Raw genomic sequence first — 288,358 nt, forward strand, 5'->3', positions numbered from 1 at the left:
GCCGGACAAAAGTATTGGCACCCTCAGCCTAATACTTGGTTGCACAACCTTTAGCCAAAATAACTGCGAACAACCGCTTCCGGTAACCAGCAATGAGTTTCTTACAATGCTCTGCTGGAATTGTACACCATTCTTCTTTGGCAAACTGCTCCAGGTCCCTGATATTTGAAGGGTGCCTTCTCCAAACTGCCATTTTGAGATCTCTCCACAGGTGTTCTATGGGATTCAGGTCTGGACTCATTGCTGGCCACCTTAGAAGTCTCCAGTGCTTTCTCTCAAACCATTTTATAGTGCTTTTGAAAGTGTGTTTTGGGTCATTGTCCTGCTGGAAGACCCATGACCTCTGAGGGAGAGCCAGCTTTCTCACACCGGGCCCTACATTATGCTGCAAAATTTGTTGGTAGTCTTCAGACTCCATAATGCCATGCACACGGTCAAGCAGTCCAGTGCCAGAGGCAGCAAAGCAACCCCAAAACATCAGGGAACCTCCGCCATGTTTGACTGTAGGGACCGTGTTCTTTTCCTTGAATGCCTCTTTTTTTTCCTGTACACTCTATGTTGATGCTTTTTCCCAAAAAGCTCTACTTTTGTCTCATCTGACCAGAGAACATCCTTCCAAAACGTTTTAGGCTTTCTCAGGTAAGTTTTGGCAAACTCCAGCCTGGCTTTTTTATGTCTTGGGGTAAGAAGTTTGGTCTTCCTGGGTATCCTACCATACAGTCCATTTTCATTCAGACGCCGACGGATAGTACGGGTTGACACTGTTGTACCCTCGGACTGCAGGGCAGCTTGAACTTGTTTGGATGTTAGTCGAGGTTCTTTATCCACCATCCGCACAATCTTGCGTTGAAATCTCTCGTCAATTTTTCTTTTCCGTCCACATCTAGGGAGGTTAGCCACAGTGCCATGGGCTTTAAACTTCTTCATGACACTGCGCACGGAAGACACAGGAACATTCAGGTCTTTGGAGATGGACTTGTAGCCTTGAGATTGCTCATGCTTCCACACAATTTGGTTTCTCAAGTCCTCAGACAGTTCTTTGGTCTTCTTTCTTTTCTCCATGCTCAATGTGGTACACACAAGGACACAGGACAGAGGTTGAGTCAACTTTAATCCATGTTAACTGGCTGCAAGACTGATTTAGTTATTGCCAACACCTGTTAGGTGCCACAGGTAAGTTACAGGTGCTGTTAATTACACAAATTAGAGAAGCATCACATGATTTTTCAAACAGTGCCAATACTTTTGTCCACCCCCTTTTTTAGGTTTGGTGTGGAATTGTATCCAATTTGGCTTTAGGACAATTCTTTTTGTTTTTTCATTGAAGACAAATTAAATGAAGATAATAATACCAAAGAATTTGTGATTGCAATTATTTGCAGGAAGAAACTGAGTATTACCTGACAGAATTTCAGGGGTGCCAATACTTTTGGCCACCACTGTGTATACAATAAAAGTACCTATAACCTTTGGCTCTATAAGGCACTTACCTTTACCACTTTGGCAGCAGGATGACAGCCGCAGTAGGGAACCACTAGCAGAAAGGTGACCGCCTCAGCCATACAATCCCCTCACACTCCCACTTCTCCATATGGCCCCCACTCACTCCAAATTCTCCACCCTGTTTCCCCATTTCTCAATATTGTACATCCACTTCTCCTTATGGTCCACTCATGCTCTCATTTCACCATACGGTCCTCCCATCTTTGCATAATGTCCTTCACTTCTCCATATGGTCCCTCCACTCCTCTATATTGTTCCCCACTTCTCCATACAATTTCCCCACAGTCTCACTTCTCTATATGTTCCTCAGACACTCCCAATTTTCCATCCTGTTCCCCCATATTGTCCCTTAAGCTTCCACCTCTCCATACTATCCCCCCACTTTTTCCTATTGAACACCGATTTCTCCATAATGTCCCCCACCTCTCCAAATAGTCCCCCCCACTCCTCCATATTGTCCCCCATGCTTCCTCCTCTCCATGCTGTCCCAACACTTCTCCATCTAGTCTTCCCACCCCCACGCTGCTCCCAAGTCACAATTTTCTACACTGCCACATATGCAGGCAAGATGCGTCCTTTGCTCCTCTGCGGCTCAGGGATCATAGCAGCAGAATGATGAGGTCAGCAGTGTGCAACCTCATCACTCCACTGCACATCGGGGAGGGGAGATAACGAGCGATCCCCTACCTCCTGGTGTTACAGTATTGATCAGATGTATTCATGTCTAAAAGACGTGAATACATCTGAGCAGTGGGCACAGGGAAGCTGTGCAGCCGTGACTTTGCTTTAGTATATCGGCATAGCATAGCTCCGGGTGGTAGGCCCCCCTGATATAGAGAGGCTCTTTTAGCTTGCACTTGTTCACACTTGTCTTTTCTTGTTTGGATGTGCCAGACAGTTTTTTGTCAATTACAGAGAGTCACCACAAACATCCTATTCCAAACAGTATGTGCTTCTTTACAATGTATCCCTATGGTGGACGAATGCCTAGGCTGCGTGACTGTGCCTCTGTCAGACCTATACTTTCTGAGAGTATGCGTCTGACTGTTGCCATAGATGTAGTATGTCGTAGACTTATCAGTATGTCTGTAGATTTATCATCAGGATCCTCTCCCTCCTGCTGGGCCTCTGCTCCACTAGGCAGCACCTCAGCTTTATATAACTAACAACTTAAAGCTGCGCTGTGAAACGCTATAATATGTAAACATTGGATATATGAAATTGGCACTACATTACTGCTGTAGAAAACATGTTAAAAAATGATGAAGGTACAGGATCTGAAATGAGTTGTTGCAGCTGAAGAGAAGACTGCTTTGACATTTGCTGGAGTCATTCGACTGGTGTAGACTTTCAGCAATTGAAGTACCTCTGGGAATTATAAGTGAAGAGTCAGATGGCCATATAACTCGGATGAGTATCGCAACACAATGCATGGACATGTTGTTGGCTCTCCCAACCCGAGCGTCACAGCATTTATTTCTATGCAGCGGTCACGCTCGGGTCGGGAGAGCCGACGGCCAGTCTGGGCATTGTATTGCGATCCTTGTAGGTGACAAAAAACTGCAAGGGTGACTTCAGTCTGTAAACGTAGCCCTTTAGGGGTTTTCCACTATATTTGTAAACTTTAAAGCTTGAAACCATCCTGGTAAAAGAAAACAATGAAAGCATAATCACCACTGGATTCTTCCCTCCACTCCAGAGCTGTGCATCGAGGCGTGGGGCTGTACCGTGGGTGAGGTACTCGTGTTCTACGCCCTGGCATGCTACGTGTTCTACGCCCTTGCAGAATGCAGGATGTTGGTGATTTCAGCTGGCCAAGACCAGTTGTTGTCAAGTTAAATGAGGGAGACTCCCACTCAAAAATCAACTGACTTTTACTGAACAAAAACGTGGGGAGGAATATGTACAGTGGATAGCGGGTGCAAATCTTCATGGATATTTCTCTTAACACAAAAAACATCTTCATACATATTCTTCCTTTCCTTCCTAAACTCACTCGGTTTTGCCTCAGTTAGCTCCTCTGCCTTCACCACAACCCAGCACAGTGCTTCGGGAGCTTCCCTTGTCCCAATAATGGCGCTACAGTCAGTAAGCGAGAGTCCTGTTTTTCAACCAGTGGTTCCACGTCCTTTTCCCCTTAGGGGAGCTACTTATGCCACTATGGCCATTATTAAACTTCACTGCTTGCCAACACCTTGGAAATGCCACACAGGGGGCACTCTCTTCATATTACAATCCCTGCTCTGATTTGTCCCTTGCGAACTTGGGATCATCCTGCTAGGCTTCCTGCCCCAGATCCCATCTCCAGAGAATCACTTACTTCTTCTATCACTTTTACTTGTCTCTACTCTGGATCTCGCTATCCGTTGCCTCGGTGTCCACTCACTTCAGGGACATCCACTTTATGTGGCTCTGCTCGCTGGTCAGGCCATAGGTCTACTTCTGCTGCACACTAGGCCCTATCTGCTTTCCTGACAGGAAACTCTCTCTGTCCCTTCACTTTAGCACCTCCCACTCTGGGCTAGTTCCAACCGTTAACCCTAACTGTCCCTAGTAACTGCCTGTGGCTGGGCAGAACACAATCTATCACTAATAATGTACATTACTAAACACACATAAAAATACATTGCAATAATACACGTGTCTTCAAAGGGAAATGTGGGCAGAACGTTCATCTTCTTACAGCTGCATCCAATGGTCTCTGCTGAATCGGAAGTGATGATATGAAGACCCCCAGTCACCTAAGCCTGCACCAATCAGTTGCCTCAGTAGTCTGGTCAGTGGTGACCATGGTGTCATGGTCATGGTGGTAAGTATGCCTCTCATCAGAGTGGCTTTCCACTTTAAGAAAGCACTAGAGGACTAAGGGCCATCCAGACATCAGTGATTTTTCTTGTACACTAAAAACAGTCTTTCATCAGTGTTTTTGTATCAGAGTTTGGTCAGTGTGTCAGTTTTTACCATCTGCGTTTCATCAGTTTTTCTCGAATGAAAAAAAAAAAATGATAGAGGTTTTTCAAGTTTCTCCTATCAAACAAGTCTATGAAAATTGGACAGCACAATAATGGCTTTCGTATGCTGTCAGATTTTTTTTTTTGTGGCCCCATAGACTTACATTGAACAGTTTGATCCAAGACTCAAAATCAGGCATGTCTCCGTGATTTTGTGCGGACCACTCAGTGTACAAGAATACACGGACATGTGTTTAGCTCTATAGACTATTATAGGTACTAGTGCAATCCTGAAAAACACTGATAGAACTCGTGTGAGAAAAACTTACGTCTGAATGAACCTTAAGAGTATAACTGAAAATTGGTTTTGTTATGGCTTGTGAATAAAAGTCTAATTACAGTTAAGCTAAATGCCTTGTTAGGACTCATTCACTTGTCAGTTTTTTTGCGATTAAAAACTAACCAAGTTTCATCCGTGATTTCGGTCAGAGTTTCATCACAGAGTTTTAACAGAGTTTGGTCTGAGTTTCATCAGTTTTTCTCATACGTGAAAAAAAAAAAGTTTCTCCACCTTCTCCTATCTAACAGTTCGTGAAAATCACACCCCACTTAGATGATTGCCAATTTTGATCCGACGCATGAATCAATATGGTACATGTCTGCACGATTTTGCATGGACCACTCAGTCTGCAAAAAATCATGGACATGTGAACAACTGGTATGAGTGCTCATGAGGAACATGGATACCACTCGTACGCAAAAAAACGGACGTTTGAATGGTCTCTTACAAGTCTGTATTGCAGTATTAAAATATTGGAGCCCTCCTGTGGAGTTAAACTGCGTGATAATGAAAGTTTCAAGTTTTTGCAACTTTAAACTTGTGCCCTTCTGCTTTTTTTTTCTTGCCATATGAGACATGAGACATTTTATTGCGTAAGTGTGATCTTATAAGCCGCGGTCAATCATCTATATTTGTTGTACATGTTCTACCTGTGTTTTTCGCTGATACCCATTATATTCTATGGGACTTCCCACATACGTGTTTTTCTTTGCATATCATCGACTGGCAAATAAAAAATGGAGACATGTCCTATTTTGATCCAATTTGTAGATCCAAATTGCTCATTCAAGTTGCTGAGATACTGGGCCCATGAAAAAAAAAATGGTCAGCACAAAAATGGCATTTGTGCTACATCCTAGCACTGTTGCCTTGTGCGGCTCGCGGCTGTCTGTCAGCTTGGTACATTAACTTACTAGCAAACACTTATGAAGAGAAGGTCTTCCGAAAGTGACTATTGTGATTTTTCCTGATCAGAAGAGCAGATCTGGATTAGCATATTCTGACCTTGTTACAGGATGATACTGCCAATCAGAGGAGGTGATAGTGTGGTGGGAGTGCTTGATATGAGAATACTTAAACTACGTATGGTGGGAACCCTTGGATTTAGATATACTGCCTTTGTGTGAATTGTATGGTGAAGCTTTACCTGTCAGAGTGGGGGCTCTAGATCTGACTTGTGACACTCTTGAATATAGTTCTCAAGTTAAGAAAGTTTGGGGACTTCTGGTCAAATGTGTAGGAGAGGCTTGGTAAACCTTCATCTTGTTTTATTTGCATAAGAAAAAAACAGATGCCACACTGATAATGAAAACAGACCCATGGTTCAAGAATGGAGGACAATCTGATCCAGCACACTAAAGGACAATGGTCTGTTTTATCTTGTACGCAAAAAAAAAACCCTGTGACGCCAGAATGAGGCCTTACTCACATCACTAAGCAAACACGTAAACACTTTAATAGTGAGTGGTTAATGGGCAGAATGCAATCAATGTAGTACTGTATTTCCCCAAAGAAGTTCTTAAAGTGGCTTCTTTGTGTGTATTGTAGTCAGTTGTGTTCTTTTATGTTCTTATGTTCTTCTTGGTGATGCATTGTAGTGACTAGAATGAATGCACTCTCCAGTAACTAATAAAATATTAATGATATGTACAGGACATAGCTGGGTAAGCCATCACTAGCTACAGAGTATAAATACGGCTTTGTAACGTAAGCTACGAATGTGGTGTAAAAAAGTTGCACTGGTCACATTCAAAGATGGGGTCGGGGTTCAGTCTTTCCTTATATGCCAACCTTCTATAATAACTTCCATATGTACATTATTTAGCTATGTAGTGTTTCTTTTCGTCTCACTTGCAGTGGTGAGAGGGTTAGAACCGTTGTACTTTGAAAAATTACTAACGTTTTTAATTAATTATGTTTTTTTTCTGCAAAGACACAGCACCATTTATATCCATTGGCTTTGAGTCTGGTATTGCAGCAGACACAGGGTCTCCCTAATGGGGATTGTTCTTGTTTTTTCCAGACCTCTATCCCAGGAAAAAGAGGAGAAATAAACCTACACTGAAAGGGTGTTGCTATAATGCAGATCTTAAAATGAAGCCTTAGCCATAGTGCAGCAGTCTGAAATGGGCCTAAAAGGTTTTTGTCGATGACAAATGAGGTTACATTTCCAAGACTGTGCTGATTGTCTGTTGACTTACATGCTCAAACTCTTTAGAAACTCAGTTCTCAAGGGTATATATTGGGCAACACGGCTTTAAAGGGGTTATCCGGGTCTATTTTTTGTTTTTCTTATGGGCCTAAGCAGTTACACACAGGTAGTTGCTAACTACCTGCCTGTTCTACCCAGCATCGATATTTGCCGGCGACTGCAGCTTCCTGTGGCATCACGTTAAATGAGCAGCTGCTTCTCTTCCACTCCGCTCTGTTAACTGGGGAGGGGACTGCTGATGTCATGCTGATTGACAGTCAGCTGCCTAACTGCATTGAGCCAGCTGTCAATCAGCATAACGTCAGCAGTGACGCCTAGCCAACAGAGTAGCCTGGAAGAGGTAGAGCTGCTCTGTTGACATGAGGTCAAATGAAGCAGCAGAGTATCCGGCAGGAGCAGTCTGTGATTGCTCGGAGGTATGTGAAGAAATTCACTCCTAGCCTCTTTTCCTTTTTATTATAAAAGTGAGCACATTCATTACTTAAGTCGCTGCTGATTTTTTTTTTTTTTACACCTCATCCCATCTTTCTGACGCGCCCCCTGGGACATATTCCTTTTTGAGGGGAATACCCGGCACCGGATCAGATGGGGGGTTGTAGTCTCCGAGCGGCTGTGACCCGGCCCCGTGCCCAGGGCGTCAAGCTCAGTGTTATGTGGCAGTCCTACAGATGTTATTAAGAGTTCTTTTGTGTCGACTACGCCACCCGTTGTGATGCGGTCACTGTGGCCGCCGCTGCAGCAGGGTCCGCTGAGGCTGATGGTGCAGGTGCAGCTTGTGATGATAACCCCCAACGGGAGGGGTATAGCCTCAGGGGGAACAGGTGCAGAGGATGGGGGTTGTGGTGGTGCAGTGCAGACGGCAGTGAAGACAGAGTCGGGTTATGCAGTTAAGGGTGTTTACTTACTGCAGATGTTGTACTGGTCACTCCAGCTCCGAGTGACCACCCGAGCCGTGCTGCGTCCACCAGGTCCTGGATCCAGCCAACCCCCAAACAAGTCCGGAGCATGGCCCTGAGCTCTCCTTCTGTCCCGTTCTCTGGCCGTCCCCACCAGTGATCCACCTAGGTCCAGCTCCCTCGGGCCTTCTGTTGGGACACCCTTGGCCTTGGGTTCCCTGACCCTTCGTGTGGTGTGCCTTCGGGGTGGATGTAGTGGGTGACCGTGGCAAACGCTGCCCACGGTCTCCGGTCTCTGGCTGGGGAATGTTTTTACCCCCACCAGCTTGGGTTCCGGTACCCTGATGCCGACTCTTCACCCGGGGTTTTAATTTGGGATCTTAGAGTCCTGTTCTTCTGTGCCTCTGGGTCTCTCTCTCTCCTCTCTCACTCTGGGTCTTTCCTTCTCCTCTGCTCCTGACTTGTTCTCTGCATCTGACCCTGTTCTTAGTTGGTGCCCTCCTTATATACACCCTCTATGTGTGAGCTCAGGTGACCAGCACCCAATGAGCTCCTAACTTTACCCAGGCTGCTCCCCCTATCTGCCCCTACACTACTTGGGATGTACCACCCCCCTCCCACTCCAGCCAGGAACAGACTCGGTCGTACCTGCACATTTCTAAGTGGGAGTACCGTCGGTCTGCTCCTCGGAAATGGGATGTGTGTAGTGCATGCAGCCTACCGAGCTCAGTTCCACACTCCATCCTTACCCGGGAGTGGAATATCACACCTCTGGATTGAGGTGCAATACCCCTGTAGCAGCCGAATCCTCAGGGTGCTACATTTCTGCACCCTGTGTTTAAGGCCTCCTTTAAAACATTCATTATTGTTTTAAATGTTACATCTTACATGTATTTTTAACAGATAGAACAAGTACTCATTATATTCTATGGGGATGCACGTTCTTTTTTTGCGACCATCGTCCGATTTAGATCTTAGTTGTGGATCAAACCACCCATTGAAGTTAATGGGCTTTTGAGAAAACGGAGAACAAAAGGATGCCATCAATTTTTCAATGTCATCCCTAAGGGCTCATTCATCATCAGTGTTTTGGGATCAATTTTTTATTTTGTGCACAAGAAGTTTTCTGAAGTTTATCCTATCAAACATTAAATTTGGACAGCACACGAATTGCACCCAAAAACTTTGAAACCTTAATCTTTTTGTTACACGCATGTAAAATGGATGATCAAAATCAATCAGTTTTTCTTGTATGCAAAAGTAAAAAATGCATGAATTTGTCCTGTGTGTACATGTAAAGTATGGTTTTACAAGTAAATTAAATACACTGTATATTTTATATATCTCCTGATACCTTGGTTTGTTAATTTGAAACTCCACAAATCATTGCAGTCTTTTACTACATCTCTTTACATTACGAGAATAAGAGAAGCCATTCTCTACAGCTGAGATCAAAGTCAACGCGTCTTAAAAATCAGCCTTAAAAAAAGCATCACAGGTAAAACACCACAGTCAGCCTTTGTGCTGCAGCGTCTCCTCCTCTTTTGCTCTGAATAACCTGTAAGCCAGTGCCACCACTAAACGCTACGCCCAGGGATAGGCTGTCTTCAGTGATATTCTGTGACCCTCCGGAGCACTTCACCTGCCAGCATCAACAGGTGCAAACACAAAGGAAAGCCCTACCTCTCCAGTACCTCTCCAGTACCTCTCCAGTTCATCCTAGACTCTGTGAGCTTGCACTAAACCACAGCCAACATGGTGAGTAGAGATAAAAGAAAAAAAAACAAATACATTTATATCTCATTATATGATTTGGATTGTTGATTTTTAATTTAATTCAATATTTTAAATTATGTAAACATGTATAATAGTAATTTAAACATATTGCTTAGTTTTTTTTATTTTATTTCAATGCTTGTATATAATAATTGTATGCTTTATTTGTTTATAGAATTAAAGAAATAGTTAAAAAAAGTAAAAAATTATAATGGCAGAATGTTAAATACTCACGTAAATGGAAAATGTGAGTGTTGGCCAGCTCTGATATAGTACGATGTGGACAATTAACCCAAAGTGTTTTATCTGTAGAAGTCATACAGCCCAAAAGACATTTTGAAAAACTGTGGCAATTCATAGTATATTACGAAGCTGGTTCTGCTCTATGGGACAAAAACCTATTACTTATTTATATTTGCATTAGATCATTATGCAGAATTTGTGTTTATGCAAATATACCTGCGTGTTGAGTTGCATGCATTCTGTAAGGACCAGTGACATTTAGTTACCTATGTCTTACCAATGAATACGTGAATTTTTTTTTTTCCTTAAAAGTGAAAGACTATACGTTAAAAATAATGTAAGATCTGTTTTCATTAAATATCTTATCTCTGAATTCAAAATTTTCAGTTACAAACAATTCTACCTATAAAAGAACCCAAAAATTAAAGCAGAAAGCAAGCAGCAGGTTGTTTCCTCAGACCCCAAGAACAAAAACCTTTTGGGTTTTGAAATGCGATTACGAAATGGTGCAACATACTCTAAATATATAATTTAAGTGCTTTATATTTGCTTTACTATAGACAGTTTTGTTATAAGGTATTTATACCTTTACATGAAACATATTCTTTACAGATCTGCAACAAAATCTGCAAGTGTTAAATGCAGCTTGTGTTGCAAATTTTGCCAGAATTTACAGCTGATTTTTGTTTTTTTTCCCTCTATGTGTGGATTGGTTTTTTGGAATACCCATCAATATGTATATTATTATGCATTTGCAACAAATCTACCATGTCTGAATATGCATCTAAAATGATAAAGGAACTGTACAAAAAGTCATGACTAGATGGTTTACCCATCTTCTAAATCGAAAGCACATCATTAGAGTGGCACTGGCTTCTCATCTATGATGGATGGGGCTCCAACCTCTGAGACTTCCATGAAAGCACCACTCCAGCGTTTTTTTTTTTAATTTTACCTCTGGAGTGGTGCCACTAATCTGCTTTCCATGCACCTATCATTCTTACCAGCTGCCATCTTTGTCTGTTACCGGCACTGCTCCGGTCATCTTCTGCAGGTTGTGACTTGCCAGATCGATGGGTGAGCTGGAAGCCACAACTCAATGTAAGTCTATGACAGCCAGAATAAGGTGAGAACAAGGCTCTCATAGACTTACACTCAGAACTTGTGACCATTACGCCTGACTTCCGGTCAGGCAGAAGTTGCTCTCCAAAGATTGTAGCGCAGAACCGGAGTGGTGCCTGGAAGAGTTGAAGATGGCAGGTAAATATATTACTTGGGTCCGGGAACTTACCAAAAGATTAATGGCACCACTTCAGAGCAGAAATAAAAAAAATGCTGGCGTGGTGATTGAAGGGAACGTTTTCTTCTGCACAGTAGTCTTTGGCCATCAGCTGTGCAGAGAACTGCAGCAGGCCCCATTTATTTGAATCAGGTTTGGCTCTTTGCACGGCAGGTGGAAAGGGTAGAGCTATACAGGAAAAAAAGGGTAAGGCCACGTGCACACGTTGAGTATTTGAATTTTTTTTAAATATTATTTCTAAGGCAAAACCAGGAGTGGGTGATAAATACAGAAGTGGTGACATGTTTCTATTATACTTTTTACTCTGATTCATCCATTCCTGATTTTGGCTTACAAATACTGATGTAAAATACCGACCAAATACTCAATGTGTGCACGTGTGCTAAATCATTTCTTTGTTCCCTTCATTCTTAGAATTGGTGGAGGTCCCAAATGTAGGACCCCCACTGATCATAAACTGACGGTATATGAGACGTCATCACTTTATAAGACATGAATATACCCCTTTTGCATTACTATTTTGTGCCTGCAGCCACTATACAGTATGTCCTGTATGCCTTAAAGGGAACAGATGACCTTACAAACCCCTTGTAGTCTGATCAGTGATACTCCTTTCCATCTATATTGTACTTCTTGTAGATTACAGAATTTATGGAAGGAAATCTGACTTTATAGTCAGACTTTGTTTGTAGTCTGTTACCATAGGTCTGTAAAGGAGCTGTATACAGTAAATCATTTTTTAGATCCTGTGTACAAGAAATAAAAGGTTGCAAGGGTGGGTGTAACTTTTAACAATGTGTTCCAGGAAGGCATTACAGGTCGGAGCCACAGATTCAGTGATCCTCACTGATAAGAATAATTGCATATTTCATTAAAAGATGTTCATATTATATATTATAATTTAACTTTTCTCCAACAATTTAATGCACTAAAATAGCGCTGTTCATCTGATCCTCCTGGATCATAAACAGTACAGTAAATCGATTATGAACATTAATAAATAGGTAAGGGTGCAGGTGGATAAAATCAAGTAGAACAAAGCAGCAAAATAGGGCATTGGAGAAATCTGTGTGATTGCCCCAGTGAGGCTCGTACTGATATATACCAGGGGTTGTTACCTGTACCACAGCCTGCTAGCAAAACTTCACACAAGGGGACAATTTAGAGACATTTATTTTGGTGCAATAATTGTACCAATATAATGAAGTTAAACATCTGAAGAACACAATTCACGTGATGGAAATATTTCCAATTAATTAATTAATCTGTGATTAAAATCTACTCTGGTAATACAACGCAAAGCAATGGCATCACCACAGGTTTCAGGCTTCAAGTACACTACTGCAGCGAAAAAATAAGAATTAACTTTGCAAAGCCTTGATAAAAAAAATTCTAGAATTTTGTGTATACAGCTCCTATGCAGACCTAAATATCTCCATGGTGACAGATCACAAACATACCATGTGCACAGTCTATACTACAATCCAAATTTCCTCCAAGTGTCTGACCACTTCATCTTTATTTTAACAAACGTGTAAGGTAAAATACATCATACTGGTTCTTCTCCAGCCCTTGTTAATGAGGCCTTCCTTTCAGTATACACAGCTCCTGTTCTTCTAATGGCTGCCGATGGAGGAGTGGTGTGGTCAGACCTGCCCATTATTCTCCTCCAATTATAAAACACTGCCTATGGGAAAGCTGTTTTTCAATTGGAGGAGACGGATGGACAGGTCTGGTCCCATTCTCCTCCACCAGCAGCGATTATGTGGTCAGGGACTGTGCAGACTGTACTGACAAGCACAGGAGCAGAAAGTGTAAAACATATATATTAGCCGGGGCGGATATCATTGGTGCCACCTGTGCGGCCGCACAGGGGCCCAAAAGATAAGGGTGCCCATATAAACATCCAAAGCAGGTGCAATTTTGCATTTTTAGGAACTCTTGGCTTGCAAAGGGCCCATATATTGTTCTTGCACATGGGCCCTTTTCTGTCTGTGTCCGCCAGTGAATATTAGTAAGTTCCACAACATCATGACTACAGCATCTGAATATAGTGTTTTACATTGTTTGCAGACATATAAATATGCACACAAGCTCTGTATGCAAAATAGTAGGATTTTTTCAAGACTTACAGAATTTTTTCACCTTATATTTTACACTCTTTGTAGGAAAGAGAAAGATTGGTGGCAAAAAATGTATATATCCTTTCATTACAAAATATATTCTTAACATACACTGTGGCATTAAAAGACCCCCGTTATTCAGTTACTTTTACATACCATTGCCTCATATGCCGTTATTTAGACTGAAGGTTAAATGAAAGAATTAAAAATATTTAAATTCATGGAGCATGTCACAGGGAGGGGAACAAACTAGAGTGAATAATTCATCACAACACCAGGTGCATCATCGTTGTGAAACAAAGAAAGCATCTGCATAATTTAGAAGGGAAAATATGTATAAACCATATAAACTCATTGTATATTCAAGAACAGCACCCCTAAATGTACTATAATTATGACCAGCATTTATTTCTACAGGGAACAAGTAAAGATGATGTAGAACCTAGATCCTGGGGTGTACTGCTTACAGAGTTTTTGCATAGTGCAGTGATATGGTTCTCACCCTCTCTGGTTATAATTAATGTTGAGCCACCCCCGCAGTGTTCGAGTTCGGTTCGTCGAACACCCGTATGTTCGCCGAACTGTTCGTCGAACTGTTCGACAAACACCTTCGAACACCGTTAAAACCAATGGCAGGCAAACAAAAACACATAGAAACACATAGAAAACACATAGAAAACACTTCAAAAGGTGTCCAAAAGCTGACAAACTGCTCAGAAGACACAACTAACACATGGAAAAGTGACAAGTACATATAGTCATGCGAAAATAAAAGAGGTGGGGGAGTAAAAGGAGGGGGAGACACAAATATAGGAATGTCATGCCCTTCTAAAACCAAAAAAGTGCGAAGCCGACACGGCCAGTCCGTTCCTGCCCGTGCGACCTCCGTGTCGCCGGGTTTGTGCCAGAGCCGCGGTGGACCCTGACGGCCAGCCCCCCTCTCCCAATATTGGTGCCTGTCCGCTGGTGGTTCAAACAAGCCCCGCTGCGGTGGAGGCAGGTGTAATCTTTTTAATTTAAATTGTCTCTCTAATTTGAATGAGTACACTTTAAATCCTTTCACAAGGATCTATTGGAGGGCAAGTCTCATGCCAGCAGCCGCGTAATTCCAGCTCCAGTAGCGTCCACTAAAGCTGCTGCAGTTAAAAAGCTTTTATAAAGATCGAGCTTGGCGGTCCACCGCAAGGCATCCTACCGCCAGTCACAGCCTCTGTGCCTTGGGGTGCCTCCCCGATGCTCTTCACTGAGTGTCCTGGGGGCCCGAACCATTTCCTTTGAAAAAATTAAGTGTCCAAACTACAGGTGGTGTAGCTTGCTTAACAGCTGGGATAATCCGCTGACTAGCAGACACTGCTACTATGCACAAAGTATTTCCTGGGTTAGATGCAGTTAAAAAATTGTAATTAGATACTCTCGTTGGATGCTGAGAAAGCATTCCATAGAGTCTCCTGGCATGCAATATATTATTCTCTTAAAAAGCTTGGGGTAGGGGTCTAGGGGACCCTTTTATAACCAAAATCATGGCCCTGTATCGCAATACGTCACCTAGGCTGAAGATAAATAGAACATTTTCATCACCTTTCATAATCACCAATGGGACAAGGAAGGGATGTCCTCTGTCCCCTCTCTTATACATCCTAGTGACGGAGCACCTGCTCTCATCAATTCGCAATAACCCCAATATTAGGTGGATTGAGGTGGGAGGCACCGAGTACAAGTGCTCTGCATTTGCTGATGATGTCCTAGTATATATCACTCAATCACATATATCCATCCCTGCTGTTATGGCTGAAATAGATCACTTTGTTACATGGTCAAATTTTAAAATCAGTGCAGCGAAGTCTGAGGCCCTCGATGTCTCCCTCCCCAAATCCATACAGGATTCCATCCAGTCCAACTTTCCCTTTGCCTGGCCCTCACAGGGTATCAAATACTTAGGAATTTGTATTCATAGAGACCTCTCCCGTCTATGTTATCTTAATTTTGGGCCCTTTATTGAACAACTCCATACAGACCACGGTTGGCAAGTTAGAACTGTAAGAGTCACTACGTGAGCCACTGGTGTTTTGTGGAAAAGCACATGTACACTGTGTTCCAAATTATTATGCAAAAAGTGTTTAGGAGTGATAAGGTAAGAATTTTTTTGTTTGTCAGTTAAACTCATTGATGGTGATGTATGTCAGGACTCTTTATATCACTGTAAGCAATTGCAGACACCTGTGCTAATTAGTTTGGCAGGTGTGTCCAATGAAAGGCAAGACTACTTAAGAAGGCTGTCCCACATTATTAAGCAGCCTACATTTTCTGCCAAAATGGGAAAGAAAAAGGATGTGTCGGCTGCTGAGAAGCAACAAATTGTGGAGTGTTTAGGTCAAGGCATGACCACAATCAACATTGCCAAGACACTTCATCCTGATCATCGCACAATCAAGAAGTATGTAGCTGATTCACAGTACACACGTGTGCGTGCTGATAAGGGAAAATTGAGGACTCTTTCCTACAGGCAATTACGTCAGGTTAAAAGAGCAGCGTCAAAAAAGCCTTGTCATAGCAGCAGACAAGTTTTTGAAGCTGCTGGTGCCTCCAACGTCCCCCAAACAACAAGATGCAGGGTCTTTCAGAGGTTTGCAGCTGTGCGTAAGCCATCCTGTCGACCTCCTCTATCCACTGTACACAAGCAGAAATGGCTCCAGTGGGCCAAACAATACATGAAGACTGACTTCAAAACTGTTTTGTTCACCGATGAGTGCCGTGCAACGCTCGATGGTCCAGATGGATGGAGTGGAGGATGGCTGGTTGATGGACACCCCATGCAAACACGGCTACAGCGCCAACAAGGAGGAGGTGGAGTAATGTTTTGGGCTGGAATCATGGGGAGAGAGATTGTTGGCCGCTTTAGGATCCCTGAAGGGGTAAAGATGAACTCCATAATGTATGTGGAGTTTCTCAAACAGCACTTCCTGCCATGGTTCAAGAAGAAGAACCGTGTATTCCGCAGCAAGATCATTTTCATTCATGATAATGCACCGTCTCATGCTGCACATAACACATCTGCATCTCTGGCTGATATGGGCATAAAGGGGACAAACTTATGGTGTGACCCCCATGCTCCCCTGACCTCAACCCCATTGAGAACCTCTGGAGCATCATCAAAAGGAGTGTCTATGATGGCGGGAGGCAGTTCACATCTAAGCAACAGCTCTGGGAGGGTATTCTGTCCTCATGCAAAACAATTGAAGCAGAAACCATCCAAAACCTGACAAATTCAATGGACGAGAGAGTTCAGAAGCTCCTTTCGAACAAGGGGTCCTATGTGTAAATGTAACATCACCTAGAATAAAGTTTTGAGTTGAAAACTGTTTGATTTCAGTTTCTAATAACCTGCTAATGCTTATAATTTAAAAAATGACCATTTTTTTGTTCTTTATTAAAGTGAAAAGGTTGATCGAAGAGTGTGGGGGGTCTAAGAGTGTGGTAACCCAGTAGTCAGGATTATTTCGAATTCTGACAATCTGAGGGTCATGTTGCAGGTAGTGCAGCAAGAAGGCACTCATGTGTCTTGCGCATCTAGGAGCCCCAAAATTATTTTCCGGGCTAGATGCAGCTAAAAATTATTATTAATTTGAAAGCTGGTAGAGCTTAGTATAGATGGCCTAATAGAATCAGTACTGCAAGCTGCTACAAGACCCAAATTATTTTCCAGCCAAGATACAGATAAACATGATTTGTAATTTTAAATCTGGTGGAGTTTAGTATAGATGGCCTAATAGAATCAGTACTGCACACTGCTACAAGGCCCAAATTATTTTCCAGCCAAGATACAGATAAACATGATTAATAATTTTAAATCTGGTGGAGTTTAGTATAGATGGCCTAATAGAATCAGTACTGCACACTGCTACAAGGCCCAAATTATTTTCCAGCCAAGATGCAGATAAACATGATTAGTAATTTGAAAGCTTAAAACAGTTGGTGAGGTGATTTTAACAAATCATCAAGCTTTTACTCTCCCCAGGATGACACAAGGGTAGAAAAGTCCTTTCGGATCCATGATTTGTTCATCTTTATGAACGTGAGTCTGTCTACATTATCAGTGGAGAGCCGCGTGCGCTTATCTGTCAGCACACCACCAGCAGCGCTGAACACACGTTCAGACAGAACGCTGGCTGCGGGGCATGACAAGATCTCCAAGGCGTAAGTGGCGAGCTCCGGCCATTTATCCAGATTGGAAGCCCAAAAAGAGCAAGGGTCCAGTGACACAGTCATGGCTTCAATGTTTACTTGGAGATACTCCTGTACCATCGTCTCTAGGCGTTGACTATGTGTCAGACTTCTTGTCTCCTGTGGCCTTGCAAAGGATAGGTTAAAAAGGTGGCTTGAAATGATTCCGCAAAATTGATGTTACCAGCAGATACTGTGTTTCTGTTACGTTTTGAGTGCTGAACACTCGACGGTCCCACGGTTAGCAAGTTGGAACTGTGAGATTCACTACGTGCACCACTGGTGTTTTGTGGAAAAGCACATGTAAGATTCTCCAACAGTCTCTGCTGATACTCCTGCATGCGTGCATCCCTTTCTATGGCAGGAATAATTTCTGCAAATTTACTTTTGTACCGGGGATCTAACAGTGTGGCAACCCAGTAGTCAGGATTATTTCTAATTCTCACAATTCGAGGGTCATGTTGCAGGTAGTGCAGCAAGAAGGCACTCATGTGTCTTGCGCATCCAGGAGCACCAAGTCCCTGTTGTGTTGGTGGCGAGGTAACAATCATGCTTCATTCCTCTGCCCTCTCTCCCCAACCTCGCACAACAGAAATGTGATCAAGGTCTCCCTCATCTGATGAGTCTTCCATCAGTTCGTCCTCCACTCCTTCATGGGCTCCTGCACCTTCCTCACTAGCTTGGCTGCTACCATGCGCCCTGGTAAAACCATCTCCCCCACCCTCACATGCCTGCCGCCTTGGTGCTGCCGACCGTCTGGACCTTGCAGATGTTAGCCCTTCCGCATACAACTCCTCCTCCTCTACTTCCTCCACCTCCTCTTGTGCCACCCTCTGACTCCGAATTCTGTTTAACATGTGCTCCAGCATGTAAATCACCGGAATAGTCATGCTGATAATGGCATCGTCAGCACTAAACATCTTCGTCGCCATTTCAAAACTGTGCAGAAGGGTGCATAGGTCCCTGATCTGAGACCACTCCTCCAGCGTGATTTGCCCCACCTCTGGATCACGTTGGCCCAATCTATACATCAGAACGTATTGCACCAGGGCTTGTCGGTGCTGCCACAGTCGCTGCAACATGTGCAGAGTTGAATTCCACCGGGTAGGCACATCGCATTTTAGCCGGTGAAGTGGCAGGCCCAACGACTTCTGTAGAGATGTAAGTTGCTGAGCTGCGGGATGCGAACGGCGGAAGTGAGCACACAGCGACCGTGCCCTCTGCAGAATGCCATCTAGTCTGGGATAGTGGGCTAAAAATTGCTGGACAACCAGGTTCAACACCACCTGAGCCATACAAGGCACATGTGTAACATTGCCCCGGCGAAGGGCCGCACCCAGGTTTGCAGCATTGTCGCACACGGCCTTCCCTGGTTTCAGGTCCAGTGGAGACAACCATTCATGAAACTGGTTCTCCAGAGTTGACCACAACTCCTCAGCTGTGTGACTCACATTTCCCAGACATTTCAAAGTAAAAACCGCCTGATGGCATTGAGCCCTGCTGCCAGCATAGTAAGGAGGTGTGCAGGATCCCTTCTGCGCAGTTAGAAAGCTTGTGGCATGACCAGACAGGCTTTGGGTGCAGGTGGAGGACCGAGAGGAGGTTGAGGAGGCAGAAGCAGTGGAGGAACTTCGAGATAAAGAGGATTGACGCACAACTCGTGGGGACGGCAAGACTTGGACAGCAGCCCCTTGTCCTGCTGTCACCATAGTTACCCAGTGCCCAGTCAGCGACATGTAACGCCCCTGTCCATGCCTACTCGTCCAAGTGTTTGGGGTGAAATGCACCCTGTCACACACAGAGTTTCTCAAAGAAGCGGTGATGTTGTGTGCGACATGCTGGTGGAGCGCAGGCACACCTTTCTTTGAGAAGTAGTGGCGACTGGGCATCTGGTACTGGGGCACTGCGACGGACATAAGGTCTCAAAAATCCTCTGTGTCCACCAGGCGGAAAGGCAGCATTTCTGTAGCCAAGAGCTTGCAGATGGTGAAATTCAACCTCTTAGCTTTCTCATGGCTAGGAGGAAATGGTCTTTTACTTGTCCACATCTGAGGGACCGAGAGCTGGGTGTTGTGCTTAGATGGGGTTGAGAAGGATGTCCCCGGCAAACTGCCGGTCTGTGAGGAAGATGCAGGCGGACATGTTAGGTTGCCTTGATCCAAAGGTGGTGCTATCGATGTCGGACAGCGCTGAACACCAGCTGGTGTTTCCACCTCCAAAGAAAATGATGACCTGCCAATCACGCTAGCTGTTGCAGGTAAAGAGGTGGCAGGTCTGCGTCCCAAAACAGGTGTGACTGCTGTCCCCCCAGTCACAGAAGATGAAGAGGCCGCGGATGCACAAGATGTGGCAGACGGTGGTTGGCCCGGCCGGCTAGGCCGCATTGTAGCACAGTGAGCTTCCCACTGCAACTTATGCTTCATATCCATGTGCCGGTTCATGCATGAAGTACTCAAACTATGTATTTTTTGGCCTCTACTTAGCTTTTGCTGACAAATGTTACAGATAACACGAGTTGGGTCATCCTTATCGATCTGAAAAAATGCCCAGGCTATGCAAGGCTTAGCACCCATGCGACCTGAAGATCCACCACGACTTGTGGTCAGAGGCAGAGCTGTGTTTGAGTATGCAGTTGTTGACGTGCTTCTAGTACTACGTCTCTGTCCAGGAAGGCGCAACCTGACCTCGTCGTCACTAGCATCCTCCTCCACCTCCTCTGCTGACCTCATCGACTGGCTGACTGTGAGTTGACAGTAAGTGGGATCTCCAACCTCGTCATCATCACCCTGTGTGTTATCACACCCATCGTCCTCAGAGCCAACCTCTTCCTGCCCTGACAAAAAACTCAAGTTGTCGCTCCAATCAGGTATTTGAGTCTCATCATCGTCTTCCTCATTGTCTCCACCAACAGGAGTTACAGTTTGGGAACGAGGGTCTATATTATGGTCAGAACCTTCTGCGTCTGGTCCTGGATCTGACTTATAAAGATTCTGGGCATCAGTGCAGATCATTTCCTCGTCTGGATTCACAGAAGCTCTGGAGCCGACCTCTGATTCCCAGGCTATAGTATGAGTAAACAGCTCTGCAGACTCAACCATCTGTTCTACCCCATACTCAGACGGGCAGCTGGAGACTTGGGAGCTGTGAGGAAGCAAGTGCGATTGGGGTGACACCTCTGAGGACTGGAGTATTTGTGATGTTGAAGTTGAGGTGGAGGAGAGCCCACTTAAAGGAGCACTTGATATCCATTGAAGCACCTGCTGTTTTTGTGCCTCATCTGGAACTTGTAGCGATTGGCGTGGCCGTAAGAAAGGGATCTTATCACATTGTCCTCTAAAAGAAGTAGACATCTTAGTTTGGCTGGAAGATGGTCTTTCTTCTGCAGATGTTACTGTTGATTTAACACCTACCTCACGGACACAACCTTTTTTTCCCTTCCCAACACGTCTATTCCCCTTTCCACCAGCAGCAGGCCTTTTTCCACTCATTTTGGTGGTTAACTAATTGACAACTCTGGAGTTGTTTGCACAAAAAATAATGGATGGGAACCGAGCAGAGCTGAGTGGCCAAACTGTGGTATTAGCCCAAAAGTATTGGCTGGGTTAGATGCAGATAAAAATAATTTTGAATTTGCAACCTGGTGGAGGTTAGTATAGATGGACTAATAGAACAAGTCCCACACACTGCTACAAGCCCAAGCCCAAATATTATTTCAGAGCTAGATGCAGATAAAAATTATTTTGAATTTGCAACCTGGTGGAGGTTAGTATAGATGGACTAATAGAACAAGTCCCACACACTGCTACAAGCCGAAACCCAAATATTTTTTCAGAGCTAGATGCAGATAAAAATTATTTTGAATTTGCAACCTGGTGGAGGTTAGTATAGATGGGCTAATAGAACAAATCCCACACACTGCTACAAGCAGAAGCACAAATATTTTTTCAGAGCTAGATGCAGATAAAAATTATTTTGAATTTGCAACCTGGTGGAGGTTAGTATAGATGGACTAATAGAACAAGTCCCACACACTGCTACAAGCCCAAGCCCAAATATTTTTTCAGAGCTAGATGCAGATAAAAATTATTTTGAATTTGCAACCTGGTGGAGGTTAGTATAGATAGACTAATAGAACAAGTCCCACACACTGCTACTAGCCCAAGCCCAAATATTTTTTCAGAGCTAGATGCAGATAAAAATTATTTTGAATTTGCAACCTGGTGGAGGTTAGTATAGATGGACTAATAGAACAAGTCCCACACACTGCTACAAGCCCAAGCCCAAATATTTTTGCAGAGCTAGATGCAGATAAAAATTATTTTGAATTTGCAACCTGGTGGAGGTTAGTATAGATGGACTAATAGAACAAGTCCCACACACTGCTACAAGCCCAAGCCCAAATATTTTTTCAGAGTTAGATGCAGATAAAAATTATTTTGAATTTGCAGCCTGGTGGAGGTTAGTATAGATGGACTAATAGAATGATGCTATGCCCAAAAGGTTTTACTTGGCTAGGTAAAAAAATTTGTATTCTATACACAGGTGGTGTAGCTTGCAACACAGATAGGCTACTCCACTGACTAACACACTGCAAGAGCTTAGCTAGATTTAGCCAAATGCTGTGAAAAAAACTTGCACAGCACTGGCACAGACCTGCCTGTCAAAAAGTGATAGGAACAGATGTAATCTAGCCCTCAAAAGGACTGCAATTACAATTAGTCTTTACTCCCAACCTATCTATTTAAGAGCACAGACCTGCCTGATAAAAGTGATAGGAACTGATGTAACCTAGCCCTCAAAAGGACTGCAATTACAATTAGTCTTTACTCCCAACCTATCTATTTAAGAGCACAGACCTGCCTGATAAAAGTGATAGTAACTGATGTAACCTAGCCCTCAAAAGGACTGCAATTACAATTAGTCTTTACTCCCAACCTATCTATTTAAGAGCACAGACCTGCCTGATAAAAGTGATAGGAACTGATGTAATCTAGCCCTCAAAAGGACTGCAATTACAATTAGTCTTTACTCCCAACCTATCTATTTAAGAGCACAGACCTGCCTGATAAAAGTCGTAGGAAATGATGTAACCTAGTCCTCAAAAGGACAGCAATCACAACTATTCTCTACTCCCAAGCTATCTGTAGATTTGTGCGAAAATTGGCTTGAAATTAACACTGAAAGTATAGCGCACACAGCAACAGCTGTGCAGTCTAACACGCAGCTGCAGCAGTGAGAAAATGGTGGCGACGGGGAAAATGGCTGGGTCTTATAGGGCAAGGACATGTGACATACACTGCCAATGACACATGCCCTTGCTTGTGTGAAAAAAGCAGTTCGCTCCGTATGTGCGCTGCTGATAGGCTGACAGATTGCACCTCCCCACTGTAAATGCGGGAAAGAGAAAAAAGATCTTCATCATTTATGCAGAGATCCATCCCCTGCCCCTCCCCCCGTCCCACTGTACACTCAAACTGCGTATTAACATTAATTTTCAGCATTACTGAGAAAAAATCCAGTTATGATTTTGGTGCACGAACAGTTATCGAACATAACCTCGAACAGCCGAATTTTTTTCAAATTGTTTGTGTTCGCTGAACGGCTAGAACACCGCCCAAAACAGCTAGAATTTGAGATTGGCGAACAGTTCGAGTCAAACACCGCTCATCTCTAGTTATAATAATTGAAACTATTTTCCATATAAATTGAATATATAGACCCTTTGTGTAATGTTGTGTACTCTACATAACCCGTGTGATGTAAGAAATGGTTACATGGTTATTTGTGATAGTTGTGTGTGCATATAAGGACAATAGAGATAACTTTATATTTATTTGCTCTACCACTTGATCCAGTGCCCCTTATTTCCACAGTTGAGGTAAGAGGCACTGCTAAATGACCTCAGGAATCAGTATGTGTTTCGTGCAGGAATTGCTATTAACTAGAATAGAAAAATGAGACCTGGAATGATGCAACAATGCCACATCAGCAGTGACTTCACCTGTCAATGCAGAAATTAGAGGCACTGGATAACTTAATTTAGTTATCCTCACTTTCGTGGTAACATCACTTAGAGAGACAAAATTTAAAACACAGGAAAGGAACTAGTGAACCTAACAACCTTTTCAAAAATCACATCCAGAAAATCAGATACTAAAAACATTTAAAAATGACAGTATATAGATTGCGGAAATGCGATTCACTCTGCTGCTCTCAGAGGTAGACACAGGAACAGTTCTTCTGCTGGTTTATTTAAACATGGCATAAACCAATGCAGGATTTAACAAAATAAACATGGCCTTTCTGGCATTACGGCAAAACAAAAGATAACTCATAGCACAGTCCATATGCCTGCAGGGGTTCACCCGCTCAGGATACAAAATTCTTCCGGTTCCACTAGAGCTCCAGACTTCCTTGTCTCCAAACGTACAGATAAAAAAAAACCTCAGTGGCTGGGCATTTAACTTGAGCAACCACACCTTTGAGGTGGAGATATGGTGAGTAACCGTCCCGCTCATCTCTTACAACTACTCACAAAAAACTGAACCCTGTCATGGCCGATTAACCCCTCTCAGCACATAACATGCTGGAAAAAAACTTCTGGGTTTTCGCATCATGGAAGATAGCAACCTTCGTGATACATATCCCCCCTCACATTGACAGTGACTCTGTAACAATATTTAAAACTTAGTGTGTGTGTATGTGTATATGTGTGTGTATATTTACATATATATCTATCTATATATAATATGTATATATATATATATATATATATATATATATATATAGTTTGGGGTAACACAGACAATTTTGTGTTTGACATGAAAACTCATACTTTTATTTATCAAATGAGTTGCAAAATGAATAGAAAATATAGTCCAGACATTGGCAAGGTTAGAAATAATGATTTTTATTAGAAAGAATAATTTTCTCCTTCAAACTTTGCTTTCGTCAAAGAATGCTCCCTTTGCAGCAATTACAGCATTGCAGACCTTTGGCATTCTAGCTGTTAATTTGCTCAGGTAATCTTGAGACATTTCCCCCCATGCTTCCAGAAGCCCCTCCCTCAAGTTGGATTGGCTTGATGGGCACGTTTTGCGTACCATACAGTCAAGCTGCTCCCACAACAGCTCAATGGGGTTGAGATCTGGTGTCGGCGCTGGCCACGCCATTACAGATAGAATACCAGCTGCCTGCTTCTTCCCTAAATAGTTCATGCATAATTTGGAGGTGTGCTTTGGGTCATTGTCCTGTTGTAGGATGAAATTGGCTCCAATCAAGCGCTGTCTACAGGGTATGGCATGGCGTTGCAAAATGGAGTGATAGCCTTCCTTATTCAAAATAAATCCCATTTACCTTGTACAAATCTCCCACTTTACCAGCACCAAAGCAACCCCAGACCATCACATTACCTTCACCATGCTTCACAGATGGCGTCAGGGACTCTTCCAGCATCTTTTCAGTTGTTTTGCGTCTCACAAATGTTCTTTTGTGTGATCCAAACACCTCAAACTTTGATTCGTCTTCCATAAAACTTTTTACAATCTTCCTCTGTCCAATGTCTGTGTTCTTTTGCCCATATTAATCTTTTCCTTTTATTAGCCAGTCTCAGATATGCCTTTTTCTTTGCCACTTTGCCTTGAAGGCCAGCATCCCGGAGTCGCCTCTTCACTGTAGACGTTGACACTGGCGTTTTGCGTGTACTATTTAATGAAACTGCCAGTTGAGGAGCTGTGTGGCATCGATTTCTCAAACTAGAGACTCTAATGTACTTGTCTTGTTGCTCAGTTGTGCAGTGGGGCCTCCCACTTCTCTTTCTACTCTGGTTAGAGCCTGTTTGTGCTCTCCTATGAAGGGAGTAGTACACACCGTTGTAGGAAATCTTCAGTTTCTTGGCAACTTCTCGCATGGAATAGCCTTAATTTCTAAGAACAAGAATAGACTGTCGAGTTTCACATGAAAGTTCTCTTTTTCTGGCCATTTTGAGAGTTTCATAGAAACAAACAAATGTAATGCCCCAGATTCTCAACTAGCTCAAAGGAAGGTCAATTTTATAGCTTTTCAAATCAGCCAAACCGTTTTCAGCTTGGCTAACATACTTGTGCAAGGGTTTTCTAGGGTTTTCTAAACGTACATTAGCCTTCTTACACGGTTAGCAAACACAATGTACCATTAAAACACTGGCGTGGTGGTTGTTGGAAATGGGCCTCTATACACCTATGTAGATATTGCAATAAAAACAAGATGTTTGCAGCTAGAATAGTCATTTACCACATTAACAACGGCAGTGTATATATATATATATATATATATATATATATATATATATGGCAAAAATTAAGAGACCACTGCACAGTTTTCTAAATATCACCATCTCTACATGTCTGACAGCCATTCCTTTCCAGTGTCAGTTGAATTCCAACCAAAGTACACCTCTTTCTACTTAATGTGCTTCTGATTGGGTGATCACCTGAACCAAATCTTATGTAATGAGGAAAAGTATAAAAAACAGTGCTGTGGTCTTCAGAATCCTCTTGCAATGGGACAATCTGGATGGCAAAACAAGTGCTAGGAATAGCCCAAAAGTAATTTGAATGAAAAAATAACTTTTAACCATGCCAATGGAGTTGAAAAGAAAAGTCTTGAGTGAGTAAAAGAGGGGCTCAATTCTGGGTTTACTAGCTGAGGGATATAGTAAGCGTCATGTTGCCTCCATCCTTAAAATTTCGAAGACGGTAGTCCATTACAACAAGGTCAAGCAGCAGACATTGGGGACAACAAAGCTACAGACCGGCAGAGGGTGAAAGCGACTCCCCACTGACTGGGATGACCGTCATCTAATTCGAATGTCACTCAGTAACCGCAGGATGACATCAAGTGACCTACAAAAGGAATGGCAAATGGCAGCTGGGGTGAATTGCACGGCAAGAACAGCTCGTAACAGGCTCCTAGAGTCAGGCCTCAAGTCATGTAAAGCTAGAAAAAAGCCTTTCATCAATGAGAAGCAAAGGAGAGCCAGTCTGAAGTTTGCCAAAGACCATAAGGATTGGACCATAGAGGACTGGAGTAAGGTAATCTTCTCTGATGAGTCTAATTTGCCCAACACCTGGTCATCTAATGGTTAGACGGAGACCTGGAGAGGCATACCAGCCACAGTGTCTTGCACCCACTGTGAAATTTGGTGGAGGATCGGTGATGATCTGGGGATGCTTCAGCAAGGCTAGAATTGGGCAGGTTAATCTTTGCGAAGGACGTATGAATCAAGTCGCATACAAGACTATCCTTAAAAAACACTTTCTTCCTTCTGCTCAGGCAATGTTCCCCAGCTCTGAGGACTGTTTTTTCCAGCAGGACAATGCCCCATGCCACAGCTAGGTCAATCAATGTGTCGATGAAGGAGCACCACATCAAGACCCTGTCATGGCCAGCCCAATCTCCAGACCTGAACCCCATTGAAAACCTCTGGAATGTAATCAAGAGGAAGATGGATAGTCACAAGCCATTAAACAAAGAAGAACTGCTTACATTTTTGTGCCAGGAGTGGCATAAGATCACCCAAAAGCAGTGTGAAAGACTGGTGGAAAGCATGCCAAGACGCATGAAAACTGTGATTAAAAATCATGGTTATTTCACCAAATATTGATTTCTGAACTCTTCCTGAATTAAAACATGAGTATTGTTGTTTCTAAATGAATAAGAACTTGTTTTCTTTGCATTATTTGAGGTCTGAAAGCGCTGTTTCTTTTTTATTATTCTGACGATTTCTCATTTGCTGAAAATAAAAACAATTTTTTTTACCTTTGAATTTCGGAGACATGTTATTAGTAGTTTATAGAATAAAACAACAATGTACATTTTACTCAAAAATATACCTATAAAGCGAAAAATCAGAGAAAATGAAAATTTTGCAGTGGTCTCTTAATTTTTGCCAGAGCTGTATATATACATATATACACTACTCACAAAAAGTTAGGGATCTTTGGCTTTTGGGCAAAATGTATAGAAAGCTTACGCTACAGTGATGTTCTCTCATGAAGGTATGGCATTTAAGTAGAAGCATGCAATGGTGATTTACTGATATCAAATGATTTATTGAAACAAAAGCCAACAACAGTGGTGGGAATACCCCCCCCCAAAATGTAAGTGTCTCAATAACTTATGTGGCCTTGAGCGTCAATTACAGCTTGAGAACGACATCTCATGTTGTTCACAAGTCAAGTTATTGTCTGCTGAGGCATGGCATCCCACTTTTCTTGAAGGGCGGCCCTCAGGTCATTGAGGTTCTGGGGTACAGTCCCCAGCAGCCATTCCCTAATGATACAACCTCGATGAGCTGGAGCATTGTTGACCATGAAGATGAAATCAAGACTGTGTTGTTCGTGCAGAGGCATAATGACTGGACTAATGATGTTATTCAAGTAATAGGGACTTGTCACAAAGTGTAGGGCAGTTATGTATTCACTAGACAAACCTGCCCAGACTGTAACACAAACACAACCACCACCAAAGGCTCGTCTGGTGACAACATAGCGCTCTCCTTGACGTCTTTAACATCGTTGGTGGCCATTATTTCCGCTAAGCATGAATCGACTTTCATCAGTGAATAGCAAAGATGCCCACTGGTCCCTTGTCCAACATAGATGCTCCTTGGCCCATGCAAGACGATGATGCCTGTGCCTGATGGTGCGGTCATGTACCCTTGCAGGTCGTGTAGCACACAGAACACCGTGATATAAATGGTTTCAAATGGTCTAACGTGACACTTGGGTGCTTCTCAATTCCTTAAATGTGCCTGTAGTTGTGTGGCATTGATCATCCGGTTCTAAAGGACATTGTTCACAATGAAGCGGTCATCAATGTGTGATGTGGCCAAAGGACATCCACTTCTCTGCCTGTCTGTGTGACTCTTCCACTCTCTCTGTATCTTTGTTGCAGCCTGCTGATGACACTCTGTGACGCTCTAAGCTCAGTGGTCACTTCCGTCTGAGAACATCCTGTTAATCAATTCTTAGGTGTCATCTTGGTCTCATGATGTGAAAATGTGAACAGCATAATGAGGAGGACTGTTTAGTACCTATTCTAATTGAACCCCAAAATGTATTTGCTGATTCATGGATCAAACATCTGTTGTGAATTTTGCCATTAAGCTCCTTTTTAGAGAACAGCAAGTACTGCAACACTGAACAGTTGAACATGTGTATTCAAAAGTTTAGAGGCAGTCACATTAAATTCATCTGAAAAGGTTAGATTGCATTTAAGGATCATCCTGAAATTTCACCCGAAAGCCAAATATCTCTAACTTATTGGGAGTAGTGTATATGTAGCACCCTGAGGATTCGGCTGCTACAGGGGTATTGCACCTCAACCCAGAGGTGTGGTATTTCACTCCCGGGTAAGGATGGAGTGTGAAACTGAGCCCAGAGAGCTGCATGCACTACACACATCCCATTTCCGGAGGGCAGACCAACGGTACTCCCACTTAGAAATGTGCAGGTACGACCGAGTCTGTCCTTGGCTGGAGTGGGAGGGGGGTGGAACATCCCAAGTAGTGTAGGGGCAGATAGGGGGAGCAGCCTGGGTAAGGTTAGGAGCTCATTGGGTGCTGGTCACCTGAGCTCACACATAGAGGGAGTATTTAAGGTGGGCACCATCTAAGATCAGGGTCAGTCAGCCAGTCTTTGCAGAGAAGCCAGAGGAAGAAAGCAGAGGAGCAGAGCAGCCCAAGGCCCAGAGAGAGAGAGAGGAGAAAGGAAGAAAGACCCAGAGGGGGTGAAAGAAAAGGACTCTGAGAACCCAAAGTCCATCACCGGGTGAAGAGTTGGCAACTGGGTACCGGATCCCAAACTGGTGGGGGCTAAAGCACACCCTAGCCAGAGACCGGAGGCCGTGGGCAGGATCTGCCACGGCCACCCACCACATCCACCCTGAAGGCAAACCACGTGTAGGGTCAGGGAACCCAAGGCCAAGGGTCTCCCAACAGAAGGCCCGAGGGAGCTGGACCTAGGTGGATCCCTGGTGGGGACGGCCAGAAGACAGGACAGGAAGGAGGGCTCAGGGTCACGCTCCGGACTTGCTTGGGGGTTGGCTGAATCCAGGACCTGGTGGACGCAGCACGGCTCGGGTGGTCACTTGAAGCTGGAGTGACCGGAACATCAGCAGTAAGTAAATACCCTAAACTGCGCAACCCGACTCTGTCTTTAATTACCATCTATGCTGCACCACCACAACCCCCATCCTCTGCACCTGACCCCCTGAGGCTATACCCCACCCGTTGGGGGTTATACTATCAAAAGCTGCACCAACACCATCAGCCTCAGCGGACCCTGCTGCAGCGGCGGCCGTAGTGACCGCAATACAACGGGTGGCGTAGTCGACATAAAGAACTTTATAACATCTGTAGGACTGCCACATACTCTGAGCTTGACACCCTGGGCACGGACCGGGTCACAGCCACTCGGAGACTACAACCCCCATCTGATCCGGCTCCGGGTATTCCCCTAAAGAATATGGCCCAGGGGGTGCGTCAACTTTGGCGTAGTCGGCAGGATTACGTGCCCACAACAACCGGGTACTGCGTGCCTGAAGAAAAGAACGAGTTTACCTCAAAAAGAAGTCTCCTGCCGGTTCCGGAGGGTCCCCGCCATCGGACTCCATCACAGGTCGATTCCCGCCGGTTGTCCGCCATTAACAGCTTTTTCCCGCCATCTGCAGAGTTTCCCGCCACTGGGAGACGATTCCCGCCATTTCCAAAGGTTTCCCGCCTTGGAAGAGCGGACGCCATTATGGGCGTGCCAGAGGGTGGCAAGAGGCCACCTCCCATCGTGGGCCAGGACCGAAAATGGCGCCAAAAGTGGAAACCGCCCCCACCAACAGAGACTGTGATGCTAGAGGTGTCTGTCAGCGTGAAAGAACTGCCCCTGGAGCTGACAATCACCAAGTGGCCCCGGGACCGCCCTCGAAGTGGGAGGACTGAGAAGAAGAGAGCAAAGATGGGTGTCGCTTGGAGCAGTCTGGAGAGAGCGCACCCGGAGACAAGAAGCCTAGAGCTGAGTCCAGAAGAAGCTTACCCGGAGATGGGAGAAGAGCAGAGCAGCACCGGCCCGCTGGCCAGGAGCCTGCCGGGAACAGCAGAAGGAGAGCAGAGCAGCACCGACCCGTTGGTCAGGAGCCTGCTAGAAGCAACGACCCCACTAGGCTTAGTGGAGGTCTTGGCACAGCTCCCCCGAGATCGGGAGTGTGCACAGACCGCGCTGGAGGGCCTCGCACGGAGGATGGCCCGGGTGCAACGAGAGACGTTGGCGGAGTGGAGCCGAGAGATGGCCCAGCGGACCGAGACTCGTCAGCGGAGCACGCCACCCGAGATGAGGAGACAGACCGCCTCTGAGGATGGCGCAGGAGGACTGAAGGCCGGAGACGGCGCCGAGAAGGGAGCCGAACGAAAGGAGGCAGGTAAAGGGGACGTCTCTACCCCAAGCCGGGAAACCGCGTGCCTGCCCCAGCTCCCCGTCGCAGAGCCCGAAGTACCCCCTGCCGTGCCCGTAACCGCAACGTCACCGCCACAGACTAGGCCTCAACTGGAAGCCGCAGCCGCGACCCCTGTGACGTCACACGCCTCGACCCCGAGCGTGACCAAGCAGGAAGTACCACCAGCCTGGTCGCAAGGCCTAGTACCCCCGGGCGCCGCAATACCAACAGCGCCCCCTACCTCCGCGGAGCCACCGGCCTGGTCGCAGGGCCAAGTAGCCCAGGGCGCCGCCGTCCTTACGGTGCCCTTCACTTTCCAGGTGCCCCAGGCCTGGCCGCAAGGCCTGGGCAACCCGGGCGCCGCCACCACCACCGCGCCCATAAAACCTAAAGTGCCGCATCTGGGAGAAGATCTGTTCGCCCAACACACATGGCCGGACGGGCAGCCCTTTGTCTGGCCCAGGGAGTACTACGAACAAGAGCTCCAAAAGAGGGCAAGGCCCATGTGTGAACCCCTGATCCCGGCTCCAAAGCCCGTTAAGAGGATCTCGCCCCCGCTAGCAGAAGCGCAGTTTGAGTGGGACCCCACCGGAGAAGATCTCATGGGGTTCACTCAAGAGACTCGGGCAGCCGCAGCGGAGCGTGCAGAGTGCTGCCGCCAGCAGCTCGAGGTCTTTGAGAGGGAGCGGAGAGAGAGGCGGGTCCGGGAACAACAAGCCCAGATAAGGAGCGCGGAGCAGAAGAGCCGGGCCAGGAGAGACCCCCGTGCAGCGCATAGTCCCCGCACCACCGGGACTGTGATCAAGTTTAACATGCAGCATGGGTGGGGCTTCATCCGAGACCACCGCACCCCAGGCGACGTCTTCGTGACCAGGAGAGACGTTGAGTCCCACCTACCGGAGGGACACAGAGGTCGTGACCTTTACATCGGGGACGAGGTCACCTTTACCCGGCACAAGTGTGCCAAAGGACCCTACGCCCTCCATGTGCATCGCCTGACGGAGGAAGAGCTGCGGTGTGAGGAGGAAGAACAAGAGGACCCGGACGGGTCTGAAGCTAAAGGTAACCACAAAGAAAGAGCAGGAGGACGTCGTCGTTGAGTACGGCAGAGTAGAAGCTGTATATAGTTACCCGTAGGGGTACCAAAGAAACTGTTGCTGATAATATAGTCCCCGTTGGGACCAGCAAGTGTGAACTGTTTACCCGTTTATCCCTTAAATACCTGGCCGAGGACTGAGAGCGGCCATATCCCTTGTAAATAGTTGCGCGTCCTAAAGCGCCCCCTACTGGTTTTATAGGAAAGCCACGAGTTCCAAAGACTGTCGCACTTTACCCGGTCACACGTTGCACAGTGACCGGAGGAGGAGCCAGAGGCGACGAGAATGTTATTAATATGAAAAGTTTTATGATGATGCTGATATATATATGATATTTTATATGTTTTTATTATGTTGTTTATATGAAAAAAAAAATGTATGTTTGTGGATGTTTATCTCTTGCAGCCCGAGGACGTGCTGTGGTTTACCAGGGGGGAATGTAGCACCCTGAGGATTCGGCTGCTACAGGGGTATTGCACCTCAACCCAGAGGTGTGGTATTTCACTCCCGGGTAAGGATGGAGTGTGAAACTGAGCCCAGAGAGCTGCATGCACTACACACATCCCATTTCCGGAGGGCAGACCAACGGTACTCCCACTTAGAAATGTGCAGGTACGACCGAGTCTGTCCTTGGCTGGAGTGGGAGGGGGGTGGAACATCCCAAGTAGTGTAGGGGCAGATAGGGGGAGCAGCCTGGGTAAGGTTAGGAGCTCATTGGGTGCTGGTCACCTGAGCTCACACATAGAGGGAGTATTTAAGGTGGGCACCATCTAAGATCAGGGTCAGTCAGCCAGTCTTTGCAGAGAAGCCAGAGGAAGAAAGCAGAGGAGCAGAGCAGCCCAAGGCCCAGAGAGAGAGAGAGGAGAAAGGAAGAAAGACCCAGAGGGGGTGAAAGAAAAGGACTCTGAGAACCCAAAGTCCATCACCGGGTGAAGAGTTGGCAACTGGGTACCGGATCCCAAACTGGTGGGGGCTAAAGCACACCCTAGCCAGAGACCGGAGGCCGTGGGCAGGATCTGCCACGGCCACCCACCACATCCACCCTGAAGGCAAACCACGTGTAGGGTCAGGGAACCCAAGGCCAAGGGTCTCCCAACAGAAGGCCCGAGGGAGCTGGACCTAGGTGGATCCCTGGTGGGGACGGCCAGAAGACAGGACAGGAAGGAGGGCTCAGGGTCACGCTCCGGACTTGCTTGGGGGTTGGCTGAATCCAGGACCTGGTGGACGCAGCACGGCTCGGGTGGTCACTTGAAGCTGGAGTGACCGGAACATCAGCAGTAAGTAAATACCCTAAACTGCGCAACCCGACTCTGTCTTTAATTACCATCTATGCTGCACCACCACAACCCCCATCCTCTGCACCTGACCCCCTGAGGCTATACCCCACCCGTTGGGGGTTATACTATCAAAAGCTGCACCAACACCATCAGCCTCAGCGGACCCTGCTGCAGCGGCGGCCGTAGTGACCGCAATACAACGGGTGGCGTAGTCGACATAAAGAACTTTATAACATCTGTAGGACTGCCACATACTCTGAGCTTGACACCCTGGGCACGGACCGGGTCACAGCCACTCGGAGACTACAACCCCCATCTGATCCGGCTCCGGGTATTCCCCTAAAGAATATGGCCCAGGGGGTGCGTCATATATAAAGCCGTAGCCAAAAGTTTTGACATAGACACAAAGTTTGCTGCTTTGGTGTTTTTTGATCTTGTAGTCAGATGTTTCTATGGTTACTGAAGTACAATTTTAAGAATTTCATATATAATGACAAATACATCAAGTTTATGCAAAGACTCAATATTTACAATGCTCTTCACCTAGGAGCGCTGGATATCAGTTTCGCGGCCAAATTCTGATTGATGGCAACACATTCTTGCCCAGTCAGTACTCAGAGTTTATCATCATTTCTGTGTTTACATTTGTTCATCTGCTTTTTGAAGATTGACCACAGGTTCACAATGGGATTGAAATCCGGGGAGTTTACTGGCCATTAACTCTACTTAGTTATACTGTATTATCACTTTTACCTTGTGTCACTGTAACGGGTCTGGGAGGCGGAACCTCTGAGCAACTATACAAGGGGGCGGTCCTTGTAAGGAAGCGGGTGGCGACCAGGGAAGACGGGCAGGCAGTCACAGCAGGTGACCGGGACAGTCTCTGGGTAAATGGGCAGGAGGTCACGGCAAGTGACCGGGACAGTCTCTGGGTGAACGGGCAGGGAGCCACAGCAAGTGACCGGGGCAGTCTCTGGGTAAAGGGTAGGTACGACCTGTGACGGCTGAGCCTCCAGGTAGGCTAGCAGGCAGATAGCAGATGTGTGCTCCCAGGTGAGCAGGCGAGAGTCTCTGGATAAGCAGGTGGTCACAACATGTGACGGCGGAGCCTCCAGGTAGGCTAGCAAGCAGGTAGCAGATGAGCGCTCCCAGGTGAGCGGGCAAGAGTCTCTGGAATGGCAGGTGGTCACAGCACGTGACGGCGGAGCCTCCAGGTAGGCCAACTGACAGGCAGCAGGTGAGCGGGCAAGAGTCTCTGGAATGGCAGGTGGTCACAGCACGTGACGGCGGAGCCTCCAGGTAGGCTAGCAGGCAGATAGCAGATGTGTGCTCCCAGGTGAGCAGGCGAGAGTCTCTGGATAAGCAGGTGGTCACAACATGTGACGGCGGAGCCTCCAGGTAGGCTAGCAGGCAGGTAGCAGATGAGCGCTCCCAGGTGAGCGGGCAAGCTGGTCCATAGACAGACTGACAGGTGTCGGAAGGCAGACCGTCGGACCTCAGGCTAGCAAGCAGGTAAGCGGATTATCAGGCAGGAATCAGACAGCAAACTGGCAGGAAACTGGCAGGTAACTGGCAGGTAACTGGCAACGGGACCTGAGGGCTGAAGCAGAGTAGTGAACAGTGCAACAACATTGCTCGGGCACCTCCATTTTGGAGGAGGTGCCTTATATATGGTGAAGTCCTCCGGCCATTGGCCGGGGACTCCTTAGGACGGCGCGCGCGGCCCCTTTAAGAGGGGGGGAGCGCGCGCGCCCTAAGCACTGTGGCCGGGAAGGAGCGCGCGCTGCCAGCAGAGCGGGAGGAGGACGCCGGGCTCGGAGCGGAGAGGTGAGGGGAACAGCGTCCCTGCCTAGCAGGAGGCAGGGACGCCGATGCTACAGTACCCCCTCCCTTTAGGCCCCCCTTTTTTAGGCCAGACAGAAATTTAGCAAGGATGAGAGGGGCATGGATGTTCTCCCGGGGCTCCCACGTTCTCTCTTCAGGACCAAACCCCTTCCAATCTACTAGAAAAAAGGTCTTTCCTCTTACCCTTTTGGTGGCCAGAATGTTCTCTACCTCAAACTCATTTTCAGCGGAGACCGGAGCAGGAGGCGTACCTGTAGACTTGGAGAAAGAGTTAAGTACCACGGGTTTGAGGAGAGATACATGGAAGGAGTTAGGGATCCGCAAGTTGGCCGGGAGTTTCAATTTATAGGCCACCGGGTTGATCTGACTGATGACCTCCAGAGGACCGATGAACCGAGGCCCTAACTTATAGGAAGGAATCTTGAGCCGGACATACTTGGACGAAAGCCAGACCTTATCCCCTGGACAGAATTGAGGAGGATCCAGACGTTTTTTGTCAGCATGTCTTTTCATACGCTCGGACGACTGAAGGAGTGCGGACCGGGTACTCTCCCACATGGAGGAAAATTTGTTAACAAGAGATTCCGCAGCCGGATTATCCACCGAGGTGGAGACGGGAAATGGGATCCGAGGATGCTGACCGAAGACTACAAAAAACGGGGATTTGGAGGAAGATTCGCTCTCGTGATTGTTGTAAGAGAATTCGGCCCATGGCAGGAGATCCACCCAGTCAGAATGGTGGGCATTAACGAAGTGCCGGAGGTAACTGGTCAGAATCTGATTGATCCGCTCCACTTGACCATTAGACTGTGGGTGGTAAGCGGAGAAGTCCAGGGTGACGTCTAGCAATTTACAAGTGGCTCTCCAGAAACGTGAGGTGAACTGTACCCCACGATCCGACACGATGTGGAGGGGAAGGCCATGAAGACGGAAGATGTGGCGGATAAAGTCTTTAGCCAGCTTGGGTGCAGACAGGAGGCCTGGCAGGGGAATGAAGTGCGCCATCTTGGAAAAGCGATCAGCGACCACCCAAATGACCGTACAACCGGCAGCAGGTACAGGAAGCGGAAGGAGGCGACCGGCTGGCAGGTGCCTCGGAACTTTGTTGCGGGCGCAGGACACACAGGCAGAAACAAAGTCTATTACGTCCTTGTGCAGGGTGCCGGGTAATAAGCTGGAGGGTCTTTTTCTGACCGGCGTGGCCAGCTAGTTTAGACGAATGACCCCAGTGTAGGATCTTCTCCCGATCAGGTACCGATACGAACGTCTTACCGGGAGGGAGACGATTTAGACTCACGGGAGACACCTGCATTACTCTGGCGGGATCGATGATATGTTTAGGTTCTTCCTCAAGATCAGACACCCGAAAGGATCGGGACAAGGCGTCCGCTTTGATGTTTTTGTCAGCCGGGCGAAAATGAAGAACAAAATCAAAGCGAGCAAAAAACAAGGACCACCGGGCTTGGCGCGGGTTAAGTCTCTGGGCATGCTGGAGGTAAGCCAAGTTCTTGTGGTCAGTGTAAATTATTACCGGGTGAAGAGCCCCCTCGAGTAGGTAACGCCACTCCTCCAATGCCAGCTTGATGGCCAATAACTCTCGGTCTCCTATGGAATAGTTGCGCTCAGAAGAGGAGAAGAGTTTGGAGAAGAAGCCACAAGTTACCATTCTCCCGGAAGACGATTTTTGGGTAAGTACCGCTCCGGCTCCAGAGGAGGAGGCGTCAACTTCCAGGAAGAACTGCTTGTTGCCGTCCTGGCGATGCAGCATCGGGGCAGAAGAGAAGGCCTGTTTTAAGGAAAGAAAGGCCTCCTCTGCTTCGGGCGGCCACTCTCTGGGATTAGTACCCGTACGGGTGAGCGCGGAAATTGGGGCAGTCCGGGAAGAGAAGTGCGGTATGAAGAGGCGGTAGTAGTTGGCGAAGCCCAGGAACCGCTGAATAGCCTTCAACCCCTCCGGTCGAGGCCATTTCTCGATGGCAGACAGTTTCTCTGGATCCATTCGTAGGCCGGTCTGAGAAATAATGTAGCCCAAAAACGGAAGCGAGGTCTGCTCAAAGAGGCACTTCTCATATTTAGCGAAGAGGTGATTCTGCCTGAGCCTGAGCAGGACCTGACGAACATCCCTCCGGTGAGTCTGGAGATCCGGAGAGAAGACCAAGATGTCGTCCAGGTACACCACTACGCAGGAGTAGAGAAGGTCCCGGAAGATGTCATTGACCAACTCTTGAAAGACGGCAGGAGCGTTACAGAGACCAAAAGGCATTACCAGATATTCATAGTGGCCGTCCCGGGTGTTGAATGCAGCCTTCCATTCATCCCCCTGACGGATACGGACCAGGTTGTACGCCCCACGGAGGTCCAGTTTGGTGAAGATTCTAGCCCCCCTCAGATGATCAAATAATTCCGGAATGAGCGGAAGGGGGTACTTATTCTTCACCGTGATCTGGTTAAGGCCTCTATAGTCTATACAGGGACGGAGAGAGCCGTCCTTCTTTTTAATGAAAAAGAAGCCTGCTCCCGCCGGGGAGGTAGATTTCCGGATGAATCCCCGGGCCAGATTCTCCTCAATATATTCGGACATCGACCGGGTCTCAGCAGCGGACAATGGGTAAATGCGCCCACGGGGAGGCGTAGTACCGGGTAACAGGTCGATAGGGCAGTCGTATGGTCTATGAGGGGGTAATGTCTCTGCCTCCTTTTTATTAAAGACATCAGCAAATGTCCACTAAGGAATCGGAAGTCCAGGTAGATTAGTTGGGGTAGGTGTTATGTTCTGCTACCAAAGCTAAGGAAAGAGAGGAGATCTGTTTCTACTATAAGACTCAGCTGAATCCCTACGATGTAACAGGGAACCTGATCCTGCGATCAGACCTGCTAAAGACCTAATCTAGTCTGTACGGAGACCTATAGATGAGAGGAGGGAATCCCTACAAGTACTAAGGACTGGGAGGAATATGGGACACCTCCTAACAGAAATAGTAGCAGACAGACGAACAAACAAAATAGATAGAACATAGAGGTCCGTAGACCAAGCAAACTAACAGAGTTAGATACAGAGCACAGGCTAGCTAGAAAGTAGATATACAATGAAGTCCAGCAAAGCCAGAAGGGCGGAGCAGGATTAAATAGGCCAACAAGGTCATGTGACCAGCAAAGGAAAAAAAAACCTAACAGCAAGGTTCTAACAGTACCCCCCCTTCTAAGAGGATCCTCCGGATCCCCTAGGACCAGGCTTATCAGGAAATCTCCTGTGAAATGCTCTGATAAGTCTGGACGCGGAAACATCATCTGACCTCACCCAAGAGTTATCCTCGGGTCCGAAACCTTTCCAGGCCACAAGATACTGCAAACTACCTCTATACCGTCTAGAGTCAAGGATGCGAGAAATTTCATATTCCCCGTCCTCCACCACCGGAGGAACAGAGGCAGAGGCGTCACCATCCGACACAACAGCTTTTTTTAACAGAGAGACATGAAAGACCGGATTAATTCTCCAGGAGGTAGGAACCTCCAACCTAACAGCAGATTGGTTGACAACCTGAAGCACCTTAAAGGGCCCTACAAACTTGGGACCCAATTTCTTAGAAGGAATCCTCAACCGCAGATTCCTAGAGGACAACCAAACCATGTCACCAACAGCGAACAAAACCTCCTGTCGTTTCCTATCAAAGTAGTCTTTAGATTTTCTGTTGGCCTCCTGAAGATTACCACGCACATCCGTCCAAACTCTTTCCAAATCACCGGAAAAATTCTCCTCCTCAGGCACGGCAGATCCCAACTTGGAGAACGACCCAAACGACGGATGTCTCCCAGAACAACAAAAAAAAGGCGAACAACCAGCAGAAGAAGATGTATGATTGTTCAGAGCAAATTCGGCAAGTGGCAGAAACTCAGACCACCCCTCTTGATTGTCTGCCACAAAACAACGCAAGAACTGCTCAACATCCTGGTTTTTCCTTTCTGTCTGGCCATTAGATTCAGGATGATATCCGGACGAAAACGACAAATGAATTCCCAACCTGTCACAAAAGGCACGCCAAAAACGAGCCACGAACTGAGGACCCCTATCAGAAACAATGTCAGTAGGAACGCCATGAAGTCTGACAATTTCCTTGACAAAGGCCTTAGCGAGAGTTTTAGCGCAGGGCAGTTTGACGAAGGGAACCAAGTGACACATCTTGCTAAAACGGTCCACGACCACCCAGATGACAGTAAAACCCTCAGAGGAGGGAAGGTTAGTTATAAAGTCCATAGCCAAATGTGTCCAAGGAGCACTGGGGACCTCCAAAGGACAAAGCAACCCCGCAGCAGGAGTATGTGAGGACTTAGATCTAGCACATATAGTACATTGGCGCACCCACTTAATGACTTCCTTCTGCCATCCAGGCCACCAAAAACTGCGACCCACCAGTCTCTTGGTCTCAGAGATTCCGGGATGACCTGCCAACCGAGATTCGTGACACTCAACAAACAAATCTCTCCTAAAGGTCCCAGGCACAAACAACCTCCCATGAGGAGTGTTAGATGGGGCACTCTCCTGAGCTTTAAGAATCTCATCTTTCAAAACGGAGTCTAAAGCAGCTATCACAACACCTTCTTGTAAAATGTTTTCCTCTTTCTCAGCACCGACTATGGGAGAAAAACTGCGAGACAAGGCATCCGCCTTAACATTCTTAGTACCAGGGATGTAAGTAACGGAGAAATTAAACCGCGAGAAAAACAGTGCCCACCTAGCCTGACGGGCATTCAGGCGCTTGGCAGCATCAAGATATATCAGATTTTTATGATCCGTAAGAACCTGAACAGGAAATTCCGCACCTTCCAAGAAGTGGCGCCAGTGTTCAAATGCGAGTTTAATAGCCAATAATTCCCGATTACCAATATCGTAATTCAGTTCAGTCTCCGAAAATTTTTTTGAAAAAAAGGCACAGGGATGTAATCCATCCCCGTTATCCTGAGACAATACTGCGCCAACCCCCACAGAGGAAGCATCAACCTCAACCAAAAACGGCCTAGTAACATCAGGCTGCATAAGGATGGGAGCAGAGGTGAACCTCTCCTTGAGATACACAAAAGCTTCAATGGCCTCAGAAGACCACTGAACCGCATCAGCACCTTTCCTGGTGAGATCAGTCAGAGGTTTGACAATACTAGAAAATTTTTTTATGAATTTTCTGTAGTAATTGGCGAAACCCAAAAACCTCTGTATCGATTTCAAACCAATAGGCCTAGGCCATTCCTGCACAGCCTGAACCTTAACCGGATCCATCTCAAAACCTTTGCTGGAGATAATGTAGCCCAAAAAACTAATTCTCTGTACAGCGAACTCACATTTCTCCAGCTTAGCAAAAAGCGAATTGTCCATTAATAACTGTAATACCTCACGCACGCTCCGCCAATGAGACTCCAGATCTGGCGAATAAATCAAAATGTCATCCAAATACACAACCACATTTTTACCGATCAAAGGTCTAAGGATGTCATTAATCAGATTCTGAAAAAATGCAGGAGCATTAGTAAGACCAAAAGGCATAACCAGATTCTCAAAATGACCCACAGGAGTGTTAAAAGCAGTCTTCCATTCATCACCCTCCTTCATGCGCAACAGATTGTATGCCCCCTTAAGGTCAATTTTAGAGAACCACTTGGCCCCCAATAACTGGTTAAACAGATCAGGAATCAATGGCAGTGGGTAAGGATTGCGTACCGTAATTTTGTTAATCTCACGAAAATCCAGACAAGGACGTAAACCGCCGTCCTTTTTTTTTACAAAAAAAAATCCAACCGCCACAGGAGACTTAGAGGGCCTAATGTGACCGGCGGCCAAACTTGTCTGTATGTATTCCTCCAAAGCCTTCCTCTCAGGAATGGTAAGGTTAAATAAACGACTTTTAGGAAGAGTCGCTCCAGGGACAAATTCAATAGAACAATCATAGTCTCTATGGGGAGGCAAAACCTGCGATTCCTTCTCAGAAAAAACTCTCCAAAAATCCTGAATAGGAACAGGCAATTCTCCCCTATCCAAAGCTGCAATACGCCCGTTACAACACTTGTCATAACATTTATGGCTCCAGGATTTAATTTCACTGGTAGACCAATCCAGTACAGGATTGTGAAATTTTAACCAGGGCAAACCCAATATTACTGGAGAAGGCAAGTTATTCAACACTACCAAATCCAATTTCTCATGGTGAACACCATTAATAGTGAGAGGAAATTCACTGACCTTGAGAGTAATATTCTTCAAAGGGGAGCCATCCACAGAAACCACAGCAATGGGGGATGATAAAGGTTCAGGTTTTAAATTGAGTTTTTCCACGAATCCCCCATCAATTACATTCAGTGTAGACCCGCAATCAACAAACACCCGAAATTCCATTAATTTTTCCTGAGCAATCGTGGAAGCAGCTAAAAATATACCCTTGGAATTTAAACAGGCAATACGGGCGTGACTGACCATTTTTTTTTCTTTCTTCATATGAAGCTCACAGCCTTTAATCAAATGACCAGATTTTCCGCAATAGAAACACAAGCCTTCTGAAAAACGACGGTCTTTTTCTTGAGAGCGAGGTGCCACCGATCCAATCTCCATCGGTTCACCACTGTTAGTACACACATTATCATAACCAGAAACTGACATAGCAGAGGATTTGCTCTCATTAACCCTAGCACGCAGTCTTCTATCCACCCGTATAGCTAATTGCATAGCCTGTTGCAAATCCTCAGGTGTAGGATAAGCAATTAGCAGGTCTTTAACCCTTTCACTGAGCCCAGCAAGAAATAGACTTTTCAGAGCAGAATCGTTCCACCCTGTTTGAGTGGACCAACGACGAAAATGAGTACAATATTTTTCGACATTACCTGATCCTTGTTTTAAACGTCTCAACTCAGTCTCAGCTGATGCCACACGGTCAGGATCATCATATAATAGTCCTAAAGCAGAAAAAAAACTATCCACTGATCTGAAGCATGTATCACTAGGTTGCAAAGAAAAGGCCCACTCCTGAGGCTCTTTGCGCAAAAGTGACATTATGAACCCTACGCGCTGGGATTCATCCCCAGAGGACTTGGGTCTCAAACGAAAATACAATAAGCAAGCATTTTTAAATGAAAAAAATTCTCGATGTTCACCAAAAAATAAATCCGGCAAACATACCTTAGGCTCCAAGAAATATGCTCCAGGACAGTTACTCACGTGCTGACGGAGCTCGGCCACTTCCAGAGAGAGTCCCTGCAGGTGTTTAGCCAAATCCTGAACCGACACCATGATGGAACAAAAAAAAAAAAAAAAAAAAAATCTTTCCTTAGAGAATTTGCAGGCTGGACTTACTGTTATGTTCTGCTACCAAAGCTAAGGAAAGAGAGGAGATCTGTCCCTACTATAAGACTCAGCTGAATCCCTACGATGTAACAGGGAACCTGATCCTGCGATCAGACCTGCTAAAGACCTAATCTAGTCTGTACGGAGACCTATAGATGAGAGGAGGGAATCCCTACAAGTACTAAGGACTGGGAGGAATATGGGACACCTCCTAACAGAAATAGTAGCAGACAGACGAACAAACAAAATAGATAGAACATAGAGGTCCGTAGACCAAGCAAACTAACAGAGTTAGATACAGAGCACAGGCTAGCTAGAAAGTAGATATACAATGAAGTCCAGCAAAGCCAGAAGGGCGGAGCAGGATTAAATAGGCCAACAAGGTCATGTGACCAGCAAAGGAAAAAAAAACCTAACAGCAAGGTTCTAACAGTAGGAGAAGGACGGACGAAATCAACGGGAACCAAACAAGTCTTATGGCAGTCCTGTCCCCAGCGAAGGACTTCTCCGGTCTGCCAGTCAAGCACGGGTGCATGTTTCTGGAGCCAAGGTAGGCCTAGTAAGAGGGCGTGAGAGAGTCCAGGCAGAACATGAAAAGAGATGCTCTCAGAATGCAGCATTCCCACCTGCAGAGTAATGGATTCGGTGATGAGTTGGATGGGACGTGGTAAGAGGCCCCCATCCACGGCAGCGACAGATAAGGGTACAGCCAGAGGTTTGGTGGGAATGCAGTATTTTTCTACCAGGGACTGTGAAATAAGATTCCCGGCTGCTCCAGAGTCAAGTTGGGCTAGTTCGAAATAACAGTTCTCCCCGCAGATAATTGAGACTGACAGCAGCAGAGATGGAGAGGATTTATTCTTGTCTAGGTCGACCTCTCTGAGCGAACCTAGACACAGGCGTTTCCCGACCTCTCCGGGCAGGTACGGATCCGGTGCTCCTTACTGCCACAGTAGAAGCAGCTCCCCTCGGCACGGCGTAAGTCCTGACGGGTTTTGACCATCTTGGTCTGGCCGACCTGCATAGGCTCAGGAGAGTGTACCTGGGGAGAAACGGAGGGAGTGACGGGTCTCTGGAAGGTAGCAGCTAGACGTGGAAACCTCCTCTCATGGGTGACCTCTTTGGCACGCTCCTGGAACCGTAGGTCAATCCGGGTGGCAAGAGTTATTAAGTCGTCGAGAGTGGTAGGAATGTCCCGACCGGCGAGTTCATCTTTAATACGGCCGGACAGACCCTCCCAGAAGACAGATACCAGAGCGTCGTTATCCCAGGCCAGCTCCGAGGCAAGGGTACGGAACCGTATGGCATATTGGCCCACGGTGAGACTTCCCTGACGGAGGCGTAGCAGAGACGATGCGGATGAGGTCTTCCGTCCGGGTTCGTCGAAGACTTTCCGGAAAGCCGTGAAGGCAGGCAAGTTGGACACCAGGGGGTCTCCTCTCTCCCATAGAGGATTTAGCCAAGCCAGAGCCTCCCCCGTGAGATGGGACATGATGAAGGCTACTTTGGCCCGGTCGGAGTTAAACTGGTGGGACAGGAGTTCAAAGTGCAGGGTGCACTGGTTTATGAAGCCCCGAGCCTCAGCGGAGTCGCCTCCGAAGCGAGGAGGTGCAGAAAGCCGGGGTCCGGAGTAGGATACCATGGTATTGGTGGGCAGCGGAGCTGCCGGGTTGCGAGTCATGACACTAGCGGTGGTTGCTGGTGGAGCAGTCAGAGTGTCCAGGCGAGAATTGACATTCCGCAGGTGACTCAGGATGGACTCCTGTTGGGACCTCTGACGGGACAGTTCATGACAAAGGTCCGAGAGCGAGGGAGCTTGGGTGCCACCGGGTTCCATGGCCCGAGCAAACTGTAACGGGTCTGGGAGGCGGAACCTCTGAGCAACTATACAAGGGGGCGGTCCTTGTAAGGAAGCGGGTGGCGACCAGGGAAGACGGGCAGGCAGTCACAGCAGGTGACCGGGACAGTCTCTGGGTAAACGGGCAGGAGGTCACGGCAAGTGACCGGGACAGTCTCTGGGTGAACGGGCAGGGAGCCACAGCAAGTGACCGGGGCAGTCTCTGGGTAAAGGGTAGGTACGACCTGTGACGGCTGAGCCTCCAGGTAGGCTAGCAGGCAGATAGCAGATGTGTGCTCCCAGGTGAGCAGGCAGGAGTCTCTGGATAAGCAGGTGGTCACAACATGTGACGGCGGAGCCTCCAGGTAGGCTAGCAAGCAGGTAGCAGATGAGCGCTCCCAGGTGAGCGGGCAAGAGTCTCTGGAATGGCAGGTGGTCACAGCACGTGACGGCGGAGCCTCCAGGTAGGCCAACTGACAGGCAGCAGGTGAGCGGGCAAGAGTCTCTGGAATGGCAGGTGGTAACAGCATGTGACGGCGGAGCCTCCAGGTAGGCTAGTAGGCAGATAGCAGATGTGTGCTCCCAGGTGAGCAGGCGAGAGTCTCTGGATAAGCAGGTGGTCACAACATGTGACGGCGGAGCCTCCAGGTAGGCTAGCAGGCAGGTAGCAGATGAGCGCTCCCAGGTGAGCGGGCAAGCTGGTCCATAGACAGACTGACAGGTGTCGGAAGGCAGACCGTCGGACCTCAGGCTAGCAAGCAGGTAAGCGGATTATCAGGCAGGAATCAGACAGCAAACTGGCAGGAAACTGGCAGGTAACTGGCAGGTAACTGGCAACGGGACCTGAAGGCTGAAGCAGAGTAGTGAACAGTGCAACAACATTGCTCGGGCACCTCCATTTTGAAGGAGGTGCCTTATATATGGTGAATAGTGTTGAGCCACCCCCGTAGTGTTCGGGTTCGGTTCGGTTCGTCGAACACCGGGATGTTCGAGGAACTGTTCGTCGAACACCTTAGAACACCGTCGAACACCGTTAAAACCAATGGCAGGCAAACAAAAACACATAGAAACACATAGAAAACACCTGCAAAGGTGTCCAAAAGCTGACAAACTGCTCAGAAGACACTCTCTTTAAAAAAGCCGGCCGGCAAATTCAGCAGCGGCATACACCGGTACCCGACAATTTAGACAAGAAGGAATAGAGCATCACACATAGATTAGATAGATAGAAACATGTCAGTCACATATATAATAAGTACAGTGAGAGTGTTGCTTACTGTACTTGTCATTTAGTGTAAAGGATTTATTTAAAAAAATAATAGTGTTTTCATGCACTGTCTCTTTAAAAAAGCCGGCCGGCAATTCAGCAGCGGTACCCGACAATTTAGAACAGAAAGATAGAGCATCACACATAGATTAGATAGATAGAAACATGTCAGTCACATATATATGAAGTACAGTGATAGTGTTGGTTACTGTACTTGTCATTTAGTATTAAAATAAAGGATTTATTATTAAAAAAATTGGCGTGGGGTTCCCCTTAATTTTAGGCTCTAGCGGAGGTTAAGCAGACGGCTGGGGCAGATGTTTGAAGCCTGGGAAGGGGGTAATACCCACGGAGCTTCCCAGGCTACTAATATCAGCCCCCAGCTGAATACATAGCCTTTACTAGCTATTAAAATGGGGGACCCCCCCAAAAAAAATGACGTGGGGTCATGTCCAATGAACTCGGCTCACCTCATGCACGTCACTGACAGCGTGGGAAAATTCTCACGCTGAAGCGCTGATTGCAGGAGAATTTTCCCACGCTGTCAGTGACGTGCAGGAGGTGAGCTGAGTTCATTGGACATGAGCTCACCTCATGCACATCACTGACAGCGTGGGAGAATTCTCCTGCACTCAGCACTTCAGCGTGAGAATTTTCCCACGCTGTCAGTGACGTGCATGAGGTGAGCCGAGTTCATTGGACATGACCTCAGCTCATCTGGATGCCGTCACAGCGAGACAGTGAGGAGCGCAAGCATGCCTGCGCTTCTCAGTGTCTGCGGGATGACAGACTGGATGGCAGCGTTCTGCTGCGGTCCAGCCAGTCATCTCGATGTAGCAGAGCTGAAGCTGTCGTGGGAACCATGGAAAGGTAAGGATGAGGTTGGTTTATTATTTTTCTTTTATTGCAGGAGATCGTTGGCTTCAGCTGGAATGGGTGTGATGGTAAGTATGGTTTAATTTAGAACAATAAAGAATTGTGTCTTTATTTCAATTAAAGGACTTTATTCTGGGTGTTGTGTTTTTTTTAAATACTTTACTAGAAATTCATGGCGGTCATGTCTAATACTGGCGTGACCCCATGAATTTTGGGCTTGGCGCCAGCTGATAATACCAAGCTGGCCCTAACCCCTTTATTACCCAGTGAGCCACCGCACCAGGGCCCTGGATGAGTTGGGTACAGCGCCAGAAGATGGCGCTTCTATGAACGCGCCATTTTCCGGGGTGGCTGCGGACTGCAATTTGTAGCGGGGGGGGCCCAGAAAGCATGGGCCTCCCTGCGCTGCAGATTCCAGCCCCCAGCTGCCTAGTTGTACCTGGCTGGACACAAAAATAGGGCGAAGCCCCACGTACTTTTTTTTTAATTATTTCATGAAATTCATGAAATAATTAAGAAAAAAAGGCCTTCCCTATATTGTTGTGTCCGGCCAGGTACAAATAGGCAGCTGGTGGTTGGGGGCAGCCCGTTCCTGCCTGCTGTACCTGGCTGGACACAAATATAGTGCGAAGCCCCACTTCAATTTTTTTTAATTATTTCATGAAATTCATGAAATAATTAAGAAAAAAAGGGCTTCCCTATATTGTTGTGTCCAGCCAGGTACAAATAGGCAGCTGGTGGTTGGGGGCAGCCCGTTCCTGCCTGCTGTACCTGGCTGGACACAAATATAGTGCGAAGCCCCACGTCAATTTTTTTTAAATTATTTCATGAATTTCCTGAAATAATTTAAAAAAATTGAAGTGGGGCTTCGCACTATATTTGTGTCCAGCCAGGTACAGCAGGCAGGAACGGGCTGCCCCCAACCACCAGCTGCCTATTTGTACCTGGCCGGACACAACAATATAGGGAAGCCCTTTTTTTCTTAATTATTTCATGAAATAATTTAAAGAAAATTGACGTGGGGCTTCGCCCTGTTTTTGTGTCCAGCCAGGTACAACTAGGCAGCTGGGGGCTGGAATCCGCAGCGCAGGGAGGCCCAAGCTTTCTGGGCCACCCCCGCTGCAAATTGCAGTCCGCAGCCACCCCGCAAAATGGCGCGTTCATAGAAGCGCCATCTTCTGGCGCTGTACCCAACTCATCCAGGGCCCTGATGCGGTGGCTCACTGGGTAATAAAGGGGTTAGGGCCAGCTTGGCATTATCAGCTGGCCCTAAGCCCGAAATTCATGGGGTCACGCCAATATTAGACATGACCACCATGAATTTCTAGTAAAGTATTTAAAAAAAACACAACACCCAGAAAAAAGTCCTTTAATTGAAATAAACACACAATTCTTTATTGTTCTAAATTAAACCATACTTACCATCACGCCCATTCCAGCTGAAGCCAACGATCTCCTGAAATAAAAGAAAAATAATAAAGCAACATCATCCTTACCTTTCCATGGTTCCCATGACAGCTTCAGCTCTGCTACATCGAGATGACAGGCTGGACCGCAGCAGAACGCTGCCATCCAGCCTGTCATCCCGCAGACACTGAGAAGCGCAGGCTTGCTTGCGCTCCACAGTGTCTCTCTGTGAGGGCATCCAGATGAGCCGAGTTAATGTCCAATGAACTCGGCTCACCTCATGCACGTCACTGACAGCGTGGGAAAATTCTCCTGCACTCAGCGCTTCAGCGTGGGAGAATTCTCACACTGAAGCGCTGAGTGCAGGAGAATTCTCCCACGCTGTCAGTGACGTGCAGGAGGTGAGCTGAGTTCATTGGAAATGAGCTCACCTTACGCACGTCACTGACAGCGTGGGAAAATTCTCCTGCACTCAGCGCTTCAGCGGGAGAATTCTCACGCTGAAGCGCTGAGTGCAGGAGCATTCTCCCACGCTGTCAGTGACGTGCAGGAGGTGAGCTGAGTTCATTGGACATGAGCTCACCTTATGCACGTCACTGACAGCGTGGGAGAATTCTCCTGCACTCACCGCTTCAGCTTGAGAATTTTCCCACGCTGTCAGTGACGTGCATGAGGTGAGCCGAGTTCATTGGACATGAACTCGGCTCATCTGGATGTCGTCACAGAGAGACGCTGAGCAGCGCAAGCAAGCCTGCGCTTCTCAGTGTCTGCGGGATGACAGGCTGGATGGCAGCGTTCTGCTGCGGTCCAGCCTGTCATCTCGATGTAGCAGAGCTGAAGCTGTCGTGGGAACCATGGAAAGGTAAGGATGAGGTTGCTTTAATATTTTTCTTTTATTGCAGGAGATCGTTGGCTTCAGCTGGAATGGGCGTGACGGTAAGTATGGTTTAATTTAGAACAATAAAGGATTGTGTCTTTATTTCAATTAAAGGACTTTATTCTGGGTGTTTGTGTTTTTTTTAACTTTGACTATGAGGTTAGTAATGGGGGTGTCTTATAGACGCCTCTCCATTACTAACCTGGGCTTGATGTCAGCTGGCATTATAAGCTGACATCAACCCCAACCCTATTACCCCCTGCCACCGCACCAGGGCAGCGTGGAAGAGCGAGGCTAAGTGCCAGAATTGGCGCATCCTATGAATGCGCCATTTCTGGGGCGGCTGACGGCTGGTGTTTCTAGCCTGGGAGGGGGCCAATATTCATGGCTCCCTTCCTGGGCTATTAATATCAGCCCCCAGCTGTCTGCCTAGCCTTTGCTAGCTATTAAATTAGGGGGGACCCCACGTCATTTTTTTTGGGGGGTCCCCCATTTTAATAGCTAGTAAAGGCTATGTATTCAGCTGGGGGCTGATATTAGTAGCCTGGGAAGCTCCGTGGGTATTACCCCCTTCCCAGGCTTCAAACATCTGCCCTAGCCGTCTGCTTAACCTCCGCTAGAGCCTAAAATTAAGGGGAACCCCACGCCAATTTTTTTAATAATAAATCCTTTATTTTAATACTAAATGACAAGTACAGTAACCAACACTATCACTGTACTTCATATATATGTGACTGACATGTTTCTATCTATCTAATCTATGTGTGAAGCTCTATTCTGTCTGTTATAAATTGTCGGGTACCGCTGCTGAATTGCCGGCCGGTTTTTTTAAAGAGACGGTGCATGAAAACACTATTATTTTTTTTGATAAATCCTTTACGCTAAATGACAAGTACAGTAAGCAACACTGTCACTGTACTTCGTATATATGTGGCTGACATGTTTCTATCTATCTAATCTATGTATGATGCTCTATTCTGTCTGTTATAAATTGTCGGGTACCGCTGCTGAATTGCCGGCCGGCTTTTTTAAAGAGACAGTGCATGAAAACACTATTATTTTTTTAAATAAATCCTTTACACTAAATGACAAGTACAGTAATCAACACTGTCACTGCACTTCTTATATATGTGACTGACATGTTTCTATCTATCTAATCTATGTGTGATTCTCTATTCCTTCTATTCTAAATTGTCGGGTACCGCTGCTGAATTGCCGGCCGGCTTTTTTAAAGAGACGGTGCATGAAAACACTATTATTTTTTTTGATAAATCCTTTACGCTAAATGACAAGTACAGTAAGCAGCACTTTCACTGTACTTCGTATATATGTGGCTGACATGTTTATATCTATCTAATCTATGTGTGAAGCTCTATTCTTTCGGTTCTAAATTGTCGGGTACAGGTGTATGCCGCTGCTGAATTGCCGGCTTTTCATGTTTCACTGTTGGCACTGTTCCCATCGATTTGGGCAATCACTGTAATGCCACAACCACCATGGCTGTGGCATTACAGTGAGTGGCAGACAATCCCTGCATGATTGGTGCTCTAAATAGCGCCAGACATGCAGGACACGCTTTTGGTGCACGAACAGTTATCGAACATAACCTCGAACAGCCGAATTTTTTGCAAATCGTTCAGGTTCGTCGAACAACTCGAACACCGCCCAAAACAGCTCGAATTTGAGATTGGCGAACAGTTCTAGTCGAACACCGCTCATCTCTAATGGTGAAGTCCTCCGGCCATTGGCCGGGGACTCCTTAGGACGGCGCGCGCGGCCCCTTTAAGAGGGGGGGAGCGCGCGCGCGCGCGACCTAAGCACCGTGGCCGGGAAGGAGCGCGCGCTGCCAGCAGAGCGGGAGGAGGACGCCGGGCTCGGAGCGGAGAGGCGAGGGGAACAGCGTCCCTGCCTAGCAGGAGGCAGGGACGCCGACGCTACAGTCATGGTGCTCCATCATGCTGGAAAAGACATTGTTAATAACCAAATTGCTCTTGGATTATTGGGTAAAGAGGTTTGTTGAGGATGTTTAAATATCATTCTATATTCATGGCAATGTTCTTCGGCAAAATTGTGAGTGAGCCCACTCTCTTAGATGAAAAGCAATCCCACACATGAAGGTCTCAGGATGCTTTACTGTTGGCATAACACAGGAGTCATGGTGCGGCGCCCACCTTTTCTTCTCCAGGCAACTATTCTTCCACATGCCCCAAACAGCCTGACAGGGGCTTCATGAGAGAAAACACTTTATCCCAGTTCTTTGCAGCGCAATCCCTATACAGCTTGCAGTGTATCAGTTTGTCCTTGATGCTTTTCTTGGAGAGAATTGGCTTCTTTGCTGCCCTTTCTGACACCAGGCAAGCCTCCAAAAGCCTTCACCTCTCTGTGCATACAGATTCAATGACACCTGCATGCTGCAATTCGGAAAGAAGATATGCACTGGTATTTATTTTTGTTTACGCGCTTATATAGTGCCATTAATTTCACAGCACTTTACAGACATGAGCATCAATGACCCCAGTGTGAGAGGAAACTGGAGCATCCAGAGGAAAACAACTGTGAGTGAAATCAACGCTCTTCTATGCTTTTTGAACTCCCAATAATAAGATGTTTAATGAGGGCTTGGGAAATCAAACAACACAGCCTTAGCATGGTGTACTAAGCAGGATTTCTGATTTTTAATAAGGCACTGCTCAAGTTTAAATAGTGTCATATAAAAAGAAAACTTCCCGCCGAAAGCTGTAGCAATTGGAATTTAGGGGTGTGACAAGAAATATGAAACTTTTCCACCCGTGTTATTTGATCACTATGAATCAAGAATTATGTGACAAAATGGATACAACAGAGTCAATGTTATGGGGCTTGTGGTGGTAGTCGTGGGCAAGAGACTCGTTTTCTGCGCCCCGGTCTGTTACAGAAAAACAGGGTCCAGTTTCAGTGTGTGTGTGCAATGTTTCACTTAAGAACACCTCCCAGCTCTGGTCAGCCCTGAGACCCCCCGCGACAAGAAGACCAGACTAGTTCAATATAAAAAAGTCCTTTTTACTAGCAATCAGGCTTGTGCCCACAGAGTAACAGGAAATATTGTTGTCTGTCTCTTCAGCCAACTTCCCTGGGAACTGAGTAATGATGTGCCACTTGCTGTCACCTTACTCAGCGTGCCCCCAGCCTTGTTAACTCTGTCTTCCTGACAGCAGCTCCCAAGACCTGGCCAACACTAGTATGTTCCCCAGAGTCCCTTAGGGATCTCCCCAAAGCTCCTGGTTGAATATTTCCCAGACTCTCTTGCTTATAGAATACCTCTGCCACTGTTTGGCTGTTCTTTTGGTGCTTCTTGAGCTTCCTGTTCTCTTCACCCACAGACACACAGGTTAAGATCATCTTTTCTGAGGGTGTCCTAACTTCTTTCTCTCCCTTTCCTAACTCACTACAGAAACTGGAACTAACACACAGATCCCCATTGCTCCTCCCCAACCCTGGGCTGGCCCTACAGTTAACCCTTGTCACACCTGACTTTGAGGGACTGCAAACTAACAGGAGGATGACCATAAAACACAGTACATTTTCACACATATAAAACATCAGGAGTTCTCTGAGAGGTGGAACGCCATCCTCTCCACCCTCACAACAATGTAGAGTCTGTTCTCTCACACCACGCAAACATGGGGAGAACATACATACTCCTTGCAGAAGATGTTGTCCTTGGTGGGATTGAATCGATACTGTACTTAAAGGGGTTTTCCCACGAACAAAAGTTAATATTAAGCAATAAATCTTGGAATAATAATAACTTCAACAATTGAATGAGTTTAAATAAAATGTTCCTGTGCTGAGAAAATCTTATAAATGTGCCCCTGCTGTGTACTGTGTAATGGCTGTGTCTGACCGTGTACAGAATATGGTCTGATCATACCACAGCTCCTAGTCAGGGAAAGAAGCAAAAGATAATACAGACATTACAGCATGGGATCGCAAATGATTCTTTCTTTAAGGTAAAACATTGTTTAAAAACAGGCAGGGAAATGTTTTGCTTCACAAAAAGTATCAGCGGTGATCCCATCCTGTTCTGTCTGTATACTCTTTTGCTTCTCCCCTGCCCAGGAGCTGTGGTATGATCAGACCATGTTCCTGTACGGTCAGACACAGCCATTACACAGTACACAGCAGGGGCACATTTATAAGATTATCTCAGCACAGGAACATTTTTTTTAAACTCATCCAATTGTGGAAGTTATTATTATTCCAAGATCTATTAATTAAAATCAACTTTTGTTCGCGGGAAACCCCTTTAAGTTCTCTTTAGCAGATGTTTGCTGCACTTGCTAACCTTTTTTGGGCTCCCTGAAGTTTTCTTCACAGCAATTGAACCCTCTAAAAATCTTGATGACCTGATAACCGTTTGATTTAGGGGCAATCTTACAACCAGAAATGATCTTGCATGCAAAGCCCTTTAGCTGCAAAGCAGTGATGACTGCATGCGTTTCTTTGGAGGTAACCATGATTTACAGAAGAAGACAATGATTTCAAGCCTTTAAAGCAACAAAGTCTGCTCTTATAATTCAATCAGCATGACAAAGTGATATCAGCTGCTTTGTCCTCATTAAGGGCAGTAGTCTTAACAAATCAGTCCGAGCAAGGATCACTAATGCATGGTCTGGTCGCGGGTCCCAGAACTGGAGCATGACAGCTTCATGTATTTTTATGAGGCAGTCATGCTTGGGTTGGTAGACCCGCAGCCAGTCTGTGCATTGCGGTCTGAGATCGGACCAAGATTCACGGACATCTGTATAAGCCCTAACACTTTCTCCTGAGCTAATGAGAAGGTCACTGAGGTAATGTAAGCAGGTAATTTTGAGGCAGAGCTAAAATTCAGCGGAAATGGTGTTTTTGTGACTTATTTAATTTTCATAGCAAGGAATGACTTTGCAATTTTTTGCAATTTATCTGATTACTTTTCATCAAAATCTTGAGTTAATGGGAATTACCACTGTAAAGTCTTAAATTCCTTCTTTCTGATAGCATGAAAGCAAGGATAGAGAAATATATAGTCAAATGTTTAAAAAAATCGATAGAGGTCTCACTTTAATTAAAAAAAAAAAAAGAACCTTCCAGTTCTGCAATTCCTGTTTGATTTCTATAGATCTTATTTCCAAGAATGTCTGAAGTAGCGCTGATACTCATTCTGAGACTGCATTGGGGTATGCAAATGATGAGTGTCGAGGACTTTATTTTGTGCCACCTATTAATATGTAAGTAATATAGATTCTTGTCCAGCACCTGTTAGTTTAGCCTTCCTCACAGAGTACACAGAACTTCTGTCCACATAATGGTTGCTGGTGGATGAGCGAGTGACTAAACCAGTTCATCACTGTTTTCCCATTTGAAATGTTTTCAGTTGGAGGAGGAATGGCCAGATGCGCAGCCATCAGCAGCCATTTTGTGTACAGGAGAGCTGTGCCGGCTGTGAGGCAAGCATATGAGGACCAGTAATTAGAAATAGGCAAATTTCTTTGAGTGGAATTGAATTCTCATCAAATTTCACAAAACTTCTTATTCTCCAGAATATAGAATCGTAAAGGGCCAGGCAAACAGTTAAATACCCCTGCAGCCCACCCAGTGTCGTAGCGCCAAAGGCGACAGGCCATGCCACTGCTATGGGGCCTGTGAGCCGGGAGCGCCTGGTGTCAGCTCCCGCACCGTGCCCCCCCCTCCACCCGTCAGCACCCACACAGAATGATGGGGGTGGAGGGCTGGAGGCGTCTGCTGACGCTCCCTCCTCAATGATCATTGCTCGCGCTGACAGCCGGAGACGCTGTCCAACTCATCTTTCTCCCCCTGTGTCTGATGTGTCAGAACAGCGGGCACGATGAGGTCAATTCAGTGCGCCAGCTGCTCTGAGTGAGATGTCCAGCGCTTCACACCTCACGCTGAGGAGACTGAAGCATCAAGTGGAGCGAGGAGGGGTGAGTATTGTATTTAATTTTTTTAAAATCAGTGACTGATGGCCATAATAGAGTATTGAGGTTGCATTATACAGTATGAAGGCCCATGGGGGTGCATTATACAGTATGGAGGACTATGGGGGTGCATTATACTGTATGGAGGACCATGTGGGTGCATTATTCTGTATGAAGGACCATGGGGGTTCATTATACTGTATGGAGGACCATGGGGAGTGCATTATAATCAAAGGAGGACCATGGGGGTGCATTACACTGTATGGAGGACCATGGGGGAGTGCATTATATTCTATGGAGGACCATGGTAAGAGCATTTTATTCTATGGAGGACCATGGGGAGTACATTATATTATGGGGGCGCATTATACTATATGGAAGGCTACGTGGGGCCATTATAATATGTGGGGGGCCATTATACTGTATACAAACAATTATACAGTGTGAAGGTTTGTGTGGGGTCCATCATACTGTGTGGAGGGCTGTGTGGGGCCCATTATACTGTTTGGAGGACTAGAGCAGGCCATTATACAGTGTGGGGCCATTATATTGTATGTAGGCCCATTATACTGCATGGAGGGCTGTGTGGGCGATCATACTGTGTTGGAGTCACCATACTTTGACTTGGGAGTTGAGGTGGGGTACAGTAGGGCTATTATACTGTGCATGTGGAGGCTAATGTTGAGGAATTCACCATGGGGCCATGATATTGTATTTGGGGGGCAATTTTGTTGCATTGTAGTTTATGGGGGCAGTGAAAGAGGAATCTAGGACTTCAACAGGAGGAAAATTACTATGTAAAGGATGGAACTTTTGTAAGATATGCTCTTCTGTGACCTCGAAAATTATTTAATTTTTTTTTTTTAGGGGTGGGGCTCAATTAGAATTTCTGCTATGGGGCCCCATGATTTCTCTGTATGCCCCTGAGCCCACCATCTGGTTCTCTGCACCTCTTCTTTTCCCCATACCTCATTGCGTACAATTTAGCTGCTTCACTCCAGGCTTCCAGTGTAATTAGGCCTCTGATGTCACTGTGCGCCATGCTGTTGCAGTTGATGTCATAACATTACTCCTGCCCTGACAGCAAGGTGCTAAGTGACGTCAGAGGCCTACATATATTATGCTCTGGGGTCCGGAGAGACTCCAAAGCATAATAAAGGATATTCAATTCTCTGAGCATAGAATTTTCCTGTAAAACTTTCGCAATTTGGCAAATCTCAATCTTGGAAGACTCAATCATCTCTACCTGTAATATGCATATATTAGTGCCACAAAATTGTGTGCTCAACACATTTGTTAAGTTAACCCCTTTCCGATGTGGTACGTAATAGTACACACCACGTCGGCACCCCCTGTTCAGAGCGGGCTCCGGCGCTGAGCCCTCACTGAACCGAGCACATGTCAGCTGATTTATACAGCTGAAATGTGCCCGCAACAGCTGCGGATAGACTCGCAATCCACCCGCGGCTATTAACTAGTTAAATGGCGCTGTCAATCTCTTGACAGCGGCATTTAACAGCGCCGCGCTGGAAGCCCGTCACTTACCCACCCATCGGTGACCCCGTCACGTGATCGCGGGTCACCGATGGGTGGGCATGACACCCCGGAGTCTGCAGCAGACCCCAGTGGTTGTCATGTAAAGATTGCTATGAGCGCCACCCAGTGGTCGGCGGTCTTAGCACAGGAGCATTTCTCCTACATAGAGGTGATCTGCTCATCGCCTCTATGTAGCAGAGGCGATCAGATAGTTGCTGCTTCTAGTCTCCTATGGAGACTATAGAAGCAAGCAAAAAGTGTAAAAAAATTTTTTTTTTTAAATATTTAAAAAATATAAAAGTTTAAATCACCCCCCTTTTGCCCTATTCAAAATAAAATAATAAAAAATAAGCCCACATACACATATTTGGTATCACCGCGCTCAGAATCGCCCGATCTATCAATATAAAAAAGAATTATTCCGATCGGTAAACGGCGTAAAGAGAAAAAAATTCCAAACGCCAGAATTACGTTTTTTTGGTCACCGGTACATTGTAATAAAATGCAATAACGGGCGATCAAAACATTGTATCTACCCCAAAATGGTATCAATAAAAATGTCAGCATGGTGCGTAAAAAATAAGCCCACACCCGGTCCCAGATCCCGAAAAATAGAGATGCTACGGGTCTTGGAAAATGGAGCCATTGTTTTATTTTATTTTTTTTAGCAAATTTTGGAATTTTTTTTCACCACTTAAATAAAAAAGAACCTATACACGTTTGGTGTCTAAGAACTTGTAATGACTTGGAGAATAATAATGGCAGGTCAGTTTTAGCATTCAGTGAACATGGTAAAAAAACAAAACAAAAAACAATTGTGGAATTTCCTTTTTTTTGCAATTTCACCGCACTTGGAATTTTTTTCCCGTTTTCCAGTACGCGATATGGTAAAACCAGTGATGGCGTTTAAAAGTACAACTCGTCCTGCAAAAAATAAGCCCTCACATGGCCATATTGACAGAAAATTAAAAAGTCTATGGCTCTGGGAAGAAGGGGAGCAAAAATCAAAAAATGCAAAAACGGAAAATTCGCTGGTCACGAAGGGGTTAAAGGTAAAATGGTCAACCCTTTAAACCTATTAACTTTTGGGTACTTTAAATTGTTACGATAAAATGGACAACAGTTATAGGGTAAAAAAATGGCTTTATTCCTGCTTCTTGCATGGAATTAGCTCCTAGAAGCAGCTAAACTGAGTTGTTTATCTGCTTCTACTCATAGGATTTCTTATGTTCAGGGAATTTGTTGTCCCATAGGAATTTTAAAAGCTGTGTCTTGGCAGGTACATCACAGATGTGAGTCGTTCTACACACACTACACATAGTAGAGACCTTTTGTCACACAACTGCTTTTATAAGGCCACGTCCACACATTGAGTATTTTGTGAGTATTTTACCTCAGTATTTGTAAGCCAAAACTAGGAGTGGAACAATCGGAGGAAAAGTAGAATAGAAACATGTGTGGTGTACCACGTCTGCATTTTTTACCCACTCCTAGTTTTCGCTTACAAATACTGAGGTAAAAAACTCACCAAATACTCAATGTGTGCACATGGCCTAAAACAGAATAATTAGAAGTGTTTTCCCATTTCAGACATCATGTGAATGATGCACGCCTCGCACATATTTTGAGAATTGGTCATGGTTTTGCACTGCTGTGAATGGAAAGGTAGCTGAGCATGCAACTGCACAGTTCTCTCCACCCACTTCTATAGGAGGTTCAAAAATAGCAATGGACACTTGCTACCTGTCCATTCACAGTTGCCCAATACGGGCTTCATTCTTGAGAAATTTGCAGGTCAAAATTTTGGGACCACGAATAAATAAATATCTGAGATGGGAATACTTGTTTAGGCCATGTTCCCACATAGCAAAAACACTGTTTTTACTCAGTTACATTTTATTGTGCGGAAAATTTACTGTATTTAACATTTTAACCAGATTGGATGTGATTTCATGAAATTTTATGCATACAGTGCGTTTAAAAAAGATCCTTTCACCAAATTTTTTATGTTGAACTGGACACATGATGTAGGAGGGCTGCAGAGCAGAATAAGAGCTGACAGTGTTGTGAGAGGAGGAGAGCTAATAGAAAGGTTTGCAATGTGATGCAACTAAACTCTGCTGGGCTTTCCTCCATCCCACATCGACCTCATCTGAAAGGTGTGGGTCATCTGTGCACTATACGTAATCTAATCATGCAGAAGGTTAGACTAGGAGATCAAAGCTGTAGCCTTATGACTCGCTCCCTGGGCCGTGGGGCACTCGGAACCGGGCAATAGGGAGACGATGGGGGTAGTAGTGGCAACCCGGTCCCGTGGCTCAGGGTGGTCAGACCAGTGGTAGTCCTTAGATGTTTTAAGTGATGTCTGACTACGCCACCCGTGGATTGCGGTTATTAGGAACCGCCGCTGCAAGGCAGTCCCCTGAGGTTGATGGTGTGTGCAGCTGAGATTGTATAACTCCCCACGGGAAGAGTGTAACCCCAGGGCAGTGCGGTGGATGGTGGGGATGATGGTGAAGAGAGTCCCAGTGCCGTTAGTGCTGGAGGAGCGAAACAGTACACAGACAACGTACTACAGTCCAATGCCTTGTACTCACAGTTCAGATTCTCCGGGTCACTTCTGTACAGGTAGTGACCGCCCAAGCTGTGCGGTGTCCACCAGGTGAGGGGCTCGGTCAACCCCCAGGCAGTTCAGGAGCATGGCCCAGGACCCCCTTCTATCCTTTCTCTGGCCTGCCTCACCAGTGACCCACTTTTGTCCAGCTGCCGCGAACTTGTGCGGGTAAACGTGGCTCCCGTTCCCCGCTGTTCTATATGGTGCCTTCCTAGCAGGTTTAATGAGGTGTCGCACCAATAAATGATCACGACCTCCGGTCTTTGGCTGAGGGTTGTTTCTCCTCCACCAACTTGGGATCCGGTACCCTTAATCTGCCTGACCCTTCATCCTGTATTCTCGTGGGTTCTTAGGGTCCCTTCTGCCTTCTTGTTCCTGAGCCCTTCTGTTCTTCTCTCTCTCTTTCCCTGCTGTCCCTTGCTGTTTCTGTTCTTTTCCGTTCTTGTTCCTTTCTGTTCTTGTTTCTTTCTGTTCCTGGCCTTCACCCTAGGCCTGCCTCATGGAGCTGGGCCCAGACTGAGCCACAGCTCCCTGTCAGCCATCTCTGGATGAACTCAACTTCTCTCCTTCTCTGAACTAACTTGAACTAAGATGGTGCCCACCTTATATACCTTCCCCTAGAACATGAGCCCAGGTGACCAGCAACCAATGGGCTCCTACCTACGCTCAGGCACCGTCCCCTCTCTGCTCCTACATCACTGGGTATTCCTCCCCCCTCCCCACTCCAGCCAGGGACATGGTCTGTCGTGCCTGCATTTCTGTCTAATGGGAGCACCGTTGAGCTGTCCCTCGGAAATGGGGTGAGTGTGCTGTATGCAGCTAACTGAGCCCTGGTCCATACTCCATCCTTACCTGGGCGTGGAATACCACACCTCTGGCAGAGGTGCAATACCCCTGTAGCGGCCGAACCCACAGCACGTCCTCGGGCTGGAACAGAGCAAAAACAATTAAATACAGGACATGCAAATTTTTTCAAAACTTTTCACATCAGGAAACAGGCAACACGGTTCAATTCCCTTTATGGGAAACACTTTTCTTGTCTTGTTACACTATTATAAAACGCGTACTAATACTTCTGGAACTCTTTTGACATATAAACATTATAAAAAACATTCACAACACTATTTATCAGCATATAAAACTCTTTCTACATAAAACATTTGCAAGAAAACATTTTCAAAAACACATTCTTGGATCCTGGCTGCGGTGCAACTTGCGACCAGGTGTGCATTCTTCTTTTAAGTGCAAGAACCTTGGCAAACTTGTAAACATGAGGGACTCGCTGTCCCGAGATAGACGTGGTAGTCTTTTTATAAAACCAGTAGGGGGCGCTTTAGGAAGCGCAACTATGTACAGGGACGGCCGCTCTCAGTCCTCGGCCAGTGTTGGGAAAGGGGATGGCTGCTCTCAGTCCTCAGCCAGGTAAGGGATGTAGGGGGTAACGTTCACACAGGAATCAGTTTCATAACAGTTTTTGTACCCCGGCGGGTAACTATTTACACATGTACTTTGCTACTCACTAGTAGTGGTGTCCTCCAGATGCTCCTTCCTCCTCCTCCTCATACGGTTCTTCAGACCCATCCGGGTCCTCTTGGCTTTCCTCATAGCCATAGTGCCGCAGTTCTTCTTCTGTGAGTCGATGGACATGGAGGGCGTACGGTCCTTTTGCGCCCTTGTGTCGGGTGAAGGTGACCACGTCACCAGGGTAGAGGTCACGTCCATGGTGTCCCTCCGGTAGGTGGCTTTCAACGTCTCTGCGGGTCACAAAGACGTTGCCTGCCGTTTCAGGGCCCCTGATGAAACCCCAGCCGTTTTCCATGGGGAATTTAATTATGGTCCTGGTGATTCGGAGACCGCGGGCGGCCCGGGGGTCCTGACAGGCTTTGCGCTTTTGCTCAGCACTTCGGGCCTGGAGCCGCTCCTCCCTGACGCCCCTCTCCCGCTGTTCCCGTTCGAAGGTCGCCAGTTGCTGCTGACAAGCCTCCAGACGACGGACCGCGTCCGCCCTGGTCTCCTGAGTGAACCCCATCAAGTTCTCGCCGGCGGGGTCCCACTCAAATTGGGCGTCTTCTAATGGGAGCGGGGTGACCTCTACGGGCTCCGGAGCCGGTATCAGAGGCTCGCGCGGGGGCTGGGTTTTCCATGGCTGACTGCGGGTCAGTTCAGCCAGCCACTCCAGCAGCAGTCCATCCGGGCCAGTATGATGAGAAAACAGGTCCACGCCCAGCGGTGGTATAGTGGGGGGACCCGGTTTGGGAGCAGTGCCCGGGGGCACTCGGCCTTGCGACCAGGCCGGGGGTCTTCTGGTCACGTCTGGTGGCGGCCCAGCCCGGGAAGGGGGCGCCGGTGGGGTAGCGGCGCCCAGGTTAACCAGGCCTTGCGACCGGGCCAATGACGCTTACTTCTTTACGGCGCCCGGGGTCAAGGGCCGTGGCGTCGGGCGGGGCGCGGCCGCGCCGCTCGCCGCTTGAGGTCTAGCTGGGAGCAGTGGTGGCGCGGCAACAGGTGCGTGAGTGGGGCTTCGGGTTCTGCGACGGGTGGCTGGGGCAGGCTTGCAGCTGCTGGGCCTGGGGTGGTTACGTCCCCTGTACCTGCCTCAATCCTCACGGTTCCCTCCGCGGCGTCGTCTCCGGCCCTCACTACTCCTGCGCCGTCCTCAGAGGCAGGCAGACTCCGGGTTGTGGTTGAGGCCTGCCGCTGGTGGATTCCAGCCTGCCGGGCCAGTTCCTCCCTCCACTCGCTGAGCGCACCCCGCTGAGCTCGGACCATCCTCCGCTCCAGGTCCTCCAGTGCAGCTTGCGCACGCTCCGGGTCTCTAGGGAGCTGCGCTAGGATCTCTGCCAGGCTGCAGGGTGGTTCAGCCTGCAGCAGGCTCCGGGCCAACAGGTTGGTGCTGTTGAATGCGTCCATTCCCGGGTGCGGTCTGTCTAGACTGATCCAGACCGCGCCCTGCCCCACAGTTTTCTTCTCTTCCCACCCCCATTGGGGGTGGTCCCGGGGCAACTTGGTAACAATCACTTTCAGGGGCAGCCCCCCCACCGTGATGGACATCTCCACAGCCGCACTCATGGCTGTTGGGGGTGGGCTCCTTCTTTGGCGCCATTCTGGGACCTGGCCCACGATGGGAGGCGGCCTCCTGTGGTCTTTTGGCGCGCACATTATGGCGCTCGTTCTTCTGGGGCGGGCGCCATTTTCAACACAGTCAATTTCAATAAAACAGTCTCTTTCTCTTCAGGTGCGCAGTACCCGCTGTTAGCGGGCACGAAATCCTGCCGACTACGCCAAAGCTGACTCGCCCCCTGGGCCGTGGGGCACTCGGAACCGGGCAATAGGGAGACGAAGGGGGTAGTAGTGGCAACCCGGTCCCGTGGCTCAGGGTGGTCAGACCAGTGGTAGTCCTTAGATGTTTTAAGTGATGTCCGACTACGCCACCCGTGGATTGCGGTTATTAGGAACCGCCGCTGCAAGGCAGTCCCCTGAAGTTGATGGTGTGAGCAGCTGAGATTGTATAACTCCCTATGGGAAGAGTGTAACCCCAGGGCAGTGCGGTGGATGGTGGGGATGATGGTGAAGAGAGTCCCAGTGCCGTTAGTGCTGGAGGAGCGAAAGACTACACAGACAACGTACTACAGTCCAATGCCTTGTACTCACAGTTCAGATTTTCCGGGTCACTTCTGTACAGGTAGTGACTGCCCAAGTCGTGCGGTGTCCACCAGGTGAGGGGCTCGGTCAACCCCCAGGCAGTTCAGGAGCATGGCCCAGGACCCCCTTCTATCCTTTCTCTGGCCTGCCTCACCAGTGACCCACTTTTGTCCAGCTGCCGCGAACTTGTACGGGTAAACGTGGATCCCCGTTCCCCGCTGTTCTATATGGTGCCTTCCTAGCAGGTTTAATGAGGTGTCGCACCAATAAATGATCACGACCTCCGGTCTTTGGCTGAGGGTTGTTTCTCCTCCACCAACTTGGGATCTGGTACCCTTAATCTGCCTGACCCTTCACCCTGTATTCTCGTGGGTTCTTAGGGTCCCTTCTGCCTTCTTGTTCCTGAGCCCTTCTGTTCTCTCTCTCTTTCCCTGCTGTCCCTTGCTGTTTCTGTACCTTTCTGTTCTTGTTCCTTTCTGTTCCGGGCCTTCACCCTAGGCCTGCCTCATGGAGCTGGGCCCAGACTGAGCCACAGCTCCCTGTCAGCCCTCTCTGGCTGAACTCAACTTCTCTCCTTCTTCTCTGAACTAAGATGGTGCCCACCTTATATACCTTCCCCTAGAACATGAGCCCAGGTGACCAGCAACCAATGGGCTCCTACCTACGCTCAGGAACCGTCCCCTCTCTGCTCCTACATCACTGGGTATTCCTCCCCCCTCCCCACTCCAGCCAGGGACATGGTCTGTCGTGCCTGCATTTCTGTCTAATGGGAGCACCGTTGAGCTGTCCCTCGGAAATGGGGTGAGTGTGCTGTATGCAGCTAACTGAGCCCTGGTCCATACTCCATCCTTACCTGGGCGTGGAATACCACACCTCTGGCAGAGATGCAATACCCCTGTAGCGGCCGAACCCTTGGGGAGCTACACTTACATCTCACACAGTGAAAAACCTGATATTATGGGGTGTGTTCTTTTTCTGATCTGTTTCTGCCTGCTTATGATTGGGCAACTTGTACAGGGGAAAAAAGTTTACGCCCCCCAGTAAAAACTAACTGATAACACCCATTTAAACTTAAAAAAAAAGTTAACTTATTAAGTACCAATACTTCAATTGCTAATTGGCAGCACGTTGGCTCAGTAGTTAACACTGCAGCCTTGAATCGCTGCGGTCCTGGGTTCAAATCCCATCAAGGACAACATCTGCAAGGAGTTTGTATGTTCTCCCCTTGTTTGCGTGGGTTTCCTCCCACACTCCAAAGACATATTGATAGGGAATTTAGATTGTGAGCCCCAATGGAGACAGTGCCCATAATGTCTGTAAAGCGCTGTGGAATTAATGGTGCTATATAAGTGAGAAAAATAAAAAAAATAAATAATATCTCTGTTACGCAGAGGCTAAATAAAAAATGTGTTTTATTCCACTCCATAGCCACTAGAGATGAGCAGATCGATCCGTGGATGATGGAGTTCGCGTCGAATTTCCTGAGATTCATAATTTCACGTTTTGCAAAAAAAACAGGGGGCCCAGCACTATTTCCCAGGCTGATGAGTCATCGGAGATCAGGCAAACGTCAATTTGTATTGCCTCGTGGGCTTTCCCATAATGCCCTGCAGCTATGACATCTTTTGGATTATTATACCTGTTATGCACACGCCCGGACTGACTAGCGTGTGCGTGTTTAGTGATCCCACTGGACCATGAACCGGAGAGTGCCTGGAGGGGCGTAACTAAGTATCTACCCGATCCGACCAAGGTCGAACGATGGCTAACGACGCCTGTGCACCAGGGAGGAACCGAGCAGAGGGACCAGGTGCGACTCCAGGTCAGACCCCGGACATGGCTGTTGACCCACACCGGGGTATACAGGAACAGGCAGGTTAGAGCACAGGCTGGGTAGGGTCCAGTACAGACTAGGAGACGGGTTCAGAGCTGCAGATGTGGTAATCAAGCAGAGCAGAGCGAAACCGCATGTGCGGTGGACAAGTCTGAGCAGAGCGAAACCGCAGGTGCGGTGGACAAGGCTGAGCAGAGCGAAACTGCAGGTGTGGTGGACAAGGCTGAGCAGAGCGAAACCGCAGGTGCAGTGGACAAGGCTGAGCAGAGCGAAACCGCAGGTGCGGTGGACAAGGCTGAGCAGAGCGAAACCGCAGGTGCGGTGGACAAGGCTGAGCAGAGCGAAACCGCAGATGCGGTGGACAAGGCTGAGCAGAGCGAAACCGCAGGTGCGGTGGACAAGGCTGAGCAGAGCGAAACCGCAGGTGCGGTGGACAAGGCTGAACAGTGCGAAACCGCAGGTGCGGTGGACAAGGCTGAGCACAGCGAAACCGCAGGTGCGGTGGACAAGGCTGAGCAGAGCGAAACCGCAGGTGCGGTGGACAAGGCTGAGCAGAGCGAAACCGCAAGTGCGGTGGACAGGGATGAGCAGAGTGAAACCGCAGGTGCGGTGGACAGGGCTGAGCAGAGCGAAACCGCAGGTGCGGTGGACAAGGCTGAGCAGAGCGAAACCGCAGGCGCGGTGGACAAGGCTGAGCAGAGCGAAACCGCAAGTGTGGTGGACAAAGCAGAGCAGGCAGAAACCGCCAGAGCGGTAAGTAAGGCAGAACAGAGATAAACCGCCAAAGCGGAGAGCAAAGACAGAGCAGAGGGGACAGGGCTCTGTTCACACGGAAAAGACTGGAAGGGAAAGGCAGAACCAGATACACACAAGGTACTTGCAAAAAAGTAGCGAGTGGGCTCCAAACTCACAAACAGAAGTACAGCGACAATGAGTAGGAGTTAGGTGCAGGTTCAGACTCTACAGAAAAAGAGAGGAAATGGACAAAGAGACAAAACAGGTAACATGTTAGGAGACAGTTCAGACAGGAACTGTACTGCAACGAAATACAGGAACGAGCCTAGGTATAGCCAAGAGCTGGTTCAGACACTGCAGCAAAAAGGAGGAAACGGACATAGAAACAAAACAAGTAACAGGTTAGGAGACAGTTCAGACAGGAACTGTTACTGCAGCAAAATACAGAAACGAGCCTGGGTATACGGCCCCCAGAGGCAGAAACGAACAGGCTAGCAGCGTGTTCAGACTGGCCTGGAAATACAGCCTCCAGGAAGGCGGACAGACAGGCAAGAAACACAGATAACAGATCTAGGTATGCGGCCCCTAGAAGGCGGGACGAACAGGCTAGAAGCGTGTTCAGAGAGGCCTGGAAATACAGCCTCCAGGAAGGCAGACAGGCAGGGGAAACAGAACAGGACCTGGCACATTCAGAGTCAAGGAGCACACTGAATAATAAAGTTGCTCAGGCATCAGCTTCCAGGTGAAGCTGGTTTAAATATCCAGTGACTGACAGCAATAGGCTGAGGATGCATTAGGGGTGTGCCCACAGCAGCTACAAGAAACGGGAAGTGACCGGGCCGCCGCCCTAAGCAGCCAGAACAGAGGCAAGCAGACAGCATAGAAATAAGCCAGGCTAGCAGACTGGACTGATGATCAAGTTTGCGATCTTGCATAGTGGGAGATGGTGCCCTATGCAAGAACGCCACCAGGTATGTTACAATACCATGTACAGTGGTGCTCAGTACCTGGGCCATTACAGGTAGGCAATTCCCAGTGGAGCTCAGTTTGTATGGCAGAGTTATTTTCCATTACCAGAGTCACTGGGTAAGTCTCTCCTGCAGAATGTAAGCTCTTATGGTCAGCGGGGTCTTCTCTCCTGTAATGTGTGAGCTCTTAGGTTCAGCAGGATCCTCTCTCCCTCTATGTCACCTGTAAATTGTAAGCTCTTGTGGCCAGTGAGCTTCTCTCCATTCCCCCATGTGTATTTTCCAAGTAATTGTAAACTCTGCAGTATTAAAATTTGCACAAATTTCTTCACCGCGAATCAAAGTATTTGGGAAAATTCAGCGAAGTCGGCGAATTGGAATTTCAAAAAATGTACTCCTCTCTAAAAGCCACTATTACATTGTGTGTCCAGCTCAACTTGAAAAATTTGGTGAAAGGTCCTCTTTCAAATTACTGTTGAAGTTTGCATTTTTTCCCTAGTTGCTTCTATGGGGAGTCATAAACAATGTATTAAAAAAAAGCAGCAAAAACCAAAGTGCAATAATCAGAGCAAATTGCTGATGTGCATTTAAGTGCAGATAAGAGTTGAGTGGATCAATCTGCAGAGGATCAAGTTGAATTTCCTGAATATTTCAACATTCGATTTGCTTTTGGCAAAAAGAAACCTTGCTTGCCACCATTTCCCACACTGCTGAAACATCAGAGAGCGAGCTAACTACATCGGCATTGCTGAGCAGGCTTCCACATAATGCCCTGCAGCTACGATACCTTACAGATTATCATACCTTGTATAGGGGGTGGGAGGGTCAGTACCTGGGCCATCACAGATCAGCAATGCCAAGTAACTGGGTAAATTTTTCTCTCCTGTATAGTGTAAGCTATTATGGTCAGCTGGGTTCTCTCACTCACTCCTCTACCTCACGTTTATTTTCTGAGCAATTGCAAACTTTCTTTATTGAGATTTGCTCAAATTTATTCACAGCAAATGGAGAATTCAGCGAAGTTGTCGAATTCAAAGTTCATAAGATCCACTCAACTCTAGTGCAGATACACTAAAAAACACAGTATTTTTTATGTAATCTGAGAGCAGCATGATGTAGGGGCAGAGACCCTAATTCCATCAATGTGCCACTTATTAGACTGCTCCTATGTCATGCAAGGTGAGGGAAGGAACAAGTGTACAACGACTGGAAGAGGGAGAAGGGAGTCTAACAACTAGGGAAAGGGGGAGTGGAGACCCCTAGGCAAATCTAGTATCACCCTGACTACCCTATCGTCCCTAGGAAACCTAATCCCTGAATGTCCCTAGAGATAGGCCCTAGGTAGGAAGAGCACAGGGTGAACACTAGTCAGGCCCCACTGTAACTAAAGACAACAAGGTAAACAAACAAAGGGGATACACTTAGCTTGAGAAGACACCAGAGACAAAATGCCAACTGTCCACCAAGGGAAGTCCAAGAAGAAACTAGCTGACTAGTGATAGAACTATCACTGGCAACTCTCTGAAGAAACTGAGAGTTTTTAACTACCAAGCAAGGGTATGTCAATTAGCAGCATGAGATGGAGGTCGCTGCTGGGTCCTAAAGGAAGAAGGATAACACTACACTACAGAGATGAGAGAATCAAGAAGGCATCTGCAATGCCAAGCGCCGTGATCTTCTATAGCCAGATCCATAGCGACTGTCTGTCACACTTGATACACCCGTGACATCCTGTAGCTTTGATAAAATCCGAGTTCTCTCCGCTGCAGATCTACCAGTTCTCTGAATGCTGAGCTGTGTATAACCCTGCCCATACCACTGATTGGCAGCTTTCTGTGTACAGTGTACATTGACAAAAGACTCTGGTGGGGGCGGGATACACAGAAAAGGCACAAGACAACTAGTCCTATAGTGATAATCTCCAGCTGATAAAACACTGATTTTATTGAAAGTGTACCAAGCACACCAATGAGTGACACATCATTGAAAACAGGGTCTCTGCCCCTAAATCATGCTACTCTCAGATGAAATAGACAAAACCTGCTTACAGATTCTCTTTAAAAGCTACTTTTGTTACATGCACGCCACTGGGTTCAGATAGGGGTGAGACAGGTTACATGAATTCTTTGAAATCCTGGGGGAACCGTTACTCAGGACAACCATAGACCATGTGCTGCAGCGTCTCTCAGGCACACAGGGATATTGAACCTCAGGCACACTTGACAAGAGTCTGCATAAATGGTAGAACAGTAGCATTTAATAAGAAGCCGCACAGCCAGTGCAAGTTAAGTCTTATGAGCAACAGGCTCCAGTGACAAACAGTACAGTTTCCTTAGCAGCACAGCAGTTCATAGTCTTCCCAGTAGTACAGGACAGCACAGTTCTAATGTAAAGGCACATTAATGAACACAGCATTCTTTACAGCACAGTGAGATGGAGGAGGGGGGAGGGTTTGCTGAGGGAAGAAATGATCCCTGTGACACCATTTCTTCTTATCTTTCTGCCTGACAATACTCTGCACTGCTAGTTCAGGAACTCTACCAAACCTGTGCTTAGCTTCACTCCAACTTGAATCCTTTTCACTTGCAAGAGCGCTTCTGTGAGATACAGAACACACACACCACCTTTCTCTTCGGCTCCAACCAGACAGTAAACAACTTCCCCACAATCCCCCTGGGGCTCTGCTAAAACACTCCCCTTCTCCTGTGACTGTGTTAACCCCTCTAGTTGCTGAATGCTTCTGGAGCACAACACTTTCTGTCTCATGTGCTTGTGTTACTTCTAATAGTTGCTGAATGCTTTTAAAGCAATAGCACTACTTCTGCATGTCACACTCTGCAAAAGCACTACTTCTGCATGTCACACTTTCTTTTCAAGTAAACTTCTTTGCCAGCTACAGTTTGCTGTAAAAAGCCCCAAACCATGCTGTATTCATCACATTCCCAGAATCCACCGGTAATTTTCCGCCGCTGCTCATGGTGTTTTATTGCTGTACTGTCAAGGTGATGGCAGCGCCGCAGCCAATGCCAATCAGTGAATTCCATGTAGACAAAACACCCCGTTAAGAGCCGTTGAAATCTGTAATTGGCTGCTGTGCTGTCAGCAAGACGTCAGAGCTGTATCCAATGCCAATCATCGGGAGCAGAAATGGAAAGTTAGTAGGTTAGTACAGCATGGTTTGTTTTTTTGATGGCAAACTACAGCCAAAGGAGAAATTTAATTGAAAGGAAACAACTCTTTTAAAGGGAATCTGTCACCCCCTACCAGACCTCTAATTTGGGTATGCAGGTTATAGAAATGTGAATCTATACTCACCTGTATGTCTCATATTAGCGGTCTGCTAGCTTTATTTCCATAGGCACCCCGCCACCCCTGCACGTCACAGGGCCCTGTGACGTGCAGTTCCCGGCCGGAACCTGCGCCTGTACTGTTTGCCCTGTATGGATGGCACTCTTCTTCCTGCCGTCTGTGTATCCTTGTGGAGCAAGGAACTTGTGCGCAGGTGCCAGGGAGTCACTCTGCCTTCCCAGCACCTGCGCACAAGTTTCCTGCTGCAGAACGCTACACAGACGGCATGAAGCAGAGCGCCATCCGGACCGGGTATACTAATGGGAAATTACGCACAGAAACCCCAGAGTACGCGCAAGAGAACTTGCCATGCAGCAGATTTGAAACATGCACCGTAGGTCAGTTTACGCTGCTTTAAAAAGAAGCACAGTGGGCATGAGATTTCTATAAATCCTATCCACTTTGCTGGAATTGTAAGACGCTGCGTTTTTGATGCAACAAAATTATGCAGAGTCAAAAGCGCACCAAAAGCTAGCTCATTGTGGGAACTTAGCTTTAGGCTGCGTGCACATGATGCGGTTTTCATGCGTTTCCGCTGCGGAATTTCCGCAGCGGAAACGCATCAAAAACGCATGGTAATCCGCACCCCATGGTCCCCAATGGCATTCCGCAATGTCAATGCACATGCTGCGGATTTTTCCGCAGCGTTTCTGCAGCGCTCATAAATCCGCAGCATGTTCATTAATTTTGCCGAAGCGCAGCGGAAGCGCCGCCATTGACTTGCATTGAGACGCATAGAATCCGTGTCTGTACATTTGTACAAGCGGATAATATGCGTTTCAATGTGCGGATGGTACCCAGGTCTGGAGGAGAGAAGACTCTCATCCAGACCAGGGTACCATTGTACCTGTAAAAAAAATAATAAAATAAAAAAATAAAGTTTATATTCACCTGTCCGGCGGCTTCTCCTTCCAGGACCTGAGATGACGTCGCGGTCATGTGACCGCAGGCTGTCTCGCGAGATGCCGGCGAGCCAGGAAGGAACCAGGAAGCAGCGCGACACACGCGGCGGGGCATCGGAAGTAAGTATAGCTTTATTTTTTTATTTTTACGGTCACACTGTATAAATCCATGCCGTTTGCATGGATTTATACAGTGTGACCTAGTTGTCAAGCACTTTCCAAGTGATGCTATCGCCTGGAAAGTGCTTGTCAGTCCGCATGCGGAAACACATGCATTAACGCATGTGGATACGCATGTGAATCCGCATGTATTCTGCAGGAAAAACGCATGCACAATCTGCATGCATTTTTTCTGCCAGGGAGATGCAGAAATGCTGCAGAAATTTTCTGCTTGATTTCTGCATCGTGGGCACATAGCCTTATACTCTTAATTTGCGCCCTTTTTTTAAATCTGTCTCATGTGTTTGCCTGTTTTCCTTGTTATGTTTCTATTATGGGCGGGGTTTGTGGTTTGCAGATGTTTTCAGCAGGTTAATAAACTGTGACTTTTCGAAAAGTCATAAAGTTTTTGTTCAAATGTATTTCAGTTATCCCAACTGATTTTGTGTACATCTAGATTTTTTTTTCTTTAGCAAATTTTCTGACATTTTGCGGAACATGCATGGTTGAAAACAAAAATAATTTTTGACTTTGCTTCAAAATAACGAACCTTATGCGCCATTTTGGAGAATTTGGTGCAAAAACGCCAATGAATACCACAAAACAAAAAAAAAGAAAATTGACTTAAAAAATGCAAATACTGAATTGGACCCATATCATTGCCGTTGTGCCAGTTTTTTATCTAGTTTTGTGTCTTTTTCATTTTTCTTTGTTTGCACCCAATTCATTATTGTATTTGTGCCTTTTCTTAAGTCTATTTTATATTTGCTTGCCTGTTTTTTTTCTGTTTTATGAGCGAAGTCTAGCAACTTCAGATATTTTAGCTTGACTCATCCATCAATTGCGACTCTTTAAATAGTCAAAAAATTTGGCACAACTTCACTCCTGTCCCCTTGATGTATTTTTGAGTATGTCAGGATTTTGCGCTAAAAAAAGTGACTTAAAAATGCAAATGATGAAAGGGGCTGAAGTGATTTTCCTTGGACTCACTGATACTGGCTTTTTGCTGCATGATACCATTCACTATGCAGCTCCCCTCTCCTGTAATGATCTCCACTTTGTTGGCATTATGATAATGGCACAAAGAGGGCATTTTTTAAGCACACAAAGCTCAGAGCATAAGTACAGCATGTGCAATCCAACCTTCAATAGGTGATCCTAGAGGAATATAAAACATTGGCCCAAAGCCTAGGAAACTATTCAGCCTATTCAAGGAGAGTGACCTAGTCAATTGGTTTTAAATTACTCTCTAGTCTTTATGAATAGGTTTCTCTGTCTTGAATTCTTTTTCAATGCTGTAAATAACAAAAAGTGATTTTTAGATCAGTTTCTATTGTAATTCTACTTTTGGCAAACAAAATATATTATTAGCTTATACAGTTTTAGGGTATGTGCACACGATGCAGAAATGAAGCAGAAAATTTCTGCATCATTTCTGCATCTCCCTGGCAGAAAAAACGCATGCAGATTGTGCATGCGTTTTTCCTGCAGAATACATGCGGATCCACATGCAGATTCACATGCGTTTCCGCATGCAGATTGACAAGCGCTTTCCAGGCGATGTTAGCATCACCTGGAAAGTGCTTGATAACTAGGTCACACTATATAAATCCATGCAAACAGCATGGATTTATACAGTGTGAACCGAGAGAGTGTATATACTTACCTCCGATGGCCCGCGCTGTCCTGCTCACTCCGTTCTCCCGGCTGCCGGCAACTTTGAATTGAAAGACCTGCCGACATCAGCGTCACGTGACCCGTCACATGACTCTGACGTCACCGCAGGTCCTACAACTCACTGCAAGTGCCGGGAACCAAGCGGGAGCGCTGCGCGGGCCGACAGAAGGTAAGAATACATTATTTTTTATTTTATTCTTCTTTTTACAGCTTTTTTAATGGTACCTGGGTGTGGATGAGACTCTCCTCTCCTCCACACCCGGGTACCATCCGCACATTAGAACGCACCAATTACGCAAGTACAGATGCAGTCTTGCGGAATTGGCGCGTTCTAATGCAAGTCAATGGCGGCGAAATCGCCGCGTTTCCGCAAAATTAATTGACATGCTGCGGATTTTTGACCGCAGCGTTAACGCTGCGGAAAAATCCGCATCATGGGCACAGCACATGCGGATTTCCATTGGGGAACATTGCTGCCCTTCTACCATGCGTTTTTCATGCGTTTCCGCGGCGTTTACGCAACTGCAAAAACGCCGCGGAAACGCATGAAATACGCATCGTGTGAACACAGCCTTAGTCTGAAAAAATTGCTTTTGTCAAGCAGTTGAGAGACATTTTGGGAGCTGTAGGCTTACTTTTAGGGTACAGTCAAATTGCACTGCAATGCTCAGACTGGCCAGAAGCTCTCCTGACCCGAACGTGACAACCTGTATTTCTATATAGCTGCCATGCTCGGGTTAGGAGAGCCACCGGTCAGTCCATGCACTGCGATGCAATCATCGTCTGTGCTATTGACGCGCCCCCTGGGCGGTGGGGTACTCGGTAGCCGGGTCGGTCGATGCTGGGGGATGTCACAGTGGCGGTGACCCGGTCCGTGACCCAGGGCGGTCAATAAAAGGGGTTTTAAAGAAAAGGGAATATAGTTTTTATATAATGTTCGTGACGCCACCTGTGGTATGCGGCTATATTGAGCCGCCGCTGCGGTGCAGATCCTCTGGAGCTGATGATGATGCAGCAGAGTTAGTTCAGCTCTCCACAGGCAGAGCTTAGCTCCAGGGCAGGAAATGGTGATGTTATAGATATTGCTGTGCAGTGTAGTGCAGGGGATGGTGCAGTTAATAATCAGTCCACAACTTAATGGCGGTTTCCTCTTATCTTTACTTGCAGTGGTTAGGCAGACCGGGGCACGGGTACTAGCTGGTAGTAGAGGTCTGGGCGGCCTGGAAGCAAGTTGGGAATCCACCTCGCAAGGTGGAGTTGTAGGCCTTCCATTTCCCCTAATCTCTTTGGCTCTGCTGCTTGTAGCTAGAGATGAGCGTTGTTCGACTCGAACTGTTCGCCAATCTCAAATTCGAGCTGTTTTGGGCGGTGTTCTAGCCGTTCGGCGAACACGAACGATTTGAGAAAAATTCGGCTGTTCGAGGTTATGTTCGATAACTGTTCGTGCACCAAAATCATAACTGGATTTTTTCTCAGTAATGATGAAAATTAATGTTAATACGCAGTTTGAGTGTACAGCGGGGTGGGGGGAGGGGCAGGGGATGGATCTCTGCAGGAATAATGAAGATCTCCATTTTTTTTTCTCTTTCCCGCATTTACAGTGGGGAGGTGCAATCTGTCAGCCTATCAGCAGCGCACACACGGAGCGAAGTGCTTTTTTTCACACAAGCAAGGGCATGTGTCATTGGCAGTGTATGTCACATGTCCTTGCCCTATAAGACCAAGCCATTTTCCCCGTCGCCACCATTTTCTCACTGCTGCAGCTGCGTGTTAGACGGCACCGCTGTTGCTGTGTGCGCTATACCTTGTTAATTTCAAGCCAATTTTGGCACAAATCTACAGATAGCTTGGGAGTAGGGAATAGTTGTGATTGCAGTCCTTTTAAGGACTAGGTTACAGCATTTCCTACGACTTTTATCAGGCAGGTCTGTGCTCTTAAATAGATAGATTGTGGGAGTAAAGACTAATTGTAATTGCAGTCCTTTTCAGGACTAGGTTACATCAGTTCCTATCAGTTTTTGCCAGGCAGGTCTGTGCCAGTGCTGTGCAAGTTTTTTTCACAGCATTTGGCTGAATCTAGCAAAGCTAATCCTTTTTGGCCTATTGCAGAGTGTGTTAGTCAGTGGAGTAGCCTATCTGTGTTGCAAGATATACCACCTGTGTATAGAATACCAATTTTTTTACTGCACCTAGTGAAGTAAAATCTTTTGGGCATAGCATCATTCTATTAGTCCATCTATACTGACCTCCATCAGGTTGCAAATTGAATATAATTTTTTTTTGCATCTAGCTCTGAAAAAATATTGGGCTTCTAGCTGTGTGTGGGACTTGTTCTATTAATCCATCTATACAGACCTCCATCAGGTAGCAAACTGAATATAATTTTTTTCTGCATCTACCTCTGAAAAAATATTTGGGCTTCTAGCTGTGTGTCGGACTTGTTCTATTAGTCCATCTATACTGACCTCCATCAGGTTGCAAACTGAATATATTTTTTTTCTGCATCTACCTCTGAAAAAATATTTGGGCTTCTAGCTGTGTGTGGGACTTGTTCTATTAGTCCATCTATACTGACCTCCATCAGGTTGCAAACTGAATATAATTTTTTTCTGCATCTACCTCTGAAAAAATATTTGGGCTTCTAGCTGTGTGTGGGACTTGTTCTATTAGTCCATCTATACTGACCTCCATCAGGTTGCAAACTGAATATAATTTTTTTCTGCATCTACCTCTGAAAAAATATTTGGGCTTCTAGCTGTGTGTAGGACTTGTTCTATTAGTCCATCTATACTGACCTCCATCAGGTTGCAAATTGAATATAATTTTTTTCTGCATCTAACCTAGCCAATAGTTTTGGCCTAATACTACAGTTTGGCCACTCAGCTCTGCTCGGTTCCCATCCATTGTTTTTTTGTGCAAACAACTCCAGAGTTGTGAATTAGTTAACCACCAAAATGAGTGGAAAAAGGCCTGCTGCTGGTGGAAAGGGGAATAGGCATGTTGGGAAGGGGAAAAAAGGTTGTGTCCGTGGGGTAGGTGTTAAAGCAACAGTAACATCTGCAGAAGAAAGACCATCTTCCAGCCAAACTAAAATGTCTACTTCTTTTAGCGGACAATGTGATAAGATCCCTTTCTTACGGCCACGCCAATCGCTACAAATTCCAGATGAGGCACAAAAACAGCAGGTGCTTCAACGGATATCAAGTGCTCCTTTAAGTGGGCTCTCCTCCACATCAACTTCAACATCACAAATACTCCAGTCCTCAAAGGTGTCACCCCAATCGCACTTGCTTCCTCACAGCTCCCAAATCTCCAGCTGCCCGTCTGAGTATGAGGTAGAACAGATGGTTGAGTCTGCAGAGCTGTTTACTCATACTATAGCCTGGGAATCAGAGGTCGACTCCAGCGCTTCTGTGAATCCAGACGAGGAAATGATCTGCACTGATGCCCAGAATCTTTATGAGTCGGATCCAGGACCACACGCAGAAGATTCTGACCATAATGTAGACCCTCATTCCCAAACTGTAACTCCTGTTGGTGGAGACAATGAGGAAGACGATGATGAGACTCAAATACCTGATTGGAGCGACAACTTTAGTTTTTTGTCAGGGCAGGAACAGGTTGGCTCTGAGGACGACGGGTGTGATAACGCACAGGGTGATGATGATGAGGTTGGAGATCCCACTTACTGTCAACCCACAGTCAGCCAAGAGATGAGGTAAGCAGAGGAGGTGGAGGAAGATGCTAGTGACGACGAGATCAGGTTGCGCCTTCCTGGACAGAGACGTAGTACTGGAAGCATGTCAACAACTGCATCCTCAAACACAACTCTGCCTCTCACCACAAGTCGTGGTGGCTCTTCAGGTCGCATGGGTGCTAAGCCTTGCATAGCCTGGGCATTTTTTCAGATCGATAAAGATGACCCAACTCGTGTTATCTGTAACATTTGTCAGCAAAAGCTAAGTAGAGGCCAAAAAATACATAGTTTGAGTACTTCATGCATGAACCGGCACATGGACATGAAGCATAAGTTGCAGTGGGAAGCTCAGTGTGCTACAATGCGGCCTAGCCGGCCGGGCCAACCACCGTCTGCCACATCTTGTGCATCCGCGGCCTCTTCATCCTCTGTGACTGGGGGGACAGCAGTCATACCTGTTTTGGGGCGCAGACCTGCCACCTCTTTACCCGCAACAGCCAGCGTGATTGGCAGGTCATCATTTTCTTTGGAGGTGGGAACACCAGCTGGTGTTGAGCGCTGTCCGACATCGATAGCACCACCTTTGGATCAAGGCAACCTAACACGTCCGCCTGCATCTTCCTCACAGACCGGCAGTTTGCCGGGGACACCCTTATCAACCCCGTCTAAGCACAATAGCCAGCCCTCGGTCCCTCAGATGTGGACAAGTAAAAGACCATTTCCTCCTAGCCATGAGAAAGCTAAGAGGTTGAATTTCACCATCTGCAAGCTCTTGGCTACAGAAATGCTGCCTTTCCGCCTGGTGGACACAGAGGATTTTCGAGACCTTATGTCCGTTGCAGTGCCCCAGTACCAGATGCCCAGTCGGCACTACTTCTCAAAGAAAGGTGTGCCTGCGCTCCACCAGCATGTCGCACACAACATCACTGCTTCTTTGAGAAACTCTGTGTGTGACAGGGTGCATTTCACCACAGACACTTGGACGAGAAGGCATGGACAGGGGCGTTACATGTCGCTGACTGGGCACTGGGTAACTATGGTGACAGCAGGACAAGGGGCTGCTGTCCAAGTCTTGCCGTCCCCACGAGTTGTGCGTCAATCCTCTTTATGTCAAAGTTCCTCCACTGCTTCTGCCTCCTCAACCTCCTCTCGGTCTTCCACCTGCACCCAAAGCCTGTCTGGTCATGCCACAAGCTTTCTAACTGCGCAGAAGGGATCCTGCACACCTCCTTACTATGCTGGTAGTAGGGCTCAACGTCATCAGGCGGTTTTTACTTTGAAATGTCTGGGAAATGTGAGTCACACAGCTGAGGAGTTGTGGTCAGCTCTGGAGAACCAATTTCATGAATGGTTGTCTCCACTGGACCTGAAACCATGGAAGGCCGTGTGCGACAATGCTGCAAACCTGGGTGCGGCCCTTCGCCGGGGCAATGTCACACACGTGCCTTGCATGGCTCACGTGTTGAACCTGGTTGTCCAGCAATTTTTAGCCCACTATCCCAGACTAGATGGCCTTCTGCAGAGGGCACGGTCGCTGTGTGCTCACTTCCGCCGTTCGCATCCCGGAGCTCAGCGACTTACATCTCTACAGAAGTCGTTGGGCCTGCCACTTCACCGGCTAAAATGCGATGTGCCTACCCGGTGGAATTCAACTCTGCACATGTTGCAGCGACTGTGGCAGCACCGACAAGCCCTGGTGCAATACGTTCTGACGTATAGCCTGGGCCAACGAGATCCAGAGGTGGGGCAAATCACGCTGGAGGAGTGATCTCAGATCAGGGACCTATGCACCCTTCTGCACAGTTTTGAAATGGCGACGAAGATGTTTAGTGCTGACGATGCCATTATCAGCATGACTATTCCGGTGATTTACATGCTGGAGCACATGTTAATCAGAATTCGGAGTCAGGTGGTGGCACAAGAGGAGGTGGAGGAAGTAGAGGAGGAGGAGTTGTATGCGGAAGGGCTAACATCTGCAAGGTCCAGACGGTCGGCAGCACCAAGGCGGCAGGCATGTGAGGGTGGGGGAGATGGTTTTACCAGGGCGCATGGTAGCAGCCAAACTAGTGAGGAAGGTGCAGGAGCCCAGGAAGAAGTGGAGGACGAACTGATGGAAGACTCATCAGATGAGGGAGACCTTGATCACATTTCTGTTGTGCGAGGTTGGGGGGAGAGGACAGAGGAAGGAAGCATGATTGTTACCTCGCCACCAACACAACAGGGACTTGGTGCTCCTGGATGCACAACACACATGAGTGCCTTCTTGCTGCACTACCTGCAACATGACCCTCGAATTGTGAGAATTAGAAATAATCCTGACTACTGGGTGGCCACACTGTTAGATCCCCGGTACAAAAGTAAATTTGCAGAAATTATTCCTGCCATAGAAAGGGATGCACGCATGCAGGAGTACCAGCAGAGACTGTTGCAGAATCTTACATGTGCTTTTCCACAAAACACCAGTGGTGCACGTAGTGAATCTCACAGTTCCAACTTGCCAACCGTGGGACCGTCAAGTGTTCAGCACTCAAACCGTAACAGAACCACAGTATCTGCTGGTAACATCAATTTTGCGGAATCATTTCACCACTTTTTTAGCCCATCCTTTGCAAGGCCACAGGAGACAAGAAGTCTGACACATAGTCAACGCCTAGAGACGATGGTACAGGAGTATCTCCAAGTAAACATTGAAGCCATGACTGTGTCACTGGACCCTTGCTCTTTTTGGGCTTCCAATCTGGATAAATGGCCGGAGCTAGCCACTTACGCCTTGGAGATCTTGTCATGCCCCGCAGCCAGCGTTCTGTCTGAACGTGTGTTCAGCGCTGCTGGTGGTGTGCTGACAGATAAGCGCACGCGGCTCTCCACTGATAATGTAGACAGACTCACGTTCATAAAGATGAACAAATCATGGATCCGAAATGACTTTTCTACCCCTGTGTCATCCTGGGGAGAGTAAAAGCTTGATGATTGGTTAAAATCACCCTACCAACCGTTTTAAGCTTTCAAATTACTAATCATGTTTATCTGTATCTTGGCTGGAAAATAATTTGGGCTTTGTAGCAGTGTGCAGCGCTGATTCTATTAGGCCATCTATAATAAGCTCCACCAGATTTAAAATTACTAATCATGTTTATCTGTATCTTGACTGGAAAATAATTTGGGCTTTGTAGCAGTGTGCAGCACTGATCCTATTAGGCCATCTATACTAAGCTCCACCAGATTTAAAATTAATAATAATTTTTAGCTGCATCTAGCCCGGAAAATAATTTTGGGGCTCCGAGATGCGCAAGACACATAAGTGCCTTCTTGCTGCACTACCTGCAACATGACCCTCATATTGTCAGAATTCGAAGTAATCATGACTACTGGGTTGCCACACTCTTAGATCCCCCAAACTTTTCGATCAACCTTTTCATTTTAATAAAGACCAAAAAATGGTCATTTTTGAAATTATAAGCATTAGCAGGTTATTAGAAACTGAAATCAAACAGTTTTCAACTCAAAACTTTATTCTATTTGATGTTACATTTTCACATAGGACCCCTTGTTCGAAAGGAGCTTCTGAACTCTCTCGTCCATTGAATTTGTCAGGTTTTGGATGGTTTCTGCTTCAATTGCTTTGCATGAGGACAGAATACCCTCCCAGAGCTGTTGCTTAGATGTGAACTGCCTCCCGCCATCATAGACACTCCTTTTGATGATGCTCCAGAGGTTCTGAATGGGGTAGAGGTCAGGGGAGCATGGGGGTCACACCATAAGTTTGTCCCCTTTTATGCCCATATCAGCCAGAGATGCAGATGTTTTATGTGCAGCATGAGATGGTGCATTATCATGCAAAAAATGATCTTGCTGTGAAATACACGGTTCTTCTTCTTGAACCATGGCAGGAAGTGCTGTTTGAGAAAATCCACATACATTATGGAGTTCATCTTTAGCGCCTTCATGGATCCTAAAGGGGCCGACAATCTCTCTCCCCATGATTCCAGCCCAAAATATTACTCCACCTCCTCCTTGTTGGCGCTGTAGCCGTGTTTGCGTGGGGTGTCCATCAACCAGCCATCCTCCACTCCATCCATCAGGACCATCGAGCGCTGCATGGCACTCATCCGTGAACAAAACAGTTTTGAAATCAGTCTTCATGTAATATTTGGCCCACTGGGGCCGTTTCTGCTTGTGTGAAGTGGATAGAGGAGGTCGACAGGATGGCGTATGCACAGCTGCAAACCTCTGAAGGACCCTGCATCTTGTTGTTCGGGGGACGTTGGAGGCACCAGCAGCTTCAAAAACTTGTCTGCTGCTATGACAAGGCTTTTTGCCGCTGCTCTTTTAACCTGACGTAATTGCCTGTAGGAAAGACTCCTCAATTTGCCCTTATCAGCACGCACACGTGTGTACTGTGAATCAGCTACATACTTCTTGATTGCCAAGACACTTCATCCTGATCATCGCACAATGTTGATTGTAGTCATGCCTTGACCTTAACACTCCACAATTTGTTGCTTCTCAGCAGCCGACACATCCTTTTTCTTTCCCATTTTGGCAGAAAATGTAGGCTGCTTAATAATGTGAGACAGCCTTCTTAAGTAGTCTTGCCTTTCATTGGACACACCTGCCAAACTAATTAGCACAGGTGTCTGCAATTGCTTACAGTGATATAAAGAGCCCCGACACACATCACCATCAATGAGTTTAACTGACAAACAAACAAATTCTTCCCTTATCACTCCTAAACACTTTTTGCATAATAATTTGGAACACAGTGTACATGTGCTTTTCCACAAAACACCAGTGGTTCACGTAGTGAATCTTACAGTTCTAACTTGCCAACCGTGGTCTGTATGGAGTTGTTCAATAAAGGGCCCAAAATTAAGATAACATAGATGGGAGAGGTCTCTATGAATAGGAATTCCTAAGTATTTGATACCCTGTGAGGGCCAGGCAAAGGGAAAGTTGAACTGGATGGAATCCTATATGGATTTGGGGAGGGAGACATCGAGGGCCTCAGACTTCGCTGCATTGATTTTAAAATTTGACCATGTAACAAAGTGATCTATTTCAGCCATAACAGCATGGATGGATATATGTGATTGAGTGATATATACTAGGACATCATCAGCAAATAGAGAGCACTTGTACTCGGTGCCTCCCACCTCAATCCACCTAATATTGGGGTTATGGCGAATTGATGAGAGCAGGTGCTCCGTCACTAGGATGTATAAGAGAGGGGACAGAGGACATCCCTGCCTTGTCCCATTGGTGATTGTGAAAGGTGATGAAAATGTTCTGATGCGCCCCCTGGGCCTTGGGACACCCGGAGCCGGACCCTTTTTGGTGGATGCTGGTGGTTGTAGTCTTCGTGGCGGCGACCCGGTTCCGTGGCTCAGGGTGGTCAAACCAGTGGCGGAACTATTTATGTGGTTTTGATGTTTAAATGTCCGACTACGCCACCCGTGGATTGCGGTCAGAGTGAACCGCCGCTGCAGGGCACACCGCTGAGGCTGGTGTTGTGGGTGCAGCAGAGCGTAGCATAACTCCCCACGGGAGGAGTATAGCCTCAGGGCAGTGTATGCGGAGGATGGGGGTGATGGTGCAGGGCAGCAGCAGTAACGACACGGTGTCAGTGATGCAGTCCAGGGCCTTTACTCACAGTTCTTATTATCCAGACCACGTCTGCAGGTAACGGCTGCCCACGTCGTACTGTGCTCACCAGGTGAGGGGCTCAGACAACTCCCAGATAACTTTGGAGCGCTTCACAGGACCCCCTTTGTGTGTCCTTTGTCTGGCCTTTCTTACCAACCCTTCTGTCCGGCTGCCTCGGGCCTCCTCTTGGTAAACTTGGCGCCAGTTTCCCTGACCCTATGTGGTGCCTTCCTAGCGGGTGTAGCGAGGGGCTACGCCACATAAAATGTCACAGCCTCCGGTTTCTAGCTGAGGGTCGTTTCCTGCCTTCACTAGTTTCGGGGACCGGTCTCCCCCTTTGGCCTGACCCCTCCACGCAGGTGGATTCGGGCGTGCGGTGGCGACTCACCCGTCCGCACCCCTGGGATCCCTCCATTCCTCGTTCCTGGAGCCTTCTCCGCTCCTCTTCCTTCCTTCTCCCTCTTCCAGGCCTGGGCCTCTGTTACTAGGCCCGCCTCCGGAGCAGAGCTCATGCAGAGCCCCTGCTCCCTGCCACTTCTGCTCAGACTTCTCTGCACTGAACTAAGATGGTGCCCACCTTTTATACTCCCTTCTCAATGCACCCAGGAACTGCTTCCTCCCTGCTCCTGCACTACAGGGTTCCCCTTCCTCAGTGTTCCCTCCCCCCACTCCAGCCAGGGACAGGGACTGTCGTGCCCATCTCAGAGGCATATTGGTCGCCCTGCCCCACGGCAATGTGGTGTAATGCATGCAGGTGTCGGGTCCTGATCCACACTCCATCCTTACCTGAGAGTGAGATATCACACCTCTGGGTGAGGTGCAATACCTCTGTAGCAACCGAGCCCTCAGGGTGCTACAGTTCCATTTATCTTCAGCCTAGGTGACGTATTGTGATACAGGGCCGTGATTTTGGCTATAAAAGGGTCTCCTAGACCCCTACCCCAAGCTTTTTAAGAGAATCATATATGGCGTGCCAGGAGACTCTATGGAATGCTTTCTCAGCATCCACCGAGAGTATCTAATTACAAATTTTTAACTGCATCTAGCCCAGGAAATACTTTGTGCCTAGTAGCAGTGTCTGCTAGTCAGCGGATTATCCCGGCTGTTAAGCAAGCTACACCACCTGTAGTTTGGACACTTAATTTTTTCAAAGGAAATGCTTCGGGACCACGGGATACTCAGTGAAGAGCATCAGGAGGCACCCCAAGGCATAGAGGCTGGGACTGGCAGTAGGATGCATTGCAGTGGACAGCCGAGCTCGATCCTTATAAAAGCTTTTTAACTGCAGCAGCTTTAGTGGACGCTACTGGAGCTGGAATTACGCGGCTGCTGGCGTGAGACTTGCCCTCCAATAGATCCTTGTAAATGGATTTAAAGTGTATTCATTCAAATTAGAGAGACAATTTAAATTAAAAGCTTAGAGCTGCCTCCACCACAGGGGGGCTCGCTCGACCCACCAGCGGACAGGCACCAGTATTGGGAGAGGGGGGCTGGCCGTCAGGGTTCACCGCGGCTCTGGCACAAACCCGGCGACACGGAGGTGGCACGGGCAGGAGCGGACTGAACGTGTCGGCTTCTAACTTTTTGGATTTTAGAAGGGCATGACATGCCTATATCTGTGTCTCCCCCTCCTTTTACTCCTCCACCTCTTTTCTTTTCGCATGACTATATGTACTTGTCACTTTTCCATGTGTTAGTTGTGTCTTCTGAGCAGTTTGTCAGCTTTTGGACACCTTTGAAGGTGTTTTCTATGTGTTTTTGTTTGCCTGCCATTGGTTTTAACGGTGTTCGAAGGTGTTCGACGAACAGTTCGACGAACAGTTCGGCGAACACACGGGTGTTCGACGAACCGAACCGAACTCGAACACTACGGGGGTGGCTCAACACTACTTGTAGCTATGCTGCGGCCCTCGTCCCTGAGTAAAACGTCTTTGTGCTCACCCATATAGAAGGCAGCTTGGGCCGTCCTGGAGTGTCGCTCCCACGTGGCAGTGCTGGACCCTATGTGCTGCTGAGCCTCCGGGTGTCTGATGGGGCCAGGAGACCTGCAGTCTTCTGCCCTCCGGTTTCTGCTGCTGCGCCATCAGTGCCCCACAACCTCGGACTCTGGTGTCCGGTTCTTATACGCTCTCTGGGGTGAGCTGCCGTGCAGCTCCACTCCCCAGGTCTTTCCTCTTCACTGTCCTGTCTTCAACTCCTCACTAACTCTAAATAACCCCGCCTCCAGATTCCAGTTGCTAAGGGGAGGAGCTCCCCTTGCTGGCCTGGAGCCAGTAAAGTGTTGCATGCTAGTATACCTGATTAGGGGACCCCTGCTTGCTTCCAGGCATGGCATCACCTCTTGCAAGGGAGGCAATGCCACTGTGGCAAACGGACCCCTGGGGTGCCACACTATACAGCTGTCTGACTGCGCCCTTAAAGCAATAAACTAATGCATAGTCACTTCTTACCACTGTGGAACCAGTGCAGGGTGCTCCGGTGGTTAGTGATGAAGTATTGTTCTTTGGTTGCATGGCTGTTGTACTTAGGTGACTGGAATGGTACATCATCAGATATCCATCCGATGATGTGCACTGCCAGACACCTGACCATTCCTGTCACTCACAAGCATCAGTGATTAGATGATTGAAGAATAGGACATCATCGTATCTGGTCACAGCGGAGCTGTCTGCGTTGGATCCACCAGGGTGAGAGTGTGTGAGTATGCCCTAGTTTTTTGCTATAAAACAGTGTTTCCCAATTCCAGCCCTCAAGAGCCACCAACAGATCAAGTTTTCAGGATTACCTTAATATTTTGCACAGGCAATAATTCCATCACCGATGCAATTCTAAGGAAATCCTGAAAACCTGATCTGTTAGTAGCTCTTAAGGACTGGAGTTTGTTACATACATGGTTTTGGAACCACTGTGCCACGATCCAGGTAGAGCCTGGCGGTCCTTAGCTAAGCAACCACCTGGTTCTTCACTAGAGCCTCTGATGGTGTGGTTAGACTTGAACATAGGAGGACACGCCAGGTGCTGCTCTAGGACAGACCCCGGAGCCTCGGGAGGTGACCCCCAAGAGGGCAGGGAAACAGGATCATCCAGGAACTGGATAACAGGAGAGATGCGGCTGAATGACAGATGCTGGATCAGGCACGAGCAGGATAGGTACAAGAACACGGGATGGACTTGGGTACAGGATCACCGGTGCAGGTTCAGTCTGGATAGATGAGGTTAGCAATATAAGTGCGGCAAGGCGGGTCAGGCTTAGGACTAGGTAGAGACAGGACTGGCTCAGGTACGGGATTCAGCATGATAGACAGGATCTCGTACAGACTGGAAGGACAGGGTCAAATTCAGGGAACACAAGAACAGGGGCCTTACAACTTGGTTACAGGATTATACTCTGACTCTTGATGTTGCTAAGGCACCTCCCATTTGGGGAGGGTCTCTTAGGTACCTAATGTCTCCCAGCTGGCTGGGGACAATTTCAGATGCGTGTGACGCGCCCCCTGGGCCGCGTGTACACGTGTGTGAGTTACCCGGAGCCGGGTCTCTGGGGATTGTAGTCTCCGTGGCGGCGACCCGGTCCCGTGGCTCAGGGTGGTCAAACCAGTGGCGGTCTTGTATAAGTTTTAGGTTAATTGTCCGACTACGCCACCCGTGGATCGCGGTCAAGGTGTACCGCCGCTGCGAGGCAGACCGCTGAGGCCGGTGTTTTGTGCGCAGCAGAGAATGGGATAACTCCCCACGGGAGGAGTATAGCCCCAGGGCAGTAAGTGTGGATGATGGGAGTGATGGTGCACGGGCGTCCCAGTACTAGTAGTGCTGTATGCGGTGAGAAAGTACAGAGACGAGGTGTTGCAGTTCAGGCTCTTTACTCACATTTCTCATCCAGGTCACTTGTGCACAGGTAGGACCGCTTGAGCCCTTGAGCCGTGCTGCACCCACCAGGCAGGGGGCTCGACAAACCCCCAGGTAATTCCAGAGTGTGGCACAGGACACCCTTCTATCCTTTCGTCAGCCGTGCCCCACCAGTGACACTACTCTTGTCCAGCTGCCTCAGATCTTCTCCTGGGAGGGCTGGGTGCCCACTCCCCTGACCCTATGTGGTGTGCCTTCCTAGTAGGTGTAGTGAGGGGGTCGCACCAGTCAATGATCACGACCACCGGTTCTTGGTTAAGGATTAGTCACCTCCACCAACTTGGGATCCGGTACCCTGTTCTGCCAACCTGTCACCCGTAATCTTCTGGGTCCTTAGGGTTCCTTCTGCCTTCGTGTCTCTGGGGCCCTCTACACTTTGGGTATTTCTCTTTCTTTGCTGTTCCTTTCTGTTTCTGTTCCTTTCTGTTTCTGTTCCTTTGTTCTGGCTCCGGCCTTCACCCTAGGCCTGCTTCGTGGAGCTGGGCCCAGACTGAGCCACAGCTCCCTGTCAGCCCTCTCTGGCTGAACTCCTTCTCTCCCTGAACCTCTCAGAACTAAGATCGTGCCCACCTCATATACCTCCCTCTCTGTGTATAAGCCGAGGTGACTTACAACCAATGGGCTCCTACCTATGCCCAGAAACCGTCCCCTCCTGCTCCTACATCACTGGGTTTTCCTCCCCCCTCCCCACTCCAGCCAGGGACATGATCTGTCGTGCCTGCATTACTGTACTAATGGGAGCACCGTCGAGCTGTCCCCCGGAAATGGGGTGTGTGTGTGATGCATGCAGCTAAGTGAGTCCCGGTCCACACTCTATCCTTACCCGGGAGTGGAATATCACACCTCTGGTTGAGGAGCAATACCCCTGTAGCGGCCGAACCCTCGGGGCGCTAACGCGCATGCGACCCCTTTAGGAAACAGGCAGCGCACGCACCCTAAGCATTCTCCCAGGAGACCTGCATGCCTTAGTCAGGTCCTAGCAGGAAATAGACACTGCAAGAGCGTGGGCAGGTAAGTGAACACGCCGGCGTCCCTGCTGGGAGGAGGAAGGTGACACGTGCAAAGGCGCCGGCACTGCTCTAAAAGTGTTATGGAACCCTGCTTTAAAGCATGCTAGTGTTTTTTACTTTTACATGTTGGACAACCCCTTTGACAATTAAAATTTTATTATAATGCTGCATGCCCACTTTAGTACCTGCAGGCATTGTATGCTTATTAACTTGTCAGGCCCCCATATACATCAGATGGCTGTCTTCTGAACGATTCAGTCACTTCGGTCATCCCTCCCATACACAGGAGAGCTCGTAAGGCCGAGCGCTCCTGTGTTCTCTCTATGCTTGACCATTGTGATTGGCATTCCGAAATTGGATATGCCCAATCAACATCTTCCCCAACAATCAGTTGGCCGGCATCCCCATGCACATTAGACCATTTTCCAAACCTGTTGACATCGGCACATTTAGCTGACATTAGCCTAATGTGTATGGGGTGTCTTTAAGCTTTAGGTTATTTTTTTTTTTTTTTAATAATCATTTTATGTATGTGTTCACTTACATGTACATTTCCTCTAAGCTCTATTTACTTCCACCAGTGCTGAAACACACAAGTAATTAGCTTGCGAATTTACTTCTTCTGGTCAATGGAGCTATATGGGTGAACAGGTTCTTTGTACAGTGTTATGGACCATTAGTAATTGTGTATTTTGCTTTTTATACAGGCATCAGGGGTCCAAGTTGATGACTCAGTCGTCTTTTTATTCCAAGAAATGAAGCTCAAAAAGTCTGGGAAGAAAGCTGTTTTCTTTGGCTTCAGTAGTGATGAGAAATACATCATTGTGCAAGAGGGGAAAGAAATTTTGTCGGATGACTCTGCTAATTTTTTCCCACGTTTAAAAGCATTATTCCCTGAAAACAAATGTTGTTATGCCTTGCTGGATATTCACTATATTACTGGAGAATCAAAAAAACAGGACCTGATTTTTGTTATGTGGTAAGTTGACGGTTCCAAGAATGGGGAGTACTACATAATTATTACTCTTGGAGGGACTATATAATGGTTATTCTCATAGTCTCTCCTTACATCAATGTTCTGGATAATTCTAGATATGAAATAGTGCTGTAACTATAAAGCATCAGTTAAATCTGGGCCCTATTTTCTGAGATACATCTAAGGCCACGGCCCCACTATCGGTATTTGGTCACTATTCGGTCAGTATTTTTTCTCAGGAGTGGGAGCCAAAACCAGGAGTGGGTGATAAATGCAGAATTGGTGACTTGTTTCTATTATACCTTTTCTCTGATTGTTCCTCACCTGGTTTTGCCTCCCACTCCTGAGAAAAAATACTGACCGAATACTGACCAAATACTGATAGTGAGGATGTGGCCTTAGGCTGGATTCATACGAGTATATTTCGTAGTTCGTATACAGACCGCAATGCCCGAACTGAAAGCGGATCTTGAACTTTCAATCTCATACGTGTCTATGAGGCTTTGAGTCCAGGTTGGGAGACCTCCAGTCAGTTCATGCTTTGCGGTCTGTATACAGGCTGTGAAATACACTCATGCGAACCTGCCTAAAGCTGGCAATGTATAGTGGGTACGGAAAGTATTCAGACCCCTTTAAATTTTTCACTCTTTGTTTCATTGCAGCCATTTGGTAAATTCTAAAAAGTTCATTTTTTTCTCATTAAAGTACACTCTGCACCCCATCTTGACTGAAAAAAAACAGAAATGTAGAAATTTTTGCAAATTTATTAAAAAAGAAAAACTGAAATATCACATGGTCATAAGTATTCAGACCCGTTGCTCAGTATTGAGTAGAAGCACCCTTTTGAGCTAGTACAGACATGAGTCTTCTTGGGAATGATGCAACAAGTTTTTCACACCTGGATTTGGGGACCCTCTGCCATTCTTCCTTGCAGATCCTCTCCAGTTCCGTCAGGTTGGATGGTGAATGTTGGTGGACAGTCATTTTCAGTTCTCTCCAGAGATGCTCAATTGGGTTTAGGTCAGGGCTCTGGCTGGGCCAGTCAAGAACAGTCACAGAGTTGTTCTGAAGCTACTCCTTTGTTATTTTAGCTGTGTGCTTAGGGTTATTGTCTTGTTGGAAGGTGAACCTTCAGTCAAGTCTGAGGTCCAGAGCACTCTGGAAGAGGTTTTCATCCAGGATATCTCTGTACTTGGCCGCATTCATGTTTCCTTCAATTGCAACCAGTCGTCCCGTCCCTGGAGCTGAAAAACACCCCCATAGCATGATGCTGCCACCACCATGTTTCACTGTTGGGATTGTATTTGGCAGGTGATGAGCAGTCCCTGGTTTTCTCCACACATACCGCTTAGAATTATCACCAAAAAGTTCTATCTTCGTCTCATCAGACCAGAGAATCTTATTTCTCATAGTCTGGGAGTCCTTCATGTGTTTTTGAGCAAACTCTATGCGGGCTTTCATATGTCTTGCACTGAGGAGAGGCTTCCGTCGGGCCACTCTGCCATAAAGGCCCGACTAGTGGAGGGCTGCAGTGATAGCTGAGTTTGTGGAACTTTCTCCCATCTGCATCTTTGGAGCTCAGTCACAGTGATCTTGGGGTTCTTTTATACCTCTCTCTCCAAGGCTCTTCTCCCACGATTGCTCAGTTTGGATGGGCTGCCAGGTCTAAGAAGACTTCTGGTGGTCCCAAACTTCTTCCATTTAAGGATTATGGAGGCCACTGTGCTCTTAGGAACCTAGAGTAATGCAGAAATTCTTTTGTAACTTTGGCCAGATCTGTGCCTTGCCACAATTCTGTCTCTGAGCTCCTTGGGCAGTTCCTTTGAGTTCATGATTCTCATTTGGTCTGACATGCACTGTGAGCTGTGAGATCTTATATAGACATATGTGTGCCTTTCCAAATCAAGTCCTATCAGTTTAATTAAACACAGCTGGACTCCAATGAAGGAGTAGAACCACCTCAAGGAGGATCACAAGGAAATAGACAGCATGCGACTTAAATATGAGTGTCTGAGCAAAGGGTCTGAATACTTATGTCCATGTGATATTTCAGTTTTTCTTTTTTAATAAATTTGCAAAAATGTCTTCATTTCTGTTTTTTTTCAGTCAAGATGGGGTGCAGAGTGTACTTTAATGAGAAAAAAATGAACTTTTTAAAATTTACCAAATGGCTGCAATAAAACAAAGAGTGAAAAATTTAAAGGGGTCTGAATACTTTCCGTACCCACTGTCTATTAGATAACGGTCAGTCAAATAGTGGTTTGGCTAACTGCTATTTCTCCTGAATCCTCCATATACAGAAACACTCAGCTCAGCCATTCTTGTTCATATGTTCTTTATGGGGAGAAGCAGAGGAAGCCAATGCCAGAGTGATCTGACAGTAGCTTATCTTCCCAAAAAAACAAAAGGATTGGATAGTTGAATTCAAAACCACCTGATTCTTAGGCCCCTTGACATAATATCTTCTGGGATAGTTGGTAGGTCTCCAAACATGTTAGATGGTCAGTCAATCCCTACGCGTACAAATCTCATGTTTCCTCCAGTGGCAGGAGTGTAAGGAGAGCATATTATAATTAATTCACTATGTACATACAAAGGCAGCATCTCATCATTATATAGTTATTATTATATAAATTTGTGATTGAGAGTAATATAATATTTGCCAGTAGCTGAACAGTGGGACCCCAGAGTCAAAATTACTGGTGGCCCTTGGCACCCCAATCTGACACTGGAGCCAGCGCGTTTTGGACAGTAAAGGGCCAAATGATCATTTGTGGGTTTTTTCAAGTCACATTTCTTTTTCTACCTTATGTTATTCGCTGGCACACCTAGTTAATAAATTTTGCACAAAGTAAAAAATGTTCCTTTTTTCTGTGTTTAACGATTTTATTAAGACTTTTAGAGCAAAGAGGTGCATTTTTTTCAAAATTTTGCAAAAATTGCAGGCATATATAAAATCACTCCAAGGGTGAACGGGAGTACATTTACAACAAATTTTGATTCTCTATTGGGTTAAGGTCAGGCGAGTTTGCTGGCCAATCAAGCACAGTGATACTGTTGTTTTTAAACCAGGTATTGGTACTTTTGGCAGTGTGGACAGGTGCCAAGTCCTGCTGGAGAATGAAATTTCCATCTCCAAAAAGCTTGTTGGCAGAGGGAAGCATGAAGTACTCTAAAATGTCCTGGTAGATGGCTACCCTGACTTTGGTCTTGATAAAACACAGTGGACATACACCAGCAGATGACATGGCTCCCCAAACCATCACTGATTGTGGAAACTTCACACTAGACCTCAAGCAGCTTGGATTGTGTGCCTCTCCACTCTTCCTCCAGACTCTGGGACCTTGATTTCAAAATGAAAATTGGAACTCTGGGACCTTGTGGAGCGTGTCAATGACTGCCTTCTGGACATCTGTCAAGTCAGCCTTCTTCCCCATGATTGTGGTGCCTACTGAAACAGACTAAGGGACCTTTTTAACCCCCTTAATAACATCTGACATACTAATACGCGTCTGTGCCCTGGGACTTAAGACCCAGACCCGTATTAGTACGTCATCGCGATCGCGCGCGCACACAGGCTGTGCGGGCGCGATCGCCGCCGGGTGTCAGCTGATTGTCACAGCTGACACCCGGTACTATGTGCAGGGAGCGGTCCTGCACCGCTCCCAGCACATTAACCCCCGCTATGCTGCGATCGAAGTCGATCGAAATCGATCGCGGCATTGCGGGGGCAAGGGGAGGTGATCGGCGATACTCACCTCCTCTTCCGGCTTCCAGCGCAGTCTGCAAAGGCTTCCCGGGTGTTGCCATGACGACCCGATGTCGTCATGACAACATCCGGGTCACCAGAGAGCAGGAAGATTGCTTGGACATGCGCAGTGCATCTCCAAGCAATCTTCACACTGTGCACTTCTGACAGCCTTCATGGCATAGGGATGGTGCTCCATTCCTGTGCCATGCAGGCGATCAGAAAAAAAAAAGTGAAAGTCCCAGAGTGGGACAAAGTAATAAAGTGTATAAACTGTGTGAAAGTGGAAAAAAAAAAAAAAATGTGCAAATATATTATAAAAAAATAAAAAAAATAATACACCAAAAATAAAAATATAATGTACCCATCAATAAATATTATTATAAAAAAAACAAAAAAAAAAACAATAAAAGTACACATATTTGGTATCGCCGCATCCGGAACAACCTGACCTATAAAACTGTCCCACTAGTTAACCCCTTCAGTGAACACGGTAAAAAAAAAAAAAAAAAACCGAAGCAAAAAACAATGCTTTATCACCATACCGCCAAACAAAAAGTGGAATAACACGTGATCAAAAAGACGCATATAAGTAAAAATGATACCGCTGAAAACGTCATCTCGTCCCGCAAAAAACAAGCCGCAATACAGCTCCATCAGCCGAAAAATAAAAGAGTTATAGCTCTCAGAATAAAGTGATGCTAAAAAATATTTTTTTCTATAAAATAGCTTTTATTGTGTATAAGCGCCAAAACATAGAAAAATGATACAAATGTGGTACCGCTGTAAACGTACTGACCCGAAGAATAGAGCTACCTCATCAATTTTACCACACGCAGAACAGAATAAAAAAAAAAAAAAAAACAATTCCTGAATTGTTGGTTTTTGTTTATTCTGAATCCCAAAAATCGGAATAGAAAGCGATCAAAAAATGTCACGTGCCTGAAAATGGCACCAATAACAACGTCAAGTCATCCCGCAAAAAACTAGCCGTCACATGACTGTCTGCCAAAATCTGGAAAAATTATAGCTCTCAAAATATGGCGATGCAAAAACTAGATTTTACAAAAAATGCGTCTTTAAGTGTGTGACAGCTGTCAGTCATAAAAACCCCATATGATTCTGGCATTGGTGTAATCACACCGACCCGAAGAATAAAGTCATCTAATCACTTATACCGCACAAGGAACGGCGTCAAAAATAAACTCTAGCGTTAGGGCTGGGTTTGGGGCTAGGGTTGTGCTGGGGCTAGGGTTGTGCTGGGGCTAGGGTTGTGCTGGGGCTAGGGTTGTGCTAGGGTTAGGGCTGGGGTTGGGATTTTTTTCAAAAGTAAGAAAAAAAGATGACGATATGGCGACTAGTGTTGAGAGCAAGTGCTCGCTACTTGAGTTTGCATCGGGTGCTCTGGTATGCATTGAGTATCGTGGGTATTTGAGTGACATGCTCGAGTCTCTGCCCCATATGCTTCGCGGCCAAAAAACTTTACGGGGATTGCCTGCCATGCACGAGCGATCCCCGCATGTTTTTTTTTGGGTGTCTAATAACCGTGAAACATGCGGAGCAGGGACTCGAGCATGTCACTCAAGCACACGCTGTACATGGTGTATACCTGAGTACCCGATGCAAACTCAAGTAGCGAGCACTTGCGCTCAAGAATAATGACAACTTATTCAATATGATGACCTAATGTAAACAAATTCTGTGCCATACCTCTGGGTTCAAAATGTTCACTATACACCTTAAAAAAATCCTTGAGGGGTATAGTTTCCAAAATGGGGTCACTTGTGGGGGAGCTCCAATGTTTGGGCACACAGGGACTCTCTAAATGCAACATGGTATCCGCTAACAAATTGAATGGAAAATCGGCTCAAATTGTTAGCGGACACCACATTGCGTTTGGAGAGCCCCTCTGTGCCCAAACTTTGGAGCTCCCCCACAAGTGACCCCATTTTGGAAACTAGACCCCCCAAGGCACCTTTCTAGATGCATAGTGAGCACTTGGAACCCCCAGGTGCTTCACAAATTGATTCGTAATAATGAAAAAGTGAAAAAAAAAACACTTTTTCATTTTTATGAATCAATTTGTGAAGCACCTGGGGTTCCAAGTGCTCACTATGAATCTAGATAGGTGCCTTGGGGGGTCTAGTTTCCAAAATGGGGTCACTTGTGGGGGAGCTCCAATGTTTCGGCACACAGGGACTCTCCAAATGCAACATGATATCCGCTAACAAATTGTCGGCTCAAATTGTTAGCGGATATCATGTTGCATTTGGAGAGTCCCTGTGTGCCCAAACATTGGAGCTCCCCCACAAGTGACCCCATTTTGTAAACTAGACCCCCCAAGGCACCTATCTAGATGCATAGTGAGCACTTGGAACCCCAGGTGCTTCACAAATTGATTCATAAAAATGAAAAAGTGTTTTTTTTTTCACTTTTTCATTATTACGAATCAATTTGTGAAGCACCTGGGGGTTCCAAGTGCTCACTATGCATCTAGAAAGGTGCCTTGGGGGGTCTAGTTTCCAAAATGGGGTCACTTGTGGGGGAGCTCCAAAGTTTGGGCACAGAGGGGCTCTCCAAACGCAATGTGGTGTCCGCTAACAATTTGAGCCGATTTTCCATTCAATTTGTTAGCGGATACCATGTTGCATTTAGAGAGTCCCTGTGTGCCCAAACATTGGAGCTCCCCCACAAGTGACCCCATTTTGGAAACTAGACTCCCCAAGGCACCTATCTAGATGCATAGTGAGCACTTGGAACCCCTAGGTGCTTCACAAATTGATGCGTAAAAATGAAAAAGTGTTTTTTTTTCACTTTTTCATTTTTACGAATCAATTTGTGAAGCACCTGGGGGTTCCAAGTGCTCACTATGCATCTAGAAAGGTGCCTTGGGGGGTCTAGTTTCCAAAATGGGGTCACTTGTGGGGGAGCTCCAAAGTTTGGGCACACAGGGGCTCTCCAAACACAACATGGCGTCCGCTAATTATTCAAGCAAATTTTACAATCAAAAAGTCAAATGGCGCTCCTTCCCTTCCGAGCCCTGCCGTGCGCCCAAACAGTGTTTCTTCCCCAAATATTGGGTATCTGCGTGCCCAGGGGAAATTGCACAACAAATTTTGGGGTCCATTTTTTCTTTTTACCCCTGTGAAAATAAAAAAAATTGGGTCTAAAGTAACATTTTTGTGAAAAAAGTTAAATGTTCATTTTTTTCTTCCACATTCAAAAAATTCCTGTGAAGCACCTGAAGGGTTAATAAAGTTCTTGAATGTGGTTTTGAGCACCTTGAGGGGTGTAGTTTTTATAATGGTGTCACTTTTGGGTATTTTCTGTCATAAAGACCTCTCCAAGTGACTTCAAATGTGATGTGGTCCCTAAAAAAATAGTTTTATAAATTTTGTTGGAAAAATGAGAAATCGCTGGTCAACTTTTAACCCTTATAGCTCCCTAACAAAAAAAAATTGTGGTTCCAAAATTGTGCTGATGTAAAGTAGACATGTGGGAAATGTTATTTATTAACTCTTTTGTGTGACATATCGCTCTGATTTCAGGGCTTAAAAATTCAAATTTTGAAAATTGCAAAATTTTCAAAATTTTCGCCAAATTTCCATTTTTTTCACAAATAAACGCAAGTGATATCGAAGAAATTTTTCCACAATCATGAAGTACAATATGTCACGAAAAAACAATCTCAGAATCAGGGGGATCCGTTGAAGCGTTCCAGAGTAATTACCTCATAAAGTGACAGTGGTCAGAATTGTAAAAATTGGCCCGGTCATTAACGTGCAAACCACCCGCGGGGCTTAAGGGGTTAAATGGTTAGGAAGCCTTTGCAGGTGTTTTTTGTTAATTATTCAAATCTGCTGAGATAATGACCTTTGTGTTTTAATTGGATGTAAGCCATAATCATCAGCATTAACAGGAATAAACACTTGAAATAGATCACTCTGTTTGTAATCACTCTGTAATATGAGTTTCACTTTTTGTATTGAAAAACTGACATAAATTAACTTTTTGATGACATTCTAATTTAGTGAGATGCACATATATATAATTATATATCTATATATATATATATATATATATATATATATATATATATATATATATATATATATATATACAGTACAGACCAAAAGTTTGGACACACCTTCTCATTTAAAGATTTTCCTGTATTTTCATGACTATGAAAATTGTACATTCACACTGAAGGCATCAAAACTATGAATTAACACATGTGGAATTATATACTTAACAAAAAAGTGTGAAACAACTGAAAATCTGTCTTATATTTTAGGTTCTTCAAAGTAGCCACATTTTGCTTTGATGACTGCTTTGCACTGTATCTTGTTGCAGTGTCAGTTCCTGTCTGAACACTCTCCTAGCCTGTTTGTCCGCCTCTCTGGGGGCCATATACCCAGACTCGCTCCTGTATCTTGTTGCTGTGTCAGTTCCTGTCTGAACACTCTCCTAGCCTGTTTGTCTCTGTGTCCGTACCTTCCCTTTTCCTGCAGTCTCTGAACCTGCACCTAACTTCTACTCGTTGTCTCTGTACTTCTGTTGTGAGTTTGGAGTCCACTCGCTACTTCATTGCAAGTACCTTGTGTGTATCTGGTTCTGCTTGTCCCTTCCAGTCTGTTCAGTGTGAACAGAGCCCTGTCCTCTCTGCTCTTCCTTGCTCACCGCTCCGGCGGTTCCTCTCTGCTCTGCCTTGCTCCCCGCTCCGGCGGTTCCTCTCTGCTCTGCCTTGCTCACCGCTCTGGCGGCTCCTCTCTGCTCTGCCTTGCTCACCGCTCCAGCGGTTTCGCCCTGCATTGCCTTGCTCACCGCTCCGGCGGTATCTCTCTGCTCTGCTTTGCTCACCACTCCGGAGGTTCCTCCTTCTCTGCCTTGCTCACCGCTCCGGCGGTTTCGCCCTGCTCTGCCTTGCTCACCGCTCCGACGGTATCTCTCTGCTCTGCTTTACCCACCCCTCCGGTGGTTCCTCTCTGCTCTGCTTGTCTACGGTTCTGTCCCTGAATCCCAGTCGGTACTGGACCCTATCCAGCCTGCGCTCCAACCTGCTAGTGCCTCCCTGTCGGCACTCCAGCAGTGCCTGCCAATACCCACCTGTCTGTGTGCCAGCCTAACCTGCCTGTTCCTGTATTCCCCGGTGTGGGTCAACAGCCGTGTCCAGGGTCTGACCTGGAGTAGCACCTGGTCCCTCTGTCCGATTCCTCCTTGGTGCACGGAGTCGATTGTGTCGCCGTGCGACCTTGGTTGGATCGGGTTGATACTTAGTTACGCCCCTCCAGGCAATCCTTGGTTCATGGTACAGTGGGATCACTAATCACATGCACGCCAGTCAGTCCAGGCGTGTGCATAACAGAATCCCAGTGACACACTGCAGCTAGTGTTTGGCTGAAGAGGTCACAGGCCCATCAAGCCAGAATCGGATATATGGAGATCGGTGAGAGGATCAGGGCAGCATTAGGGGTGCAGGGGTATATGTAAGCTTACAATACTTTTATTCTTTTTAGGCAATCTGTATAAGTTAAAAAAAAAAACTTCAGGAACAGACAACCCCTTAAAAACCTGAAACTCGTTAGCTGTAGTAAATCTTCAATCTGATGCATATCTTGACAGCTTGCACCTCTCGGGGCTCATTCAGATATCAGTTATTTTTCTCACACGCAAAAAAACATTCTGAGTTTCATCCGAGTTATTGATCGGATTTTCAGTTATTGTGTCATTTTTTTTAAAAAGAAAAAACAAAACTGGAGGTTTTTCCAGTTTTACTTAACAAACAGGTCATGAAAAACGGACAGCAGATGGTTGGCACCCGAGTGCTGTTCTATTTTTTCACAGACTCATAGACTTGCATTGGCGACTTTGATCCAAAACTCTGCTCAATATCGGACATAACTCCACTATTTTGTGTGAACCACTTGGTTCAAAAATACTCGGACATGTGAACACCTCCATAGATCACAATAGGTACAAATGCTAATTGTGGAAAACACGGATGGAACTCGTAAGAGAAAAACAAACATCTGAATGAGCACTTAGTCTATGCCAGGAGTTGTAATTACCAAACTCAGCAAGCAAGGGTCCAATCATAACAATTCCCTTAAATTTACAGAAGTGATTCAGTATATTTACGTAAATAATTACTTTTTCTGAGGTCCACACTGTCAGATTGAACATTTCCTAGGTCTACAATAAAACTTAGATGGGTATCACCATTTGAAGAATTAACCACATGAACTGCCCACTGTATAAAGTCTGTAGCTAGCACCAAAGAAAATGAAGCTGTAAACGCAAAACGTGCAGTGGGTGAAGGTGGCTGACTGCATAATAGGGATCTTTGCGGTCATGTTGTTTTGTCTTCCTTGATGTCGGTCACATTTGCGCTATATACTGTATTGGGGATACTCAGAGGTCCATTACTATTTTGTGACTTGTTCATCTGACACCTAGGTACTTTAATAGAATCTGTACAATATTCTCTGCATGCAGGTAGCCTACATTCTCTAATTTTTCTCTTTTATATATATATATATATATATATATTTTTTTTTTTATTTTGTTTGTGATATTTATTTTATCATTTAATATCACATCTTTTTAAATTGATCAATAAAATTATTAGATTATTTTCATCATTCTAAGTCTTGCACTCATTCTATTTTCTTTGGAACATTGATGCCATATATAAAGTTTATGCCATAAAATGTATGATATATGCTGGTCCCACCTCCAGAACTTACATCTAATCAAATAATGGGGGGGAAGTGGGAAGATTTCACCTTTTGCCTTATTTGTGCTCTAGAAATAGAACAAAAGATGATGCTCGCATATGGCTATCGCACTTGTAGACTCAAGGGCTGGAACTGCTCAGTATTTCCCTACTGTCATAAAATTAAAAAGAAGATAGTCGAACACACGCAGGGCTACCTCTCTCCCCAAGGCCGCAGGTTGTAGTCCCCAGTAGTGATGAGTGAGAGTGCTCGTTTAACCCTTCAAATGAGCACACTTGGGTACTCGCCGAGTAGTTTTGGTGTGCTTGGCTTCTATGTTTGATCCGCCGCGGCTGCATGTGACACGCCCCCTGGGCTGTGTGGTACTCAGTAGCTGGGCCGGTCGGTGCTGGGGGATGTCACGGTGGCAGTGACCCAGTCTGTGACCCAGGGCGGTCAATTAAAGGGAAAAGTAAAAGGGGAATAAAGTTTTTAGAGATAATGTTCGTGACGCCACCTGTGGTATGCAGCTATATGGGGCTGCTGCTGCGGTGCAGATCCACTGGAGCTGATGGTGACGCAGCAGAGTTGGTTCAGCTCTCCACAGGCAGAGCTAAGCTCGAGGGCAGGAAATGATAAATTGTATGAGGTAGATGTTGCTGGTGCTGTGTAGTGCTGGGCTGGTGATGGCGCAGCAATTATTCAAGGACACAGTGGGGTGCAGTCTTCAGATTTTACTCACAGTTAATAAGTTCCTCAGGTTACACTTTCCGGATTATAACCGCCCACGTCATCCTGTGTCCTCGGGGTAGTGATCCAGCAAACTCTCAGGTATTTCAGGAGCACTTGCATGGGACCCCGTTCTATGTACCTTTCTCGGTCGTCTCACTACGCTGGCACTCACCCTCCTGCCCTGCGCCTTACAATCAGTGTCCCAAGCCAGTGACCTCGGGCCTTGTTGGGCGACTTGCAATCCCCTGGACCCTCTGTGGCCACCTTTTCGGTGATTTAATTGTGGCTGTTGGCTGCGGCACCTTGAAAATGCAGCAGCCTCCGGTTGTCTAGCTGAGCCTGGTTGTTCTCCTCTAGTTTAGGGGCCGGTCCCCTCTCTGCAGCCTGATCCCTCCACATTAGAATGAATTTGGCGCACGGGTGGCCTCTGCACTCACCGTGCCTCTGGGATCCCCTCTGTTTTTCCTGGAGCCCTTCTCACTGCTCCTCTCTTCTCTATTTCCTTCTCCTGGGCCTCTCTCACTGGGCCCTGCTCCTTTCTCCACTCCTTCTGAGCAGAGCTCCTCCTGAGCTCCTGCTCCCAGCTCACTCTGCACTCCTACTCCAAGCATTGGAGCAGGAGACTGGCTGAACTGCTGCCCTTGCTCCCCTGAGCAGGACTCTCTCTAGAACCTTCCACCCTCCTTTTTATACTCCTACCCTCTCTGCTCCACTGAACCTCTTCCTCCACCCACCTCCTCTACCTAGTTCCACCCTTCAGCTGGGACCAGGGACTGTGCTCTCCCTTAGAAGCAATCTCGCCCTTCCCTACTGAAGTGGAGTGTATTGGATGTGGGTGTGTGGGTCCTGGGTAGTACCCCCTCCTTACCTGAGAGTGGGGTACCACACCTCTGGGTGAGATGCAGTACCTCTGTGGCGACTGGACCCGCAGGGGCGCCACACATGTGTCGCGGCTGTTAGACAGCTGTGACACATGCATGGATTGCCTGTTTTTTTTAGGCAATCCATGCATGTGTCACAGCTGTCTAACAACTGCGACACATGCAGCCACGGCAGATCAAACAGAGAAGCCGAGCACGCCGAAACTACTCGGCGAGTACCCAAGCATGCTCATTTAAAGGGTTAAACGAGCATGCTCGCTCATCACTAGTCCCCAGCTCTACACAAAATCTTGAAAACATCATGGCCAGTTTGGGTTCCTTTAGGACAGATGTTGAAAACATTGATCTAGGCTCACAATGTCTTACATCTTTTCTGATTTTTTTGCTTTAGATAACAAATGATAAACATGTTATTATATTAATTTTTTTTTTTTTACATAGGGCTCCAGAGGATGCACCTATCAAAGAGAAGCTATTGTTTGCAAGCTCAAAACCGTACTTAAAGCAAGCATTTTCAGGTATGCCCATTGTCATTGGGTTAAAAGTTCTGTATGAAAAGAAAATGCACTATACTAAAATATAAAAATTATACTACTCGCAGATGGATGAATGTCTTAAAATGAATGGGTGGTGCATATGATTCCGCAAGTCACAGGATTTCAAATAATAGAAAAGAAGAGTGCCTGATTCTTGAAGGTGTTTTCGCAAGTTTTCTGGTGTAAAACACTTTCAAATGTTGCAAAATGTCGCTTCATGCACAATATGAAGATTCACAAAATGTTGTGACTTTTAGCATTTACATTTCTGGTGGAGGTGCACATCAGTTGTAAGATGCGCTTAATTAATTTAGTAATTAGTAAATAGGAAAAATTCAGCACATTAAGTAGTAATCAGACATACACGCAGATCTCATAGTACTGCAAGTCCCAGAAGGAGTAGGTAAAGTAAGTAAACCCAGTATCCAGATTCTTTCAAACAAACATTTATTGAGGATATAAAAAAGCCACGAAATCCAACACTAACAAAATTGGCGAACGAGTTTCTGTCTTTTAGTCATTGCAATGACTAAAAACTTTGAAACGCGTTTGCCAATTTCACTAGTATTTGTTTCTGTGGTTTCAATAAATACCTGTTTTAGAGGATCCGGATGCTGGATTTGCTTTATGATTAGGCGCATCTTACTCCCACATGCCCATCATTAAGATTGAATGTACAACGCCAGTTTTAATGAATCGACTGTGGATTCCTATGTAATTCTCAGGTACTGCACTAGGCATAACACCGTTTATCAGTTCTACTTCAAGTCTTACTTTTTTTTATATTACATTCACTTAAATAATAACTAAACATTTTTTTGCTAATTCTATCCAGTATTGAAAGTTATTTAACTTTGCAAATCACTTTATAAGTGATTTGGCTTTGGTCCTATAAAAAACTTTCATCTAAGTGGCCTCCAAACCATTGCTTATTTTTTAGTTTATTTGTCTGGCTTTTTTACGCTTCGTTACTATGCACTGGGAGTACAAAGTCTGGCAGTGAATGGGGAGGCCCCTAAGAGTGTGCTCGTTCCCCTGCAAGGTATTAAATACAGGAAGCTTCTTCTCATTGCTCAGGAGGATCGTACTGTGTCTCCTACATAAGTAGACTTGGACTGGCCCAAAGGGGAACTAGTGATTTCCCTGGTGGGCCCCTCTGCAGGATTGGGTCCTCCGCCCCACTATATAAAGAGTAGTTGGCACAATACTCTTGATTTGCTATATACAGACCAAGCCAGCATTCAAACTATCTACTTTATAATTTTATTGAATCAAAGTTAAATTTGTGAATTTAGGATAATCCAATATTTGCATGTGGCTGAACAGATGACCCCCAGGGTCAATATTACTTTTGGGCCTTTGGCAGCCCAGTCTAACACTGTACATATCATGTGTTTCCTGCACTGTGCCATCACCAGTAACTCCTCCAGCACAGTTGTTCCAAGTGCTAGTCAGATTAGTCAGCACTGCTGCCATTGCGGATTTATGGGTTTGAAGAACTGTCATGGCAATGCTGCCTAAACTCACTAGTGCTACGTACAACTGTGCTGGAGATATTGTTGATGGCACTGTGCAGGACACACAAGATGACGTAGTGCTTATGCAGGACACACTGCAAATTAACAAAACCTAATTTAATACTTTAGTTACTCTACCACCATCCGCATATTTATATTAAACAAAAAGGAATTTTTGCATAGTAATGTCAAATCTTTTCCTTCTTTTTTTTTTAGGAGTCAATAAACAGTGGGAACTTCACTGTCAAGATGACCTGACTGTTGATCAGCTGGCGCAGAAACTCACTAGTGGCAAAATTAAATCTTTGGAGGGACATATTTTATAGATAATTAGTGCCAGTAACACACTCGCTGCTTAAAGTGGATCAAGTCCCATTGAGAAAAAAATAATAAATAATAGTCTCAAGTTTTTTTTTTCCAATAAATATCAAAATACTTAATGGTTTAAATTCCATTCCACATCCATAGATAAAGAGGTTGTCCACTACTTTAAAATTGACGAGCTATGTTTGGGTAGGTTACCAATGTCTGATCGGTGGGGGTGCGATACCCGGCATCCTACCGATTAGCTCTTCCCGATGGCGGCGAGAAGTACTCAGTTACAAAGCTGCTCCATAAATTCATAGTGGCCACTCCTGGGTACTGCACATCTGCCCCCTATTGATTGCTCCATCAATCAGACATTGATGACCTATCCTAAGGCTAGGTCATCAATGTTAAAGTAGTGGACAACCTCTTTAAAGAATTTTCCTGGGGAATTGGTAGTAGTGCTTTTCTAACTGATATGAGCGAGTGGGCTGCAATTTCTGTAAAAATGTGTCAACTATGCTGCCTTGCAGATGTTGTTATAGTTGGAATTGCACACTGTATGCCATGGGTTTAGGGTAATGTGGGCACAGGACCTTATATCCGAACACCAAGGCCTTTTTTTATTGTTTAGGCCATGGCCCCACTGTAACAGCTAGGACTGATGCCATGCTTTGTCCCAGGCTGTTTAGCGCTCTATGGCCACGACCCCACTATCAGTATTCGGTCAGTATTTATTCTCAGGAGTGGGAGCCAAAACCAGGAGTGGGTGATAAATGCAGAATTGGAGACTTGTTTCTATTATACCTTTTCTCTGATTGTTCCCCTCCTGGTTTTGGCTCCCACTCCTGAGAAAAAATACTGACCGAATACTGACCAAATACTGATGGGGGGGCGTGGCCTTAGAGTAAGACTTTCATGCAAACTGGGTCTACAAAAATATCATTTTATTGACTACTTCAGCTTCCATAGCTCAGTGGAATTTGGCATGATATACTATGCAATAAAGCCAGGAGATTGGTACCATAAAGTACTCAGGCAATATTTAAACATACTGCCAAGTTTTAATACTGTTTTAGGATAGCTATATATTATATACATAAACATTTACAAGGGACCACACAAGACAATGCTAGTGGCCTCCGAAGATGAAGCGTGATGCAGTAGCACAGCTTGAGAATTTATGTGATAAATCATGGTAGCCCATAGATTGTGAAAATGATAAGTGCACCTTTGGTGTGGCTGAACAGTTCCGTGCACTTTTCCACCCATTTGCCTAAGCCCTGCTTTGGTTCCTGTAAAGCCAGATCTGTCAATCAAGGAAGAGGAGGGTGGAGATTAATGTAAAACAACTATGTGAGAAGGTGAACTGAACTGTTTGGCCCCATCTGGTACACAGACCCTATGCTTGGTTTTAAGTGTTATTTTCTGCTGACGGCTTCCCTAACCTATGACCTTTATTTGATGAAGGAAAAACTGCTGCAAGTCCCTAATATAAACCACATTAATATTTGGTCCCTAACCTGAGATCTCATGATTAGTTTACACATGCATGGCCATATAGTGATAATCTATGCATGTGCTGCGGACATACATATCACAGGCAGACGGTGAATGAATCTTATTATTTAGTCCATATATAACAATTTTTAGGGTTTAGGTCCACATTAGGCCTTGTGTATTATAGGCTGATTCAAATATTTTCCTATAAATCTTACAGATTTTTATATTTTACAATTGTTAGTAATACAAGTAAACAATGGATGCAAACTAAATTCTTATGGTAATGTGTAGCCACAGATATGAATGTATAATTATTTGGTCATACTATATCAAGAATGATTAATAATCACCATCTGTAATGGATAGCTAGGAGATGTGCATTGACGATGGGAAAAATTCTGCTTCATTATTCTTCTATGACTGCTGTCTGGTCATTGACTGTAACATTGGTAATAAAGAGGTTTAATGCTACACAAGCATACATCATTTCAGACAGACAGAACTAGCAAGGTTTACCTTCATGCTCTACATATATGGCTCTTTAATCTAAGCCACATTCTAGATCAAAAGTAAAGTCTTCATATTCAAACTTCTGTATTTGGGTTTCCCAATTATGACTGAAGAAGTGACACAATAGTGAATGATTTTCTTTCCACTGCATTTTCCCAAAGAAGAAAAATTGAATACTCAACTCACAACAATTGGTCCATTATTCAACTGGGACTTAAAGAGAAATTTTCTTGTTATTAAATTGCTTTAATCAGACAGCATTCAAAATAAGCTAATTTGCAATTACATTTTTCTATCTGCTGTCATTCTCCTGCAGTGAGAGCTTTTATCTTACATAGTGTATAGCTTGTTTCCATGGAGCTTAGCCACCAGAGCCTGCTCAAGTGCTCAGAAGTTACATCCCTGAAGAGGAGTTAACTCTTAGCATCCCAGACAGCTCTCTCCAGCCTATTGCTTTCTATACAGCTCACCTCCCTGCTCCTCCATTTCAGCTTCTAAGCTGTTATCAATCTTGTAGAATCCCAATCTTCAGGCCCTAACCATTGACATCTTCCAGAGTAGATCTCCCTATCATGGCTCTCACTTTCCTGAGCCATATACTTGTTCTCAGGCCCTGTTATTTGTATACGTAAATATAGAAATATTAGCGTAGACTGAAAACAATCACTGACAGACTGTTAATGTGCTTTAGTCGGACAGAGCTCCTGATAAAAATGGTAACTTGAGGGGCACCCACTCCCAAGCAACCAGGAATTGTGGAGACTACATAGCTCTGTGCTGCTCAAGAGACAGCTTGAGAAAACCCCTTTAAGTGATTAATTTGCAAAAAACTCGCTTTGTGGTTCCTTCATCTGTAGATGTGTTGTAGTGTAGACAATCTGGAAAGTTATTTACACTTGAACTAATGAATGTCAAACAAAGGAGGTAAAAAAGTAGAAATTGTGTAATTATTGGATATGGTTGGATATTGATCTTTGATAAGCGTTTCTACCTTTAACAATGTCCGCTATTGGAATTTTCTAGCTTGACATTTTCATCTAAGGGTCTTCTAAATCAATCCTGGAGGGAACAGTTTTACTAGTCAGTCTTTACTTTATTCTTGTAATTTCTTATTTATAATGTAAAATATTACCATTTACAGCCTCCATATGAGCATGTACAATACTGACAATAGTCAAAAGATGAAAGATTGTAAGTAGAATAAAAGACAGAATAAAATATTGAATTTTAGATTTCTGTTATATTACAAATGCGTTGGTGTGTTAATCTTAATAGGTCAATGAAACAAAAAATCCTATAACACAGGAAGACTGAGGCAAACACGTCACATTATTTGGTAATGTCTATTCATCTACTGAGAAATATCCCTCTTATTTCTAGTTACATATTTTATTTAGTCCAAACCACACAATCTAGTAACAAAGAAAAACACTCCATGAGAATAGAAATGTAGTAAATTCCCCAAACCCTCAGTAGCATAAACCCAAAAAGTGCGAGATTTAGTTATTCAGTAGAACATTATAAAAAGATGACGCCAGAGGAGCAGATATCATAGAATCATATATTTTGGGAAAGTGAAGCGAGATTCTGCTAGTGGTAGACTTTTAGAGATTACAAGCGTACAGTGAAACCCCTCAACAAAAAAAAAAAGCCAAACATTTGATACATAACCTCAAATCGAAAAAGAAGGACGGAGTAGGTAATAATATCATAGTTATTAGATAATGTTAAAGATTGATCTTTGATTTCATTTTGTATCTTACAACAATGTCCATTTTCTGAATGTTCTTGCTTCCCAGACTTTTATCTTTAATAGTTTAACAAAACATTATATACTATATCCATGTTGGTTTTTTTTCTTCTGCATAAAATACATCTATGTATAACCTTCACATAAGCATTAACGACAATGGACAAGAGAGGAAATCAAATACTGCTTAAGATTTAATTTTGGATTTCTGTTCATTGAAAAGGTGCTGAAGTGAATGGTAATACCTCAGTAAATAAGCTAATTCAGTAGTAGACTTTTTTTTCCATGTTTATTCGTATATTTCTATAGCAGTGACCCATTTTAAATAGCAGTAGACAAAGTCATTTGCAATAACCTCAGTAACATAAACTCAAAGTATAGTGTAATATTTTGTTTTTCTGCGGAGTATTAAGAAAGAGGAGCCGGTGTCACTGTATTGCGTATTTAAGGGTTACAGGAAAAATTAGTGAGACTGAATGTTTCAGGTGGTAGGCTTCTGAAAACTGTAAATGAACATTGCTTTACCTGCAAAACAAACAAAAAAACATGTTAGATACAGCCTCAAAAAACAAAAAAGTATGCAGTGAATGTACTTATTTTATAATTAGACAGAAACCAAGGGAAAAAAACTTCGAATACAGGTCCAATATAGATGAAGCAAATTTGATTTGTTCAAAATACTGACATGATGTCACACTGTCACAGAATACTGGAGGTAGGGGGCCTAAGCTGACCCTAAGCTGGGGCCCTGACTAATCCCTCAACCTGGAGGTACTGTTAAAGGTACAGAGGTCCAGGCCGCCAGCGTAACCCCTACCTCCTGAGGATCCCTGCACCTCAGTAATCTAGTCCTGAGAAGGACCCCGATCACAACAATTGGGAACCAGAAATAATATGCCCACACACAGTATTTAGACGAACGAGACAGTACAAGGGAAAAACCAAAACCACCTTGCATACAACTTCTACACAACTACAACAGAGGGAACACCAACGGGAAAGGAGATAAATGATAAAGCAAGGAAAGGGAAAATACACTTCCAAATACACTTATCTCAGCAACTCCAAACACCACGATCCGCTCTGTAAGTCTGAATGAAAAGCTTTCACCGACACCTCCCAAACAGACCTGCAGGAATATGAAGGAGTCTCACTAAAGAAGCATTGATTGCAGCTGGGCAAGGCTGGACCTCAGCTAGCCCAGAGAGAGAGAGAATTAACTCCTTCACTGCCGAAAAAACACAAAGCACCAACAAGTCAGCTGCGAGAAGTCAGGCTGTGTACTCGTGACGGTCTTCGTGGCAACACACCCGTGACAGTACCCCCCCTTCTACGAGGGGCCTCCGGACCCTCAGCGCCAGGTTTATTCGGGTGAGTCGTGTGGAAGGCCCGAACTAATCAGTCTGCGTTAATATCCGACGCAGGAACCCACATCCTCTCCTCAGGACCATACCCCTTCCAATGAACCAAGTACTGAAGGGACCGGCGATTAAAGCGTGAATCAATGACCCTCGATACCTGGAACTCCAAGTTACCATTGACAACCACAGGAGGGGGAGGTAAAGGTGACGGTACCACCGGCGCCACATACCTCTTAAGCAATGATCTGTGAAACACGTTGTGAATTTTAAACGTAGGGGGGAGGTCAAGACGGAATGCCACCGGATTAATAACAGAACTGATTCTGTACGGCCCGATGAACCTGGGACCCAGTTTCCAGGAGGGAACCTTAAGTTTAATATTCCTGGTAGACAACCATACCTGATCGTTCACACTTAGGTCCGGACCAGACACTCTCCTCCTATCAGCCATACGTTTGTATCGGTTCCCCATAGTATTCAGATTCTTCAGCACCCCTCTCCATACTGAAGCGAGAGATGAGGAAAATCGTTCCTCCTCCGGAACCCCCGAAGAGCCCCCCCTACTGAAAGTACAAAACTGGGGGTGAAAACCATATGCCCCAAAAAACGGGGACTTACCAGTGGACTCGCTCCGCCTATTATTGAGAGCAAACTCTGCCAGAGGTAGGAAAGAAGCCCAGTCCTCCTGGTTCTCTGACACAAAACACCGAAGATATGTCTCCAAGCTCTGGTTCATACGTTCCGTCTGACCATTGGTCTGAGGATGAAAAGCCGACGAGAATGACAAATGCATCCCCCGCCGTGCACAAAACGCCTTCCAGAACTTGGACACAAACTGAGACCCCCGATCAGACACCACCTCGGAGGGTACCCCGTGAAGCCTCACAATCTCCCCAATGAACACCTGCGCAAGAGTTTTAGCATTAGGGAGAGCCGGAAGAGCGATAAAATGTGCCATCTTGCTGAACCTGTCCACTACAACGAGTATGACCGTTTTACCCGAAGACGGAGGGAGGTCCGTAATAAAGTCCATAGACAGATGAGTCCAAGGACGCTCCGGGATCTTCAAAGGTAAAAGGGCCCCAGACGGACGGGTATGTGAGGTCTTAGAGCGCGCACAAACCCCACAGGACGCGACAAAAGTTACCACCTCTTTATGTAAGTTAGGCCACCAAAACCGACGCGAGAGGAGATCCACAGTTGCTTTACTCCCCGGGTGTCCTGCAAAAACTGAGTTATGGTGTGCCTCGATCACCTTTTGTCGCAACTGATCTGGAACGAACAGTCTCCCCGGAGGTCCAACAGGGGCGTCCCCCTGAGCCTCCAATATCTCCTCCTCCAGCTCAGAGCATACTGCCGAAACCACCACCCCCTCCTGAAGAATAGGAATCGGGTCGTCCGTATTCCCGGCCCCAGGGAAACTACGAGATAAGGCATCCGCCTTTACATTTTTAGACCCAGGACGATAAGTAACGACGAAATTAAACCTGGTAAAAAACAATGACCACCTAGCTTGTCTGGGATTCAGACGTTTAGCGGACTCCAGATATAGCAGGTTCTTGTGATCGGTGATGACGGTGACCGGATGAACTGCCCCCTCCAAAAAATGGCGCCACTCCTCAAAAGCTAACTTAATGGCCAAGAGTTCCCTATTGCCGACATCGTAATTCCTCTCAGCGGACGACAATTTTTTAGAGAAAAAGGCGCACGGATGCCACTTACCAGGGGACGAACCCTGTGACAATACTGCTCCCACCCCTACCTCGGAAGCGTCTACCTCTACAAAGAATGGCTGAGACGCATCAGGTTGAATGAGTATGGGTGCCGAGGCAAAACATTTTTTCAAGGAGGAGAATGCTTGACAAGCCTTGTCAGACCACCTAGAAAAATCCGTCCCCTTTTTAGTCATGTCTGTGAGAGGCTTAACCATGGACGAGAAATTACGAATGAACTTCCGGTAATAGTTAGCAAACCCCAGGAAACGTTGTAGTGCCTTAAGATTCTCCGGCCGATCCCACTCAAGAACTGCCCGCACTTTCCCAGGGTCCATACGAAAACCGGACGCTGAAACCAGGAAGCCTAAAAACTGGAGTTCCTGTACGGCGAACACACACTTTTCCCACTTGGCATACAGTTTATTATCCCGCAAGATCTGTAACACCTGTCTAACGTGCTCCTGATGAGACACCAGATCCGGCGAGTAAATTAAGATATCATCCAGATATATGACAACAAACTGTCCCACCAGGTGGCGAAAAATATCATTAACAAAGTGTTGAAACACCGCCGGGGCATTAGTCAGACCGAATGGCATGACAAGGTTCTCATAATGCCCCTCCGGAGTGTTAAAAGCCGTCTTCCACTCATCCCCCTCCTTCATCCTAATCAGATTGTACGCCCCCCTGAGATCCAACTTAGAGAACCATTTGGCGCCCACGATCTGATTAAAGAGATCGGGAATAAGTGGGAGCGGATACGGATCTCGGACCGTAATCCGATTAAGTTCACGGAAATCCAGGCAAGGGCGTAGGCCTCCATCTTTCTTCTTAACAAAGAAGAACCCCGCGGCCACCGGTGAAGATGAAGGTCTATTATGCCCCTTAGCCAGACTTTCAGAAATATAATCCTTCATGGCCTGCCTCTCAGGACCAGAAAGGTTATACAACCTAGCTTTAGGTAACTTGGCCTCAGGGAGCAGTTTTACAGAACAGTCATACTCGCGATGAGGAGGTAGTTCCTGACACCCATTCTCCGAGAATACATCCTCAAAGTCCGCCAGAAATGGAGGTAAGACCCAAGGAGTAACCGCACCGATGACCGTGTTCATGCAGTTTTTATTACAGAATTTACTCCATTGGCTTATCTCTCTGGTTTGCCAATTAATAACCGGGTTATGCTTAGCTAACCAAGGAAGGCCCAACACTATAGGAGTGGGAAGACCCTCCAACACGTAGCAAGACAACAGTTCTTTATGTATTGCCCCCACTTGAAGTTTTACGCCATGCACAGCTTGCAAAAAACTTCCCTGACCGAGAGGCCTGGCATCGATCGAGAATATGGGGATGGGTTTAGCCAACTCCCTCAATCGCATACCTTGAACCCGGGCAAACCGAGCATCAACCAGATTAGCCCCGGCCCCACTATCCAGAAGAACAGATATCCTCTCAGTTCTCGCACCCACCACCACCTCCGCCGGTACGAGAAACTGAGACGAACCTAGGGACGAAATACCTACTCCCAGATTGCCGTCCACCACACAACCTGGGATCAACAGTTTTTTCGACGACTCTTTACTCTGCAAGGGACGGGATGGACACCCCCCAATAAAATGTCCCTTTTTCCCGCAGAGGAAACACCTTCCTGTCTTATGGCGCTCCACCGGTCCCCTTCCCCGAAATGATGTCCCTCCTAATTGCATAGGCTCCTCCGGACTGACCAGGGGAACCACCATATGAGGGGACCTTGTAGGAGGTGGAGACATTACAGAGGGTAGAGTTATCCCGCACCTCTCCCGAAGCCGTCTGTCAACGCGAATGGCAAGGGCCATAGCGGCTTCCAGTGACGCGGGAGAGTCATACTGTGCCAACACATCCTGTAATTTGTCGGATAAACCATGACAAAACTGGCTCCTAAGAGCCGGGTCATTCCACTGGGTGTCCGTGGCCCACCTACGGAACTCCGAACAGAATTCCTCCGCCGGACGATCTCCCTGCTGAATCCTACGTAACTTAGACTCAGCAAGGGAGATCCGATCTGGGTCATCATATACGAGTCCCAGAGCCGCGAAAAACCTATCCACTGACTGGAGAACCGGGGAGCTTGGGGGAAGAGAGAACGCCCAAGATTGTGGGTCCCCTTGTAGGAGCGAGATGACAATTCCCACCCTTTGTTCTTCGCTGCCCGATAACCGAGGCCGCAGCCGAAAGTACAATTTGCATGCCTCCCGGAAAACAAAAAACTTGTCCCGCCCCCCAGTGAACCTGTCAGGGAGAGCTACTTTAGGTTCTGGTCCGGCTTGCTCCAGAGGATGCAAAACCTTGGACCTAACGTCCGCCAGCCCCATGGACAAACTCTGCAACTGCCGAGCTAGACCGGCTACTGGATCCATGGTAGCTGGAGAAAAACTAAGCTGGTCGGTGAAAATGTCACACTGTCACAGAATACTGGAGGTAGGGGGCCTAAGCTGACCCTAAGCTGGGGCCCTGACTAATCCCTCAACCTGGAGGTACTGTTAAAGGTACAGAGGTCCAGGCCGCCAGCGTAACCCCTACCTCCTGAGGATCCCTGCACCTCAGTAATCTAGTCCTGAGAAGGACCCCGATCACAACAATTGGGAACCAGAAATAATATGCCCACACACAGTATTTAGACGAACGAGACAGTACAAGGGAAAAACCAAAACCACCTTGCATACAACTTCTACACAACTACAACAGAGGGAACACCAACGGGAAAGGAGATAAATGATAAAGCAAGGAAAGGGAAAATACACTTCCAAATACACTTATCTCAGCAACTCCAAACACCACGATCCGCTCTGTAAGTCTGAATGAAAAGCTTTCACCGACACCTCCCAAACAGACCTGCAGGAATATGAAGGAGTCTCACTAAAGAAGCATTGATTGCAGCTGGGCGAGGCTGGACCTCAGCTAGCCCAGAGAGAGAGAGAATTAACTCCTTCACTGCCGAAAAAACACAAAGCACCAACAAGTCAGCTGCGAGAAGTCAGGCTGTGTACTCGTGACGATCTTCGTGGCAACACACCCGTGACACATGAACGACAAAGTGTAGTACGCGACAAGGGAATAAAAACAACATGCAAAAAGAGGGCGCCACAGCAGACCTATCCATGTGTGGTGAACAATCAAATATTTGTTTAGCATATCTGGCCTGTATAATGGCATAAAGCGACATTGCGCTTCCCTGGATGAGGATACATGATAAGTTGAAAGATTGTAATGTGCCCTATTCACTAAATGTATATACACATATAACCACCCTACATCAGCATAATATATACATTAATCTTTGTTATTTAACAGTGCTAAATGCTCCATTTTGTACAGAAAACAGTGCTAGATGCTCAATTTTGTACAGTATATCAAAGAAACAAATACGCACATATAATCTCAAAATAAAACAATAACAGGGAATTTGGAAAAAAACAAGAGAAAAGAAAAGGGGAGGGGGAACAAAATGAAAAAGAAATCAATACAAAAACCAGGGAGTGCTCTGGAGCCAAAAATAAGTAAAATATCCGGAATTTTTTGTGGTTGTAGTTTTCTCAGATGTCACAATCCACGAATCTTATGTCCGAAGTTGGACTCGCTGTTTGATATAAGGACAGTTATGGGAATCATCAAGGTAGAAAAATAAAAGATTAAAATAAAGACACACAAGCCTAAAATCCAATCCATGCGGTCCGGCGGGACCCATGGATTAGTGCACTAAAATGGTGGGGACACAAAAGATGGTTAGAGAAAAGGGGCATAGCTGATATTTTCATTTGAACCAAGGGGTTGGACAGTTTTAAGTGTCCATATCCTCCGGGTTTCATGTTGTGCTAGTTGTTGGTTGATCTTTGCTCCTCTTATATTTACAGTAATTTTATTAATACCTCTTACTAAAAATCCAGAAGCATTGCAATTGTGGTGTATCTTGAAATGCTTGGGGATGGTTTTGAGGACCGTGATGTCTGATTCATCTCGAGCTGCCTCAATACCTAAGACGTGTTCACGTACTCTTACTTTAAGTTGTCTTGAGGTGAGTCCAATGTATATTTTTGAACAGGGACAGGTAGCGTAATATATTACGGCTTTAGTTGTGCATGTTATGGGTTTGAGTATATTGAAGGTTTTAATTCCTTTAGAGTCCGTGAAATTAGTGGCTTGTATCACATTTGGGCATGCCACGCATCTGCCACATGGCGAACATCCATTCGCCAAGCGTGACTGATCAAGGAAGGTATGAACTCTTTAAAACCTTCAATATACTCAAACCCATAACATGCACAACTATACTGTACTGTACAAAATTGATCATCTAGCACGGTTTTCTGTACAAAATGGAGCATTTAGCACTGTTAAATAACAAAGATTAATGTATATATTATGCTGATGTAGGGTGGTTATATGCGTATATACATTTAATGAATAGGGCACATTACAATCTTTCAACTTATCATGTATCCTCATCCAGGGAAGCGCAATGTCGCTTTATGCCTCTGCTTGTTTGATGGGTGGTGCGCATGACGGTTGCGCCTCCCCTGGGCGCGCCTCGCCGGCCGTGTCTCAGCTTGGTCTGGGGCGTCGGACCGCGTGACCAGTCATGTGACTGGTTGCGTGCTCACGGCGCTCCTGGTCAGGTGACGCGGTCGCCGTGGCGGCCTGCGGACGCTGCGGCAAATCATGCGCCATGCCACACCTCTCAAAACTCATTGGCTGTTGTGGGACATACCTCTGCTCTTCTATTGGGCCACGCTCATTTCTAATCATGGACACAATGCAATGACGCCACCCCCAGAAGAAGGCTTCAGCCAAAACGCACGTCGGGGTGGGCGCCATCGCAGAGCAGTAGTCCATCATCCACGTGTGAGTATGCTTACCTCCTCAGCATCATGTTAGTTCCAGACATTGCATGGGACTTGTTTTTCTATGTACTATTAGTGCCCCACTGACAAGCATGTTCAGTTTTGTGAGTGTTTTTAGCTCATTCTAGGTTGCTTAGAACCATGTTCACATCTATCTATGTACATCTCTCAGAAACAGTAATGTGAACATTTTTTCACACCAGCACTGAGCTGCTTATTCTCTTTTTTAGGCACATTGTACATTTCTGGCTATTATACAAGCCAGATACGCTAAACAGACATTGCATGGGACTTGGTTTTCTATGTACTATTAGTGCCCCACTGATAGGCTATGTGCCCACGTTGCATTTATGAAGCAGAAAATTTCTGCTGCATAAATGCAAGTCCTCTCCCGGAAAAACGCATGCGGAATTCCGCACTCGTTTATCGCGCATTTTTCGCGCGTTTATCACGCGTTTTCCACATGCGGAATTGCCTTGCGTTTTTTAAGCATTGGACAAAGGCAATTCCGCTTGCGGAAACGCAAAATTAAATGACATGCTGCGGATTTTTGAACGCGGCATAAACGCTGCGGAAAAATCCGCAGCATGTGCATAGAACTTGCGGAATCCCATTGGGGACCATGGGGTGCGGATATACATGCGCTTTTCAAGCGTTTACGCTGCGGAAATTCCGCAGCATATACGCTTGAAAAATGCTACGTGGGCACACAGCCATAAGCTTGTTCAGTTTTGTGAGTGTTCTTAGCTTATTTCAGGTTGCTTAGAACCATGTTCACATTTATCTATGTACATCTCTCAGAAACAAAAATGTGAACATCTTTTTACACCAGCACTGTGCGGCTTATTCTCTTTTTTAGGCACATTGTACATTTCTGGTCATTATACAGGCCAGAAATGCTAAACAAACATTTGATTGTTCACTACACATGGATGGGTCTGCTGTGGCGCCCTCTTTTTGCAGTTGTTTGTATTCCCTTGTCCGCGTACTACACTTTGTCGTTCATGTCAGTATTTTGAACAAATAAAATTTGCTTCATCTATATTGGACGTGTATTCAAAGTTTTTTTCCCTTGGTTTCTGTCAATTTATCTTATTCGATGGTCCGTTTTTTACATGAGTCCATACCTGGGTTACATAACAAATGGTACACAAATAGGTACCTGCAACGATATTTACTTACCTTTGTATATCTCTTGTTTATATGTTTTTTTCTTATTTTATAATTAATATCTTCACTTGAAAAAATTTTGAGAGATTCTTCTGGAATGAAGTGTTAGTATCGGGTCAATGACCACTTCATCTCTGATTGCAACCAGGTATATTTTAAGTAGCTCATCATACCCAAGATTGGAGATATATTGACTTCAGGAACATATAGTCAGAGCTCAATTGATCTTGGTAGAGATTAGTAATGGGCGAGCACTAAAATGATCGGGTGCTCGATGCTCGGGTCGAGCAAATTGGAATGCTCGGTTGCTCGACCCGAGCAACGAGCCCAATGTAAGTCTATGAGAAACTCGAGCATTTTTCAGGCGGCTCCCCCCGGCGGTCTGCAGAGGGCCTAAAAATTGCCCAAATCGATCGGAACAGTGATCAAATGACATGGGAACAGCATGAGGAAGACCGCTGGAAGTATTTCTGACTCCCAGGTCACTGCTGTCAACAACGTTGTCAGAGGTATTATGCCACTTTTACGGATTCACAATAAAACATACAAAAACTAAACCAAAATGGATTTTCCTGGGAAATATGTTAAGGAACATCCTTTCCAGGGAAATGACTTGTATATAAGCAAAATAAATAGGCAAAAACAAAAATACTCCTCCAAACCTTGGGCTATATTCACACGTAGCATTTTTGATGCATTTTTGCACTTTTGCATTGCTTTCAACCGTGACAAATGCATTCACCGGGAAATGTCATTTTAACATTTTTCAACTTTATCTGGCCATGTGGTGTGTGAGACATGATCAGACACATCCTGTTTCATTTATGAAGGAGGAACTCTGAAAGTCACAAAGCCTATTTTTATAGGGCCATCAGGCGGCCTTTACTATTCTTAAAGGGCCAGGAGTCGGCCCTCATTATTGTTAGAGAGCCATCAGCCGGCTATGCTTTGTTGTTCCCATTACTAAAGAGTGGGTCTCCTATACTGTTATTGCGTATGCAGTGAGTAGCAGGGCTGGCCAAAATTTGGAGGCACCCCAATACCCCTTTGAAAATTTGGACACACTCCAATACCCCTTTGAAGAGACTTAGAGGAGGGCCTCCTGAAAACAATGTTCTCATTATTAGGAAGTGGGTCTCCCATACTGTTTGCCTATGCAGTGAATGCAAGGGCTGCCAAAAATTTGGACCTACTCCAATGCCACTTGGAAGAGACCCAGAGAAGGGCCTCCTGAAAAAAATGTTCCCATTATTAGGAAGTGGGTCTCCCATTGTGTTTGCCTATGCAGTGAATGCAAGGGTTGCCAAAAATTTGGAGGCACTCCAATGCCTCTTTAAAGAGACGGGGAGATCAGAGGGCCTCCTGAAAACAATGTTCCCATTATTAGGAAGTGTGTCTCCCATTATGTTTGCCTACGCAGTGAATGCAAGAATTGTCAAAAATTTGGAGGCACTCCAATGCCCCTTGGAAGAGACGTGGAGGTCAGAGGGCTACCTGAAAACAATGTTCCCATTATTAGGAAGTGGGTCTCCCATTGTGTTTGCCTACACAGTGAATGCAGGGATTGGCAAAAATTTGGAGGTACTCCAATGCCCCTTGGAAGAGACGTAGAGGGCCTCATGAAAAAATGTTCAAATTATTAAGAAGTGGGTCTCCCATAGTGTTGGCCTATGCAGTGAGTGCAAGGGCTGCCAAAAATTGGGAGGCACTCCAATGCACCATGGATAAGACGTGGAGGAGGGCCTCATAAAAAATGCTCCCATTAGAAAGGAACGGGTCTGCTATACTTGTAATGCCCATGCACTAAGTGTATGGGCTGACAAACATTTACCCCTGGGGGGTATACATGAACATACTGTATAATTTTTTTTTTTACGGGCATTATAAACACCCTTAAAAAAATTCTGTGGGTGTTGCATCACGGACCATGGTCACCCTGGTGATGTGGTGGTGGAGGATGAGGATGAGAAGGAGTAGGACAAGAGCAAATAGTCAAAATCAGGAAACGTATACCCATGTGTGGGTGTAAAAAGGTGCATGGGAATACACCTCCCAAAAAAAGACACTGGATTTGAATTCATGCTGATATCATTCGGTGGTGTTGAGAAGTCTGGCCCAATCCAGCCCTTGTTCATTTTTATAAGAGTCAGCCTGTCAACATTTTCAGTTGACAGGCGGATGCACTTATCAGATATAATTCCACCGGCAGCACTAAAAACCCACTCTGATAAAACGCTGGCGGCAGGGCAGGCCAGGACCTCCAAGGCATGGAGAGCCAGTTCATTCCACGTGTCCAGCTTGGATACCCAATAATTATAAGGCACAGAGGAATCACGGAGGACGTTGGTACAGTCGACAAGGTACTCCCTCAGCATCTTCCCAAACTTTGCACTCCTTGTGAGAGTACCCCACGCCTCAGGGCCTGTGCGATAGGAGGGGCTGAGAAAACTCTCCCAGAACTTTGACAGTGTTCCCCTGCCTCTGCTGGATTGGAGTTGTGTCTCTCTCGGCTGTACTCCTTGGTTGTCCAATGAACTGTGACCTCTGCAGCCAGCGTTTTCAGATGGGAATTTTTTTAATCGTTCCGCAACAAGGGCCTTCTGGTATGGTTCCATTTTTGTAGACCTGTCCGCCTCAGAAATAAGAGATATAAAGTTCTCCTTGTAGCGTGGGTCTAGAAGTGTCACCAACCAGTAATGACCAAAAATTTTGAGAATGCGAAGGTCACGGGAAAGGCAGCGTAACATAAACTCAGCCATGCGTGCCAGACTTCTAACAGGCAAGACTTCCATGTCCTTACCAAGAGGACGACTGACCATGCTCTCCTCCTCCTCCCTATCCTCAGGCCATCCACGTTGAACAGACGGTATGACAGTTGTGCAGGTAGTACTGTCTATAGCGCATGAAACTAGCTCCTGTTCTTCCTCCTCCTCCTCTTACTCATTTTCACCCAATCCACGTTGGGATGAGATGAGGCTGGGCTGAGTGTAATCACCCTGTATGGTTCCTTGCTCCATCTCATCATGCTCTGCCTGCAATGCATCCTCTTTGATTGCGAGCAGAGAGCATTTCAGAAGACAGAGAAGCGGGATGGTGACGCTAATTATGGTGTCATCGTCGCTCACCATCTTGGTGGAGTCCTCAAAGTTTTGGAGGATGGTACATATGTCTGACATCCATGTCCACTCCTGAGGTCTTATGTGTGGAGTCTGAACTGGCCTTGTTGATGCTGGTACTCAACAACTGCCCTCTTCTGCTCACAAATCCTTCCCAACATCTGCAGTGTAGAGTTCCAATGCATGGGGACATCACACACCAGCCGGTGAGCCAGAATCTGCAAATACTGCTGAGGCACGGCAAGGGTGGCAGAAGCGGTAGCTGACTTTCTAAAATGGGCACACTGGTGGCGTACTTTGACAAGCAGATCCGGCAGCTCCGGGTAGCTTTTGAGAAACCGCTGAACCACGAGGTTAAGCACATGGGCCATGCATGGTACATGTGTGAGCTCGCCTCAGAGCCACCACCAGGTTCCGGCCATTATCACACACGACCATGCCTGGCTGTAGGTTCAGCGGTGTCAGCCACAGAACTGCCTGCTCTTTCAGAGCTGTCCACAACTCTTCAGCATTGTGCGGTTTGTCACCTAAGCATATTAGCTTCAGCACAGCCTGTTGCTGCTTGGCTGAAGCAGTGCTGCAGTGCTTCCAGCTTGTGACTGATGTGGTCATTTCGAAGATGGAGGCTGAAGAGGAGTAGGAGGCTGAGGTGCAGGAGCTGTGGACTGTGGGGACAACCCTGATTGACCTAGGGCCCGCAATCCTTGGCGTCGGGAGGATGTGTTCCGTCCCAAGGTCCGACTGGGTCCCGGCTTCCACTATATTAACCCAGTGTGCCATCAGCAAGATGTACCATCCCTGCCACAAGTACTTGTACACGTGTCCGTGGTTAGGTGGACTTTCCCTGTAACTGCATTGTTGAGGGAACAGCTAATGTTGTGGGACACGTGCTTGTGTAATGCGGGGACGGCACACTGGGAGAAATAGTGGCGGCTGGGGACCGAGTACCGAGGGACGGCCGCCGTCATCAGGTTGCGGAAAGCGTCTGTCTCCACGAGCCTAAAAGGCAACATTTCGAGAGCAAGCAGTCACGAAATGTTGAAATTTAGTAGTGTGGCCTGTGGGGCGTTGGCTGCGTATTTGCGTTTGCATTCCAAGGACTGGGGTATGGACAACTGAACGCTGCGCTGGGACACGGACGTGCTTGCTGATGGTGCTAGTTGAGAGTGTACAATGACAGGTGCAGGGCAGGAGGCATATTTGCATGCACTATGGACAGAGGATTGGCTTGCATGCACAACAGCGGAAGAAGCAGTGATGTCACCCACAGACACTGTTCATGGACCCTGGGGTTCGGCCCACAAAGTCGGGTGCTTTGCTGCCTGATCATGCTGGTGGTAGTCTGGCTGGTAGTTTTTCTACCCCTGCTGATGCTGGCCTGGCAGCTTGTGCAAATGGCCTTTTTGGGGTTATCGGCAGAGTCTTTAAAAAACAACCAGACTCGGGAAGACCTAACAGTTATACTGGCAACTTCCGTCGTGTTGGTGCTACGGGGAACGGATGCCCGCCTTCTGTCTGCGGCCACCACACTGCTTCTTCCTGCCTGTTGGGGTGCTCTGCCTCCCTCCTCCTGTGTGCTGCTTTCCTTGCTCTGCATGTCCTCCTGCCAGGTTGGGTCAGTTACTATATCATCCACCACCTTCTCTTCCATTTCTGCAACCTCGTCCTGCTCCTGACTTTCTGGCAATTGTGCCTCATTATCCACCTCTTTTGACACTTTCTCACCGTCGCCTTGGTATGACCGTGGCTGCTCAAATATTTGGGCATCGCTACATGCGATCTCCTCTTGCCCAGCTTCAAGTGGACCAGGCGAGAGGCCCGAATCTATAAATGGAAAAGTGAACAGCTCTTTGGAGTGTCCAAGTGTGGGATCAGTTGTCTCTGGGCACTCGGCATGGTGGGAGGAAGGAGGATCAGGGTGAGGAATATGCAGTCCAGACTCACGGCTACTGAGACTTGACCGTGTGGAAGACAGGGTGGTGGTGGTGGTGGTGGCAAAGTGACTGGAAGCTTTATCGGCTATCCAACCAATAACCTTTTCACACTGCTCTGTGTTCAATAGTGGTGTTCTGTGGTCCCTTATTAATTGGGACAGGAAGGTCGAATGAGAAGATGTGGGTGTTTGTTGTGGCACAATTTCAGCTTGCCCATGGCCTCAGCCTCTGCATGCACCATTACCATCACGTCCAGTTCCCCGTCCCTTGCCACATGCCTTGCCCATTTTAAATGGAGGACAATATCTTCCACGCTCACTACAAATGGCTGAATTTGGAGCACACTTATATGTGATCCGTGTGACGGCAAACGATAGTTTTAAATAGCTGGCCTGTAGGTAACTATTTTTAACAGCGCCGACCTCGTGTCAATAAGTTCACTGACACACTGCAACAAAATTTAAATGGAGGCCAGAAATGACAATATTTTCAGCGCAATTATATGTGATCCGTGTGACGGACAAACCACAGTTTTAAATAGCTGGCCTGTAGGTAACTATTTTTAACAGCGCCGACCTCGTGTCATTAAGTTCACTGACACACTGTAACAAAATTTCAATGGAGGCCAGAAATGGCAATATTTTCAGCGCAATTATATGTGATCCGTGTGATGGACAAACTACAGTTTTAAATAGCTGGATTTTTAGCGCTGTAATATGGAAAGGACCTGGCTGTATTCTGCAGTGCCAACAAGCAAATGGCGCAGAAAAAGGGTGTTCTCTGGATTGCTTTTTAAGCAAATAATCAGGATTAAGATAAAAAAAAAATATTCCTGGCCCCTGATACTTGGGACTATTTATACAAATATCTGTAAAAGCACCATCAGACAGAACTGGAATTGACCCTCTTGCTATGTGCACTGCAGTCTGCTATATACCCTGCCTGCCTAGCACTGATATCTCTGCAGCTGGTTTAGTCCTCAGAAGGACTGTTAGTTGAGATGGATATGTGTCTCTAATATAGTCTGGTACACCTACACTAACTAGAAACAAGAAAATCTCTCCCTAGTTCAGCAACAGCTCTCCCTACACTGTCTAATTCCGGAGTGACTGTGACGAGCATGGCGGTGCCAGGTCTGATATAGACCTGATGAGGCTGTGCTGCCAGCCAATCACTGTAATGCCACAACCAACATGGCTGCGGCATTACAATGTGTGGCAGACAATCCCTGCATGCTGATTGGCGCTCTAAAGAGCGCCAAACATGCAGGGAGGGGACCCTAGCTCCCGCCAAGCAACCCCGGAAATACTCGGCGAGCGCCGAGCATCTTGAGCAGTGAGATGTTCGGGCGAGCACCGAGCAGTAGCGAGCATGCTCGCTCATCACTAGTAGAGATCCTATATCTTTATAGCTCATCATAGCCAAGAAAAATGACCCATTAACTTTGTAGGGAGCGCTGATCCTAAATATTTGGGGTCTTAGTGTGGTCAAAGTTATGATTAGCCCCCTGTTTTTTAGATTTGTATAGCTCATTATGGCTATGTAAGATCAGCTTTAAGTTCTGACCTTATGTGAGTAGTCTTTGTGAGGGTTCTAGCTCAGATTGTCCCTCCCCCTTGTTGATTTCTATATTAAAAAAGCAAACAAACACTATAAAACTTCTCCACACCTCCTGGCATTAAAGGGAATCTCTCTCCAGGTTTTTGCTACCTCAATTGAGAGCAGTATAATGTAGGGAAAGAGACCCTGGTTCCAGCGATGTGTCACTTACTTTACTGTGTGCAGCAGTAATGATACAATCAGAGTTTTCTCTGCTGTAGATAAAGCAGTGCTCAGAAAGCTAACCCCCACCACCGATTAACAACTTTCTATGCACATTGTACATTGACAGTAAGCTGCTAATCAGTGTTGAGGGCGTGGTTGGATCAGGAGGCACGCAAACAGCTAGTTCAGCAATGATAATCTCCTGGTAATAAAGCACTAATTGTATTGAAACTACAGCACACAGTCTAATAAGTGACATAACTGAAATTGGTGTCTTAGCCCCTACCTCATGCTGCCCTTAGAATACATAACAAAAATATGCTAACAGATTCCCTTTAACTCCTTAATAACATCTGACGTACTAATACGCGTCTGTGCCCTGGGACTTAAGAGCCAGACCCGTATTAGTACGTCATGGCGATCGCGCGCGCACACAGGCTGTGCGGGCGCGATCGCCGCCGGGTGTCAGCTGATTGTCACAGCTGACACCCGGTACTATGTGCAGGGAGCGGTCCTGCACCGCTCCCAGCACATTAACCCCTGCGATGCTGCGATCGAAGTCGATCGCGGCATTGCAGGGGCAAGGGGAGGTGATCGGCGATACTCGCCTCCTCTTCCGGCTTCCAGCGCAGTCTGCAAAGGCTTCCCGGGTGTTGCCATGACGACCCGATGTCGTCATGACAACATCCGGGTCACCAGAGAGCAGGAAGATTGCTTGGGCATGCGCAGTGCATCTCCAAGCAATCTTCACACTGTGCACTTCTGACAGCCTTCATGGCATAGGGATGGTGCTTCATTCCTGTGCCATGCAGGCGATCAGAAAAAAAAAAGTGAAAGTCCCAGAGTGGGACAAAGTAATAAAGTGTATAAACTGTGTGAAAGTGGAAAAAAAAAATAAAAATGTGCAAAAATATTATAAAAAAATAAAAAAAATAATACACCAAAAATAAAAATATAATGTACCCATCAATAAATATTATTATAAAAAAAAAAAAAAAAAACAATAAAAGTACACATATTTGGTATCGCCGCATCCGGAACAACCTGACCTATAAAACTGTCCCACTAGTTAACCCCTTCAGTGAACACGGTAAAAAAAAAAAAAAAAAAAAAACGAAGCAAAAAACAATGCTTTATCACCATACTGCCAAACAAAAAGTGGAATAACACGCGATCAAAAAGACGCATATAAATAAAAATGATACCGCTAAAAACGTCATCTCGTCCCGCAAAAAACAAGCCACCATACAGCTCCATCAGCCGAAAAATAAAAAAGTTATAGCTCTCAGAATAAAGCGATGCTAAAAAATATTTTTTTCTATAAAATAGCTTTTATTGTGTATAAGCACCAAAACATAGAAAAATGATACAAATGTGGTACCGCTGTAAACGTACTGACCCGAAGAATAAAGCTACCTCATCAATTTTACCACACGCGGAACAGAATAAAAAAAAAACAAAAAAAAACAATTCCTGAATTGTTGTTTTTTGTTTATTCTGCCTCCCAAAAATCGGAATAGAAAGCGATCAAAAAATGTCACGTGCCTGAAAATGGCACCAATAACAACGTCAAGTCATCCCGCAAAAAACGAGCCGTCACATGACTGTCTGCCAAAATCTGGAAAAATTATAGCTCTCAAAATATGGCGATGCAAAAACTAGATTTTACAAAAAATGCGTCTTTTAGTGTGTGACAGCTGTCAGTCATAAAAACCCCATATGATTCTGGCATTGGTGTAATCACACCGACCCGAAGAATAAAGTCGTCTAATCACTTATACCGCACAAGGAACGGCGTCAAAAATAAACTCTTGGGTTAGGATTGGGCTAGGGTTAGGGCTGGGTTTGGGGCTAGGGTTGTGCTGGGGCTAGGGTTGTGCTGGGCCTAGGGTTGTGCTGGGGCTAGGCTTGTGCTAGGGCTAGGGTTGTGCTAGGGCTAGGGTTGTGCTAGGGCTAGGGTTGTGCTAGGGCTAGGGCTAGGGTTGTGCTAGGGTTAGGGCTGGGGTTGGGATTTTTTTCAAAAGTAAGAAAAAAAGATGACGATATGGCGACTAGTGTTGAGAGCAAGTGCTTGCTACTTGAGTTTGCATCGGGTGCTCTGGTATGCATTGAGTATCGTGGGTATTTGAGTGACATGCTCGAGTCTCTGCCCCATATGCTTCGCGGCCAAAAAACTTTACGGGGATTGCCTGCCATGCACGAGCGATCCCCGCATGTTTTTTTTTGGGTGTCTAATAACCGTGAAACATGCGGAGCAGGGACTCGAGGATGTCACTCGAGCACACGCTGTACATGGTGCATACCTGAGTACCCGATGCAAACTCAAGTAGCGAGCACTTGCGCTCAAGAATAATGACAACTTATTCAATATGATGACCTAATGTAAACAAATTCTGTGTCGTACCTCTGGGTTCAAAATGTTCACTATACACCTTAATAAAATCCTTGAGGGGTATAGTTTCCAAAATGGGGACACTTGTGGGGGAGCTCCACTGTTTAGGCACATCACAGGCTCTCCAAACGCGACATGGTGTCCGCTAACAAATTGAATGGAAAATCGGCTCAAATTGTTAGAGGACGCCATGTTACGTTTGGAGAGCCCCTGTGTGCCCAAACATTGGAGCTCCCCCACAAGTGACCCCATTTTGGAAACTAGACCCCCCAAGGCACCTATCTAGATGCATAGTGAGCACTTGGAACCCCCAGGTGCTTCACAAATTGATTCGTAAAAATGAAAAAGTGAAAAAAAAAACACTTTTTCATTTTTATGAATCAATTTGTGAAGCACCTGGGGTTCCAAGTGCTCACTATGAATTGTCGGCTCAATTTGTTAGCGGATATCATGTTGCATTTGGAGAGTCCCTGTGTGCCCAAACATTGGAGCTCCCCCACAAGTGACCCCATTTTGGAAACTAGACCCCCCAAGGCACCTATCTAGATGCATAGTGAGCACTTGGAACCCCAGGTGTTTCACAAATTGATTCATAAAAATGAAAAAGTGTTTTTTTTTTCACTTTTTCATTTTTACGAATCAATTTGTGAAGCACCTGGGGGTTCCAAGTGCTCACTATGCATCTAGAAAGGTGCCTTGGGGGGTCTAGTTTCCAAAATGGGGTCACTTGTGGGGGAGCTCCAAAGTTTGGGCACAGAGGGGCTCTCCAAACGCAATGTGGTGTCCGCTAACAATTTGAGCCGATTTTCCATTCAATTTGTTAGCGGATACCATGTTGCATTTAGAGAGTCCCTGTGTGCCCAAACATTGGAGCTCCCCCACAAGTGACCCCATTTTGGAAACTAGACCCCCCAAGGCACCTATCTAGATGCATAGTGAGCACTTGGAACCCCTAGGTGCTTCACAAATTGATTCGTAAAAATGAAAAAGTGTTTTTTTTTTCACTTTTTCATTTTTACGAATCAATTTGTGAAGCACCTGGGGGTTTCAAGTGCTCACTATGCATCTATAAAGGTGCCTTGGGGGGTCTAGTTTCCAAAATGGGGTCACTTGTGGGGGAGCTCCAAAGTTTGGGCACACAGGGGCCCTCCAAACACAACATGGCGTCCGCTAATTATTCAAGCAAATTTTACAATCAAAAAGTCAAATGGCGCTCCTTCCCTTCCGAGCCCTGCCGTGCGCCCAAACAGTGTTTTTTCCCCAAATATTGGGTATCTGCGTGCCCAGGGGAAATTGCACAACAAATTTTGGGGTCCATTTTTTCTTGTTACCCCTGTGAAAATAAAAAAATTGGGTCTAAAGTAACATTTTTGTGAAAAAAGTTAAATGTTCATTTTTTTCTTCCACATTCAAAAAATTCCTGTGAAGCACCTGAAGGGTTAATAAAGTTCTTGAATGTGGTTTTGAGCACCTTGAGGGGTGCAGTTTTTAGAATGGTGTCACTTTTGGGTATTTTCTGTCAAAAAGACCTCTCCAAGTGACTTCAAATGTGATGTGGTCCCTAAAAAAATGGTTTTGTAAATTTTGTTGGAAAAATGAGAAATCACTGGTCAACTTTTAACCCTTATAGCTCCCTAACAAAAAAAAATTTTGGTTCCAAAATTGTGCTGATGTAAAGTAGACATGTGGGAAATGTTATTTATTAACTCTTTTGTGTGACATATCGCTCTGATTTCAGGGCTTAAAAATTCAAATTTTGAAATTGCAAAATTTTCAAAATTTTCGCCAAATTTCCGTTTTTTTCACAAATAAACGCAAGTGACATCGAAGAAATTTTTCCACAATCATTAAGTACAATATGTCACGAAAAAACAATCTCAGAATCAGGGGGATCCGTTGAAGCGTTCCAGAGTAATTACCTCATAAAGTGACAGGGGTCACAATTGTAAAAATTGGCCCGGTCATTAACGTGCAAACCACCCGCGGGGCTTAAGGGGTTAATATCAGAGATAGCCAATCACTAGCCAATGTTGTAGCCTTCAGATTCCATACTGCTAGTTTCTTCCTGTTTGGAACCAAGGGGTAATGTTTCTCCTTGTGGAGAGTGATATGTCAAGCCTTTTTGCAAATTTATTAAAAAAGAAAAACTGAAATATCACATGGTCAGACCCTTTGCTCAGTATTGAGTAGAAGCACCCTTTTGAGCTAGTACAGACATGAGTCTTCTTGGGAATGATGCAACAAGTTTTTCACACCTGGATTTGGGGATCCTCTGCCATTCTTCCTTGCAGATCCTCTCCAGTTCCGTCAGGTTGGATGGTGAATGTTGGTGGACAGCCATTTTTAGGTCTCTCCAGAGATGCTCAGTTGGGCTTAGGTTAGGGCTCTGGCTGGGCCAGTCAAGAATGGTCATAGAGTTGTTCTGAAGCCACTCAATTGTTATTTTAGCTGTGTGCTTAGGGTCATTGTCTTGTTGGAAGGTGAACCTTCGGCCAAGTCTGAGGTCCAGAGCACTCTGGAAGAGGTTTTCATCCAGGATATCTCTGTACTCGGCCACATTCATGTTTCCTTTAATTGCAACCAGTCGTCCCGTCCCTGCAGCTGAAAAACACCCCCATAGCATGATGCTGCCATCACCATGTTTCAATGTTTTCTCCATATATACCGCTTAGAATTATCACCAAAAAGTTCTATCTTCATCTCATCAGACCAGAGAATCTTATTTCTCATAGTCTGGGAGTCCTTCATGTGTTTTTGGTCAAACTGTATGCGGGCTTTCATATGTCTTGCACGGAGGAGAGGCTTCTGTCGGGCCACTCTGCCATAAAGGCCCGACTGGTGGAGGGCTGCAGTGATAGTTGACTTTGTGGAACTTTCTCCCATCTCTCTACTGCATCTCTGGAACTCAGCCACAGTGATCTTGGGGTTCTTCTTTACCTCTCTCACCAAGGCTCTTCTCCCACGATTTCTCAGTTTGGCGGAAGGGTCAGGTCTAGGAATTCTGGTGGTCCCAAACTTTTCCCATTTAAAGATTATGGAGGCCACTGTGCTCTTAGGAACCTTGAGTAATGCAGAAATTCTTTTGTAACCTTGGCCAGATCTGTGCCTTGCCACAATTCTGTCTCTGAGCTCCTTGGGCAGTTCCTTTGAGCTCATGATTCTCATTTGGTCTGACATGCACTGTGAGATCTTATATAGACAGGTGTGTGCCTTTCCAAATCAAGTCCTATCAGTTTAATTAAACACAGCTGGACTCCAATGAAGGAGTAGAACCACCTCAAGGAGGATCACAAGGAAATAGACAGCATGTGACTTAAATATGAGTGTCTGTGCAAAGGGTCTGAATACTTATGACCATGTGATATTTCAGTTTTTCTTTTTTAATAAATTTGCAGAAATTTCTACATTTCTGTTTTTTTTCAGTCAAGATGGGTTGCAGAGTGTACTTTAATGAGAAAAAAAATTAACTTTTTAGAATTTACCAAATGGCTGCAATGAAACAAAGAGTGTAAAACTTAAAGGGGTCTGAATACTTTCCGTACCCACTGTATATCTACAGGAGACTGGTACAGCGATGGGAAGTAAAATGGCTCCACAGTACGCAAATCTTTTCATGGCCAAGCTTGAAAGTGACTTTTTGTCCTCATGTCCTATCAGGCCTCTGGCCTACTATCGTTACATTGACGATATTTTAATCAACTGGATGGAGTCTGAGCAACAGCTGAAGAACTTCCATGAACACTTTAATCAATTTCATCCTACCATCAACCTAACACTCAACTACTCCTGTACTGAAATTAACTTTTTGCACACCGTCATTAAGCTACATAACAATGAAATAGAGACATTCCTCTACTGGAAGCCAATCGACCGTCCAACATACCTTAAATGGGACAGTTTCCATCCAAAACACATAAAAAACTCTATTGTCTACACCAAGCCATCATATACAATCGGATATGTTCCAACTCTATGGATTGAGACAAACACTTTGGTGGCCTCAGAAAGAGCTTTTTGAATTAGGGCTACCATCCAAGAACAATTGAGAACCAGAATAGAGGGGCCACCACAATATCAAGGAATCACCTTCTACATTACAAAACAAAACAAGAAAGCAACCGGGTGCCTCTAGTAGTCACCTAGAATCCAAATCTGGAGAAGCTAAGGGGAGCTGCATGGAAACTACAACCTTTACTACAAAAAGATGCCCGATTACAATCCATATTTCCAGATCCCCCACTTCTGTGTTTCAGGCAGCTCCCAAATGTAAGAAACATCATTGTCAGAAGCTCCCTGTCATCTCCACCAGCTACAGGAACCTGCAACCAGAAAAAATGTAAAACCTGTCCATTTATAATGACCACAGACAAGATGAAGATACCCAACTCATATCAGGACTACGAGATCCCAGGTACTTTCAGCTGCATCACATCTAATGTGGTGTACTTAATTATATGTACCAAATATCCATCTGGGGGTCTGTATGTAGGGGAGACAGGGCAAAAACTTAGAACAAGGATGAATTCTCATTGTTCCACAATAAAAGAAAAAAGAATAGATTTACCTGTGGCCAAACATTTTTGTTTCCCTGATCACAGCAGTGCGGACATGAAATTACTGGTATTGAAAGGTAATTTCGAATCTCAGAGAGACAGAAAAGTTTGGGAACATAAACTCATGATGACCTTTGACACCTTCAGAGTAGGAATGAATGTGTCGCATGGATTTATGTCATTCTACATCAACTAAGGAATGTGCTCCTAAAATCTGTAGGGTCATCACAACCCTGGACCAGAACTCAATCACCGGATAATAAAATTTTCACACTCCTTATCTATGAATCTTATCAATATTTACGGCCACAACTGTCTCTCTCATAGTAATACTTCTGCTTTACGTCACTTGTCTCATCTATTGCATTATTTCTTTGTCTTGCTGTATATAAATATGTGACTCTTCAGATTTTGTGTTATACTATGCCTGATGAAGAGATCTGAGTAATTTTGAAAGCTTGCAATTTGTTACCATCTTTTCAGTTAGCCATTAAAAGGTATCAACCATTGAGGACACTCAAATCTAAAAGAAATCTCGTCACCATGAAAATGCAGCCCAAACCGAAGGCAGCTTGTTATAGAGCATGGGGTACGGAGTAGATTGATATACAGTTTTGTGGGAAACAATTCAGTATAATCTGTATTTTTTTAGTTAAGTATGTGGTTATACTCTGGGATTGACCGGCTCCCCGGTATAATGCAGAAATCGCTCTCATCCCTTGACTGAAAAGCTCATAATGAAAAGTGATTTTAATGAATTTTATATCGCAGGATATACTGATTCTTTCCCTACTAAACTATATATCACACTACTCAGCTCCTCCCGCTCTATAGCATATTGGCTACAGATCAGACTGCATTTTCATGGTGACAGGTTACTTTAAGGCTACTGTATGATGAGAATTTGGTGAGTTTTTATTAGCTAAATTACGTTACTTGCGTTTTTTAGTACGTTTTTTACTTGTGTCTTTTTAAAGCTATTTTTTTCTCTTTGGTATGTCATGTTTTATCTATCAGTGGGAAAAACAAAATAATAATAAGAGGTGGAGGTAGCCAACACTGTTTTTGTGTTATGTTTTTTTTTATTTATTTTTTGGGGGGTATTCTGAAAACAGGCTCTGTGGGGGCACTCTGCTACGCGCAGTGTAATAATCTGCTGGTCACTCTCTCTCTGTATACAGGTCGTGCAGTAATCTGCACTTTTTTGGGGTGCAAAGAATGAGGAGAGCATCAAATAGGAGAGGTGACCGTGTTGCTGATGGTGGTGGTTCAGCGGCTGCAAAGATAGACAGGACATGGTCGATCTGTGCCTCCTATGCGCCCAAATGAAACACCTTCCTCGCAGGACATTTTGGGTAATTTTGTAGTCCCGGTTACCCCTGGACGATTGGTGAGGCCAGAACAAGTAGAGGTGGCTTTAGATTGGATGGCTGATAGTGCCTTCAGTTTCTTTGCTTTGTCTTCCACCTGGTCCACCGCTGAAAGCGCAGAGTTTGCACCTGCGGCCCATGGGCATCGGTCTTCTACCTCACCCCCTTGCAAATCAGGCAAGCAGTCTGAGCCCCAAGTCATGCAACAGTCACTTCTGCTTTTTGATGACTCCACTGGCTATGGTTCCGTGGGCCATCCACCTGGCCCTGCCCCACAAGTGGAAGAGATTGAGTGCACTGATGCCTAACCACTTGTTCTGTTTGAGGATAAGTACATGGGAGGGGTAGTGCAAAGGGTCATTGGACCACCGCAGCACATCTCAGATGATTATGACGAAACACAGGTGACAACTGCTGCGGCTTTCTGGTGTGTGCAGGCCAGCAAGGAGGGCAGGAGTGAGGACTGGGTAGAACATCATTAATAGTGACAGACAGGTACAGAGGGGAGAGGACCCTACCCTTGAGGCCTTATATTATACAGGATAAAGAGAAAGGAAGGAAACAGTAGGTTCAGGGGTTGCAGCAGCTCCGCTGTTGGTGAAGTGTCAACTCTGGTAGTGGTGAGGTGGCAGCGAGGTCATTGCAAGCTGTAAGCTGCTCTGAAGAGATGGGTTTCTAAGTTCAGCTTGAAAGTTCCGAATGTAGGGGATAATTGTACGTGTTGAGCCAAAGAATTCTAGAGGATGAGGGACACTTCGGAGAAGTCTTGCAGGCGATTGGATGAGGAAAGTACGATAGTGGAGAAGAGAAGGAGGTCTTGGGAGGAGCAGAAATTACGTGGTGGGAGATATCGGGAGATTCGTTCAGAGATATATGGGGGAAGACAGAGTTTGCACAGCTTTGTAGGTCAGTGTTAGCAGATTGAAGTGAATACGTTGTGGAATTGGGAGCCAATGAAGGGATTTGCAGAGGGAGAAGTGGAGCAGAAACGAGGACAGAAATAGATTAGTTGGACTGCAGAGTAAAGGACAGACTATAGAAGTGCGATGGGGGGATGTTGAGGTCCTAGACCCCACATGGAGTCAAGGCTCTCCGAGTGAAGTGGGCAGTTCAGAGGAAGAGGTGGTGGTCACGATTCCCCAGCTGAACAGCAAAAGAGGGAGCAATAGCACTGCGGGCGGTCCCTAGCCAGTACGTCAGCTGCTACTGCCCACTGCGCCAACAAACTGAGCACACCAAAGCCAGCTCAAAGGAGCTCCCTGACAAGACACGGGTGGTTTGCATGCTATGCTAAAGAGACTGAAGCGAGGCATAAATGTTCTTAACCTGAGTACTACCTGCATGATGAGGCATCTGAATGCAAAGCATGAGCTGCAGGGGAGTACACACTTGAAAAAACAGGAAAGATCTGAGCCTTCTCCTGCTCCCTCTTCTGCTGCAATCTGAACCTCTGCCTCCCACTTCTGAGCAACAGGGTCACCTGGCTCCCCGCAAAGAGAGGATGTGACAGCACCACCACCAGCAGTGTCACCAATTATCTCCACACCATCCAAGCTGTACAACCCCCAAACACTGGATCCCATATTCTACACGTGGCCTCACAAGTGATTTCTAAAGGGCTAGCAATATGTTGGGATCACGGGAACCACAGTACGTGGTTCCCAACCGCTACTACTTTTCCAGGCGGGCCATCCCTGCACTGCACGAATATGTTGCGGACAAAATCAGACGAGCACTGCACAACGGCATCAATGTAAAGGTCCACTTAATCACCAATACACGGACCAGTAAGCACAGGCCGGGACATTATATCTCATTAACTGCCCACTGGGTAAATGTTGTAGCAGCTGTTCCTGAGGCAAAAAGCGTTTTGGCGCATGTCCTATCACCACCAAGGATTGGTGGATGTATCTCTCTCTATGTTGCTGCCTCCTCCTCCTACTCTGCTTTCTCCATCGCTTCCTCATCCAGTCAGCGTAACACCTGCAGAACCAACTTCGTCATAGCCAGGAGAAAATGACAGCAGGCTGTTCTGAAACTCATCTGTTGGGGAAAAAATCCCACACTGCGCAGGAGCTGTGGACGGGGATCAAACAAGAGACCGATGAGTGGTTGGTGCTGCTGAACCTCAAGCGCGGCATTGTGGTGTGCGATAATCGGTGAAATCTTGTAGCAGCTCTGGGCCTAGCCGGTTTGATGCACATCCCTTGCCAGCTGCATGTGCTGAATTTGGTGATGCAGAGCTTCCTGAAAAATACCCCGAGACGTCAGACCTGCTGCACAAAGTGCGGGCCATCTGTGAATGCTTTGTGTTCTCACCCTGCTGCTTGCCTGTCTGCGCTGCAGTGTCACTTCTGCCTTCCCGCTAATCGCCTCATATGCGACGTACCCACAAGATGGAATTCCACCTTGTATATGCTGGAGAGACTGTGAGAGCAGCAGCAGGAGATACTGGAGTTTCAGCTGCAGCATGCATGGGTGAGTTGCTGTGCGGAACAGCACCACTTCACCACTAGCGAGTGGGCCTCCATGCGGGAAGTGTGTGCCGTGTTATGCTGCTTCGATTACTCCACCAACATGGCCAACGCTGATGACGCCATCATCAGCGTTAGGGCTCGCTCCCACTTGCAGTTAAATCGGATGAATGCAATCTGATTGAAAATTGGATTGTAATCGTACCAATTTAATCCTATGCTTGTTTTCTCAATTATATCTTTTTTCCTCCTCTGATCGGATCGTGATCGGACAGAAAAAAAAGAAAAAGAAAGCATGCTGCGATTGCATTCGGAATTCGGATCACACGCACCTATATAAGTCTATGGGTGCGTATGAAACATTGTACTGCACTCGGTTATTACCTGAATGCAGTGCGATTCCTGCAGACGCCAGCAACAGAGGAGATGGAGAAATTAATTTCTCTGTCTACTCCGCAGCTGGGGGACAGAATATAAAGCTGCACACAAAGGTGATAGGCAGACAAATGAAAACAGCTGTGTTAAGCTAGACAGACATCAGCTAGAAAACAGAACACAAACACCCAAGAAAAGGTGTGTCTCCTGTTGCTTGGGAGAAAGAGAAGCCGATCACAGAACATAAGCTCAAGGGATCATAACCAGGAGCATGACAGCTTCAACAACATGGGGGAAGAGTATGTGTCTACACGTCTCCAAGTACTGAGTGATGGATCTGCCCCATTTAACATTTTAAACCTTGGAGGTGCTGGCTTACCCTGTGGCAAGTATACTGTTGGAATGTGTGTTTAGCATGGGAGTGGGTGTGATTTGTGGACAGGCGCATACTTCTGTCTATAGCCAACGTGGGCAAGCTCACATTCATTAAAATGAACCAGGCGTGGATCCCACAGAACTTGTCCGTAGCTTTGGCTGAATAGAGAAGTATGCCAACCACACCTAGGCATTGTTATTCTCCACAGCAGTTTGTTCATTCTTTTTGCCATTCCCAATGTTTTGGGGCCTCCCTAAATTAAAAAAGAGCAAAACCACAAGGAAGTTTTGCAGAGTACACCCACACAGGCTGTTTTCAGAGTACTCCCACAGAGAGTCGTGCAGAGTACACACACAGGCTTTTTGGCACTGTACTCCCACAGAGACACATGCAGAGTACACACACACACACTTTTTTGGCAGAGTACCCGCACAGAAGCCTTTTTCAGAGTACTCCCACAGAGGCTTTTTTCAGAGCACTCCCACAGAGACGCGTGCAGACTACACACACCAGGATTTTTTGCAGAGTACCCCCACATAGGCTTTTTTGTAGATTACTCCCAGAGAGGCTTTTTTACAGAGTACCTCCACTGAGGCTTTTTTGCAGAGTACCCGCACATAGGATTTTTTCAGTGTACTCCAACAGAAACATGTGTAGAGTACATACAAAGGCTTTTTTGCCACTGTACTCCCACAGACAGGAGTGCAGAGTACACAGAGGCTTTTTTGGCACAGTACTACCACAGACACGGTTGCAGAGCATACAGAGGCTTTTTGGCACAGTACTCTCACTGAGATATGTGCAGAGTACACACAGAGGCTTCTTTTGCAGAGTGCCCCCAAAAAGGCATTTTTGTAAAGTACCCCCACAGAGATTTTTTTCAGAGTACTCCCACAGAGACACGTGCAGCATACACACAGAGGCATTTTGGCACAGTACTTCTATAGAGAAGCGTGCAGAGTACACACACACACAAACACTTTTTTGCAGAGTACCCCCACAGAAGCCTTTTTCAGAGTACTCCCACAGAGGTTTTTTTGCATTGTACCCCACAGAGGCTTTTTTAAAGAGTACCTTCACCGAGGCATTTTTGCAGAGTACCCCCACTTAGGCTTTTTTCAGTGTACTCCAACAGAAACACGTGTAGAGTACATACACTGGCTTTTTTGGCACTGCACTCCCACAGACAAGGGTGCAGAGTACACAGAGGCTTTTTTGGCACAGTACTCCCACAGACACGATGCAGAGTATACAGAGGCTCTTTGGCACAGTACTCCCACTGAGATGTGTGCAGAGTACAAATACAGAAGCTTTTTTTGCAGCGTGCGCACACACACAACCTAACACTGTCCCTCACTCAAGCTGCGTTATAGTCCCTACGCTAATCAGAGCAGAATGGCGGCGACATCCGTGATCTGGAACTTATACAGGCCGGGTCACGTGTTGCACCGGCTAATCACAGCCATGTCAATACCCAGACAGCAAAACAGACTTCCGCTAAAAAATCAGTGTTCGGAATTCAGTACCGGACACTAGGAGTCTGGTACGAACTCTGAACTTTACAGTTCGTGTTCGCACATCCCTAGTTAAAAGTTTGGCAGCAATTTAAATTTTTTTTCAATAAAATTTACAAAACCTATATTTTTAGGGACCACTTCACTTTTGAAGTAACTTTGAGGGGCCTATATATCATAAAATCAACAAACATGACTTCATTTTAAAATCTGCACCCCTCAGCATATTCAAAACCTTATTCAGGAAGTTAATTAAACCTTTAATTGCTTCACATGAATTACAATTTTGCTTTAGACCTAAATTTTTAATTTTGACATGGGTAAAAAGAGAAAATGGACAACAATTTGGTCAGAAACTTCTGCTTGGGGACATGACAGGGCTCAGAATGGAAGGTGACCCCATCTTGAACCTACATGTGCTTCACAGAATTTTAGAATATTGGATTGTGAATATTAAATATTACATTTTTTTTCAATGAAAATGTCGCTTTAGCCCCAAATTCATCCTTTTCTCAGGTGTAACAAGAGAAATTTCATAATAGATTGAGGGGTCCATTTTCTATTGTATCTGTATGGTTGGAAACTACTATTTGTATACAAGACAGGGCTTGGAAAGAGATGAGCTCCATTAGACTTTTGGAGTCCAGTTTTTGCTGGAACAGATTGCAGATGCCATGTCACATTTGGAAAGTCCTTGAAGTGACAAAAAAGCAGAAACTCTCCGCAAGTGACCCCATTTAGCTACCTACACCCCTCTAAAAATGTATCTAGGGAGGTGTTGAACATTTTAAACCCACAGTTGATTCACATAAATTCTCCAGAATATGCCAATACCCTATATGTGGTCAAAAACTACTTTTCAGTCACAATGCAAAACTCAGAAAGGAAGGAGCGCCATATTGGAGTGCAGATTTTGTTGGAATGGTTTCAGGGTGCCATGTCACATTGGCAGAGCTCCTGAGGTGCCAGAACCACATGTCTCCCCATAAGTTACCCCATTTTACATACTACACTCTCAATGAATTCATCTAGCGGTGCAGTGATCATATTAACACTAGTGTTGAGCGAATTTGTTCGGCATTTCAAATTCGGGTTCGTGTTCAAACGGGTTCTCCACTACTTTATATTTCCTCCCCATGTATCCCCCCGGGGCCCCTAAGACTTCTTGTAATTACCTCCTGGTGCTGTTTCTGCCTGTGAGCGGCGCTATCACTGGCCGCTCACAGGCACCACGTGACCCCCGGCTGCAGCCGGCTCTGACATCCGCTGATGTCACGACAAGTGCTGGCAGCAGCCGGGGGTCACGATCATCCTTGTTCCACGGTGGATGCCAGGCAGTGGGCGGGGTTACCCCCCGCGTCACACCCAGCGTCACACCCAGCATCCACCGCGCGCTCTGCCTCTCCCCATTCATTGGGAAAGCACGCGGTGGATGCTGGGTGTGACGCGGGGGGTAACCCCGCCCACAACTCAGCAGCCACAACGGGGACCCCAGCGCTGAGTCATGCCTCACTTGTCGTGACGTCAGCGCAGGGTCACGTGATGCCTGTGAGTGGCCACTGATAGCGCCGCTCACAGGCATAATCAGCAACAGAAGGTATTTACAATATGTCTTAGGGGCCCCGGGGGGATACATTGGGGGGGGGGGGGATAAAGTAGTGGACAACTTCTTTAACACCACGGGTGTGTCACAGAAATTTATACTATTAGGCAGTGAAGAAAATATAACTAGATTTTTAACATTAAAATGTTATTTTAGCCCCAGATTTTACATTTTCATGAGGGGAAATAGGTAGGAATGGCCCCATAATTTGTTACACAATTTCTCCTGAGAACGCCAATACTCCATAGGTGACTGCACAGTACCGTTTGACCATATGGCTGAACTTGAGAGGGAATGAGCACTGTTTGACTTTTAAAGCTCAGATTTTCCTAAAATAGTCTGGGGCTCTATTTTCAAAGCTCCTAAGTGCAAGAACAGCAGAAGCCCCTCAAGTTAGCCCTTATTGGAATTTACACCCCTGAAGGAACTGAGAGGGGGCTTATTTTTTGAGGGACTAGATGTTTTCAGGGATCTTTTACATATGACTTTTTGATCTTGTTTTATTCCATTGGCTACATGATGAAAAAGCATAATTTTTGCCTTGTGTTTTTTTTTTTTAAGAAGTTCACTGTAGGGGTTAAATGATGTAGCAATTTTATAGGTTAAGTCATTTCTGATGCAGTAAGTGTACTTTTGTTTTTACATAAATATACATATTTATAGTCCCTATAGAGGGACTAACTTATTTCTTTTATCGCTTCTTTGAACTGCCAGTCTGACACTGTGAGAACGCCTGTTAGACCCTGCTGTTAGCCGGGCTTAACAAGCCACCTTACTTGACACACCCAGGTCATTATTTGACCTCCGCCTGCCATGACAGCCATCATCTCCCATGATCACATTATGGGGGTGCAGATGGTGTGAGAGAGGAAGCCCTCTCACAACCTTGTAAATACTGTGATTGCTATTGATTCTGGTGAGGCGCCCCTGCTGCGCATGAGTGCCACAGATCCTAGAGGGGTGCATGAATGGATTTCTCCACAAGAGGCCCCCACAGCATACACTCACCTCCACCTTCCACCTCAGACCACCAGAGGGAGCCCGATAGGGATACAAATAGGGAAGGTGGAGCTAGGCAGTTCAGTCTAGTCTAGAGAACACAGCTAATAGTTCAGCAGTGGAGCACGAGGCTCCTGCAAGCTAGACTCAGGGAGCTCAGTTAGAGCCCAAGGCGTGCCGATGCCATAAGAGCGGTGAAGCGCGGCAGGCTGCCGCTAGTGTGTATAGCCTAGTGAGGGCCTCGAGGCTAGAGGAGTGAGTACCATTTGGGGCAGAATGTGCCTGGAATTCCATCAGTAAAAGGTACTGAAGTGAACTGTGTGTTGGCCTATCCTTCTTCAGTCCCGGCTGGGTTTCCCCTGTCCTGCATCCCTACATCCACGCTGCCCTGAGGCCTAGCTCCACCTGTGGGGAGCTATACCACCCAAGCTGCCTTAACACCGGCCTCAGTGGGTTGCCGCAGCGCTGGTGATCCTCACCAGACACCACAGGTGGCGTCACGAACTTTCACATATTTATCCACCCTTTTAAAGAGGGGCCCAGGGTACGGGCCCGGGAGCCAACTACCGTGACATCCCCAAGACCAGGCAACAAGGCCCGGTCGCTGAGTCCTCCCCATCCCCTGGGCGCGTCATCTCTTTCCTGGCGTCACAAACAGGATTCTGTGCCCGCTGCAACGACGGAGTTATTCCCGTTGCCACCGGGTACTGTGCGCCTTTATTCTGAACTGTGTATTTGACTGTGGCGAAGATTGCCGCCATTGTTGGGCAGCCGAGCGGGAAGAAGGGCGTAACCGCGGGAAATTGAGGGGCGTACCTGCAAAAAGCGCGCGAAGCCCCGGACACGCCCCACGCCTCGACGTCAAACCAGGAAGCGCCAGGTCCTGGAAGGAGCGTTGCAGAACGCTCTGACGTAGGATGCAAGCGACGCAAGGTCCTGAAGAAGACCCTCACTTGCGGAGCTGCGGCCTACCGGAAGAAAAGAAAAGAAGGTAGGCCACGGTTCACTAGGGGAGCGCCAGGATGTCCGAGGAACAGCACAACGCCGGAATACCGGTTAACCGCCCTGATGCTCAACCCGCGCCCGACGCCGAGCTGGCCGAAGCAGCCGCTCCACCAGCAGGGCCTGTAACCCCTGTCATACCCATGGCCCTACCGTACATCCCTGGAGTGAAGTGGCTCCCCCAGTACAGCGGCAAACCAGATACCCTGTCTGGATTGAAATGGAAAATATGCAGTATACTGGACATGTACTCTATGACAGGCAAACAAAGAGCCGCTGTTCTATTGGGACAATTGACTGGTGCTGCGGAGCGGGAAGTAGAAACCTGGTCGGCCGCAGACCAGGAGTCAGTGTCCGCAATCTTTAAAAAATTACAGACTGTCTTTGAGAATCGTACTGAGACAGACCTCCGGATGAGGTTCTACAACTGCTCTCAGCAACCTGGAGGACAGTGTTCCGGACTATGCCTGGCGTTTACAAGGGGCCCTGCGGGCTCTGAAACAGGTTAGTCCAACCAGCATCAACGAAATAAAAATGCTGAAGGAACAGTTTATCCGGGGACTAAGGTCCCAAGAGGAGAGCAGGACTGTGCGTTGGTGGTCGCTGGATCATCCAGATGCCACCTTTGACATCCTTAAGGACATGGCTATAAAAGGACTGAAGCCCCTGGAAACAACTGCTATCCAATGTTACCAGGGTGGGGCCACCCCAGTGCCTGCAGCATCCACCTTTTCCCTGGTGACTGCTGAAGCCAAGGTGCAAGCAACGTCCCCTAGTGAGCTGGACAGCCTGCGCTCTGAAGTGCATCAGCTGAGCAAAACCCTGAACACTGTACTGAGTGCCCTGCAGCTGCGGAATTAAAAAAGAGCAAAACCACAAGGAAGTTTTGCAGAGTACACCCACACAGGCTGTTTTCAGAGTACTCCCACAGAGAGTCGTGCAGAGTACACACACAGGCTTTTTGGCACTGTACTCCCACAGAGACACATGCAGAGTACACACACACACACACACTTTTTTGGCAGAGTACCCGCACAGAAGCCTTTTTCAGAGTACTCCCACAGAGGCTTTTTTCAGAGCACTCCCACAGAGACGCGTGCAGACTACACACACCAGGATTTTTTGCAGAGTACCCCCACATAGGCTTTTTTGTAGATTACTCCCAGAGAGGCTTTTTTACAGAGTACCTCCACTGAGGCTTTTTTGCAGAGTACCCGCACATAGGATTTTTTCAGTGTACTCCAACAGAAACATGTGTAGAGTACATACAAAGGCTTTTTTGCCACTGTACTCCCACAGACAGGAGTGCAGAGTACACAGAGGCTTTTTTGGCACAGTACTACCACAGACACGGTTGCAGAGCATACAGAGGCTTTTTGGCACAGTACTCTCACTGAGATATGTGCAGAGTACACACAGAGGCTTCTTTTGCAGAGTGCCCCCAAAAAGGCATTTTTGTAAAGTACCCCCACAGAGATTTTTTTCAGAGTACTCCCACAGAGACACGTGCAGCATACACACAGAGGCATTTTGGCACAGTACTTCTATAGAGAAGCGTGCAGAGTACACACACACACAAACACTTTTTTGCAGAGTACCCCCACAGAAGCCTTTTTCAGAGTACTCCCACAGAGGTTTTTTTGCATTGTACCCCACAGAGGCTTTTTTAAAGAGTACCTTCACCGAGGCATTTTTGCAGAGTACCCCCACTTAGGCTTTTTTCAGTGTACTCCAACAGAAACACGTGTAGAGTACATACACTGGCTTTTTTGGCACTGCACTCCCACAGACAAGGGTGCAGAGTACACAGAGGCTTTTTTGGCACAGTACTCCCACAGACACGATGCAGAGTATACAGAGGCTCTTTGGCACAGTACTCCCACTGAGATGTGTGCAGAGTACAAATACAGAAGCTTTTTTTGCAGCGTGCGCACACACACAACCTAACACTGTCCCTCACTCAAGCTGCGTTATAGTCCCTACGCTAATCAGAGCAGAATGGCGGCGACATCCGTGATCTGGAACTTATACAGGCCGGGTCACGTGTTGCACCGGCTAATCACCGCCATGTCAATACCCAGACAGCAAAACAGACTTCCGCTAAAAAATCAGTGTTCGGAATTCAGTACCGGACACTAGGAGTCTGGTACGAACTCTGAACTTTACAGTTCGTGTTCGCACATCCCTAGTTAAAAGTTTGGCAGCAATTTAAATTTTTTTTCAATAAAATTTACAAAACCTATATTTTTAGGGATCACTTCACTTTTGAAGTAACTTTGAGGGGCCTATATATCATAAAATCAACAAACATGACTTCATTTTAAAATCTGCACCCCTCAGCATATTCAAAACCTTATTCAGGAAGTTAATTAAACCTTTAATTGCTTCACATGAATTACAATTTTGCTTTAGACCTAAATTTTTAATTTTGACATGGGTAAAAAGAGAAAATGGACAACAATTTGGTCAGAAACTTCTGCTTGGGGACATGACAGGGCTCAGAATGGAAGGTGACCCCATCTTGAACCTACATGTGCTTCACAGAATTTTAGAATATTGGATTGTGAATATTAAATATTACATTTTTTTTCAATGAAAATGTCGCTTTAGCCCCAAATTCATCCTTTTCTCAGGTGTAACAAGAGAAATTTCATAATAGATTGAGGGGTCCATTTTCTATTGTATCTGTATGGTTGGAAACTACTATTTGTATACAAGACAGGGCTTGGAAAGAGATGAGCTCCATTAGACTTTTGGAGTCCAGTTTTTGCTGGAACAGATTGCAGATGCCATGTCACATTTGGAAAGTCCTTGAAGTGACAAAAAAGCAGAAACTCTCCGCAAGTGACCCCATTTAGCTACCTACACCCCTCTAAAAATGTATCTAGGGAGGTGTTGAACATTTTAAACCCACAGTTGATTCACATAAATTCTCCAGAATATGCCAATACCCTATATGTGGTCAAAAACTACTTTTCAGTCACAATGCAAAACTCAGAAAGGAAGGAGCGCCATATTGGAGTGCAGATTTTGTTGGAATGGTTTCAGGGTGCCATGTCACATTGGCAGAGCTCCTGAGGTGCCAGAACCACATGTCTCCCCATAAGTTACCCCATTTTACATACTACACTCTCAATGAATTCATCTAGCGGTGCAGTGATCATATTAACACTAGTGTTGAGCGAATTTGTTCGGCATTTCAAATTCGGGTTCGTGTTCAAACGGGTTCTCCACTACTTTATATTTCCTCCCCATGTATCCCCCCGGGGCCCCTAAGACTTCTTGTAATTACCTCCTGGTGCTGTTTCTGCCTGTGAGCGGCGCTATCACTGGCCGCTCACAGGCACCACGTGACCCCCGGCTGCAGCCGGCTCTGACATCCGCTGATGTCACGACAAGTGCTGGCAGCAGCCGGGGGTCACGATCATCCTTGTTCCACGGTGGATGCCAGGCAGTGGGCGGGGTTACCCCCCGCGTCACACCCAGCGTCACACCCAGCATCCACCGCGCGCTCTGCCTCTCCCCATTCATTGGGAAAGCACGCGGTGGATGCTGGGTGTGACGCGGGGGGTAACCCCGCCCACAACTCAGCAGCCACAACGGGGACCCCAGCGCTGAGTCATGCCTCACTTGTCGTGACGTCAGCGCAGGGTCACGTGATGCCTGTGAGTGGCCACTGATAGCGCCGCTCACAGGCATAATCAGCAACAGAAGGTATTTACAATATGTCTTAGGGGCCCCGGGGGGATACATTGGGGGGGGGGGGATAAAGTAGTGGACAACTTCTTTAACACCACGGGTGTGTCACAGAAATTTATACTATTAGGCAGTGAAGAAAATATAACTAGATTTTTAACATTAAAATGTTATTTTAGCCCCAGATTTTACATTTTCATGAGGGGAAATAGGTAGGAATGGCCCCATAATTTGTTACACAATTTCTCCTGAGAACGCCAATACTCCATAGGTGACTGCACAGTACCGTTTGACCATATGGCTGAACTTGAGAGGGAATGAGCACTGTTTGACTTTTAAAGCTCAGATTTTCCTAAAATAGTCTGGGGCTCTATTTTCAAAGCTCCTAAGTGCAAGAACAGCAGAAGCCCCTCAAGTTAGCCCTTATTGGAATTTACACCCCTGAAGGAACTGAGAGGGGGCTTATTTTTTGAGGGACTAGATGTTTTCAGGGATCTTTTACATATGACTTTTTGATCTTGTTTTATTCCATTGGCTACATGATGAAAAAGCATAATTTTTGCCTTGTGTTTTTTTTTTTTAAGAAGTTCACTGTAGGGGTTAAATGATGTAGCAATTTTATAGGTTAAGTCATTTCTGATGCAGTAAGTGTACTTTTGTTTTTACATAAATATACATATTTATAGTCCCTATAGAGGGACTAACTTATTTCTTTTATCGCTTCTTTGAACTGCCAGTCTGACACTGTGAGAGCGCCTGTTAGACCCTGCTGTTAGCCGGGCTTAACAAGCCACCTTACTTGACACACCCAGGTCATTATTTGACCTCCGCCTGCCATGACAGCCATCATCTCCCATGATCACATTATGGGGGTGCTGATGGTGTGAGAGAGGAAGCCCTCTCACAACCTTGTAAATACTGTGATTGCTATTGATTCTGGTGAGGCGCCCCTGCTGCGCATGAGTGCCACAGATCCTAGAGGGGTGCATGAATGGATTTCTCCACAAGAGGCCCCCACAGCATACACTCACCTCCACCTTCCACCTCAGACCACCAGAGGGAGCCCGATAGGGATACAAATAGGGAAGGTGGAGCTAGGCAGTTCAGTCTAGTCTAGAGAACACAGCTAATAGTTCAGCAGTGGAGCACGAGGCTCCTGCAAGCTAGACTCAGGGAGCTCAGTTAGAGCCCAAGGCGTGCCGATGCCATAAGAGCGGTGAAGCGCGGCAGGCTGCCGCTAGTGTGTATAGCCTAGTGAGGGCCTCGAGGCTAGAGGAGTGAGTACCATTTGGGGCAGAGGAGCTGTACAAGCTCACCCCAGAAAACATATACCGGACACCGGGTCCGCGTCTACAGGGCCATATATCCCCCTGTAGAGACAACCGGAGACCCCTGGAAGACTTCAGGTCCCAGGATCAACCAAGAGCTGATACGTACCAGAGCCAGGAGTCACAGAGGCCCCACAAGCTGGGAGTGTGTACTCCAAGAGAGGGCCCTACCACAAAGTCAGCCGGTGCAGGACAGAGACAAAGTTAGGCCTAGCTCCAGGCAGGTTAGAAACTTACTACACAAAGGCAAGAAACAGGAGGCCCTATACCCGCTCACTGGGGAGGATCCTGATATGCACCCTTCACCCTACAGTGCTCTGGAATGTGCCTGGAATTCCATCAGTAAAAGGTACTGAAGTGAACTGTGTGTTGGCCTATCCTTCTTCAGTCCCGGCTGGGTTTCCCCTGTCCTGCATCCCTACATCCACGCTGCCCTGAGGCCTAGCTCCACCTGTGGGGAGCTATACCACCCAAGCTGCCTTAACACCGGCCTCAGTGGGTTGCCGCAGCGCTGGTGATCCTCACCAGACACCACAGGTGGCGTCACGAACTTTCACATATTTATCCACCCTTTTAAAGAGGGGCCCAGGGTACGGGCCCGGGAGCCAACTACCGTGACATCCCCAAGACCAGGCAACAAGGCCCGGTCGCTGAGTCCTCCCCATCCCCTGGGCGCGTCATCTCTTTCCTGGCGTCACAAACAGGATTCCGTGCCCGCTGCAACGACGGAGTTATTCCCGTTGCCACCGGGTACTGTGCGTCTTTATTCTGAACTGTGTATTTGACTGTGGCGAAGATTGCCGCCATTGTTGGGCAGCCGAGCGGGAAGAAGGGCGTAACCGCGGGAAATTGAGGGGCGTACCTGCAAAAAGCGCGCGAAGCCCCGGACACGCCCCACGCCTCGACGTCAAACCAGGAAGCGCCAGGTCCTGGAAGGAGCGTTGCAGAACGCTCTGACGTAGGATGCAAGCGACGCAAGGTCCTGAAGAAGACCCTCACTTGCGGAGCTGCGGCCTACCGGAAGAAAAGAAAAGAAGGTAGGCCACGGTTCACTAGGGGAGCGCCAGGATGTCCGAGGAACAGCACAACGCCGGAATACCGGTTAACCGCCCTGATGCTCAACTCGCGCCCGACGCCGAGCTGGCCGAAGCAGCCGCTCCACCAGCAGGGCCTGTAACCCCTGTCATACCCATGGCCCTACCGTACATCCCTGGAGTGAAGTGGCTCCCCCAGTACAGCGGCAAACCAGATACCCTGTCTGGATTGAAATGGAAAATATGCAGTATACTGGACATGTACTCTATGACAGGCAAACAAAGAGCCGCTGTTCTATTGGGACAATTGACTGGTGCTGCGGAGCGGGAAGTAGAAACCTGGTCGGCCGCAGACCAGGAGTCAGTGTCCGCAATCTTTAAAAAATTACAGACTGTCTTTGAGAATCGTACTGAGACAGACCTCCGGATGAGGTTCTACAACTGCTCTCAGCAACCTGGAGGACAGTGTTCCGGACTATGCCTGGCGTTTACAAGGGGCCCTGCGGGCTCTGAAACAGGTTAGTCCAACCAGCATCAACGAAATAAAAATGCTGAAGGAACAGTTTATCCGGGGACTAAGGTCCCAAGAGGAGAGCAGGACTGTGCGTTGGTGGTCGCTGGATCATCCAGATGCCACCTTTGACATCCTTAAGGACATGGCTATAAAAGGACTGAAGCCCCTGGAAACAACTGCTATCCAATGTTACCAGGGTGGGGCCACCCCAGTGCCTGCAGCATCCACCTTTTCCCTGGTGACTGCTGAAGCCAAGGTGCAAGCAACGTCCCCTAGTGAGCTGGACAGCCTGCGCTCTGAAGTGCATCAGCTGAGCAAAACCCTGAACACTGTACTGAGTGCCCTGCAGCTGCGGACGGAGCCCGAGGAGGAAGAAAGGATCCTGCTAGCCGATAGCCCTGAGGATGTCCCCTGGATGAGAAGGAGGAAGAGGACAACACCACATCCTGGGAGGATCAGCGACCAACGCCGTCCACCGAGGGACCCTGTCTGCCACTGCTGTCACAAGTCAGGACACACCATCCAGAGCTGTCCTTTAAGCGAGAAAACCCTGGGTCCAAGGGCCAACACCCAGGAATAGACTCAGCAGGCCCCTCAGACTGGCACAGCAGGTACATGGGAGGAAGACCTTTCCTGTCCATAATCCTGGACGGCATTGCGATACCTGCCCTGCTGGACACTGGAGCTCAGGTAACATTTATGCCTGATGTCCTTTACAAGAGGTACTGGTCCATGGACAGTCTCCAACCCCCGAACCCAGATTTTTCAGTATATGCCTCTAACGGCCTACCTCTTAACCTAGTTGGGGTAAAGGATGTGATGGTAAAGGAGGGAGAATGGAGCTGAAGGACCAGGGACTCATTGTGGTAGAGACTGTCTCTGAGGACTCAGGACTGAATATGGTACTAGGCACTAACATTGTGGGTAACTATTTGGAGGAAGTGGTGTTTTTGCTCCAACAGCTTGCTAACGCCACCAGACCAGACAGAGAAGAGCGATCCAGAAGGAGATCCGAGCCCTGATGTACCAGCAGCAAGTAAAGCTATCCGGTGGTGAGATTGGTAATGTGCGGGTAACAGACCCCATACCCATTGTGATCCCCCCAATGAGTGAAATGCTTATCTGGTGTAGACCAGCAATAGGTCTTAAAGGACAGAGCTACCAGGCAGTAGTAGAACCCCTTAGCTCAGAGCACAGACCTACACTCTTAACCGCCAGAGGGGTAGTGGATGTATGCAATGGGAAGGTGCCCGTCCGTCTTCTCAACTATGTGGAAGATGAGGTCAGATTACCATGCTATGCCACTGTTGCCAAGTTACACGCTGTAAATAACAACTCTATACACACGGTGGAGTCCTTAACCTCACCAGACGAAGCGGAGGATAATGACCCGGCAACCCAGGTGGAGGATTGGTGTCAACAGCTCCATGTTGGGACAGACACCACTCCTGCCCACCAAAAGCAGGGTATACACCGGGTGGTTCAGGAATACGCGCAGGTATTCAGCCAGCACCCACTTGACTTTGGGAGGATTAAGGGGGTACAACATCACATCCCCACAGGTGACCATCCACCCATCAAAGAACGTTACTGGCCTATACCACCAGCACACTACCAGAAAGCCAAGGAGATGTTGCATGACATGAAGAAGGCAGGGGTAGTAAGGGATAGTTGTAGTCCCTGGGCAGCTCCCCTAGTGATAGTCAGGAAAAAGGATGGAAGCATGAGAATGTGTGTAGATTACAGACAAGTAAATCGCATTACACATAAAGATGCATACCCTTTACCACGTATTGAGGAATCCCTGGCTGCCTTAAAGTCTGCAAATTACTTTTTCCACCCTTGACCTCACTAGTGGGTACTGGCAAGTAGCTGTGGCTGAGGAGGATCGGGAGAAGACGGCCTTCACCACCCCGATGGGACTCTGCGAGTTCAAAAGTATGCCGTTTGGACTCGGCAATGCCCCCGAAACGTTCCAGAGATTGATAGAGTGCTGCCTGGGACACCGCAACTTCGAGACTGTGTTACTATACCTGGATGACGTGATAGTGTACTCCAAGACGTATGAGGACCACTTGAAGCACCTGGCAGAGGTATTTGAGTCACTATCCCGGTATTGGATGAAGCTGAAGCCCTCAAAGTGCCACCTACTCAAGAGAAAGGTATAGTACCTGGGGCATATTGTCAGTCCAGAAGGGGTAGCACCATACCCAGAGAAGGTCATTGCCATCCAGAAATGGCCGGAGCCGAAGAACCTCAAGGAGGTACGTCAGTTCCTGGGACTAGTAGTTTACTACCGGAGGTTTGTAAAAGACTACACTAAGAAAGCAGCCCCTCTGCAAGACCTCTTGGTAGGACAGTCCCCAAAGGCAGAAATCCCCCATTCCTGGGGTAAGGAGCAAGCCGAGTCATTTCAGGAGATGAAGGAGATCCTGACAGGCAACGAGATCCTAGCCTACCCTGATTACAGCCAACCGTTCCTGCTGTATACTGATGCCAGCAACGAAGGACTGGGAGCTGTCCTAAGTCAGAAGCAGAATGGCCAAGAGAAAGTGATCGCATACGCAAGCAAGAAGCTCCGCCCGACTGAGAGAAACCCAGAGAACTATAGCAGCTTTAAGTTAGAGTTCCTGGCCTAGGTCTGGGCCATCACTGGAAGGTTCAAGCACTACCTAACCTCCAGTAAGGTCACTGCCTTCACTGATAACAACCCCTTGACTCATCTAGAAACAGCCAAGCTAGGAGCCATGGAACAACGATGGATGGCTCGGCTGTCAAACTACCAATTCACTATTAAGTATCGGGTGGGCTGCAAGAACGCCAACGCCGATGCCCTGTCCAGGATGCCTCACCAGTTGGACACTGAAGAAGAAGTGGATGACCTGGAGGAGATTGAACTACCTGCCTTTCATCGGAATGGGATGGTCCACGAGCAACGAGCCTCCAGGAGGCCTCGCGGTAAGACGTTAAACCCCCTGCCTCACCACAGCTGGAAGGAGACCCAGGACAGCGACCCGGTTGTCAGCCGTATCAAGGAAATGATAACCCAAGAAGGTTCGTCCCTGGAGAAGGAAGCGTCTCTGCGAGCAAAGCAGCTGTGGAATGAGAGAAGCCGGCTGTTTATCTACCGTGAGAAGCTGTGCCGGAGGTACGTCAATCCTAAAACCCATGAGATGGTATGGCAGATAGTGGTCCCCAAGACAGACATCCAAATGGTGTTGGAGGTCCACCACGATCAGGCGGGGCACTTTGGCTGGAAGAAGCTAGAGACCCTGCTGAAGTGTCGATTCTACTGGGTAGGAATGCGCAGCTCCACTGAGAGGTGGTGCCGAAACTGTGGACCCTGTAGTCTCAGAAGAAAAGACCACAGCAGCCAGAAGGCACCCCTGCAACCCATCAAGATGACTCGACCCCTGGAGATCGTGGCCCTGGACCATGTCAAGCTATCACCCAGCAGGTCAGGGTACTCCTATGCCCTGACCATGGTGGATCACTACTCTAGGTTCCTGGTGGTCGCCCCCATCAAAGACCTGACAGCAGAGACAGCAGCAAAAATGTTCCAGGCGTGTTTCTGCAGACCCCATGGATACCCTGAGCAGGTGCTGGTGGACCAAGGCCCGGCCTTTGAGGCTGAGTTGTTCAAAGAGTTCTGCCATCTCTATGGGTGTAAGAAAATAAGAACTACACCGTACCACCCACACAGCAATGGTCTCTGTGAAAAGATGAACAACATCATCATCGACCTGCTGAAGACTTTACCACTTGAGGAGAGAAACCAGTGGCCAGACCTACTACCTGACCTGGTAGATCTGTACAATCACATACCTGTAAGTTCCACCAATTGCACTCCAGCATATCTCATGCGAGCAAGACCAAGAAAGTTGCCCATGGACCTGGAGCTTGGTGTAGTAGAACCAGAAGCAGATATGTCCACTGAGGACTGGGACACGACCAGACAGGAGCAGTACAGAAGAGTACAAGCCTGTGTCGAAGACAGTCTCACTCTCGTGAGGGACAAGCAGGAAGCTCAATACAACAGAGGTGCCCCAGCAGAACCCTTCACACCTGGTGCAATAGTGTTAAAAAGGAAGAGAAGAAACCACAAACTTGATGACCAGTGGGAGAGAGAACCCTACACTGTGTTGAATTCAAGATTTGATAATAAGAAAACCTGCCTAATTAGTAAAGACGGAGGAATAACGACTGCAACGGTATCTAGAGACCACCAGAAGTTGTGTCCAGATCTGCTAAAGCCCCAAGGAGAAGTGCCTCTCACCGTACCGGAGGAACCTAAAGAAGCAGTAATCCATACTGACTTAGGAGATTTCCCGGCAGATTGGCCTCAACTAGTAGGAGCAGTAATAATACCTGTGATCCACTTCTTTCAACAGCCAGAGGACCCTCCACAGCAAGTAGAACCTGTAAGTGCTTCAGAAGAGCCTGCTCAAGAAGAATTCCCGGAAGAAGGAACCCCGGTGGGAGCAGAGCAAGAAGGCCCAGCCAATGGTATACTTGCCAGTCCTGTATAGAGGCTAAGGCAACCCTGCAGTTCCCCAACACTTAAAACTGACAGAATGGGAGATAGTGCAAATACTAGTGCCTCACGCATCCCAGTACCAGTACCACGTAGGTCTACACGTAGTACACTAGGTCAACCCCCTGTTTACACTGAGTAAAATAGTTAAACGTCTGACAAGTGTAAATAGTTACCCCTGGGGTATTATATAGCATTGTATTGTATCTTACTGTATTATCTTTTATATTGCCATGTATTCATTGCCTTTTATATGCATTTAATTTATATTTTTGCCTTCATTAATGGACAATTCAAGTGATATGGACACTTTACCAATTTACTTCTCATTACCCGTATGGGTACCTAAGAACTCTGTGGCTGAGGACTATGTGCAGCCCAAAGACTGTTCTTTGTAAATATTTGCACTCCTTGGAGTGCCCCATTGAGCAACCTCTCCGGAAGAGACTTGGACTTCTAGGTTGCTTATTCCAATACATATATCTATTTATTACTTATTAATGTTATATGCAACGTTTAAGAATGTGCCTCCCATAAAGGGAAGATTGTTATTGTTCATGTTATATTGTTGTTTCAAAATGTACTTCAGCCCGGGAGTGCTGAGCTTTGCTAGGGGGGAATGTGGCGCCCCTGCTGCGCATGAGTGCCACAGATCCTAGAGGGGTGCATGAATGGATTTCTCCACAAGAGGCCCCCACAGCATACACACACCTCCACCTTCCACCTCAGACCACCAGAGGGAGCCCGATAGGGATATAAATAGGGAAGGTGGAGCTAGGCAGTTCAGTCTAGTCTAGAGAACACAGCTAATAGTTCAGCAGTGAAGCATGAGGCTCCTGCAAGCTAGACTCAGGGAGCTCAGTTAGAGCCCAAGGCGTGCCCACGCCATAAGAGCGCGGCAAGCTGCCGCTAGTGTGTATAGCCATGTGAGGGCCTCAAGCGATGCCGAAGGCTAGAGGAGTGAGTAACATTGGGGGCAGAGGAGCTGTACAAGCTCACCCCAGAAAACATATACCGGACACCGGGTCCGCGTCTACAGGGCCGTATATTCCCCTGTAGAGACAACCGGAGACCCCTGGAAGACTTCAGGTCCCAGGATCACCCAAGAGCTGATACGTACCAGAGCCAGGAGTCACAGAGGCCCCACAAGCTGGGAGCGTGTACTCCAAGAGAAGGCCCTACCACAAAGTCAGCCGGTGCAGGACAGAGACAAAAAGTTAGGCCTAGCTCCAGGCAGGTCAGAAACTTACTACACAAAGGCAAGAAACAGGAGGCCCAATACCCGCTCACTGAGGAGGATCCTGATATGCACCCTTCACCCTACAGTGCTCCGGAATGTGCCTGGAATTCCATCAGTAAAAGGTACTGAAGTGAACTGTGTGTTGGCCTATCCTTCTTCAGTCCCGGCAGGGTTTCCCTTGTCCTGCATCCCTACATCCACGCTGCCCTGAGGTCTAGCTCCACCTGTGGAGAGCTATACCACCCAAGCTGCCTTAACACCGGCCTCAGTGGGCTGCCGCAGCGCTGGTGGTCCTCACCAGACACCACAGGTGGCGTCGCAAACTTTCACATATTTATCCACCCTTTTAAAGAGAGGCCCAGGGTACGGGCCCGGGAGCCGACTACCGCGACATCCCCAAGACCAGGCAACAAGGCCCGGATGCCGAGTCCTCCCCATCCCCTGGGCGCGTCACTGGCATTTAGGTCGCGGCCCCACTATCAGTATTTGGTCAGTATTTGGTCAGTATTTTTTCTCAGGAGTGGGAGACAAAACCAGGTGAGGAACAATCAGATAAAAGGTGTAATAGAAAGAAGTCACCAATTCTGCATGTATCACCCACTCCTTTGTTTTGACCCCCACTCCTGAGAAAAAATACTGTCGAATACTTATATGTTCGTGGCCTTAGAGGGGTAAACAGCCTGGGGCGGCGATGGCACCGGTCCTGGCTGTTACAGCATGAGCTCGGCTGTCAGTGAAGCTCCTTGAGGAGATTGTGCTGGCACAGCTCATGTATACATGCACACTCGCCATGACGTCCCAGTACATCCATCTGCAGGAAGTACCCACAAAATATGACGTACCAGTACATCATATATCGGGAAGGGGTTAAGGTAAGCTTCTTTGTTTTTGATAATTTCTGGTATCTGGCTTTGGGAACACTTTATTTATACAGCCATGTGTGGATTACATGCATTTTTACTATGTTTCCTCTGTGGAATCACTCTAAAGACACATATGCGTTTTTTACCTGCACATTTTCTGCATCTAGTGTAAGTCCACTTATAAAACTCAGCGTACCCACAACAGAAACTGACAAGTTGTGGATTTCCAAAACGCATCGCAAGTCAGTTTACGCGGAGTCAAAAAAATACAAAAAAACCCCACAGTGGACATGAGATTTCTATAAATCCCATCCACTTTAATGGAACTGTAAAGTGCTGCGTTTTTTTGCACAGAGACAATATGAAATGTTAAAACCTCACCAAAAGCCTTAGGGCTGGCTACACCAACTTCTACTCATTGATTTTAACCATTTAACTACAGCTGCAGTCCAAGGCATTGCATTGAATTGTATGCAATTGGGTGGACTACAGCTGCCACTTAATAGTTAAAATCAATCAGTAGCTCTAAAAAAGTCACACTTAATAATAAATTCATCTCTGATGGGACCCCAAGTCAATCTAATAGGATTAAACAATGAAAGTACTGAATATAGGCTCCTGGTTATAATAGATTTTACCTCTGTCACTTCTGAATTGGCCAAATCACATTCAGCAGCATGATTTTTTCTACATGACGTTCTCCCAATCTTTGAAACAATTTTGTAATTTGTTCCAGCAACAACCTACATAAAAAAATAATTACAATTACAACAACTTACAAGTAATTACATGTATACAGCTGGTGCACATGATGTGAAACCCAAGAACTGTATTAGTAATAAATACATTATATCATGTATGGTAGTGGAGTCAGAATAAACTTAAAGGGAACCTGACAGCCGATACATGCTGCTTGATCCACAGGCAGCATGTATCCAGACATTGGTTGCAAGATTTGAACCATGTATGTTTTACTCTGAAAGGCTGAAGTGTTTAGGAGACAAAACCATTTAAAAGCCGCAGGTGACTTCTCCCCGCCCATTGCCAGTGATTGACAGGTCTCTCCCTGCATGTGCGCACCATTGAACTAGCGGATGGACACCGCGTTCGCACCGCCTGCCACTTTTTCCCACAAGACTGCGCCATTGGCAACGCAGATGCTGGACTCTGCACCCCATTAAAGAACATAGATTCTACTTTAAGCAAGTACACTGATGAAGATCTTACCATACCGAAACGTTTGTTTCTCTGTACTATTTTCACATCATTAAAATATTCAAGATTTACAAAATCCATTTGAGTGCCAAATTCTTCTTCACATACATGTAGGGAGAGACCTGTCACACCAGGGGAGTGGGCGGAAGAAGCCAACAGGGACCCCCCTTTTCGACTAATGTCTTATGCGGCTTGGTCTTATTCTCTGTGTTTTTCAACTATTTTTCAATTGCGCATTTTATAACTTTATATTATATACAGCTCTGGCAAAAATTAAGAGACCACTGCAAAATTTTCATTTTCTCTGATTTTTCTCTTTATAGGTATATTTTTGAGTAAAATGTACATTGTTGTTTTAGTCTATAAACTACTGACAACATGTCTCCGAAATTCAAAGCTAAAAAAATTGTATTTATTTGCAGCAAATGATAAAGCGTCAAAATACTAAAAAAGAAACAGTGCTTTCAGACCTCAAATTACTCATGTTTTAACTCAGGAACTGTTCAAAAATCAATATTTGGTGGAATAACCATGATTTTTAATCACAGCTTTCATGCATCTTGGCATGCTTTCCACCAGTCTTTCTGTGCTTTCCAGAGGAAAACTGTTCAGAGGTCTCTTAATTTTTGCCAGAGCTGTATGTGTTTGTGCATTTTTTTAATTTTTCTTTTCTGTTAGTCATTGTTGATGAGGTTTGGAATTTCCAGATGTTTTCTGCTGATTCATCAATTGAGAGTTTTTAAAAAGTTGCAAAATCTATTTCCGTCTCTCCTATCTCTGGAGTGATTTTACATCCCTCTGAGTTTCTTGGGTCCAAGTTTTGCGACGTTTTAGTGGAACATATGACTTTTTGTGCTAAAAAGCTGCAAAAAAAAATTAAAAGACAAAAAATAAAGAGCATTGTCCATTTTGCACAAACATTCATCAACAGTGTGCGCCATTTTGAAGAATTTTGAAGAATTTTGTTGCTAAAAACAGGAACTAATACCACAAGACAAAAAAAGAAAAGCGATTTAAAAAATAGAAATGATGAATAGAGCCCAAAGAGTTATTGCTATTTTAGTCTTTCATGGATAAAATGGGAATACTCCATCAAACTCCAACCACTGTCTTTGCAGCTAGGGAAAAAGCTGATGGCGTTTTGAGCTATTCTGGTTGAATAAATCCCATAGAATTAAACAGAAGTTACAGAAACACAAGTGCAGCCCTGCAAGTTAGTCCGATCCTGTGGCTCCAATTCCAGCGGTTGGAGCTGTATGGAAGAAATCCAGTCTCAGCTATGAAAGGCTGACATGGTATTATCCCTTTAAGGGATACTTGTCTTGGTTTCTTCAAGGTTTCCAGATATTGCTAGCTATTTAACAGGTAACCTTTGAATCTGGCAATAGACTCCTTTCAGACAATCAAATAAAGTCATAGCACGAAGACCTCTAGTGACATAATTATAGGGAGTGCAGGATTCATAATCACCACTGAGCCTCACAGAACAGACCCCTGTTTTATTATGGCACATGAAAATTATAAGGGGGATCCTGTAGAAATATTTAGGACTCAGGAGCCTCAATACATGCTTCTGCAGTCACCCTATAGTTATATTAGGCTGAACTTAAGCCGGCCACACATTCTCTATGAGAAAACAGTCACCAGAGGTGTCTTCTGTGCTAGACCACAAAGCTATCGGCAGTGTGAAATCGGACATGCTCAATCAACATCTTCCCTGACGATCAGTTGTCTGGCGCTCCCCCATAGACAAAACAGCAAGGGGTGATATACACCCAGTAATCTCTAACCCACTAATTTTACAGAACGAGCAGTAAGGGTATATTTTGAAACATAACTTTTAATCTAATTACTTAATAAATACACAACACTTGATAAAAGCAATAAGACCTGTAAGGTCGGTGGAACAGTACAACAACATCCAGAAGACGTGTATGATACCACAAAGGGATGTACTATTGCATACAAACAGGACAGGTATAAAGCTCTACACAAAAAAGAGTTAGTATTGTGGAATTATAGACCTGTCCAGAAAAAATTGTATGGACAATAAATGGAACAAACGGCAAAAAATGGCAGTGCCGTCAACAATCAATATGCATCACAACTGTAGAGCATGGCGTGCACTGTATTGTTAGGTAACCAATGCACAATAGACATCATCCATATGCATATCAATTATAGAACGAATATACTGTGTACTAGACTGTTAGGTAACAAGTGCACAATACAAATCACCCCAATGGTGAATTAGACATATTAAAAACATTTATAAATAGGAACGTCCTCACCCGTTGTTGAGTTGTCAGTAGTAAGTTGTCATGGAGTATTCTATTGGAAAGGAGCAGATATCAGGGAGGAGAGTCCCAGCAACATATCAAAATTGGCATCTGGTTCTGCCGCTATTCAACCCTCAAAGGGGTGCTGCACTGCCCTGATACCCCTTTGCTCCCGCCCTGACAAGGGCAGTCCACAGCAACCACTTCAATAATCAGGCCCTGCACTTGCCCTTTAAATGCCTCTCATGCATCCCGATGCATTTCTTCTTCCTCAAGATTCCTCAGGAGAGATAGTTACATGATGAAACAGGGTTCTATGCTAGGAAAAAATACAAAATAATCCAGCGGGAACTGCTAAAACGTTAGTAAAACTTAGCTTATATTTAGCAGTTAAAACATAATACTCCACCATATGCTGGTATTAGTGCACAATAAGAGTTATGACCTACGTGTTTCGACGTTAGTCTTAATCATGGTATGTTCACAGCAGGGAATGTAGTGGAGTAGATGATGGCTCTTATTATAGCACTATAGCATAGAACCTGGTTTCATCATGTAGCTATGTCCCCTGAGGAATCTTGAGGAAAAAAAAATGCGTCGGGATGCATGAGAGGCATTTAAAGGGCAAGTGCAGGGCCTGATTATTGCAGTGGTAGCTGTGGACTCCCCTTGTCAGGGGAACCAGGGCAGTGCAGTACCCCATGAGGGTTTAATAGGGGCAGAACCAGATGCCAATGCTGATATGCAGCTGGGACTCTCCTTCCTGATATCTGCTGCTTTCCAGTAGGATACTCCATGACAACTTACTACTGACAACTCAACAACGGGTAAGGACGTTCCTATTTATATATGTTTTTAATATGTCTAATTCACCATTGGGGTGATTTGTATTGTGCACTTGTTACCTAACAGTCTAGTACACAGTATATTCGTTCTATAATTGATATGCATATGGATGATGTCTATTGTGCATTGATTACCTAACAATACAGTGCACGCCATGCTCTACAGTTGTGATGCATATTGATTGTTGACGGCACTGCCATTTTTTGCCTTTTGTTCCATTTATTGTCCATAATTTTTTTCTGGACAGGTTTATAATTCCACAATACTAACTCTATTTTTTTTCGTGTAGAGCTTTATACCTGTCCTGTTTGTATGCAATACCACATCCCTTTGTGGCATCATACACGTCTTCTGGATGTTGTTGTACTGTTCCACTGACCCTACAGGTCTTTTTGCTTTTATCAAGTGTTGCATATTTATAAGTAATTAGATTAAAAGTTATGTTTTAAAATATACCCTTGCTGCTCGTTCTGGAGCCCCCATACACAATAGACTGTTGGCTGAACTTGTTAATATTAGCGGGTTTAGCAGACATTATTCTAATGTGTATATGGGGCTCTAGACTAATATTGGGCTCTAGGGTGATCGGCGTCTGGATTCACTTGAACTGCAGGGGACTATTCAGATCTTGCATGGAGAAGGAAAATACATTGCTTTGTATGGGGAATGAAGAGAATGTATTCTATACAAAGTCACAATCTATTGGTGGTAAGTTAATAATGAATTCATTCACATTATTCTCGTAGTGTTATTTGCACAATTTACATGCATCACTCATTGTAATATTGACTCCTTGGAATGGAATTACCTGACTTTCAGCTGACTCAACTTGGTTTAGTTTGTAGATGTTGGCATCATTCGTTATTTCATTGTACTTCGTAACAGCAAAGTTTGCAGCCTTTTGAACATCGTCCCTATTGGGATCAATAGGCACATAACCTCCCACTAACATACCGCCACCAGTGACAGTAAGCGTAAGGCACAAGGTGACAATAAGGCACATGTACAAGTATACAGCCATGATTTTACCTGAAAGAAAGAGTAAATCTATAAACGTCAACTCATAGACAGAAGTATACATTTAAAGGCTCATTTGAATTGAAGAAATTCTTACAGATAAAATATTCCATAAACTACCTGCTGCTGCTATTGACAAAGTGTGCCACGGGGGTCTAAGCTATTTGACAAGGCGTTCCAATACAAAGTATACAAACAGCCACAATCAGCAAAGACGATAGGTTAGGCATGTAGAAAGACTTGGACTGGCCCACAGAAGAATCCTCCGGTGGGCCCCTGTGCAAGAGTGGACCCCACCCTCTTACATGAGCAGCACAATATACTTGAATCACTATATACAGACAAAGGCGGCATCTTATTCATTTACAATCTACCCAGATCATTGTTATACAAATTTGTGATTGTGGATAATGTCACATTTGCAAGTAGTTGAAAAGTGGGGCCCTGGAGTTGGTTACTGGTGGGCCCTTGGCACCCCAGTCCGATACTGAGGAGCTCTTCAAGCATTGCTGGATCAGTCTAACCAAAATTACTGAAAAGCAGAATTCAATTTATTGTTGGTTCACACTTACTTGTAGCAATCGTCCAGCCTACTCTCAAAGATGGAAACTACAAACTCATTTTTCAACTTGTTAATACCCTGGTTTTACTTATTAGCTCCTCCTTGAAAGAATGGTGTATTATTATTTTTTTTAAGATATAACCAGTGAATAATTATGACGCGCCCCCTGGGCCATATTCTTTAGGGGAATACCCGGAGCCGGATCAGATGGGGGTTGTAGTCTTCCGAGTGGCTGTGACCCGGTCCGTGCCCAGGGTGTCAAACTCAGTTGTATGTGGCAGTCCTACAGATGTTATTAAGTTCTTAATGTCGACTACGCCACCCGTTGTGTTGCGGTCACTATGGCCGCCGCTGCAGCAGGGTCCGCTGAGGCTGATGGTATTGGTGCAGCTGTTGGTGGTATAACCCCCAACGGGTGGGGTATAGCCTCAGGGGGTCAGGTGCAGAGGATGGGGGTTGTGGTGGTGCAGCATAGATGGTAATGAAGACAGAGTCGGGTTGTGCAGTTTAGGGTATTTACTCACTGCTGATGTTCCGGTCACTCCAGCTTCAAGTGACCACCCGAGCCGTGCTGCGTCCACCAGGTCCTGGATCCAGCAAACCCCCAAACAAGTCCGGAGCGTGGCCCTGAGCTCTCCTTCTGTCCTTTCCTCTGGCCGTCCCCACTAGTGATCCACCTAGGTCCAGCTCCCTCGGGCCTTCTGTTGGGAGACCCTTGGCCTTGGGTTCCCTGACCCTCCACGTGGTATGCCTTCGGGGTGGATGTGGTGGGTGGCCGTGGCAGACGCTGCCCACGGCCTCCGGTCTCTGGCTAGGGTGTGCTTTTGCCCCCACCAGCTTGGGATCCGGTACCCAATTGCCGACTCTTCACCCGGTGATTGAATTTGGGTTCTTAGAGTCCTTTCTTTTTACCCCCTCTGGGTCTCTCTTTCTTCTCCTCTCTCACTCTGGCTCAGGCTTCTCTGCTCTGCTCTTCTGCTCTCCAACAGACTCTTTGCAAAAGGCTGACTCACTCCTCCTCTACAGCAGACTGACCCTGATCTTTGATGGTGCCCACCTTAAATACTCCCTCTATGTGTGAGCTCAGGTGACCAGCACCCAATGAGCTCCTATCTTTACCCAGGCTGCTCCCCCTATCTGCCCCTACACTACTTGGGATGTACCACCCCCCTCCCACTCCAGCCAGGAACAGACTCGGTCGTACCTGCACATTTCTAAGTGGGAGTACCGTTGGTCTGTTCCCCGGAAATGGGATGTGTGTAGTGCATGCAGCCTACCGAGCTCAGTTCCACTCTCCATCCTTATCCGGGAGTGGAATATCACACCTCTGGGTTGAGGTGCAATACCCCTGTAGCAGCCGAATCCTCAGGGTGCTACAATTATATATTACAAAACCAGTTATACTACCATATGGCATTCCCAGCCATCATTAAATGCGAAATATAATTACTTTAATGTTGAATGTCACTATTATACAAGTAGTTGAGAACTCATGTGTGGCCCTGACACTAAACAAGGAGCCACAATAGAAGGAGCAAAGATCACCTTACCTTTTACCATCATATAGTTACTGAACAAAACCCACTATAGCAAGACCAACATTACACTATATACCACTACACATTAACTGAATCATCATACTCAAAAAAAAAAATCACACTTTACAAAAGACCAATATTACGACCATACAGTGATACATACCAGATCTATACAGGCACTCTTCATATATAGTACGAGTGAATACAGGTTACATCTACTGACTCAAGTTGAGATTGGAGCTGTTAAAGTTTTGTCCCCTTTCAGAAACTCTTTATCCTAGACTGCAGTTACAAAATAACAAACAGCACTGTAATCATGTTCCCGGGTCCAGCGTTGAGTCTTTGGTGCTGCTGCCGGTGTTGGCTGCGAAGTCGAAGACACTTCAATACCCAATCAGTGAGCTCAGTGGCTCTGCCTTTGTATACAGAACACCACTTTCAGAGCCGCTGAGCTCACACTTGATGTCATTGCCGCAGCCAATACCAAATACTGGGAGCAGCATCAGAGAATTGTTTTATAATAAACTGCAACCGGTGCCAAACATTTTCTGAAGGGGGACAACCCCTTTAACTTCTTCCAGCACTCATTTGTGCCTGTAGAATTTTTGTTTCTAGTCGTCTTCAACCAAAATTCTCCCTCTCAAGAAATGCTAGGTATACATCCAACAAAACAGCAGCAGGTATGCTTTGGTATATGGATGTCTAATTTGACAAATTTAATGGTTGTGCAAAAAAAAAAGTTTGAGATAGGCACGCTTTGTGGTTTAGACAGTCACAATTAATGTCTGTATTTTTATGATTATGTTTTGCATCTTTCATACAGTTATTCCCTCATTCTCAAAATGAATAAACAAGATATGCTAGTTTCATGTCTAAAATCAGAACTGTATTTATGTACAGTTGTTTGTGACACGCACACTTTGTCTGGCACTTTGTCTTCTGCATGAAAAAAATTTATGTTATAGAAATGCAGCAGCTGCACTATAATATAATCAATCCCTGCTGTTGTCACCAGCTCACATGTATGGCTCCCTCTTCCTCTCTATCAATTGAGTCTCTTTATTATCTTTCTTCACAGATTACACTAATCATTTTTACTACTGCTGTTGCACAACACACACTATTTGCAGAACTTGTCGACTGTTTTATGGCTTTAGCTCCCTATTTGTAAGCAGGTGACCGAATACAAAGCACAGATGGCGCGAGGCGGGAACAAATATTGAAATATTTATTTCTTCCGATATGGTGGGAAGATACAGTGGTCCAGGAACAGTTAACAATATGAAATAGTGTAAACAACAGTAAATCATATGAGAGTAAACATACAATATAACTTAGAATACAATTTGAACAACAGAGAAGTCTGTCAGGAATTATACTTGTGTCCTTATTACAAGGGTGGCACACCTATTCCTGGGGAGCTACTATGTTAGCCCCTCCTGTAGCAATAGCCCTAGCGGAGGTCACTGGGTTTTCCCGCTAGGCTGCAAGTTCTTCTAACAAAGTCTATCAAGGAACGTTGAGCTTCCTGTGCTCCAACCATCCCCCACCCCACCTGTTGTCTTAACCAGGCCGACCCCTGTACCATATGTTATTGCTGGAAGTGACGGCCCAGCTCACTCGTGTCGTCCCTCTATAACCGCAGGCGTCCTCCTTCTCTGGTCGAAGTCTCCTCACAGATCTTTGGTGCTTGACCAACGACAGGTATCTCCTAGGCCTGAGGAAAAGAGGGCTGGGCCATGGCTCTCGACGGGCATCGCCTGGGCTCTAGATCTTGAACAGTGTAGGGCGAAGATTCTGACATTGACCGGCACACTCTAGGCTCTGGGTCTTAACTGGCAAAGGGCGGGTCCTCGGTCTTGACCAGTGTAGTCGGATCTTTGGATGTCACTGGGTATCATCCGGGCTCTGTCGGTCGGCAACCAGCACCCTGCTGGCATACGCTCTCCGTTGAGGCCTGTCATGCTGGCTTCAGCGTCATCTCCGGCCCTCATCAGCACCACTCTTCTTCTTAGCACCAAATCCTCCCGCAGTTTGGGGCCCAGGACTTTTATATCTGGGAACTCAGGCACCTGACTGGGTCCCACACATGAACTCATTCCCCCTGCATCTCTTCCGTTGCCGGTTGGTTCTATATGGTTTCATCTAGCCAGTAGATAGCAGCCTTTCCTCACTAATGCCACATCACGCAGGGGCTCTTCAAGAGTACCACTGCCTCCTCTTACATATTGCTAAGTAGTGACATCCTCTCACTATCCAGATTCACCTCAAATTGAATGCTGCATTTCCCAGTCTTGTCTTTTATTCCAACTATGATAGCCCCTTCTGCTATATTATGTGATGTGATAAATGCAAAGAAAAAAAAAAAGAGGAAGAAAGAGACAATGTAATATGGAAATGCATACCTATGAGTCAATAGTGTTAAATCAAAAAATTCCAAAATTTATTAATGTGCACTGACACAAACATGCTAAAACCAATTAAAAACAGAAACCATACAGAAAGACCATGTCCACAAGTAATCAATAACCTGAAGGTACAGATAATGACATAGATCAATTGCTAGGTACACTCTCCCATAAGAACATGTTACAAATAACCACCATACATCAAATACTGCAGTTTGGTTGGATAAAATGGCAGGTATAGAGGATCATATAGGCAGAAACATATAGGTATATAGTATAATAAAGATATAGAACTCAAAACCAGGCATCCCTGGAGAAAATATTTAACCTCAGTATAGCACCTATATAATGGCTCTCATATAACACATATATAACTATACAAATCCAGTGTGCGAGCAAAGAACCTGAAATGCAGACTAGTGTAGCCACTCCAACCTGTCAAAGGCAGTGTTACTCATATAGACCCCCATGTGGTGGGATGAAGAGGAATGCATGTTGATGTAGTGGGGAAAATGGGAGAGGGACCATAGGAGTGAGCAAAGCCCACGCGTATCGCCATCAATATGGCTTCATCAGGGCAGGTCCTGATGCTTGAGGGTCAATGCACATATATATACACAATGTGATTACCTGGTTCCACAATCTGGTGTGTGGGGTGCACTATCTCCTGAGCAGGGAGAGGAAGTAAGTGAAAGAACAAGTCACATGAGAGGTATCACATGACACCTACCCATAAGGCAAAGAGCTGTCAGCGCCTGCACAGACCAATGGAAAAAGAAGTGTGGGCAAAAACGCCCACACATAATATGGAGCGTCGGTGAACAAGGGACTGAATGCATATGTCAATGCGAGCGTGGATTCTCCTGCAGGATGGTAAAGGTTAAATGCAAATCAACAGATGTGAAAGTATGCATAATGAGTAAAGGAGGAAAAGGAAGGGGAAGAAAGAACGATCAGAGATAACTAATATATAGCCCAATAAGATATGGGAATTTAACCCAAATAGTCATAATTGAAGATCCATATATTGAAGGGGGCGGGGGAAAGGGGAATATTGAATATAAAGAGAAAGATGTGCGCATCCAGGTGCATATGGACGTGCACATCAGAGAATGTAATATGCAAAGATTATAAATGCAAAGAATCATGACGAAACCCGTCTGGCTGCACCCAATGCCATGCAAATCTTCTCTGGTTGATTCACACTTCTACATTGTATAAAATTGGAACTGGCATTTTAGGCTTTGTGCATAATGAGTCGTAAATTATTTGAATTTGTCAGGTTCATTCGAAATCCCCAAAATTTGACACAAATTGAATTCACATCTAATTGTTTTGCTAATCTGTACATACAATTCATAGAATCATAGAATGGTAGAGTTGGAAGGGACCTCCTGGGTCATCTGGTCCAACCCCCTGCTCAAAGCAGGATTCACTAAACCATCTCAGACAGATGTCTGTCCAGCCTCTGTTTGAAGACGTCCATTGAAGGAGAACTTACCACCTCTCGTGGCAGCCTGTTCCACTCATTGATCACCCTAAAAATTGATGACCCTTATTATACGCCATACACGGTTTACTCCACTCAGTCTAGTTTAGTTCAGGACAGCACCATCAGGATGAAGCACAGGCTTCTAAGGCACCCAGACTTTATTGTAGCCATCTACTGACCCGCAGCTGTATTGACTACTTTTCTGACATGGAGCAATATCACTCTTTGCTTCTTGGAAACCTTTTGTGAGTGTAAATGTTAATATGACATATAATTTTTATAGAAGGTTGATTAAGCAGTAATCCACATAACACAAGAGAATGCCATCCAGTGATTGCTTAAAGACTTTTCGTAATTGCTTAATCACATTTCTCCGCAAATAGTTTCCAAACCTTGATAATTATACACTCCCTGTGTAACGTGGTGGTGGTGGTGGAGGGGCGGTATCTATTGCCGAAGTACTCAAGCTTCACGCCCCAGCACGCTACATTAAAATAGGGGTCATGGCTGGGTGTGTAGATTTTAAATGTGATAGTGATATGACCTTGCAGACTGAATGATGACGCTGTATTCGGCCGGCCAGGACCAGATGTTATAGAGTTCAGTCAGGGAGACCATAGTATTTTTATGAGCTATGTACAGCAGAAAGCAGGCATTCATCTTCATGGACATTTCTGTTTGGACATGGAACATTATCACGCACTTTCGCTTCTCTTTCCTGGAGTAGTCACTCTCGCTTTCTACTTCGCTTAGCTCTTCTGCCTCACAGACCAGCACAATATTACAGGAGCTTCCTCATCCTCAATAACGGCACTACAGTCCAGCAAGCAAGAGTCCTATACTTTCACTCACAGTTCCATGTCCTTTTCCCCTTAGTCGAGTTTTCTCTGGGAATATAGCCGCTACTTAGGTTTTCGCTTTATTGACACCTCTGGACTACAATGAGGGACATTTCCTTTTTGTCTTGTTTATCCTTCCTTCTCTGTTGCGTTACCTGACTGACAGACTCCGTACCGTCCAATAGGCTTCCTTCCCCAGGCACGATACTTCTTCCTTTCCTCTCTTTTGCTCTGGACCGACTCCGGATACTACTCACTTCCTTCTCGTTGTTGCTTCTCTTGTAGGAGCTTACTACCTGCCTCAGTCATCCCCCACTTGTCACAAAAGCACTCATTGCATGAGATTATGCTACTCAGCCAAAAATTACTTTGATATTGACAATTAAAAAGTTCAAAAAGTGTAATGTAAAAAAGTGTAAATGTAAAAAAAAGCCCCAATATGGCTCATTCGGCAAAAAAATAAAAAAGTTACAGCTTTCAGAATATGGCGATGCAAAAAAAAGTAAATTTTTTGTAAAATATCGTTTTAGTCTGTAAAAGTAGCAAATCATAAAAAAATATATAAATCCGGTATTGCTGTAATCGTACTGACCTGAAGAATAAATTGGCCTAATCATTTTTGCCGCATGGTAAACAGCGCAAAAAAAAAATTCTTGACCTGCTGTTGATTTGTTTATTGTACCACTCAAAATTCGCAGTAAGGCTCTGCTTACATAAGTGGATAGCTGATTTTTGTTCATTTTGAGTTTGAAAAAAATGTTATTTGCCCCAAAATGGTACCAAAAAATCTCCAACTCATTGCGCAAAAATTAAGCCCTAATACTGCTTTGTTTGCCAAAAAATAACGTTACAGCTTTCAGAATATGGCGACAAAAAAACTTTTTTACAAAAAAGCATTTTTAGTTTGTGATAGTAGCAAAGCATAAATAAAAAAAACAATCTAAATCTGGTATCGCTGTAATCGCACCGACCCAAAGAATAAAGTCATCTTATCACTTAGAGTGCACGGTGAACAACACAAAATTAATAAGAACTATCTTTGTGCTGCTGTGTATTTGTTCATTCTACCTCCCAAAAATCAGAAGCACTGAGAGCTTGGGGTTTCTGTGTGAATCCCCAAATCCCCTGATAGAATCACTCACTATAATGAAGTAGATGGAGTCACTTCGGAATCCGTGTGGTCTCTGTTTCGGTGGTGTCAAGTTATGTTAGGCATCTTTTTAACACACAAATGTGGCTGACCACAGTTCTGTGAACGTCTAAAAAGATGGATACCACCGGAACAGATGCCAAACTAGGTCCTGAGTGTCTCCATCTGCCTCATGATAGTGAGTGGTTCTTTCTGGGGTTTCATCTGAATCACATTTGTGTGGGATTTACACAGAAACCTCGATGAAAGTGCTCAGCGTAGAACACAAGAATGTCATACCAACCTTATGCTAGAAGAGATCAAAAAATGTTATGTACCCAAAAATGTTACCAATAAAAACCTTAACTTGTCCCAAAACCAGCCCCCATTCAGCTGCGTAATCTGTCACTGGAAACATAGGTCATTCCCACGTTACTAGTAGAACAAAGACCCTGGAAAAATCTACCTGATTACACCCCCTCATATAAGATCCAGTGAAATCTGCACTCCAAAATCTAAATGCCCCCTCCTTTTGAGACCCACTGTGCCTAAATCGCAGTAAACGGCTACTTGCTTGGCATTATTGTAATGGGGAAAGCCAGTGGCGTAATATATATCCTCCATCCTGGTATATACAGTGGGGAAAATAAATATTTGATACAAAGAATGGAGAGGTCTGTAAATTTTATCATAGGTACTCTTCAACTGTGAGAGACAGAATCTAAAAATAAAAAACAGAAAATCACATTGCATGATTTTTAAACAATTAAATTGCATTTAATTGCATTAAATAAATATTTGATCACCTACCAAACAGCAAGAATTCTGTCTCTCACAGACCGGTTAGTTTTTCTTTAAGAAGCCCTCCTACTCTGTACTCATTATCTGTATTAATTGCACCTGTTTGAACTCAATACCTATATAAAAGACACCTGCTCACACTCAATCAATCACACTCCAACCTCTTCACCATGGCCAAGACCGAAGGGCTGTCTAAGGACACCAGAGACAAAAGTGTAGACCTGCACAAGGCTAGGATGGGCTGCAGTACAATAGGCAAGCAGTTTGTTGAGAAGGCAACAACTGTTGGCACAATTGTTAGAAAATGGAAGAAACACAAGATGACTGTCAATCTTCCTCTGTCTGGGGCTCCATGCAAGATCTCGCCTCGTGGGGTAAGGATGTTTCTGAGACAGCTCAGGAATCAGCCAAGAACTACACGCGAGGACCTGGTCAATGACCTGAAGAAAGCTGGGACCACAGTCTCAAACATTACCGTTAGTAACACACTATGTAGCACCCTGAGGATTCGGCTGCTACAGGGGTATTACACCTCAAGCCAGAGGTGTGGTATTCCACTCCCGGGTAAGGATGGAGTGTGGAACTGAGCTCAGTAGGCTGCATGCACTACATACATCCCATTTCCGGGGGACAGACCAATGGTACTCCCACTAGAGAAATGTGCAGGTACGACAGTGTCTGTCCCTGGCTGGAGTGGGAGGGGGGTGGAACATCCCAGTAGTGTAGGGGCAGATAGGGGGAGCAGTCTGGGTAAAGCTAGGAGCTCATTGGGTGCTGGTCACCTGAGCTCACACATAGAGGGAGTATATAAGGTGGGAACCATCTTAGATCAGGGTCAGTCTGTCAGAGTTGAGTCAGAGAAGCAGAGCAGCTCAGCCAGCTCCAAGGCCAAGAGAGAGAGAGAGAGGAGAAAGAAGGACCCAGAGGGGGAGAAGAGGGAACTCCAAGAACCCAAAATTAGACCAGAGGGTGAAGAGTTGGCACAAGGGTACCGGATCCCAAGCTGGTGGAGGGCACTAATCCTTAGCCAGAGACCGGAGGTCGTGGGCAGGATCTGCCACGACCACCCACTAAATCCACCCGGAAGGCAAACCAAGAATAGGGTCAGGGAACCCAGAGACAAGGGTTTTACCAACAAGAGGCCCGAGGGAGCCGGACTTAGGTGGATCCCTGGTGGGGAAGGCCAGAGAGAAGGACAAGTCAGAAAGGGAGCTCAGGAACACGCTCCAGAATCACCTGGGGGTTGGCCGAGTCCAGGACCTGGTGGACGCAGCACGGCTCGGGTGGTCACTCAAGGCCGGAGTGACGAACACAAAAGCAGTAAGTAAAAACCCTGAACTGCACAGCCCGACTCTGAGTTTCATTACCATCCTCACTGCACCTCCACAACCACCATCCTCTGCAACTGACCCCCTGAGGCTATACCCCTCCCGTTGGGGGTTATACTACCTGAGCTGCACACACACCACCAGCCTCAGCGGACCCTGCTGCAGCGGCGGCCGTAGTGACCGCAAATCAACGGGTGGCGTAGTCGACACTAAAGAACATCCAGTAACATCTGTAGGACTGCCACACACTGAGCTTGACACCCTGGGCACGGACCGGGTCACCGCCACTCGGAGACTACAACCCCCATCTGATCTGGCTCCGGGTATCCCCCAAACAACACTGGCCCAGGGGGCGCGTCAACTTTGGCGTAGTCGGCAGGATAACGTGCCCGCAACAACCGGGTACTGCGTGCCTGAAGAGAAGTTCACCGTTACCTTAAAAAGAAGTCTCCCACCGGTTCCGGAGGGTCCCCGCCAACGGACCCCATCACAGGTCGTTTCCCGCCGGTTGTCCGCCATTTACAGCTTTTTCCCGCCATCCATGGAGTTTCCCGCCACTGGGAGACGATTCCCGCCATTTCCAAAGATTTCCCGCCTTGGAAGAGCGGACGCCATTATGGGCGTGCCAGAGGGTGGCAAGAGGCCACCTCCCATCGTGGGCCAGGTCGAAGAATGGCGCCAAAAGCGGAAACCGCGCCCACCAACAGAGACTGTGATGCTGGAAGTGTCCATCAGCGTGAGAGAACTGCCCCTGGAACTGACAATCACAAAGTTGCCCCGGGACCACCCTCAATGTGGGCGGAGACAGAACAAGAGAGCAAAGATGGGTGTCGCCTGGAGCAGTCTGGAGAGAGCGCACCCGGAGACAAGAAGTCTGGAGAGAGCGCACCCGGAGACAAGAAGTCTGGAGAGGAGTCCAGAGAAAGCCTACCCGGAGATGGAGGGAGAGTCAGGCAGCACCGACCCAGTGGTCAGGAGCCTGCTACAAGCCACAACCCCACTAGGCCTAGTGGAGGTCCTGGCACAGCTCCCCCGAGACCGGGAGTGTGCACAGACTGCGCTGGAGGGCCTCGCACGGAGGATGGCCCGGGTGCAGCGAGAGACGTTGGCGGAGTGGAGCCGAGAGATGGCTCAGCGGACCGAAACCCGTCAGCGGAGCACGCCACCCGAGACGAGGAGACAGACCGCCTCTGAGGATGGTGCAAGAGGACTCAAGGCCGGAGACGGCGCCGAGAAGGGAGCTGAACGAATGGAGGCAGGTAAAGGGGACGTCTCTACCCCGAGCCGGGAAACCGCGTGCCTGCCCCAGCTCCCCGTCGCAGAGCCCGAAATTCCCCCTGCCGTGCCCGTCGCTGCATCGTCACCGCCGCAGACTAGGCCTCAACCGGAAACCGCGGCCGCGACCCCTGTGACGTCACGCGCTTCGACCCTGAGCGCGGCAAAGCAGGAAATACCATCGGCCTGGTCGCAAGGCCTAGTACACCCGGGCGCCGCCATTCCAACAGCGCCCCCTACCTCCGCGGAGCCACCAGCCTGGTCGCAGGGCCGAGTAACCACGGGCGCCGCCGTTCTTACGGTGCCCTTTTCCTTTAGCGTGCCCCAAGCCTGGTCGCAAGGCCTGGTCAACCCGGGCGCCGCTACCACCACAGCGCCCATAACACCTAAAGTACCGCACCTGGGTGAGGACCTGTTCGCCCAGCATACGTGCCCGGATGGGCAGCCCTTTGTGTGGCCACCGGAGTTTCACCATCCCCGACTCCGGAAAGAAAGACCCCTAGATGAGCCCCTGATTCCGGTTCCGAAGCCCGTCAGGAGGACCCAGCCCCCGCTAGAGGAGGCACAGTTTGAGTGGGACCCCACCGGAGGAGACCTCATGGGGTTCACTCAGGAGACTCGGGCGGCCGCAGCGGAACGTGCAGAGTGCTGCCGCCAGCAGCTCGAGGTCTTCGAGAAGGAGCGGAGAGAGAGGCGGGTCTGGGAACAGCAAGCACAGATAAGGAGCGTGGAGCAGAAGAGCCGGACCAGGAGAGATCCCCGTGCAGCTCATGGTCCCCGTACCACCGGGACTGTGATTAAATTCAACCTGCAGCATGGGTGGGGCTTCATAAGAGACTATCATACCCCCGGCGACGTCTTTGTCACCCGCAGAGACGTAGAAAGCCATCTGCCGGAGGGACACAGAGGTCGTGACCTGTATGTAGGGGACGAGGTCACCTTCACCCGGCACAAGTGTGCCAAAGGACCCTACGCCCTCCATGTACATCGCCTGACGGAGGAGGAGCTGCGGTGTGAGGAGGAGCAGGAGGACCCGGACGGGTCTGAATCCAAAGAAGGAGCAGGAGGACGCCGTCGTTAAAGTACGGTAAAGAGACTGTAAATAGTTACCCATCGGGGTACAGTGAACTGTTGCTGCTTTAAATATGTCCCCGTTGGGACAAGAGTGAACTGTTAACCAGTGTGTCCCTATTCCCATTACCTGGCCGAGGACTGAGAGCGGCCATATTCCCCCTGTATATAGTTGCGCTTTCTAAGGCGCCCCCTACCGGTTTTATAGGAAACTGTTGTTTTGCTTAAAGAGACTGTCGCACTTTACCCGGTCACAAGTTGCACCGTGGCCGGAGGAACAAGAATGTTATTTATATGAAAAGTTTTATTGCTGATAATATATGTGATGTTTTATATGTTTATGTTTATGAAAAAAAATTGTATGTTTTGGATGTTTTTTATATCTTACAGCCCGAGGACGTGCTGTGATTTATCAGGGGGGAATGTAGCACCCTGAGGATTCGGCTGCTACAGGGGTATTACACCTCAAGCCAGAGGTGTGGTATTCCACTCCCGGGTAAGGATGGAGTGTGGAACTGAGCTCAGTAGGCTGCATGCACTACATACATCCCATTTCCGGGGGACAGACCAATGGTACTCCCACTAGAGAAATGTGCAGGTACGACAGTGTCTGTCCCTGGCTGGAGTGGGAGGGGGGTGGAACATCCCAGTAGTGTAGGGGCAGATAGGGGGAGCAGTCTGGGTAAAGCTAGGAGCTCATTGGGTGCTGGTCACCTGAGCTCACACATAGAGGGAGTATATAAGGTGGGAACCATCTTAGATCAGGGTCAGTCTGTCAGAGTTGAGTCAGAGAAGCAGAGCAGCTCAGCCAGCTCCAAGGCCAAGAGAGAGAGAGAGAGGAGAAAGAAGGACCCAGAGGGGGAGAAGAGGGAACTCCAAAAACCCAAAATTAGACCAGAGGGTGAAGAGTTGGCACAAGGGTACCGGATCCCAAGCTGGTGGAGGGCACTAATCCTTAGCCAGAGACCGGAGGTCGTGGGCAGGATCTGCCACGACCACCCACTAAATCCACCCGGAAGGCAAACCAAGAATAGGGTCAGGGAACCCAGAGACAAGGGTTTTACCAACAAGAGGCCCGAGGGAGCCGGACTTAGGTGGATCCCTGGTGGGGAAGGCCAGAGAGAAGGACAAGTCAGAAAGGGAGCTCAGGAACACGCTCCAGAATCACCTGGGGGTTGGCCGAGTCCAGGACCTGGTGGACGCAGCACGGCTCGGGTGGTCACTCAAGGCCGGAGTGACCAACACAAAAGCAGTAAGTAAAAACCCTGAACTGCACAGCCCGACTCTGAGTTTCATTACCATCCTCACTGCACCTCCACAACCACCATCCTCTGCAACTGACCCCCTGAGGCTATACCCCTCCCGTTGGGGGTTATACTACCTGAGCTGCACACACACCACCAGCCTCAGCGGACCCTGCTGCAGCGGCGGCCGTAGTGACCGCAAATCAACGGGTGGCGTAGTCGACACTAAAGAACATCCAGTAACATCTGTAGGACTGCCACACACTGAGCTTGACACCCTGGGCACGGACCGGGTCACCGCCACTCGGAGACTACAACCCCCATCTGATCCGGCTCCGGGTATCCCCCAAACAACACTGGCCCAGGGGGCGCGTCAACTACACCGTCATGGATTAAAATCCTGCAAAGCAAGCAAGGTCTCCCTGCTCACACCATTTGAAGATCACCAATGACCATCTGGATGATCCAGAGGAGACATGGGAGAAGGTCATGTGGTCAAATGAGACCAAAATAGAACTTTTTGGTATCAACTCCAATCGCCGTGTTTGGAGGAAGAAGAAGGATGAGCACAACCTCAAGAACACTGTCGCAACAGTGAAGCATGGTGGGGGAAACATCATACTTTGGGGGTGCTTGTCTGCAAAGGGGACAGAATGAATGAATTAAAGAGAGGATGGAAGGGGTCACGTATCGCAAGATCTTGGCCAACAATCTCCTTCCCTCAGTAAGCGCATTGAAGATGGACTGGAGCTTCCAGCATGACAATGACCCAAAACACAAAGCCAGGGCAACTAAGGAGTGGCTCCGTAAGAAGCATTTGAAGGTCCTGGAGTCACCAAGCCAGTCTCTACAGACCTGAACCCACTAGAACATCTTTAGAGGGAGCTGAAACTCAATGTTGCCCAGCGACAGCCCCAAAACCTGAAATATATGGAGGAATGGGAAAAAATCCCTGCGGCACTTTGCGCAAACTTGGTCAAGAACTACAGAAAACATCTAACCTCTATAATTGCAAACGTAGGTTTCTGTATCAAATATTAAGTTCTGTTTTTCTATTGTATCAAATACTTATTTCATGAAATAAAATGTGAATTTATTATGTAAAAATCATACAATGTGATTTTCTGTTTTTTTCTTTTTAGATTCTGTCTCTCACAGGTGAAGTGTACCTGCGATAAAAATGACAGACTTCTCCATTCTTTGTAGGTGGGAAAAACATGCAAAATCGGCAGTGTATCAAATGCTTATTTTCCCCACTGTACGAGTCCATCCGACCCAAGTTTTGAAAATGTAACCACACAGAAAGATTAATTAAAAAACAGACTGATCTCCTATTCACAACAAATGCCAAAGGCCAAATACGTTCTGATTTTTTTTCTATAAAGCAGATCACAACACAAGCAATACTTTGACATGAACATCCAATATAGAACAATAGGATCAGTCAATGAGACCATTATTATGTGCAAATGTGGGTCTATTCTCCACAGAAAACTAATGCATTGTCATTATAGTGTTGTGTGATCAAGAAGACCCATTAACAGGTGTATTCTTACTCTACTGGGGGGCACACAAAATTCAATCTGCTGCTGTCCCATTTTGATTACTATGTGTGATATCACCCGCAGTTTGGGCCTACATGGAAATTTTTGCTTCAGTTGAAAATTATGGATATAAATTGTTACCTACAGATCGCACGTCAACAGCCACCGCTTCTAATGTCACCGGGGTTTGTTTCCAAACTTCAGGTAGCTGTATGTGAATCAGCTGCTCAGTGTGCAAATGGAACAGGTTAGTCAAGAATCAGCAGCTTATAGCCACGCCTCAGACGAGAAAAACATTGCCACATACCTCATCTCCCAGCAATCCAGGAAGAAGTGAAAGAGAAGAGAAGCAGCTGGGCACTGACTCCGAACTCGGGCTGGGCAAGCTTGTTAATAAAAACAGATACAAAGACACACAAAAGTAATGCAGGGCAAAAAAGGCCATCTGTGCTGTGAAGACAGTGACATCACGCACAAAAAACTGTCCCAAAAATGTTACTTTTTTGTTTATAAGTCAAACAAAGACAAGAAGAGACTATAGTATTTTTAATCTCTTCAGCACCTATAGTATATAAAGGGCACCGTCTTCTATTCTTTTGTAACGTTTTCCTTATAGCAACTTCTGGTCCATTTAGAAAAGACAATAATCACGAACAAACGTTTGAAGGAACACTTTAAATAATCCGGCAATCATCTGAAAGACGAGCAAAGTGCTGTTCAAGTATGTGGATGGCGGTATTAGAATCAAATAAAGTCGGCAGCACACCGTACTGTGCCGCGATGGACACTGACAGCTTGGGGTCTCCTGTGCAAGAAATGTGTCTGGGCCCCCCTCCTTTTATGGCTACTAAGATACAGATTATAAATACTGTGTGTGTCTATATACGGTGTGTCTCCTCTCTTAGGTATACTACCGCCCCTTACTACATAGTGCCCTCTTTTGTTATGTACAGCACCGTACCTTGCATATCAGCTGATGGACTGGTCTTCTGGTCAGATGTTGCTCCATCAGCAGTCATTTTATTTTATATCCAACAAGAGAAGATCATGTAATAAAAAAAGGGCGCTGTGAATAACAAAAATAATGAGAATACGCTATGTAATGCCCCCTTTACATGTCCTGATTTTACTGGTACTGGAAAAACCAGTACCGGTGTTATCAGGGGTTGCGTGCCTGTGTGAAATACTTGTGGTACATGTGAATCAGTCATGTGCCATCTGTGTGTATTTGTACGTCATCTGTGGGCACATGTGCGTCATCTATGTGCCATCCATGTGCTGTCCATGTGACATATACCAGAATAGAAATTACAGATCTTTAGGTGTTAAAGATGTGCAAGGATGTAGATAGATATAGGGTAAATAGAACATAGATAGAGAGATAGATAGATAGATAGATAGATAGATAGATAGATAGACAGACAGATACTGTGGTGTGAAAAAGTGCTTACTCCCCTCTTGATTTCTTATTATTTTACATGTTTGTCACATTTAAATATTTCAGATCACGAAACAAATTAAAATATTAGACAAAGATAACACAAGTAAACACAAAATGCAGTTTTTAAATGAAGGTCTTTATTATTATGGGAAAAAGAAATTCAAACCTACAGGGCCTTGTGTGAAGAAGTGATTCCCGCTCCTGAGCTGAGTTCAATTTCCCAAGCCACACACAGGCCTGATTACTTCCATACCTGTTCTCAATCAAGAAATCACTTAAATGGGACCTGCCTGACAAAGTGAAGCAGACAAAAAGATCCTCAATAGCTAGACATCATGCTGCGATCCAAAGAAATTCAGGAAAAAATTAGAAACAAAGTAATGGAGATCTATTAGTCTAGAAAAGGTAATAAAACCATACATAAAGCTTTGGGACTCCAGCGAACTACAGTGAGAGCCATTATCCACAAATTACAAAAACATGGAACAGTGGTGAACCTTCCCAGGAGTGGCCAGCCGACCAAAATTACACCAAGAGCGCAGCGACGACTCATCCAAGAGGTCGCAAAACACCCCACAACAACATCCAAAGAACTGCAGGCCTCACTTACCTCATTTAAGATCAGTAAAGTGTTCATGACTCCACCATAGGAAAGAGACTGGGCAAAAATGCCATGCATGGCAGAGTTCCTAGACGAAAACCACTGCTGAGCGAAAAGAACATAAATGTTCGTCTCAGTTTTGCCAGAAAACATCTTGATGATCGCCAAGACTTTTAGGAGAATACTCTGTGGACTGATGGGACAAAAGTAGAACTTTTTGGAAGGTGTATGTCCTATTACATCTGGTGTAGGAGTATCACAGCATTTCATAAAATGAACATCATACCAACAGTAAAATATGGTGGTGGTAGTGTTGTTGCTTAAGGACCTGGAAGACTTGCTGTGGTAAATGGAACCATGAATTCTGCTGTCTACCAAAAAATCTTGAAGGAGAATGTCCGGCCATCTGACTGTGACCTCAAGCTGAAGCGCACTAGGGTTATGCAGCAGGACAATGATCCAAAACACACCAGCAAGTCCACCTCTGAATGGCTTAAGAAAAAATAAATTAAGACTTTGGAGTGGCCTAATCAAAGTCCTGACCTTAATCCGATTGAGATGCTGTGGCTTGACCTTAAAAAGGTGGTTCATGCTCAGAAACCCTCCAATGTGGTTGAATTAAATCAATTTTGCAAAGATTAGTGGGCCAAAATTCCTCCAGATCGTTGTAAAAACTCATTGCCAGTTATTGCAAACTCTTGGCTGCAGTTGTTACTGCTAAGGGTGGCCCAACCAGTTATTAGGTTTAGGGAGCAATCAGTTTTTCAAACAGGGCCCTGTAGGTTTGGATTTCTTTTTCCCTTAATAATAAAGACCTTCATTTAAAAACTGCTTTTTGTGTTATCTTTGTCTAATATTTAAATTTGTTTTGTGAACTGAAACATTTAAGTGTGACAAACATGCAAAAGAATAAGAAATCAGGAAGGGAGCAAACACTTTTTCACACCACTGATCTACAAAAATGTTTTTTTTTCAGGAGCCAAGGTTTTTGAAAGGATTTAAAGGTTGTTGTCCGGACTTTCTGTATAATTTGTGTGTGTATCTAGACTGTAGAATGATGACAGTTTGTCATATAATCCCAGTCAGCATTCTGCATGGTGTCCTAGATAGCACACCTAGTCATGTGATGTGAGCAGCTCTCTCCTGATTCTGGAGGATCTGCTCACTCCCCGACTAAAGTTTTCCTGTCTGGCAGAGACTAGTTGGTGATGTCACAACAGACACCATCCCCAGTCTCTGCCAGACCCTCCCCTCCTCATGCTCCATCCTCCTGTGCAGCAGGGGAATGACTCAGCTAATTGGAGAAACCTGTCCAATCAGCTGTTACCAGAGACAGACTGCCTGAATTGAATGGTGGAGAAAGAGTAACCACTGTCCAGTCTCAAGAAAGTCTGAAGTGCCTGCCAGGACCTTTGGGTCACATCACAGTCTCATGTGACTAGTTGCTGAACACCCAGTGCTCTCCTGAAAATCCAGGAAGCAAAAGGCTTCTTCATAGGTGAGTATAATGTGCTGTCTGTCTATTATCTATCTATTTATCCATCCTATTATCTATCTGTCATCTATTTATCTATCCTACTATCTATCTTCATCTCTATCTATCTATTACCTATCCATTAATTATGTATCTATCTATTACTGTATCTATATATCTATTGTCTATCATCTATCTATCCTATTAGCTGTCATCTATTATCTATCTATTATCTATGCATATATCTATCCTATTATCTATCATCTATCTATTTACCTATCTATGATCTATCTATTTATCCATCTATGATCTTTCTATTTCTCCATCCATCCATTTATGATCTATCTAGTGTAGAGTTGCCTAGTCACGCTCAGCGCAGCCTGACCCTGAAGTGACTGCTGGCAAAATCTGTGGAGCGTCAGAACGAGGCTCCATAGACTTTTTGTCGGATTCGCTGGACTACTTCAGATTTGGTGGACTATGTCAGACCTGCATGGGTTTTTTTTATTTTTTTTAAATAAAGTGGTAAACGAGGGAAAGTGTGGGTAAGTGTTTATTTCAATATTTTTGTGGGGGTTTTTCCTTTTTATTTCTGTGCTAGTAATGGGGGTGTCTAATAGACGCTTCTCCATTACTAGCTCCAGGGTTTGATGCTAGCTGACAATACACAGCTGACATCAACCCCACAAATATTACCCAATTGCTTGAGCACCAGGGCAATCGAGAAGAGCCGGGTAAAGTGCGAAAATTGGATCATCTCTTGTGATGCGCGACTTCTGGGGCTGCTGCGGGCTGGTATTTTTAAGCTGGGAAGGGCCCAATAACCAGAGACCTTTCCAGCCTGATAATATCAGCTCACAGCTGTCTGCTTTACCTTGGCTGGTTATCAAAAATAGGGGGGCCCTACGCCATTTTTTCTATTTATTTATTTGATTAATACAAAACTGGATAATTAGCTCCACATGCCAATTTTATAATATCTTTTTATGTTTCCCTGCCTTTGTATCTGCAGCACTTCATGGCACAGTGAGGTGGCCACTCCGTGTGCCCATGCAGCGCTGCACCATGCATAATAGCTTGGATCCGTACAGTTTATCTTTGCGCACACCCCCTCTCATGATTACTCACCGCTCTGACATGAACTTCCACCCCAGTGATGTTCAAGGCAGGACGCGTCGCCGCAGCAACAGAGAGGATTCCCTCTCATCAGCTGTGTACAGCGTGCGTGCCCAGCCGTGTCATCACTGGGGGCGGGGCTTCTATGACGCAAGCGACTCTGGTTGACCAGCTCTCATATAAAGGATGTCCCCTCACTTCACGACAGCCACACCTCCTGACGAAGCCACTCCCAGGGCGAAACGCGCGTCGAGGCTGTTCCACATCCCCCCCAGATCTCCAGGACACGCTGCTTTATCATTTTTCATATGGCACAAGGCAATTGATCTCTCATAGAGCCGTTGCTCTAGACTAGACAATAATACCATCTTAGTAGCGCTATCGATCCATTAATGTTTATGTATTACTGTTGTACATTCTAATGTTACTTGTCTAATACTGTCTGTTTGGTGCTATTGCTCATGTGCTGCTGCTAAATGATCTGATGCATGCTGTCATATGTCCACATATCAATACTATTATCTTGCATACTATGCTTTATACTTTATTGCTATTATTAGTGTGGACATAGACTGGCATGATCCTTATCTATCCTTATTCCATTACTTATCTTTATTCCATTATCCTTTAAATAGCAGCCAGTTTGTGTACCTGGTTTACTTTCCATGCTGAGTTAGGGATGTTAGTCTCCTGGCAGGATTTGATTCTTTTAAACCTGCCCCTATAGTTGACCTACTATCTCTTTTTCTTCCCTTCTCTTATATTGTGAATTGTGATGTAATTTTTACATTTTCTAATAAAATTGATACTTTTTGAATAAAATCCCTTTTTTGTCCTTTTGGGGTCTACTAACACGTGGATTGAGACATAGACTACAATGGGGATTATTCCCTCCCATACAATATCTCCTGTCCCCAAAAAAGGCTTTTCATCAGTTTTTCTAGTTTTCTAGGGATCATTTACCATATATATATATATATATATATATATATATATATATATATATATATATCTTATGGCCAGCTTGTAGGTTTTCAATTTATAATATCTTGTTTGGTTTTGAAGTTATATAGCTGCCAGATATCTATTATCTATCTATCTATCTATCTATCTATCTATCTATCTATCTATCTATCTATCTATCCATCTATCTATCTCTCTATGTATCATTATCTTTGCACATTTTTAAAGGGAACCTATCACCAGAAAAGATATTAACCTGCAGATATGGGGTTAATCAGCAGGTTAACAGTATTATTATGCTGCCCTGCCCGGCGCCTGCATGCAGCTGAACGCTGTGAGGAGAAAATTAACTTTATTCCTCTCTCAGCATTCTGGTTTCAGTCACACGGGCGGAACTGGTTCAGTCACTACTCTGAGAATACAGAACGACGGCTGTAACTCCGTCCCCAGTCCTGACGGACAGCCGGGCGAAATGAAAAGCGAGTGTCAGTCAACACGGGTCACGGATACAGCCGCTGTTCTGTATACACAGAGTGGTGACTGAACCAGTGCTGGTGCCGCCCCTGTGGCTGAAACTAGAACACTGCCGGGGGGGAATAAAGTTCATTTTCTCCCCGCCGCTTTCAGCTACGTGCAGGTGCTGGGCAGGTTAATAACTGTTAACCTGCAGATTAACCCCATATCTGCAAGAGTTAATAGTGTTTTTTCTGGTGACAGGTTCCCTTTAACACATAAAAATCTGTAATTTCTTGAATGCATTTTATTCCTGTATATGTCACACGGACGGCACACACGTACACACAGATGGTAAAAATGGACTGGGCCACCCTTTAAGGCGTACATGTGAAGGAGGCCTAAGATGTATTGTGAGGTTCTGCAGCAGCTGAGGTGTATTATGAGGTTCTGCGCAGCTGAGGTGTGTACTCAGTCCTGTCTAGGGCCGTTACCGTCAGGAGTTTTAAACTCTCGGCATTATTGCTAGGCGTCCCCTTCCAAAACTAATTTCTGGAGAAATACTGTTGTAAAGGACATATTAATATTCATGCTATCCAAGTGCAAAGACATATTGATACTCATGCTAGAGCAACTCCATTTTGTCTGCTTGCTTTAAAATCATGTTATTATCACTCCTTGCATAACATACTTCTTTCTTTCTCTTCCCATGGATCTTTCCCACAAACTTTTTCTCACCAGAACATTTTGTATTTTGTCAGACAATCCGCTCCTGTTATCTAACTAGTTTAGGCCAGGATTGATCTTGTAAAATTTCCATAGTGCTTCGAACTAACAATGATAATATGACCATATATGTGTTTCTGTAATAATTGTACTAACATTGGTTAGCCTATAGTACTGTAGTATTGCTGCAGAGTTGATTGGCTATTAAAATACTCAAAACAATATAAAATGCTAAGCAAAATAAACGGGATCAGAGATTCTTTGAATCCTCCCATAGAGAGCACGCATTGCCTCCGTTTGGTTTTCTGTGGATTGCGCAATCAACATAATAATTTGACACTCACTTGGTCAACCGTGAAGGGTTATTGCCCTCCCTTAACAGCTGGTGCCGTGACTCGGATCCCTAACCAGGGACGCCCCTCCACCTCTGGACGTCCACAAAGAGAGACTTGCCTTCAGCCTCCCCCACTGGAATTGGGACTGATCATCCCCCACAAAAAGCCACGGTAAGTGCACAAGTTCTTTACTAGTGACACTGACCATTTGGCGTGGTTTCCACGTGATGTGTGGTTGTTTGCAGTATCTCCGGACGTCTTGATTGGATATAGTCAAAGGTGAGACTATAAGGGGTGTAGTCCCATTAGTGGTCTGATATTATTTACTTTTAAAACAGTATCACCTCGGATTGACAAGTGAATATTGTGTGAATCTTTCTCAACTTCTGACAAAAATCCTTAGGAGACTGAACACTGTTAAGTTCAGTCTCGGCAGGTGATCGAAGATTGGGTAGGACACGCACCCAGATATAACCATATCTAGTGTCCGGAGAGCTGCAGGCAAGAGCTCTCCTCCTTTCACCTAAACTGTTTCAGGGTAAACCCGTTCGGGGCGGGTGATCGAAGATTGGGTAGGACACACACACAGATATACATATATCTAGTGTGCGGATGAGAGTTCTCCTCCTTTCATCTGGCCGTTCGAGACTCCCCGACGGGAAAGGGTGAAATAAAGTCAGTGAAACAGCAGCTGAGGTCCGGACTCATGCTGTGCACAAATTAAGGATCTTTTTGTCAGTTGTAGTGATTAATCAATGTTTCCGTGGAGTAGAAAGAATTTGTCTCCCCTGGAGGAGGTGAGAGAGAGAGAAAGAGAGACAGGAGGGAAGAGAGAGAGACAGGAGGGAGAGGATGTGATGAATATCATGATCAGTGGAGAGGGGAACAGATCATTTAAGAATGCACTGAAAGTGTTTAAGGTGTTAAACTTTCCCGTGCAGGGCAGACTTAACCCTGCATTGTGGGATGAAGGAATTCGCCACAATAGAGGAAAATTAGTTGATTGTGGACTGTTGGAAGATGCTGAAAACTTTAGGAAAGTGACACATGAGATTTGTGATGAAGGATATGTTGAAATAGAGGAGGAGATGAAGCCTGGTTATTTCATTTACTTTTATGTCAAGAAATGCAAATTATCTAACACTGTGACAAAAACTGGTTGTTTTGTGCTACAAAATGAAGCAGATGGGGAAAAAGTACAGGAGGAAGTAGGTCCCCCTTCCCAAATTATGTGTCCACAACCCGAATCTAAAGCCCCTAAAGAAGCATCCCCTACCCCCACAAATGTAGCAGTACCCCAGCCTCTGAATCCGGAAATTGAGCAATTTATACCTTATGAGATTAAATACCCTGCACTTCCAACTGAGAGCCAGCCACCATCATATAACCCAGATGGTTGGCTCTGTAATGTGTGTTGGGTCACTAATCCAGAATGGCGCAAGACATGCTATAATTGTGGAGCACGCAAACCCAGTGTTGTAGCACCAACCTGCCCATTACTTAACGCTGACGGCGGATATTATAAATCACTACCCCCACCTGCTCCTGCCATGGTCCATACTCCATTCAGAGAGACCCAGGGTCCACTGAACTCTTCCCTATTCACCCTCTCCCAAACTGGGGAAATAGAACATGGACACGAGTATCAGGAGGTGGCATTTGTTTTACTGAATGGTCCTTCGGAATTCTCCACTATACTGAGAATAGGCATGGGGAGTATACCACAACAGCAGATTGGGATCATTGTAAACGCAGCAAATGCAAAACTGCAGCATGGGTGGGGGCTAGCTGCAGAGATATGTCGTATTAGGGGACCTACAATACAAGCTGCATCTAATGATTACATCCGTGACCATGGTCCGTTAAGAGAAGGAGAGGTGATGGCTACAAGAGCCGGACAGCTATCATGTCAGTTTGTTATACATGTAGAGAAAACCAAAAGAGTAATGTCATTGTGTAAGATTACAGTACAAGATGTTAAATGCAGCAAGGAAGATAATGGAATGTTGAAATGTTGAAAAGTGAATGAATGTGAGAAAAGATTGCGCTCAGTTTGTTGACAGAAGGAAAAAGTATGTGGATATGTGGAGGAACTTAAATGGTTAACTGAAATATGCGCGTTGCCAGATAAGCGCCCAGTTACAGCTGCTAGCATAGCAAAACGGTCTTGGCTTGATACAGAGCAGAAAAAAAAAAGAGTGAATGGAGGAAGAAAATACCGACAATAAGGGAAAGACGCTATGTTATGTGTATTACAAAGATACTGCTCTCCGATAATGGCGGCGTAATGAATTGTTGGGAATGTTCTAATTGTGGCCAGCAGAATCCATTGTCAGCAGATTATTGTGTTGCATGTCACCCACCCCGTCCAGGGTCCAGAAGGGCCACCCCTCGCTACTACCCAAGCAGCCACTCCTAGTGCCCCATCCTCATCTGTTATACCTATGTCCGCCCAAAGTTCCAACCCTTCCTGCAGCGGCCATGTTGCTACACCCATTGCATCACCTCCGGCCTCTGACCAGATGTCCCTTTGGTGGTGGCCATCTTGGTGCACCCTTCCTGTAGTATGCTTCCTTCTGGTGGCGGCCATCTTGGCACACCCGGAATACAGGCAGCAATACACACTACACCCGGAATGTGTATGAGGCAGATCATCATGATCAGTGTGTGACAGAGCATTAGACGCCAATACATATGAGAGTGGGGTTGACTTCTGTCAAGCCCTTAAAATATGGGCTCAGGATAAGTTGGCTAATCAATCCACTACCCTCAACAGCACATATTTATGTCCACTTTGACATTAGGGCTAAAATATGGTGATGTAAACTAATTTTCTAGATGGTCATATATCCTTAAGTTTCTAATAGATGCACATACACGTTGTCTGGTTTACAGTAATTGATTTAGCAAACGTTTTTGTTTTTTTTATCAGCATTCCACTACACAAAGACTGTCAGTTTCTGTTTGCATTTACATATCAGGGCAGGCAAATGACTTGGACGGTGCGGTGATGCCGCAGAGTTCGCAGAATAGCCCTAATCAGTTTGCAAAGAACATGTCTAGCTGTCTGCTGCCGTGGCAGCTGGACAACCCTGAGGTAGTACTTTTACAATACGTGGATGATCTTCTTTTGTGTGCCCCCACGGAGCAAATGTCCATCAGGGCCAGTGTTAGCCTCCTCAAGCATCTAGCAAAACTGAATTGTCGAGTCTCAGCCTCGAAGCTTCAGTTTTGCCTTGGTCAAGTGGTCTTCTTAGGCCACTGCCTTACTCAGGGTGCCAGACATCTCACAGAAGAAAGGAAGACGGCCATCTACCTGCTACCATTCCCAAAAGATCCCATAGAGCTGCAACAGTTCCTCGGACTATGTAAATATTGCAGACAATGGATCCCAGACGCCTCACGTCTGATGCAGCCCCGATATGACGCATTAAAAGAAGACACTCTGGCTGATGTAAACAACAAGGACCACCAAGAACTGTTGCACCAAGCCTTTGAGCAACTAAAGTCAAGGATAATGACAGCCCCTGCCCTTGGAAATCCGGACTATGCTCAACCTTTCCATTTGTATGTCTCTGAGATGGGAGGGCATGCAGCCGGAGTACTCACGCAGAGACACTGTACAAAGCAGCGCCCAGTCGGTTATTACTCAGCGCATCTGGACCCGATTGCCAGGGCCTCCCCCAGCTGTCTACGAGCGGTTCACGCCACACAGCAACCTAAACATCTGTCTACACAGAGACACCTGCGGCTGCAGTGTTCATTGATTTTGCCATAAAATGTGAAATTACACCGGTGCACCACCATCAACCCAGCCACCCTGCTACCAGCACGTGAAGGAGTGGGGAAAGAGGCTCCACCGCATGATTGTTCGGAACAAATTACTGCGGAGTCAACTCCACTTGTTCTAGTGGGGGAAGTACCCTTGGATGACCCAGAACTTACATTATATACGGATGGATCCAGATATGCTGACACCTCTGGCAGGTTTCATACTGGATATGCTGTCACAACTGAAGATACATTGGTAGAGGCTGCAGTCTTACCTCCCAGTATGTCAGCACAGGAAGCAGAGCTCAAAGCTCTGACTGCAGGTTCTCCTGTGAAAAATGCAGAAAGCGTCACACAATTGATGGAAGCGGTGCAACTACCAAGACAGTTGGCTGTTGTAAAGGTAAAAGCTCATACCCGACCAGACGCCCCTGAAGCAAGAGGTAATGCACTTGCTGATCTCCATGCTAAGCGAGCAGCTCTTCTTCCAACATCCATGTCCATGGCTGTTACGTGGCAACAGGCCAAACAGCTAAATTCCGTGCCAACCCATGATCAACCTGCAGAAGAGCATCAACCGGTCCCTCCAATCACAAAGCTACGCTCCACACAGCAAAAAGTCTCTAAAGAAGAATGCCAGTCGTGGAAGGAGGCGGGTGCTAAGTTGATAGATGGGCTATGGGAGAAGGAACAACTGTATTGTTTGCCTCGACTTCTATATCCAGTCATTGCGGCCTGGGCACATGGACTGGTACATCGAGGGAAGAATCAAGCTTTGCTACTGGTACAAAAACTCTATTGGGCTCCAGGACTTTCCACCGTGTTGAGTGCACAGAACAAAGGTTGCACAATATGCCAAACCTGCAACCCAGGTAGATTACAGAATGTACCGACAAAACACCTTGCCAAACCAGAGTATCCTTTCCAACGATTGCAAGTTGATCACATCACTCTCCCTAAAGAAGGACAATATGAATACTGCTTAGTGGTAGTGGATATGTTTTCCAGTTAGCCAGAAGCGTTCGCCGTTCCAAACATGACTGCCAAGACCCCCGCCAAGAAGCTGGTCTCTGAAGTTGTTTGCCGGTATGGAGTCCCAGAACTTATCGAAAGTGATCAAGGACCAGCCTTTTCCTCATGCGTGTATCAAGAAATACAATGATCAGATCAACAGTGTCGTTACATACTCTTTACCATCCACAGTCAAGTGGCAAGGTGGAGAGATTGAATGGCACACTGAAAAAGCAGTTGACCAAAATGATGCAGGAGACTACGGCCCAGTGGCCTGAGCTCCTTCCCATTGCACTATATCACATACGCACCACCCCCATAGGGAAACACAAACTGTCACACTATGAGATACTATTTTGGTCACAACCAGCCATAGCTAGATTTACCCCACAACAATTATCAGAAGAAACAGATCATGTTGTGTAATATGTGATTCAGCTTGCCAAAGCACTAACTAACACCCATGCATTAGTATAATCTTCTATTCCAGATCCAGCTGATGCAGAAGGTTGTCATACCCTCAAGCCTGGAGATTATGCGTATGTGAAGAAGCATGTTCGGAAACACGGACTAGAACCATTGTATGACGGACCATGCCAAGTGCTCCTGGCAACCCCAACAGCTGAGATGTTTTATGATAACATGTATGGTAGGACTAGTCAATACCTGGAATAGCCTACAAGAGAGTACTGACCCTTTTAATAACAAGTACATTAACACCGTTTTTATCGATTTGGTACATAAATTAGTATTACAGCACTCTGTTTTATGGAACCTACCATCAGCCCCATATTGGGTCTGTGGGAATAATGCATATAAATGGCTTCCAGTTGGAGTAGGGGGGACTTGTACGTTGGCCCGGCTAACTCCAGCCACTTATCTTATTCCCCATAGTAAAGTAGATATGAGAGCCATCCCTCTTCATACCATTTATAAACATGCCAAATACAACACCCCACGCCCATCAGGAAGACCTCATTTAGTATAAATGAGTATACCCAATAAGATAGCCAGTACTGTCTTCCTCTACCCTATGGTAACACAAATGTGGGATAAATTAGTGGAGGTCACTGATTACTTAGATGACCAGATTTGGAATATTTTGGAAGTAATTAATACTACTGTTGCGGTGCAGAATCAGCTTACCATAGTGGCCAATCAAAATACTTTAGTGCTGGACTATTTGACAGCGGCTCAAGGAGGGATGTGTCAGGTTATAGGCCCAGCCTGTTGTCACTATATTGACCCCGACTCTACCATACGGTTAAAGACTAAAATAGAAGACATTAGGAAACTCAGGGAATAATATAACAAACATAATTAATTGACCAAAGACAGTTGGTGGTCTGATACGTTCTCCTTTTTAAATCCTGCTAATTGGTTTAAAGGGATTGGTGGATGGATTGCTGGAATATTGCAAGGAATGTTGCATATTGTTGCTTGCATCTTGGTAATATATGTTTTTCTAAAACTAGTCTTTTATTGTATCCCATTTTGCATGAGGAAAGCCTGCCAGTCATCAGAGAGCAAGGAGGACGCTGTTAACAAACATCCAGTGCTACTATACACGGACCTCCCAGATGTAACCAGCATTGAGGACCTGGACGACAAGGGAATGATGACCTTTACCCGCATGCCCCAACCAACCTCACGTCTGAAGATCAGAGCTTTATGATTATATCAACAAACAAGGGGGGGTGGACATGCCACGACAGCCTCAATTGGTAACAAGGGCACTAATTGGGTGAAGACCAATGTCCCTCAGGCTCAAAACATGACCCTGGGAAAGCACCTCTATTGTTGATAATAACATAATTTTTAGGGGGGGAATGTAAACGACATATTAATATTTATGCTATCCAAGTGTAAAGGACATATTAATACTCATGCTAGAGCAACTCCATTTTGTCTGCTTGCTTTAAAATCATGTTATTATCACTCCTTGCAAAACATACTTCTTTCTTTCTCTTCCCATGGATCTTTCCCACAAACTTTTTCTCACAAGGACATTTTGTATTTTGTCAGACACTCCGCTCCTGTTATCTAACTAGTTTAGGCCAGGATTGACCTTGTAAAATTTCCATAGTACTGCGAACTAACAATGATAATATGACCATATATGTGTTTCCGTAATAATTGTACTAACATTGGTTAGCCTATAGTACTGTAGTATGGCTGCAGAGTTGATTGGCTATTAAAATACAATATAAAATGCTAAGCAAAATAAACGGGATCAGAGATTCTTTGAATCCTCCCATACAGAGCACGCATTGCCTCCGTTTGGTTTTCTGTGGATTGCGCAATCAACATAATAATTTGACACTCACTTGGTCAACCGTGAAGGGTTATTGCCCTCCCTTAACACTGTCTCTCAGTCACTTTTCCTCTTTACTGCTCCAAATCGCCCTAGCTCTTTCCTTCGGTCTCCTATCACTTTTGGGACACCCCAGAATGCTCACATTGGACCTTAGGGCCTTTCTCTATATACTCCGGGCCTTGTCTGACTCTGACAGGAAATAGTCACTCTACCTTCATCCTGACCTCTTCCACTCTGGGCTAATCCCAACTATTAACTCTTGTGTTCCCTACTGTCAAACAACACACATTATCAACTCCATTAACGCATAGCACAAATTACATTATACATTCACAACACTATACTTGTTTCTTCAAGAGGGAACGTGGACAGCATGTCCATCTTCTTACAGTATCACAGACCAAGGGATATTTTTAAGAACAAGCATCATGAGCGGCAGCACCCTCTTTTTTAGCAAGTACCTTTCAGTTCTGCCAGGGCAGTGGTAGGCACTAGTGTTGAGCGAGCATGCTCGACCCTGCTCGGTACTCGCCCGAGCATCACGCTACTCGGGATGTTCGGCGAGCACCGAGCATTTCCGGGTTACTTGGGCGGGAGCTCGGGTCTCCGCCCTGCATGTTTGGCGCTCTTTACAGAGCCAATGAACATGCAGGGATTGCCAGCCAGTCACTGTAATGCCGCAGCCATGTTGTTTGTGGGCATTACAGTGATTGGCTGGCCGCATAGCATCACCTCGAGTATTTAAAACCGGGCGCCGCCATCTTGGACACAGTCGCTCCGGATTAGACAGTGTAGGGACAGCACGGCTGAGCTAGGGAGAGATTTTTGCTGCGAAACAGTTAGTGTAGGGTCTGTAAAGGCTGCCAGATCAAACAAAAAGTCCTTCTCAGGACTAATATCCATCCCAGATATCAGGCAGGCAGGCAGACTGTATAGGAGATGCAGTGGTTATACCAGCAAACGCTGCATTACAGTCCTGTGTGCTCCTGTTTCTGAAATTGCTGGACTTAGCTCCAGGTCTCGGGGGCCAGTAAAAATCCTTTCTTTTCATCTAAATCCTCTTTTTTTTCCTCCTTCACACTGTACAAATACCCGTCTTATTAACCTATTGGTGTCCCCCCCTCCCGCCCCAAAAAAAGCGTGTCTCTGATTTTTCAGACACAAATATATCTGTTGAAAAGAGTCTGGTATAGGCCACAGAAACAGAAGTGTGGTTTTGCAGTTCCACGGATCAAATCTCTGTATTATCCAGTTTTGGGCCTTTTGTATGTTTGAGTGTTTCTCTCACTGTTCAGCCGCAAATCTATATTTTTAAAAAAGTCTAGTATATAATAGTCTGCTGTAGGCCCGACAAATCCAAGTGTCGTTTTGCAGTTCCACGGGTCAAATCTCTGTAGTATCCAGTTTTGGGCCTTTTGTATCTAAAAAAAAACAGTTTGAGTGTGTCACTCACTGTTCAGCCGCAAATCTATATTTTTAAAAAAGTCTGGTATACACCAGTAAATTAAAACTGTGTTTTTGCTGTTCCACGGTAAAAAATCTCTGTAACGGGTCAGGGAGGCGGAACCTCTGAGCAACTTATACAAGGGGGCGGTCCTTGTAAGGAAGCGGGTGGCGACCAGGGAAGACAGGCAGGCAGTCACAGCAGGTGACCGGGACAGTCTCTGGGTAAACGGGCAGGAGGTCACGGCAAGTGACCGGGACAGTCTCTGGGTAAACGGGCAGGAGGTCACAGCAAGTGACCGGGACAGTCTCTGGGTAAACGGGCAGGAGGTCACAGCAAGTGACCGGGACAGTCTCTGGGTAAACGGGCAGGTACGACCTGTGACGGCTGAGCCTCCAGGTAGGCTAGCAGGCAGATGGCAGATGAGTGCTCCCAGGTGAGCAGGCGAGAGTCTCTGGATAAGCAGGTGGTCACAGCATGTGACGGCGGAGCCTCCAGGTAGGCTAACAGGCAGGTAGCAGATGAGCGCTCCCAGGTGAGCGGGCAAGAGTCTCTGGACTGGCAGGTGGTCACAGCACGTGACGGCGGAGCCTCCAGGTAGGCTAACAGGCAGGTAGCAGATGAGCACTCCCAGGCGAGCGGGCAAGAGTCTCTGGACTGGCAGGTGGTCACAGCACGTGACGGCGGAGCCTCCAGGTAGGCTAACAGGCAGGTAGCAGGTGAGCGCTCCCAGGTGAGCGGGCAAGCTGGTCCATAGACAGACTGACAGGTGTCGGAAGGCAGACCGTCGGACCTCAGGCTAGCAAGCAGGAAAGCGGATGACAGGCAGGAATCAGGCAGCAAGCTGGCAGGAGACTGGCAGGTAACTGGCAGGTAACAGGCAGGTAACAGGCAGGTAGCAGGCAACGGGACCTGAGGGCTGAAGCAGAGTAGTGAACAGTGCAACAACATTGCTCGGGCACCTCCATTTTGGAGGAGGTGCCTTATATATGGAGGGATCCTCCAGCCATTGGCCGGGGACTCCTTAGGGCGACGCGCGCGGCCCCTTTAAGAGAGGGGGAGTGCGCGCGTGCGCGCCCTAAGCACAGTGGCCGGGGGAGAGCGGGCGCTGCAAGCAGAGCGGGAGGAATCCGCCGGGCACGGAGCAGAGAGGTGAGGGGAACAGCGTCCCTGCCTAGCAGGAGGCAGGGACGCCGACGCTACAGTACCCCCCCCCTTTAGGCCCCCCCTTTTTTAGGCCAGACAGAAATTTAGCAAGGATGAGAGGGGCATGGATGTTCTCCCGGGGCTCCCATGTTCTCTCCTCAGGACCAAACCCCTTCCAATCCACTAGAAAAAAGGTCTTTCCTCTTACCCTTTTGGTGGCCAGAATGTTCTCTACCTCAAACTCGTCTTCAGCAGAAACCGGAGCAGGAGGCGTACCTGTAGACTTGGAAAAGGAGTTAAGTACCACGGGTTTGAGAAGAGATACATGGAAGGAGTTAGGGATCCGTAAGTTGGCCGGGAGTTTCAGTTTATAGGCCACCGGGTTGATCTGTTTGATAACCTCCAGTGGGCCGATGAACCGAGGCCCTAACTTATAGGAAGGAATCTTGAGCCGGACATATTTGGATGAGAGCCAGACTTTATCTCCGGGACGAAATTGTGGGGAATCCAGGCGTTTTTTGTCGGCGTGTCTCTTCATCCCCTCGGACGACTGAAGGAGTGCGGATCGGGTACTCTCCCAAATGGAGGAAAATTTGCTAACGAGAGATTCCGCGGCCGGGTTGTCCACAGAGGTGGAGACAGGAAAAGGGATCCGAGGATGCTAACCGAAGACTACAAAAAACGAGGATTTAGAAGAAGATTCGCTCTCGTGATTGTTGTAAGAGAACTCGGCCCATGGTAGGAGATCCACCCAGTCTGAATGGTGGGCATTAACGAGGTGCCGGAGGTAACTGGTCAAATTCTGATTGATCCGCTCCACTTGACCATTGGACTGTGGGTGGTAAGTGGAGGAGAAGTCCAGGGTGACGTCGAGCAGTTTACATGTGGCTCTCCAGAAGCGTGAGGTGAACTGAACCCCACGATCCGACACGATGTGGAGAGGCAGACCATGGAGACGGAAGATGTGGCGGATAAAGTCTTTAGCTAGCTCGGGAGCAGACGGGAGGCCTGGCAGGGGAATAAAATGAGCCATTTTGGAAAAGCGGTCAGCGACCACCCAAATGACCGTACAACCGGCAGAGACGGGGAGATCTGTTATGAAGTCCATAGCTATATGTTGCCACAGGGCAGCAGGCACAGGCAGAGGAAGGAGGCGGCCGGCAGGCAGGTGTCTCGGAACTTTGTTGCGGGCGCAGGACACACAGGCAGAAACAAAGTCAATTACATCCTTGTGCAGGGTAGGCCACCAGTAGTGCCAGGTAATAAGCTGGACGGTCTTTTTCTGACCGGCGTGCCCAGCTAGCTTAGACGAGTGACCCCAGTGTAGAATCTATTCCCGATCGGACTCCGTTACGAACGTCTTACCGGGAGGGAGACGATTTAGGCCCACGGGGGCTACCTGCATTACTCTGGCGGGATCGATGATGTGTTTAGGCTCCTCCTCAAGATCAGACACCAGAAAGGATCGGGACAGGGCGTCAGCTTTGATGTTTTTGTCAGCCGGACGAAAATGAAGAATGAAATCAAAGCGGGCAAAAAACAAAGACCACCAGGCTTGGCGCGGGTTAAGTCTCTGGGCGCTCTGGAGATATGCCAAGTTCTTGTGGTCAGTGTAAATTATTACCGGGTGGAGAGCCCCCTCGAGCAGGTAACGCCACTCCTCCAGTGCCATCTTAATGGCCAACAATTCTCGGTCTCCTATAGAATAATTGCGCTCAGAAGAGGAGAAAAGTTTGGAGAAAAAGCCGCAGGTTACCTTTCTTCCGGAAGAAGATTTTTGGGTAAGTACCGCCCCAGCTCCGGAGGAGGAGGCGTCAACTTCTAGGAAGAATTGTTTGTTGCCGTCCGGACGATGCAGCACCGAGGCGGAGAGGAAGGCCTGTTTTAAGGAAAGAAATGCCTCCTCTGCTTCGGGCGGCCATTCTCTGGGGTTCGTACCTTTACGGGTGAGAGCAGAGATAGGGGCGGTCCGGGAAGAGAAGTGCGGTATGAACAGGCGGTAATAGTTGGCGAAGCCCAGGAACCGCTGAATAGCCTTCAACCCCTCTGGTCGGGGCCACTTCTGGATGGCAGACAGTTTCTCAGGATCCATTTGTAGACCTGTCTGAGAGATTATGTAGCCCAGAAATGGAAGAGAGGTCTGCTCAATGATGCACTTCTCATATTTAGCGTAGAGGTGGTTCTGCCTGAGCCTGAGCAGGACCTGACGAACGTCCCTCCGGTGAGTAGGAAGATCCGGAGAGAAGACCAAGATATCGTCCAGGTACACCACCACGCAGGAGTAGAGAAGATCACGGAAGATGTCATTGACCAACTCTTGAAAGACGGCAGGAGCGTTACAGAGACCGAAGGGCATCACAAGGTACTCATAGTGGCCGTCCCGGGTATTGAATGCCGTCTTCCACTCATCCCCCTGACGGATACGGACCAGGTTATACGCCCCACGGAGATCCAGTTTGGTGAAGATTCTAGCCCCCCTCAGACGGTCAAATAATTCAGGAATAAGCGGAAGGGGGTATTTATTCTTCACAGTAATCTGGTTTAGGCCTCTATAGTCTATACATGGACGGAGTGAGCCGCCCTTCTTTTTGACAAAGAAGAAGCCTGCTCCCGCCGGGGAGGTAGATTTCCGGATAAATCCCCGGGCCAGGTTCTCCTCAATATATTCAGACATGGACCGGGTTTCAGCAGCGGACAAAGGGTAGATTCGCCCACGGGGAGGAGTAGAGCCGGGCATCAGGTCGATTGGGCAGTCATATGGTCTATGAGGAGGTATAGTCTCTGCCTCTTTTTTATTGAAGACATCCACATAAGACCAATAGGGAACCGGAAGACCGGGCAGATTGGCTGGGGTAGGAGAAGGATGGGCAGGACGAACGGGAACTAGACAAGTCTTATGGCAGTCCTGTCCCCAGCGAAGGACCTCTCCGGTCTGCCAGTCAAGCACGGGTGCATGTCTCTGGAGCCAAGGCAGGCCAAGCAATAGTGCGTGAGAGAGTCCAGGCAGAACATGAAAGGAGATGCTCTCAGAATGCAGCATTCCCACCTGTAGAGTCAGAGATTCGGTGATGAGTTGGATGGGATGTGGTAAGAGACCCCCATCCACGGCGGCGACAGATAAAGGTACGGCCAGAGGTTTGGTGGGAATGTGGTATTTTTCTACCAGGGATTGAGAGATGAGATTTCCAGCAGCTCCAGAGTCAAGTTGAGCCAGTTCAAAATAGCGGTTCTCTCCGCAGAAGATAGAAACAGACAGCATCAGGGATGGAGGGGGTTTACTTTTGTCTAGGGCGACCTCTCTGAGCGATCCTAGACACAGGCGTTTCCCGACCTCTCAGGGCAGGAACGGATCCGGTGCTCCTTACTGCCACAGTAGAAACAGCTCCCCTCGGCACGACGTAAGTCTTGACGGGTCTTGACCATCTTGGTCTTGTCGACCTGTATAGGCTCAGGTGAGTGTGCCTGGGGAGTAACAGAGGGAGTGACGGGTCTCTGGAAGGTAGGGACTAGACGTGGAATCCTCCTCTCACGGGTGACCTCCCTAGCGCGCTCCTGGAACCGGATGTCAATCCGGGTGGCAAGTGTAATCAAGTCGTCGAGAGTGGTAGGAATGTCCCGACCGGCGAGTTCATCTTTAATACGGCCGGACAGACCCTCCCAGAAGACGGACACCAGGGCGTCGTTATCCCAGGCCAGCTCCGAAGCAAGGGTACGGAACCGTATGGCATATTGGCCCACGGTGAGACTCCCTTGACGGAGGCGTAGCAGAGATGAGGCGGATGAGGTCTTCCGTCCGGGTTCGTCGAAGACCTTCCGGAAAGCCGTGAGAAAGGCTGGCAGGTCGGACACCAGAGGGTCTCCTCTCTCCCATAGAGGATTTAGCCAAGCCAGTGCCTCTCCCGTGAGATGAGACATGATGAAGGCTACTTTGGCCCGGTCGGAATTAAACTGGTGGGACTGGTGTTCAAAGTGCAGGGTGCACTGGTTAATGAAGCCCCGAGCTTGAGCGGAGTCGCCTCCGAAGCGAGGAGGTGCAGAAAGCCGGATTCCAGAGCAGGATACTATGGTATTGGTGGGCAGCGGAGCAGCCGGGCTGCGAGTCATGACACTAGCGGTGGTTGCTGGTGGGGCAGTCAAAGTGTCCAAGCGAGTATTGACATTCCGCAGGTGACCCAGGATGGACTCCTGTTGGGACCTCTGTTGGGACAGTTCATGACAAAGGTCCGAGAGCAAGGGAGCTTGGGTGCCACCGGGTTCCATGGCCCGAGCAAACTGTAACGGGTCAGGGAGGCGGAACCTCTGAGCAACTTATACAAGGGGGCGGTCCTTGTAAGGAAGCGGGTGGCGAGCAGGGAAGACAGGCAGGCAGTCACAGCAGGTGACCGGGACAGTCTCTGGGTAAACGGGCAGGAGGTCACGGCAAGTGACCGGGACAGTCTCTGGGTAAACGGGCAGGAGATCACGGCAAGTGACCGGGACAGTCTCTGGGTAAACGGGCAGGAGGTCACGGCAAGTGACCGGGACAGTCTCTGGGTAAACGGGCAGGAGGTCACAGCAAGTGACCGGGACAGTCTCTGGGTAAACGGGCAGGAGGTCACAGCAAGTGACCGGGACAGTCTCTGGGTAAACGGGCAGGTACGACCTGTGACGGCTGAGCCTCCAGGTAGGCTAGCAGGCAGATGGCAGATGAGTGCTCCCAGGTGAGCAGGCGAGAGTCTCTGGATAAGCAGGTGGTCACAGCATGTGACGGCGGAGCCTCCAGGTAGGCTAACAGGCAGGTAGCAGATGAGCGCTCCCAGGTGAGCGGGCAAGAGTCTCTGGACTGACAGGTGGTCACGGCACGTGACGGCGGAGCCTCTAGGTAGGCTAACAGGCAGGTAGCAGATGAGCGCTCCCAGGTGAGCGGGCAAGAGTCTCTGGACTGGCAGGTGGTCACAGCACGTGACGGCGGAGCCTCCAGGTAGGCTAACAGGCAGGTAGCAGATGAGCACTCCCAGGCGAGTGGGCAAGAGTCTCTGGACTGGCAGGTGGTCACAGCACGTGACGGCGGAGCCTCCAGGTAGGCTAACAGGCAGGTAGCAGGTGAGCGCTCCCAGGTGAGCGGGCAAGCTGGTCCATAGACAGACTGACAGGTGTCGGAAGGCAGACCGTCGGACCTCAGGCTAGCAAGCAGGAAAGCGGATGACAGGCAGGAATCAGGCAACAAGCTGGCAGGAGACTGGCAGGTAACTGGCAGGTAACTGGCAGGTAACAGGCAGGTAACAGGCAGGTAACAGGCAACGGGACCTGAGGGCTGAAGCAGAGTAGTGAACAGTGCAACAACATTGCTCGGGCACCTCCATTTTGGAGGAGGTGCCTTATATATGGAGGGATCCTCCGGCCGTTGGCCGGGGACTCCTTAGGGCGACGCGCGCGGCCCCTTTAAGAGAGGGGGAGCGCGCGCGCGCCCTAAGCACAGTGACCGGGGGAGAGCGGGCGCTGCAAGCAGAGCGGGAGGAAGCCGCCGGGCACGGAGCAGAGAGGTGAGGGGAACAGCGTCCCTGCCTAGCAGGAGGCAGGGACGCCGACGCTACAATCTCTATTATCCTGTTTTTCGATTTTTTTGCCTTAAAAAAAAACAGTAATGTCTCCTGACTGTTCAGACACAAAAATATATCTGTTGAAAATATTCTGTTGTAGGCCCGACAAATCTCAGTGTGGTTTTGCAGTTCCACGGGTCAAATCTCTGTATTATCCACTTTTGGGCCGTTTGTATCTAAAAAAAAAACAGTTTGAGTGTGTCGCTCACTGTTCAGCCGCAAATATATATATTTAAAATTTTATGGTATACCCCAGTAAATAATAACTGTGGTTTTGCCATTCCACGGTAAAAAATCTCTATTATTCAGGTTTTGGTATTTTTTCCGTAAAGAAAAACAGTAATGGTTTCTCCCTGATTGTTCTGATTGTTTAAAAGAGTCGGGTGTAGGCCAGAGAAATAGAACTGTGGTTTTCCTCTTCCACGGTTCTAATCTACTTTTTATTACCCTTTTTCCATTGATAGTGCGAGTGTTAGCTATTTTACTTCCTTTACAATGGGCAAGGTGCGTGGCAAGGGACGTGGAAGTGGACGTTCTCGTGATGGTGCGTGCAGAGGACGGGGCCGTGGCCAAGGTGAAAATGTGCCACAACCAACAGCCACATCTTCTCGCTCCCACTTCTTGACCGAATTACTAGGGAAGCACAGAACAACACCAGTATTGTGAACTGATCAGTGTGAACAGGTTATTAATTGGATAGCAGATAATACTTCCAGTTACCTGGGCAGCACCACCTCCGGCCTGTCTTCCACACAGTCGACTCTTAGTAGTCTCGACCGCATACTCCTCCTCACCCTGATGCTCCTTCCTCCCACCATGCCGAGTGTCGTCAGACAGCAACTGATACCACACTTGGACACTCTGAAGAGCTGTTCACTGGTCCATTTCCAGATTTGTGCCCCTCGCCTGCTCCGCTTGAAGTGGTGGAAGAGGAGATCCCATGTAGCGATGCCCAAATATTTGAACAGCCACGGCCACAGGAAGTCGACACTGGCAATTTGTCACAAGAGGTGGACGATGACGAGACACAATTGCCAGGAAGTGAGGAGGAGCATCGTGGTGCGCAGTGGAAGAGCAGGAGGTGGTGGATGATCTAGTAACTGACCCAACGTGGCAGGAGGACATGCAGAGTGAGGCCAGCAGCACACAGGGGGAGGGAGGCAGAGTACCCCAACAGGCAGGAAGAAGCAGTGTGGTGGCCGCAGACAGAAGGCGGGCAACCGTTCCCCGTAACACCAACACGAGGGACGTTGCCAGTACAAGCGGTAGGTCTTCCAGAGTCTGGAATTTTTTTAAAGACTCTGCTGATAGCCCCAAAAAGGCCATTTATACCACCTGCCATGCCAGCATCAGCAGGGGTGACAAAACTACCAGCCTGACCACCACCAGGCTCATGGCAGCAAAGCACCCGACTTTGTGGGGCGAACCCCAGGGTCCACGACCAGTGTCAGCGGGTGTCACCACTGCTTCTTCCGCTGTTGTGCGTGCAATAGAACCCCCTGTTGTGTGTGCAAGGCAATCCCCTGTCCATACTGCATGCAAAGATGCCCCCTCCTCTCAGTCTTCACTTGTTATGGCAGTTTCTCAAGAAACAGCATCAACGTCCACGTCCCACCGCAGAGTTCAATTGTCCATATCCCAGACCTTTGAACGAAAGCGGAAATTCGCAGCTAGCGCCCCACAGGCCACAGTCCTAAATGCGCACATTTCACGACTGCTTGTGTTGGAAATGCTGCCTTTTAGGCTGGTGGAGATGGAATCCTTCCGCAACCTTATGGCGGTGGCCATCCCTCGGTACTCGGTTCCCAGCCGACACTATTTTGCCCGGTGTGCCTTCCCCGCACTACACAAGCATGTGTCCCAAAACATCTGCCGTGCCCTCAACAACGCAGTTACTGGGAGAGTCCACCTGACAACGGACACGTGGACAAGTGCTTGTGGCCAGGGACGGTACATCTCCCTGACGGCACACTGGGTAAACATAGTGGAAGCCGGGACCCAGTCGGACCTTGGGACGGAACACATCCTCCCCACACCGAGGATTGCGGGCCCTATGTCAGTCAGAGTTGCCCCCACAGTGTACAGCTCCTGCGCATCATCCTCCTTCTCCTCTTCATGTTCAGCCTCCATCTCAGATATCACCACATCAGTTACAAGCTGGAAGCACTGCAGTACTGCCTCCGCCAAGCGGCAACAGGCTGTACTGAAACTCATAAGCTTAGGTGATAAACCTCACACTGCTTGTGAGTTGTGGACAGCTGTGAAAGAGCAGGCAGTTCTGTGGCTGAGACCGCAGAACCTACATCCAGGCATGGTCGTGTGTAACAATGGCCGTAACCTGGTGGCGGCTCTGAGGCGAGGCGAGATCACACACGTACCATGCCTGGCTCATGAGCTTAACCTCGTGGTTCAGCAGTTTCTTAAATCATACCCCGAGTTGCCAAATCTGCTCGTGAAAGTACACCGCCTGTCAGCTCATTTTTGCAAGTCGGCTACAGCTTCCGCCGCCCTGGCTGTGTTGCAGCTGCGTTTGCAGCTTCCGGCACACCGACTGGTGTGTGATGTCCCCACACGTTGGAACTCTACTCTCCACATGTTGCTAAGGATTTGTGAGCAGAATAGAGCAGTTGTGGAGTACCAGCTGCAACAAGGCCATCGATATTCAGGTCAGACTCCACACATAAGACCTCAGGAGTGGACCTGGATGTCTGACATATGTACCATCCTGACAAACTTTGAGGAGGCCACCAAGATGGTGAGTGGCGATGACGCCATCATTAGTGTCAGCATCCCACTTGTCTGTCTTTTGCAATGCTCTCTGCAGAGAATTAAAAAGGAGGCATTGCAGCCAGAGTATGATGAGATGGATCAAGAAGCCGTAGTGGGCGATTACACACAGTCCAGCCTCATCTCATCCCAACGTGCATTGGGGGACAATGAGGGAGAGGAGGAGGAGGAGGAGGAAGAACAGGAGCTGTTATCATGCGCTGTAGACAGTAGTATCTGTACAACTGTCATACCGTTGGTTCAGCGTGGGTGGCCTGAGGACAGGGGGGTAGGAGGAGAAGGAGGAGGAGGAGAGCATGGTCAGTCGTCATCTTGGTGAGGACACGGAAATCTTGCGCGTTACCAGTCTGGCACACATGGCTGACTTTATGTTACGCTGCCTTAACCGTGACCCTCACGTTTTCAAAATGTTGGGTGACAGTCATTACTGGTTGGTGACACTTGTAGACCCCCGCTACAAGGAGAACTTTCACTCTCTTATTCCTGCGGTGGAGAGGCCTACAAAAATGGGGCAGTACCAGAAGGCCCTTGCTGCAGAACTGTTAAAAAAATTCCCATCTGAACACGCTAGCGGCAGAGGTCACAGTTCGTTGCCCAACAAGGCGTACATGCGAGAGAGACGCAACTCCAATCCAGCAGAGGCAGGGGAACACTGTCAACATTCTGGGACAGTTTTCTCAGACCCTCCCTGCGGATAGACCCTGAGGCGCGGGGTACTCTCACAAGGAGTGGAAAGTTTCAAAGGATGGTGAGGGAGTACCTTGCCAACCGTACCAGCATCCTCCGTGACTCCTCTGAGCCATTTAATTATTGGGTATCCAAGCTGGACATTTGGAATGAACTCGCTCTGTACGCCTTGGAGGTCCTGGCCTGCCCTGCCGCTAGCAAGTTATCGGAGCGTGTTTTAAGTGCCGCTGGGGGAATTATAACTGATAAGCGCACTCGCCTGTCAACTGACAATGCTGACAAGCTGACCCTTTTCAAAATGAACAAGGGCTGGATTGGGCCAGACTTCTCATCACGACCAAATGACAGCAGAGTAACATAAAGTCAAATCCACTGTGTTATTTTGGGAGGTGTATTCACATGCACCGCTTCACACCCACACATGGGTACACGCTTCCTCATTTCGGCTGTTTTATGTTCTTCTCCTTATCCTCAGCCTCCACCACCACTATACCACCAGAGTGGCCGTGGTCCATGTTGCCATCATTGAAAGTTCCTCCATCCTGATTTTTGTCAGCTTTTGCTTGGAAGGCATAAGCAAAGACTGTGGGAGACCCACTCCCCAATAATGGGAATAATATTTTAAAGATGCTATTCTGTATGGCTCTTCCAAGGGGCATTAAAAGTGTCTTGTTATACCACTCTGACCTCCACGTCTCTTCTGAGGGGCATTAAAACCATCTTGTTATACCACTCTGACCTCCACGTCTCTTCTAAGGGGCATTAAAAGCGTCTTGTTATACCACTCTGACCTCCACGTCTCTTCTGAGGGGCATTAAAACCGTCTTGTTATACCACTCTGACCTCCACGTTTCTCCTGAGGGGCATTAAAAGCGTCTTGTTGTACCACTCTGACCTCCACGTCTTTCGTAAGGGGCATTAAAACCGTCTTGTTATACCACTCTGACCTCCATGTCTCTTCTGAGGGGCATTAAAAGCGTCTTGTTATACCACTCTGACCTCCACGTCTCTTCCAAGGGGCATTAAAACTGTCTTGTTATACCACTCTGACCTCCACGTCTCTTCTGAGGGGCATTAAAAGCGTCTTGTAATACCACTCTGACCTCCACGTCTCTTCTGAGGGGCATTAAAAGCGTCTTGTTATACCACTCTGACCTCCCCGTCTCTTCTGAGGGGCATTAAAAGCGTCTTGTTATACCACTCTGACCTCCACGTCTCTTGTAAGGGGCATTAAAAGCGTCTTGTTATACCACTTTGACCTCCACGTCTCTTCTGACGGGCATTAAAAGTTTCTTGTTTTACCACTCTGACCTCCACGTCTCTTCCAAGGGGCATTAAAACCGTCTTGTTATACCACTCTGACCTCCACGTTTCTTCTGAGGGGCATTAAAACCGTCTTGTTATACCACTCTGACCTCCACGTCTCTTTCAAGGGGCATTAAAACCGTCTTGTTATACCACTCTGACCTCCACGTGTCTTCTGAGGGGCATTAAAAGCATCTTGTTATACCACTCTGACCTCCACGTCTTTTGTAAGGGGCATTAAAGCCGTCTTGTTATACCACTCTGACCTCCACGTCTCTTCTGAGGGGCATTAAAAGCGTCTTGTTATACCACTCTGACCTCCACGTCTCTTCCAAGGGGCATTAAAAGTGTCTTGTTATACCACTCTGACCTCCACGTCTCTTCTGAGGGGCATTAAAAGCGTCTGGTTATACCACTCTGACCTCCACGTCTCTTCCAAGGGGCATTAAAAGCGTCTTGTTAAGCTACTGGGACCTCCATGACGTTTCGAACGGGCATTGCATTTCCTCATAATTTTTGGAAGCTTTTGCTTGGAAGGCATAAGCAAATACTATGGGAGACCCACTCCCCAATAATGGGAATAATGTTTGTAATATGCTGTACTGCATGGCTCTTGTAAGGGACATTGCAAGTTGCTCCGTCCTAATTTTTGGAAGCTTTTGCTTGGAAGGCATAAGCAAATACTATGGGAGACCCACTCCCCAATAATGGGAATCATGTTTGTAATATGCTGTACTGCATGGCTCTTGTAAGAGGCATTGTAAGTTGCTCCGTCCTAATTTTTGGAAGCTTGTGCTTGGAAGGCATAAGCGAATACTATTGGAGACCCACTCCCCAATAATGGGACTAATGTTTGTAATATGCTGTACTGCATGGCTCTTGTAAGGGGAATTGCAAGTTGCCCCATTCTAATTTTCGGAAGCTTTTGCTTGGAAGGCATAATCAAATACTATGGGAGACCCACTTCCCAATAATGGGAATAATGTTTGTAATATGCTGTACTGCATGGCTCTTGTAAGAGGCATTGCAAGTTGCTCCGTCCTAATTTTTGGAAGCTTGTGCTTGGAAGTCATAAGCAAATACTATGGGAGACCCACTCCCCAATAATGGGAATAATGTTTTTAAGATGCTGTACTGTATGGCTCTTGTAAGAGGCATTAAAACCGTCTTGTTAAGCTACTGTGACCTCCACGTCTTTTCCAAGGGGCATTAAAACCGTCTTGTTAAACCACTCTGAACTCCACAGCTCTTCCAATGGGCATTAAAGCCATCTTGTTAAGCTACTGTGACCCCCACGTCTCTTCCACGGGGCATTGATATTGTCTTTTTATTCCACTGTGAACTCCACCACTGTTCCAAGGGGCATTAAAACTGTCTTGTTAAGCTACTGTGACCTTCATGTCTCTTCCAAGGGGCATTAAAACCGTCTTGTTAAACCACTCTGAATTCCACAGCTCTTCCAAGGGGCATTAAAACCGTCTTGTTAAGCTACTGTGACCTCCACGTCTCTTCCAAGGGGCATTGATGTTGTCTTTTTATTCCACTGCGACCTCCACCACTCTTCCAAGGGGCATTAAAACCGTCTTGTTAAGCTACTGTGACCTCCATGTCTCTTCCACGGGGCATTGATATTGTCTTTTTATTCCACTGCGACCTCCACCACTCCTCCAAGGGGCATTAAAACCGTCTTGTTAAGCTACTGTGACCTTCACGTCTCTTCCAAGGGGCATTAAAACCATCTTGTTAAACCACTCTGAACTCCACAGCTCTTCCAAGGGGCATTAAAACCGTCTTGTTAAGCACTGTGACCTCCACGTCTCTTCCACGGGGCATTGATATTGTCTTTTTATTCCACTGCGACCTCCACCACTCTACCAAGGGGCATTAAAACCATCTTGTTAAGCTACCGTGACCTCCACGTCTCTTCCAAGGTGCATTAACACCGTCTTGTTAAACCACTCTGAACTCCACAGCTCTTCCAAGGGGCATTAAAACCGTCTTGTTAAGCTACTGTGACCTCCACGTCTCTTCCAAGGGGCATTGATGTTGTCTTTTCATTCCACTGCGACCTCCACCACTCTTCCAAAGGGCATTAAAACCGTCTTGTTAAGCTACTGTGACCTCCATGTCTCTTCCACGGGGCATTGATATTGTCTTTTTATTCCACTGCGACCTCCACCACTCCTCCAAGGGGCATTAAAACCGTCTTGTTAAGCTAATGTGACCTTCACGTCTCTTCCAAGGGGCATTAAAACCATCTTGTTAAACCACTCTGAACTCCACAGCTCTTCCAAGGGGCATTTAAACCGTCTTGTTAAGCACTGTGACCTCCACGTCTCTTCCACGGGGCATTGATATTGTCTTTTTATTCCACTGCGACCTCCACCACTCTACCAAGGGGCATTAAAACCATCTTGTTAAGCTACCGTGACCTCCACGTCTCTTCCAAGGTGCATTAACACCGTCTTGTTAAACCACTCTGAACTCCACAGCTCTTCCAAGGGGCATTAAAACATCTTGTTAAGCTACTGTAACCTCCACGTCTCTTCCAAGGGGCATTAAAACCGTCTTATTAAACCACTCTGAACTCCACAGCTCTTCCAAGGGGCATTAAAACCGTCTTGTTAAGCTACTGTGACCTCCACATTTCTTCCACGGGACATTGATATTGTCTTTTTATTCCACTGCGACCTCCATCACTCTACCAAGGGGCATTAAAACCGTCTTGTTAAGCTACCGTGACCTTCACGTCTCTTCCAAGGGGAATTAACACCGTCTTGTTAAACCACTCTGAACTCCACAGCTCTTCCAATGGGGCATTGAAATGTTGTTTTTAATTACCTGTAATATCCACGACTCTTCCAACGGGCATTGCATTTCCTCCTAATTTTAGTCAGCTTTTGCTTTTCAATGCAAAGGCGAAAACTAAGGGAGACACACTCCCCAATAATGGGTAGAAGGTTTTTAGTACGCTGTAATCCACGTCTGTTTCAAGGGACATTGCAGTTCCTCATAATTTTTGGAAAGCCTTCCATTCACTGCTTAGGCCAACAGTGCACAGCAGACCCAGGAGCTATAAATGGAAAAAAAGGTTTAATTAAGGCCCTCTGACCTCCATGTCATTTCCAAGGGGCATTGGAGTGCCTCAAAATTTTTGGCAGGCATTGCACTCACTGTATGCCCTATAACTGTGTAGCCGAACTGCTCCTTTTGTTACAGAAACATATCCTACAAGACATATGTGGTTGACCGGCCTGATATTGATGTGAATGGTCCCTGTTCCTCCTGCTCTTTCTCCTTTGCCACTACCTCATCCATCATTTATCACCTGAAGCTTTGTTTTAACGGGAGTCATAGAATTTGGATAGTAGCAGGAAAACATCCAGCAATCCTCGGAGGAGGTAGGATATGCGCCAAAACGCTGACCACCTCAGGCCTAGCCGCTACTGCATACATGCGCTTGCATTCCTTGAAAACAAAGCAGATGCTAACTTCTATCATCCTCATCATGCTCCTCACCTTGGCACTCTCATCTCCCCTGATGGAGAAGCCAGGGCCCACCGGAGGAGTCTGGTTCTCTGGTGGGCTCGTCCAATGCTGCCCTAAAGCAGGCCGTGCTGAGAAAAGTGTCTGGGCTGCCCCCAGGTGGCTGGGGACCGTGTGTGGACAGCCGGCCGCGGGGCGGCTGGGGACTGAGTATGGATTCCAGGCTGCCAACGCTCGTCCAATGCTGCCCTAAAGCAGGCTGGGCTAAGAAAAGTGTGTGGGGGGATGTTCCAAGGAGAAATAGGGGCGGCTGGGGACCGTTTATGGACACCCGGCTGCCCCCAGGTGGCTGGGGACCGAGTATGGAGGACACCCGGCCACCCCCTGGTGGCTGCAGACCGAGTGTGGACACCCGGCCGCCGGGCGGCTGGGGACTGAGTATGGATTCCAGGCCGCCAACGCAGCCATGACATGGTGGCCAGATTCCGCCTCCACATGCCTAAAAGGCCCAATTTCAAGTGCAAGCAAGCAAGCAGCATGGTATTGCAGCCTGGGGGTGGGTGGGTGGCAGGCTGCACACTTACGCTTGCATTCCAAGAAAACAAAGCAGATGCTAACTTGTATCATCATCATCATGGTCCTCACCTTGGCACTCTCAACTCCCCTGATGGAGAAGCCAGGGCCCACCGGAGTAGTCTGGTTCTCTGGTGGGCTCGTCCAATGCTGCCCTAAAGCAGGCCGGGCTAAGAAAAGTGTGTGGGGGGATGTTCCAAGGAGAAATAGGGGCGGCTGGGGACCGTGTGTGGACACCCGGCCGCAAGGCAGCTGGGGACTGAGTATGGATTCCAGGCCGCCAACGCAGCCATGACGTGGTGGCCAGATTCCGCCTCCACATGCCTAAAAGGCCCAATTTCAAGTGCAAGCAAGCAGTATGGTATTGCAGCCTGGGGGTGGGTGGGTGGTTGGCTGCATATTTGTGCTTGCATTGCAAGGAATGGAGGAGGTACAATTGAACACTGCCCTGGGACAAGAACTTGCACGGGGATAGTTGCAAGTCTGCATCTTTTGATGCGGCAAGGATGACTTCTGATGGGCACACGTTTAGGCAGTGACCTGGGTGTCAGAGATGCATCCAGGGGTCTTTCCCATGCTGTTCCCATGTCTTTTCAGCACTGTATGCATGTGTCACACAGCACATGGCCAGATAAGGTTGTAAAATGTTAAAATGACATTTCCCAGTGAATGCATTTGTCACGGTTGAAAGCAATACAAAAGTGCAAAAACGCATAAATAATGCTACTTGTGAACATAACCCAAGGTGTGGAGGAGTATTTTTCTTTTTGTGTTATTTATTGTACCTTATACACAAGTCTTTACCCTGGAAAGGAACTTCCTTAACATATTTCACAGGAAAGCATTTTCAGTCTCGTTTTTGAACGTTTTATTGTGAGCCCTTAAAAGTGGCTTAATACCTCTGACCACGTTGTTGACAGCAGTGACCTGGGGGTCAGAAATGCTTCCTGGGGCAATCCCCATGCTGTCCCCATGTCATTTGAGCACTGTCACTATCGTTTTGGGCACTTGTTAGGCTTTTAAAAGACTGCCGGGCTTCGAGCACCCGAGCATTTTAGTGCTCGCTCAACACTAGTAGACACTTATGAGGAACTCACAAGCATTTTTCTTGGCTCCTTTCACATATACAGTTGTTGGTTGAATTTTTTGAGTCAATGCCAGAAGTGGATTCAACAGGATTAGTAAACATGAAAGAAAGGCTATTTCTCAATCCTGCTGGGTTCACTTTTTGCTTTGGATCAAGAAACTGCATCAAGATCTGGCACTAAAACATGTTGTTCCAGCTTTGCAGCTCCACTTAGTAGTTCAGTTCTGTTATACATTGTTAATAGAAATCCAGTATCTCTGTGTACCTCTGATTTTGCAATGAGAAATACATTTTTTTATCATATAACCCTTGACAATCTTAAAAAAAAATAAAAATGTGGTATGGATCAGCACATGGTATCTATTATATACTAGCTCACAGCGGCACGATCGATGGGCACAGTGTGTGTATACTCTATATACTGCCATACTAACCTGATATGGACTTATTTGGAAGTTTTTAATCTCTTTTGCTTTGCAGTGAAAATTGCAATTTAAGTAATTACATAAATATGTACCATAACTCACAAATTCACCCCCTGGCTTTACAGAGCAAAGCTGACAGGAGATATCACGAGGCATATACAGTGTATCTGCAGAAGTAAAACTGGTGCAAAGTAATCAACAACCTCTTTAAACACCACCACTTTAGGCCAGGATTAGATGAATTTCAGCAAAGTTTGGGAGCAGGAACTGCCTGAATAACATTCATTATTCTCATCCATAAAGCTACATTCACGTGTGTGTTACCATCTGAGAGAATTGGAAGGATTTTTTTTTCTAAGGTGTCATTCTAGTTGCATCTGTTTTTTTTCTCTTCCCTTTTATTTCACTGCAGCATTGTGGTCTGTCTGAACTTATTTATTCATTAATACTGATGAGCGAATATGTTCAAAATCCGAATATGGATTTTGAATATGTTGAACACGAATATGGCACATTCGGATTTGTGATCGGAAACGCAAACATTTTTACTTAAATTTGGGAAAATCGGTAACATTCGGCGAAGAAGTGTGGGAAAATTATTGCAGTGCAGCTACAGTGTTTTTAACAGTTTGGCTAGCATACTGCTTGTGTATTATGAGCAGGGGATGTGTTTGAAGAGTGGAGGGGCTGAAGAGAGAGCCCAGAAGAGCTCAGAGGAGCGGCGCACTTGTAATCTTTTTTTTTTCTCCTGTACCTTTAAGTGTGCAAAGTTATATAGTGTGAACAAGTTGTCAAGCACTTTTCCAAGTGATGCTAAAATCGCTTGGAAAAGCGCTTGATAACCCGCATGCAGAAATACATGCAAAAAAAACTTGACAAATGCTTCTACCTGGCGGGAAAAACGCATGCAAAAAACGCATGTGTTTTTCCTGCCGGGGAGAAGCGTAAAAAATATGCAGCATTTGTGCATCGTGGGCACATAGCCTGACTCACATAACCTGGGAACCTTGGGATTGTCACATTGATTTCAGCTTTTGCTGAGTGTGTGTAACTATTAGAGATAGTGTCCTAGGGAGAACCTGAGACTGATTCATTCAATACTGAATCGTAGTCTAACCCCTGTTTCAGTAAAGAAAGTGTTATTTATTTCTGTCTCTGTCTCAGTTTGTGACTCACTGGATCTCTCTCGGACCTCCGCTCATTACACAAACACAAGGGCTTCTGCCACTGACTGCTGAAATCACATGTCCTCTCTATATAAAGAGCGGCCATGTTCCCTCAGTGCCTTTTTATGAATGTCACTGCTCACAGACGCTGCTGCTGACTGTGCTTCTGTGTAAAGAGCGATTTTAGCTAGATAGATAGGCGGTTGTTTGGAAGTTAGATAGTTTAGATAAGTAGTCTGCTGTGTGACTCTGAAATCGACCTTGCATCACTTTTTTATTTTTTCTTGTGCAATTACTGAGGTTCAGACAAAAACAGCAGGGCCCATGGCATAGAACTGTGCTGTGCACTGCTTGTATAATGCTCTATGCAATAGTATCCCTTCAATCTATTTTTTTCACTTGCTAATGTGATACATCAAGCAAGTAAACAAGCCCTAGTAGCCCACCTTTTCATTTTGTGGGGTTGAAATTCAGCTGTATGCAGACTCTGCAGAGCTCCTGAGTGCAGAGCACAAAACTCTTTTTTTTCATTTGCTAATGTGATATCGCAATCTATAGTAGCCCACCTTGTCATTTTTTGTGGGTGAAATTGAGCTGTATGCACAGTAAAAAAATATTTTTTTTCTGTTGCGAGCCAGACTACAAAAAATATTTTTTTCTGTCACAAATGTCATACACTCTGCTATAAGCCACCTAGTCCTTTTGTGGTGGCGAAAGTCAGCTGTATGCAGAGCTTATGCTGAGTAAAAAAATCTATTTTTTGCTGTTACTAATATGATACAGCAGGCTACATGTGAGTTTGAAATATCTTGGAGCATATATTTTATGTTATACAGACCTCATCCACACTAAAAAAATACTTTATTCTGTTCCTAACGTTATACAGCAGGGGACATCTCAGTTTGAAATAGTTTGGAGAATATCTTGTATGTTATACAGGCCTCATCCACACTAAAAAAAAAATTTCTTCTGTTCCTAACGTGATACAATAGGGGATATCTCAGTTTGAAATTGTTTGTAGCATATCTCCTATGTTATACAGGCCTCATCCACACTTTGGCATTCATGTTGTATTTCGCTTCTTGTCTCTGACTTTCATCCTCTCTTACACAATAGCATTTGCTTCAGCTAGTCTTCGCTGATGCTCTGTGACCCAATCAGTTTGTGGTAGAGGGTTGACTGTTTCTGGAACTTGCACTTCCAAGGAAACATCGGCTAGTAGTCTTCCTTGTCTACCAAGCATCAGGTAATAAAGTGTGTACCCAGTGGAACAATGGACATTGTTGTTGTATAGATAGACCAATTTTGGCAGTAGATCTGGCCAATCAGTTCTCTGCTGCGCAGGTATTGTGCATAGCATGTCAATTAGAGTCTGATTCTGTCACGGGTGTGTCAGAGGTGACAGACAGTCTCCCTGCAGTGGTTTGCAGGAGGTCTCCATGTTTGGCAATGCACACAGCTGCCTAGATAGGAGGCTGTCTTTAGGACCCAGCGACTACCGCCCTCTGGCCTGGGTGTATATATACCTGATCTCTCCAGGTGGGTGTCGCCGGTTATACTCATTTCTACTTGGCACTTGGCTGAAGCAGCATCACGTCCTCTTTGGAGTCTTGAGGCCGTGTGCCCTTGTGGAGTTCTTCTAAAGCTAAGTTATTATTTCCCTGTGTTGTCTTCCCCTTTTGTCTTTAGAGTGCTAGCGGAGGTTGACTAATGCTCATCTCCTTCCACCCCAGCTTTAGCCTTACGCCAGGGATAGTAGGGTGAGGAACGTGATCGGCGACAGCTGCGGAGGCTGTATAGGGACGTTAGGGGGAGACAGGGTGACGCTAGTCCAGATTAGGAGGTCACCTCTTCCCCCTTTCCCTAGTGTCTGGGCTCCCTTTCCCCTCTGTGTTGCACTCACACCTGGCATGACAGATTCATCCGCTCACACAAACCGTTACACTGTGGATTATATGCAATTGTTCTTAACTTCTTACAGCGATAGAGGGTACACAGTTCTTGGAAAAGTTCAGATTCAAATGCAGCACCTCTATCAGTTAGGATATTTTCTGGATATCCATTTTGGATATCCATAAAGTTGTACAAAAGTCTTCCTGAAGATTTTGGCTGTCGTTTTCGCTGTAAGATCTTTTACTGGCACTGCCACAGCAAATTTGGTATAGTAGTCGATAATAGTCAAGGCGTAGGAGACTCCAGTTGCACTAGGATGAAGTTTCACATGATTCAATGCAACCAACTCCAATGGCTTGTGAGTGACAATTGGATGCAAAGGTGCTTTTTGGTGAGAGTTTTCTCCACATCTCAAGGTACAAGCCGTACATTCAAGACACCATTTTTCTATGTCACTTCTCATTCCGACCCAATAGAATCTCTTTCGGATGTTAGTCTCAGTCTTGTGGCAACCAAAATGTCCAGATTGGTTATGGCAGGCTTCTAAGACAATGCTGGCATCTTGCCTTGGTACGACAATCTGGATTACTCGCTCATGGGTAGCTGGATCAATGGTTCTTTGAACCAGCAGGCTTTTTTTCTGTGAATAGCCATTTCACTGTTTCAAAAGTCTGTTCAACTCAAGGTCTCTGGAGTTGTAGCTGCCGGGTTACCTATAGAGTCCGCTCCTGGTACTGAGGATGTCTTTTAGAGTATTCAGCACTCTACTTTCTTCCTGGATTTGGATCCATTGGACTCATGGGGAAGACCCCTGGAAGCATTATTGACTCCCAGGTCACTGCTGTTAACAACGTTGTCAGAGTATTACGCCACTTTTACGGACTCACAATAAAACATACAAAAGTGAAACCAAAATGGATTTTCCTGGGAAATATGTTAAGGAACATCCTTTCCAGGGTAATGACTTGTATAGAAGGCAAAATAAATAACCAAAACCAAAAATACTCCTCCACACCTTGGGCTATGTTCACACATAGCGTTTTTGATGCGTTTTTGCATTTTTGCATTGCTTTCAACCAAGACAAATGCATTCACCAGGAAATGTAATTTTAACATTTTACAACCTTATCTGGCCATGTGGTGTGTGACAAATCATCAGCCACATGCATATAGTCCTGAAAAGACATGGGAATAGCATGGAGAAGACCTCTGGAAGCATCTCTGACTTCCAGGTCACTGCCTAAAAGTGTGCCCATCATAAGTGATCCTTGGCGCATGCGAAGATGCCTCCCGCCATGCACCTGTTGTTTCAGACTTACAACAATCACCGTCCATGTCCTTGTCTCACTGCAGCGCTCAGTTGTCCCTACCCCATTCCTTGGAATGCAAGCCCCAGTATGCAGGCAGCCAGCCATCCACCAACCCACAGGCTGCAATACTACACTGCCAAATTTTTGACAGCTGCTTGCACTTGAAATGTGGCCTATGAAGCTCATGGAGGCGGATGCTTTTCACAACCTCATGCCGGCGGCCGCCGGGTGTCCATACTCGGTCCCCAGCCGCCACTATATTTCCCGGTATCGCCTCCGCCTTCCACAAGCACGGGTCCCACAACATTACCCGCGCCCTACCCAGTGCACTTACTGGGAAGGACCGCCTAATCACAAACACGTGGACAGGTGAATGTGGCCAGGGACGGTATGGAGCCAGTCCACAGCTTTTTTTTTGCTGACAGTTGTATTTAGCTCGGTGAAAGGACTGGCATAGAGGGAAACCCTATCTACCCTGCATGTCATTTCTCACAGGAAGTCCAGTAATGCAGCTTGTTGCAGAAGCAATGGCAGCCCGTCCAACATCAACTCGCCCTTGTCGATGGTGCTTTGACACACACACACATCTTTCTTTGCGCATTTAATTTCTTGAATACAGAGTTGGACAATGGCCTGTAATGTGGTTTGAGAAATAACATGCATAAGCATGGCCGATCCACATTAAAAAAGCAGCCATAGAGTGTCCGGTAACCTTTCCACACACTTTTCTTAGCCAGGACTGCTTCTCGGCAGGGTTGGACGGTCCCACCAGAGAATCCTCTGGTGTGTCTTGGCTTCTACCTCAGGAAAGTTCAGGATAGCTCTAACTTTGCTGCTGCTAAGGGGCTCTTGAGCAAGGGAGAAAGGTTAGCCCTCAGAATCAAATCCTCTGGTGGGCACAATGTTTTTCAATCTGAAACAGCTTCTCAGTGGGAGTTGTATTTCACCACAGCCATGTTCTTTAGCTCGGTGAAAGGACTGGCATAGAGGGAAACCGTATCTACCCCGGCTGTCATTTCTCCGTCATCAGGTTCCGCCCATTGTCACACACGACCATACCTGACTGTATGTTCAGCGGTGAGAGCCACAGATCAGGCTGCTGTGTTACAGCTTTCAACAACTCTGCTGCAGTGCTGGGCGGTTTGTCAATTAATCATTAAGCATGTTATCTTCAGTACAGTCTGTTGCCGCTTGGCCAAGCCAGTGCTGCAGTGCTGTCAGCTTGTGACTGATGTGGTCATTTCGGAGATGGAGGAGGAGGTGCATGAGCTGAACAATGTGATTACATTGTTGTTAAATTGGTGATCCTGTTTTTTATACTAAAGAAAGATCCTATTGTTTTGTTTTTTTTTACGTTTTTTTTAAAGACAAATGCATTCACCGGGAAATGTAATTTTAACATTTTACAACCTTATCCGGCAATGTGGTGTGTGACACATCATCAGACATATCCTGTTTTATTTATGATGGAGGGACTCTGAACGTCATAAAGCCTATTTTTATAGGGACATCAGACGGCCCTTACTATTCTTAAAAGGCCAGCAGTCGGCCGTAACTATTGTTAGAGAGCCATCAGCCGGCTATGCTTTGTTATTCCCATTATTAACAAGTGGGTCTCCTATACTGTTATTGCGTATCCAGTGACTGCAAGGGCTGCCAAAAATTTGGACGCAACCCAATACCCCTTTGAAGAGACATAGAGGAGGGCCTCATTTAAAAAATGTTCCCATTATAAAGGAGCGGGTCTCCTATAGTGGTAATGCCCATGCTGTGACTGCAAGGGCTGCCAAAATTTGGGAAAAGCCCCACTAAGAATTTAAAGACACATAGAGCAGGGCCACAGTAACAATGTACGACATGTTCCCATTAGAAAGTGGAGAGTCTGCTATTCAGTTACAGGGTATGCAGTGAGTCCAACGGCTGACAATTTTAGGAAAAACACCACTAAGAATTTAAAGACACACGGAGCAGGGCCACAGTAGCAAGGTACGACATGTTCCCATTAGAAAGGAGAGGGTCTGCTATACAGTTATAGGGTATGCAGTGAGTCCAAATGACGCGCCCCCTGGGCCGCGTGTGTGGGAATACCCAGAACCGGACCCGTTGTGGATGCTGGGGGTTGTAGTCCTTGCGTGGCGGGGACCCGGTCAGGGTGGTCAACCCAAATGGCGTTCTATTTATAGGGTTTTGTGATTAAATGTCTGACTATGCCACCCGTGGATTGCGGTCAGAGTGAACCGCCACTGCAGGGCAGACTGCTGAGGCTAGTGTTGCGAGTGCAGCAGAGGATAGTATAACTCCCCACGGGAGGAGTATAGCCTCAGGGCAGCAAGTGTGGATGTTGGGGGTGCTGGTGCGCGGGAGCAGCAGTAACAACACAGAGTCCTGAAATGTGTAGCGCCCCGAGGGTTCGGCCGCTACAGGGGTATTGCACCTCTGCCAGAGGTGTGGTATTCCACTCCCAGGTAAGGATGGAGTATGGACCAGGGCTCAGTTAGCTGCATACAGCACACTCACCCCATTTCCGAGGGACAGTTCAACGGTGCTCCCATTAGACAGAAATGCAGGCACGACAAACCATGTCCCTGGCTGGAGTGGGGAGGGGGGGAGGAAAACCCGGTGATGTAGGAGCAGGAGGGGACGGTTCCTGAGCGTAGGTAGGAGCTCATTGATTGCTGGTCACCTGGGCTCATGTTTTAGAGGGAAGTATAAAAGGTGGGCACCATCTTAGATCTGGGTTCAGTGAGTTCCGTACAGTCAGTGAGAGGAGAGGACTGGGAGTGGAGGCTCTGTAGGAGCTCCGCTCAGAGGTGGGCCTAGAGAAGAGGCCGAGGAAGGAGGAGAAGAAGGAACAGGAGAAGAAGGAACAGAAAAGGAGGAGGAGAGATAGAGAAACAGAAGGGCTCAGGAACAAGAAGGTGGAAGGGACCTAAGAACCCACGAGAATATCGGGTGAAGGGTCAGGCAGATTAAGGGTCCCGGATCCCAAGTTGGTGGAGGAGAAACTACCCTCAGCCAAAGACCGGAGGTCGTGATCATTTATTGGTGTGACACCTCATCAAACCTGCTAGGAAGGCACCATATAGGACAGCGGGGAACGGGGCCCACGTTTACCCACGCAGATCCGTGGCAGCTGGATAAAAGTGGGCCACTGGTGAGGCAGGCCAGAGAAAGAACAGAAGGGGGTCCTGAGCCATACTTCTGAACTGCCTGGGAGTTGACCGAGGCCCACACCCGGTGGACGCAGCACGGCTCGGGCGGTCACTACCTGTACAGAAGTGACCCGGAGCACATGAACTGTGAGTAAAAGACATTGGATTGCAGTACGTTGTCTGTGTACTTTTTCGCTCCTCCAGCACTAACGGTACTGGGACTCTTCACCATCACCCCCACCATCCACTGCACAGCCCTGGGGCTATACTCTTCCCGTGGGGAGTTAAACAACCTCAGCTGCGCACACCATCAGCCTCAGGGGATTACCTTGCAGCGGCGGTTCATAATAACCGCAATCCACGGGTGGCGTAGTCGGACATTATCAACAGTACGTAGCAGACTACCATTGGTCTGACCACCCTGAGCCACGGAGCTGGGTTGCCACCGCTACCCCCATCGTTTCCCTATTGCCCGGATCCGCGTGCCCCACGGCCCAGGGGGCGAGTCAAATGCAGTCCAGGGTATTTACTCACAGTTCTTTATCCACGTTACTACAGCTGGTGATAACATCCCACGTCGCACTGTGTTCACCAGGTGAGGGGCTCGGCCTACTCCCAGATAACTTTGGAGCGTTTCACAGGACCCCCTTTGTGTGTCCTTTCTCTGGCCTGTCATACCCCACCAGTGACCTTGCTTCTGTCCAGCTGCCTCGGGCCTTCTCGGGCAAACATTGGTGCCGTTTCCCTGACCCTATGTGGTGCCTTCCTAGCGGGTGTAGCGAGGGGCTGCGCCACATAAAATGTCACAGCCTTTGGTTTCTAGCTGAGGGTAGTTCCCCGCCTCCACTAGTTTCGGGGACCGGTCTGCCCCTTTGGCCTGACCCCCCTACGCAGGTAGATTCGGGCGTGCGGTGGCGACTCGCCGGTCCACACCCCTGGGGTCCCTTCGTTCCTTGTTCCTGGAGCCTCCTCCGCTCCTCTTCCTTCCTTCTCCTTCCTCCAGGCCCCGGCCTCTCTCTCCGGCCTGCCTGCGGAGCAGAGCCCATGCAGAGCCTTTGCTGCCAGCTTCCTCCTCTCCCAACTACTGAGTTGACTGACTTCTTTATGAACTAAGATGATGCCCAGCTTTTATACCTCCCTCTAAGTGCACCCAGGAACTGCCCTCTCCCTCCTATGCACTACAGGGTCCCCCCTTCCTCGGTTTTCTCTCCCCCCACTCCAGCCAGGGACAGGGACTGTCATGCTCTACTTGGAGCATATCGGTCGCCCTGCCCTCCGGAAATGTGGTGTAATGCATGCAGGTGTCAGGGTCCTGATCCACACTCCATCCTGACCTGGAAGTGAGGTATCGCACATCTGGTTGAGATGCAATACCTCTGTAGCGACTGAACCCTCGGGGCGCTACACAAAAGCTGACTAATTTTAGTTAAAACACCGCTAAGAATTTAAAGACACATGGAGCAGGGCCACAGTAACAAGGTATGACATGTTCCCATAAGAAAGGAGAGGGTCTGCTATACAGTTATAGGGTATGCAGTGAGTCCAATGGCTGACAAGTTTAGGAAAAACACCACTAAGAATTTAAAGACACATGGACAGGGCCACAGTAACAAGTGCGACATGTTCCCATTAGAAAGGAGAGGGTCTGCTATACAGTTATAGGGTATGCAGTGAGTCCAACGGCAGACAATTTTAGGAAAAACCCCACTAAAAATTTAAAGGCACATGGAGCCGGGCCACAGTAACAAGTACGACATGTTCCCATTAGAAAGGAGAGGGTCTGCTATACAGTTATAGGGTATGCAGTGAGTCCAACGGCTGACAATTTTAGGAGAAACACCACTAAGAATTTAAAGACACATGGAGCAGGGCCACAGTAACAAGGTACGACATGTTCCCATTAGAAAGGAGAGGGTCTGCTATACAGTTATAGGGTATGCAGTGAGGCCAACGGCTGACCAATTTTAGTAAAAGCACCACTAAGAATTTAAAGATACATAGAGCAGGGCCACAGTAACAAGTACGATAAGTTCCCATTCGAAAGGAGAGAGTCTGCTATACAGTTATAGGGTATGCAGTGAGTCCAACGGCTGACAATTTTAGGAAAAACCCCACTAAGAATTTAAAGACACACAAAGCAGGGCCACAGTAATGACAAAATCCCATTATAAAGGAGAGAGTCTCCCATAGTGTTGGCCTATGCAGTGAATGCAAGGGCTGCCAAAAATTTGGAGGCACTTCAATGCCCCTTGGAAGAGACGTGGAGGAGGGCCTCATAAAAAAATGTTCCCATTAGAGAGGAGCAGGCCTCCTACACTTGTAATGCCCATTCACTAAGTGTATGGGCTGACAAACATTTACCCCTTGGGGGTATACATGAACATACTGTATAAAAAAAATTTTTTAAGGGCAACATAAACACCCTTTAAAAAAATTATGTGGGTGTTGCATCACGGACCACGGTCACCCTGGTGATATGGTGGTGGAGGATGAGGAGAAGGAGGAGGACAAGAGAAAATAGCCAAAATCAGGAAGCATATACCCATGTGTGGGTGTGAAAAGGTGCATGGTAATACACCTCCAAAGAAAAGACACTGGATTGGAGTTTATGTTACACTGCTATCATTTGGTGGTGTTGAGAAGTCTGGCCCAATCCAGCCCTTGTTCATTTTTATAAGAGACAGCCTGTCAGCATTTTCAGTTGACAGGCAGATGCGCTTATCAGTTATAATTCCACCAGCGGCACTAAAAACCCGCTCTGATAAAACGCTGGCGGCAGGGCAGGCCAGGACCTCCAAGGCATAGAGAGCCAGTTCATTCCACGTATCCAGCTTGGATACCCAATAAGGCACAGCGGAATCACGGAGGACGTTGGTATGGTCGGCAAGGTACTCCCTCAGCATCTTCCCAAACTTTGCACTCCTTGTGAGAGTACCCCGCGCCTCAGGGCCTGTCCGATGGGAGGGTCTGAGAAAACTCTCCCAGAACTTTGACAGTGTTCCTCTGTCTCTGCTGGATTGAAGTTGTGTCTCTCTTGCCTGTACTCCTTGGTTGTCCAACGAAGTGTGCCCTCTGCCACCAGCATTTTCAGATGGGAATTTTTAAAATAGTTCCGCAACAAGGGCCTTCTGGTACAGCCCCATTTTTGTAGACCTGTCCGCCTCAGGAATAAGAGATATAAAGTTCTATTTGTAGCGTGGGTCTAGAAGGGTCACCAACCAGTAATGACTGTCACCCAAAATTTTGAGAACGCGAGGGTCATGGGAATGTCAGCGTAACATAAACTCGGCCATGTGTGCCAGACTACTAACAGGCAAGACTTCCGTGTCCTCACCAAGAGGATGACTGACCATGCTCTCCTCCTCCTCCTCCTCTCCTTCCTCAGGCCATCCACGCTGAAAAGACTGTATGACAGCTGTGCAGGTAGTACCGTCTATAGTGCATGAAACTAGCTCCTGCCCTTCCTCCTCCTCCTCTTCCTCATTGTCACCCAATCCACGGTGGGATGAGATGAGGCTTGGCTGTGTGTAATCACCCTGTATGGTTCCTTGCTCCATCTCATCGTGCTCTGCCTGCAATGCATCATCTTTGATTGTGAGCAGAGAGCGTTTCAGAAGACAGAGAAGCGGGATGGTGACACTAATTATGGCGTCATCGCCGCTCACCATCTTGGTGGAGTCCTCAAAGTTTTGGAGGATGGTATATTTGTTTGACATCCATGTCCACTCCTGAGGTCTTATGTGTGGAGTCTGAACTGAATACCGATGGCCTTGTTGATGCTGGTACTCAACAACTGCCCTCTTCTACTCACAAATCCTTCCCAACATCTGCAGTGTAGAGTTCCAACGCGTGGGAACATCACACACCAGTCTGTGAGCCGGAAGCTGCAAACGCTGCTGAAACACTGCAAGGGCGGCGGAAGCTGTAGCTGACTTTCTAAAATGGGCACACAGGCGGCGTACTTTAACAAGCAGATCCAGCAGCTCCAGGTAGGATTTGAGAAATCGCTGAACCACGAGGTTAAGCACATGGGCCAGGCATGGTACATGTGTGAGCTCGCCTCGCCTCAGAGCCGCCACCAGGTTCTGGCCATTGTCACACACGACCATGCCTGGCTGTAGGTTCAGCGGTGTGAGCCACAGATCTGCCTGCTCTTTCAGAGCTGTCCTCAACTCTTCAGAATTGTGTGGTTTTTCACCTAAGCATATTAGCTTCAGCACAGCCTGTTGCCGCTTGGCCGAGGCAGTGCTGCAGTGCTTCCAGCTTGTGACTGATGTGGTCATTTTGGAGATGGAGGCTGAAGAGGAGGAGGAGGCTGAGGTGCAGGAGCTGTAGACCTTGGGGGCAACCCTGATTGACCTAGGTCCTGCAATCCTTGGCATCGGGAGGATGTGTTCCGTCCCGAGGTCCGACTGGGTCCCGGCTTCCACTATGTTAACCCAGTGTGCCGTCAGCGAGATGTACCGTCCCTGCCCACAAGCACTTGTCCACTGTTAGAACCCTCCTGTTTGTTTTTTCCATCTTGTGTTTTGCGGTCACGTGAACATCTGCCTTTATATTCCAGCTCCGCCCTTCTGGTTGTGCTGGACTTCAGTGTTTGACTGTTTCTCTAGCCTGGTGCTTCGGTGCCTTTTTTTGTCAGTATGCTTGGTCCTTCTGGGACCTCTAGTACCTTTTTGTCAGTTTGTCGTTTTGTGTTCTGCAACATCTTCTCTGTTTAGGAGGTGTCCCATTTTTGTCCCAGTCCTTAGTTCTTTTAGGGACCCCTCCCTTAATGCTATAGGTCTTCGTTCAGACAAGCCGAGGACTAGGGCGGGTCTGTTCGTTAGGAATCGGCAGCCCGCTACATCGTAGGGATTCAGCTTAGTCTTACTGTAGGGACAGCTTTCCCCTATCTTTCCTTAGTACATGTTGCAGATCATAACAGTAAGTCCAGCCCAAAAAACTAAAAGGAAAGAAATTCAGGGATCAGTATGGTTTCCGTCCAGAATTTGGCTCAACGCCTGCAGGGATTGTCTCTGGAGGTGGCCGAGCTTCAGCAACACGTGAGTAGCTGTTCTGGAGCGCATTTTGTTGAACCCAAGGTAGGACTGCCTGATGTTTTTTATGGTAAACAGCAAGATTTTTTTTTCCTTTGTCATATTTTCATTTGAGACCAAGGTCCTCTGGGAATGAATCACAGCGCATTGGTTTTATTATGTCACTTTTGAAGAATGAACCACAGGGGTGGGCCTTTTCTCTCCAACCTAATGATCCGTGTTTAAGGTCTGCAGAAATTTTTTTTTCTGCTATTGGTCTATTATATGATGATCCTGACCAAGTCTCATCTGCTGAGGCAGAACTCAGGCGTTTGAATCTGGGTCGGGTGATGTTGAAAATTATTGCACACACTTCAGGAGATGGGCTTCAGAAGTCAAATGGAATGATCGTGCGTTGAAATGTTTATTTCTTGCTGGTCTGAGTGAAAGGGTTAAGGATTTGCTAATTGCATTCCCCGCACCTGAGACTCTGCAGGATGCCATGCAATTAGCTGTTCCTGTGGACAGGAGACTGAGGTCCAGGGTGAATGAGGTAAAGACTTCTGTAATGTCAGGTCCTAGTCCCCAGAAAATCTGCTCTGATGGCGGAGAACTGATGGAGGTGGGGGCGAAGTCGCTCTCCTCTCAGGAAAGAGATCGGAGGTTCGCCGAGGGATTGTGTTTTTATTGTGGTAAAGCTGACCATTTGATTAAGTATTGTGAGCTTCGTTTAAGTAAAGAAAAAAAAAAAGTCAGTTATGCCCTTATAGCTTGTTTACGCTCTGCAGGAGTATTTCTTTCTGGGAGTACTACTTTGCTGGAAAATTTGATTGAATTTCAGGTATTTGTGGATTGTGGTTCAACACTTAATGTGATTGATAAAGGGTTTTTGGAAAACCTTAAATTGAAATCCAAACCTTTGTCATCACCTATTTCTGTGATTGCAATTGATAACTGTAGCATCGATGTCTCTGCCTCCTGCCCGGAAGAGACGCCATCCCGCTTACCGCCGTGGTCCAGTTCCGGCGTCTTCTGGTCTCCCTGTAGCTGCTGCTGGTGCACGCAGCTTCCCTGGCCCTGTGCTTAGTGCTCGCGTGCTCCCGCCCTCTTAAAGGAGCCACGCGCGCCGTCCTAAAAAGTCCCCGGCCAATGGCCAGAGGACTTCCCCTATAAAAGGCACCTCCTCCAATATGGAGGCGCCTGTGCAAGGTTGTAGCTTTGTGTGTGATACTCTGCTTCAGCCCTCAGGTCCCGCTGCTTGCCTGACTACCAGTCCTGCCCGCCAGCCAGACTACAAGTCCAGCCTGCCAGCCAGACTACAAGTCCAGCCCGCCAGCCAGACTACAAGTCCAGCCGGCCAGCCAGACTACAAGTCCAGTCCGCCATCCGGACTACTAGTCCAGTCCGTCTGCTTGTCTACTCTCCAGTCCGACAGTCTGCCTACTGCCAGTTCGCCAGTCTGTCTTTGGGCTCTGCCCACCTGCTTACCTGGAAGCACCTGCCTGTTTCCTGCCGTGCCTGCCAGCCAGCCTACCTGGAGGCTCCTGCCTGTTACCTGCCGTGCCTGCCAGCCAGCCTACCTGGAGGCTCCTGCCTGTTACCTGCTGTGCCTGCCAGCCCGCTTACCTAGAAGCACCTGCCTATTACCTGCCGTGCCTACCAGCCAGCCTACCTGTAGGCTCCTGCCTGTTACCTGCCTTGCCTGCCAGTCCGTCTGCCCGGATCACCCGTCAGCCTGCCTGCCGTGCTCATCTGCTATACCGGTCAGTCCCTGCCTTCTGACCTGTGGGAGTCACCTGCTCTCATACAAGGTCAGTCCCCAGAGTAGCGCCTGGTCCCTCTGCTCGGTCCCTCCCTGGTCACGGAGTCGATTGAGCCGCCGTACGACCTTGGTCGGTCCGAGTTGATACCTAGTTACGCCCCTCTGGTCTCTCCTTGCACCGCAGCACAAAGGTTCCACCACCCGGATCTGTAACAATAACACTCCCTTGAAATGTATTACTCACAAGGTTGCTGCATTTCCCCTCACTATCAATGGAGTTCACCAAGAAATTTTGGACTTGGTTGTATTAGATAATTTACCCTCTCCTGTCATTTTAGGTTTGCCTTGGTTAAAACTGCACAATCCTTTACTGGACTCGTCTACTAATGTGATTAAGTCTTGGAGTCCGAAGTACTATGATAAATGTTGTAATGGTCGCATTGTGGCTGTGTAAAAAAGGGAATTACCTGTACCTATTCAAGATTTTTGGAGGTTTTTTCAGAGGAGGAGTCGCAAGTTTTACCTCCTCATAGGGATTATGATTGCGCCATTGAGTTTGTTCCTGGAGCTACTCTTCCCAAGAGTCGCTTGTTTAATCTGATTATTCCTGAAAGGCCTTGGAGGAGTACATACATACTAGCCTGGCTGCTGGTCACATTAGACCTTCTAAGTCGCCTGTGGCAGTTGGATTTTTCTTTGTTACAAAAAAGGATGGGGGTTTACGTCCATGTCTGGATTTTTGTGAAATTAATAAGATTACCGTACGCAATTCCTACTCATTGCTGTTAATTCTTGACTTGTTTAACCAGTTGGTGGGAGCCAAGTGGTTCTCTAAAATTGATCTCCGGGGGTATACAATTTGTTACGAGTGAAGGAGGGTGATGAATGGAAAACTGCTTTTAACACTTCAGTAGGTCATTTTGAGAATCTGGTGATGCCTTTTGGTCTTACCAATGCACCAGCATTTTTTCAGAACCTTATTAATGACATCCTGAGACCTTTGATTGGTAAGAATGTGGTTGTGTATTTGAATGACATTTTGATTTATTCACCAGATTTAGAGTCCCATTGGCAGAGTGTACGTGAAGTTTTGCAGTTATTGGGTGATAATTCACTCTTTGCTAAGCTGGAGAAATGTGAGTTTGCTGTGCAGAAAATTAGTTTTTTGGGCTACATTGTCTCCAGCGAGGGCTTTGAGATGGACCCGGTGAAGGTTCAGGCTGTGCAGGAATGGCCTAGGCCTATTGGTTTGAAATCTATACAGAGATTTTGGGGTTTTGCCAATTATTACAGGAAATTAATTAAGAATATTTCTATAATTGTTAAGCCTCTGACCGATCTCACCCAGAAAGGTGCGAATACGGCCCAGTGGACTACTGAGGCCATTGAAGCGTTTGAGCATCTCAAAGAGAGGTTCAGTTCTGCCCCTATCCTTATGCAGCCTGATGAGACCAAACCTTTTTTGGTCGAGGTCGATGCTTCATCGGTGGGGGTCGGAGCAGTTTTGTCTCAGGAGAACAATGGTGGAGTACATCCTTGTGCCTTCTTTTCGAAAATTTTTTCGGAAACAGAACTGAATTATGATGTTGGAAATCGGGAGTTGCTGGCTATTAAACTCGCGTTTGAACATTGCCGTGATTTTTTGGAAGGCGCTAGATTTCCTATTCAGGTTTTCACAGATCATAAGTATTTGATGTATGTGGATGCTGCCAAACGCTTTAATGCCTGTCAAGCTAGGTGGGCACTTTTTTTTCTCGGTTTCATTTTTCTGTTACCTATATCCCTGGTACTAAGAATGTTAAAGCCGATGCTTTATCTCGCAGCTTCTCTCCTACGGTCAGTGCCGAGGAGGAGAGCATTACATGAAGGAGTTGTGGTGGCGGCATTGGACTCCGTTTTGGAGAATGGGATTCTGAAAGTTCAAGATGATGCTCCATCTAACACTGCCCATGGTAGGTTGTTCGTGCCTAGAGCCTTTAGGAGAGATTTGTTTGTGGAGTGTCATGAGTCTCGGTTGGCCTTATCAGTCGCAGTTTTTGGTGGCCTGGATGGCAGAAGGAAGTCATCAAGTGGTTGTGTCAATGTACTGTGTGTGATAGGTCCAAGGCTTCACATACTCCTGCTGCGGGGTTGCTTTGTCCTCTGGAGGTTCCTAGTGCTCCTTGGACGCATCTCACAATGGATTTTATTACTGATCTTCCTGTGTCCGAGTTTTACTGTCATCTGGGTGGTCGTGGACCGTTTTAGTAAGATGTGTCATTTGGTTCCATTCATTAAGTTGCCCTGCACCAAGACACTCGCTAAGGCGTTTGTTAAGGAGATTGTCAAGCTCCATAGCGTTCCCACGGATATTGTTTCTGATAGAGGACCTCAGTTTGTGGCTAGCTTTTGATGTGCTTTCTTTGACAGGTTGGGAGTCATTTTCATCTGGTTATCATCCTGAGGCTAATGGACAGACTGAAAGAAAGAACCAGGATGTTGAATAGTTTTTGCGTTGTTTTGTGGCGGACAATCAAGAGCTGTGGTCTGAGTTTCTGCCTCTCGCAGAATTTGCTCTTAACAATCATACATCCTCCACTGCTGGGTGTTCTCCTTTTTTTTGTTGTACTGGGAGACATCTGTCTTTTGGTTCGTTCTCCAAATTGGGGTCGACAGTGCCGGAGGAGGGTAATTTTTCCGGTGATTTGGAGAGAGTTTGGACTAATGTATGTTGCAACCTTAAAGAGGCTAACAAGAAGTCCAAGAAGTATTTTGACAGGAAACGTAAGGAGGTTTTGTTTACTGTGGGCAGGGTCGGTCTGGGCTGGTGGGATACCGGGAAATTTCCCGGTGGGCCCCGCCCCTACTGCAGAGTAGAGGGGGGAGAAGAGAACAAAAAAAAATCCTGCGGTTTTAAGGGGCACGGGCCCTTTAAAAGCGCAGGCACAGTGTATGCAGGGACGCGCGCACGCAGCGTTCATTACCTGAACCACCGCGGCGCACGTCCCAGTGAAGCAGCTGAAGCTGCGTGTCTCCCTTCGCCGGCCGGCGTATGACGTCATCGTCATGCGCCTGCTGTGAAGGAGGCGCGCAACTCAGGAGAAGGAGGACACCGCACGGGATCGCAGGAAGGTAAGAGGTGTGTGTGTGTGTGTAATGGTCTGGACACACAAGGCGGGGGCCAGCAGGGCACACAAGGGGGGGCCCAGCTGGACAGACCCACAAGGGGGGGGCCCAGCTGGACAGACACACAAGGGGGGGCCCAGCTGGACAGACACACAGGGGGGGGCCAAGTTGGACAGACACACAAGGGGGGGGCCCAGCTGGACAGACACACAAGGGGGGGCCCAGCTGGACAGACACACAAGGGGGGGCCAAGCTGGACAGACACACAAGGGGGGGCCCAGCTGGACAGACACACAAGGGGGGGCCCAGCTGGACAGACACACAAGGGGGGGCCCAGCTGGACAGACACACAAGGGGGGGGGCCAGCTGGACAGACACACAAGGGGGGGCCCAGCTGGACAGACACACAAGGGGGGCCCAGCTGGATGGACACACAAGGGGGGCCCAGCTGGATGGACACACAAGGTGGGCCCAGCTGGACGGACACACGAGGGGGGGCCCAGCTGGATGGACACACGAGGGGGGGCCCAGCTGGATGGACACACGAGGGGGGGCCCAGCTGGATGGACACACGAGGGGGGGCCCAGCTGGACAGACACACGAGGGGGGGCCCAGCTGGACGGACACACGAGGGGGGGCCCAGCTGGACACACGAGGGGGGCCCAGCTGGACACACGAGGGGGGGCCAAGCTGGACACACGAGGGGGGGCCAAGCTGGACACACGAGGGGGGAACCCTGGCTGGACACGCAAGGGGGGGGGCCCTGGCTGGACACGCAAGGGGGGAGCCTTGGCTGGACACGCAAGGGGGGAGCCCTGGCTGGACACGCAAGGGAGGGGAGCCCTGTCTGGACACACAAGGGGGAGCCCTGGCAGGACACACAAGGGGGAACCAAGGTGGACCCAGGCAAAGGGGGGTGGGCAGGATGGGTATATGGGGGGCAGGCTGGACACATGGAGGCCAGGATGGATATATGGGGGGCAGGATGGATATATGGGGGGGGCAGGATGGATATATGGGGGGGCAAGATGGATATATGGAGGCCAGGATGGATATATGGGGGGGGCAAGCTGGACTTATGGAGGCCAGGATGGATATATGGGGGGGGGGGGCAGGCTGAACACATGGAGGCCAGGATGGATATATGGGGGGGCTAGGATGAATATGTGGGGGGGGCGGGCTCGATACACATGGGCTAGCATAAATATATGGAGGGGCACGCTGGATATATGGGGGGTGTCAGGATGGATATATGCAGGGGGTAAGGGCAGTATGGATATATGAGGGGAGAGGCTGGACACATGGAGGCCAGGATGAATAAGTAGAGGGCAGGCTGGACACATGGAGGATATATGGGGGGGAAATATGGGGGCGCAGGCTGGAAACATGGAGGCAAGGATGGATATGTGGGGGGGCAGACTGGCACATGGGGGGGCTAGGATGGGTATATGGGAGGGGGCAGGCTCGATACACATGTGCTAGGATAAATATATGGAGGGGTCACACTAGACAAATGGTGGCCAGAAGGGACATATGGGGGTGCCTGGCTAGACAAGGGACTTAATTACTGTTTGGGAGCCAGATTGAGGAACATACTTTATTAGTTTATGGTGACCAGTGGGGAACATTATTACTTTAGATTCCAATTATTATTACATTATTACTTCTGTAATATAATTTACTTTTTAGGAAATTGTTTTCCATGGGATGGGACAAAAGAGATGTCCTGTTACTGTGCAGGACGGCACTATGTTGCTTTTTTTCTTCAACTGGTGTAGTGTAGAGGTCGGGGGGGGAAAGTGGGAATATTCTCTAGAAGAGATCAGTTATTAATAACTGTGTGTTATTTTCTGCAGAGATGATTCCTGGCTGGAAGAAGTGATGGCTGTCTGTGCCAGATGAAGAAGAAAAGCGAAGATGAAGGACTTCACCTAGAGACATCACTGGTGAGTCAGTGTATTACATGTACACTTACACTACACACGTGGTCAAAATTGTTGGTACTCCTCGTTTAATGAAAGAAAAACCCACAATGGTCACAGAAATAACTTCAATCTGATAAATTACAAATTTTTGAAAATGAAGAGATGAAGGTCAGACATTGATATTCTGCTTCCACAGAATTTAAAAAAAAATTAACCTCATGAAATCGGCCTGGACAGAAATGATGGTTCTTCTTCTTAACTTAATATTTTGTTGAACCTTTTGAGGCAATCACTGCAATCAAACGATTCCTGTAACTGTCAATGAGACTTCTGCGCCTCTCGACAGGTATTTTGGCCGACTCCTCATGAGCAAACTGCTCCAGTTGTCTCGTGTTTGAAGGTTGCCTTTTCCAGAATGTTTCAGCTCTTTCCAAAGATGCTCCATAGGATTTAGGTCAGGGCTCATAGAAGCCACTTCAGAATAGTCCAATGTTTTCCTCTTAGCCATTCTTGGGTGTTTTTAGCTGTGTGTTTTGGGTCATTATCCTGTTGCTAGACCTGCGACTGAGACCAAGCTTTCTGACACTGGGCAGCACATTTCTCTCTAGAATCCCTTGATAGTCTTGAGATTTCATTGTACCCTGCACAGATTCAAGACACCCTGTGCCAGGTGCAGCAAAGCAGCCCCAGAACATAACAGAGCCTCCACCATGTTTCACAGTAGGGACAGTGTTCTTTTCTTGATATGCTTCATTTTTCCATCTGTGAACATAGAGCTGATGTGCCTTGCCAAAAACTTCAATTTTTGTCTCATCTGTCCATAGTACATTCTCCCAGAAGCTTTGTGGCTTGTCAACATGTAGTTTGGCAAATTCCAGTCTGGCTTTTTTACTATTTTTTTTTTCAACAATGGTGTTCTCCTTGGTCGTCTTACATGAAGTTCACTTTGGATCAAACAACGGTGGATAGTACGATCTGACACTGATGTTCCTTGAGCTTGAAGTTCACCTTTAATCTCTTTAGAAGTTATTCTGGGCTCTTTTGTTACCATTTATATTATCCGTCTCTTTGATTTGTCATCAATTTTCCTCCTGCACCCACGTCCAGGGAGGTTGGCTACAGTCCCATGGATCTTAAATTTCTGAATAATATGTGCACCTGTAGTCACAGAAACATCAAGCTGCTTGGAGATGGTCTTATAACCTTTACCTTTTAACATGCTTTTCTATAATTTTCTTTCTAATCTCCTGAGACAGCTCTTTCCTTTGCTTCTTCTGGTCCATGTTGAGTGTGGTACACACCATGTCACCAAACAACACAGTGAGTATCTGTAGCCCTATATACAAGCACAGTGAGTATCTGTAGCCCTATATACAAGCACAGTGAGTATCTGTAACCCTATATACAGGCACAGTGAATATCTGTAACCCTATATACAGGCACAGTGAGTATCTGTAACTCTATATACAGGCACAGTGAGTATCTGTAACCCTATATACAGGCACAGTGAGTATCTGTAGCCCTATATACAGGCACAGTGAGTATCTGCAGCCCTATATATAGCACAGTGAGTATCTATAGCCCTATATACAGGCCCACTGACTGATTACAAGATTGTAGACACCTGTGATGCTAATTAGTGGACACAACTTTATTTAACATGTCCCTTTTGTCACATTATTTTCAGGGGTACCATCATTTCTGTCCAGGCCGATTTCATGAGTTTAATTTTTTTTTTAAATTCAGTGGAAGCAGAAAAGCAATGTCTGACTTTCATTTGTTCATTTTCATAGATTTTTAATTTATTATTACTTTTGTCAGATTCAAGTTATTTCTGTGACCATTGTGGGTTTTTCTTTCATTAAACGAGGGGTACCAACAATTCTGACCACGTGTGTATATAGTATATACAGAACTCCTGTGTAGAGATGAGCGTTGTTCTACTCGAACTGTTCGCCAATCTCAAATTCGAGCTGTTTTGGGCGGTGTTCGAGCCGTTCGGCGAACACGAACAATTTGAGAAAAATTCGGCTGTTCGAGGTTATGTTCGATAACTGTTCGTGCACCAAAATCATAACTGGATTTTTTCTCAGTAATGATGAAAATTAATGTTAATACGCAGTTGGAGTGTAGAGCGGGGTGGGGGGAGGGGCAGGGGATGGATCTCTGCAGGAACAATGAAGATCTCCATTTTTTTTTCTCTTTCCCGCATTTACAGTGGGGAGGTGCAATCTGTCAGCCTATCAGCAGCGCACACACGGAGCGAAGTGCTTTTTTTCACACAAGCAAGGGCATGTGTCATTGGCAGTGTATGTCACATGTCCTTGCCCTATAAGACCAAGCCATTTTCCCCGTCGCCACCATTTTCTCACTGCTGCAGCTGCGTGTTAGACGGCACCGCTGTTGCTGTGTGCGCTATACCTTGTTAATTTCAAGCCAATTTTCACACAAATATACAGATAGCTTGGGAGTAGGGAATAGTTGTGATTGCAGTCCTTTTAAGGACTAGGTTACAGCATTTCCTACGACTTTTATCAGGCAGGTCTGTGCTCTTAAATAGATAGGTTGTGGGAGTAAAGACTAATTGTAATTGGAGTCCTTTTCAGGACTAGGTTACATCAGTTCCTATCAGTTTTTGCCAGGCAGGTCTGTGCCAGCGCTGTGCAAGTTTTTTTCACAGCATTTGGCTGAATCTAGCAAAGCTAATCCTTTTTGGCCTATTGCAGAGTGTGTTAGTCAGTGGAGTAGCCTATCTGTGTTGCAAGATATACCACCTGTGTATAGAATACCAATTTTTTTACTGCACCTAGTGAAGTAAAATCTTTTGGGCATAGCATCATTCTATTAGTCCATCTATACTGACCTCCATCAGGTTGCAAACTGAATCTAATTTTTTTCTGCATCTAGCTCTGAAAAAATATTTGGCCTTCTAGCAGTGTGTGGGACTTGTTCTATTAGTCCACATATACTGACCTCCATCAGGTTGCAAACTGAATATATTTTTTTATGCATCTACCTCTGAAAAAATATTGGGCTTCTAGCTGTGTGTGGGACTTGTTGTATTAGTCCATCTATACTGACCTCCATCAGGTTGCAAACTGAATATATTTTTTTCTGCATCTACCTCTGAAAAAATATTGGGCTTCTAGCTGTGTGTGGGTCTTGTTCTATTAATCCATCTATACAGACCTCCATCAGGTTGCAAACTGAATATAATTTTTTTCTGCATCTAGCTCTGAAAAAATATTTGGCCTTCTAGTAGTGTGTGGGACTTTCTCTGTTAGTCCATCTATACTGACCTCCATCAGGTTGCAAACTGAATATATTTTTTTCTGCATCTACCTCTGAAAAAATATTGGGCTTCTAGCTGTGTGTGGGTCTTGTTCTATTAATCCATCTATACTGACCTCCATCAGGTTGCAAACTGAATATAATTTTTTTCTGCATCTAGCTCTGAAAAAATATTTGGCCTTCTAGTAGTGTGTCGGACTTTCTCTATTAGTCCATCTATACTGACCTCCATCAGGTTGCAAATTAAAAATAATTTTTATTTGCATCTACAGTACCTCTGAAAAAATATTTGGGCTTCTAGCTGTGTGTGGGACTTGTTGTATTAGTCCATCTATACTGACCTCCATCAGGTTGCAAACTGAATATATTTTTTTCTGCATCTACCTCTGAAAAAATATTGGGCTTCTAGCTGTGTGTGGGACTTGTTGTATTAGTCCATCTATACTGACCTCCATCAGGTTGCAAACTGAATATATTTTTTTCTGCATCTACCTCTGAAAAAATATTGGGCTTCTAGCTGTGTGTGGGTCTTGTTCTATTAATCCATCTATACAGACCTCCATCAGGTTGCAAGCTGAATATAATTTTTTTCTGCATCTAGCTCTGAAAAAATATTTGGCCTTCTAGCAGTGTGTGGGACTTGTTCTATTAGTCCACCTATACTGACCTCCATCAGGTTGCAAATTCAAAATAATTTTTTGTATGCATCTAGCTCTGAAAAAATATTTGGCCTTCTAGCAGTGTGTGGGACTTTCTCTGTTAGTTCATCTATACTGACCTCCATCAGGTTGCAAACTGAATGTAATTTTTTTCTGCATCTAGCTCTGAAAAAATATTTGGCCTTCTAGCAGTGTGTCGGACTTTCTCTATTAGTCCATCTATACTGACCTCCATCAGGTTGCAAATTAAAAATAATTTTTATCTGCATCTACAGTACCTCTGAAAAAATATTTGGGCTTCTAGCTGTGTGTGGGACTTGTTGTATTAGTCCATCTATACTGACCTCCATCAGGTTGCAAACTGAATATATTTTTTTCTGCATCTACCTCTGAAAAAATATTGGGCTTCTAGCTGTGTGTGGGTCTTGTTCTATTAATCCATCTATACTGACCTCCATCAGGTTGCAAACTGAATATAATTTTTTTCTGCATCTAGCTCTGAAAAAATATTTGGCCTTCTAGTAGTGTGTCGGACTTTCTCTATTAGTCCATCTATACTGACCTCCATCAGGTTGCAAATTAAAAATAATTTTTATTTGCATCTACAGTACCTCTGAAAAAATATTTGGGCTTCTAGCTGTGTGTGGGACTTGTTGTATTAGTCCATCTATACTGACCTCCATCAGGTTGCAAACTGAATATATTTTTTTCTGCATCTACCTCTGAAAAAATATTGGGCTTCTAGCTGTGTGTGGGACTTGTTGTATTAGTCCATCTATACTGACCTCCATCAGGTTGCAAACTGAATATATTTTTTTCTGCATCTACCTCTGAAAAAATATTGGGCTTCTAGCTGTGTGTGGGTCTTGTTCTATTAATCCATCTATACAGACCTCCATCAGGTTGCAAACTGAATATAATTTTTTTCTGCATCTAGCTCTGAAAAAATATTTGGCCTTCTAGCAGTGTGTGGGACTTGTTCTATTAGTCCACCTATACTGACCTCCATCAGGTTGCAAATTCAAAATAATTTTTTGTATGCATCTAGCTCTGAAAAAATATTTGGCCTTCTAGCAGTGTGTGGGACTTTCTCTGTTAGTTCATCTATACTGACCTCCATCAGGTTGCAAACTGAATGTAATTTTTTTCTGCATCTAGCTCTGAAAAAATATTTGGCCTTCTAGCAGTGTGTCGGACTTTCTCTATTAGTCCATCTATACTGACCTCCATCAGGTTGCAAATTAAAAATAATTTTTATCTGCATCTACAGTACCTCTGAAAAAATATTGGGCTTCTAGCTGTGTGTGGGACTTGTTGTATTAGTCCATCTATACTGACCTCCATCAGGTTGCAAACTGAATATATTTTTTTCTGCATCTACCTCTGAAAAAATATTGGGCTTCTAGCTGTGTGTGGGACTTGTTCTATTAATCCATCTATACAGACCTCCATCAGGTTGCAAACTGAATATATTTTTTTCTGCATCTACCTCTGAAAAAATATTGGGATTCTAGCTGTGTGTGGGACTTGTTGTATTAGTCCATCTATACTGACCTCCATCAGGTTGCAAACTGAATATATTTTTTTCTGCATCTACCTCTGAAAAAATATTGGGCTTCTAGCTGTGTGTGGGACTTGTTGTATTAGTCCATCTATACTGACCTCCATCAGGTTGCAAATTGAATATAATTTTTTTCTGCATCTAACCCAGCCAATAGTTTTGGCCTAATACCACAGTTTGGCCACTCAGCTCTGCTCGGTTACCATCCATTGTTTTTTTGTGCAAACAACTCCAGAGTTGTGAATTAGTTAACCACCAAAATGAGTGGAAAAAGGCCTGCTGCTGGTGGAAAGGGGAATAGGCGTGTTGGGAAGGGGAAAAAAGGTTGTGTCCGTGGGGTAGGTGTTAAAGCAACAGTAACATCTGCAGAAGAAAGACCATCTTCCAGCCAAACTAAAATGTCTACTTCTTTTAGCGGACAATGTGATAAGATCCCTTTCTTACGGCCACGCCAATCGCTACAAATTCCAGATGAGGCACAAAAACAGCAGGTGCTTCAACGGATATCAAGTGCTCCTTTAAGTGGGCTCTCCTCCACATCAACTTCAACATCACAAATACTCCAGTCCTCAAAGGTGTCACCCAAATCGCACTTGCTTCCTCACAGCTCCCAAATCTCCAGCTGCCCGTCTGAGTATGAGGTAGAACAGATGGTTGAGTCTGCAGAGCTGTTTACTCATACTATAGCCTGGGAATCAGAGGTCGACTCCAGCGCTTCTGTGAATCCAGACGAGGAAATGATCTGCACTGATGCCCAGAATCTTTATGAGTCGGATCCAGGACCAGACGAAGAAGGTTCTGACCATAATGTAGACCCTCATTCCCAAACTGTAACTCCTGTTGGTGGAGACAATGAGGAAGACGATGATAAGACTCAAATACCTGATTGGAGCGACAACTTTAGTTTTTTGTCAGGGCAGGAACAGGTTGGCTCTGAGGACGACGGGTGTGATAACACACAGGGTGATGATGATGAGGTTGGAGATCCCACTTACTGTCAACCCACAGTCAGCCAAGAGATGAGGTCAGCAGAGGAGGTGGAGGAAGATGCTAGTGACGACGAGGTCAGGTTGCGCCTTCCTGGACAGAGACGTAGTACTGGAAGCACGTCAACAACTGCATCCTCAAACACAACTCTGCCTCTCACCACAAGTCGTGGTGGCTCTTCAGGTCGCATGGGTGCTAAGCCTTGCATAGCCTGGGCATTTTTTCAGATCAATAAAGATGACCCAACTCGTGTTATCTGTAACATTTGTCAGCAAAAGCTAAGTAGAGGCCAAAAAATACATAGTTTGAGTACTTCATGCATGAACCGGCACATGGACATGAAGCATAAGTTGCAGTGGGAAGCTCAGTGTGCTACAATGCGGCCTAGCCGGCCGGGCCAACCACCGTCTGCCAAATCTTGTGCATCCGCGGCCTCTTCATCCTCTGTGACTGGGGGGACAGCAGTCACACCTGTTTTGGGGCGCAGACCTGCCACCTCTTTACCCGCAACAGCCAGCGTGATTGGCAGGTCATCATTTTCTTTGGAGGTGGTAACACCAGCTGGTGTTGAGCGCTGTCCGACATCGATAGCACCACCTTTGGATCAAGGCAACCTAACATGTCCGCCTGCATCTTCCTCACAGACCGGCAGTTTGCCGGGGACACCCTTATCAACCCCGTCTAAGCACAATAGCCAGCCCTCGGTCCCTCAGATGTGGACAAGTAAAAGACCATTTCCTCCTAGCCATGAGAAAGCTAAGAGGTTGAATTTCACCATCTGCAAGCTCTTGGCTACAGAAATGCTGCCTTTCCGCCTGGTGGACACAGAGGATTTTCGAGACCTTATGTCCGTCGCAGTGCCCCAGTACCAGATGCCCAGTCGGCACTACTTCTCAAAGAAAGGTGTGCCTGCGCTCCACCAGCATGTCGCACACAACATCACCGCTTCTTTGAGAAACTCTGTGTGTGACAGGGTGCATTTCACCACAGACACTTGGACGAGTAGGCATGGACAGGGGCGTTACATGTCGCTGACTGGGCACTGGGTAACTATGGTGACAGCAGGACAAGGGGCTGCTGTCCAAGTCTTGCCATCCCCACGAGTTGTGCGTCAATCCTCTTTATGTCAAAGTTCCTCCACTGCTTTTGCCTCCTCAACCTCCTCTCGGTCTTCCACCTGCACCCAAAGCCTGTCTGGTCATGCCACAAGCTTTCTAACTGCGCAGAAGGGATCCTGCACACCTCCTTACTATGCTGGCAGTAGGGCTCAACGTCATCAGGCGGTTTTTACTTTGAAATGTCTGGGAAATGTGAGTCACACAGCTGAGGAGTTGTGGTCAGCTCTGGAGAACCAATTTCATGAATGGCTGTCTCCACTGGACCTGAAACCAGGGAAGGCCGTGTGCGACAATGCTGCAAACCTGGGTGCGGCCCTTCGCCGGGGCAATGTCACACACGTGCCTTGTATGGCTCACGTGTTGAACCTGGTTGTCCAGCAATTTTTAGCCCACTATCCCAGACTAGATGGCCTTCTGCAGAGGGCACGGTCGCTGTGTGCTCACTTCCGCCGTTCGCATCCCGCAGCTCAGCGACTTACATCTCTACAGAAGTCGTTGGGCCTGCCACTTCACCGGCTAAAATGCGATGTGCCTACCCGGTGGAATTCAACTCTGCACATGTTGCAGCGACTGTGGCAGCACCGACAAGCCCTGGTGCAATACGTTCTGACGTATAGCCTGGGCCAACGAGATCCAGAGGTGGGGCAAATCACGCTGGAGGAGTGGTCTCAGATCAGGGACCTATGCACCCTTCTGCACAGTTTTGAAATGGCGACGAAGATGTTTAGTGCTGATGATGCCATTATCAGCATGACTATTCCGGTGATTTACATGCTGGAGCACATGTTAAACAGAATTCGGAGTCAGGTGGTGGCACAAGAGGAGGTGGAGGAAGTAGAGGAGGAGGAGTTGTATGCGGAAGGGCTAACATCTGCAAGGTCCAGACGGTCTGCAGCACCAAGGTGGCAGGCATGTGAGGGTGGGGGAGATGGTTTTACCAGGGCGCATGGTAGCAGCCAAACTAGTGAGGAAGGTGCAGGAGCCCAGGAAGAAGTGGAGGACGAACTGATGGAAGACTCATCAGATGAGGGAGACCTTGATCACATTTCTGTTGTGCGAGGTTGGGGGGAGAGGACAGAGGAAGGAAGCATGATTGTTACCTCGCCACCAACACAACAGGGACTTGGTGCTCCTGGATGCGCAACACACATGAGTGCCTTCTTGCTGCACTACCTGCAACATGACCCTCGAATTGTGAGAATTAGAAATAATCCTGACTACTGGGTTGCCACACTGTTAGATCCCCGGTACAAAAGTAAATTTGCCGAAATTATTCCTGCCATAGAAAGGGATGCACGCATGCAGGAGTATCAGCAGAGACTGTTGCAGAATCTTACATGTGCTTTTCCACAAAACACCAGTGGTGCACGTAGTGAATCTCACAGTTCCAACTTGCCAACCGTGGGACCGTCAAGTGTTCAGCACTCAAACCGTAACAGAACCATAGTATCTGCTGGTAACATCAATTTTGCGGAATCATTTCACCACTTTTTTAGCCCATCCTTTGCAAGGCCACAGGAGACAAGAAGTCTGACACATAGTCAACGCCTAGAGACGATGGTACAGGAGTATCTCCAAGTAAACATTGAAGCCACGACTGTGTCACTGGACCCTTGCTCTTTTTGGGCTTCCAATCTGGATAAATGGCCGGAGCTAGCCACTTACGCCTTGGAGATCTTGTCATGCCCCGCAGCCAGCGTTCTGTCTGAACGTGTGTTCAGCGCTGCTGGTGGTGTGCTGACAGATAAGCGCACGCGGCTCTCCACTGATAATGTAGACAGACTCACGTTCATAAAGATGAACAAATCATGGATCCGAAACGACTTTTCTACCCCTGTGTCATCCTGGGGAGAGTAAAAGCTTGATGATTGGTTAAAATCACCCTACCAACCGTTTTAAGCTTTCAAATTACTAATCATGTTTATCTGTATCTTGACTGGAAAATAATTTGGGCTTTGTGGCAGTGTGCAGCACTGATTCTATTAGGCCATCTATAATAAGCTCCACCAGATTTAAAGTTAAAAATAATTTTTAGCTGCATCTAGCCCGGAAAATAATTTTGGGGCTCCGAGATGCGCAAGACACATAAGTGCCTTCTTGCTGCACTACCTGCAGCATGACCCTCATATTGTCAGAATTCGAAGTAATCATGACTACTGGGTTGCCACACTCTTAGATCCCCCAAACTTTTCGATCAACCTTTTCATTTTAATAAAGACCAAAAAAATGGTCATTTTTGAAATTATAAGCATTAGCAGGTTGTTAGAAACTGAAATCAAACAGTTTTCAACTCAAAACTTTATTCTAGGTGATGTTACATTTTCACATAGGACCCCTTGTTCGAAAGGAGCTTCTGAACTCTCTCGTCCATTGAATTTGTCAGGTTTTGGATGGTTTCTGCTTCAATTGTTTTGCATGAGGACAGAATACCCTCCCAGAGCTGTTGCTTAGATGTGAACTGCCTCCCGCCATCATAGACACTCCTTTTAATGATGCTCCAAAGGTTCTGAATGGGGTAGAGGTCAGGGGAGCATGGGGGTCACACCATAAGTTTGTCCCCTTTTATGTCCATATCAGCCAGAGATGCAGATGTTTTATGTGCAGCATGAGATGGTGCATTATCATGCAGAAAAATGATCTTGCTGTGAAATACACGGTTCTTCTTCTTGAACCATGGCAGGAAGTGCTGTTTGAGAAAATCCACATACATTATGGAGTTCATCTTTAGCGCCTTCAGGGATCCTAAAGGGGCCGACAATCTCTCTCCCCATGATTCCAGCCCAAAACATTACTCCACCTCCTCCTTGTTGGCGCTGTAGCCGTGTTTGCGTGGGGTGTCCATCAACCAGCCATCCTCCACTCCATCCATCTGGACCATCGAGCGCTGCACGGCACTCATCCGTGAACAAAACAGTTTTGAAATCAGTCTTCATGTAATGTTTGGCCCACTGGAGCCGTTTCTGCTTGTGTGAAGTGGATAGAGGAGGTCGACAGGATGGCGTATGCACAGCTGCAAACCTCTGAAGGACCCTGCATCTTGTTGTTCGGGGGACGTTGGAGGCACAAGCAGCTTCAAAAACTTGTCTGCTGCTATGACAAGGCTTTTTTGCCGCTGCTCTTTCAACCTGACGTAATTGCCTGTAGGAAAGAGTCCTCAATTTGCCCTTATCAGCACGCACACATGTGTACTGTGAATCAGCTACATACTTCTTGATTGCCAAGACACTTCATCCTGATCATCGCACAATGTTGATTGTAGTCATGCCTTGACCTAAACACTCCACAATTTGTTGCTTCTCAGCAGCCGACACATCCTTTTTCTTTCCCATTTTGGCAGAAAATGTAGGCTGCTTAATAATGTGAGAGAGCCTTCTTAAGTAGTCTTGCCTTTCATTGGACACACCTGCCAAACTAATTAGCACAGGTGTCTGCAATTGCTTACAGTGATATAAAGAGCCCTGACACACATCACCATCAATGAGTTTAACTGACAAACAAACAAATTCTTCCCTTATCACTCCTAAACACTTTTTGCACAATAATTTGGAACGCAGTGTACATGTGCTTTTCCACAAAACACCAGTGGTTCACGTAGTGAATCTTACAGTTCTAACTTGCCAACCGTGGTCTGTATGGAATTGTTCAATAAAGGGCCCAAAATTAAGATAACATAGATGGGAGAGGTCTCTATGAATAGGAATTCCTAAGTATTTGATACCCTGTGAGGGCCAGGCAAAGGGAAAGTTGGACTGGATGGAATCCTATATGGATTTGGGGAGGGAGACATCGAGGGCCTCAGACTTCGCTGCATTGATTTTAAAATTTTACCATGTAACAAAGTGATCTATTTCAGCCATAACAGCAGGGATGGATATATGTGATTGAGTGATATATACTAGGACATCATCAGCAAATAGAGAGCACTTGTACTCGGTGCCTCCCACCTCAATCCACCTAATATTGGGGTTATGGCGAATTGATGAGAGCAGGTGCTCCGTCACTAGGATGTATAAGAGAGGGGACAGAGGACATCCCTGCCTTGTCCCATTGGTGATTGTGAAAGGTGATGAAAATGTTCTGACGCACCCCCTGGGCCTTGGGACACCCGGAGCCGGACCCTTTTTGGTGGATGCTGGTGGTTGTAGTCTTCGTGGCGGCGACCCGGTTCCGTGGCTCAGGGCGGTCAAACCAGTGGCGGAACTATTTATGTGGTTTTGATGTTTAAATGTCCGACTACGACACCCGTGGATTGCGGTCAGAGTGAACCGCCGCTACAGGGCAGACCGCTGAGGCTGGTGTTGTGGGTGCAGCAGAGCGTAGCATAACTCCCCACGGGAGGAGTATAGCCTCAGGGCAGTGTATGCGGAGGATGGGGGTGATGGTGCAGGGCAGCAGCAGTAACGACACGGAGTCTGTGATGCAGTCCAGGGCCTTTACTCACAGTTCTTATTATCCAGACCACGTCTGCAGGTAACGGCTGCCCACGTCGTACTGTGCTCACCAGGTGAGGGGCTCAGACATCTCCCAGATAACTTTGGAGCACTTCACAGGACCCCCTTTGTGTGTCCTTTGTCTGGCCTTTCTTACCAACACTTCTGTCCGGCTGCCTCGGGCCTCCTCTTGGTAAACTTGGCGCCAGTTTCCCTGACCCTATGTGGTGCCTTCCTAGCGGGTGTAGCGAGGGGCTGCGCCACATAAAATGTCAGAGCCTCCGGTTTCTAGCTGAGGGTCGTTTCCTGCCTCCACTAGTTCGGGGACCGGTCTCCCCCTTTGGCCTGACCCCTCCACGCAGGTGGATTCGGGCGTGCGGTGGCGACTCGCCCGTCCGCACCCCTGGGATCCCTTCATTCCTCGTTCCTGGAGCCTTCTCCGCTCCTCTTCCTTCCTTCTCCCTCTTCCAGGCCTGGGCCTCTGTTACTAGGCCCGCCTCCGGAGCAGAGCTCATGCAGAGCCCCTGCTCCCTGCCACTTCTGCTCAGACTTCTCTGCACTGAACTAAGATGGTGCCCACCTTTTATACTCCCTTCTCAATGCACCCAGGAACTGCTTCCTCCCTGCTCCTGCACTACAGGGTTCCCCTTCCTCAGTGTTCCCTCCCCCCACTCCAGCCAGGGACAGGGACTGTCGTGCCCATCTCAGGGGCATATTGGTCGCCCTGCCCCACGGCAATGTGGTGTAATGCATGCAGGTGTCGGGTCCTGATCCACACTCCATCCTTACCTGAGAGTGAGCTATCACACCTCTGGGTGAGGTGCAATACGTCTGTAGCAACCGAGCCCTCAGGGTGCTACAGTTCCATTTATCTTCAGCCTAGGTGACGTATTGAGATACAGGGCCGTGATTTTGGCTATAAAAGGGTCCCCTAGACCCCTACCCCAAGCTTTTTAAGAGAATCATATATGGCGTGCCAGGAGACTCTATGGAATGCTTTCTCAGCATCCAACGAGAGTATCTAATTACAAATTTTTAACTGCATCTAGCCCAGGAAATACTTTGTGCCTAGTAGCAGTGTCTGCTAGTCAGCGGATTATCCCGGCTGTTAAGCAAGCTACACCACCTGTAGTTTAGACACTTAATTTTTTCAAAGGAAATGCTTCGGGACCATGGGATACTTAGTGAAGAGCATCAGGAGGCACCCCAAGGCATAGGGGCTGGGACTGGCAGTAGGATGCCTTGCGGTGGACAGCCGAGCTCGATCCTTATAAAAGCTTTTTAACTGCAGCAGCTTTAGTGGACGCTACTGGAGCTGGAATTACCGCGGCTGCTGGCATGAGACTTGCCCTCCAATAGATCCTTGTAAATGGATTTAAAGTGTATTCATTCAAATTAGAGAGACAATTTAAATTAAAAAGCTTAGAGCTGCCTCCACCACAGGGGGGCTCGCTCGACCCACCAGCGGACAGGCACCAGTATTGGGAGAGGGGGGCTGGCCGTCAGGGTTCACCGCGGCTCTGGCACAAACCCGGCGACACGGAGGTGGCACGGGCAGGAGCGGACTGGCTGTGTCGGCTTCTCACTTTTTGGATTTTAGAAGGGCATGACATGCCTATATCTGTGTCTCCCCCTCCTTTTACTCCTCCACCTCTTTTATTTTCGCATGACTATATGTACTTGTCACTTTTCCATGTGTTAGTTATGTCTTCTGAGCAGTTTGTCAGCTTTTGGACACCTTTGAAGGTGTTTTCTATGTGTTTCTATGTGTTTTTGTTTGCCTGCCATTGGTTTTAACGGTGTTCGAAGGTGTTCGACGAACAGTTCGACGAACAGTTCGGCGAACACACGGGTGTTCGACGAACCGAACCGAACTCGAACACTACGGGGGTGGCTCAACACTACTCCTGTGTATGTCACTGGTGATCACTATATTATGTATACACTATATACAGAGCTTCTGTGTATAATGTCACTTGTGACCACTGTATTACCTGTGCACTATATACAGAGCTCCAGTGTATAATGTCACTGGTGATCACTGTATTACCTGTACACTGACACTATATACAGAGCTCCTGTGTATAATGTCACTGGTGATCCCTGTATTACCTGTACACTATACACTATATACAGAGCTCATGTGTATAATGTCACTGGTGACCACCGTATTACCTGTACACTATATACAGAGCTCCTGTGTATAATGTCACTGGTGACCACTGTATTATCTGTACACTATATACAGAGCTCCTGTGTATAATGTCACTGGTGACCACTGTATTACCTGTGCAATATATACAGAGCTCCTGTGTATAATGTCACTGGTGACCACTGTATTACCTGTACACTATATACAGAGCTCCTGTGTATAATGTCACTGGTGACCACTGTATTATCTGTACACTATATACAGAGCTCCTGTGTATAATGTCACTGGTGACCACTGTATTACCTGTGCACTATACACTATGTACAGAGCTCCTGTGTATAATGTCACTGGTGACCACTGTATTACCTGTACACTATATACAGAGCTCCTGTGTATAATGTCACTGGTGACCACTGTAATACCTGTACACTAAATACAGAGCTCCAGTGTATAATGTCACTGGTGATCACTGTATTACCTGTACACTGACACTCTATACAGAGCTCCTGTGTATAATGTCACTGGTGAACCCTGTATTACCTGTACACTGACACTATATACTGAGCTCCAGTGTATAATGTCACTGGTGGTCACTGTATTACCTGTACACTGTACACTATATACAGAGCTCCTGTGTATAATGTCACTGGTGATCCCTGTATTACCTGTACACTGACACTATATACAGAGCTCCTGTGTATAATGTCACTGGTGATCCCTGTATTACCTGTACACTGACACTATATACAGAGCTCCTGTGTATAATGTCACTGGTGGTAATAACAGTGTTGTTAGTATTGTGGTTTGTATTCATGATCAGTATTGTAGTATTTGGTCACTTTGGGGTGGTAATATGTGGTCTGGTCATGGTGTGGCCGTATTTGTTCCTTGTATGTAGTATTATTCGGTCACTATGTGGTGGTAATATGTGATCTAGTCATGGTGTGGCGATATTTGTCTCTTTTGTATGTGGTATTATTGGTGTTGATATAGTGGACTGTGTTGTGTATGGCAGTCATTTTGTTCTTGCTGATATTAACTAGGAAAAGATTTTTTTCCATTAGGCCACAGCCCCACCATCAGTATTCGGTCAGTATTTTTTCTCAGGAGTAGCTGCCAAAACCAGGAGTGGGTGATAAATACAGAATTGGTGACTTGTTTCTATTATACCTTTTCTCTGATTGTTCCTCACCTGGTTTTGGCTCCCACTCCTGAGAAAAAATACTGACCAAATACTGATAGTGGGGCCGCAGCCTTAGAGATTAAATACTTGGACCAGAGCGGCAGAGATGCACTTACAGGGGTTCTCTGGTGAAAACAAGTAATCACCTCTCCACAGGATCAGTGATGATATTGATTGGTGGGGGTCTGACTGCTGGGACACAATCGGCAGAATGTGGAGCTTTTCTCCCCATTAGACTGGAGCGGCATGTGAGATGCGACCACTCATCCAGTCATTCTCTCAGTGACTGTGAGCGCTGCTCTTTTTTGGAAGCTGCATTTTAAAATGGGGATAAGTGTCCTGTCAGGGATGAAACTTCCCCATTCTTCTGATAGGCGCGTTTTCCAATGTTCGGACCCAAACGATCAATAAGTGATCACCGATCCTGTGGATCCCATGGATCGGTGATAACTTGTTTTAACCAAAGAAGCCCTTTAATGCAAACTACCGTAATTGTACATCCCAGTTATAGTGGTGCACAGTAGATGTGCAGGAGCCGCCAGTCAATGCTCCACTATAACAGGGATAGCGGATAACAGATATTTGCATATGGCTGTAGGTGGGCCCCTAGAGTCAGTTCTTCCTGTGGGCCCCAGACACCCCAGTCCGACCCTGACTGTGGGTGACATGGTTTGGTTGTCCTTGAAGAACCTGCGGTTGAGGATTCCCTCTAAAAAACTGGGTCCTAAGTTTGTGGGTCCATTTAAAGTGCTTCAGGTTGTTAACCTGTCTGCTGTTAGGTTGGTTGTCCCTACTTCCTGGAAGATTAATCCTGTGTTTCATGTTTCCTTGTTGAAAAAGGCTGATGTATCTGATAGGGACGCCACTGTCACAGTTCCTCCTGTGGTGGAGGGCGGCGAATATGAAATTTCTCATATCTTGAATTCTAGATGGCATAGAGGGAGATTACAGTATCTTGTCTCCTGGAAGGGTTTTGTTCCCGAAGAGAACTCCTGGGTAAGGACGGATGATGTCTCTGATCCTAGGCTTGTTAAAGCTTTCCACAAGAGGTTTCCGGATAGGCCTGGACCTGGAGGATCCGGAGGATCCTCATAAAAGAGGGGGTACTGTTAGAACCCTCCTGTTTGTTTTTTCCATCTTGTGTTTTGCGGTCACGTGACCACCTGCCTTTATATTCCAGCTCCGCCCTTCTCGCTGTGTTGGACTTCAGTGTTTGACTGTTTCTTTAGCCTGGTGCTTCGGTGCCTTTCTCTGTCAGTTCGCTTGGTCCTTCGGAGACCTCTAGTACCTTTTCGTCAGTTTGTCTTTTTGTGTTCTGCAACATCTTCTCTGTTTAGGAGGTGTCCCATTTTTGTCCCAATCCTTAGTTCTTATAGGGACGCCTCCCTTAATGCTATAGGTCTTCGTTCAGACTAGTCGAGGACTAAGGCGGCTCTGTTCGCTAGGAACAGGCAGCACGCTACCTCATAGGGATTCAGCTTAGTCTTACTGTAGGAACAGCTTTCCCCTATCTTTCCTTAGTAGATGTGTAATGCGGGGACGGCACACCGGGAGAAATAGTGGCGGCTGGGGACCGAGTACCGAAGGACGGCGGCCGCCATCAGGTTGCGGAATGCTTCCGTCTCCACGAGCCTAAAGGCAACATTTCGAGTGCAAGCAGTCTAGAAATGTGAGAATTTAGTAGTGTGGCCTGTGGGGCGTTGGATGCATATTTGCGCTTGCGTTCCAAGGACTGGGGTATGGACAACTGAACGCTGCGCTGGGACAAGGACATGGACGTGCTTCCTGATGCTGCTACTTGAGAGTGTGCAACGACAGGTGCAGGGCAGGAGGCATCTTCGCATACACCATGGACAGGGGAAGACAGGGTGGTGGTGGTGGCTAAGTGACTGGAAGCATTATCCGCTATCCGACCAACAACCTTTTGACACTGCTCTGGGTTCAATAGTGGTTTGCTGCGGTCCCCTAGAAATTGGGACAGGAAGGTCAGGCGAGAAGATGTGGGTGTTTGTTGTGGCACAATTTCGGCTTGCCCACGGCCTTGTCCTCGGCCTCTGCATGCACCATTACCATCACGTCCTGTTCTCCGTCCCTTGCCCCGTGCCTTGCACATTTTAAATGGAGGACAGTATCTTCCTGAGTTTGGAGCGAATTTATATGTGATCCGTGTGACGGAGAAAACAGAGTTTTAAATAGTTGGCCTGTAGGTAAGTAGTTTGACCAGCAAACTGCTGTGAATTGCTTCACTGACACACTGAAAGAAATTTTTAATGGAGGCCAGAAATGGCAGTATTTTCTGATAACGTATATGTGATCCGTGTGACGGAGAATACACAGTTTTGAATACCTGGCCTGTAGGTAACTGTTTTGAACAGCAAACCAGTGTCAAAAACTTTGCTGACACACTGAAAATGTTTTTTAATGCAGGCCAGAAATGGCAATATTTTCTGAAAACGTATATGTGATCCGTGTGATGGAGAAAACACAGTTTTAAATAGATGGATTTTTAGCGCTGTAATACGGAAAGGACCTGGCTGTATTCTGTAGTGCCAACAAGCAAATGTCGCAGAAAAACCGTGGATTGCTTTTTAAGCAAATAATGAGGATTAAGATGCAAAAAAAAATATTCCTGGCCCCTGAGACCTGGGCCTTTGTATAGAAATATCTAACAGCAGCAGCCGACAGAACTGGAATGGAGCCTCTTGTTCTATGTGCACTGTAGTCTGCTATATACACTTCCTGCCTGTCTATATACACTGCCTGCCTGATATCTTTGCAGATGGATTAGTTAGTCCTCAAAAGGACTGTTTGTTAAGATGGATATGTGTAATGTACGGTTTTTCTCCCTACACTACCTAATACACAAGTCAATCTCTCCCTGACACAGCAGCAGCTCTCCCTACACTGTCTGATCCGGAGTGACTGTGACGAGCATGGCGGCGCCAGGTCTGATATACATCTGATGAAGCTGTGCGGCCAGCCAATCACTGTAATGCCCACAACCAACATGGCTACGGCATTACAGTGCATGGCAGCCAATCCCTGCATGTTCATTGTCTCTCTAAAGAGCGCCAAACATGCAGGGAGGGGACCCGAGTTACCGCCCGAGCAACGCGGAAATACTCGCCGAGCTTGTCGAGCATCCATGATGCTCGGGCGAGTACCGAGTAGTGGTGAGCACGTTCGAGTGAGTATGTTTTGTTAACCCTTTCGCCGAGTATGCTCGGCTGAGCACCGAGTAGTTACAGCTGCTCGGTGATATGTTTGAATCTCTCCCGTGTGCATGATTTGCAACTGTTTGCCAACTTTAATACATTTGAGGAATGTGTAAGAAATAGACATTCTTCACATGTATTAAAGTTGTCAAACAGTTGCAAATCATGCACACGGGAGTGATTCAAACATATCACAAGAGCAGCTGTAACTACTCGGTGCTCGGCCGAGCCTAGTCGGCGAAAGAGTTAACTTAACATACTCGCTCATCACTACTCATCACTACTAATCACCCATTCCGCTCTTACCTCAGCTGAGGGAATGATGGGTGTGGTGAATAGAGATGAGCGTTGTTCAACTCGAACTGTTCGCCAATCTCAAATTCGAGCTGTTTTGGGCGGTGTTCGAGCCGTTCGGCGAACACGAACGGTTTGTAAAAAATTCGGCTGTTCGAGGTTATGTTCGATAACTGTTCGTGCACCAAAATCATAACTGGATTTTTTCTCAGTAATGCTGAAAATTAATGTTAATATGCAGTTTAAGTGTACAGTGGGGCGGGGGGAGGGGCAGGGGATGGATCTCTGCAGGAATAATGAAGATCTCCATTTTTTTTTCTCTTTCCCGCATTTACAGTGGGGAGCTGCAATCTGTCAGCCTATCAGCAGCGCACACACGGAGCGAACTGCTTTTTTTCACACAAGCAAGGGCATGTGTCATTGGCAGTGTATGTCACATGTCCTTGCCCTATAAGACCCAGCCATTTTCCCCGTCGCCACCTTTTTCTCACTGCTGCAGCTGCGTGTTAGACGGCACCGCTGTTGCTGTGTGCACTATACCTTGTTAATTTCAAGCCAATTTTCGCACAAATCTACAGATAGCTTGGGAGTAGGGAATAGTTGTGATTGCAGTCCTTTTAAGGACTAGGTTACAGCATTTCCTACGACTTTTATCAGGCAGGTCTGTGCTCTTAAATAGATAGGCTGGGAGTAAAGACTAATTGTAATTGCAGTCCTTTTCAGGACTAAGTTACATCAGTTCCTATCAGTTTTTGCCAGGCAGGTCTGTGCCAGTGCTGTGCAAGTTTTTTTCACAGCATTTGGCTAAATCTAGCAAAGCTAATCCTTTTTGGCCTATTGCAGAGAGTGTTAGTCAGTGGAGTAGCCTATCTGTGTTGCAAGCTACACCACCTGTGTATAGAATACCAATATTTTTACTGCACCTAGTGAAGTAAAACCTTTTGGGCACAGCATCATTCTATTAGTCCATCTATACTAACCTCCACCAGGTTGCAAATTGAATATAATTTTTTTCTACATCTAGCTCTGAAAAAATATTTGGGCTTCTAGCAGTGTGTGGGACTTGTTCTATTAGTCCATCTATACTGACCTCCATCAGCTTGCAAATTCAATATAATTTTTTTCTGCATCTAGCTCTGAAAAAATATTTGGGCTTCTAGCAGTGTGTGGGACTTGGTCTATTAGTCCATCTATACTGACCTCCATCAGGGTGCAAATTCAATATAATTTTTTCCTGCATCTAGCTCTGAAAAAATATTTGGGCTTCAACCAGTGTGTAGGACTTGGTCTATTAGTCCATCTATACTAACCTCCACCAGGTTGCAAATTAAAAATAATTGTTATCTGCATCTAGCTCTGAAAAAATATTTGGGCTTCTAGCAGTGGGTGGGACTTGGTCCATTAGTCCATCTATACTGACCTCGATCAGGTTGCAAATTGAATATAATTTTTTTCTGCATCTAGCTCTGAAAAAATATTTGGGCTTCTAGCAGTGTGTGGGACTTGGTCTATTAGTCCATCTATACTAACCTCCACCAGGTTGCAAATTAAAAATAATTTTTATCTGCATCTAGCTCTGAAAAAATATTTGGGCTTCTAGCAGTGTGTGGGACTTGGTCTATTAGTCCATCTATACTGACCTCCATCAGGTTGCAAATTGAATATAATTTTTTTCTGCATCTAGCTCTGAAAAAATATTTGGGCTTCTAGCAGTGTGTGGGACTTGTTCTATTAGTCCATCTATACTGACCTCCATCAGGTTGCAAATTGAATATAATTTTTTTCTGCATCTAGCTCTGAAAAAATATTTGGGCTTCTAGCAGTGTGTGGGACTTGGTCTATTAGTCCATCTATACTGACCTCGATCAGGTTGCAAATTGAATATAATTTTTTTCTGCATCTAGCTCTGAAAAAATATTTGGGCTTCTAGCAGTGTGTGGGACTTGGTCTATTAGTCCATCTATACTAACCTCCACCAGGTTGCAAATTAACAATAATTTTTATCTGCATCTAGCTCTGAAAAAATATTTGGGCTTCTAGCAGTGTGTGGGTCTTGGTCTATTAGTCCATCTATACTGACCTCCATCAGGTTGCAAATTGAATATAATTTTTTTCTGCATCTAGCTCTGAAAAAATATTTGGGCTTCTAGCAGTGTGTGGGACTTGTTCTATTAGTCCATCTATACTGACCTCCATCAGGTTGCAAATTGAATATAATTTTTTTCTACATCTAGCTCTGAAAAAAATTTGGGCTTCTAGCAGTGTGTGGGACTTGGTCTATTAGTCCATCTATACTAACCTCCACCAGGTTGCAAATTAAAAATAATTTTTATCTGCATCTAGCTCTGAAATAATATTTGGGCTTCTAGCAGTGTGTGGGACTTGATCTATTAGTCCATCTATACTGACCTCCATCAGGTTGCAAATTGAATATAATTTTTTTCTGCATCTAGCTCTGAAAAAATATTTGGGCTTCTAGCAGTGTGTGGGACTTGTTCTATTAGTCCATCTATACTGACCTCCATCAGGTTGCAAACTGAATATATTTTTTTTCTGCATCTAGCTCTGAAAAAATATTTGGGCTTCTAGCAGTGTGTGGCACTTGGTCTATTAGTCCATCTATACTAACCTCCACCAGGTTGAAAATTAAAAATTATTTTTATCTGCATCTACCTCTGAAAAAATATTTGGGCTTCTAGCAGTGTGTGGGACTTGTTATATTATTCCATCTATACTGACCTCCATCAGGTTGCAAATTGAATATAATTTTTTTCTACATCTAGCCCTGAAAAAAATTTGGGCTTCTAGCAGTGTGTGGGACGTGTTCTATTAGTCCATCTATTCTGACCTCCATCAGGTTGCAAATTGAATAAAATTTTTTTCTGCATCTAGCTCTGAAAAAATATTTGGGCTTCTAGCAGTGTGGGACTTGGTCTATTAGTCCATCTATACTAACCTCTAGCAGGTTGCAAATTAAAAATAATTTTTATCTGCATCTAGCTCTGAAAAAATATTTGGGCTTCTAGCAGTGTGTGGGACTTGGTCTATTAGTACATCTATACTGAACTCCATCAGGTTGCAAATTGAATATAATTTTTTTCTGCATCTAGCTCTGAAAAAATATCTGGGCTTCTAGCAGTGTGTGGGACTTGTTCTATTAATCCATCTATATTGACCACCATCAGGTTGCAAATTGAATATAATTTTTTTCTGCATCTAGCTCTGAAAAAATATTTGGGCTTCTAGCAGTGTGTGGGACTTGTTCTACTAGTCCATCTATACTGACCTCCATCAGTATGCAAATTGAATATAATTTTTTTCTACATCTAGCTCTGAAAAAAATTTGGGCTTCTAGCAGTGTGTGGGACTTGTTCTATTAGTCCATCTATACTGACCTCCATCAGGTTGCAAACTGAATATAATTTTTTTCTGCATCTACCTCTGAAAAATATATTTGGGCTTCTAGCAGTGTATGGGACTTGTTCTATTAGTCCATCTATACTGACCTCCATCAGGTTGCAAATAGAATATAATTTTTTTTTGCATCTAGCTCTGAAAAAATATTTGGGCTTCTAGCAGTGTGTGGGACTTGTTCTATTAGTCCATCTATACTGACCTCCATCAGGTTGCAAATTGAATATAATTTTTTTCTGCATCTAGCTCTGAAAAAATATTTGGGCTTCTAGCAGTGTGTGGGACTTGTTCTATTAGTCCATCTATACTGACCTCCATCAGGTTGCAAATTGAATATAATTTTTTTCTACATCTAGCTCTGAAAAAAATTTGGGCTTCTAGCAGTGTGTGGGACTTGGTCTATTAGTCCATCTATACTAACCTCCACCAGGTTGCAAATTAAAAATAATTTTTATCTGCATCTAGCTCTGAAATAATATTTGGGCTTCTAGCAGTGTGTGGGACTTGGTCTATTAGTCCATCTATACTGACCTCCATCAGGTTGCAAATTGAATATAATTTTTTTCTGCATCTAGCTCTGAAAAATTATTTGGGCTTCTAGCAGTGTGTGGGACTTGTTCTATTAGTCCATCTATACTGACCTCCATCAGGTTGCAAATTGAATATAATTTTTTTCTACATCTCGCTCTGAAAAAATTTGGGCTTCTAGCCGTGTGTGGGACTTGTTCTATTAGTCCATCTATTCTGACCTCCATCAGGTTGCAAATTGAATATAATTTTTTTCTGCATCTAGCTCTGAAAAAATATTTGGGCTTCTAGCAGTGTGTGGGACTTGTTCTATTAGTCCATCTATACTGACCTCCATCAGGTTGCAAATTCAATATAATTTTTTTCTGCATCTAGCTCTGAAAAAATATTTGGGCTTCTAGCAGTGTGTGGGACTTGGTCTATTAGTCCATCTATACTGACCTCTATCAGGTTGCAAACTGAATATAATTTTTTTCTGCATCTACCTCTGAAAAAATATTGGGCTTCTAGCAGTGTGTGGGACTTGTTCTATTAGTCCATCTATACTGACCTCCATCAGGTTGCAAATTGAATATAATTTTTTTCTGCATCTAGCTCTGAAAAAATATTTGGGCTTCTAGTAGTGTGTGGGACTTGGTCTATTAGTCCATCTATACTGACCTCCATCAGGTTGCAAATTAAAAATATTTTTTTTCTGCATCTACCTCTGAAAAAATATTTGGGCTTCTAGCAGTGTGTGGGACTCATTGTATTAGGCCATCTATACCAAGCTCCACCAGCTTTGAAATTAATAATAATTTTTAGCTGCATCTAGCCCTGAAAATAATTTTTCTTCCCAATAGTGGTAGCAATAGAAATATGGGGCGCGCTCCTGGCTTACAAAAAGATACGCTTCATAACAAAAAACACCAGCCTAGCGCACTGCATTAATAAGATGGCATTATCGTCTCTCCCAGTGCTAGGCCTACTGCGCAGGCTAGCATTCCTGTGCCTAAAACACAATGTATGGGTCCGCGCTAGCCACTATGCTGATGGGTCTAAAGCTGCTGCTAACGCTTTATAACAATTCAATTGGCAGATTTTCACAGAGCTCTTCCACAATGCCCACCCATCGGGCAACAGTTGCCCACCTTCCCTATGGGATCTAGTGGCGAATAGTTGATGCCATTAATCAAAGCGTCAGTTGCCCCGTCGACGTGGCAAGCATACGGTAAGGCATGGGAAGAGTGGACACGACTAGTAGCAGGCAGACGGGTTGACCAATGTGAACAAGCCAGATCACAAGTCACCATAGAATTTCTCCACCAGCTAATGATGAGGGGCATATCAGGGGCGTCAGCGCAGCGGTGTCTGACCGGAGTAGCATTTCACTTCCAACTACTGAATTGGGGAGATGTGACAAAGATTCTTCATCAGACAATCCATAAAAGGGTGGAAAAGGGGTCAGCCAAGTCAGGAGTGTAGACGTCCCGTCCCGTGTCACTAAAACTGATTTCTCACATCATATCCCTAACACCATTAACATGACACTCACAATTTGAAGCAACACTACTGTCTACTGCATTTGTGATCGCCTTCTTCGGGGCGCTATGCATAAGCGAATTAGTCCCTCAATCCAAAATTACCACCAGTGGAGGCTTATTACACCAGGACGTAGTCATAGCCAATAATGCAATACGTCTACGCATACACCAATCGAAAACGGTTCCAGCGGGCAGGGACACTTGGGTACTTCTACAACCCACAAACGGTACACTGAGTCGGGTAACAATGGTAAAAACATATCTAACCATCAGATCACAAAGTAATTTCTTCCTATCACACACTGATGGAACGCCATTATCAAGATACCAGTTCCAAGCTATATTTAATAAATGCATAACATCGGCAGGGAACCACCCCAAAGATTACGGGACACACTCATTCCGCATAGGCGCGGCCACGGAAGCAGTAAGAGCAGGACTGTCAGAAACGGAAGTTCAGAGGATAGGGAGATGGCGATCCACGTGTTTGGCGAGAAACATAAGACCGGACTTGTTATCCTAACGTGGTTTGTTTCTTTTACAGGTGACGCTAAGCCAACAGTGTGGGTGATAGGCCACTCGTATATATATTGGGCAGAAAAAAGGGCGAAAGTCCGCCCAGGTGGGAGGAAATTAGAGTTTCATAACACATATTTCAACTGGAGAGGTATTAGAGGCCTGCTATGGCTACAGGTACTAATGGAGGTAATCAAGGTAGGGAGAGAGGCAAGAGGTCCGGTCATCTTAGTTATACAGGCCGGGGGAAACAACCTAGGTCATCACAAGAGCGCATAACTAATGGCAATAATGAAACTAGACACTGAGCGCTTCAGAGAATTTTTCACAAAACTAGCTATAGTATGGTCAGAGATTGTGCCCATAGCGGTATGGCAAGGTGCGCGAGACATCACGGCCATCGAACGGACAAGGCGGGTAATAAGTATTCGGATGGCAAAATTTAGAAGAGACAGAGGCGGTGTAGTGGTACGACACTGACAACTGGAAGGAGATAAAGCAGGCCTCATACGGCCCGAAGGTGTTCACTTAATGGATATTGGACTGGACATATTCCTGTCAGGACTCCAGGACGGAGTGGAACAAGCGTTAAGAGTGATGGGTGGGGGTCAGAGTCCTGCATTCGGGTACGCAGGATCCTCCGTGGCCTGGAAATAGAAAGGACATGTTGGAGAGTTACACTTGTTGGCCAACTTGCCGGAGTGGAGACCCAGGGCATGCTGCAACAAGCTGAATTATTTTAGAAATAAAATGCCTTTCTAATGGAATGAGTATAAAGAGTTAATAAAGCTGTGACCGATCCTCACCCATCCAGTTGTAAGAGTTACATTATTGTATTGTCAAGGAAAGGGGGGCGGTAGGGGGGCTGAGCGTCTGGGTTTGGTTGGGGGTCCCCACAGTCTGCCTAGGCTAGATGCATTTAAAAATTCTTATTAGATACACAGGCGGTGCAGCTTGCTTCGCAGCTGGGCTACTACGCCCAAAGTATTGCCTAGGCTAGATGCAGTTAAAAATTCTACGCTGACTAGCAGACACTGAAGATTTGGAGCAGACCTCTGAGTAAACAGCTTTTCAGACTCAACCATCTGTGTTACCCCAAGCCATAGTGTATGTAGTTTCTTACAGTTAAAAGGGGGGGGGGAGCGACCCAACCCACCTGGAATTGACGATGCCAACGTCACGTAAGACACAGCAAGGGGACTCCAAAAAGAGTCTCAATTTTTTCCCAAAATTGTGGCACAGACACCACTTAACCCTAGAACGCATACCTGGGGCCTCGCAGGCCCGCCCTGTTAATTGTTTTCTATTTTCTGCAAGATTACTTTAGTTAGAATTTTGAAACTCTAGGTATTCTTCATGTATATAGTTGTTTGTCATTTGAGTTTGAGTTATTCCATGCTATTTGCACACGGGCCTAAAAGGTCCCAGGTATGTGAAAGTGTAGATTTTTATCGTCATGCGTTCTAGGGTTAAGTGGCATCAATTGCCCCACAGTTGCTTAAAACGGTTGGTGAGGTGATTTTACCAAATCCTCAAGCTTTTAGTCTCCCAAGGATAACACAGGGGTAGAAAAGTCCTTGCGAATCCATGATTTGTTCATCTTTATGAACGTGAGTCTGTCTACATTCTCAGTGGACAGCCGCGTGCGCTTATCTGTCAGCACACCACCAGCAGCGCTGAACACACGTTCAGAGAGAACACTGGCTGCAGGGCATGACAAGATATCCAAGGCGTGAGTGGCGAGCTCCGGCCATTTTTCCAGATTGGAATACCAAATTGAGCAAGGGTCCAGTGAAACAGTCATGGCTTCAATGTTCACTTGGAGATACTCCTGCACCATCCTCTCTAGGCATTGACTATGTGTCAGACTTCTTGTCTCCTGTGGCCTTGCAAAGGATGGTCTAAAAAAGTGGTGAAACGATTCCACAAAATTGCTGTTACCAGCAGATACTGTGTTACTGTTACGGTTTGAGTGATGAAGACTCGACAGTCCCACGGTTGTCAAGTTAGAACTGTGAGATTCACTACGTGCACCACTGGTGTTTTGTGGAAAAGCACATGTAAGATTCTGCAACAGCGTCTGCAGATACTCCTGCATGCGTCAATCCCTTTTTATGGCAGGAATTATTTCGGCAAATTTACTTTTGTACCGGGGATCTAAGAGTGTGGCAACCCAGTAGTCGGGATTACTTCGAATTCTGACAATCCGAGGGTCATGTTGCAGGTAGTGCAGCAAGAAGGTACTCATGTGTCTTGCACATCCAGGAGGACCAAGTCCTTGTTGTGTTGGTAGCGAGGTAAGAATCATGCTTCCTTCCTCTGCCCTCTCCCCCCAACCTCGCACAACAGAAATGTGATCAAGGTCTCCCTCATCTGATGAGTCTTCCATGCCCATTGCCAGTTCGTCCTCCACTTCTTCCTCGGCTCCTGCACCTTCCTCAACAGTTTGGCTGCTACCATGCGCCCTGGTTAATCCCTCTCCCCCACCCTCCCATGCCTGCCGCCTTGGTGCTGCCAACCGTCTGGACCTTGGAGATGTTATCCCTTCCGCATACGACTCCTCCTCTACTTCCTCCACCTCCTCTTGTCCCACCACCTGACTCTGAATTCTGTTTGATGTGTGCTCCAGCATGTAAATCACCGGAATAGTCATGCTGGTAATGGCATCGTCGTCAGCACTAAACATCTTCGTCGCCATTTAAAAACTGTGCAGAAGGGTGTGTGGCGCCCCTGAGGGTTCAGTCGCCACAGAGTTACTGCATCTCACCCAGAGGTGTGGTATCTCACCCTCAGGTAAGGAAGGCGTATGGCTCGGGACCCTAACACCTGCATCCAACACATACCCGCAGTGGGGGTAGGGCGAGATTGCTCCTAAGGGAGAGCACAGTCCCAGGTCCCTAGCTGGTGGGAGGGTCCTATGTAGTGGGTGCTTAGGGGAGCAGCTTAGGGGAGCACATGACAGGGAGAGTATAAATAGGAAGCCTTCTTAGAAAGAGCAAGCCAGTCAGAGGAGGAAAAGTGACAGGAGCAGAGGCTCGGCATGAGCTCTGCTCCGGAGGCGGGCCTAGCCTGGGAGGCCCAGGACTGAAGGAGAGAAGAGAGGAGTGGGAGCAGGAAGGCTCCAGGAACCGAAGGGACCCTAGGGCTACGGGCCTTGCAGAAGGCCACCCGTACTCCCGCTGCTATCAGGAGGTAGAGGGGTCAGGCCAGATAAGGGGAACTGGTCCCTCAACTAGCGGAGAAACAGCAAGGCTCAACTAGAAACCGGAGGCTGCAGCTTTTCATGTACTGCAGGCCAAAGTCCACACCAGTCTCACTAAGAAGGTAGCCACATAGGACCCAGGGGACGGAACACAAGTCGCCCGCCAAGGCCCGAGGACACCGGATAGAAGTGTCACTGGGTGTGAGGTGTAGGGAGAAGGCCAGAGAAAGGACACACAGAAGGGGGTCCTGCTAAATACTCCGGAGCTATCTGGGGGTGGACTGAGCCCCTCACTGAGTACGCACAGCACGACGGGTGAGATTGCTCTGGTACCTGTAATCTGGACTGCAACAACTGTGAGTAAAGATCTTGGGACTGCATCACACGGACTCTGTGTTCATTACTGACTCCCTGCACTACAACCACCATCATCCACCCACACTGCCCTGAAGCTACACTCTTCCTGTGGTGAGTAATAATACCATTGCAGCAAAACCACCAGCTTCAGAGGACTGTTCCGCTGCGGCGGCCCCTTTGGCCGCACTCCACAGGTGGCGTAGTCGGACATTATAAAATCCATATATACAAATTACCCTTGGATTGACCGCCCTGGGTCATGGACCGGGTCACCGCCACAGTGACTACAACCCCCAGCGTCTACCGGCCCGGCTCAGGGTACCCCATGGCCCAGGGGGCACGTCAACTTCATAGGTCCCTGATCTGAGACCACTCCTGCAGCGTGATTTGCCCCACCTCTGGATCTCGTTGGCCCAGGCTATACATCAGAACGTATTGCACCAGGGCTTGTCGGTGCTGCCACAGTCGCTGCAACATGTGCAGAGTTGAATTCCACCGTGTCGGCACATCGCATTTCAGCCGGTGAACTGGCAGGCCCAACGACTTCTGTAGAGATGTAAGTCGTTGAGCTGCGGGATGCGAACTGCGGAAGTGAGCACACAGCGACCGTGCCCTCTGCAGAAGGCCATCTAGTCCGGGATAGTGGGCTAAAAATTTATGGACAACCAGGTTCAACACGTGATCCATACAAGGCACGTGTGTGACATTGCCCCGGCAAAGGGCCGCACCCAGGTTTGCAGCATTGTCGCACACAGTCTTCCCTGGTTGCAGATCCAGTGGAGACAACCATTCATGAAACTGGGTCTCCAGAGCTGACCGCAACTCCTCATCTGTGTGACTCACATTTCCCAGACATTTCAAAGTAAACACTGATGCCATTGAGCCCTGCTGCCAGCATAGTAAGGAGGTGTGCAGGATTTCTTCTGCGCAGTTAGAAAACAGGTGGCATTACCAGACAGGCTTTGGGTGCAGGTGGAGGACCGAGAGGAGGTTGAGGAGGCAGAAGCAGGGGAGGAACTTCGAGATAAAGAGGATTGACGCACAACTCGTGGGGACGGTAAGACTTGGACAGCAGCCCCTTGTCCTGCTGTCACCATAGTTACCCAGTGCCCAGTCAGCGACATGTAATGCCCCTGTTCATGCCTACTCATACAAGTGTCTGTGGTGAAATGCACCCTGTCACACACAGAGTTTCTCAAAGAAACGGTGATGTTGTGTGCGACATGCTGGTGTAGCGCAGGCACACCTTTCTTTGAGAAGTAGTGCCAACTGGGCATCTGGTACTGGGGCACTGCGACGGACATAAGGTCTCGAAAATCCACAGTGTCCTCCAGGCGGAAAGGCAGCATTTCTGTAGCCAACAGCTTGCAGATGGTGAAATTCAACCTCTTAGCTTTCTCATGGCTAGGAGGAAATGGTCTTTTACTTTTCCACATCTGAGGGACCGAGGGCTGGCTGTTGTGCTTAGACGGGGTTGAGTAGGGTGTCCCCGGCAAACTGCCGGTCTGTGAGGAAGATGCAGGCGGACATGTTAGGTTGCCTTGATCCAAAGGTGGTGCTCTCGATGTCGGAGAGCGCTCAACACCAGCAGGTGTTTCCACTTCCCAATGAACTGACGACCTGCCAATCACACTGGCTGTTGCAGGTAAAGAGGTGGCAGGTCTGCGTCCAAAAACATGTGTGACTGCTGTCCCCCCAGTCACAGAGGATGAAGAGGCCGCGGATGCACAAGATGGGGCAGACGGTGGTTGGCCCAGCCTGCTAGGCCGCATTGTAGCACAGTGAGCTTCCCACAGCAACTTATGCTTCATATCCATGTGACGGTACATGCATGAAGTACTCAAACTATGGATTTTTTGGCCTCTACTTAGCTTTTGGTGACAAATATTACAGATAACACGAGTTGGGTCATCCTTATCGATCTGAATAAATGCCCAGGCTATGCAAGGCTTAGAGCCCATTCGACCTGAAGAGCCACTACGACTTGTGGTCAGAGGCAGAGTTGTGGTTGAGGATGCAGTTGTTGACGTGCTTCCAGTACTCCTTCTCTGTCCAGGAAGGCGCAACCTAACCTCGTCGTCAATAGCATCTGTGACGCCCCGCTGCGCTTGGTATCACAGATCCTAGAAGAGTGTATTGATGGAATCCTCCACAAGAGGCCCCCATAAACATTCACACATCTCCACCTTCCACCTCAGACCAGCAGAGGGAGCCCGTTAGGGATATAAATAGGGAAGGTGGAGCTAGGCAGTTCAGTTCCTCTGAAGAGTTCCTGCAGTAGAGAAGCCTAAGAGAGGTCAGTCTGCAGTGGAGCTCAGTCTAGTCTAGAGAACTCAGTTAATAGTTCAGCAGTGGAGCACGAGGCTCCTGCTAGCTAGATTCAGGGAGCCCAGATAGAGCTTAAGGTGTGCCGGCGCCATAAGATCAGTGAAGCGCGGAAAGCTGCCGTTAGTGTGTATAGCCTAGTGGGGGCCCGAGTAGGCCGAAGGCAAGTGGCGAGTTAGTACATAAGGGCCAGAGGAGCTTAACCAGCTCACCCCGAAGCATTTACCGGACACCGGATCCGAGCTTACCCGGATCTCTATGACCCAGTAAGGCATAACCGGAATCCCTGGAGAACTACATGTCCCAGGATCGCTAAGGTGCTGATACATAACAGAGCCAGGAGACGCTTAGGCCCCGCATACTGGGAGCGTGAACTCCAAGAGAAGGCCCTACCACAAGATCAGCCAGCGCAGGACAGAGACAAAGTTAGGCCTAGCTCCAGGCAGGTCAGAAACTTACTACGCAGAGGCAAGAAACTGGAGGCCCTACACCCGCTCATTGGGGAGGATCCTGATATGCACCCTTCACCCTACAGTGCTCCGGGATGTGCCTGAATTTCCACCAGTAAAAGATACTGAAGTGACTACCGTGTCCGTTCCCGTTCTTGCTCTGACCCAGCTGGGTCTCGCCTGTCCTGCATTCCCCCTGCATACGCTGCCCTGAGGCCTAGCTCCACCTGTGGGGAGCTATACCATCGAGCTGCCTTATCACGGGTCTCAGTGGACTGCTGCAGCGCTGGTGCTTCTCACCAGATACCACAGGTGGCATCACGAACTCTTATAAAATTAACAATTATCCACCCTTTTAAAGAGTGACCCCAGCGTACGGGCCAGGGAGCCGACCACCGCGACATCCCCAAGGCCAGGCAAAGGCCCGGGTACCGAGTCATCCCCATCCCCTGGGCTAGTCACATCCTCCTCCACCTCCTCCGCTGACCTCATCGACTGGCTGACTGTGGGTTGACAGTAAGTGGGATCTCCAACCTCGTCATCATCACCCTGTGTGTTATCACACCCGTTGTCCTCAAAGCCAACCTCTTCCTGACCGAAAAGTCAAGTTGTCGCTCCAATCAGGTATTTGAGTCTCATCATCGTCTTCATCATTGTCTCCACCAACAGGAGTTACAGTTTGGGAACGAGGGTCTATATTATGCTCAGAACCTTCTTCATCTGGTCCTGGATCCGACTTATAAAGATTCTGGGCATCAGTGCAGATCATTTCCTCATCTGGATTAGCAGAAGCTCTGGAGCAGACCTCCATTTTCCAGGCTATAGTATGAGTAAACAGCTCTGCAGACTCAACCATCTGTGTTACCCCATACTCAGACGGGCAACTGGAGACTTGGGAGCTGTGAGGAAGCTAGTGCGATTGGGGTGACACCTCTGAGGACTGGAGTATTTGTGATGTTGAAATTGAGGTGGAGGAGAGCCCACTTGAAGGAGCACTTGATATTCATTGAAGCACCTGCTGTTTTTGTGCCTTATCTGGAATTTGTAGCGATGGGCGTGTCCGTAAGAAAGGGATCGTATCACATTGTCCACGAAAAGAAGTCGACATCTTAGTTTGGCTGGAAGATGGTCTTTCTTCTGCAGATGTTACTCCCCCCCCACCGAGTGGGGGCTCGACCCACCAGCGGACAGGCACCAGTATTGGGAGAGGGGGGCTGGCCGTCAGGGTCCACCGCGGCTCTGGCACAAACCCGGCGACACGGAGGTGGCACGGGCAGGAACGGACTGGCCGTGTCGGCTTCTCATTTCTTGGATTTTAGAAGGGCATGACATGCCTATATCTGTGTCTCCCCCTGCATTTACTCCTCCACCTCTTTTCTTTTCGCATGACTATATGTACTTGTCACTTTTCATGTGTTATTTATGTCTTCTGAGCAGTTTGTCAGCTTTTGGACACCTTTGAAGGTGTTTTCTATGTGTTTCTATGTGTTTTTGTTTGCCTGCCATTGGTTTTAACGGTGTTCGAAGGTGTTCGACGAACAGTTCGACGAACCGAACCGAACTCGAACACTACGGGGGTGGCTCAACACTACTGGTGAGACCCTTTATATCATCTTATTTACCGAACATCAGGGTAAGATCCAGAAGAACCACATACTTATGGTTGTTTTGTACCACAATATTTTCAGCAGTGTCTTCCACCCAAAGAAGTCTCACATTCCAGTTGTGTAAGGATTGTTTAATTATCCTTTTTATTTTACCGTTTTATGTATGTTTTTTTTTCACCTTTTGTAACCTTTTTTATTTTTGTTTATTAAATCTAAAATTTAATAAGTTTGTTCTAACGTACTCATGATCTCGAGGAGAGAAAATAAGTTGGTTGGGTTACTTTGTAGTCAGAGTGCAAGTAGTGAACTGTTCAGGAGCTTGGGAAAACTGAGTGTACATGTGTACCAGTGTGTGTTGCCCAGTACAGGCATCTTGCTTGTCTGTTAAAACTGTGAGTGATGGCAGTGTAAAGTGTGGAATGAATATTGGGGCCGTCTATTGTGTTCTTAGGTTGTTGGCTTATTGTGTTAGGTGGGTGGACCACTTCATGGTGGCATCCAAGGCACATGTGTCGTGAGTGAGTGCTGTTTCCGACATATTTGCTAGGAAATTGGATTTTTCTGCCACATATCTGACACCTGGTTCCAGTATTTTAGCTATTTAGCTAATTTATTATCCTGATATAACAAGGAAAGAGTCTTTTGTATACTGTATGTTTAATGATGCTTTTATGGTTCATAACATAAGGAATACTTGCAGAATAAGGCCTCAGGCCTCAAGGCATCAGTGATTTTTCTCATACACATAAATGGTCTCAGTATCATTAGTTTTTTTAGCAGAGTTTTAGTGAGTATTTCATCAGTTTTTTTCAGATGGAAAAAAACAATGAAGATTTCTTAATATTCTCATTTTAAATAGTCGGTGAAAAATCACTCAGTGAGTTAAAAAATTACTTAGTCTGCAAAAATACACCGACATAAACTATAATATCTATGTGTTCTATCTGTGATAAAACACGGGTAGAACTCGTGTGAGTAAAAGTGACATAATGAGCCTTATGATGTTGCGGATGTTATGCATGGTGTTTGTTTGTGTCTGTAGCCTTTCCTGTAATGAAATAGGCCCTATTCAGACAAGCTGTAGTATAACCTCTATGTTTAATCTATCCTTTATAGCAGGGCATTTTTTCCTCATAGGTGATATCATCCAAATAAGCATGTCTCATTTTGACAAACTCACCAACCGCAATATTTATGGTGACATGCCGTGGGTGACCATGGTAGCATTCAATAAAGTATTGCAACGCGTAGGTTTCCTGTATAATTGAATTAATATCTTGTTTAGATTGTTGTCCTCTGTTAGCAAGACATCGAAAAAAAGGGGTGGATAACTGTTTAGATTCCAACCCAAATTTTAGATTCATGTTATTATCATTGAGGTAGGTAGTAAAAAAGGGTAGACTGTCAGTACTTTCATGGCATAAGAGGAGTAAGTCATTTTTATACCACAGATACCATCTGATACGCTGGTGAAAGGGATTAACGGCTGCATTTAGATGACATTCCTCCCACATGGCACTGTATAGATTTATGGGACAAGTTATCTTTGACTGGATAACTGCTTTAACTTCACAAATTCTTGTACTTGTAACTATTAGGCTGTGTGCCCACAATGTGTTTTTTAAGCATTTCCGCAGCGGCAAAAACGCTGCAGAAACGCTTAAAAAACGCATGGTAGAAGGCCTGCCATGATCACCAATGATAATCCGCATGTGCTGTGTATATGCTGCGGAAATTTCCGCTGCGGATTATCATTGCGGAAAAAAACGCAGCACTACCAATTATTTTGCGGAAGCGCTGCGTTTTCTCCGCCATTGACTTGCATTAGAACGCATGTATTCCACTTCACTAGATAAGCACATGCGGAATACATGCATTCAATGTGCGGATGGTACCCGGGTCTAGAGGAGAGGAGACTCTCCTCCGGACCCGGGTACCATAGAAACTGTAAAAAAAAAAAGAATAAAATAAAAAATAAATATTATACTTACCTTCTGATGTCCCCAGTGCGCTTGTCCTCCATTGCCGGCAGATCGCGATGGACTGGAGGACCTGCGCTGACGGCATAGTCATGTGACGGGTCACGCGACGCTGACGTCGGCAGGTCCTTCAGTGTACCGCGATCTGCCGGCAGCCAGGACGGAGCGAAGCAAGACTGCGGGGGCCATCGGAAGGTAAGTATAGATTTATTTTTTATTTTTAAACATTTTTAAACATTCTACTTGAGAGTGTGCAATGACAGGTGCTGGGAAGGAGGCATCTTGACATGCGCCATGGACAGGGGATTGGCGTGCATGCACAACAGCGGAACAAGCAGTGGTGTCAACCGCAGACACTGTTGCTGGATGATGGGGTTCAGCCCACTTAGTCGGGTGCTTTCCTGCCATGTGCCTGATCATGCTGGTGGTGGTCAGGCTGCTAGTTTTGCTACCCCTGCTGAAGCTGACCTGGCAGGTGGTGCAAATGGCCTTTTTCGGGTTATCTGCAGAGTCTTTAAAAAATAACCAAACTCGAGAAGACGTAACAGTTGTACTGGCAACTTCTGTCGTGTTGGTGTTACGAGGAACGCTTTTCCTCCTTGTGTCTGCGACCACCACGCTGCTTTTTCCTGCCTGTTGGTGCTATGCCTCCCTCCCCCTGTGTGCTGCTGTCCTTGCTTTGTATGGCCCCCTGCCAGGTTGGGTCAGTTACTATATCATCCACCACCTCGTCTTCCACTTCCGCACCCTGGTCCTCCTTCTGACTTTCTGGCAATTGTGTCTCATCATCATCATCATCCACCTCTTACGACAGTAATTGCACTTTCCCACCATCGCCTTCCTTTGATCGTGGCTGCTCCAATATTTGGGCATCGCTACACACGTTCTCCTCTTGACTCGCTTGAAGCTGGCCGGACGAGAGGCCCGAATCTACAAATGGAAAAGTGAACAGCTTTCCAAATGTGAGATCAGTTGTCTCCGAGCACTCGGCATGGTGGAAAGATGGAGGATCAGGGTGAGGAATATGCGGTCCAGACTCATGGCTACTGAGACTTGACGATGTGGAAGACATGGTGGTGGTGACTGGAAGCATTATCTACTATCCAACCAATAACCTTTTGACACTGCTCTGTGTTCAATAGTGGTGTTCTGCGGTCAACTATTAATTGGGACAGGAAGGTCGAGCGACAAGATGTGGGTGTTTGTTGTGGCATAATTTCACCTTGCCCACGGCCACGTCCTTGGCCTCGGCCTCTGCATGCACCATCACCATCACGTCCACTTTCCCGTCCCTTGCCATGCATCTTGCCCAATTTTAATGGAGGACAATATTTTCCACGTTCACGAGAAATGGCTGCTTTTGGAATGCAGTTATATGTGATACGTCTGACAGAGAACCACAATTTTAAATAGCAGGCCTGTAATTTGCTAATACTATTCTTCCTAGGCACCTAGTGTGAATAGCTTGACCGACACACTGCAACAAAATGAAAATGGAAGAAATGTCAGATTTTTGAACAGTCTTATAGGTGATATGTCTGACAGAGAACCATGGTTTTAAATAGCAGACCTGTAATTTACTAATATTATTCTACACAGAGACCTAGTGTTAATAGCTTCACTGACACACTGCAACAAAATGGAAAAGGAGGCCAATATGTTCCACATTCAGTTCAAATTTCTGGATTTTTATCGCTGAAATATGGAACAGATCTGGCTTTATTCTGCAGTGAGAACAAGCAAATGGAATAGAATAATGGTGTACTCTCGACTGCTTTTTAAGCAAATAACCAGGATTAAAATAAAAAAAAAATTCCCTTTCTATGTGTAGAAATATCTATAATTATTACAGCAGCAGCAGACAGAACATTCAATGGACCCTCTTGTGCTGTATCATACACTGCAGTCTGCCACATACACTGCCTGCCTAGCACTGATTATATGCAGCTTGATTAGACCTCAGAAGGACTGTTAGTTCAGATGGATATATATATATATATATATATATATATATATATATATATATATATATATATATATATATATATATGTTGTGGAATACTTATACTAACAAGACATTCAATGGACCCTCTTGTGCTGTATCATGCACTGCAGTCTGCCACATACACTGCCTGCCTGTCTAACTCCTGCTATCACCACTGAATATATGCAGCTGGATTAGTCCTCAGAAGGGCTGTTATTTAATTTGGATATATACACTAAATATGTTGTGGAATACCTTTACTAACTAATAACAAGCAAATCTCTCCCTGACGCAGCAGCAGCTCTCCCTACTCTGCCTGATTCCGGGGTAGACTGTGACGAGCATGGCGGCGCCCGGTCTTATGTACACCTGATGATGCTGTGCGGCCAACCAATCACTGTAATGCCCACAACCTTCATGGCTATGGCATTACAGTGCATGACAGGCTGTCCCTGCATGTTCATTGGCTCTCTAAAGAGCAGCAAACATGCAGGGAGGGGACCCGAGTTCCCGCCCGAGCAACCCGGAAATAGTCGCCGAGTGCCGAGCTCGTCAAGCACAGTGATGCTCGGGTGAGTACCGAGCAGTGGCGAGCACATTCGCTCATCACTAGTTGTCACAACTCATTCTGTATCATGTGGTTATATTATTTATAGGCAATAAAAAGCTATAAAGTATTCAGACATTAGCATGTTTATTGCATGACTCTGCATGATGATGACAGAAGGCTTTCTTCATTCTCCCAGGGCACATCCAGAACTGTAAAGGTGCACAGCAATGTCTGCAAAGTAACAGAAATTCATTAGCTCTGTGGCCCTTACCTATTGTATAAAGAATTTACAAGTGGCTTTTTCTTTATTCCTGAAGCATCCTTCACCATGTTTAACCTCTACATTATTTATTCTGAAGTCCTGGACAAATAGAAGCGGGATTTTACAAGATATTACTTTTCGTGAACAAAGAAATGTGGTTTTGAATGGGCCAAACCCGTACCTCCCTTACCATTAGTCTACAGACATGAAACCTATATTTTAATCACTCAATGTACTGCAGACCAGGAAAATAACTGGGGCACCATTGGCACTTACAGCATGTAAATATACAGCTAAATGTGTCAATTTATTGATAAATATACAGCTAAAATTTATGAGGGACACCATAAACAATGAGAGACCCTGAGCAGTGTGAGGGGCCCTCATACATTATAGGGACTACTGTGGGGACCTTTATAAAGTGTGGGAGCTATTATACAGTTTGGGGGCCATTGTACAATTTAGGGGCAAATGAAAGAACCATTATACAGTTTAGGAGCTAATGTCAGGGCCAATATACAGTTCGGGGACTAATGCAGGGGCCATAATTCAGTTTGGGGTCTAATGTGGGGCCATTGTACAGTTTAGGGACAAATGAGGTATCCATTACACAGTTTGGTTGCTAATGTGATGGCCATTATACAGTTTGGGTGCTAAGGTGGGGACCATTATACAGTTTAGGGGCTAATGTTGGACCATTATACAGTTTAGGGGCTAATGTGGGGGCCATTGTACAGTTTTGGGGAAAATGACTTAGCCATTATACAGTTTAGGGGCTAATGTGGGGGCCATCATACAGTTTGGGGACTATTATACGGGCCATTATACAGTTTGGGGGCTAATGTGGGGCCATTTTACAGTTTAGGGGCTAATGTGGGGGCCATTATACAGTTTAGGGGCTAATGTGGGGGCCATTATACAGTTTAAGGGCTAATGTGGGAGCCATTATACAGTTTAGGGACTAATGCAAGGGGGCATTATACAGTTTGGGGGCTTATGTGGGGGCCATTACACAGTTTGTGAGCTAATGCAGGGACCATTATACAGTTTGAGTGCTAATACGGTGGCCCATAATACAGTTTGGGGGTTAATGTGGGGGCAATCATACAGTGTTGAAATACTGTGGAGGTTATTGTATAGTGCAGCACCATTATACAGTGTCAGAGATAATATGGGTACTATTATATTGTTTGGGGCCTACTAAAGGGGCAATCACACAGTGTAGGCACCACTGTTGAGGCCATTATACAGTGTGGGAGCTAATATGGAGGCCATTATACGGTTTGAGGCCTTCTGTGGGGGCAATCATACAATGTGGGGGTCATATTGTCTATAGTGGAGCTGTGGGTGGGCCCACCATACTGTGTATAAGGGAGTTATGGACACAGCATACTCTGTATAGGGGATCTGAGGGGACCTCATACTGTATGCACTAGAGCTGTGGGGACATCATACTCTGTATAAGAGAGGTGTGGAGTCACCATACTGTGTATAGAGGAGCTGTATATTGGGGGACTCAGTGGACATTATTAAATGTTAATTGGGCACTTAAGAAGTATTATTGTTATAGGGGCAGTCAGAGTATTGTGGCCGTCAAAGGGGCAAAATGTGGACATTGTTTTCTAGTGCACCTGCACAGGGCATTAGTATTTCCTAGGGGGCAATTTTACCATCTATAGGGCACAAAGGAGGCATTATTACTATGTAAGGATCACAGTGGTGGCATTATTATGTGGGACAGTAAGAGGATCCCGGCTTTTGTGTCACATAGCTGGTGCCGAAAAAAGAGACGTGTATGGCAGCAGAGGCTCAGTATTGGGCAATCAGCAGGATGAGGCATTTGTGCAGGTTGGGAATAGATAGGGACAGTGCTGGAAATGTGACAAGTCAAATGTGTCTTTGATGTAATCTCTGCAGACAAGTATTGGCTGGAGAAGTTGTCATGTCGATCTGGGACAGATGGAAAAGACGGGAAAAGTGAAAAACTCCATCAGAAAGAATGTAAGCTGTAAGTCAATATATATAACTGTACTGTAATCTCTTACATGTTCTACAGCAGGGGTCTCAAACTCGGCTGGGTATATGGGCCGCACATGGAAAAAATTTGAATTTGGGGGGCCGCATTCTTTGTTCAATGTGACATTTTTAGTGATACCATTTTTTTTTTGTATACACCTTTTGAACATTTTTTCCGTGTTTATTTTTTTATGGCTTGGGTCGTTATGGATGTGGCGATAATAAACGTGCACTTTTTTGTGTTTACTTTAGTTTACATATAAAACAGCATTTTTAGTGCCCAATATTTTTTCATGCTTTATTTTTATTTTTTTGATTTTTACAATTTTGTTTCCCCCAATTGGCCACATTCAGTAATATTGTCTTACAAATAGCATCATATAGTAATAATGGCAAACATCTTGTAGTAATGTTCCCCATCCAAGTCCCCATCTTGTACTAATGTGCCCCATCCAGGTCCCCATCCTGTGACTATGTGCCTCATCCAGGTCCCCATCTTGTGGCTATGTGCCCCATCCAGGTCTCCATCTTGTGGCTATGTGCCCCATCCAGATCCCCATCTTGTGGCTATGTGCCCCATCCAGGTCCCCATCTTGTGGCTATGTGCCCCATCCAGGTCCCCATCTTGTGGCTATGTGCCCCATCCAGGTCCCCATCTTGTGGCTATGTGCCCCATCCAGGTCCCCATCCTGTGGCTATGTGCCCCATCCAGGTCCCCATCTTGTGGCTATGTGCCCCATCCAGGTCCCCATCTTGTGGCTATGTACCCCATCCAGATCCCCATCTTGTGGCTATGTGCCCCATCCAGGTCCCCATCTTGTGGCTATGTGCCCCATCCAGGTCCCCATCTTGTGGCTATGTGCCCCATCCAGGACCCCATCCTGTGGCTATGTTCCCCATCCAGGTCCCCATCTTGTGGCTATGTGCCCCATCCAGGTCCCCATCTTGAGGCTATGTGCCCCATCCAGGTCCCCTCTTGTGGCTATGTGCCCCATCCAGGTCCCCTCTTGTGGCTATGTGCCCCATCCAGGTCCCCTCTTGTGGCTATGTGCCCCATCCAGGTCCCCATCCTGTGGCTATGTGCCCCATCCAGGTCCCCTCTTGTGGCTATGTGCCCCATCCAGGTCCCCATCTTGAGGCTATGTGCCCCATCCAGGTCCCCATCTTGAGGCTATGTGCCCCATCCAGGTCCCCTCTTGTGGCTATGTGCCCCATCCAGGTCCCCATCCTGTGGCTCTGTGCCCCATCCAGGTCCCCTCTTGTGGCTATGTGCCCCATCCAGGTCCCCATCCTGTGGCTATGTACCCCATCCAGGTCCCCTCTTGTGGCTATGTGCCCCCTGTGCTGTTCTTCACACACATAAAAAAAAAAAGAAGATGATTCTCACCTGTCCTCCGTTCCCTCGGCGGCCTTCCTGCAGATGTGGCCCGCAGGCACCACAGAGTCAGACCCCTTGACGATCCCGACCTGGTCCAGGAGGAGCCGCCGACAGCAGCGCTGCATTGCCGCACAGAGACTGTCTCCCAGCACAGCATTTTCAATGTCAGCCGCCGGCCAATCAGAGGCCAGCAGCTGACATCTGCATATCGCAATGACGTCATACTCGCTGCGCCGACACGCAGATATCAGCTGCTGGCCTCTGATTGGCCGGCGGCTGGCATTGGAAATGCAGTGCTGGGAAACAGTCTCTGTGCGGCAATGCAGCGCTGCTGTCGGCGGCTCCTCCTGGACCTGGTCGGGATCATCAAGGGGTCTGTGCCTGCGGGCCGCATAAAGCAGCCTCAGGGGCCGCATGCGGCCCGCGTGTTTGAGACCCCTGTTCTACAGGACAGATATCTACCACTATATGGTCACCATGTGGGGTAATTTCAGGGTTGGTCTGTGTGTTTGTTTTTTTTCCAGTAACAGGGCGGTCATCTGCTGAGGTTCTCTCCTATTCCCACGAAGAGGGTGCACCACCATTCATTATTAGAATTAGAATTACCGGTTAGGGGCACACTCAAATGTCCCCCCCCCAACTGAACCCCTAACTACGCATCTGCTGGTGCTACACATTAACAAAGCCACTGCAGCAAACACCACCATAAGTGATCGTTTTTTGGGGGGGGAGAATAGGGTGGGGAGGGACAGAGAGTGTGTCTATCAGCATTGACATAAGTTATACTCCCCAACTGATAAGGGGGCACATCAGATTTTAAAAGTACATTAATGAACTATTTCCTCTGATATAATATGATTACTCCCCCTCCCCACCTAAAATATAAACTAAAGTAAAACAATGAACACAATTAAAATTGCAAAAATAATTTTACATCAGTAATGACCTTGGCCGGTGTCGGGTCTTGAAAGAGGTCACAGGAACCCGTCTCACTTGTTGAGACTCTCTTGCACGCTGTTTCACCAATTTCTACATTCAAAACATAGCGAATACCGGCAACGATCTGGAAAATGAAAACTTACAGGTTTAAAAGTTTTAAATAAAAATGAGTATATTGAACCTGATATGTTTAAATCACCAAACCATTACATCCCCCTGTAACTTTCTTTACTTTCTTTCTGCCTTACTATATGTTTGTTCTTTACTGTTCCAGTGAATTACAGCTCTCGTCACGGAAATACATACACATTAATGCCTGATATGAAATGTTTAAAATGGGTTTTCCTAGTTTGAAAAACCCTTGTCCCCTGACTGCAGTTTGTATACAGTGGGGAAAATAAGTATTTGATACACTGACGATTTTGCAAGTTTTCCCACTTACAAAGAATGGAGAGGTCTGTAATTTTTATTGTAGGTACACTTCAACTGTGAGAGACAGAATCTAAAAAAGAACAACAGAAAATCACATTGTATGATTTTTACATAATTAATTTGCATTTTATTTCAAGAATTAAGTATTTGATCACCTACCAACCAGCAAGAATTCTGGCTACCACAGACCTGTTTGTTTTTCTTTAAGAAGCCCTACCACTCTGCACTCATTACCTGTATTAATTCCATCTGTGTGAACTCGTTCCCTGTATAAAAGACACCTGTCCACACACTCAATCAATCACACTCCAACCTCTCCACCATGGCCAAGACCAAAGATCTCTCTAAGGACAGTAGGGATAAAATTGTAAACATGTGTGACATACAGAAGTAGCGCTGTTGCTTCAAAAGCATCCAGCAACCATTACAAATAACACAAGCACAGGAGACAGGAAGTGTTGTGCTTCAGAAGCATCCAGCAACTGGAGAGGTTAACACAGTCATAGGAGACAGGGAATGTTTTAGCAGAGCCCCAGGGATATTGTGGGGAACTAGTTATTGTAGTCTGGCTGAAGCCGAAGAGAAAGGTGGTGTGTTATCTGGATCTGACAGAAGGCAGCTGAACAGGATTCAGGTCAGGAGAGAAACTAAACACAGGTCAGATAAACTCCCTGAACTAACAGAGCAGAGTATTATTGGGCAGGAAGATAAGGACTGGAAGGGATTGTGTCACAGAGATCATCTCCCTCATCAAGTCCCCCCCCCCTCTATCTCCATGCAGGATAAAGAATGCTGTGTACTATTGTGTCCTTGTGAAGGAAAAGCCTGTGGTTGTGTATGCATAGAAGTTTGCTGCTAAAAGATCTAATCTATGCTGAATTATGCTACGGAAGAGACTGTAATACTGTGCATTGTGAAGAAACTACTGTATTGTTACTGGAGCCGGTTGCTCAAGAAACTCAGACTGTACTGTAATGAAGATTGTTGCTGTAATATCCCTGAATTGCACTGGCAGTGCTTCAGATTCAATTCCACTGACTCTTGTCAGATGTGTCTGGTCAGCAATTGAATCTATCGTGTGCCTGAGAGAAGCTGCAGCCTATGGTCGCCCTGAGTAACGGTTCCCCCAGGATGCCAAAGAATTCATGAAACCCGTCTCACCCTATCTGAAACTAGCAGTGCGTGTAACACATGCACAAGGCTGGGACAATAGGCAAGCAGCTTGGTGAGAAGGCAACTGTTGGCGCAATTATTAGAAAATGGAAGAAACACAAGATGACTGTCAACCTTCTTTGGTGTGGGGCTTCAAGCAAGATCTGACCTCGTGGGATAAGGATGATTCTGAGAAAGGTCAGAAATCAGCCCAGAACTACACGGGAGGACCTGGTCAATGACCTGAAGAGAGCTGGGACCACAGTTTCAAACATTACTATTAGTAACACACTACATCGTCATGGATTAAAATCTTGCAGGGCACACAAGGTCTCTCTGCTCACGCCAGTACATGTCCAGGCCCATTTGAATTCCACCAATGACTGGTGGATAACTCAGAGGAGGCATGGGCGAAGGTCATGTGGTCAGATGAGACCAAAATATAACTTTTTATTATCAGCTCCACTTGCCGTGTTTGGAGAAAGAAGGATGAGTAAAAAACCCAGGAACACCATCCCAACCGTGAAGAACGGTGGGGGAAACATCATACTTTGGGGGTAATTCTGCAAAGAGGACAGGACGACTGCACTGTTGAAGGGAGGATGGATGGGGTCATGTATCGTGAGATTTTGGCCAACAGCCTCCTTCCCTCACAGCATTGAAGATGGGTTGTGGCTTGGTCCTCCAGCATGACAATGACCTGAAACACACAGCCATGACAACTAAGGAGTGGCTCCGTAAGAAGCATTTCAAGGTCCTGGAGTGGCCTAGCTAGTCTCCAGACCTGAACCCAATAGAAAATCTTTGGAGGGAGCTGAAAATCAATGTTGCCCAGCAACAGCCCCGAAACCTGAAAGATCTCTAGAAGATCTGTATGGAGGAGTGGGCTAAAATCCCTGCTGCAGTGTGTGCAAACTTGGTCAAGAACAACAGGAAACATCTGACTTCTGTAATTGCAAACAAAGGTTTCTGTAACAAATACTAAGCTCTGTTTTTGGTGAAAGTAAAAAATAGTTTTCCAGCACACATGTGTAGACTTACGCGTTTCGGATCATATTTGACCCTTAGTCATAGCATGGTCAAATATGATCCGAAACGCGTAAGCCTACACATGCTTTTATTTCTGTTGGAATTGTATTTTTTAACGATGGATTAAATAAAGGCTTTTTTTTTATTTTTCTACATCGTGTGCTGGAAAACTATTTTTTACTTTCACTGAGGATTTTTCTCCCAGATGGGGATGGATTAATTCCGAGCACCGAGATCATGGAAAGGAGGACTGGGCAGGCTGGGCCAGGTGAGCTGAAGATCTTTTTCTTATAAGCTCTGTTTTTGTATTGTATCAAATACTTATTTCATGCAATAAAATTCTAATTAATTATGTAAAAATCATACAATGTGATTTTCCGGGATTTTTTTTTTTAGATTCTGTCTCTCACAGGTGAAGTGTACCTGCGATATAAATGACAGAACTCTCCATTCTTTGTAGGTGGTAAAACTTGCAAAATCGTCAGTGCATCAAATACTTATTTTCCCCACTGTATAAAGAAAAGCAACTGTTTTTTATCCTCCCTTGGTCCAGCACCAAGTCTGCAGCTCTGACGTCATATCTATAGTGCTGCAGTGAATAACTGAGCTCAGTCCCAGTGAATGACACGAATCGCTGAACTCACTTATTGGCTGCAGCGCGGTCAATATATCAGGACTGCAAACAATAAAAGGCAGTGGGAACAGGCAGAATGTATCAGGTACTGGTTGCACAATTTCAGACAGGCATGTTTGACTTTGAAACACTGCATTTCAGAAAAAAAAAACATACTTTAAAAGCCAATTGGGATCGAGCTGCATGGGAGACTAGTTGTACAGGTGTGGCGCCCAGGGGATGGGGACTACTCGGCGCCCGGGCCTTAATGCCTGATCTTGGTGGACGTCGCGGTGGTCGGCTCCCGGGCCCGTACCCTGGGGTCTCTCTGAAAAAAGGGGAAAATAAAATGTCAAAGTTCGTGACGCCACCTGTGGTGTTTGGTGAGGATCACCAGCGCTGCGGCAGTCCACTGAGGCCGGTGTTACGGTAGCTTTGATGGTGTAGCTCCCCACAGATGGAGCTAGGCCTCAGGGCAGCGATGTTTGACGAGGTGCACTATATGGCGGTGACCCAGCCAGGTCCAAGGAAGAACAGGGGACACACACACGGTTTGCTTGTGTACCTTTTACTGGTGGGAATGCAGGTACTGTCCGGAGCACTGTAGGGTGAGGGGTGCACTGCAGGACTCTCCCCAGTGAGCAGGTGTAGGACCTCCTGTTTCTTCGCCGCTTAGTGTTAGTCTCTGGCCTGCCTGGAGCTAGGCCTAACTTAGTCTCTGTTCTGCACCAGCTGATCCTGTGGTAGGGCCTTCTGTTGGAGTACACACTCCCTGGTATATGGGGCCTCGGTAACTCCTGACCCTGGTATAACAGTCAGCGTTTGGTATTCCTGGGACCTGTAGTTCGCCAGGGGTTTTGGTTGTCTTGTGCTGAGTATAAAGAATCCCTGCAGACTCGGACACAGTGTCCAGGATATGGTTTCTGGGGTGAGCTAGTAAGGCTCCTCTGCCCCAAATGCTACTCACTCCTCTAGCCTTCGGCCTACTAGGGCCCTCACTAGGCTATACACACTGGCAGTTAGGTGGCTGCCTCTTCTGCTGTTCTCTGAGCGTCAGCAACGCTCCTAGCTCACTTAACTCGACCTGCTTGAGTCTGACTGAGCTCCACTGCAGACTGACCTGTTTCTCTGTGTCTCACTCTGCAGGAACTGGCTGTGGACTCCAGGCTGTTCTGTCTCCACTCTCTTCCTGAGGAGAACTCACTCACAGACTCTCTCCTTCTGTGTCTGAGCAGAAAACTGCTGAATCACTGTCTGGGCTGCCTAGCTCCACCATCCCTATTTATATCCTTATCCGGACTCCCTCTGGTGGTCTGAGGTGGAAGGTGGAGGTGTGTGTATGCTCTGAGGGCCTCTTGTGGAGAAAACCTGAAATGCACCCCTCCAGGATCTGTGGCTCCATGCACAGCAGGGCGTCACATTCCCCCCTAGTTGAACTCAGCACTCCCAGGCTGAAGCACATTTTGTAACAACAACAATAACAAGCTTCCCTTTATGGGAGGTTAGGACACTTGAACGTTGCATAACCAGAACATGGATAAATATACATATATAGTTCAGTAAACAATAGGCAATGAGCAACCAGAAAGTCCAAGTCTCTTCTGGAGAGGTTGCTCAAAGGGGCACTCAGGGAGTGCAAATATGTACAAATAAAGTCTTTGGGCTGCACATAGTCCTCAGCCACAGAGTTCTTAGATACCCAAGTGGGTAATGGGAAGCAAATAAGTAAAGTGTCCATTTCACTTGGATTGTCCATTAGAGGGGCAAAATATAAGTTAAAGGCCTGTAAAGGGCAATAAATACATAGAAATACATACACAGGATAATGCAATAATATACAGTATTATACAATTCAATACAATACAATACCCCAGGGGTAACTATCTACATCTGTCGAGGTTTAACTATTTTACTTAGTGTACCTGACAGGGAGTTGACCTTTCGTGCTACGTGTAGATCTGCATAGTGCGGTGGGCTGTGTAGTGTCAGTGTTTCTCTCAGCTACCCTGTTTGTTCTACTAGCGATAGTATTGAAAAACTGCCTTAACCTCGCTACTGGGCTGGCAAGTTCACCATTGGCTGGGCCTTCTTGCTCTGCTTCTGCCAGGGATCCTTCTTCCTGGGATTCTTCCTGAGCAGGCTCTTCTGTGGCACTAGGCTCTTCTGCAGCACTTACAGGTTCAACTTGCTGTGGAGGGTCATCTGGCTGTTGGAAGAATTGGAGTACTGGAATTATGACTGCTCCTCCGATTTGAGTCCAATCTGCCGGGAAGTCTCCTAAATCAGTATGTATTACTGCTTCATCAGGTTCCTCCGGGAAAACGAGAGTCACTTCTTCTTGGGGTTTTAGCAGATCTGAACACAACTTCAGGTGGTCCCTAGATATTGTCGCAGTTGTTCTTCCTCCATTTTTGCTGATCAGACACATCTTTCTGTTGTCAAACCTTGAATTCAACACAGTGTAGGGTTCTCTCTCCCACTGGTCATCCAGCTTGTGGTTCCTCCGCTTCCTTTTCAATACCACTTCTCCTTGTTGTGAAGGGTTCTGCTGGTGCACTTCTGTTGTATTGTGCTTCTTGTTTATCCCTCACCCGAGTGAGACTGTCTTCGACACAGGCTTGTACTCTTCTGTACTGCTCCTGTCTGGTTGTGTCCCAGTCCTCACATCAGCTTCAGGTTCTACAACACCAAGCTCCAGGTCCATGGGCAACTTTCCTGGCCTTGCCCGCATGAGATATGCCGGAGTGCAATTGGTGGAACTTACTGGTATGTGATTATACAGATCCACTAGGTCAGGTAGTAGGTCTGGCCACTGGTTTCTCTCCTCAAGTGGTATGGTCTTCAGCAGGTCGATGATGATGTTATTCATCTTTTCACAGAGACCGTTAGTTTGGGGGTGGTACGGTGTAGTCCTGATCTTTTTACACCCGTACAGATGCCAGAACTCCTTGAACAATTCAGCCTCAAAGGCCGGGCCTTGGTCAGTCAGTACCTGCTCAGGGTATCCATGGGGTCTGCAGAAGTACGCTTGGAACGTCTTCGCTGCTGTCTCTGCTGTCAGGTCTTTGACAGGGGCAACCACCAGGAACCTGGAGTAGTGATCCACCATGGTCAGGGCATAGGAGTATCCTGACCGGCTGGGTGACAATTTGACATGGTCCAGGGCCACGATCTCCAGGGGTCGAGTCGTCTTGATGGGTTGCAGGGGTGCCTTCTGGCTGCTGTAGTCTTTTCTTCTGAGGCTACAGGGTCCACAGTCTCTGCACCACCTCTCAATGGAGCTGTGCATTCCCACCCAGTAGAATCGACACTTCAACAGGGTCTCTAGCTTTTTCCAGCCATCGTGCCCCGCCTGATCGTGGTAGGCCTCCAACACCATCTGGATGTCCGTCTTAGGAACCACTATCTGCCACACCATCTCATGGGTTTTCAGATTGACGTACCTCCGGCACAGCTTCTCACGGTAGATAAACAGCCGGCTTCTCTCATTCCACAGCTGCTTTGCTTGAAGAGACGCATCCTTCTCCAGGGAGGAACCTTCTTGGGTTATCAGCTCCTTGATACGGCTGACAACCGGGTCGCTATCCTGGGTCTCCTTCCAGCTGTGGTGAGGCAGGGGGGTTAACGTCTTACTGCGTTGCCTCCTGGAGGCTCGTAGCTTGTGGATCATCCCATTCCAGTGGAAGGCAGGTAGTTCAATCTCTTCCAAGTCATCCACTTCTTCTTCTGTGTCTGACTGGTGAGGCATCCTGGACAAGGCATCGGCGTTGGCGTTCTTGCAGCCCGCCCGGTACTTTATTGTGAATTGGTAGTTTGACAGCCGAGCCATCCATCGTTGTTCCAAGGCTCCCAGCTTGGCTGTTTCAAGATGAGTTAAGGGGTTATTGTCAGTGTAGGCAGTGAACTTGCTGGAGGCTAAGTAGTGCTTGATTCTTTCTGTGATGGCCCAGAGCAAGGCCAGGAACTCTAACTTAAAGCTGCTATAGTTCTCTGGGTTCCTCTCAGTCGTGCGGAGCTTCCTGCTTGCATACGCAATGACTTTCTCCTGGCCATTCTGCCTCTGACTTAGGACAGCTCCCAATCCTTCATTGCTAGCATCAGTATACAGCAGGAACGGTTGGCTGTAGTCAGGGTAGGCTAGGATCTCATCACCTGTCAGGATCTCCTTCATTTCTTGAAATGATTCAGCCTGTTCTTAACCCCAGTAGAATTGGGGATTTCTGCCCTTGGGGGACTGTCCTACCAGGAGGTCTTGCAGAGGCGCAGCTTTCTTGGTGTAATCTTTTACAAACCTCCGGTAGTATCCTATCAGTCCCAGGAACTGACGCACCTCCTTGAGGTTCTTCGGCTCCGGCCATTTCTGGATGGCAGTGACCTTCTCCGGGTCTGGTGCTACTCCCTCTGGACTGACAATGTGCCCCAGGTACTGTACCTTTCTCTTGAGCAGGTGGCACTTGGAGGGCTTCAACTTCATCCCATACTGGGACAGTGACTCAAATACCTCCGCCAGGTGCTTCAAGTGGTCCTCATACGTCTTGGAGTACACAATCACGTCATCCAGGTATAGTAACACAGTCTCAAAGTTGCTGTGTCCCAGGCAGCACTCCATAAATCTCTGGAACGTTCCGGGGCATTGCAGAGTCCAAACGGCATACTGTTGAACTCGCAGAGTCCTATCGGGTGGTGAAGGCCGTCTTCTCCCGATCCTCCTCAGCCACAGCTACTTGCCAGTACCCACTAGTGAGGTCAAGGGTGGAAAAGTAATTTGCAGACTTTAAGGCAGCCAGGGATTCCTCAATACGGGGTAAAGGGTATGCATCTTTATGTGTAATGCGATTTACTTGTCGGTAATCTACACACATTCTCATGCTTCCATCCTTTTTCCTGACTAGAACTAGGGGAGCTGCCCAGGGAATACAACTATCCCTTACTACCCCTGCCTTCTTCATGTCATGCAACATCTCCTTGGCTTCCTGGTAGTGTGCTGGAGGTATAGGCCTGTACAGTTCCTTGATGGGGGGATGGTTGCCTGTGGGGATGTGATGTTGTACCCCCTTAATCCTCCCAAAGTCAAGTGGGTGTTTGCTGAATACCTGCGCATATTCCTGAACCACCCAGTGTACTCCCTGTTTCTGGTGGGCAGGAGTGGTGTCTGTCCCAATGTGGACCTGTTGACACCAATCCTCCTCCTGTGTTGTAGGGTCATTTGTCATGATACATTGTTTGCCCTGTCCTGCATTTCTGTATAACTTTGTTCCTCCATCATCATTTAACTTAGGCTTATGTCAACACAGCTAGAGGACTCCCCATTGTTCTCCTAAGCGGGGGGGGAGAACTCACAATACACATTCATATAGACATATCGGAGCCATGCAATGGACCAAACCATTGACTTGGAGGTGGGAACCTCTCCTCCCCTACCCTTGGGCTGTTCCCAGTAGCCCAAGACAAGGAACTTATGCATGACCAGTGTTGTGTTGGGACATCTCTGGAGAGAAAGGGTGAGGGCTCTTAGCTGCGGCAAGACCTCACGTCTGTCTGTGATTTTGGACTTATTATGGACATCAGGAATAACATGGATATTTGATTTGGTATGCTGCCTGCCTCAATAAATCCCGTTGGATTGTTCTTAGTCCGGTGGTCTCTTCTTGCTCTGCCGCATACCCCGGAGGTATAGGCCTGTACCGTTCCTTGATGGGGGGATGGTTGCCTGTGGGGATGTGATGTTGTACCCCCTTAATCCTCCCAAAGTCAAGTGGGTGTTTGCTGAATACCTGCGCATATTCCTGAACCACCCAGTGTACTCCCTGTTTCTGGTGGGCAGGAGTGGTGTCTGTCCCAATGTGGACCTGTTGACACCAATCCTCCTCCTGTGTTGTAGGGTCATTATCCTCCACTTGGTCTGGGGAGGTTAAGGACTCCGCCGTGTGAATAGAGTTATTATTTACAGTGTACAGTTTGGCAACAGTGGCATAACGTGGTAGTCTGACCTCGTCTTCCCCATAGTTGAGAAGACGGACGGGCACCCTCCCATTGCGTACGTCTACTACCCCCCTGGCAGTTAAGAGTGTAGGTCTGTGCTCTGAGCTAAGGGGTTCTACTACCGCCTGGTAGCTCTGTCCTTTAAGACCTATTGCTGCTCTACACCAGATAAGCATTTCACTCATTGAGGGAATCACAATGGGTATCGGGTCTGTTACCCGCACGCTACCAATCTCACCACCGGTCAGCTTCACTTGCTGCTGGTACATCAGGGCTTGGATCTCCTTCTGGATCACTCTCTTCTGCCCTGGTCTGGCAATGTCTGTGAGCTGTTGGAGTAAAAACACAACCTCCTCCAAACAGTTACCAACAATGTTAGTGCCTAGTACCACATTCAGTCCATTTTCCTCATTGACAGTCTTCACTACAATGAGTCCCTGGTCCTTTAACTCCACTCTCCCCACTTTTACTGCTACATTCTTAACCCCAAGTAGGTCAAGAGGGAGGCCGTTAGAGGCATATACTGAAAAGTCTGGGTTTGTGGGTTGGAGACTGTCCATGGACCAGTATTTGCTATAGAGGATATCAGGTATGATTGTTACCTGGGATCCGGTGTCCAGCAGGGCAGGTATCTCAATGCCGTCCAGTATGATGGATAGGAAAGGTCTTCCTCCCACGAACCTGCGGTGCCAGTCTGAGGGGCCTGCTGAGTCTATTCCTGGGTGTTGGCCCTCAGACCCAGGGTTTACTTGTTTAAAGGACACTGGTGCACTGTGTGACCTGCCTTCTGGCAGCGGTGGCAGACGAACTCTTGGTGAGGATGGCGCTGGTTGTTGGTCCTTCCTGGGGGCGGCGTTGTCCTCCTCCGGGGTGGCGATGTCCTCCTCCGGGGTGGCGACGTCCTCCTTCTCCTCCGGTTCATCCAGGGGACATCCTCAGGGCAGTCGGCTAGCAGGATCTTTCCCTCCGTCTCTGGCTCCGTCCGTAGCTGCAGGGCACTCATCACAGTGGCCAGGTTTTTGGTCAGCTGGCGCACTTCTGAGCGCAGACAGTCCAGCTCAGTAGGGGGCGCTGCCTGCACTTTGGCTTCAGCAGCCAGCGGGGAAAAGGTGGGTGCTGCTGGCGTTGGAGTGGCCCCACCCTGGTAACGTTGGATTGCAGTATCTGCCATCTCCAGGGGTTGCAGTCCCTTTATAGCCATATCCTTAAGGATGTCAAAGGTAGCATCTGGATGATCCAATGACCACCAACGCACAGTCCTGCTCTCCGCTTGGGACCTCAGCCCCCGGACAAATTGTTCTTTTAGCATTTTACTCTCATTAGTTATGCCAATTGGACTAACCTGTTTTAGAGCTTGCAGGGCCCCTTGTAAACAGCAGGCATAGTCCTGAACGCTGTCCTCCGGTTTCTGAGAGCATTGGTAGAACCTCATCCGGAAGTCTGCCTCAGTGCAGTCCTCAAAGGCAGTCTGTAACTTTTTGAAAATTGTGGACACTGATTCCTGGTCTGCGGCCGACCAAGTCTCTACTTCTCTCTCCGCAGCACCAGTCAATTGTCCCACAACAACTGCAGCTCTTTGTTTGCCCGTCATAGAATACATGTCCAGGATGCTGCATATTTTGCGCTTGAATCCAGACAGGGTGTCTGGCTTGCCGCTGTACTGGGGGAGCCACTTTGCTCCGGGCATGTATGGTAAAGTCAATGGTACGATAGGGGCTACAGGCCCTGGTGATGGAGCGGCTGCTCCGTCTTGCGCGGCGGCGGCCACATCATCGGGGCTGTCAGCCTGGGCCGTGGCGTCGGGTTGTTGCTGCAACATCTTGGCACCCCCCTAGTGAACCGTGGCCTACCTTCCTTCTGTAGGCGGCAGCTCTGCAGGTGACGATCTTCTGGTAGGACCTTGCGTCGCTTACGTTCCAAGTCAGAGCGTTCGCTGGGGCTTCCTGCCAGGACCTGACGCTGCGTCAATGCGTGAGGCGTGTCCTCGACTTTGCGTGCTTCCAGCGGTTACGCCCCTCTTCTTCCCGCGCGGCGACCGGAAAGATGGCAGCCAGTGGCGGGAAACTCCAGAAAATGGTGGGAAAAGTTTCACCACTGAGTTTTACAGTCTTTTAAGGCGCACAGTACCCGATGGCAACGGGCACAACTCCTTCCGTTGCCGCGGGCACGCAATCCTGTTTGTGACGCCAGTTAGAGAGATGTGGCGCCCAGGGGATGGGGACTACTCGGCGCCCGGGCCTTAATGCCTGGTCTTGGGGGACGTCACGGTGGTTCGCTCCCGGGCCCGTACCCTTGGGTCTCTCTTAAAAAAGGGGAAAATAAAATGTCAAAGTTTGTGACGCCACCTGTGCGCTGCGGCAGTCCACTGAGGCCGGTGTTACGGCAGCTTTGATGGTGTAGCTCCCCACAGGTGGAGCTAGGCCTCAGGGCAGCGATGTGGCGGTGACCCAGCCAGGTCCAAGGAAGAACAGGGGACACACACACGGTTTGCTTGTGTACCTTTTACTGGTGGGAATGCAGGTACCGTCCGGAGCACTGTAGGGTGAGGGGTGCACTGCAGGACTCTCCCCAGTGAGCAGGTGTAGGGCCTCCTGTTTCCTCGCTGCTTAGTGTTAGTCTCTGGCCTACCTGGAGCTAGGCCTAACTTAGTCTCTGTTCTGCACCGGCTGATCCTGTGGTAGGGCCTTCTGTTGGAGTACACACTCCCTGGTATATGGGGCCTCGGTAACTCCTGACCCTGGTATAACAGTCAGCGTTTGGTATTCCTGGGACCTGTAGTTCGCCAGGGGTTCTGGTTGTCTTCTGCTGGGTATAAAGAATCCCTGCAGACTCGGACACAGTGTCCAGGATATGGTTTCTGGGGTGAGATAGTAAGGCTCCTCTGCCCCCAATGCTACTCACTCCTCTAGCCTTCGGCCTACTAGGGCCCTCACTAGGCTATACACACTGGCAGTTAGGTGGCTGCCTCTTCTGCTGTTCTCTGAGCATCAGCAACGCTCCTAGCTCACTTAACTCGAGCTGCTTGAGTCTGACTGAGCTCCACTGCAGACTGACCTGTTTCTCTGTGTCTCACTCTGCAGGAACTGGCTGTGGACTCCAGGCTGTTCTGTCTCCACTCTCTTCCTGAGGAGAACTCACTCACAGACTCTCTCCTTCTGTGTCTGAGCAGAAAACTGCTGAATCACTGTCTGGGCTGCCTAGCTCCACCATCCCTATTTATATCCTTATCCGGACTCCCTCTGGTGGTCTGAGGTGGAAGGTGGAGGTGTGTGTATGCTCTGAGGGCCTCTTGTGGAGAAAACCTGAAATGCACCCCTCCAGGATCTGTGGCTCCATGCACAGCAGGGCGTCACACAGGCAGTTCCTAGCGGATTTTCACTGCCAAATTCCCTACAGTGACGTTTTTACAAATGCATATATAAAGCCCCTATCCTTACAGCATATAGATATACAGCATTCATATAGGGTACATTACCTCAGATAGTTAATGTGAAGGGATCACAGTTTAAAGTCATATACAGCTTGACTCCCAAACCCCTACCCCATTTCGCATCACGCTTCTTCCGTTTGTAAAAATGGCTTTTTGATAATATATGCACTTAGCACTTAATTCCTTATGTAAACAGTTTTTCTTAAACAGCAGAACTCATGTTTTGATGTATAATCTATGATGATACTGGCTGTCTTCTGTGTTCCATTATTCTGTATTAAGGGTCTCTTTTTTACATTGATTTATATTAGACATATGCACTTGAGTAAGTATTGCCCTACTACTTTCCAGTGATCAATAGAATATATCATGGTATAAATTAAACCTAGCAGATCGTTATATAGACTACTCTTTTTATACTTATGGATCTGGTGTAACTCATTTATACCATATTGCCTCCCTCCATTGGAGGTTATTTCCCACCATTTCTTGTATTTTATTTTTGTATTGTTAATTGTACTAATAAAAATTATTGTTTTTAATTCAGCTAGAATCTCTTTTATCCTGCGGCATACTATTTGAGCTGCTAGGGATTGTGCGTTAATATGTTTAGTGCAAAAGTATCTAGCATCTAATTTTCACGTTAAGGACATTTATGATTAATTAATTATATGTAGAAGTTAATGGAAAACTCTTTGATATCATAGAAACAAGAGCCAACTAAAAATTTTCATTGTCCAATTTGATTTCAGGAAGTCAAAATCATGAATAAATGGCTCATTTCATAACAGACACTGACAACTTTTGAAAATATGTAGAACAGTGTTATCGGAGGCACTTGCAGCATACTGCGATTCTTTTTTCATGCCGAATAGGTATGAGAAAAAAATCGAAGATCTGCTCTGCCCCATAGTGTAACACAGGACTGAATGCTATACGATAAAACATTGGATAGCACTTGGCTGTGTTATAGACAAGTGTGAGTGAGCCCTTGTACTCAACTCCGATGCTGGAGTCGTTCCAGCGGAGTCGGCACTGTCTCTCCCGGGTGTCGCTTAACATTGTTATGTCCTGCGATTCCTGCGGCCAATCAGCGCTGACTTCACACTCCTCGTCTTTAGACGTATTGCATACATAAGTAAGAGAGCAGCAGTTCTGACTTCCTCTGGATGTATGTGATTTGTCTGAATGTGAGGAGAGTGAAGCCAGCTCTGAATGGCCACAATGATCACGTGATGTAACAATGTTAAGCAATGCCCGGGAGAGATGGTGCTGACTCCGCTGGAACAACGCCGGCACCGGAAGGGAGTATAAGTTTTGTTATTTTACTGGAGTCAAACATACGGATTGAGAAGGGGTTGTCCGAGTAGTGCACAATGGCTGAGTCTGACCAGCTAAATAGATGATAATGGGACATGCTCGGAGTCCCATAGATCTGTTTTTAAAACTGATGTGTGTATGGGTCAATGAAACGCTATAAGTCAGTGTGCTGTCAGAGAATAAATGAACAGAACTAGGATGTGTCCCACAGATGTGTGAATATAGCCTAAAACAGATGAGAATAGTGCATGCTGTACTTACACTTTGACTAAAATTGATTAGTGTACTATTATGTGCTCTCTGCTTAGCAAACAGTGCACTGACTGAAAGTATGCTCGTTTGAACCATCGTAATTATGTGGTCATTGAGTGAAGGAAGAGCACTAGATTCCTATCTGTCCCTTACCTGAGATTCAGCAGATACAATCTTCATTAGCTTGTAAATATATTCGGCATTTGATAGTTTATTGAATCCACTAACTGCGAAGGTGGCAGCCTTTACAACCTCGGGGTCACTGGGATCCTCCTGCTGAAGGCCTCCAACCAACATGTCCCCATACACACATACAGAGAGGAGAGACAGAGCCACTAAGGCTGTACCGCACATTCCTGCTGACATCCTGGTTCCTGGGAAAGGAAATAAAGGAAAGAAAAGAGGGCCAAGGACCAGCTGAGAGCAACTTTTATAGTCTGCAGCAAGGGTGCTAGGACACAGGTATGTTTAAACTTTGATAAGACTAATGCATTTCACTTATGTGTTATCTAGTGATTGAGAACTCAAACAATACCAGGCATTTATCCGGTACAGCTGGCAGTAAATTATAGGTAAAATTTTAAGTAATACCACATTTTATCACAGAGACAAAGTCATTATTATCTTATCAGAAATGAAGTTTAAATATAGCAAAAATGGAAAATATAGAGAAATGTCACACGTGATCGCTTTTACAATATTATCTGCTAAAACCTTTCCATTCATCAGTTTAAAAAATGAATGTTCCTAAAGGACAGGAGCACATGACTAATCACCTTGTTACATAAATGTATATAACATTAAAAAAGGATTTCCCCTTAATTTTTACATAGCTTCCTTTTTCAGAGGTTGTACCTGTATGCTAGGAATGAGTGGCACGAAGAATATAAAATGTGTCACACCTAGCAATATGAGCCAAAAGTAATATATCGTGTGTGCCATTGTCATAAGATTTTGGTATTTTCACAAACTATGCAAATCATAGGGAAACAGGGATGTATTATTAACATTGCATATCATGCCCTGCAGGGTCTATGATCATTGAAGGAGACCTCTACTTTCAAATAACTTTTCAGAATAAGTTTTCCCCTATGCAGGCTCTGTTTCAGGACTGATGCCTGGAGACTAGCTGCTGTAATGTCTACTATAAACTAAATAAACAGAAAAACTAAGCAAACAGATAAAAGGATTTCTGCTCTTTTTTTTCATTTGATAACAAATAGAGAGATGTAGCAACAACATGGAGGACATTATACTACAGTATTGAGCAGTGTAGCTATGAATCCAGCTCATGGGGTGAGTTAAATTACTTGCTAGAAAAGCTTCAGCATAGATTTGTTTTCTGCCAACATGACATATGCTACTTTCCTTGTCACATAAACTGCTACATGGATTCAATTCTTCTCTAGGTCCTTTTAGTGAGAGACCACTTGAGTCCCAGCTCTCTTATATGCCAGGTTAACCTTTTCCCCTACATTCCTATGTGTCAAATCTATCCTTCCCCAGAAATCCTATTTGCTGCCATCCCTAGATTTTCTGTGTGCATAATATAAAATATACATTCAATTCTTGGGTTTGCTCTGTGTCATATCATGCCATCATCAGAACACAGACAATACTTTTCCACTTATCTTTTGTGTCAGACAATGGGCTGACATCACATGTGTAGGTGCTTGGAACCTGTCACCTTAGAAAACTCTGTTTACTTGCAGATGTAGGGTTAATCTGCAGGTAAATAGTGTTAAAATGCTTCCGGGCCACCTGCCTTTAAATGCAACTACCATGAGAAAATTAACTTATTTCCTTCAGGGACCTGCTGGCTTTCAGTCATGGGAGCATACATGGAACTGCGACAATCACAGCACTGCTGACTATAGTGTGAGTTGTGGCTGTATGCATGCCCGAGCACTTTCATTGACCACTTGACTTGCTCTGCACATATGCCCTGCAGAGCCAGCTGTCAATCAAAATGCTTATGGCGGTGAGCCATTACTATGTTAATATTAATTTGATACCACCATCATGTGGTTTACTACTATCCCTTAGTTTTTGGCTGAGGAGATTACACAGCTGGGAAACAAAAGACTATCAGCTGACCAACCCAGATGGTGAGAAGAGCTGCAAGAAACTAAGGGGAAGTTAGTTTCTGGTTCAGTATTAAGAGTTTTGCGAGTAGTGAAATGAAGACGGTGACATTGCCAGGTTGTAATACGAGTGTGTGTTTGTTAAATTATCAAGTTATTATATTAATTTCTAATCTCAACTCTGTACTTTATACACTGCTTCACCCTCAAGGATATATTTGCTGACATGACATTTAGGTTATTTCTGTACATTTAGCTCAGGGTGGATTGTATATATAGAAAGAGGTGCTTTGTGAGACAAATATATACCACGTGACACAAAGATAGGGACGCTCTTCTCGGACTCCACTCAGGGGTCTACATTGAGAATCTGACATGTGCCACTCTTGGTTCCAGAGCTTGGACATTTACTCATGCATAAAGGCCTGACATGAGCTCCTATTTCTGCACCCTCTTGGGCTATGATATTGACATGGACAGACGCAGACTTCCATTCAGGATCCAGGGAAAGATGGGTGAACAAATTTCAACTAATTTAATGAGCTAATTATGGATAAATAAAATATACAATTTTGTTGTAACTACTTCACATATTTTAGATTTTGTTGAAATTATTCTTTTTGATGGACAATCCAATAAACCACTATATATTTTAAGAATTATCATGACATTTTCTTAAGAGTATCGCATCTGGTAAGAAGTCCTAAATAAATAAATATATGAATATGTATACTACAAGTGCCAGATGTATTGACAAGTACCAGACTTGCTACAAGTGCCAGACATGCAGAGAAGAGATGTGCTGATGACCATAGCCAAGTGTAGTCTAACAAAGGAGCTACAAGCTGAGATACCTCATGGTAAGAAACATGGATGTCATTACTTCTTTTTCTAAGCAAAGTACACTAAAATTCCGTCTTTAGACAAGTTTAACTTAGAAGTTTTATGGCTCAGCTTATATGCAGAATGTGGAATGGAAAATCTAAAATTAGATTCTAAGCTGGTGTCCTTTAACCCCTTCCCGACATGCGCAGCACATATACGGCACTGTGGGAGCTGCGTTCCAGCAAACTGCCATACATATACTTCTTCTCAATCACGCGGGCTCACGCTGAGCACCGCTGTGATCAAGTGCAGGTGTCAGCTCTATATGAGAACTGACACGCTGCAGCAATACCCACAATCGGTGCTAGCACCGATCGCGGGCGTTCAACCCCTCTGATGCCACTGTCAATAGTGACAGCGACATTGAGGAGCATGGCAGAGAGATTGAGCTCCCTCTCTGCTCCCTTCGGCACAACACGATGGAGATCACGTTGTGCTGATGGTCTCCATAGTGACCAAAGGTCCCAAGATGGCTTCGGGGTCACCCAGGAACTGTGGCCTGTCAGCTCATGCTCAGAGCAGGAGCTGACATGCCATCTCCCTGCCTGTCAGACACCGATCTAATGCTCTGCAATGTGGAAGCATTGCAGAGTATTAGATCAGCGATCAGGGCAGGGAAAGATGATGTCCCATCCTGGGGCAATGTAAAAAATAAAAAAAAAGTTATTAAAAATTGTAAAAATATTTTTTTTAAAAATCACAAAATAAAGACCCCCCCCCCAAAAATAAAAAAAGTACACATATTTTGTATCGCCGCATCTGTAATGACCTATAAAACTGTCCCATTAACATAAAAACACTATCAATATGGTATCAAACACTATCAATCACTATCAATGTGGTGTCACTATAATTTTATTGACCCAAAGAATAAAGCGGCCTTATCAATTTTACCACAAGATCAACGGCATAAAATTATAATTCTTGAAATGCTAGTTTTTGTTCATTTTGACTCCCAAAAATTGGAATATAAAGAGATCAAAAAATGTAATTTTCCCTAAAATGGTATCAATAAAAATGTGAACTCATCACGCAAAAAATATGGCTCTCAAAATATGGTGATGCAAAAACTTGTTTTTACAATAAAAGACATTTTTTAGTGTGTGACAGCAGCCAAACATAAAATGCCTGATATAAATCTGGTATTGCTGTTATCACACTGACCCAAAGAATAAAGTTGTCTAATCACTTATACTGGACGAGGAGCTGAGTAAAAAATAAATAAAACCAATTCTTCACCTGCTTTTGATTTGTACATTCTGCCTCCTAAAGATCACAGTAAGGCTTGGCTCACATTTATACTGCGCTATATGCTGAGCGCTAACACCGGGATTTCTGTGTAAATCTTTAAAATTCATGATTCAGATAGAACCCCTGGTGGAAGATTCCATATAAAGAGACAGATGGAGGCACTGTGGACGGTGTCCGACTTTTAAGGCTTGCATAAAAGCGTGGTCTGCCACAGTTTTGTGCACCTCTGAAAATAAGGACGCTGCTGAACAGAGGTCAGATGGAGTCCAAAGTAACTCTGCTGCCTTATTATATTTAATGGATTCCTTGAGGGTTTCATCCGAATCAAGTCCCTTGGAAATTTATATGGAAACCCCAAAATAAGTGCTCATCACAGTGCACAGGATAAATGTGATCAGCAAAATGTTATGTAAAATGTTTCCAATAAAATCTTCAACTCAGTTCACAAAAAAAGCAAGTCCCCACTCAGGTCCATCATCTGTCAGTGGAAATATAGAGGGGTTCCATGTTACTGGTAGTACAAAGACTCTGGAAAAGTGCTATGGCTCCTTGCCCCCCCAAAAGAAATTCAGCATATTCTGCCCTCCCAAATCCAAATGCCCCTCTCCCTCTGAGCCCCACGCTGTGCTTAAACCACATTTAGCGTCCTCTTGTTTGGAATTTCTGGAGTGATGAGAGGCCGCCTTATTTACAAGTGCATGTCTCTAGAAGCACAAGCTGGGCATAATGTACTGTTTACTACTAGGTTGGGCGAACCCGAACAGTAAAGTTCGGCGTCCGTACCGAACATCTACTGTTCGGTTCTGGACCCCGAACATGGACTGTTCGGGTGTTTCCCACGCTGTCACTTGCGTGACAGCAAAGGAAACACAGGCTCTGATTGCGGTAATTGCATTACCGCTATCAGAGCGCTGTGGCATCATGCTGACAGGTGAAAATACTCACTGCGCATGCGGTGACCTGATTTGCTGGCTATACACTGAGTAAGTGTATTGCCGGCAAATGCACAGAGCAGTCACATACTATGTGGCTGCTTTGTTCATGGAATCTTCATGGGACACTCATTATTTGGATGTCGGAAAAGTAAGGATGAGGTTGGTTTATTATTTTATTTTTATTACAGGTCATCAAGGGCTTCAGCTGGAATGGGCATGATGGTAAATATGGTTTAATTTAGAATATTAAAGGAATACTGTCTTTATTTCAAATAAAATATTTTATTCTGGGCGCGGGTGTTTTATTTTACATTTTACTTACACTATGGGGTTAGTAATGGGGGCGTCTTATAGATGCCTCTCCATTACTAACCTGGGCTTGATGTCAGCTGGCATTATAAGCTGACATCAACCCCAGCCCTATTACCCCACTGCCACCGCTACAGGGCAGTGGGAAGAGCGAGGCTAAGTGCCAGAATTGGCACATGCTAGCGATGGGGGGCTGAGGGCTCCTGTTTCTAGACTCGGAGGTGGCCAATATTCATGGCCTCTTCCTAGGCTATTAATATCAGCCACCAGCTGTCTGCATAGCCTTTGCTAGCTGTTAAAATAGGGGGACCTCACATCATTTTCTTTTTGGGGTCCCCAATTTTAATAACCAGTAAAGGCTATGTATACAGCTGGTGGTTGATATTAGTAGCCTGGGAAGCTCTATGGGTATTACTCCCTTCCCAGGCTAAAAATATCCGCCCCTGCTGTCCGCTTTCCCTCTGCTGGTTAATAAAATTACCGGGGACCCCACGCCATTTTTTTATAAAGAAATTTACTCATTTATCAATAAGTTACATGAACAGTAAGGTACACACGCTAAGTACAGATTATATATATCACATATTTACTGTTTATCTATCTTTATATCTATCTATTATCTATATATCTAGCTATCCATATATCTATCTATTTATCGATCTATTATCTATCTATCTATCCATATATCTATTTATTATGTGTTGACCGATCTAATTATCTATCTAAGATAGATAATAGATAGATATATGGATATATTGATATATAGATCGATAGATAGATAGATGGATAGAAGGATAGAAAGATGGATAGATATATAGATAGATATATTGATAGATAATAGATAGATCTATGGCTAGATATATGGATAAATAGATTTATAGATAGATAGATAATAGTTAAATATATGGATATATAGATATATTGATAGGTAATAGATACATTTAGGTCCATATATATTTGGACAGAGACAACATTTTTCTAATTTTGGTTCTAGACATTACCACAATGAATTTTAAACAAAACAATTCAGATCCAGTTGAAGTTCAGACTTTCAGCTTCCATTTGAGGGTATCCAAATTAAAATTGGGTGAAGGGTTTAGGAGTTTCAGCTCCTTAACATGTGCCACCCTGTTTTTAAAGGGACCAAAAGTAATTGGACAATTGACTCCAAGGCTATTTCATGGACAGGTGTGGGCAATCCCTTCGTTATGTCATTCTCAATTAAGCAGATAAAAGGCCTGGAGTTGATTTGAGGTGTGGTGCTTGCATTTGGAAGGTTTTGCTGTGAAGTAAACATACGGTCAAAGGAGCTCTCCATGCAGGTGAAACAAACCATCCTTAAGCTGCAAAAACAGAAAAAACCCATCCGAGAAATTGCAATTACAATATTAGGAGTGGCAAAATCTACAGTTTGGTACATCCTGAGAAAGAAAGAAGCACTGGTGAACTCATCAATGCAAAAAGACCTGGGCGCCCACGGAAGACAACAGTGGTGGATGATCGCAGAATAATCTCCATGGTGAAGAGAAACCCCTTCACAACAGCCAACCAAATGAACAACACTCTCCAGGAGGTAGGCGTATCAATATCCAAATCTTCCATAAAGAGAAGACTGCATGAAAGTAGTGTTGAGCGAGCATGCTTGACGCTGCTCGGTACTCCCCCGAGCATCTCACTTCTTGGGATGTTCAGCGACCACCGAGCATTTCTGGGTTATTCGGGCGGGAGCTCGGGTCTCCGTCCTGTACGTTTGGCGCTCTTTACAGAGCCAATGAACATGCAGGGATTGCCAGCCAGTCACTGTAATGCTGCAACCATGTTGTTTGTGGGCATTTCAGTGATTGGCCTGCCGCACAGCGTCACCTCGAGTATTTAAAACCGGGCGCCGCCATCTTGGACACAGTCGCCCGAGATCAGACAGTGTAGGGTCAGTGCTGCTGAGTTAGGGATAGATATATAGTGCGAAATAGGTAGTGTAGGGTCTTTAAAGCCTGCCAAATCAAACAAGCAGTCCATCTCAGGACTAATATCCATCCCAGATATCAGGCAGGCAGGCTGTATAGGAGACGCAGTGGTTATACCAAACAGTGCATTACAGTCCTGTGGGTTCCTGCTGGTCAAATTGCTAGACTTTTCCCCCGATCTCAGGGGCCAGGAAAAATCCTTTTTTTTCATCTAAATCCTGTATTCTTTTTTTTTCCTCAGTCAGACTGTACAAATGCGTGTCTTATTAACCTTTTGGTATCCCCCCCCCCCCCAAAAAAAAAAAAAAATTTAGTGTGTCTGTGACTGTTCAGACACCAATATATCTGTTTAAAAGAGTCTTGTGTAGGCCAGATAACTAGAACTTGGGTTTTGCAGTTCCACGGTTCAAATCTCTGTATTATCTTGCTTTTGGCATTTTTTCCATAAAAAAAACAGTAATAGTGTCTCCCCGACTGTTTAGCCACAAATATATCTGTTTAAAAGAGTCTGGTGTAGGCCAGATAACTAGAACTGTAGTTTTGCATTTCCATGGTTCAAATCTCTGTATTATCCTGCTTTTGGCATTTTTTCCATAAAAAAAACAGTAATAGTGTCTCCCTGACTGTCCAGACACAAATATATCTGTTTAAAAGATTCTGGTGTAGGCCAGATAACTAGAACTTGGGTTTTCCAGTTCCACGGTTCAAATCTCTGTATTAT

At 46.5% G+C, this 288,358-nt stretch overlaps 3 protein-coding genes and 1 long non-coding RNA gene across 10 annotated transcripts; 2 read left to right on the forward strand and 2 right to left on the reverse strand.

Moving 5' to 3' along the window:
• Positions 1-9,501: 9,501 nt before the first annotated feature.
• DSTN (destrin, actin depolymerizing factor) lies at positions 9,502-106,153 on the forward strand. The gene is made up of 4 exons (XM_073672502.1): positions 9,502-9,660; positions 87,166-87,437; positions 99,953-100,029; positions 101,781-106,153. Exons 1-4 carry the CDS (start codon positions 9,658-9,660, stop codon positions 101,888-101,890), a joined length of 462 nt encoding a protein of 153 aa, XP_073528603.1. The 5' UTR covers positions 9,502-9,657; the 3' UTR covers positions 101,891-106,153.
• LOC141257666 (cystatin-like) lies at positions 105,431-172,436 on the reverse strand. Of its 6 annotated transcripts, none has more exons than XM_073672500.1 (4): positions 172,168-172,322; positions 156,583-156,803; positions 152,073-152,177; positions 105,431-106,158 (listed from the first exon to the last, which is right to left on the reverse strand). In XM_073672500.1, exons 2-4 carry the CDS (start codon positions 156,793-156,795, stop codon positions 106,078-106,080), a joined length of 399 nt encoding a protein of 132 aa, XP_073528601.1. In that variant the 5' UTR covers positions 156,796-156,803; positions 172,168-172,322; the 3' UTR covers positions 105,431-106,077. The 6 variants fall into 6 exon arrangements, with proteins under 6 accessions (XP_073528601.1, XP_073528599.1, XP_073528597.1 ...); XM_073672498.1 differs by lacking the exons at positions 105,431-106,158; positions 172,168-172,322 and adding exons at positions 111,407-111,577; positions 172,330-172,436; XM_073672496.1 differs by lacking the exon at positions 105,431-106,158 and adding an exon at positions 111,407-111,577.
• Positions 172,437-175,322: 2,886 nt separating this feature from the next.
• On the forward strand, positions 175,323-186,140 carry LOC141258366 (uncharacterized). The gene is made up of 3 exons (XR_012318305.1): positions 175,323-175,562; positions 184,404-184,562; positions 185,422-186,140. It is a non-coding gene; the product is annotated as an uncharacterized lncRNA (long non-coding RNA).
• Positions 186,141-261,529: 75,389 nt separating this feature from the next.
• Positions 261,530-280,635, reverse strand: LOC141257668 (cystatin-like). Of its 2 annotated transcripts, none has more exons than XM_073672503.1 (3): positions 280,363-280,635; positions 265,995-266,123; positions 261,530-261,635 (listed from the first exon to the last, which is right to left on the reverse strand). In XM_073672503.1, exons 1-3 carry the CDS (start codon positions 280,573-280,575, stop codon positions 261,549-261,551), a joined length of 429 nt encoding a protein of 142 aa, XP_073528604.1. In that variant the 5' UTR covers positions 280,576-280,635; the 3' UTR covers positions 261,530-261,548. The 2 variants fall into 2 exon arrangements, with proteins under 2 accessions (XP_073528604.1, XP_073528605.1); XM_073672504.1 differs by having other exon boundaries at positions 266,007-266,123; positions 280,363-280,634.
• Positions 280,636-288,358: the final 7,723 nt, after the last annotated feature.

Source organism: Phyllobates terribilis, unplaced genomic scaffold (assembly GCF_046119375.1).
Source record: "Phyllobates terribilis strain yellow unplaced genomic scaffold, ASM4611937v1 Scaffold_3__8_contigs__length_932513732, whole genome shotgun sequence".
Taxonomy (NCBI): Eukaryota; Metazoa; Chordata; class Amphibia; order Anura; family Dendrobatidae; genus Phyllobates; species Phyllobates terribilis.

Excerpts from the sequence above, each read along its gene's own strand:
- LOC141257666 (XM_073672498.1), bottom strand. The coding sequence starts at position 156,795 with ATGGCTGTATACTTGTACATGTGCCTTATTGTCACCTTGTGCCTTACG. Across the intron at positions 152,178-156,582 it reads TTGAGTCAGCTGAAAGTCAG|GTTGTTGCTGGAACAAATTA; the intron begins GTAATTCCATTC and ends TTTTTTATGTAG. Across the intron at positions 111,578-152,072 it reads CCAATTCAGAAGTGACAGAG|GTCTGTTTGGGAGGTGTCGG; the intron begins GTAAAATCTATT and ends ATATTCCTGCAG.
- DSTN (XM_073672502.1), top strand. Across the intron at positions 87,438-99,952 it reads GACCTGATTTTTGTTATGTG|GGCTCCAGAGGATGCACCTA; the intron begins GTAAGTTGACGG and ends TTTTTTACATAG. Across the intron at positions 100,030-101,780 it reads CTTAAAGCAAGCATTTTCAG|GAGTCAATAAACAGTGGGAA; the intron begins GTATGCCCATTG and ends TTTTTTTTTTAG.
- LOC141257668 (XM_073672503.1), bottom strand. The coding sequence starts at position 280,575 with ATGTCAGCAGGAATGTGCGGTACAGCCTTAGTGGCTCTGTCTCTCCTC. Across the intron at positions 266,124-280,362 it reads TTGTATCTGCTGAATCTCAG|ATCGTTGCCGGTATTCGCTA; the intron begins GTAAGGGACAGA and ends TTCATTTTCCAG. Across the intron at positions 261,636-265,994 it reads CGGCCAAGGTCATTACTGAT|ACATTGCTGTGCACCTTTAC; the intron begins GTAAAATTATTT and ends GTTACTTTGCAG.